We start from the raw sequence: 288358 nt of genomic DNA, 5'->3' as shown, positions 1-288358 counted from the left end.
TTGACCTGGTTCTTGAATACACACACACACACACACACACACACACACACACACACACACACACCTTCAAACTCAAGAAACATAATGTTGAGACTTCCTTGTTTCTTCTAAAGTTGAAGGAAAACATTTTCAGTCACTTCTAATTCCACAAGATAGGCACCCTTCTTTCTAGGAGGAAAAGGAGGAGCTCATGGACTTCCAGACACAAATGAGATCTTAAAGCACAGACACAGTTCACTATGAAGTGCAAAGATAGTCTTACTTTATTAGCCAGTTGGGAGAGCACATAAAGAACAACAGATGGAGCAAAACATTTCTTCCTTCTTCCCTTAAGACTGCCTTTCGGGGAGTGTAAAAGTCAGACTCAGATGGAAACCCAGGAGTTCTTGGAGTCTCTCCAACATTCTTCTCTTTTGTACCCCTTAGTCTTTCCATCCACCAGGGTCCCACTTCTCCAAGTCAAAGCTCTAGAGATCCTCATGCCTGCTTCTATTCTGTGAAGGTGTTTTAAAATGTTTGTTTTAGTCCTGGCCAGTTTGGCTCAGTGGATAGAGTGTCGGCCTGCAGACTGAAGGGTCCTAAGTTTGATTCTCATCAAGGGCATGTACTTCCATTTCAGGCTGTGCAGGAGGCAACCAATCAATGTGTCTCTCTCACATTACATCAATGTTTCTCCATTTCTCCCCCTTCCTCCCACTCTTTCTGAATATCAATGGAAATATTAACAACCAAAAAAAAATGTCTATTCTGTACCTCTTTAATTTTCCCCAGGAATAAGATCAGATTCTTAGGCCTCAAGTATCTACAAGAGAAAAGTTTCTCTTACTAACAAAGAATGTAAACTTGATGCACTGTTATGTTAAAGAACCTCTTCCCACCTGTATGCATCTCACCAACTCCCACTTGTATTACACCCCACCTCTTCCCCAAAGGAGTAAAAAGGCCAAAGGAATCTAAATGTTCCTTTTGTCCCACTAACTTTAGGAAATTCCTTTTCCTGATTGTAGTTGAACAGTGAGTGGGTTCCTTGGTTGATTTGACTGTGTTCTAAAATATGTTCATTTTTCTTATATATAACTAAGTTATCTTTTTATTTCTAAACTTGTATTTGGTTATCTATAGCTGCATAGGACTTTGCCAATATGTGGTGCTTGAAACAGTGTATTAACAATTTTATGGGTTGGCTGGGTGCTTCTTGCTTGAGATTTCTCATGCAGTTATCTGAAGGCTCCACTCAGCTGGCTGATGGCAAACTCACCTGGCTGGATGTTGATGCTGGCTTGGCTGAGAGATGAGCTGAGGCCTTTGTCTAGAACACCTGCCCATGGCTTCCCTAGGTAGCTTTCCTGCCTCACAAAAGGGCAGCTGGGTTCTGAAAGGGAATGAGTCTCCTGAGACCCAGGCAGAGACTGCCAACTTCTTATAATCTAGTGAGAAGAGTCCCAGCATGGCACTTCCACCTCAGACCCATCCCCCAAGATCTCCCAGGTTCCAGGGGAAAGGAATTAGACTGTACTGCCCTCTCAATGTGAGGAGCAGCATGCCCCTACAAAGAGGGGAGGAATACTAGTATGATAACCACATTGGAAACCAACACAGAATTTCATCTCTTCTGTGTTTCCTAATGAAATCACAATCATATATTTGTGCTATCATTATCCAGCAGTCTGCCCAAATAGTGACTGCAGAGGGAGAAGGCCAAGCCAACAATCTCAACCAGGGGCAAAACCAAGCCAAAGCAGCAGCTGGGCTCTGAGGTGCCCATGCATCTATGTCTAGCCCTTGGACTCTGGGGATTTCCATGCCTTCTAATTTTACTCCAGATGAGTGCAGAGTTAAGAAGAATTAAACTGCAGTTGTTACATATCCATTTTAGAATCTCCTACCCACTGACAGATTCGAGAGGGGAACTGAGCTGGCAAGTTTACCTCAAGAATTCAGAAGTGAATGCAATAGAGCCAGACAGAAACGGTCCCTCCTCAATCACAGTTGCAGAAAGATAGATGGGTTTCTTTCCATGACAGATTTCTTTGTCCCCTCCAGAGGATAGCCTCTGAGTGTACGGACAGACCAATTTTTACTAATCCCACTCTGTCACATACGACCTCGTGATCCTGAACTAGTCACTTTCCAATGTTCTCATCTGCCATAATGAAGGAATAGGTATTTCAGAGATGCTAGAGGATCAAGATTAATGAGGTGTATGAAAATGTTGTGAACAGTAAAGCCCTAGGTATAGGTAAAGTATTTTTAAGAGAGTTGCCTAAATCAGGGCAAACTTTCCCTGTAAAGGGCCAGATCATAAATATTTTCAGCTATTAGACCCATGGTCTCTGTCGCAACTATTCAGTTCCACTGTTATAGTGAGTGTGAAACCAGCCTTAGACCAAAAAAATGGTAACTAATGGTTGTGGCCAGATTTGGCCCTCTGCCATGGTTTGCCAACCACAGCTCTAACTTATGATTTCACCTGGGGGAAAATGGGTAGAAAAGTCAGAACAAATAAACTTTTAATAATCTATTTTATTTATACTTACTTGGTTCAGATACTGAAAAAAAGTGATTTACAGATGTAAAGAAGGTAAAAATACTGTTTGATACTAACAGTAGACACCAGATTTCCTCCTAGAAAGAGAAAATATCCTCGCAAGTGCCTGGGAGTAGAAAGTGAGAACATGGGACCTTGGAGTAAGGAGATATAGTGCATCTGAGAAAGGAGGAATAATATTATGTTTGTTCCAGACAGGAATTGAAATGACAGCAGGAGTCTACATGATTCCCATGTAGCGTTACTCTATGAACCTCCAAATCCTTATTTAACTTATGAAATACTTAGAATGAGTGGTGTTTTGTTTTGGTTTAGAAACGAGTGAAGCAACTAGGGCCTCATACCTGACTCATTTGGAGCAGACTCTCAGTATCATACCAGAATCTTGGAGAGTAGAAGCAAAGAAAATAGTATGAGTAAGTCCCCAAAACATCTAGAAATCACAGTGAGGTCTTTGAACTGTCACAAGCCATGGAGATGGGGTGCAAAAGCATTTAGTGAGATGTCCAGAGGGCAGGGGCCCCGGCTGGATCTCTGGCAGAAACATCAAGCATATCATGATGTAAATAACAATGATTATTGCAGTCTTATAAAATGTGCCAAGTACTTTCTGTTAAAATGATAATTAAAGTGTTTCAAAGTCACTAACTACCCCATTTCATTGATTATAAAGATTTTTTTTAAAAAGAATTGTAAGTTACTGGCAATTTTTTACATGGTTTTTAAAGGAGATTTAAATTCAAACTTTTATCCAAATTCAACCTTTTTTGGGTGAAATTGTGTTGTTGTTTTTAACTGATCAGTTATTTTTGTTGAAAGGCTTCTCATACATTATATTCTCCACAATCACATTTTCAAATAGCCTAGTGCCAATTTTGGTTTAAAAAAATAAATTAGGAGTAAGAAGTTAACACTGGGCACTTGAAGAAAGAGGTCATAATAATAAACGACTCCAGATAACCCTTTTATAAAATCATGACACACAAATGTGTGCATTTACTTCTCTGGGAATGAACGTTGCTAAGAATACCATGGTCAGCTATGTGCTCACATGTTCTGGCATGTATTTGGCATGATATATTAAATTTTTGCCTATAGATACTGCTAATGATGGCTGAAAAAAATATTTTAAAATGTCTTTATTTTATTATTAAAAAAAAGGCACTGTTATAGAGAAGAAAGACTTCTTACTAGGAAATTTGAATTCTGCTACTTCTTTATTTCTGTATCCAAAGATCCTATTAGATTTCTAAGAACTTCAATTTAATCATCTGCAACATGATACCTGTTTTTTATCCATCACCTGATTATTGTGAGAAGAGGTAGGTAGAAAAAGCTTTGCAATTTGACATAAACATTTGAGTTCTTTTAAACTCATGTTTGGAATGATATGTAAATAATTATTAGGTATTTATATACCTTTACAGGTTTCACTTAGCAGGATTTGAGCATGAAACTACTTATAGTGTGTCTTATCAATATGTCACTAGTAGCCCGGCTGTCATGGCTCAGTTGTTGAGCATTGATCTATGAACCAGAAGGTCATGATTTGATTCCCAGTCAGGGCACATGCCTAGGTTGGGGGCTCGATCCCCAGTGTGGGGCATGCAGGAGGCAGCTGATCAGTGATTCTCTCTCATCATTGATGTCTCTCTCTCCCCCTTCCTCTCTGAAATCAATAAAAACATATATATATATATATATATATATATATATATATATATATGTATATATATATATACATATATATGTCACTAGTATATAATAAGCATAATCAATAAAAACATATTATATATACATATACATATATATATATATATATGTCACTAGTATATAATAAGCATAAAACTGTCTGCTTCCTTCTATCAGCATGACCACTGTCTGCAAACTGATACTGAATAGAATAAAAATAAATGGCAAGTTATGTGCTCAACACTACTGGTTGCCTCCCTGAGAGTTATACATCTCTTCTCCCTTCCCTGTTAACAAAGCTCAAGTTTTTTTCATATATCTACATATAAATCTACATCTTTAGCCTCCGTTTCAAGGATAAATATTGAGTTTTCAAAGCCAATCACAGTAACTCCCTTCCCTTTGCCAATGGCTGATTAAGGGATGGACATGTGCTCTCTCAGCAATGTCTTATTGACCTGTAAAACTTCCTGCCTGAGAAATTGAATTTACCAGTTGAAAATATGGAAGTGATTGACCATTATGAGAACATTAGGAGAATTTATGATGATTTCTTAAAGAATAGTAATATGTTAGATCTGACCAATGTTTATAAAAAATGTAGTGTTTTGACTTTTACTCATTAAAATAATGCCAATATACTCCCTGTATTTTTAAAACTAAAATTTGGCTAGACTTATTTTTAACTATAGTATTAGCACTTATAGTAACTTGATAATGTTTTTGCTTTTGAGATCATGTTAAGAATGAAAAATTTAGCTAGCCTGAAAGCTAGTCATCATTACTTGAAAGAAATATTTTGGTGGTACTTATGTTATTATTATTTGTTTGAAATATAACAATAGCTTCCTATTAGATTAAAAAATAATTTTAACAAAGAAAAAGGGACAGACATATAGTTCAAATGCAATTATTGAATGCTTGGTAAAAATACTTAATGCCAGGCACTTTTCAAGATATATATATATATATATATATATATATATATATATATATATATATTCAAATTTATATATATATAAATATATATAAAGAGCCAGGGTCATAAGACTGATTAGGACCGAAGGCTAGACAGGAAGTCAGTGCTGGGTTGCTGAGGTAACCCAGTACTGACTGGGGCCGCTGTGGGACCCTGACCCAGCACTGACTGCCTAGGGGGCTGTGGATCAGGCCCCAAGAGAAGCCTGCAGAGAGAGAGGCAGGGTCTGATCCATAGCCTCTGTGACAGCCTTTGATCAGAACTTACCTCTCTTTCTCTCCTGGCCTGGCCAACAGCTGTGCCTCCATTTCTCTCCAGGCCTCCACCAGGGCTGCTGATCAGCCCTGCCTTTCTGATCAGGCCTCACTGATAGGTTCAGAGATGCTTACTGGCATAGAAACGGACCAATCAGAACCAAATCTGGGTGAATGTAAGGAGCCAGTGGCTGCCTAGGAGGCGGAGCTTTTGACGCTGACTGGCATAGAAACTGACAAATCAGAACCAAATCTGGGTCAACTATGAGGAGTCAGTGGCTGCCTAGGAAGCAGAGCTCTTGATGCGGACTGGCATAGAAACTGACCAATCAGAACCAAATTGGCGGGCAGAGGAGGGCAGTTGGGAGCAGATCAGGCCAGCAGGGGAGGGCAGTTAGGGGTGATCAGGCAGGCAGAGATAGTTAGGGGCAATCAGGCCAGCAGGGAAGGGCAGTTGGGGGCAAGATCAGACTGGCAGGGGAGGGCAGTTAGGGGCGATCAGGCAGGCAAAGGCAGTTATGGGCAAGCAGGCCAGCAGGGGAGAGCAGTTAGGGGTGAGATCAGGCTGGCAGGAGAGGGCTGTTGGGGGCGAGAACAGGCCGGCAGGGGAGGGAAGTTGGGGGCAACTAGGCTGGCAGGGGATAGCAGTTGGGGGCGAGATCAGGCCAGCAAGGGAGAGCAGTTAGAGGTGATCAGGCAGGCAGAGGCAGTTGGGGGTGAGATCAGGCAGGCAGGGGAGGGAAGTTAGGGGCAATCAGGCAGGCAGGCAGAGAGGTTAGGGATGATCAGGCAGGCAGGCAGAGGGGTTAGGGGCGATTAGGAAGACAGGCAGGTGAGTGGTTAGGAGCCACTGGTCCCAGACTATGAGAGGGGTATCCGACTGCTGGTTTAGGCCCGATCTCTAAACCGGCAATCGGACATCCCCCGAGGGGTCCCTGATTGGAGTGGGTATAGGCTGGGCTGAGGGAACCCCCCACCTCCATGCATGAATTTCATGCACCAGGCCTCTAGTATGTGTGTGTATGTGTGTGCGTGTGTGTGTGTGTGTGTGTGTGTATTTATACACTAATTCTATCAACCACCTATGAGGTAGGTGTATTACTAAGTTTTGCAGCTAAAGAAATTGAGAGGTAGAGAGACTGAAAATATTTGCCTAAAGAAGTATGTAAGAAGAACTACAATAAAAACAAAGGCAGTATAGCTCGTTGTCCATGCTCATTGCCACTGTGAGATACTAAGGTGAATAACTGTATATGATGCCTGGATTATATAATGGCAGCCATCCTGTGACAGTGAAGAGAGCTGAGCTGATATGCTGGGGATAGCAGAGTAAAAAGAGAAAAATCCTGGATTTTTGGCATTGTGTTGAAACACTGACCTTAGCTTTATCTTCTTATTAGGTAAAATAATATATTTTCATTATTGTTTAACCAATTTTGAATTGGAGTCATCAGTTGCAGCTAAACACATCCCAGGTAAACTAACACAGACATGCTGTTGGGTGTTGTATGTCCAAGCAAAATGACTGGCTTTCTTCTGAAGTAGCAATTTACTATCGATAGAAATATGTCAAGGATTCTAAAAGGGGATTGCAACTTGAGGACAGTAGGTTAAACCAAACAATCTAAGATGCCTTCCAGGTTGCTGATTTCCCTGTCAAGTAGGGTCATTAAAATAGAAAATATTAAGATACGCCTGAACATGTTTCTAGAGAAAATGTAAATATTTGGAAAATAAAAGAAGAAAAAATAAATTCGTAGAAATGTGGTAGATCCCATGGTTCCTTGAAGGAACTGAAACAAAAAGTAACTTGGAGATATAAGATAAGCCAAACTTAATTTGGGGGTGTGCTTCCTCACTTCCATCCTTAAAATATCATGCCAACAAAACTCCTAAGCCTCTATACCAACTACCTACGTACCTCTTTTCCCTTTCCTCAGCTTCTAAAAGAAGATCACAAGGCCTCCTTCCTAATTTCTTTGAAAACTGTTGTTCTTTAGCATTTACCCCCCAACTGAACTGGGACTCCTCAGAGTGGTCACACATAACTTCTTAACATGCAAATCTCATAGCATGTTTTTAGTCCTTAACCCATCCTATTTCTTTGTGGCATTTGGCCTCAACTTTTACCTCTTGTCCCACCTCATCAACTCCTATTATGCATGCCCAGTTCTATTTCAACAGCCTATAGTTTTCTCCTAACCTCCAGACTCCTATTTACAACTCTCTTCCAGACAGCTTCTGTATATGCCACGAAAAGAGGAATCATCTTGGTTCCACTGTCTCTTTCTACCTCCACATCTCTTTATCTCTTGTCAATTCCCAAACCACAAAACATGACTTTCATTTGTCCCTGATCCATTTCTGTTGCTGAACTCTGGTTCTTCATCCCTCATCTAGGTTCCCAAATGGCCCTCCCTCAAATTCCATGCTGACCACCAGAGAGTAAGTCTGAAGCACAGGTCTGGTGATGTTTTTTTACTCTTTTCACTTTGGATGATTCCTCATTGGTTGGATGGTTATTGCCTTCAGAATAACATCGATTTTTCTTAAGGTGTCACTCTAACTGCTCCATCCTACCTGTCAGCCTCAACAGCAACTATTTCCACCATGCACCCTATGGTTTACATGTGCGAAATCATGCACTTTCCCATCTCTGTGCTGTTTCTTTGGGTGAATTGTTCCCATCTACCATTCTTTGGCCTGGCAGATTCATCATATCTCAAGGCACAGCTCAGATTGTGCCTTTTCCATTTGTCTTGCTCACCACCAGGCAGACTTTTAGTTCCCCATCTGTTTTTGTAAATATATCTCCATCCAAGCATGCGGAAAGCAGGAGCTGCCTGGATAATGCAATGAATCACCACTCCAGCTCCATAGAAGTCCCAAGGCCTGAGGACCTAACCACAGCTGAGCTAACATGGCCCTTTCTGGACATCTATTGATTTGAGACCAGAGAGAGCTGCCACTGAATCCCTCTGACATTAAGTTAAAGGGAAAAGTTATTACCCAGAAAGGAATAAAGTCAGCCCAACCTCAAATGGTGGCAAAGAGCAGAATCAATGGAACAACTGTTTAAAGATATTTTTATAAGAAAAAGTTGTGACCCAATAATTTTTATGCCTAAACACATTTTTATGTGTGTGCAAAAATTTCAGAATTCTAAAGGCTACAACAAAAATGCCACCCAAATGTTTGTCTTGAAAAATCTGAGAGGAAACAAAACTAGAATTTATGACCTAAAAAGTTGAGTAATTAAGACTAATGGTAATCCAGAATTATTTTTATCAAAATTAAAATGAATAATTAATTTTGATAGAAAAGATAAATAGCCGAAACCGGTTTGGCTCAGTGGATAGAGCATCGGCCTGCGGACTGAAAGGTCCCAGGTTCGATTCCGGTCAAGGGCATGTACCTGGGTTGTGGGCATATCCCCAGTAGGAGATGTGCAGGAGGCAGCTGATCGATGTTTCTCTCTCATCGATGTTTCTAACTCTCTATCTCTCTCCCTTCCTCTCTGTAAAAAATCAATAAAATATATTTTAAAAAAAAAGAAAGAAAAGATAAACAAAAATCATAACTTAATAACATTGATATGGTTAAAAGCCACAGAAGACACAATAAAACAAAAGACAAAGGCTCCCTAGCAGCACAAATGTAGCTGTCTGGTTCACTTACTATATCTCCAGGAAAGAGTATAGCACCAAGTGTATAGTAGGCAGTTAAATGTCCAACTAATGAATCTAAGCCAAAACAATTTGGGCATCCTTCATTATTCCATCCAGGGCCTTCAACCTGGAATAATACCTGGACTGATTTACAATCAATCAATCATAGCTCCTTGGAACAGTGCTTACTTTACCCTGACATTCTTTTATGTTCAGTTTCATAGTAGCGCTGCCATCACCATTACCACCTTAGGCCAGGACTATCACAGTAAAACCTGAGGTATTCTCCCCATCTCCTTTCTCTGGCTTTGTAATCTGTCTCCAAGCAACTTGTTCAGCCCATTCTTCCCCAAATTATTAAATCCAAACCCTCTACCCTGGCATTGAATTTTTTAGAGTCCAAATCCAGGATTCCTTTCTGGCCTTGTTTCACAACTTTCCAAAAGAAGTATTCTTTTTAGCCAAGATGGTCTACTCATACTTCTTTACTATGCATTCCCTGCTAGGAGCTTTTTAAAAAAATGCTTATTGAATTTATTGGGGTGACATTGGTTAATAAAATTACATAGGTTTCAGGTATACAATTCTATATTGCTATTTCCCCACAGTACAGTGGTGTTTTCTATCATATCTGCCTATCAAAACCTACCCATTCCTCATGACTTGGCTCATCCCACTCTTTCAATGAAATATGGTACCCAACTAATTCAACAGACTTCATCATTGACTTATTCTGGGGATAGCCAGTGATCTCTCCTCTGAACATATATCCTTCGCATATGTGTTGTACATGAGAGTAAATGATCAAGTTAGGGTGGCCTGAGACTAGAACCTCTCTTTACACATAGTAATGATGTAATATTAGGCAATGTTCTTCTCTCTCTGGGTCCCAGTGTCTTTATCTATAAAAGGGTACCTACCTTATAGGGTTGAGATAGTTAAAGTAAATCATGTACTTTAAAAGTCTCTTAGCAGGATCATTTGTGACATAAAGAGTACTCAGCAATATTGGTATCTCTAGAGCCCCTTTGTTACAGTTGGCACTATATTCTTATATACACTATCTATATATATAAAAGGCTAAGTGACCGACCGTCCATTGGACCGATCAACCGGCAGGTACATATGACTCACACTGGCAATCTATATCTATAAAAGGCTGAGTGGCCCTAGCTGGTTTGGCTCAGTGGCGAGAGCGTCGGCCTATGGACTGAAGGCTCCCGGATTCGATTTCGGTCAAGGGCACATGCCTGGGTTGTGGGCTCAATCCCCAGTGTGGGGTGTGCAGGAGGCAGTCGATCAATGAGTTTCTCACATCATTGATGTTTCTATCTCTCTCTCTCCCTCTCCCTTCCTCTCTGAAATCAATAAAAATATATTTTAAAAAATAAAAGGCTAAGTGACTGACTGTTCGTCCGCAAGTCCAACCATCCGACAGGTACATATGACGTGCACTGGCAATTTAAAAATAAACGTTGGCTCGCGCATGTGCGATACATATAAAGCTCTCGGAATGGGTATTATCAAAATCCCCCATGAAATGATTTGTAATGGATCTATTATTAAAGCTACCTTTGGAAATAGTATATCTATAGATAATATTAAAAATATACCTAACTGTGCGATTCTTTGTCCTAAAAATGAGCACATTCATAAATTAAATGAAGAAATTTTGGATATACTCAATGGAGATTTTCACACCTATTTGAGTGATAATTCCATCGATTCAACGGATGATGCCTAAAAGGAAAATTTTCCCATCAAATATCTTAATAGTATTACTCCTTCAGGAATGCCATGTCATAAATTAAAATTGAAAGTAGGTGCAATCATCATGCTACCAAGAAATCTTAATAGTAAGTGGGATCTTTGTAATGTACTAGATGTATTATCAAAAGATTGCGACCTAACATAATCAAAGTATTAACAGGATCTGCGGAAGGAGAGGTTGTTCTGATTCCAAGAATTGATTTGTCCCCATCTGACCCTGGCCTCCCATTTAAATTAATTCGAAGACAGTTTCCTGTGATGCCAGCATTTGTGATGACTCTTAATAAATCACAAGGGTAAACTCTAGACAGAGAAGAAATATTCCTACCTGAACCCATTTTCAGACATGGTCAGTTATATGTTGCTTTCTCTCGAGTTCGAAGAGCGTGTGATGTTAAAGTTAAAGTTGTAAATACTTTATCACAAGGGAAATTAGTCAAGCACTCTTAATGTTATATATAGGGAGATACTAGAGTAAGTTTAATCAATTTATCAGTCATTGTTTTTATCAATGTTTTTATATCATATTTTTCTTGTTTTTATAAATGTGTTTGTTGTTTATTAATCAATTTATATATTATTTTCATATACATTTTACTAACTTTCTCTCATCTCTGACACTTCTATTATAGAGAAAGGGCAAATAGCGATATTAAAATATTTCTAATAATTAATTTCCTTTCAGTGTGCACGAATCCGTGCACCAAGCCACTAGTATGCTTACAAATTCTTATATGTTTCATATTCTTATAGTCTTGTGTAATTCAGCATATTGAAATATTTATTGATTCATTGTTGAATTGATAAGGGTTAGTGTTGGATATAAATACAGACTTTCCACTGAGGATTTTGGAGCAGAGAGTAGGTGCTGTTCTCTGAACGAAAGTTGTTGGGGGAGTATCTGAAAGAGTGGCAAACAGGTAGTGTGATTAGAGTCCTATAGTGGATTACTTTATCTTTGATGACATGTCTTGTACAGGACTTTTGTCATTAAAACTATACTGATATCCCTGTAGCTCACTGGTTAGAGCATCAGCCCAGTCAGGGAAGGCCTATGGTTCAATTCCCAGTCAAGGGCACATACCTAGGTTTTGGGTTTGCTCCCCAACCCCAGGTCAAGGCATGTACGGAAGGCAACCAATCAATGTGTCTCTCTCACTTCAATGTTTCTCTCTCTCTCTCCCCCTCTCTCTCTCTCTCCTCCCTCCCTCCCTCCTACTCTCTTTGAAAAGCAATGGAAAAAATACCCTCTAGTGAGGATTAACAAAAAATAATAATAAAACAATACTGATAAATGGAATATGTTGCTTACAAAAAAATCCTCACTGTGTTGACTTAAGACTAAGTGGGAAACTAAGATGGCGGCATAAACACCGGGAAATAGTCGCCTCACACAACAATTGAAAAATATCCCAAAGGACGGAGCAAACATCGTCCAGAACAACAGGAAGGCTGGCTGAGTGTAATTTCTACAACTAGAAGAAAAGAAAAGCACGCTGAGAGCCAGAGGAGCTGCGGAGGTGAAGTGCAGAGGTACGGCAGCGGCTCGCGCGCGCGGAAAGGGGGTGGCACCTGAGGATGCGGCTGTCTTTTTGAATCACAAGCTCCCGACTGCTCTGAACTCCGGTTCTGGCGAGTCTCTGGGGACCCAGGACTCATACAGGGAGAAGCTGGTCTGTCAGGCGGCAGCAGGCGAACTTGAGGGCGGCTTTCCCTCAGAGGTGCTTGCAGCCGTTACTGGGACACTGAGACGCGCGACTCCGGGCGCGGAGAATCACCATAGCTGCTTTCTCCGCCCTTTGACTCCCTGAGACCCCGCCCCACCCAGGCTGCGGCAGAGGCTTTTGCATGTGAATGTACCTAACTACAGCCCAGCCAGGCAGACCCGGAACTTCCAAGAGAAGGCCCAAGGCCCCGCAGCGGCTTGCATTGCTTCACAGCTGAGCCTCTTCGTGGCTCCTGCTGTGTGGCCTCAGGCAGGGGCTGAATTAGCACCTCCTTAGATCCAGGAGCCACTGTACCCAGTGGTCAGAGGGGGACCATTCTCCCACCTCAGACACAGCTGATTCCCACAGCCAATTGGCCTGGAGATCAATTCCTCCCAGTGATCCTACAACAACCAAGGCACCAAGAGTGCACCAAGAGTGTCCACCCCAGGTAACTGGGGAGGCTGAGCCACTGGGCCCTACAGGACACCTGGCGCGCAGGGCCACTCTATCAACACAGGGAAGCAGCCAAAATGCGGAGACAAAGAAACAGGTCACAAATGGCAGAAACGGAGGAAAGCAAACGACTGGATATAGAGTTCAAGGCCACGTTTATAAGGTTTGTCAAGAATTTTATGGAAACCGCCGATAAATTTAATGAATCCCTCAAGGAGTATAGTGAGACCATGGAGGACATGAAAAAGGACCAACTAGAAATTAAGCATACACTGACTGAAATAAAGAATAATTTACAGAGATCCAACAGCAGACAAGAGGATCCCAAGAATCAAGTCAAAGATTTGAAATACAAAGAAACAAAAAATACCCAACCGAAAAAGAAAAAAGAAAAGAGATTCAAAAAATATGAAGATAGTGTAAGGAACCTCTGGGACAACTTCAAGCATACCAACATCAGAATTATAGGGGTACCAGAAGGAGAGAGAGGGCAAGATATTGAAAACATTTTTGAAGAAATAATGACAGAAAACTTCCCCCATCTGGTGAAAGAAATGGACCTACAAGTCCAGGAAGCGCAGAGAACCCCAAACAAAAGGAATCCAAAGAGGACCACACCAAGACACATCATAATTAAAATGCCAAGAGCAAAAGATAAAGAGAGAATCTTAAAAGCAGCAAGAGAAAGAAACTCAGTTACCTACAAGGGAGTACCCATTCGACTGTCAGCTGATTTCTCAACAGAAACCATGCAGGCCAGAAGAGAGTGGCAAGAAATATTCAAAGAGATGAATAGCAAGAACCTGCAACCAAGATTACTTTATCCAGCAAAGCTATCATTCAGAATGGAAGGTCAGATAAAGAGCTTCACGGATAAGAAAAAGCTAAAGGAGTTCATCACCACCAAACCAGCATTATATGAAATGCTGAAAGGTATTCTTTAAGAAGAGGAAGAAGAAAAAGGAACTCTTACCATTTGCCACAGCATGGATGGAACTGGAGAGCGGATAAATACCACAAGATCTCACTCATTTGTGGAATATAATGAATAACATAAACTGATGAACAAGGACTGATCCAGAGACGGAGAGGCATTGATTGGACTGTCGGGCCTTGGAGGGAAGGTAGGGGAGGGTGGGGGCAAGGGGGAAAGATCAACCAAAGGACTTATATGCAAGCATATAGGCCTAACCAATGGACACGGACAACGGGGGGGTGAGGGGATGAACGGGGGGGGGGGGGGTAGAGGGTACACATATGTAATATCTTAATCAATAAAAAATATTAAAAAAAAAATCCTCACTGTGTAGCCTTGGACAAGTAGCTTGACTTCTCTAAGCCTGCCTCCCCACTTAAAATGGTATTAAACCAGATGACCCCTATGGTCCCTTGGAATGCTATGATGATATAGTTACTTTGCTGTGGAATACCAAGATTATACTGTCTCCTTTATCTGTCATCTATATTGCATTCCTAAGAAATATTCTTTACCTAAGCAACAAATATGAAATGATTTATTTCAAATTGTAGAACAACGGTTCTACCAGTTGTTGATTTAGGTTGTGATTCAATTATTATTAAAACCCCCCAATTTTTTTAAAATATATTTTTATTGATTTTTTACAGAAAGGGAGAGAGATAGAGAGCCAGAAACATCGATGAGAGAGAAACATCAACCAACTGCCTCCTGCACACTCCCCACTGGGGATGTGCCCGCAACCAAGGTACATGCCCTTGACCGGAATCGAACCTGGGACCCCTCAGTCCGCAAGCCGACGCTCTATCCACTGAGCCAAACTGGTTTCGGCAAAACCCCCAAATTTTATACTCACTCTGAAAAAGTATAATGCCTGATATTTTAACAATAAGTGATAAGAATGCTTAGTCTCACTTTACTTTGAAAAAAGGAAGATTATTATAAACATGTTAACATAAGAAACATTCGAACCTGTAAAGAATTTTTGTGAGTTTATTTGAGCCACACTGTTGACAATTGCCAGGAAGCAGAATCTCAACGTATTGAGATTATGCTCCTAAGAATGGCAGTTTCCAACTTAGTTTTATAAATTACCATCAAAGAAGGAGACTTAAGTGAGTTACATGAAATCCATTGGTGATAGATTAGGGAGGTGGGAGAAAGCCAAGAGGGGAAACCTCTGGGATTAGATAAAAAGTAAAATGATAGACACATGCTTCTTTTACATAGGTGGGTACAGGACAGCTAACAGTCAACAATTAACACAGTAACAGTAACAATGAGGGAATTTGTGGGCTCCACCCTGGTGCATTCGTTGTGCCCTGGGGTGTCCAGAAAAAGGGAAGTTACAGGTTACCCTGACATTCAAAATGCATGTTATCATGGATGCAAAAAGACAGTAGGCTCAGTTAAGATCAAAGTTGATCTTTGTCAGGGAAGATACCAGCCTAGTACATGACTACCCACTATAAACTGCTTTTTAATTTAAAAAGTATTAATTTCAGACCATCCTTTGTGGTCACTTTAGGTCTCTGAGTTTGTAAGGCCGCCACACAGGCCTTTCCTGAGCTAGTCAGGTTAGCATGTGGCCCCTTTTCATCCACAGACATGTTAGGCAACTTACTCAAAATGAACGACTAGCTTATTGGCCAAAATAAATGGGTTCTCTGGTTTCTACTTCTTAATTTTACTAACTGCTACACGGGCCCTTTGAGTCCAATTAGAATTGTGTTTTACTCTGGCAATTGTCAAGAATGGCAAAGCTCAAGTTAGATACTATTACTTTTTAGTAAGTAATACAAAAAATCTTTGCTATTGGGTTTCATGCCCCGACTTGACAGGTGATGTTGTATTTAAAACACACATACATATTTCAGCAAATCAACATCCATGCCTGTGAAAGTGAGGGCTTGTCTCCACTTGTGTTCAACATAGATTTGTTGGCATCTGGGGGAGGGAGTAATAAATTGATATGTATTTCCCATCACCCTTATTTCAGTGCTCACTTGAAGAACCTGTGGAAGTCCAGCTTCAGGCCACCACCCGTGGCTGTGGCTACCCATTCAGTAGTTCGTGGGGTGGGAACTGCAGACAGTCTCCGGTAGCAGCCTGAATCCCCAAGCCTCAGTGGGGAACTGCTGAACAAGTAGCTTGGATGTGCCAACCTTCAGAATGTCTGCAACCCCAAGTTCAGCTGCACTGGACTCAGGAGCTGGCATCCCATTTACCCTGAAGCCTTGGCCATTGCCTTGTCAGCAGAAACTTGATCTTCCTTTTACCTCTCATCTGTCTCTCTGCAGAAGGATTCAGGTACTAATTCCCATGGGCACTGGTGTGAGATATGCTCTGCTTTTGCAGGACTGCCCGCCCCAGGATTCCCCCACATCAGACCCACCGTTGGCCCCCTACTGTACAAGGTGGCAGTGTCCACAAAGCCCAAGAGTGCCTGTGCCAAAGAGCCACTGGTCCATGTAAATTGCCCCTGTGAGAGGCTGGTGGCCTGCCCTGGGATGGCAATCCCCCAGAATTGGGCTCTCAGCAAGCTGCTTGGGGCTTCCAGGTGTCAATTGTTCAGCCATGGGAAAGCCTCCTGTGGCAACAGCAAACCTGCCCTCAGCCCATTGACGAGTGTTCCTGGGGGATGAGGTGTGACATCATCTGGGTTTTCAGTGGCAACAAAGCCCCAAACTGCCATTGGAAGCAGAAGCATCACTTAGGTTCTCTGGAGATGTATGAGCTTTCCTTTTATAGATACACTATTGCTTCTAAAGGTCAAGCCTGGCACCACCTACGTGAGTTCTACAGCAAAAAATTGGAGAGGATCTCCCTCCTTCACCCACAGGACACAGGGCTCTCTGGACGCTGTGGAGGTCCATTCCTTAAGTTCAGTCAGGAATAAGGGCCACACCATCTGAACCCTCCTGGGAAGCGTGGAAAGGCTTCGATTTGTTTTTACTCACTTTCATTCTCCCAGCAGGGTTGAGAGAAACCTGAGGCTCTCACTGAGGTAGAGGACCAGACAAATCAATTCGAGGGGGACCATGTGCCCTCAGCCTCAGGGATAGAAATTGTTTGGTTATACGTAGAGGCTCGAAGGACCCCACCCCCATTCATGAGATTCTTACCTATCAGGGTGTAAGTATATCTTAAACCCAGCAGCCGGGATCATTTTTGAATAGATTAAAATCCTATCTGTCCCTGGAGATTTCTGGATCAGAATGCAGGAGGGGGAGTGTTGCCCTCCTTTGATTTCCCTTCGTAGTTAAGAGTCAGATCATCAGCTTGCCTGGGAAATCAAGGATTTGGCTTGCTTCTCTCTCCTCTCCTACCATGTGCTGGGCGCAGGGGCAAGTGATGAAAGAGGAATGGGGCGGACTGCAGCTCCATCAGTCACAGATGTTGGCTCACTACTGCTCGGCCTTCTCTCTCCCTCGCCACCCTCTCCTCCTGCCAAAGTGAGCATGTTGCATCAGGAGGGCATGAAGCTGTGCGTGACCCTTCCTTGGGCTGGACACTGTCACTGGCCAGATAAACTAACAGGCTGGGAAAGCCAGCTGGGGCTGGTTGTACTTTGCCCACGTCTGTTACAGCATATGGTGCATTCACTTGGAGTGACTGACGGAGCTATTTAACTCTGCAGTTTGTTTGTCTGACGCCCCCACCCAAATACCACGCATGTGCTAATGCAAGAAGGCACTGGTGAGCAGTCTCAGCTTGGTTTCAACGCGTGGATTTCATTAGAGGAACACGTTCACGTTGGATTTGAACTCCACAGTTCCCAAGATGGCCGAGGCAAATAGAAGCATTTGGAGATGTGCCCCTGAATAGGCCCGATCATTTTATACAGAGAGAGCTTGAGGCAGAAAGATTAAGGGGCTCCCTTGTCCCCCCTCCCGCCAAGGACTTACACAGCTAGCTGGTATAAGGATTATAGCTAGAACCCGCTGCCCCCAACTTCCAGCCCAGCGCTCTTTTAAGCCCACATGTTCACATGTTCAGTTTCACTTCATCTTCACAATCTGGCCCCTCAGAACTTTTCCTAGAATTGAACTTCTGAGCTTAAAATGGTTCCATGCCCACTTTTGGGCAGGGAGAGACCAGAGGCCTCCAAGTGGTGTGATCAAGTTTGCCAATATTTACACCCTAGGATAATCTGCATAAATTTCATAAATAATGCAAATTCCTACCAAGTGAGTTAACCATGAGCTCCATGGTCTTTTGAGAAACCCATGTTATGCAATCACCCTGGCAAAGTTACCAACGCAAGGGAGTACCGGAGGTAACCACTGATTGCAGCCACTGCCATCGACCATTTTAAGTGTGACTATTTTTAAAATACTGTATGCCTCATTAAGCTGTGCTCTGAAAAGGAGAAATTTGCTTTAACGGCATTGTTTTTGAATTGCTGAGAGAAGAATCTATCAACCACAAGGTGCCCTGCTGCTGAACTCAGCCAAAAAGCTGTTAATAACTCCAGCAGATGTTTCAGCTTTTTAGGCCAATAGACTCCCTCTCTCCCCGCCCTCCCCTTTCCCGAATCCGATGCCAATATGACTGAACAGTTTCTGTGGTTGCCACCGCAGCGGCCGGCTGTGAGGGCCAGTGGTGCAAGTGCTGCTGAGGAATGATTCTCTCAACCACCAGTGGCCACAAAGCCTCAGCCCTTTCAGGTCAGAGCATTATTGCTTTTCCCGTTAGAAATTTAAATCTTCAGAGGAGGGAGGAAGGTAAGGGCACAGAATCAGGGTTTCTCTTTTGTTGTCTGCCTTCGTCAGCAGTCATTCAGTTTCGCTTGCTGTGGTTTCTCCCAACACTAAAAGTCCATTTCTTGGACTAATCAGAGTGTTGGGCTTGCTAGCTAGAGGGTCATTAATATGGTCAGTCCTCCATGTCCTCAATAGGTTCTGTGACTTTAAGTGAAGCTACGTATAACAAAACAATTGCACCGTAGGCTACTTGATATAAAGAAGAGTTAAGTTCCTACAGCATTTCATCAGTATTATAACAAAGCAACATAGAATGAAACGTTATTTGAGGGGCTGCTTTACCCTAGTATCCCCATTGGTGGAGGGAGAGAATGTTGGGTTAGCAGCTTTACAAAAGGGCCTTAGAGATGCAAGTTTTTGTGGTTGTTTGCCTGCTACCATGAGGCTCAGAAGGCCCTGACCTGAGCAGTTGTGCCATATTAGAAGAGTGTATTATAAATACAGGTACATCCCTGTGAGACAGGTAGAATATGAGGGCATACAGGGCCACCGCAAGGATTTGTCAACATCTCTGGACTGGGATAAACCTGACATCTTAGCCAGAAATAAAATCCATGTTCCAAGGTTTTCCAAATGAGATGAAATTAGAAAAAGAAAAAAGAGAAAAAGGGTGATCCTCTCTCCCTCCCCCCACACTCCCATCCCCACCTCCTACTCACTCATTTTGGAGAGAATGCTTTAAGACACCCCAGTGACAGCAGGGTGACCAAGAAAACACAGGTGCACCACGTTTATGGAATATCACATTGGCTAGGAACACATCTGAACTGCACATTTATACATATCATCGCACAGAGACTTGCCATTTCCAAAGGCAGAAAAAATTGAGAGGCAGAATTAAGTTCATAAATATTTTGTTTCCTTATTTTAATGCAACACAAAGGCAGAATATCCAAGACTCTGTGGGCCTCTATTGTCAGCTTCAACATTTGCCAACCGTAGTAATCCAACCCCCAAATCTCTGCTTCATGCCATATTGGCCATAAAAAGTAAGCACCTTTTCACCACCATACTACTTACATCCTCTCAGCACTGTGTGTTGGAAGGAAAACTTGTGATGGAAGTCTTTTTTCTTCCCAACCAGATAAAGCATTAGATTCCATTGTGACTTGGTCCACATCCTCTCCAGTGCACATGCAGAGTACTCATTAATGCTAATGGAATTTGCACATATGTATTGAAGGGAAAATATAGCTGCCTGTGCCTGTATATTCTTTATTTTTCTCATCATACTGAACACAGCACTATACACTTGGGAGCTCAATGCCATCTATATCTTCCCATTTTGAAACATAAGTTACTCAAATTAAAAATTATTCCATTCATTCTCAAATATGATGTTCCCACCAGCAAATGGGGTGGGCATTTCTGCCTAGATTACTATGATTTCGAGAAGCCAATACCAGATGATGACTCTTTAGTAAAATAAACAACCAACGTTATAACAATAAAGCAGGCTAAAAAAAAAGTACCACAAAACTCCCTACTGAATCAGTAGAGAATATACTCTACTATTAAAAATTCCATATTAAATTAACCATAGGAGTGAAAACACAAGATGAAGAAAAGGGAATTGAAAAAACAGTAATCATTGCTGAGGTTCCAGGCCTGCCAGCAGTGCATATTGATAACAGGCAATAATAAACTATGTGGAGATGTCCGAGGCCCATGTAAATCCAGAGCATACACTTCATTTAGGCCTTGAACTTTGCCTGGAATCTCATCCTGCACGTGAAGATTACCAAGCTATTTTGTTCTTATTTCCAGTCCGAGTAAAATAGACAATAAAGAAAAGATGCTTCTGTACTATTTCTATGATGGATGTTCATGACCAAAATAACTTCACCATCTGATGTATTTCACAGTTTTAAGTTAAAACAGACCTAGTATAATATGCTTGTACATCTGGCTCAGGTGCTTCATTTGCCATATGTTTGTGAAATAATCCAAGGAGATGTTACAATTGTACGTTCCCCTGGGGACCTGAATATAATGTGCCTACAAAGAGTTACCTAATTATTCATTCCTGCCAGCAACATCCTCACCTAATAATAAGGGGATGCTTAGAATGAGACAATAGTGCTTTCAATCTTGAGGGATGTCAGTGCCACTTATTGTTTCAAAAACAGAAAGTCTTTTGCATTTTTTTGAATAAGAAAAAGATCCTGTGCCTCTTAAAGCAAATAAAATACTCTGCAGGGGGTATATTTGGTATTCTTATGGGGGCAAATTCTGCAGTGCTATTGGAGACAGGGCTCCCTTGAGACTCATTGGATGAAAGCCCACGGAGCCAGAGCCAAGCCGCAAAGGAAATGAGTGACCCAAAAGTTGATAGTCCCTAAGAATTGGCTGCTCCAGTAATATTTCACATTTATGAAGAACTTTATAATTGCAAATCACTTTCATGTACATAGAATTCTATAACAACTTTGTGAAGCAGATAAAAAAAAGGGCATACCTTTATTTAGCCTTGTCAGTTGTCTTGCTGATTCTTCATAGCACTAATTAGCCAGAAGTGTGAGCATCTTTTAAAAAATTCTTTCAATTCTTTTAGTCTTGACCAATGAGCACCACTTGCCTGCCATAAAGCACAGTCCTTACTTTGCACCATTGACAAGGTTTTTTTCCTCTTTTCCTGCTACTTGCAGACTTTTATCCCATGATTCATTCATATTCTCCCTCTCTCTCCCTCTCTCTCTCTCTCTCTCTCTCTCTCATTCTCTCTTAATTCAAAATGAATAATTTTACTTTCTTTCAAGGGTAAAAAAAGGAGGATAAATTAGTTTAATGGTTAAAATATAGGCAGAACATGAACATACAAATTTAAATAAAGCTCTAGGCCAGGTCAAAGTCAAATGGATAAATAATGCTCTAGGTCCAGCTTTATCAACCATTAAGTCAATTTAAAAGAATGTGGGAAAGATAACGATATCATCCAATAAACCTCTAATAAGAGTATTAATGGTAACAAATGATATGAGGGTTGTACCTCCATAGGACTAGGCAAAAAGACCCTAAGTAGCCAGATTAGGAAAGGTTCTTTTTGCCTGGAATACGAATTTTAGAGCCTAATCTACAGAGGATGAGAGAGAGGAGGATGGGAGATTTGCCTCAGGTTACCTCGCTTGTAAATGAGTGTCAGTGCCCCTCACCTGCCTCCAAGGTGCTGGTTCAAAACAACAGGCAACTGGAAATCATCCCTTAGTTCTGCTTTTCTAGTAAATCTTAACAGTTTTGACTGCTCATTATATGATATTTTCTGTACATTTGTTCCCCATGAGAGGAAGACAGAGTTATTATGAGAAAGTAATTGAATATTAGTCTCTTGTTGGGATGAGAGAAATAAAAAAGAGAATATTCATAGAAAAGTGTGACAAATCACATTGGAAAATAAAACTCCACGGAGTGTTCCCTGTCCCTTCACACTGAGACCAGGTGGAGACGGCTGTACTAGTTTAAAGGGGCCTGTGTGTCCTTGGTGTTGGTATATGATGGGTCTCAAATGGATGTCTGAAAATTCCATGGGAGTTAAAGGATCTAGTGTCAGGAATACTGAAACCCATCTCCTTGAAAGAGCCTATCTCAGAAAGTATTAGCACAGACCTCACCTAATCCCTTTCCCAACATCTACTTCAGTACATTCATTGGAATAATTAGACTCTAGTGGCCAAGAGCATCAAGCACAATCACAACCATGATCTAGAGTTCTTAAAAATGAATACATGTACCCATAGTGGCTGGGAAAACACATTCATATTATAGTACAAATTGTGGTCAGGATACATCCCTGTCTATCTCAAGAGTTATATATATAATCAAATGAACAGTCCTGATTTTAATTTTGGCAGGGCAAGCTTTGAAATTCCCTAGGGAAAATTTTTCACACTCATTGCAATTATATACTTTAAGAAATACATACATTTTCTCCATTCACTGAATGTTTATTGAGTGCCTACCAGTATACTACATGCTACAGATACAAAGTTGAGAAAATGAGGTCTTGCTCTCAAGTCATTTAAACAAGTAGAAAGTCAGAATTGTAAAGAAGCAAAGACTGTGAGATTTACTACATTGAATGATCCACAACGTTAAGTGGCAGATTAAGAGAACACATTTCAGTCTGTCCTGGAAAACTTCGCTGAGGAATAAGAAACATGAATAGGTGTTTTCCAGGCAGACAATGATTTTAAATTTTGTATGCTGTGAGTCATGAGATGCCAATGACCAACTGTGAGCAAGGGCATGACATAATCAATTTGTTTGTATTTGAACTCTGGGGTCAGTATGAAAGGGGATATGGAAATAGGAAATGAAGTCTGGGCAAATGTCGAGGATTGTATTGCAGTAGTTAAGGGAGTTGATGGACCTAATCAACTGGAACTGTATGTAGCCCGATTAGATATGAGAGATATGCAAGGAGAAGAATATATTGGATGTGTTGTTTAGAATGTGAGAAAGGAGTCAAAGGCTCCCAGACTGTTGGCTTGGGAAATTGGACGAAGGGTCTAAACACTCACTCATATAAAGAACATAGGAGGGAGAGCAGTAGCTGGGATGGGCACAAAAGCAGAGATGCTGTGTTCAGTCTGGACGTGTTGAGTTTGCAGTGCTGGTGGGGTATGCAGATGAAAATACTCAGAAAACAGTTGGACATATGGGACTAGAGCTCAGGGTATGCATCTGGATGTAAAGCATTGGTAGGAACAAGATCTCCCCAAAGTAAATCAAGTGGAAAAAGAAGATACTGACATTGGAGGGAAGGGCCAAGAAACGGAAACCAATCAAGGCACCAGAAGATGAGCAACTGAGGCAGAGATAAACCAGGAGAGAGAGAGAAAAATGTCATGGAAGGCAAAGCCAAAACTCCAAGAATAGGTGAACAGTCAGCAGGACAAGTCAGGTAACACAAATGCTGTTCATTTGGGTTATTGCAGTGGTTCTCAACCTTCTGGCCCTTTAAATACAGTTCCTCATGTTGTGACCCAACCATAAAATTATTTTCGTTGCTACTTCATAACTGTAATGTTGCTACTCTTATGAATCATAATGTAAATATCTGATATGCAGGATGGTCTTAGGCGACCGCTGTGAAAGGGTCGTTCGACCGCCAAAGGGGTCGCAACCCACAGGTTGAGAACCGCTGGGTTAGTGGATAAAGCAGGGCAGTCTCAGTGCAGTGAGACGGCTAGAGCCAGGGTGTGTGGACTAAAAAGCGAACAAGTGCTGTGGAGTCACAGAGGGTAAAATCTAGGTTGCACTTTGTAAAAGAAGAGCTCCAATGAAAAAAGCATGAAAATGTTTCAAAAAAAATATTCATTAAATATGTGTTTTTTGTTCGTTTGTTTTTTAAATAAAAGGGATAAACTTATTTTATACTGAGGGGAATAACCAATAGAGCATTAAAGGTAAAAAAAGGACATTATTCATAAAGTAAATTTCCTAAGGAGTGATGGTGGAATAATGTCCATTGTATCAGTGGGTGGAGTTGCCTTTGATAGGAAAATTGTCTTGCTAGAATGAGAACAAGGAAAGAATGGGTGAGGATGCAGGCAGGGGCTCATGAGATCATGGGTGGGAAAATGAAGGAATCCATTCTTGATTCGCTAATCCTTAACTTAGAAACAAGGTCACCCCCAAAAGAGAAGATTGACAGCTTTGAAGAGTGGTAAGGGCTTGGAATAGCAGTGAAGGGAAAGGGAGAAGCTCTTGTAATAGGACTTCTGAGTAGCCGTGAAGGCACAACTGAAATTAGTTTCACTCCAGATTTATAATCTCCATTCTATATGGTTGTGATTTTTCTTTCCCTCCAGCAGAGCAGTGTTCAAGGAATGTTTACTGCTAAGGAGGCCCTATGGAGGATTGCTTGAAGGACATGAAGTCCATCCATCTCTCCAGGTAGTTTAGATTCTATCTCAAGATCAAGGCAAACCATATCACCTCTGCTTTTGTGCCTATTCCCAGTTACTGCTCTCCCTCCTATGTTCTTTGTTCTTTTTTTTTTTTAATATATTTTATTGATTTTTCACAGAGAGGAAGGGAGAGAGATAGAGAGCTAGAAACATCGATGAGAGAGAAACATCCATCAGCTGCCTCCTGCACATCTCCCACTGGGGATATGCCCGCAACCCAGGTACATGCCCTTGACCGGAATCGAACCTGGGACCTTTCAGTCCGCAGGCCGACGCTCTATCCACTGAGCCAAACCGGTTTCGGCGTGTTCTTTGTTCTTGAACCATATTGTTTGGGCTTCTTTTACTTTCACTCGCTTTGATTGAATTGCATGTTTGCATTGGGCCTCATCTTGTGTGGAGGGACCCAGTGGAAACAGCCATGGGCCTGTCAGCATTGTTAGCATCGTGGGGGATGTTAAGAAAGGCACTAGCCTCTGAACCATTCATGTTCCACTTAGGAGCCATTTCCCTTAGACCCAAATGCCAGGAAACAATTGGTTGTTCATGAGTAATGACAATGTGTTTATGTGTTCACCTGGAATAAAGCCAAGGATGGCCAGGCGGCGTGTCATCTTGAAATTAGAATGCTGAGGTTCAAATCCAGCAGCCGTCACCTATTATCTGGTCGACCTTAAGACTCTTAACTTCTCTGCGCCTCAATGTTTTCATCTATAAAATAATGAAAATAACTGTACTTACTTCATAAGGCTGCAGTGATAATTAAGTGAGACACATAATGTAAAACTGTTTAGCACTGTGTCTGACAGATCACGAGTTCTCAATAAATATTAGCCATTATTGTTGTTATGATTATCTTACAGCTGCTCTCTTTGGTTTTGTTTGTGTGTTTTGCCATCATCCTCACTGTAACAAGCATTTGTATGTAATTTGCTTCTGGTTTTCACTTGTTATTGTTTGCCTTTGCTCTTTCCCCAAACTTCACTTCTTCGTTATCTGGTAGTTATCTGGTATTTACCTGGCGTCATTTTGGAATGAGGCAGCGTATATGGAAGGAAGTCTTCTACCAGTCAGTGACTATGAAAACTATCCTGTCTATTTTTGTCCCTATTTTAGAAAAAGTTTCAAAGATGATAAAAAGGACTTGGAACTTTCTTCTCCCACATTTGTATCCAGAAATGCCAAGTTTCCTTGAAGTCTATTTCACCTGATACTTATGTTTCTTAGAACCATTCTTGATCAGCCCCTACTTTGCCCTAACTCAGCCTTTGTTCCAGTATTTCTCACTGTAAATAGACAACATATTACTTCAGTTGCGGAGAGAGCTGGATGATTGTAGCTTGTGGTAGGATGAGGACTGAATTTGGGAGTCAAAGGGCCTGGGTTTGGATGCCGGCTCTGCCACTTACTAGTTCCTTGACATTGGGACTCTGACCTAGGTTCTTTCATCTGCTAAGTAGGGTTAACAATATGGACCTCAGAGTGTGGTTTTGAGACAAAAAGAAGGTGCTCAGCAAAAATTGGTCATATCTGCATCTAGTACAAAAGATGGTATTCAAATAGCCATTGAAACTTGTACTTGAAAAAATTAGGCCAAATATATCAGTCTTTTTAAATATATTTGAAAACAACCTAAATGTATTCTTTTTATTGAACTTATTTATTTGAAGTAACATTTACTAGCTATTTAGGAATATTTAGTCAAAAGAATAGTCTTTCTTTAAGACTATTCAAGAAATTTTCATCTTGATATCAGAATATTGACCTGGCCTGTAATGTCATCAGAGAAACATGAAAATTACCCCGGGTCATAAGCTTTACTTTCAACTAAAGAAACAATCTGTGAGCCCTGAGGTACAAATAAGTCTGCTTTATCTCCTGGCTTTGTTTTTGTTTTATTTTTCTTATTGCGTTCGTTGCTGCCTAGACCAGTAAGTATGTGCAGATGAAAGGCAGCTTTTGTTTTGTTTTAATTCATGGTATGGGAGTGTGGGGTGTTTTATCCCAGGTGTTAATAACAAAAGGATAGCAAATGGGTTTAGGCCAGTTCTTCAAGGAAACAAGAGGACTTGTTTCCCTGCCCCCTCCTCCTCTTTCAGGCCCAAAGTTGAAACCAGAGGACCTGTGTTGGTGGGCCACTCCCACCACCACAGAACATCCCCGAGCAATGCATGTCGGCCAGCACAAAGAGAGCCCAAGTACAATGGTGGGTCTTCAAAGGGGCTCATTTGTTATATTGCTCAGTGCCCCACAGAGTTGCTCCAAGCTCATAACCGCCACTGATTTCAAAGAGAGCTCTGAACTGGCATACGCTCCACAAGGCGCGGCACAGGATGAGAAACAGGCTGAGTAGCTTGAAGCTACGTTCAGACATTTTTTTAATGTTCATAAGTGTCTTTGGCACCATCATGTTCACATAGAAACCCACCTACCTCCCACCGCAAAGTGTGAAATGAAGCAGTCTGCAAGCCTAGGTAGGGGATGGTCTAGAAATTGGGCTAAATCTTAAAACTGCATGAAGACTGAAAATAGGCTTCAGCACTTACTAAACCACTTCTAAGGGCAGGTCACCTCACCATGACACTGCTCTGTGAGATACTGTCTGTGCCACCTTTAAAGGGAATGACAGTAAAATGCGGTCATCTCAGTGGCTTCCAAATGAGCCTGGGGTTAAACGGAGGGGCTCTAGCTCCAAGGCATCTCAAGGTAGATGGTCTGCAGGGAAGAGAGAGCACTGTCTTAGCTGGTGCTTGACTGAGACTCAACTGGCACATTCCTGGGAAATCTCAAGATAGGGACTGCTGTTTCCTACCACACTTCTCTACCTCTGGAGATGCTGTAGGTCCCTCCGTGGTCCAGGAGGTTTGTGGAAAACAGATTAGAATCTATCAAAGACTTTCTCCTTGACCACCTGTAAAAAGATTAGCCATCTTCCCCAAGTCAGTTCCTATGGCTCCCTTGTCACCAAAACAAGAAGAAAGGGATCCCTTAGGGACTCAGAAATCACTTTAAATACCAGAAAGCTTTTGGTTAGATAATTCTCTAGGGTGCCCCCTGGACAACTTTGAGCAACTTGCTTTAGGAAGAATGAAAAAAAAAAGTGCCCTGTTCAAATTCACTGTTGAATAAATATTCGTGAAATCTTGGGCAAGGCATTATATTGGGCATCATCTTTAGTAGGAAACAGAAAGTTATTTATTTGGGAAAAAGGGAATTAAATAATGAGACATTAGATGTGGTTTCCAGAAATACAGAGGTACCCTCTGCAAGTTTGAAACTATACAGTTTATTGTTTAATGTTCTTTGAGAAAATACTGCTAAGAATTTATCTGCTATAAGTTCTCACTATTAATTTATTCCTTCAACCAGTGCTTGCTGAGCACCTGCTGGGTGCAGATGCAGTGGACAAAACAGGCAAAAGTCCCTGCCCTCTGAGAGTTTTTGTCCAAATGGCGAAGACATAAGATAACAAGCAATAAGAAAACTTTTGAATGTCTGAGATGATGGTAAGTGCTATGGAGAAAATGAGCAGGGATGAGGGCCAGGATTGACAGGGTGGGATGGGTGTGCAATTTGAGGTGGAGTGGTGGTGTGCAGTGTCCTTTGAGTAAACAATTTGGGGAGGAGCTTTACCTCTAGACACTTGCTTTTTTATTGTTGCTGTTGTTGTTAGTGTGAATATTACTAGAAAGTTACTCAGAATTACCTAGAAGTCTTTCTGAAACTTAAATGATAAAGCCAGCTTGCCAAAGCTGCCCTGCTCTCGGGTCCAGTTTGGCTGTGTTGTGGCATGATTGTGAGGTAAGTAAGCTCCATGGAAACGGCATTGCATTTGGTATTGTGTTCTGTACACAATGAGAGCTCAATAAATGCTGTTCACCTCTACATAAGATCCATGGTCTTCCATCAGATCTTTTTTTTTCTCAAAAAGAACTTCTCCATAGTTTTGTCTTTCTTCCAGGGGCCTATGAGTAGATATAGACGTATGAGGCATCACAAGTAGTTTCTGGAAATTTATCAAGCTACATCTCCTGATGGTAGCATCCCTAAATTTCCCAATCATCATTGTAAACACCTTTGACTAATCTGGCTCCACCTACTGTGAAGCTTGTAATCCTTAAGCACTCGATGCAAAACACCAACGGGCTGCCTCCCTTCCATCCACTACATCTCCTTATATCTAAGAGACGGCCACCTCTTACCCCTAAAACACAATGTATTTCTATACTTTCTCTCTTCCTTCTTTTTTAAATCTCTCCTTTTCTTCCTTAGCAGTGTTGTGCCAGGCATTTTGCATTCCCATAGGCCCTATCTTAACTACACTGAAAAAAAGAATTCCTCATATAGGCACTGTTAGATGCCCTGAAAAGAACAGTGTAGGATGGGAAGACATGAAAATCAGTAGTAGTATTTATTAGAGAAAATCGCTCAGTAGAATATATGAATGCTGCTGCTGCTAATGGCATGACCTTCTACCCGTCCAAGAGTTTACAAGTCCTTTTACCTATATAGTATCTCATACAATCCTGTACATTTTTACTTCTCAAAGTGTGGTCTATGATTAGCAGCACTGGCATCTCCTGGAAGTGGCTAGGAATGCTCAGGCTCCTCTCTCCTGAGCCAGGCTCTGCATTTTAACAAGACCAGGTGCTTTGTACACACATTGGAATTGGAGAAGCTCCACTCTAAATAGTCCTGTGAGTAAATCAGAAATCCCCTAGCCCCGTGGTCGGCAAACCGCGGCTCACGAGCCACATGCGGCTCTTTGGCCCCTTGAGGGTGGCTCTTCCACAAAATACCATGTGCGGGCGCGCACATACAGTGCGAGTGAAACTTTGTGGCCCATGCACAGAAGTCGGAATTTTGTGGAAGAGCCACACTCAAGGGGCCAAAGAGCCGCATGTGGCTCGCGAGCAGCGGTTTGCCGACCACTGCCCTAGCCTATTTCACATATTAAAAAATCAAACAAAACTGAGGTTCACAGACGTTTACTTAGTTAATAGGTAACAAGACTTAGAGTCAAAAATCAATATTCTTTCCACTACACCGTGCCCCCTCTTTGGATGCTCTTGGAAGAAACTGTTGCATGCTTCTTTTGGGGTCTAACATTACCAAGCCCAGTATTTCAGTGGAGATCTGAACAGTAATTACAGCCTCATATTGTCCCCTGGTGGTAGGCAGGCAAATGCTAATCTTCAGCTTAATTATATATTCCTTATGTAGGATGATCTTGCTGCTGCTTGTCTAAAAAGTCCAAGGTTAATTACATGAAAGAAGTTTCATATTTAGAAATTTCTCTAATTCCTCCAATTCCTTATCAAGGAAGGAGATGTTTCTGGCTAACAGCTTTTGAAGTTTCAATTGCACATGTTCTTTCCTAAGCAGGCTCTTACGTATTTCATCTGGTCCTCTTGAAGGGAAAGCGAAAGGCAGCTAACACATGGCAAGTACCTCTTTGTACACCAAGCTCAGTGCTCTGCACGCGTCATCTCGTGATTCTCAGAGAGACCTAAGGATTGGTTGTTACCCTATCTTACAGATGTGGAAGTTGAAATTCAAAGGTGACACACGTGGCAATGTTGGGAATCAAGTCAGATTCTGTCCCACCCCGCTGGCTTCTTCACAGAAGCAAGTCTTGCCTGCATTAGCATGAAAGGTGACAAAAGGTAAGAGACAGGACTACCATTACCTTCTGTCTTCTGCCACCACTGATGATGCAGCAGGTACTACCCATCATATTTTCCAAAAGAAAAAAGTGGTTATCAAACTTTTCCTGGTTTGAAGGACGAAATGAAGTAACTGGAGTAAAATCAAAACAGAGAGGAGACAGCTGGAGGGCTATAAGCTAAATATGCAGAACCTCCCAAAGGGACCAAAATAAATCTGCCCAGGAGTATTACTGGGCAATAGACTCTGAAACGCTCACATCAACACCATTCAAATTGGCTAAAATCCAGTCACATGATCTAAGCAAGGCTCTCAAAAATGTGTTGAATTACAGAGACGCAGAGGAATCTCACCGTATTCTTTAAAAATGGAGAAGGATGAATAGATTTCTCAAGCTGGTCGAGCTGAGAAAGTCATCTCCTGGGCTCTCTATATGCAAGTTCTCAAAACTGCAGCTTTCTCAGCTCACACACATGGACTGGAATGTGCTCCTAAGTTACTCTTGGGAAATGCAGGGGCAGGCCCTGTGGAAGTCTCTCTTAAAGAATTAAATATAATATTATAACTCCTCAGATTTTAATATATGCTACAACTGTTGTGCTGGCTTGGCGTTTAAGGATGCAAACTTTCCCATCTCTGCTAGGAACATGACACTATAAAAGGGACTACTGTAATTAGGAATGAAACTGTGCAGTCCTCATTAACCAGAAAAGCACTTTCTAAACCCAGGGAGGCTCTACTGTTATTCCAAGAAATGCCAGGAAAACGGTGTCGCAAGAGCCCAATAAAGATTTTGGGTCAACTTGTGCTCACTGGGAGGGCCTGGGGTTGATGTGAAATGACTTCAAAAGGCCAAGAACAACAAATACTTCCAGCAGGCGAGATCTAAGCAGGGAAAAGGCTCCAGAACCCTACTCAGCTCAATGTTGTTTCGAGTTTCATTATTATTTAAGTCTTGATTACCCAAATCCATTCGGCCTTGATGCCTGGTGAGAGAGCCTGCCCTTATTAGCCAAGGACACTATGGCCGCTGGTTGCGGGCTCCTGCTTTCCTGGTCTCATGTGACCAGATGAATGCTTTCTGAATGGAGGCTGGGAGTGATAAGTCCCTGGTGGCTCAAAATAGCTGAGCATGTTTATTAAAAAACAGGCACAAGCTCGTCTCAAAGATGATTGCAGGCTTTACTCTAGTTCTTTAATCTCCACATCCATTTCTGTCCGGCCAGAAGCATCTACACTGGGGCCTCACTGTGGCACCAGTCACAGCAAGAGGGGAGTGCACTGTGAGCCTGTGCTTTGTTCTACCTGTCTGAGGCGGCTTGGTCCCTCAAATCACAGACAAAACATGTTATAAGGGGCTCAATCATGAGGAAGACAAGAACCTTCTGAAGGAATTATGTTTATTTATGTTTCTGCATAGATACTTGTGATGCATCTGTTTCCTGGAAAAGCCCCATCATTAGATAGATTGCAAAGAACAGGATATCTAGCTCTTATTCTCTCTTTTAGCTAAAGTTCTTACCACCCATGTTCCAAAACCCAATTACGTTATGGCTCATTTAGAACAAAAGGACACTGGACCAGATCTGGGCTCCACTCCCTGCCTGGTCACTAACCAGTTCCGTGGCTCTAGGCAAATTAGCTCTCCACTGGGACTCCATTGCTGTGTCTTGTAATCATCACAGCTGTATTTATTAAACACTTTCTGTGAGGTAGGGGTTATGCCAAGTACTTTAACTAGGTTACCTATTGAAACCTCACAAAATTCCCCAGGTAGGTTCTGTTATACCTCCATTTTACAGATGAGGAAACTGAGGTACAGGAAAGGCTAACACAAAGGGCCACCAGCACCATTTGGGTGTGAAAGAGCCAGGATTTGACCAAGTTCTCTGAGCCTGTGCTCTAAACCCCAAGGCTACATGTTTCTCCAATAGCCCCACTCCCCCAGCCCAAGGCTTTCTTGCTCCTGAAATTCCTAGTTGTACTTGGAGATGATTTAACTTAACTCACGGAGAATATCCATGCTGCCATGTGTCGTTCAATTTTTTAATTTTTTCATGTTTTTTATTTTTCAATATTGTTTCCTTGACCAAGTAAGATGTCTGAATGAATCTGTGAAAAGACCACTTCCTCTAGGATTATGATTTCTGCCCTTTTCACATTCCTTCCTTTATAACTGGAGATAATAGTGCCTGGCTTATAGCATTGTTGTGAGGCACCAAGCAAAATGGCTGTAAGGTGAAAAGCACGGTATGAACAGAATTTATTTACTATTATTTTAAAATATCAGCTCTTTCAGGGGAGATTTTTATATAATGTATTCTTTATAGCATATAACACTGTGCCCTCAATGTTGTGGGATGCTAAAGCAAATGTGTTGATCTTTACTTTGATGGCCATTTTCAACTTTCAAAAATAATTATTTTTATATTGAGGTATAAGTAACATTATGTTAGTTTCAAGTGTATCACTTAATGATTCAATATTTATATACACTTCAAAATGTTCCTCACAGTAAATATAGTTACCATGCATACAATACATAGTTACAAATGTGTTTTTCTTGTGATGAGTTTTAAAATCTATTCTCTTAGCAACTTTCAAATATACAATTCAGCATTATTAACTATAGTCATATGCTGTACATCACATCCCCACCGCATTTATTTTCTAACTGCAAGTTTGTATCTTTTGATCCCTTTTACACATTTTACCCCTCCCCCTTAACTCTGGCAACCACCAGTTTGTTCTCTGTATCTATGAGCATGGCTTGTTTGTTTGTTTTAAATTCCACATTTAAGCGAAATTGTAGGGTATTTGTTTTTATCTGACTTATTTCACTTAGAATAATGTCCTCAAGGAGATCCATCCACTTTGTCCCAAGTAGCAAAATTCCTTTATTTTTTTCTTTTGGTAATCCTCACCCAACGCTCTGTCCATTAAGCCAAACCGGCTGGGCCCTTTTATATATAAATAGTATATATAAAAGTATTCTATTATATATAAATACATATATATATATATATATATATATATATATATATATATAGCTGAATAGTATTCTATTACACACACACACACTGATATATACTGCATCTTCTTTATTCATCTGTTGATTGGCACTTAAGTTGTTTTCATATCTTTTTATTGTAAATAATCATGTAATGAACATGGAGGTACATATATATTTTTGAATTATTGTTTTTGGTTGTCTTCGGATAAATACCCAGAAGTGGAATTGCTGGATCATATAGTAGCTGTATTTTTAACATTTTGAGGAACTTCAATATTGTTTTCCACAGTGACTGCACCAATTTATATTCCCACGAGCAATGAATGAAGGTCCCCTTTTCTCTACATCTTTGCAGTACTTGTTATTTCTTGTCTTTTTTGATGACAGCCATCCTAGCAGGTGTGAGGTGGTATCTCATTGTGGTTTGTATTTCCCTGATCAGTGGTACTGAGCATCTTTTATGTGTCTGTTGGCTATCTGTATGTCTTCTTTTGAAAAATGTCTATTCAGGTTCTCTGCTCATTTTTCAGTCAATTTTTATTTTAACTTTTTGCTCTTGAGTTGAATGAGTTCTCTGTATACTTTGGATATTAGCCCTTTATCAGATATATAATTTCAAATATTTTCTCCTGTTTAATAGTTTGCCTTTGAATTTTGTTTATTATTTCCTTTGCTGTACAGAAGCTTTTCCATTTGATGTAGTTCTACTTGTTTATTTTTTATTTTGTTGCCTTTTTTTTTGGAGTCAGAGCCAAAATTCATTGCCAAGACCTATAACAAGGAGCTTACTGCCTCCTTTCTTTTCTAGAAAGTGTATGGTTTCGGGTCTTACATTCAAGTCTTAAACCATTTCAGTTAATTTTTGTGGGCTGTGTAAGATAGTAGTCTAGTTTCATACTTTCACATGTGACTAGCCAGTCTTCCCAGAACCATTTATTGAAGAGTCTGTCTTTACCCCATTATATATTTTTACCTTCTTTGTCATAGATTAATTGACCATATAAAGTATGGGTTTATTTCTGGGCTCTCTGTTCCATTACATTGATCTATGTGTCTGTTTTTATGCCAATATCATACTATTTTGATCACTATAGATTTGTAGTATAGTATTAGGTCAGGGAGTATGATGCCTTCAACTATTTTTTTCAAAGTTGCTTTGTCAATTTAGGGTCATTTGTGATTCCATACAAATTTTAGGATTGTTCTATTTTTATGAAAAATGGCTTTGAATATTGTAAAGATTGCATTGAATCTGTAGATTGCTTTGGGTAGTGTAAGCATTTTAACATTATTAATTCTTCCAATTCATAAGCATGAAATGTCTTTCCATTTATTTATATCTTCATCAATTCTTTTCATTGATGTCTTATAGTTTTCAATATATAGGGCTTTCATCTTTTTGGTTAAATTTATTTTTAGGTATTTTATTCTCATTGATGCAGTTGTAAATGGGATTGTTTTCTTAATTTCTCTTTATGATAGTTCATTGTTGGTGTGTAAAAATGCACCAGGTTTTTGTATATTGATTCTGTATCCTGCAATTTTACTGAATTTGTTTATTTCTAACAGTTCCTGGTGAAGTCTTTAGAGTTTTCTATATATAACATCATTTTATCGGAAAATATGGACAGTTTTACTTCTTTTTTTTCAATTTGGATGCTTTCTGTTTTTCTTTTCTTGCCATATTGCTCTGGTTATACCTTCCAATGCTATGTTGAATAACAGTGGTGAGTATAGGCATCCTTGTCTTGTTCCTGATCTTAGAGAAAACACTTTCACATTTTAACTATTGAGTCTGATGTTAGCTATGAGTTTTAAAAAGAATTCTTAAGTGCATTTTTATTTACCTTTGCACTGCAAATTGATATAGCAGAAAGAACATTTTGATGATGATGATAAATCAAAGAGAACTAACATTTTGGGGAACCTAAATTTGTCTTACGTGTTATTTCCCTGAATGTCTACCCGGTCGCTATGAGAAAGATGTAAGAAAACTGACATACAGAGACATTAGGTCACTTCCATAAGACACATAGACTTTTCACTGAGAACTAGGATTCAAGCAGAGGTTTATCTGTCTCCAAAGACCAGGATTTTCATCATGTTGTACTGAATATAAATTTTCTCTAAGATTTTTGGGCTTAAGAGTCTGTATGCATATTGTATGTGCACCATGTGTTATAGTAAAATATCTAACTTAATTGTCAACATTTTCATAATCAGTATTATGGTGATAGACCATATAACATAAAGCAAAGAATCTTAAAAGTACACATTGGAAAAGACCCTTAAATCAGCAAGTTCAACAACAAATTCATTGATTTTCCAGCTTCTGCTTGGACACTCCTACAGTGTGGAACTCACTGTCTCCAGTGGCAAACAATTTCATCTTTGAACACTTAGAAACTATTATTACTAGATCTCCCTCAGGCATCTCAAACTTAAGATGCTCAAAACTTGAATTCATAAAGTAGTTTCATAATTTTGTTTATAGTTAATTGGAGATCTGGGCTTACCAGAGGAGAGTGAATACTAAGAAAAGAAACATTATCCCATCAATAATTAACTACAGATTATATTTTAAGCATTCACTCACTTTTTCATTACTAAGGCCAAGGAAAAAGGCCAGTAAAAATTGTTACCCTATCTCCTAGGGATTTCCCAAACACTGTGTTAAAGGACAATTATATTAGCAGTCAAGGATCCCAGCAAGAAGCTGATGGTACATTCAAATGGAACTTGAACTTCTGGTCAAGATTGTAACTTAGGTAAATGTAGTATTTGAACCCGTTTACAACTACATAAAAATTACAACTAACTTCAGAATAATGATCATTCAGAACCGCCTGAAATCTAGCTGAATGGAAGTCCTACAACTAGGGATTTAAAGAAGCCTTATGGAGACTGGTAGGAGGGGTGCGGAGACATGGAATGGGCTGGTCCCACACTCATGTATGGTGAATCAAAATTGTGAGGGATATCTCAGCTGCAAAGGTCCCTCCTGAAGAGCAAGGGGGTTCCAGCTCCACAACAGGCCACCCAGCCCAGGATTCCAGAACCAGGAAGATAAATCCTTTATAACTTCTGGCTATAAAAACCAGTGGCGATTGTGCCTGAGTGACACAGAGGCTGTGGGAGTCCCAGGCAGCTCCTCTTAAAGGGCCCGTGCTTGGGCTTACTCAGGCTCACTCCCTCTGAGCTCCAGTGCACTGGGCCAGCAGCTTGAAAGGAACCAGGAGCATACAGGGAGCAACTGAATTGTCTGGCATTAGAGTGAGAGCTGGGGGTGGGTGTCAGCTGTCAGCTTTCTGACAGACAAAAGTGCTGGTAGAGGCTATTGTTTCTTTTCTGAGACACCCCCACCACAGAACCAGCAGGCAGACACCATATCTAAGTTTCCATTAACCTGGTTCACACTGCTCCACCCTGGTGATTCCCTGAGATCTTGCCCCACCCAAGCCATTTCCAGTGGCTTTTCTATAAAAATACCCCCAAATAGCTGCAGCGATCCTGAGAAAGAAGAACAAAGTAGGTGGGATCTCAATACCGGATATCAAGCTGTATTACAAAACCACTGTTCTCAAAACTGCCTGCTACTGGCACAAGAACAGACATATAGATCAATGGAATAGAATAGAGAGCCCAGAAATCAACCCAACCAATATGCTCAACTTCCGTTTTCTCAAAATAGGAACCATTTTCTCAAAATAGGAACCATTCAAGTGGGCACTTACATGGATTGTAGCCTCAATGTTTGGCTGTTTCCTGCGTTCCTCCAACAGCGAAAGGAGGCTCTTCATCAGTTGAAGATTTCCTCCATTGAAGCTGACTTTAGGCAGAGCATTCGGGAGAGAAATAACAAATGAATAGCAACAGGAGGAAAGGAACAATGGAGAAAATGACTAAGAAGGAAATAAAATTTGCAAAAGTAAAATTAAAAACCATCCTATGCGTGGGAGAAGCAAATGAGTGATTCAGAAGTTGTAATCGAGAGAGTAACAAGACAGCTGAGCAAAAAATAAGACATCCTAGAGAAAAATGCTGGGGTCTGGGAGTCGCAGCTGATGAACAGGGCTGTTGGCTGGTCATCTTTTGGTTTATAGTTTGAAGCCGATCTGTTTTGTATATGTAGCAAATATTTATTGCCCGAGTGTTAGTTCTGATGAAATACCCAGCAAATTTTATAAATGAAAGTCATAGAAATACCCACAGAAGTCAAAAAGCAGAAAGTCATACTGTTCAGAGTCATGTATTTGGGGGTATTTTAAAATATAAATTCTTATTTATTTTTGTGTGAGGAAGAACACCAGGGAGTAACATTATTTTGATGGAATACAATTCATATTCCTTCCCATTAATAGGCAGTAAGTTATTGCATCCAAATAAACTTTCATATCTACTTATTTAAGTACTTAGCCTTTCTTAAGATGAGTTTTCAGGGAAAATTTTTCAGTTGGGTTTATACTTACTTTTTATAACCTCTTTTCTTTACTGGTATATGGCTTTTAACCAGTCTTCTGATTCTTAGAATGCTCCTAAAAAAGATGAATTAAGGAAAAGGCAAGGAAATTTTTTAAAAAGTTGATGAGGCTGCTTGGCGATAGTAAACATAAAACCTATCTTTAGGAAGAGGTTGCAATGAATTAAAATCAAGGCAACTGCATTTTTTCAATAGTACTTGCTATTTCTATCCTCCATTTTAGAAGACAAACTAAAATGGTATAAAAAATAGCTAATATTCATCAAACTAAGTATATGATGCTCCAGGGCCAGTTCTAAGTGTTTTGCATGTGTTAACTTATTTAATCTTCACAACAACCCTACAAGTAAGGTACCCTGTCAGAATCCATTATCAAATTGGCTTGCATTTTGTGAGCCTGTTGGTAGCTTGAAATCAGCCATTGTGGGAGTATTTACACCATAGATACCGACATATGATACAAATCAGGGCTTTGAAAAGGAGAGCCAGTTGTTATATATTTTCTAGAATATCACTGCTACTGTCCTCCTTTCACAGGTTGGGGAAACTGGAACACAGAAAAGTTAGGTAAATTTTTCATGATCACATAGCCAGTAGTTGGTAGGGTTAAAACTGTATGCTAGGCAGCACCACTTGAGAGCCCAAGCTTTTAACCATCATACCATACTCTTTATGATATGACTGAAGTACATTGACTTGACTTACAAAGCCTAAGGTTCTCATTTAGACTGTTCTTTTACCCACTGTTTGAGTTATGAGTCTCAAGACATTTTATAATAGAGACGAGAGGCTCAGTGCATGAAAATCCGTGCACTGGGAGAGTGGGGTCCCTCAGCCTGGCCTGAGCCCTCTCATAGTCCAGGAGTCCTCAGGGGATGGCCTACTGTCCTAAGCTGCAGTCCAGCCTTCCTCAGCAGGAGGCGACCAGACGGGTGATCAGGGGACAGCGCTGCCCCCATCATTCTGCCGCTGCCACCACTGGGCCAATCAGGGGACAGCGCCACTGACATCACCCTGCCACAGCTGCCTCAGGCCCCCTCTGCGGAAGGCGACCAGACAGGTGATCAGGGGATGGTGCCAGCTCCCCCCATTGCCCCTCTGCCACCACTGGTCACTGCCCCCACCCTACCATCGCCATTCCCTCCCTCTGCCCACTGGCATGTGTCTTGGCTGGCCTGGCGCTGCCTGCTCGCCAGCCCTGTCCCCCGCCAACTGGTCGTTCTGCCATTCGGTCTATTTGCATATTCCGCTTTTATTATATAGGATGTTTCACATTTTTAAAAAAATATATTTTATTGATTTTTTTACAGAGAGGAAGGGAGAGGGATAGAGAGTTAGAAACATTGATGAGAGAGAAACATTGATCAGCTGCCTCCTGCACACTCCCTACTGGGGATGTGCCTGCAACCAAGGTACATGCCTTTGACTGGAATCGAACCTGAGACCCTTGAGTCCGTAGGCTGATGCTCTATCCACTGAGCCAAACCAGTTAGGGCGGACGTTTCACATTTATCTTGCTATATCATAAAACAGATTAGGTGAAAATGCAAAATAATCCTTGATCATTTCCTTCCTTACTTCCTTTTTTCCAAACTTTGATTATGTCTTTGCTATTGGAATAGAATGTATGTAAATCTCTTAGGACTTTTGGCAGTATTTAAGGAGGACTAGAGTGAATTTCCTCCCTAGTGCTCCCATATTACTTTCCTCATTATTGCAGAAAGCAGAACAGCTGTGCTGACAGTGGGCATCATAATCATCATTAATAAATGTTTCTTGAGCATGTTCTTTGTGCTGAGCCACGAGGACACAGAGAGGTACAAGATATGGGCTTAGAACTTGGCCAACAAGTGGTTCAGGCAACAAGTAGAAAATGTTCAACAGAGAAAAGAGCATAACCATGATGAGTGGGGCAGCTAGGGGAGCTTCTCTGGGGAAGGAAATAGCTCCTGAGCCAAAGAGTCAAAGGGACACAGTGTGGTGATGGTGATGATGGGTGGAGGTGGTAGAGGGCACAGAGGGATAAGAGATGATGGAATAAAATTAAACTGAATTTTTAAAATAGAAATTGTGAGTGAGGAAAAATGAAAAAGAAAAAGGTTCAAAGGGAAAGTGAGCATTATAGGTAGACAGAATGGCTTGAAGGAAGGTGCTGGGGCTATTATCACTTTGTGTATGGAATCACAAGTCATACAGCGTGACTGAAGGAGAGGCATGGGGCTGGAAAGGATAGGCTACTGCTTGAGTGGGGCATTTGACCTTAACTAAGGTGCCTGGGCTTCATTTTTTGAACAATAACGAATCACCCAAGGTTCTTCAGCACATGAAAGATGCGTAAAGCCATGCTGTGAATAAGATTAAAGTTAGCCAGGTATGTAGAATGAACTGGAAGAGAGAGTTACTAGAAACAGAGATAATAGTAAAACAATAATCTATTATGAAAGCTTTTGCAACATGGAAAATCATTATGGAATAATTAGAATTGAAAGCAAGATACAATTAGAATTGCAAGCTGTTATTACAATGGCACAAAACATGCAATGGGAAAGACTAAGAAGAACTACAACTAAATCATTAGTTCCGGGTTAGGCTGGTAGAGTTATGGATAGTTGTGTGTGTTTTTTATTCCCATCTCCCCATTCCCTTTGGCAACCATCAGCTCTATAATTATGGGTCCGTTTCTGTTCTGTCTTGCTTATTCATTTGCTTTGGTGCGTGTTTTTTAGAGTCCACATATGAGTGAAATCATATGGCATTTGTCTTTCTCTGTCTGACTTATTTCACTCAGCATAACACCCTCTAGGTCTATCCATTATGTCACAAATGGCAAGATGTCATTCTTTTTTATTGCTGAGTAATACTCCATTACAATGGAATATATGATTTTTCACTAATTTTATATACAATAACATATTATGCTTTAGGCATAGTAAGACAAAAGGAAAACCATTCAAATGTGGATGGCTTTGGAGCAGCTGGAGTTACAAGATTAAATTTTGGGAAAGTAGTGAAGATTTAACACCCTGTTTTGTAAGCCATGAAAGAGACTGAGAATTCTGATAGAAAATTCAAAGTAAGAAGGGCTGAGCAAGAAGACTTGAGCCTTGAGGATCTGCCCAAGAAGGTGCAGAAGAGGAGGAGGAAGTGAAGGCCATGGAAGGGATTGAGCATCATTTGCCTGAGAAGAAGGAGGAGTGTTAAGGCTTGTTAAGACAAGGAGACCAGTGCAAATTAAAACTTTATAAAGTAGTTGACTTCTGAGAGTTAGATAAAAAAAATGAAGACTGAGAAAAGCCAATGTTTGCAATTTCTTGGACTGATTGAGCTGAAAACAATAACAATAGCTTCATTTTGTTGAGTATTTCCTCTGTATTGGCACCATGATACATGTATTATATCTTTGTCTTTTATAATTCTCATAGCAGTGCCTCGTGTTAGGTGCCATTATTATATTATCCCATTTTATAAATGAGGAAACTGAGACAGATCATTTAAGATGGAAGAAATCAGAAATTATTTGGCACAAATTGCCCCATTTTATCAGTGAAGTTTAAAGGATTCATAAGATAAGGTCACATGGCTTGTCCAAGGCAGAACCCATCTGAAGAAGAGGAGCTCACATTGGAGGGAGGTTATACACTTAAATTTTCCTTTGATGATGGCCAACCCACCTCCAGTGTTACTGAGCCCTGCAGGGTATTTCCTCATATTTACTTTCTATGTTCCCCAATACTATACAAATCGTCTAAATGTACAAATTTTTTGATGGTAATGCCACTCAGTTTTACTTGAATGCTCCAAGAGCTTTCCTATTTCATTATTAGCAGCATTTGTATAAGATATCATATATGGCAATGCTGTTTAAGTCTGCTATGCATCTATCACTATAGGGGGAATTTTTTCCTGGATCGGGGCGGGGTGGATGTTATTCAGGAGAAATTGAAAGTTGTGATCATTTAGTAGAACACTGATTAAAAGTGAAAATATATATATATATATTAGTGACCTGGTGCGTGGATTCATGCACATTGAAAGGAAATTAATTAGAAGGTGGCTGGCGGGGCAGGACTTGGTAGATAGGCTGGACATGCCCTGGAGCCAACCTCCCGTGGTCCCTCCCCGGCCAGCCCCACCTGAGGTGGTGCCGTGGCTCAAAGGGCGTCTTCAGAGTGAGCAGGGTCCCTCTGGCAGGTGGGGTCCCTCGGCCTGGCCTATGGGGATCAGGCCAAAACCAGCTCTCTGACATCCCCTGAGGGGTCCCGGAGTGTGAGAGGGCACTCTGCAAAGTTGCTGTCCTACAGGGTGTGGAACACACATGCAAGTGTGCAGTAAACCAGATTCTGGGCCCACAGTGCCTCAGCAACAATGTAACCCACAGCCAAAGGTGGAATCGCACGGCCCTACAAGGAATTGGGCTCCCTCCTCTCTGGTTTTGGGGTGCGTCACCCAAGAACCACCGCTGTCAAGTCACTGCAGCTTGGCAGCTCCTGCATTGAGTGTCTGCCCCCTGGTGGTCAGTGCACGTCATAGCTACCAGTCGGATGGTTGGACACTTAGCATATTAGCCTTTTATATATATAGATTGTTCAATGCTACAAAAAAAGGTGTTTAGGTTATAAATGGCCTAACTGATCTTTGCTTTTAAGGTTTATGTTAATAGAATATTAGAAGGAGATAGTATCTAAACAGTTTTACCCAGTTTTCAAAAATACCTTGAATACATTAACATAGTACTATATCCTTGTAAATGGCTAGTGACCAACAAATCCATCATTAGTCCACTAAAACCTTGGGCCCTGGAAGTATTACTAACAAAATTTCATAGTCTAAACTCTCACCAAGGTGGGAAATTTTATAGATTTGCTGTCAGCATAATATGGGACCTGATATGCAAAAATATGATCATGAACTAAAATTTTCTTATTACTAATTTGAATTAGGGCAGTATGTCTATTTTACTAGATTTCTAAAAGTCTAAAACTATTGCATATGCAATTTTATATGTATTTATATATTATTAATATATTATTATATCCATTATTAAAAAGATGGTCCAAGTATGGAACCCAATGGCAATTTTTATTTTACTAAAATTTATATAATCTATAAACTCCTGAAAGTGCATCTCCTATTGGCCCAAAGAGTGTTTTTCAACTCATGGTGAATTATGAGTCATGGGGCGGGGGGTACAACATAAAAAGAGAAATAGAATAGAAGGCATTGCTCTTAGTAAGAGTAAGTACTGTTTTAGGAAACTTTGTTTTAGTTACTGTGTTTGTTGTCCCTCAGATCCTCTCCTCCCTCTTCTGCTCAACCCTAAGTGGGAATGACCTTTGTGGGCTGTAATTCCCAGGCTCTTGTGTCAGCTGCAGTCAGCCCCTGGGAGGCACTGGCCAGAGACAACACCACTGAAGGACAGGAGGGAGGGAGAAGACAGGGTATTTCCCCTTCTCTTTCTGCTTCCAGCTGCATCTCTAACAACAGCTGTATCTCCACCGTGGCTCTAACGCTGAGGACCATCATGGTTTCAGATTCATTAGGAGAGCCTGGCCTCTGGGCTCTGCTAATCCCTGCCTCATCCCTTGGTTCCTCCAGTTTAGGGGTAATTGTGACTTCTTACTGTTGTTACTCCCAGTTCCATATTCTCAGCTCTTCTATCACCTATATAACCAATTCCCTAAATTAAATTCCTTCTGTTTTCCTGGTTGGACCCTGACTGATACAGTTCACTGTGTACCTAAGTGTGTGTATATTGGGTCATGATATAGAATACATTTCGTTCTGAGAGTATTTGTTAGAATAGTTTGAAAGCCAAAGTCTATGAAAATAAATTTGATAGCATGTAATGAATGGTGCTGGTCCCATTTCTTGGGCATTGATGGCTATTACTGAGCTAAAGAACATGAGCTTGGAGACTTTTTTATTTTATGTTAAGGGAAACAGAGTAGTGTAGTAGAGTAGAGGGTGTGCTGACTGGGAGTGAGGAGACCAGGATTCTAACCTTGGTGGGTGGCCACAGGCAGTCATTCAACCATGTGTTCAAGCCAATTACATTTAGTTATGTGCATAGAGACAGAGGTTATGAGATTGGTGTGCATTTTTAAAGCAGTGACTTATAAAAGTTATAGTGTTACCATTCCAAGGAAGATATATAGTCCGTGACAGCTCAAACCAGTAATATTAGCATTTGAAGGCTGTTTAAAAGAATAGTCACTAATCTAGATTATTATATTTTGCTTTCACTATTTTTTAAAAACATATATTTATTGATTTCAGAGAGGAAGGGAGAGGGAGAGAGAGATAGAAACATCAATGGTGAGGGAAAATCATTGATCAGCTGCCTCCTGCACAACCCACACTGAGAATTGAGTCCACAACCGGGGCATAGGCCCTGACCAGGAATCAAACTGTGACCTCTTGGTTCATAGGTTGATGCTCAACCACTGAGCCATTGTGGCCCGACTTGTTTTCACTATTTAATTATGTTCTTCACTTGATAAATAGTCATTTATTATGTTAGCATTAGAAATAATAGCTCACCATTCTGGTCTTAAGTTCTTAGGAAAACAGTAAACATTGATATAGGCCATAGGACCTGCAGAATATCAAGTAATGGTGGTTGCAGTCATTAAAGTCAGTAAATAAAATCACACCATAAAACTGAGGTGTCATATAAAGACAAATGCCCCTGATAGGTGGGCATATTTTTAAAGTAGTTCAACAAAATATAGCTAACGTGTGAAATGTCAAGCTCTTTAAGATTCAGACATTACCCCCAACTCTAAGTCCTAAGTATTAAACAAACAAAAAAATGTTATATGTTATGATCTTCTTTTCCCTTGTCAGCAAATCCCTAAATACCCCTCCCTCCATATTTAAAGAAAGTCTGTTACCAAAAGGCACCAAATAGTCTTCATAAAAGTAAAATTCCAACAGAATCACAATGTCTCTGTTAAGATAAACAATTTAATATGCACAATTCCAGGCCTTTCCTTTATGCCCAGCACTCACTGAAGTCAGTGACTGTTCAGCTGAGTTTATCTGAAGGGGAGATAGAAGCTTCCTGCCCAGCACTAAACCTTGCCCCATGCAGAATGCAGACGTTTGCAGTCCTTTCCCAAATTTCTTGTTCTTGTTGTACCTATCCATCACTTTCTCTGATGAAACCTAAACCGAAGCCATATTGTTGTGGAATGTATTGTATCTCTACCTGTGGAGACACTGACTCTCCTTCCTCCACCAAAAGCAGATGATTTCTCTCAATTTCCTTAAAGGGTCATCTAATGTAATTGTAGTGATTGTTTCTGGTTTTACATGTTTCTGGCTTATTGTCTACTACTCTTCTCTTGAATTTGCATAAAACTATAAGCATGTGAAAATGACTGAAATAAGACAATAGCAGATTGCACTTTTTTGTACTCAACCTGAAGTAAGAATCTGGTGGGAGATGACGTGCAAGTAGAACTAGAAATGGTCTCCCACAAATAAAAGACTGAAATGGTAACTGAAGAGATAAGTCCAGTAATAGCGGAAGGTGGTCTAAAGTAGAAGGCTGCCAGAAAACCCGCTAAAACAGCGTGAGAGAGATACAGTGTGTTCTGCTGCTGGGCATTGGATCGTGGGCCTTGGAAATGACATGGTGCCACATGGGGACAGAAGCATATCATCACTCAGAGAAACATAGTACAATGGCCTGCCAAACAAAAGTTAAAATATGTGAGCAATTTCTAACAAAAAAAGTTTAGACACTAAATTCAAGTTCTTATTCCTAAAGTACCACTGCCCCAAAATGTGTCAAAGCCTCAAAGACATGTTAATGACATTTATAAAATTCGTTCTTGTCTAGACAACATACATATAATGGACTACTATTGATAAAATCCTTCAGAAGGAAATTATCCTCAGAAAGGCTATCTCCAGAGACAAATGCAGCCTTCCTTTGGACAGTTAGAATGCACTTAAACTATCTAGACATATATTGAGTTCTGTGGGGTTTTGTTTTGTTTTGTTTAACGGTATACATGTTTGGACATATAAAATGTACAGATTGTTTTATAAAGGTCACAAAAAGATTAATTTCTTATCAGAAAAATACCTTGCATCATTAATGCTCTAACACCTCTATATCAGTAATTCTTACCCTGTTGGAAAAAGATCCCTTGAAAATCTGATGAGATGTATGGACTGTCTGTGCAGCAAGTGCAAATTAACATGATCACAGAATTTCTAACAGTGTTAAGGGATTCTCAAATGCTCCAAAGATCACTTATATTCCACCCTCACCTGCCCATAATGGGTGGAGAACCCATTGTATTGATGACAAGTTATTGGGCAGTTTTTAAATGAGCAACAGAGATCACTCTGAGTCTGGAGTTTTAAATTAAAAATGCTGTTTCACCATTTAGTCACCTCCAAGTTGCTTGATGACATTCCCTTTGCAGTTTAAAGGGGGGAAAATAGACCATGATTTATCAGTATTAATAGTAATATAAAACATACACAATTCCTGGCCAGTGTGGCTCCGTTGGTTGAGTGTAGTCCTGTGCACTGAAAGGTCGCTGGTTCAGGGCACATGCCCAGGTTGCAGGTTTGCTCTCTGGTTGGGGTGTGGGCAGGAGGCAATGGATCAATGTTTTCACTCATGCATTGATGTTTCTCTCTCTGTCTCCCTCTCCCTTCCTCTCTCTCTAAAATCAATAAAAATGTATTTTTTTAAAAAACCACACAACGTAGCCCTAGTCAGTTTGGCTCAGTGGATAGAGCATTGGCCTGAGGACTGAAAGGTTCCGGGTTCGATTCTGGTCAAAGGCACATGCCTGGGTTGCCGGCTCAATCCCCAGTGGAGGTTTGTAGGAGGCAGCCGATCAATGATTCTCTCTCATCATTGATGTTTCTATCTCTCTATTCCTCTCTGAAATCAATTAAAAAATAAAAACCACACAACATAGAAGTTATAAAAGAATGAGATAAAATGATAGAAAAATTATTCATTTTCTAGGCATTTTATTTTTTAAATTTTGTTGGACTTATTGGGGTGACATCTATACTAATAAAAGGGTAATATGCTAATTAGACTGGACATCTTCTGGATGTCCTTCCGGACAAAGCCATGGTGGCGGGGGCTGAGGCAGAGGCAGTTAGGGGCAATCAAGTCAGCAGGGGAGCAGTTAGGGGGTGATCAGGCCAGCGGGGGAGCAGTTAGGGGCATCAGACTGGCAGGCAGAGTGGTTAGGGGTGATCAGGCAGGCAGGCAAGCGAGTGGTTAGGAGCCAGCAGTCCCGGATTGCAAGAGGGATGTCCGATTGCCGGTTTAGGCCCGATCCTGCCATCAGACATCACCGGAGGGGTCCCGGATTGGAGAGGGTGCAGGCTGAGCTAATGGACTCTCCCCACTTCTCCCCCCCCCACCCCCACCCCCAACACCCCCCCGTTCAAGAATTTCATGCACTGGGCCTCTAGTTAGTTAATAAAATGATAAAACTTTTTTTTTAAGTTTTGCCCTCAGTGATTAGAGCATTGGCACGTAGACAGAAAGGCTGAGGGTTTGATTCCTGGTCAAGGACACATACTTCAGTTGCAGGCTCAATTCCCAGCACCAGTCAGGGCACGTGCAGGAGGCAACTAATTGATATAACTCTCTCACATTGATCTCTCTCTGTCTCTCCCCCTCCCTTCTACTATCTCTTAAAAAAATTAAAGGAAAAATATTCTTAGGTGAGGATTAACAAAAAATAATAATATATGTTTTAAGTGTACAATTCTACAATATATCACCTGTATATTGTGTGTCTACCACCCAAAGGCAAGTCTTCTATCATCATTTATCCCCCCTTTACTCTCTTCTACCTCCCCCAATCCCCTTTCCCTCTTGTAATCACCATACTATTGTCAGTGTCTATGAGGGTTTTTTTTTTTTTTTGCCTTAATCCCTTGTCTATTTCACCAAGCTCCCAAACCCCACACCTCTGAGAGCTATCAGTTTGTTTTCTCTATAAGTCTGTTTCTATTTCTTTTTTTATTTTGTTCATTAGATTCCATATCTAAGTTAAATCTTATGGTATTTGTCTTACTCTGACTGGCTGATTTCACTTAGCATAATACTCTCCAGGTTCAGCAATGCTGTTGCAAAGGGTAAGATTTCACCCTTTTTTATGGCTGAATAGTATTCCATTCTATAAACGTAAAACAACTTTTTTTATCTACTCATCTACTGATGAGGACTGGGGTTGCTTCCAAATCTTGGCTATTGTAATTAATGTTGCACTGAACATAGGGGTGCATATGTTCTTTCAAATTAGTATTTCAGGTTTCTTCAGTTTATTCCTATAGGGAAATCACTGGGTGATAAGGCAGTTCCATTTTTAATTTTTTGAGGAAACTACATTGTTTTCCACAGTGGCTGCACCAATATACATTCCCATCAACAGTGTATGAAGGTTCCCTTTTCTCCACTTCCTTGCCAACACTTGTTGTTTGTTGATTTATTGATGATAGCCATTCTGACAGGTGTGAGATGGTATCTCATTGTTATTTTAATTTGCATTATTCTGATTAGTGACATTGAACATCTTTCATATGTCTATTGGCCATCTATATGTTCTCTTCGGAGGAGTATTTATTTAGCCCATTTTTAAATTGGATTGGTTGGGTTTTCTTGGTGTTGAGTTGCAGAAGTTCTTTTTTAAAAAAAAATATTTTTTTTATTGATTTCAGAAAGGAAGGGAGAGGGACAGAGAGATAGAAACATCAATGATAAGAGAGAATCATTGATTAGCTGCCTCCTGCATGCCCCCCACTGGGAATCGAGCCTGCAACCCAGGCATGTGCCCTGATGGAATCAAACCTTGACCCCCTGGTTCATAGGTCAATGCTCAACCACAGAGCCATGCTGGCTGGGTGAGTTATGTAAGTTCTTTATAAAATTTAGAAATTAACTCCTTATCATAGGTATCATTGGCAAATATGTTCTCCCATTCAGTGGGTTGTCTTTTCATTTTGTTGATAGTTTCCTTTGTTCTGCAAAACTTTTTAGTTTGAAATAGCCCTATTTGTTTATTTTTTCTGTATTCCCCTTACCCAGGGAGGTGGGTATATCAGAAAAAAATATATATATTACTACAGGAAATGTTCGGGATTTTTTTTGTCTATGTTTTCCTATAGGGTTTTATGGTTTAGAGTCTTACATTTAAGTCTTTAATCCATATTAAGTTTATTCTTGTGTATGATATAAGAAGAGGGTTTGGTTTCTTTCTTTCTTTCTTTCTTTCTTTCTTTTTTGACATATCTGTCTAATTTACCCAACACCATTTATTGAACAGACTCTTAACCCAGTCTATGTTCTTGCCTCTTTTGTCAAATATTAAATCATCATAGGGGCATGGGTTTATTTCTGGGCCCTCTATTCTGTTCCATTGAAATATATGTCTGTTTTTATGCCAGTACCATGCTGCTTTGATTACAATGGCGTTGTAGTATAGTTTGATAGCAGGTAGTGTGATTCCTCCAACTTGTTGTTGTTGTTTTTTTCTCAAGATTACTGTGGTTATTTGTGGTTCTTTGTGGTTCCATATAAATTTTTGGAATATCCTTGATCTTTCTTGGATCACTCACTCTAGGAGAATCTAGCTGCTAGTTTGTGTATGAGAACGCTCAAACAGCCCCATAGTGAGATCCATGAGTCAATGAACTGAGTTCTTTAAATAACCTTAAAAGATTGTTAACCCTAGTCGTGCCTTCCATTGACTATATCTCTGGTTGACATCTTGAGTACAGTTTCTTTAAATACTATGAGTCAGAACCAACCAGATAAACTTTTTCTAAATTTTTGACCTCTAGAAATTATATTTGTTCTTATTCTGTAAAATACGCCATTAGTATCTTGTCAGGAATAGCATTGAATCTATAGATTGCTATGGGTAGTATGAACATTTTAACGATGTTAATTCTTCTTATCCATGAACATGGTATAAGCCTTCACTTATTTGTATCTTCTTCAGTTTCTTTCTCCAGTGTCTTATGATTTTCTGAGTACAGGTCTTTTACAACCTTGGTTAAATTTATTCCTAAGTACTTTATTACTTTTTCTATGCAGTTGTGAATGGCATAATCTTTGTAGTTTTCTTTCCTGATAGTTTGTTATTGGAATATAAAATATGCAACTGATTTCAGGATATTTTGGATCCTGCTAGTTTACTAAATTCAGTTATCAGTACTTGTAGGTTTTTAATAGAATTTTAGAATTCTTTGCATACAGTATCAAGTCTTTTTCACATATGCATGTCTGCCTGTTAAAAACACGGGTATTGGGTCTAACAGGTGGGATCCTGGACTCAGTTGATCCACATGTCTCACGTGAGAGAACCCTTGAGACCTTTATCTGTGGGCACATACAGACCCCGACAGACACTTTGGCAGCTGCTCAGCTTCCCTTGTCCATGCGGACCAGGATTGGTGGATCCCATCCCTCTCCATGTACATTAGTATTGATTCCAATTCTGGGCAATTCTATCAGTGCTCTCATGGGTAGTCTCAAAAATACATCCTTGAACAATTGTGCAAGAATTTCTATGGGACACACACCAAGGAGGTCACCAGTTCCATTACTGGTCAGGGTAAATCCCTGGGTTGCGGGCTTGATCACCAGCAGGGGCATGCAGGATACAGCCTATTGATGTTGGTATTTCTCTTTCATCGCTGTTTCTATTTCTCTAACCCTCTCCCTTTCTCTCTCTCTCTAAAAATCAATAAAAACTTTTAAAAAGAATTTCTGTGGGGTAACCTCCTAGAGTGAGCACTGCCAGGTGCAGGTGTGCCCCTGTGGAGCTTTGGCAGGTGCTGCTCACTGTTCTCCCAGAGGGTGGCCTTTCCCCCTCCTCCCCAGGGGACCTGCTGGGGCCTCTGCTTCCCCACTTTGTCCCCAGGCTGGTCACCACCAGCCCAGAAGCCTGCCAGTCTGATGGTCACAGTGCTCTCCCCCCAGTGTCCACAGTGGGTGTGTCCCCATCGGGGAGGTGGGGCATCTCTGACAGGTAGGGCCTGTGCCCTGTCCCTTTGGAAGTGCATGTGTTTGCCCTTTGTCCCTTTTGAAAACACCCACTTTTGAGAGTTTGCTGCACCACAGGGATGTCCAATCTTCTCTGGCCTTGGGTTGTGAGGAATGATTTCCAGGTTATGGTTTCTCTTTCCAAATTTCTGCATTTTCCCTGTTGTTTGTGGGGCACAGGAAGAACCAGGCTTTGCCTGCCTGGCTTCTGGCCCTGGGGTCACACTGAGCACAGAGCCTCTAACCTGAGACTATGCGCCCACTTACTAAAAGGGCTTCTTCTTCTTTTTTTCCATCTGATCTGTAATCCATGTGGGATTTCCCTTTCAAATAACAAAAATGCTATTCAGATAAACACAAACAAAAATATGTGAGCAGACACAAAAAGGCACCTATTATAAGATTCCATGCATAGGGAACGTCAGAACAGGTAACAGAGCAGACACAGAAAGCAGACCAGGGGTCTCCAGGGGCAGGAGGAGTGGGGAGTGAGAACTGTTGGTGCAGGGTTTCTTTTGGGGGATGGAACATCCTCCAACTAGACGGTGGTGATGCTTGCCCAGCATCGTGACTGTCCTTCAGGCTCAGGAATGGCACCATTTTAAATACAAACAATAATTTTATTTATTTATGAAATTGAATCACCCCAGGGAGAAACAATGCATAAAAGAAGAAAGAAGAATAGAGAGAGAAAAAAAGACCCCAAAATACCCCAAATAGTAAAAACTAAAAGATAAACAATTGAATAACCCCACGAAGAAAAATAAAACATAAAAAGGAAGCAAAATAGAAGGAAAAGGTCAATGAGAGGGGGTAGCACAAGTGTTGCTGAGGGGAGATGGCGGGGAGCAGTCTCAGCCGGCGGCTCTGGGGCTGGCCCTGCTAGGTTTTCAGGAGGCAGCTCCTCCCCTGAGGCAGGACCCAGGGAGGGCTCCTCATCCAGGGGTGACTGGGCCTCAGTCATGTCTGCAGGTGCCTCCCAGGCCGGCCCCGGCTCTGCTGCCACCAGAGAGGCTGCTGGAGGTGGCAGGACCTCTGGAGGTGCCCACGCCTCCAGCTCTTCATCCGACTCCTCATCCGACTCCTCATCCGACTCCTCATCCGACTCCTCATCCGACTCCTCTGTACAGACTTCAGGAGCCTCCTCTGCCTCCGGTGCCGGTGCTGGGGTTGTGAGAGGAGAAAACATCACCCACATGCCCGCGTTTCTATGTGCCCTTCCTCCCCCCAAGGACATAACAGAAGCCACAGCCTTCCAGAGAAGCCACAGCCCAGGACCCACCACAGGACGTGCATCCCAGCTGCAGTCCAGCGGCTGGGTGTCCTGGGGCCAGGCTTTGCCCCTGGCCAGCCTCTGGGGGTGCTCCCTGTGTGCCTGGCACTGAGCCCTCCCCATAAGCTCAGATGCACCACCTCCCCAACCCACTCCCACCTCCCCCTCCTTCTCACCCTCCTGGGGCTCTGCCCCCTGGGGCTGCAGCTCCTCTGGCCCAGTGTGATTCACATGGGCCTGGTGCTCCAGGTAGGCATCACACATTGGGAACCTCTTGCGGAACCTGGGCGACTGCAGGAATGAGTTGCAAAGTGCGATCCGCCTTTGCTGATTGAGCAGCTTCCAGGACTGAGGTCTGCAGAACCTGATGGCCTTCTGAGGAGGACTCCATCTCCGGGCACTAAAGGGCCCTGGCTCCCCAGACCCACAGCTGGCTGTATGCACTGCGGGCCTGCTCTGGCCTTTAGCATGGCCCAGCTGCCCCTCAGTGGTGAAGGCGGGGCTGGGATCTTCGTCCACCAGCTCCTGTTCCTCTATGACCCGAGTTGAGCTCTGCAATGACAGTGACAGGCAACCGGTCCAGAGGCCTCAAGCCCTGCCGGGGCCCTAGTCGCTGCTGCTTCTGCCCACTGGACCTTCTGCTCCCGGATCAGGCCCAGGCCTGTGTCTGCACAGACCTCCACCCAGGGGAAATGAGTCACCTCCAGGGCTCGGGATAGACCTCGGGCAGAGGGCGCCACCACACTCCACACCCACCCAGCCAGCCTTGACCCGGGGTGTGAACATGACTGGTCCACCAGGCTTCTGACCCCTCCCCAGCCTGTTCCTGCTCAGGGAAGGCCCTTTCTATGTGAACCCCCCTTACACACACACACACACACACACACACACACGGAGGGGACATCGGGCTGCTCAGGTGGGGTCAGAGTGGTGGCCCGGCCCGCACACAACCACCCTGGGCCTCCCTGTGTTACCTCTGGCTCCAACCGTGTCGAGGGCGACAGGGGTCTGCGCAGCATCCTGAACCAGCGGCGACTGCTGAGGAACCTACTCTCTTCGCTGCCTCTCTTGTGGCCTCGGCCTCGGGACACGGGGAGACAACAGGAAAACATGGTGTCCCATCCAGTGTCTCTGTCCGAGTGAGCCGGGAAGGGGCAGTTATAGAATGGGGCTGCGTGGTTACCAGGTTCTGTTGGGCTCCGTCGTCAGGAAGTGAGGTCACGGCTCATGTCTGAGGAGATGCTCAGGGTGGGGGGACCCAGGGGTGACCTCACTTCCTGACGATGGAGCCCAACAGAACCTGGTAACCACGCAGCCCCATTCTATAACTGCCCCTTCCCGGCTCACTCGGACAGAGACACTGGATGGGACACCATGTTTTCCTGTTGTCTCCCCGTGTCCCGAGGCCGAGGCCACAAGAGAGGCAGCGAAGAGAGTAGGTTCCTCAGCAGTCGCCGCTGGTTCAGGATGCTGCGCAGACCCCTGTCGCCCTCGACACGGTTGGAGCCAGAGGTAACACAGGGAGGCCCAGGGTGGTTGTGTGCGGGCCGGGCCACCACTCTGACCCCACCTGAGCAGCCCGATGTCCCCTCCGTGTGTGTGTGTGTGTGTGTGTGTGTGTGTGTGTGTGTGTAAGGGGGGTTCACATAGAAAGGGCCTTCCCTGAGCAGGAACAGGCTGGGGAGGGGTCAGAAGCCTGGTGGACCAGTCATGTTCACACCCCGGGTCAAGGCTGGCTGGGTGGGTGTGGAGTGTGGTGGCGCCCTCTGCCGGAGGTCTATCCCGAGCCCTGGAGGTGACTCATTTCCCCTGGGTGGAGGTCTGTGCAGACACAGGCCTGGGCCTGATCCGGGAGCAGAAGGTCCAGTGGGCAGAAGCAGCAGCGACTAGGGCCCCGGCAGGGCTTGAGGCCTCTGGACCGGTTGCCTGTCACTGTCATTGCAGAGCTCAACTCGGGTCATAGAGGAACAGGAGCTGGTGGACGAAGATCCCAGCCCCGCCTTCACCACTGAGGGGCAGCTGGGCCATGCTAAAGGCCAGAGCAGGCCCGCAGTGCATACGGCCAGCTGTGGGTCTGGGGAGCCAGGGCCCTTTAGTGCCCGGAGATGGAGTCCTCCTCAGAAGGCCATCAGGTTCTGCAGACCTCCGTCCTGGAAGCTGCTCAATCAGCAAAGGCGGATCGCACTTTGCAACTCATTCCTGCAGTCGCCCAGGTTCCGCAAGAGGTTCCCAATGTGTGATGCCTACCTGGAGCACCAGGCCCATGTGACTCACACTGGGCCAGAGGAGCTGCAGCCCCAGGAGGCAGAGCCCCAGGAGGGTGAGAAGGAGGGGGAGGTGGGAGTGGGTTGCGGAGGTGATGCATCTGAGCTTATGGGGAGGGCTCAGTGCCAGGCACACAGGGAGCACCCCCAGAGGCTGGCCAGGGGCAAAGCCTGGCCCCAGGACACCCAGCCGCTGGACTGCAGCTGGGATGCACGTCCTGTGGTGGGTCCTGGGCTGTGGCTTCTCTGGAAGGCTGTGGCTTCTGTTATGTCCTTGGGGGGAGGAAGGGCACATAGAAACGCGGGCATGTGGGTGATGTTTTCTCCTCTCACAACCCCAGCACCGGCACCGGAGGCAGAGGAGACTCCTGAAGTCTGTACAGAGGAGTCTGATGAGGAGTCGGATGAGGAGTCGGATGAGGAGTCGGATGAGGAGCTGGAGGCGTGGGCACCTCCAGAGGTCCTGCCACCTCCAGCAGCCTCTCTGGTGGCAGCAGAGCCGGGGCCGGCCTGGGAGGCACCTGCAGACATGACTGAGGCCCAATCACCCCTGGATGAGGAGCCCTCCCTGGGTCCTGCCTCAGGGGAGGAGCTGCCTCCTGAAAACCTAGCAGGGCCAGCCCCAGAGCCGCCGGCTGAGACTGCTCCCCGCCATCTCCCCTCAGCAACACTTGTGCTACCCCCTCTCATTGACCTTTTCCTTCTATTTTCCTTCCTTTTCATGTTTTATTTTTCTTCGTGGGGTTATTCAATTGTTTATCTTTTAGTTTTTACTATTTGGGGTATTTTGGGGTCTTTTTTTCTCTCTCTATTCTTCTTTCTTCTTTTATGCATTGTTTCTCCCTGGGGTGATTCAATTTCATAAATAAATAAAATTATTGTTTGTATTTAAAATGGTGCCATTCCTGAGCCTGAAGGACAGTCACGATGCTGGGCAAGCATCACCACCGTCTAGTTGGAGGATGTTCCATCCCCCAAAAGAAACCCTGCACCAACAGTTCTCACTCCCCACTCCTCCTGCCCCTGGAGACCCCTGGTCTGCTTTCTGTGTCTGCTCTGTTACCTGTTCTGACGTTCCCTATGCATGGAATCTTATAATAGGTGCCTTTTTGTGTCTGCTCACATATTTTTGTTTGTGTTTATCTGAATAGCATTTTTGTTATTTGAAAGGGAAATCCCACATGGATTACAGATCAGATGGAAAAAAAGAAGAAGAAGCCCTTTTAGTAAGTGGGCGCATAGTCTCAGGTTAGAGGCTCTGTGCTCAGTGTGACCCCAGGGCCAGAAGCCAGGCAGGCAAAGCCTGGTTCTTCCTGTGCCCCACAAACAACAGGGAAAATGCAGAAATTTGGAAAGAGAAACCATAACCTGGAAATCATTCCTCACAACCCAAGGCCAGAGAAGATTGGACATCCCTGTGGTGCAGCAAACTCTCAAAAGTGGGTGTTTTCAAAAGGGACAAAGGGCAAACACATGCACTTCCAAAGGGACAGGGCACAGGCCCTACCTGTCAGAGATGCCCCACCTCCCCGATGGGGACACACCCACTGTGGACACTGGGGGGAGAGCACTGTGACCATCAGACTGGCAGGCTTCTGGGCTGGTGGTGACCAGCCTGGGGACAAAGTGGGGAAGCAGAGGCCCCAGCAGGTCCCCTGGGGAGGAGGGGGAAAGGCCACCCTCTGGGAGAACAGTGAGCAGCACCTGCCAAAGCTCCACAGGGGCACACCCGCACCAGCAGTGCCCCCCTAGGGGTTTACCCCACAGAAATTCTCGCACAATTGGTCAGAGATGGATTTTGAGACTGTCCATCAGAGCACTGATGAAATAGCCTGGAATTTGAGAGACCACTGATATCTGTGGAGAGGGCATGGGATCCACCAGTCCTGGTGCACCTGGAGGGGAAAGCTGAGCAGCTGCTCAAGTGGGTGCAGGGGTCCTGTGTGCCCAGAGATAAAGACCCCAGGGGTCCTCTCATGTGAGACACGTGGACCCACTGTCTGCATCCAGGGTCCTACCGGTTAGACCACACACATCTTATTTCAACCGGCAGACACTCATCTGTGACAGACAAACAGAATGAGAAAGGCAGAACCTGAGAGATACCCACCAAGCCACTCCTGATGGTCACCTGTGGGGTGGGACTTGCAAATCTCTCATCTTCTCTTTGAGGCAATGTCCAATTTTTTTAATAATGCATGTTTGACATAGTTCTAAAAATATTAAAGTCATATGTTCAGTGTTATCCATTGATTGCTCATCTAAGTACATTATTTAGTTTTATTTTTAAAGGATTTCTGACAAAAACAAAAGGTTTTTTATAGTACAACTTGAGGCCCGTTACACAAAATTTGTGCACTGGGGGACGGGGGGAGGAGGGGATCCCTCAGCCTGGACTGCACCTTCTCACAGTCCGGAACCCCTCAGGGGATGTCCACCTGCCAGCAGGCAGACATCCCTCTCGCAGTCCAGGACCCCTCACTCCTTATAGCCTGCGTGCTCACTGCTCCTTATCGCTCAGCTCTTGCCACCGCTGCTGCACTCGCCAGCTATGAGTCCGGCTTCTGGCTGAGCGTTGCTCCCCCTGTGGGAGCACTGACCACCAGGGGGCAGCTCCTGCATTGAGCATCTGCCACCTGGTGGTCAGTGCACATCATAGCGACTGGTTATTCTGGTCATTCTGCCATAACCATAGTGTAGGCTTTTATTATATAGATAATGAATTCTGAAGTGATTCAGAATCAAGTCAAGAACAAAGTCCTTCCAGGGAGGAGAGCACTAATGGGGGTGCTCACATTTCCAGTTCTTCCCCTAAGTGTGCACAGTGTCCGAATGTGCACGTGTGTACCTGTGTTCCCATGCTCATGCATACATGTGTGAGTGCCTGTGTGTGTTCACATGTGCATGTGTGTGTACTTATAGGTGTTGGTCTGGGAGGATTCTGATCATGTGCCCTTCTGGAACCTCATTTCCCTAGGGGTGGACACTGCCAGTCGTTCCTCTTCTTCCTGGCATTTTCTGTGTCCCCACATCAGAATTCCCAAAGACCCTGCTGTGGGCCATGAGCCGTTTCTGATTTTTCACTCCCATCATTTGCTGAAGAGAACACCTGCATCCATAAATCTTTATTTATTTACGGCAGGTCTCTAGAAGTGGAGATTCACGATTTTAAGGTGTTGGGGGAAATTCCCCACTACCTAGGTCAACTTACCACTTTTAAAAATGTTTTTATTGGTTTTGAGAGAGAGAGAGAGAGAGAAAGAGAGAGAAACATTGATGTGAGAGTGAAGCATCAACGGATTGAACTCCTGCATGCCCCCTACCAGAGTTTGAGCCTGTAACCTGGGTATGCGCCCTGACCATGCAACCATCGAACCAGCAACTGTTCAGTGCATGGGACAATGCCCAACCAACTGAGCCACCTTGTCCACTTTGAACATTGTTTGGGAAAGCATGGATGCTGAGACCTAGTGCTGAGAACTTAGGGAGGGAAAAAAGAGGGGGAGGGGCTGGGAGTGGAGAAGAGGGCACCTGAGAGTGACATGCCCAGTGGGAAGGTCCCATCCATCCTGCCTCTGCCCCACCCTAAGTCCCAACCCTCCTCTCCCCTACCTAGCCCCTAGCCCACACCAGCCCCATCCTGATCCGTAACTCAACTGAGCTGAGCAGCTGTCTAGGACACTGGAGGGTGGGGTCTGCACATTCTGGCCTGCTCCCTCTCCCTCCATGAGTGGAGCCCCTTCTTCTCTGCCAGGAAAGCAGATCTAGGGAGGCTCAGCCAGTCACAGAGACCACCGTGAACATGCTCTATCCAGGGGGAGTTCTCAGTTGCCATAGCAGGACCCACTTCAGCTTGTGTGAGCAGAAGAAACCTACAAGGAATCTCACAAAAGGTGCCAGTGGTCAGAGCATCAGGCTTGAGGCTTTGGGGCAGGTCACAGCACCCAAACCACAGAGGTCCTCCAGCGGTGACCTCTGCCCCAGTCCTGTGCCAGCCCAGCCCACACACCCAGCACATCCAGCTTCTGTGAGCTGGGCTCTGCTCAGTGGCAATGAGGGAGAGAGCCGTCATCTCATTCAAAGTCAGGTCAGAGTCTCCTTGGTCTGAGGCTGCCCAGTGAGGCCACAGTCTGCAACATTTCTTCGCTGCCCAGAAATGGGACGACCTTCCCATCCGAAACAGAGAAAGTAGGCTCAAGCTGGGGACTCACCAGGCTGCTCCTGGAAGTAGAGAGAGAAGCCCCTGATTGTAAGGGGAACAGGAGAGAGCAGAGAGGAGGATATTTTTGTGAATGTAAGTCCTCTAACCAATTTTAACATAAGCCACAGTCTAGGAGAAAGAGTTTTCAAAATACAGATCTGAAAAAGAACTGGTACCCAAGTATATATTTACAAAACAAACCTCTTAATCCTCAACAATAAGGAAACAAATAACCCAATTTAAAAATGGGTGTAAGGTCTGAACAGGCACCTCACCACAGAAGATACACAGATGGGGGGGGGATGCAAGATGGCAGGGGAGTAGGTGGAGGGTACACTCACTTCCTCCCAGGACCAAACACAAAGGACAACTAAATTATAGAACAATCTACCCAAATAACCAATTGAGGGCTCGCTGAAAAGTCTTACAACTCAGTATTACAGACGAGGTCATATCCAGAGTGGTAGGAAGCACGGAGACATATAAAGAGTGGCCCACGTGTGGCATTACAGAATCCGTAGGAATATCTCAGGTGCCACAGTTCCCCCTGAAGAGCAAGGGGCCTCAACCACACTGGGATCCCTCGCCTGGAGCGCCAGACCCAGAAAGAGGTTCCCACAGAACATCCACTGTGAAATTCAGTGGGAATTTCATCCGCCAAGTAAGAGATGGAGATTGGGGGTGGGTCTGGTAGAAAATCAGGTGCCCACTTAAAGGGCCAGTGCACAAATCTCATTTGCTGGTGCTCTTCCAGGGCTCTGGCAGAGACATGAAAGCTCAGAGCAGACTAGAGTGATGCAGGGAGAGGGGCTGGAGGGACAGCTGCTAAGGTCCCTCCGCTGAATCCATCTCCTGCACCACCCACAGACACCATCTTTCCTGGGGCAAGAATTCCCCTCCATATGGCATCAGCCTGGGGGAATGCACCAGCCCTATCCTACCAACTCCCTGTGGCCCTGCCAAACCTGTACCCTGTGGAAGACTAGGCTGGCTGTGGCCAGCCTGGGCCTCTAGTGGAGACTTTCTTGGAAGGCTCTAGAGGAGACCTGGGCAGACTCGGTGGGTGGCAGACACAGACAGAGAGAAACTGAGTTTTGTGGCTGTCTCTGGAGTGAGGGCCATTCTTCCCTTGCACATCTGGCACCTTTATTTCTGTGCAGAGCCCTCCCTCCACATGGCCAAATCTTGATCTGTCCTAGTCTGATGAACTCCACTGGCCTCACTCTGACGACTCTGAGACCCCGTCCCAATAAAAAGATTCACAGGTGCAGAAGGTGGCAGCTGGCCATGGTGTACCCTGAGCCTGTTGTTGAGGGCCTCAGACCAAGCACTGCTGCCCAGTGTGACTCTGGGAACACCACTGGTGAATACTACTGGCCCCTGCCTTGTGACTCACTGAGAACCCATCCACACAACTCACACACTGCCAGAGGCTCTTCCGTGACTGAGCCTCACAGGCAGATGGCAGTGAGGCTGATCTCCTGGTGCCTTGAGCCTTTTTCTGACCTGTCCCTGGGCTGGGTACAGATGGAAGCTGGCCCTGATATGCAGTCTGGCCCCTTCCTTGTGCACCCAGGCCTAGCAGAGGCAGCCCAAACTGTGGATCCCTTTGTACCTTCAAACAGGTAGCCCAGGGCCAGTCACAGGCAGAATCTGACATTGACCTGCACCGGAGTCCCAAAAGGCCCCAGAACCAGCACACCTGGTGGTGGGCTTCAGGAGACAACAGAGCATGACTCAATTAGTTTCACAAGTGGCACATCCACAGGGACATCTTGGCAGGCACCAGATCCTGCTGAGGCAAATTCTGCTTTTGTGGTGAGCCCCCACACGGCAAGTCATACGTTGTATTTGGAGTCAGTCCTCGTATCAGCCAGCCCAAGGGTCAATTCCACCATGGTGGGGCCAACAGCAATCAAGACTCAACTGCAACAGAAGGGCTAACATAACCCACACGGGGGAAATTCCCGAAACATCTAGCTCAGGTGATCAAGGAGACTGCACCACGAAGCCCCACAGGAAACTACTACATAAGCCCACCCTACCAAGACTGGGGACATAGCAAATCTACCTAACACACAAAAACAAATACAGAGAGGCAGCCAAAATGAAAAGACAAAGAAAAATGCCCTAAATGAAAGAACAGGATAAAGCCTCAGAAAAAAGAACTAAATGAAGTAGACGCATGCAATCTACCAAATAGAGTTTTAAAAAATGATTGTGAGGATGCTCAAGGAAGACTGGATAAACTCATTGAAAACTTAGACAAGGAGGCAGTAAGCATAAAAAAGGACAGAAGAACCAACAACAAAAATAACCAGTCTGAAATGAAGAATACACTAGAAGAAATCACAGCAGGCTTGATGAAGCAATTTAAAGGACAAGTTAACAAAGAACACTCAAGCAGAACAACACAAAAAAGAATTTAAAACAATGAGGGAAGTCTAAGAGACCTCTGCTATAACATCAGTCATAATATCCTAGGGATACCAGAGGGAGAAGAAAGAGCAAGGGATCAAGAATCTATTTGAAGAAATAATGGGGGAAACTTTCCTATCCTGATAAAGGAAAAAGACACACAAGTCCAGGAAGCACAGAGAGTCCTAATCAAGTTGAAAGCAAAAAGGCCCACACTAAGACACAGTTTAATTAGAATGGCAAAGTTAAAGACAAAAAGAGAAACATAAGAGCAGCAAGAGAAAGACACCTAGTTACCTACACAGGAGGTCCCATAATACGGTCAGCTGATTTCTCAACAGAAACATTTCAGGCCAGAAGGGATCAGAATGAAATATTCAAAGTGATGAAAAGCAAGAACTAACAACCAAGACTACTCTACCCAGCAAGGCTATCGTTTAAAATGGAAAGTGAGCTTGGCTGGCATGGCTCAGTGATTGAGCATCAGCCTATGAACCAGGAGATCATGGGTTCAATTACCATTCAGGACACATGCCCCGGTTGTGGGTTCAGTCCCCAGTAGGGGGTGTGCAGGAGGCAGCCAATCAATGATTCTGTTTCATCATTGATGTTTCTATCTCTCCCTCTCCCTTCCCTTCCTCTCTGAAATCAATAAAAATATATTTAAAAATAAAATAAAGAAAAAATAGTTCATTACCAGCCAACCAGTATTACAAGTAATATAAAAGTGATTTCTTTAAAAGGAAGAAATAAAAAAACACAGAGGAACATAGTTTTAAAGAATAAAATTGCAATACATATGTAACTATTAATAATTACTTTAAATGTAAAGGATTAAACACTCCAATCAAAAGGCCCTATGGTAGCTGAATGGATAAGAAAATAAGACCCATATAAATGCTGTCTAAAAGAGACCCACCTCAGAACAAAATACAAAGACTGAAAGTAAAGGAATGAAAAAAAATTTCATGGAAATGGAAAAAAAGCTGGGATAGCAATACTTGTAACAGGCAAAAAGACTTTAAAACAAAGGCTATAGTAAGAGATGAAAAAGAGTATTTAAAAATTTTTATTTATTGATTTTAGAGAGAGAGGAAGGGGGGAGAGAGAGAGAAACATTGATTTGTTGTTCCACTTATTTATGCATTCATTGGTTGATTTTTCTATGTTCCCTTCCTGGGATCGAACCCACAACCTTCAGATATTGGGATGACGCTCTAACCAACTGAGCTACCCCGTCATGGCCTTTCACTAAATTAAATGTCAGCTGATTCACTTTTTCAAAGTTTAGTGTCCATTACTGCAGATAAAAACCACCTTATTCCTTATGGCCTTACCTGCTCCTGTTTGAAGCTGGACAACATTTCAGTCAGCATCAACAGTTTGCCTGGTGGGACTAGAAGCTGCCTAACTCTGTGTATGGTCACTTTCTTTATGAAGGTGTTATAACTACATATCAGTTTTCAACCCCAAAATCTATACTATATAGAACGTCAACCATGGCAGGCTTACATAACCAGTGAATGTGGCCATACAAACATGAAAAGGTGACTTCTATCCCTTGGTAGCTAAACTAGATAGAGAAAAAGCAAGTTCAGAGAACACATTATGACTCATCAAAGTCCTAAAGGCAAAGCTTCATGTGAGTATAACATCCTGTGCAGCCTCCCAGAGTCCTTTTAGCCTCCAACTATATTTGCTTTCATGTGATTTTCTGCAAAACAACAGAACCCCATCATTTTTCTCCTTAACATCAATTCTTAAATTTTGCTTTACCTCAGATGGGAAGCTCATGCTATATGTTCTACAATCTTCTTTTTGTACTGAGTGAATGGTGCTGCCTTTTCATTTCTCCTGAGCATAAGTCTTATTTTATAAAATTCATACTTGCTGCATTGCAAGCTACAAACAAGAAAATTCTTCAGAGGAAAGACCTGAAGGGAAAAGGTGGTGCTTTCTTAGACCATTGTGAAGGGAGTACGGGATGGAATATCTATATTTAATCTCTGCTCCCAATGACAGGTTTTATTTTTCAGTTACCACAGTTGTGCATACAATACATGGATACCCATCTCTCCAGGTATTGCATCAACATTTTATATGAGCTGAAGAATATATATATATATATATGTAACAAAGAATATATATGTAGCCATTTCCCTCTGACAAAATGCCAGGAAAAAATGGCTAATCTCTTCCTCTGGTATCTTACTAAGATTGTTCTCCTTTTGAAATTAGGCATGGCAAGTGGAGGTAGAGTCTTAAAGGGATAAAGGACCCTTATTCTCAAGGAAATATGGTAAAGTCATCAATTTCTGAAAAATGGCATGTGAGGTTGGCATGTCAGGGAAACAAATTAGTCCCTCCCCAAATTAGTCCTTCCCCAAAATTAAAACCTAATATTATCTAATGTAATAAGTATTGCCACTAGGTTAAAGCCCTTTTATAGACAACGAGGCTATCTGGCTATATTACTGGTTGCAATTTATTGGGCAATTAGAAGTTATACTTTAACTACATTGCTAATTTTGTTTAAGATTCCTGGCTGTATTTTTTTTTTTCCAGTTAGCAGTTACACTGGCATATCCTCAGGCAGAGAAAGCTCTTACAAAAGATTCTTCAGGGCACAGTACATTCTATTTCTCTTAGATGTGTTATCTTTTATTGTCTTGAGATTCACGTTGGGATAGACAGAAAATTATGAAGATAAAATTGACATGCAAATAGCAAGGCCTTAGAAAAGGACAGGGTGGGCGATCGTGGACACCCCTGAAAATGGTCCCTTGCAGACTCTACTTGGGCCAGCAGTGGACCAGCAAGGTAAACAGTTCTTGCCACTTTATGACCACATGCGGCATTCGGTGTTCTTTCCATTGCCTGGCGTCTTCAAGGGATGCAGCGCGTAGTTTTAAGCATCCTAGAGCTGCATTTCAGACCAGATTGCTCAAATAGAGTCAATTTGCAACAGTGAAGTGGCCTTAAAATAGGATTTTACTCGAGGGAGAAAAATCCTCAACCAAGTAGTCACAGTGCACTTTGAATGACTAATTTAAGCCATTACATTACAAAATAAAGAATAAATCATACTTTCATAACACTGTTGTATAGGAGCAGTTTTAATTTTAAGAGCCAAGCACCTACATCAATCTGAATCTAAAATAATAGGCCCGTGATTTAAAACCTAACATTCTTTCACACTTCATAAAACTAAAAATAAAATTGTCTCAGCAAACACTGACCCATTCCTCCCGCCAAAGTACTGTATTGCTGGTAAAACTGGAACAAGAGGTCTCAAAACCGCAAAGTGCCAGCAGTTTACTGTTTGTAGCTGTAATTGGCCTTAAACGTGGGGTGGGAGAGAAGATTCTATGGTCTGTAGAGAAAAAGAGATCTATTCCCCTCCTTAAATCAAAAGCAGATTCCATGCTTCAACTCCCCCCTAACCCGCCCGCCCCGCCCCCAAAGGGGTGGTTTCTCCAAATTTTTGTATCTGTTTTACCGAAGATGACAGGTGAGGGAACGTCCCAGTGCTGTGTCTGCACCACAAAGTGAACAGAAGGGTTGGGGCGGGTTTATTTATTTTTAAGGCGTTCGGCCCCTCAGCTGTTTTTCCCCCATTGGCATTTGGAAGCTTGAAGTCCTTTATAAAAGAGGCAGGTTTGGCAGGAATGTTCTTTGTGCCTGCCTCCCTCTCTGCAGAAGAGAAAGGGGGCAGATTTATAATTACAGCCTGGGGGCGGGGGGATGGGGGGGGGGACGGACGTTGGCGGGAGAGCGAGCGATAAAAAGTTTCAGCCCGCAAGACAATGCCTGGGTTTTTTGTGTGTTTTTTTTCATGGTCAACACTGTACCACAGCCAGCTTTGGTGCCACTCGGAGCCCTTCCCCTGTCCCCTCCCTTTCCCTCTGCAGGCTGGCTCTGGCAGGCGGAGGCACAGTTAAATTCCAGCACCTTCTCCGCAGAACCCCAAACTACTACACGCTATTACTACGGCCGCCTCCCACCGCTCCCCCAGCCCCCCGGGGTGCCCGGCAGCGCCCTTGGACGAGGACTGCGCAGAGGGAGGGCGGCCGCCCAACTCCATCGAGGCTTGGGCTTTCCGCGTCCTGCGCAGTTTCTCTGCTCCAGGCACAAACGCGGCGGAGAGCCGGCGCCTCGCAGACACTCGGATCCACGCATACAGTAGAGCTGTCTCCGTCCACATTCTTGCACACCGCCCCCTCCTCCCCCCGAGCTCCCGGAGTCGCTGAGCGGGGTCGAGTGACAGGAGCTGCCCGCCAACCCGCGCCGGGGCGGGCAGGGAGGAGCGGCGCGCGGGGCCAACTGCGGCGCGTCTTCCGGCGCCCAAGGAGGTGGCGAGGGGCGGAGCCCGAGTTTAGGAAGAGGAGGGGATGGCTGTCATCAATGAAGTCATATTCATAATCTAGTCCTCTCTTCCTCCGTTTCTGTACTCTGGGTGACTCAGAGAGGGAAGCGCTTCAGCCAGCACACTCCTCGCGAGCAAGGTAAATATAACTTACAACTCCCTTCTCCCCTCTCCCCTCCCCGCGGCCTCCCGGCTGCAGCCGCCTCACAAACCCCTCGGGCACCGCGCCGCCCGCGCCGGGGATTATTCATTATTATCCTAATTATTATTTATTGTGCATGCGACGAGATCAAAACAAACAGGCGGGCCAACCGCCACAACAACAACAAAAAAAGCCCGCCTCCTCCCCCCGGGCCTCAGGTGGAATGCTCTAACGACAGAACCCGGGCGACGGTGGAAGAAACGGGAAAGTTTCAACCGAACCTCGCTGTTCTAATAATAACAGTAATAATTACTACTTCAAGGAGGGGGAATCCCAACAAACCACAGCCTTGACCCTGGCTAGGCAGGCAGCGATGCGCTGCCAACTCAAGGTTGCAATGCACACACTTGGCAAGGTGGCAACACCCCTTCCCCGTTCCCTTAAAAGCCTGGGGGGGGGGGGGGGGTAAGCGGGAGGGGGCTGGAAGCCTGGGGAGGAGAATGGAAATGCGGCCGTTCAGTCCTCCCCGGAAGAGTTGGAAGTGCAGCGGGAGAGGAAGGCAAGGAGTCTGGACTGGCGGCGAGGCGCCAACGATCGCGGCTGCCACTCGCTTCCCGGAGACGAGTTTAAAAGGCTGCAGAGAGCCGAGCGAGCGGCCGGAGCAGCCTGGGCCGGCGCGCCGAGGCGGCGGCTGCCACCGCCGCGGGGCCGGTGCGTGCGGGTCGGCGGTGTCACCTCCACTTTGCGCGTTCCCTCGGGCGCCCGGGGGTGGGAATGCTGACCGGTAGTCAGGCCTTTAGGGAGAAGGGCTGCCACGGCGCTGTGCCCGAGGCTCTGCGGGCGTTCCTGCTCCTGATACCTGGCGACGGCGCGGGCGTTGAAGTTCGGGGTGTCTGGCCCGGGCCGCACAGCTGGGAAGGAGGGAGGCGGCACCGAAGGAGGTCAGAGGTGCCCGCGGGGCTCACTTACCCTGCCCTCTCCCTCCCCGGGTTTGTCTTCTTTTGCTTTGAGTCTTCCTGCAGCTTGAGCCGCGGGAATCGCGGGCGTAGGTCGCCCGCAACTGTCCGGGTGCTAGGGGCGCTCTGGGGCCAGGGAGAGAGACTGTGGCTTCGGGCCGGGAGGCCATGATCCGGATAATCCTCTTCTGCCTTACTGTCACAAACAGGACCCGCGCACACCCGGGCGGCGATGGTGGCGTTCGCTGGAGAAGGGGAAGGGCTTCAGCGGGGAGAAGGAGGTAGGGTGGGGGGGTGGGGGGGCGTGAGGACCGGAGGCGGGGAGACCCAGTGGGAGCTTAATCTCAACGATAACATGCACCCATCTTTCTGGGTCTCTGCTTTCGAGTTGCTCTATTCCCATCCCAACCTGGTTAACCCCTTTTGCTTTCCCCCTCCGTCTTCCCTCCTCCCACTTGCGTTGGAAAACACGGCCATGCCTCCTGCAAAGGTGTCGCGATGCACTTCCCCAAATAACCGGTTCGGCGCGCCAGCCCCTCGCCGCCCTCCGGCTGCGGGGCGCACTCCGAGTCCAGTGCTTCGGGTGCCCCGCACCGGGCCTTGCAGTCTGGGCTCAGTTGCACCGCGCGGGCCGGACGCAGTAGTGCGGGCTCCGAGAGACACCCGCGCCCTGATGTGGGCACTCGGGCCGGTTTCCGGTACACGCGGGGAAATCGCCTCCTGCCAGTGCTGCGCGCTCGCCCCCGCCGCCCGGGCTGCATTATTATTTTTATCCGGGTTGCAGTTTGCGGCTGATTTTGGTGAGCGCTGGGCTGGCCGGACTGCTGGGGGGTGGGGGTGGAGGGAAGTTGGACGCGGATCAGGCAGGAAAAAAAGTTTGTCAGGGCAGCTAAGTAGGGTGGGGTGGGGGTGGAGGGGAGTGGCGAGCTCCCGTGGCTCGCGTCTCCGAACCCTCGGGGCCGACGCGAGTGTGTTCGCGCGTGAATGTGAGTGTGTTGTGCGCGCCGGGGCCAGTGCGTCGGGAGCAGCGGCGCGGGCAGATGCCCCTGCTGGCGCCCTCCCCCAGAGCCCGGGGAGGACAGGCCAGGTTGGTGGCGGGGGCAGGTCGGGGTGGCGTGTGCGTGTGGCTGTGAGGGTGAGTGTGCGCGCGCGAGCGGCAGAGAATCAGGAAGTCACAGCAGCGAAGCGCACACAGACATGTTTGATCGCCGTGACATGACGCGCGCGAGCGAGGAAGCGGCGGCCGGGGCTGGGCCGCGGGCTACGGCGCGGGCCTAGGGCTCCGGCGGACACCGGCTCCCCGCCGCCGACCGCGCCGCCACCGCAGGCTCGGCGAGCCCCGCTCCTCTTTTTGTTCCGCGGACCCCAGGTAAGCAGCCTGCGTCGCCGCCACCCGCCGGGTGCGGATCTTTCCAGTACTTTCCCTGCCCGCTCCCTCTGGTCTCCCCGCTCGCTTTTCCTGCAAAGTCAGGCAGGCGGGGGGGAAATGGGCTCCTTGCCCTTCGATCGATTGCGTGGAAACTTTCCAGCGGGAGGCATCCTGAGGGGGAAGGAGAAGGCCTTCCTGGATGTTGTCGCTTGTCAGTTCTTTCTCCTGCGGGTCCCGAGAGTGGAGTCGCTGCTCCCTGTGTGTGGCACATTCAAACTTCGGGCCTAAACGTGCCTCCAACTCTGGCAGGATTTACTCCAGCAATAAAATAAATATTCAGAGTTGTCCACTTGATCTTGCCAGGCGTTTGGCTTTTTAAAAAGAAGGAGACAGGCTCGGGGGTCGAGGGAAGTGGGAGTGTTGTGCAGAAGCCATTCCTTCTTTAGTGCCTGCACCGGTGGTTATGTAATTTTAGTAGCACATGGGTGCAGAACCCATTTGGGCTTCTCCCCTCCTTTGTTTATATAACTTTTGGGAGAGTTTTGCAAGATTGTCGCCTGTTTTCCTCCCTGCCTGACCTGAAGGAGGTTGGTGCTTTTGAAAAATCAAAGCGACCCTGGTTCGTGTCATCGCTGTCATTATGTGCAGGCTGTCTTCCCAAGTATGTGTAATGGTAGAGCATAAGGAAGACATTAAGGATACACGTTTGTCTACTGTATGGAGTGGTTACTTTTCACGTCTGTGCGTTACCAATAGCAGGGTTAAATTTTAAACTTCCATTTCAAAGGACTTACTTATTTACATCTGGTTATGCCATGCTTGTAGGAACAGAATGCTTGTATGAGCAGAAAGATTGTTGCTTGCATGTGGAGAAAATTCCTGCCGGACCAGTACAACTCAGAAACCACTGAGAGTTGTACTAAAATAAAAACCATGCCCAGTGTTGAATGTGTGTGTATTTCCTTTCAGAGGCACATTTAGATGTTTCGGGTAATACTTTCCACCATTTATTTGGGGGACCACTACCCAAGGCTTGTTTGCCCACACTAGACTTGGTAGGCTTCCAGCCCACTGCTATCAAGTGGTAAAGTGTTAAGAGGTGTGTCAGGTTTGGAGGCAAGGTGGTGCATTGTTATGCAAATTGAGACACACTTTTAGGAATTTAATTGCCCTTTTATTCTAGATTTTTTCTTTCCTTTTTTTTTTTTTTTAAAAAGCTTGCTGACAACTCAAACGTTAGCTGCTGGAAAGAAGGGATTTGGAGATACTTATTAGGTGCAAATGATAGTTATTGGCATGGACTAAAGTAAAAACACACCGCTAGACTGAGGTCCAGCTCTCTTGTTGGAAGGTATTAAAGAGAGACTCTGTATTGGTCAAGAATATTGTAGAATAAATTAAGAGTTTGGGGTATCAGGACCCTTGAAGAACTGGCAGAGGCGAGGGAGTGCTTCCTTCAATGCAGCCTTTCTCTTATGTGTTACATCAGTTACATCCCAGCTTCTGGGCTGGCTGCACTGTGGTGTTTCACAGAAAATATTCACTGCAAGAGTGTGTTCAAAGCAGCCTTAGATCTTTTCTTTTGTTCAATTTTAAAGTGGTTTTTGAGCATTTCTCGTCAGGTTTCTTGAAAAGTGCTTTGACCAACACAGGAGGCTTGGAATTTGACACACACACACAAAAAGTACCTCTGCTTGTATTATATTGTTAATACTTGAATTCTGTTTAAAATATTTCTGACAGTATAACTAGAAGGTGAGACTTTGGCAAATAATTATTTAAAACTTCTTTCCTTTAATTAAGTTTAAAGTAAGTCATTTTACTGACCAGTCTGAAAGCATATCCCATTCTTTTCTAGGAGATAATTGGGATGCCTCTTATATTACTGTAATATTTTGACATTTCATTTTTTAAAGGCTTATTATGTATTCAAGCAAGAGCATAAAAGAGAAAACTTTGATACATTATAAAAGTGGTGCGTGCCCTTTTTCCCCTTTAGAAGCCTTCCTTTGTAAACAGGGCATTTATTTGTCAAACTCTCTTAGGTCAGCAGCTTTTTGATACTCCAGAGAAATAATAAATCGCTATTTATGACATCTTGACAGGCTGCCATGAGAACAACTGAATTACCACAAACATAAGGCTAAGGGGTGTTTGCCAGCACTAGCTTGTTGAAGGTGTGTTGGTAGGACCTGACTTAACCACCAGAAGTTTTGATTCTCAGTGTTTCTGGTCAAGATCATTTTCATCAGTTGCTCACCATGAGTGGACTTTGAAAGCTCTCAGTAAGTGAGTCACATTTCTCCAGTACTTCTGGTGAAGAAATGGGAAAATTTCTGAAATGTAAAAGCCATATTTGGAACCTACTTCTGAATTTTTTCTTGTCACTTTTTTTTTTTTATGTAAAAGAATTATCTTCTGCCGAAACCGGTTTGGCTCAGTGGATAGAGCGTCGGCCTGCGGACTGAAAGGTCCCAGGTTCGATTCCGGTCAAGGGCATGTACCTGGGTTGCGGGCACATCCCCAGTGGGAGATGTGCAGGAGGCAGCTGATCGATGTTTCTCTCTCATCGATGTTTCTAACTCTCTATCTCTCTCCCTTCCTCTCTGTAAAAAATCAATAAAATATATTTAAAAAAAAAAAAGAATTATCTTCTAATTTACTCCAATTCCTTAAGTGTGTTCTGTAGATTGTTTTTGACCAATTGCGGATGCTGAATTTCTGTCATCTTTGCAAGAGTTTGTATTATGGAAACTTAATCTCTAGCCAGTTAGTAAAGTCATGGATCATTTCATAAGTAATTGGGAATAGAAAATACAGAAATACGGTGGTCAGTTATTTGGTAAAGTCTTTTAAAAAGGTCTGTGTTTTCTACCAAAGAAATTGTGACTATGTTTATAGGAAACATAGGAGTCTAAAACTTAGTTCTGCAGAGCCATTGTGAAAGGTAACATATTTATTTTCCTAAAATATCTGTTCCAAGTTAAATGGGATCTTGCAGTATGGGTTTGGAAAACTTTACAACTTTATTACTATTTATTATGACTTTATTTTTTCTCTTAATAATGTAGCACTTTTCCTTGTAGATATTATGTATTCAGGATATATTAAAAGAGAACCTTTAAGTAAGACCAGTCTTAAAGATACAGTCAAAGGTACTTGAATAATTATAACTTAGCAAAACATAAAAGAGCTGACAAAATTCAGGAGCTAAATAGTTGGGTCTTTTGAATGTTGCATATAAACAATATTTAATTTTAATCATGAGTTCATTACTCATTAATTCACTCATTTGGGATGATGTTTTAGATATGGAAGACAGGATTTTTAAAATGTTGGCAGAAGTAGTCCCCTTCCAAACTTCTGGCTTTATAGTACATTACTTTATAACTGAAGCCTACCATGAATTATGATGTTTTATTATAGATATAAGACTTTCAGAACATTTAGACAGTTATAATCAGGCTATATGCCTCTGTGATTTAAAATCTTTTAAACAGTATCCTATTGTAGTTTTCGGTATATAAGCATCTCAAGCCTTAGTCTTTAACAATATATCATCTATCTCTACTCAAGCACTAATGTTTTAGAAACTTTTCAGAAACTGAACTAATTTAAATTTGGCCTGGCCTCTTTGTAAATTGATGAATGGAATCCACAGAAGTTGAAATAAATTTAAAAATTAAAAACCATTAAATATAATTATAGCCCACCCCTCTCCTTTTTTAAAATAAATGGTTTTATTTACTGATGAGAGAGGAAGGGAAGGAGAGAGAGAGGGAGAGACAGACAGACAGACAGACAGACATTGATTAGTTGTTTCACTTACTTACGATTCATTGGTTGCTTCTTGTATGTGCCCTGACCGGGGATGGAACCCACATCCTTGGCGTGTCAGGACAATGATCTAACCAACTGAGCTACCTAACTAGGGCTCCTTTTTCGTTTGCTTGTTTTGTTTTTGTTTGTTTGTTTAAGTGGAATTCAGAATTCTCTAACCAAAAAGAGTCAGGATATGTTGGTTTATATAAGTCATCAAACTTGGAAATGGACAGCCCGTGAGGATAGCAGCCCTCTCCCATCTCCCCACTGTGCTTTTGAACCAGGCACTTGAATATTTGCAACTTTTTTGTAGCTTGCGGTTGTGCTGTTTTCCTATATGTCCTAAAATGTTATTAAGCAAAATTCATAATTCTGTAAAAAATAAATGACCTATAGTTGAGAATTGATGTGTTTTAAAGAATGTACCGGAACATGTAAACAAGAATAACAAATAGTAAACTGCAAGGGCCATGTGATACAGGGAGAGATCAGGGTGAGTTCTCTTGGGCCCATGGGATAGATAAGGTCTTCTCGATGGGTAGGGTTGCTGCTGGAGCGGGGCAGAGGTGGGGGTGATGGACTGTGATCACCTGAGATCAGAAGACAGTCTTGATAGCACAGAGGCTGAGCCTAAAGAATCTGTGAAAAGACCAGTGTACCATTTTTGACCTGGTTGCCCAGGACAAGAGGGTCCAAGGTGGGGAGAGTTTTCAAAGGATGAAGTTGGAGATGGTAGGAAGACCTGACTTCCAGGCTCATGTATGAATATTTTACGCAATGCCTATTGGAGGCTTGTCTCTCAGAAGTTTTGAGCAAGGCTATTCATGAACAGGAAATATTTTAGATGAATCTGACAGGATGTCGATTCAAGGCCAGGATGGGAATTGAGGCCTTTAGAAGGATCCTTGGGATAATGTGCATTTTTACCTGATAGCTCAGGAGGTGTCATCATGTGTAATATTTCATTTGATTCATATCAAATGTGAGGCTGTAGCTGCTATTATTATGCTTATTTGCAGATGAGGTCAAATGAACTACATGGTGATTTTCTTAATGGCATACAAATGTCATAAGTGACCATGATTCATTTTAGTTGCAAAGAACTTGAAGGGTTCCTTCTTGAAATTTTGTCCCTACTACAAAAGTTGTGGCGTATCAAAGCTCGTCTGTCCCATAACAGAATGTGGTATTGGAGTTGTGGTGCTACAGTGTGCCATGTCAACCAGAAGAGTTTTAAAGTATGTATTTCAGACTCTTGCATGTGTTTAATGTATAAATATTATCTCAGCAGACAGAGAAGGAAGTGGCTATCACTGATGCTTATCAGCATCCCAAATGAGCTTGCCTTGCCAGGGGCCTAACGGGACGTAGGAAGGACCGTCACATGGACACACACACACACACACACACACACACACACACACGCACGCACACACACACACGGCACAGTACACTGCAGGTGTGCTTTCAGACTAGCTGTCATTGGCTTGTTTGTCAAATGAGTTTTAGACATGACAGTTACCCATGGTGACCTTTATAACCACCCATGGAAGTTGATTCCTAGCTTAGAGGGATGCTCTGCTGAGCTGCTCTTTTGTTGAGGGCTTTTCTAGTACTTCGGGATTTCTCGTGAACAGTCTTTTTAAAGGATTTTTCCTCTGTGGAAGCTTTGGCTGTCCTCACGAGGAGGACATCGAATTGCATCACAGGTAGCCGGTGTCTCCAGGGTGCGGTGTGAAGAGCCAGGTTCCTGTGAGGCTGTGCCTGGGAAGCCTGGGCACTCGGCGGCCACCGCAGTGTGTGCCGTCCTCCGCCCTGCACGGAGCTGCCTCAGCCTTTGCCAGGGCTCGCTCTGAAGGATGGCCCCAAGGCAGCTTATTTAAAGGGCAGGTAGCAGCTCACATCTTAACGTGTTTCCTTGACTCCACGATGACGAGTTCACAGAAGCCCAGCAAACTTCCAACCCAACCACTTCTTTGAAAAGTATTCCACTTTGCATGGGACCCTGACAGGAATGAGCACAGGGATAAACGTTTTCCGTGCCTTGCTAGAGTTTTGGTCCGGCAGTGTGTAATACCAACTTGAAGCCCAGCGTGGTTTTTATCCGCGGCACAAACCACCACATGTGCCCTGTTTAAAGTTGCACGACAGCCCAAGAAGCACAGGGCCTTGGTAATACTTACCGCCTCCATGGGCACGAAGTTTCAATCGCACTGTACGTGCGCGCCCGCACGTGGGATTTTGTGAAAGAGCCACACTCAAGGGGCCAAAGAGCCGCATGTGGCTCGCGAGCCGCGGTTTGCCGACCACGGACCTAGCCCAACAACCTGGGCCTCTAAAAGAGAAGCTTCTGGTAGTTTTTCTTTATCTTCATCGCTGCTCTCCTGACCCAGCTCCGCTCCCCCATTAAGCTTAGCGGTGCAGTGTCCCAGTTCTAGAGCCGTGGCTGCTTCTTGTGAGGAATTATCAGTTCATTTCTAGAGAAAGCTACACAGAAGCAAGTGGCCCTTCAGGTCCGGAGAGACGCTCTGAGTCAGCGAACAGACATGAAAAGAACTCTTTTCTTTTAACTTATCTTCACTATCTCCTGAGCCTTACTGGCCTACGGAGCAGCCAGGAAACTTTGCAAGACCGAGTTATTCTTAGGGAGGTGAACTGGGCCTGGTTTTCAGTCCTAGTGGTCCACCTTTAGCCTGCACCCCAGCCTTTCTGTAGACCCCCGCAGTGATACATGTCTGCCGGAGATCTAAGATTTCCCGTCTTTCTTATGACCTTCAGTGGAGAGAGTTCTGGAGGAAGTGTTGCCTAGTCATGATGGTGGCATTTCCTCCAGCTCTTTCTGCGACTAGAAAACAGTTTCTAGGAAACGTTTGTATGTTTACTTTTATGTCAAGGCCTAGCTGACGTGCCACCCTCTCCGTGCAGCCTTCCCTAACTCCCTTTCCAAGCTGCAAGTCGCCTTTCCTGCCTGGGGCTGTGTGGGACACCTGAGCCATGCCCCTTCTTGTCTTGTAGGAGGTTCCATTTCTTTTCCTCCCTCCCTCCCTGCTATTTGTGGATTTGTGCTCCTTCCCTATCAGGCTTGCAGAGCCTGGGAGTAAGTAAGCCCTCTGGTCGTTTTTGTACATGGCCTTGTGCCCAGTGGAGAGTCAGTACAGTTGGGAATAGAGGAGTCAAATTGGGTCCCCAGGATGTTTGATTAAATATCACCGACCTCTTTAGTTCATGACATTGTCTCCACCTCCTATTCTCTCTAGGGCTTCTCTTTACTTCTCTGCCCCGTCATAAATTAATATGTTATCACAGCCATGCTCAACTGGTGTGGCTCAGTGGTTGAGCGTCCACCTATGAACCAGGAGGTCACAGTTGGATTCCCGGTCAGGGCACATGTCTGGGTTGCAGGCTCGATCCCCAGTAGGGGGCATGCAGGAGGCAGCCGATCAGTGATTCTCTCATCATTGATGTTGCAAAATCTCTCTCCAGTTTTTCCATCTTTGTTTCTCCGTCCTGTGCTTTCCACTCCTATCATTGTTGCATGCTCTCCACACCCAGGGGCGGGGGTGGGGGGGGTGGCCGGGGGTGGCCGGGGGTGGCCTGGCCTGATGGGTGCAGTGGCTCAGCATTGGCTGGGAGAGGAGAGGTAAGAGGTTCTGCTTACAGATGTGACTTTGGTCAAACTAGGTGGTCCCTTCCTGCCTTCATCATTTCAGTGGGGATGTGACAAAAATGCCTCCTCGATTTAAGTCACTAAAGTTATTATGAAGCACGAATGGGTGTGTTTAACTATTACTACAGGAGTGGGGGTCTTTGGTATTTCTGTGGATGGCAGTAAGACAGTAAGGTATGTGCTTTCTCATGGTTGGACTGGTGACCCTTAAGATCCCATGAAGCTGAGCTCTTTTAATATGCAGATGGGTGCGCTGTGGCTTTCAGCTAGGGGAGAGGAAGGAGACTGGGCTGAGGAAGATGCCTGGTGGTTGGAGCTGTGGGAAGCTCCAAACCTTTATTTTTAAAAGCACACACTCGCCAGTTGTAAAGGCAGGAACATCAGGAGGAGAAAAGACATGGTGTACTGCTGGAGAATTCTTGGCCAAGAATGCAGCGGCCTGGCTCTCAGGGAGTGCTGGTCTGAGGCAGCCTACGGGGAGGTTGGAGGACTAGCATTGCCTGTATGGGGAGGTCACTGTACCTTGCCTCGCCTCCATTCCCCCCCCCCCACACACACACACACACATTTCTTCATTACATTAGCCACATAATTGTGGAACTGGTTGTTCTTTTCTGTGACAATGTAAAACGCCCTCCCCCAACACAAAATAAAAATAAGTTTTGGGTGTTATCTCGTGGACAGATCAACCACGACCCTATCAAGGTTATCTGAGCGCTCTCCTCTCCCTCACCGCCCTGTCTGCGGCATTTCATTCGCCCTTTGAAGAAGAAAGGAAGGAAGGGGGGTTGGATTCCTAGGGATACTTGCAGGGTTGAAGAGGGAGAGGCCCAGTTGGCCAATACTGGGCTTTAAACCTTAATCATAGTAACTTAGTAACAACATGCACGGCTGCCAAAGACTGGTACCTGTTGTCGTTCATTACCTCCCCCCCCCCTTGCTTTACACTGTGGGGAGGTTTCATCAGGCACCTGAGCTGTGCTGTCAAGTTGCCACCAGAAATGAAGAGGCCAGGACTGTGCCGCCTCTCTGAGAGGTGCTCCTCTTCAGCACACCTGTCGTGGCCGCCGCAAGACGCCCGTCCTGGGACAGCCCAGATCTGGCCACAGAGCCTCCTCCCGTGCAGGAAGGTTGCGAGATGCTCCCCGTGGTCGGATAGACAGACGGAGGGAGCCTTGAGAGACTCCTATCCCAAGCCCAGAGGAGGCCTAGAGACCCCGAGGGAAAGGCACGTGGCTCAGGGCCCTAGAATTAGCGGCGACTCTGAGAGGAAAGACTCGGGTCTCTGGACTCCCAGTCAAAAGCCAGAGAGTAACTACCACATTCAAGGTGTGTGACAGTCCAGATTCCTGCCAATCATGAGCCCTGTGGCACGGGGGGCGTTCTACTAGACTGTGCTATTTCTCTGAGCTAGTTTCTCATTTGTGAGTCATGCTCCGTAATGGGCACATTCATTACGTGTATGCATCTGAAGGTTCTCTTAGGAAAAAGTTAACTGCATGGTATTAATATTCCACTTATATGTCCATACTTTTCCCTTTTCCTTCTCAAGTGTTTTTCACTTTAAGTTTTTAGTAGTTTCCTTTAACAAAAAAATAAAAATGAGGAGCATAGTTATGGGGCTGTGTATAGGTAATCACAGCATTCTATGGGATTCCCAGATGAAGGCGATCATATTTGTAGAAAGGAGTATTATAGGTAATGTATATTAAAACATGAAAAGTAGGACTACCAGGCAAAGTACTTGTATTGTCATTGTTCAGGTTTGTGATATATTAATGTCGTAGCTCTTGAAGCCTATTTCAAGGCAAATTATAACTGGAAGTAAGCAATTTCCTCTTATTCACAAAAAAATAAAGGGGTGTGTTAGTTTGCTGACATACATAAAAGAACATAACTTGTAGTGCCCCTGAATTGACGTCGGCTTCCTAAATTTAAAATGCCGACTGAACGTGTGTGTGTGTGTGTGTGTGTGTGTACGTGTGTGAAGGGGTGGGCTGCCAAAAAATGTTACTTCCGTCTGCTTTGTTAATCACAAAGAATAAATAATAACATTTGGCTCTCTAGAGAATTCAAGGCTGTAATTCACCCGCGGGGCTTCCCTGTTGTTTTAGAAACTGCTTGAACTACATTTTTGGTCCCATCTTCTATCAGCAAAAGAGTTTGAGTGATCCCTGCTTATATTCACTCCAAAGCAGCCTATCATCGCTTTCCGTTTTAGGCCTAACTCATCAGAATGCCCTAAATTCTTTTTTAAAATTTTTTTACTAAAGTATAGTTGGCATATACAATTGTATTAGTTTCTGGTGTGCAACATGATGATTTGGTATTTATATGCCTTGCAATGTGATCACCACAATAAGTCTATTAACAGTCATTATTATTATGATACTGTAGGCCCAGTGCACGAAATTCATGCACTAGGAGTGTCCCTCAGCCCAGCCTGTGCCCTCTTGCAATCTGGAAGCCCTCGGCGAATGTCTGACTGCTGACATTCCAGCAGTCGGACGGACATCCTTAGGGCGGTCGCGGAGGCAGGAGAGGCTCCTGCCACTGCTGCTGCGCTCGCTCGCCAGCCATGAGCCTGGCTTCTGGTTGAGTGGCGCTCGCCTTGTGGGAGCACACTCACCACCAGGGTGCAGCTCCTGTGTTGAGCATCTGCCCCTGGTGGTCAGTGCCCATCATAGCGACCGGTGGTTCTGCTGTTCAGTCAATTTGCATATTAGCCTTTTTTTATATATTCCCTGTGTTGTACACTATATCCCTGTGGCTTCTTTATCTAATAACTGGAAGTTTGTACTCTTATTCCCCTTCACATTTTTCACTTATTCCCCACCCCTTCCACTCTGGCAACCATCAGTTTGTTCTATCTGTGAGTCTGTTGCTCTTTTGTTTTGTTTATGTGTTTTTGTTTTGTTTTTTTAGATTCTACGTAGAAGTGAAATCATATGGTACAGTAGGTCCTCGGGTTACATTGGAGATCCGTTCCTATAGCACAACGTGACGCGGTTTTCGCCATAAGTCTGAGCCCACCCACATCAGCACCTGCGTCACTCACGTGGAGCACATCCACAGCAGTAATGAAGTGAAACAGTAAAAAAAAATTAAAAGAAAGATAATTCCTGACCTTTACTTGTGGTAAATAAATAATAAAAAAACATAAAGTACATATGTACATACGTTGAAGTTATGGAACTTTTTTTTTTTTAATAAATAAATGGGAGATGGTGACGTAACCACGAAACGACGTACATGGAGTCCCGACGTAACCCAGGACTGCTGTATTTGTCTCCGTCTGACTTCTGCCCTGAGTTCTTGCCTACGCTTTTAAGGTTTCTTTTTTTCAATTACAGATTACATTCAATATTATTTTCTGTTAGTTTCAGGTGCGTAGTATAATGATTGGGCAGTCATACTTTACAAACTGGTCCCTGTGAACACACCTCAGACACTGATTGCTCTATAATTTTTATACATAAAATAATTGACTCTGTTAATCGTTTGCCCTTGAAATTGTCGTTTCAGTTCATTCAGATTTTTTGTGTGCACTTACTACATGCTGGGCAGAGGTGCTGGGGATACAGGAATGAAAAAGAGCCAAACCTGTCTTCATGGCCTTCACAGTCTAGAGATTCTGCCAGAGGTGATAGTAGGTAGCTAAGAATGGAACTAATGTGGGGTGTTTTTTTAAACCTCTACTTTCACTGTGGAGAGGGCCTTGTTATAGGTCTGGGCCCTTGTGGTCTAATTCTATCCCTGCCACTGAGCAGTGGGTAAGTAAATCTCTTATGGTGTCTCATTCTCTATTTTGTGAGGGTAACAGCAGAAAGCTTTTGTGTGTACAGGTGTGTGCCCCCAGATAACATACTGTGTAATAATTACTATCACTAGTGGCATTCAGCTATCTTTCTGGGATCATTGATCTCCATCAGGATTTGGAAAAACACTTATTTACTCGTTTTTGGCTCATGTCCAAGATGCAGTTGTACCCACCCCAAGAGGGAGCTCCTCAGTGGGGATGCCAAGAAGTTTCAGAGCGTGGGCCATGGAATATGACTTTGCTGAAATAGACCCAGAATTGACATACCTCATCTGTGGTGGGTCCCGATCCAGGCGTCATGGATGACTTCTCTTGGAATATTGGACCACAGAGAGGCCTAGGACGAATTCTCGACTGTCCAAGTTGTCTTCCATTGGCTGGCAGGAGGACCATGTCTTAAACTGATCCTTCTGATCACCTCTGGTTTTGTGGCGGTGGTGGGGAAGATAATGCTAAAAAGAGTGGTCACAGGAGAAGAAAACACTAATTTGAAAAAAATATAGGCACCTTTATGTTCCTTGCAGTATTATTTACAATAGCTAAAACATGGAAATAGCTTAAGTGCCCATTGGTAGATGAATGGATTAAGGAGATGGAAATTACTCAGCCGTTAAAAGGAAGGAACTCTTGAGGGCAGTATTATGCTAAGTGAAACAAGTCAGACGGAGAAGACAAATACCGTATGATTTCACTTATATGTGGAATCTTAAAAAAAAAGCAATGAACAAACAAAATCATAGGAAGAACAGATGGGAAAGGTGTTGAGAGGAGTGCGAAATGGGTAAAGGGGGTCAATTGTATGGTGATGGATGGTAACTAGATTTACAGCGGTGTACACCTTGCAGTGTATCCAAACATCTATAATGTTGAACACCTGAACTATATATAATCTGAATACCAATTTAATAATAATAATAATAATAATAATAATAGATGGCTGCTTATTGTGCCAGGCAAAGAACTGTGCTTTTACATGTATTGTTGCATTTCACTCTCAGCTAATAATTATATCACATGGACCCATATTTGTCTGACTCCCATAACCTCTGCTTTTCCTATGATTGGGGATTCTCTTTCATTCTCAATTTATGGAATTGTAATTTTCGCTATCTGGGATTTTAACTACCTAGGATTTTCTATGAAGTTTTGAATGTCCATTTACTTATGAAAATGGATGTTGGTTGGATATGTTTTAAGGGGGTTATATTTTAATGGCTTTGGGAGGTTAATGACTTGCTAGGTGCCCCAGCCAGTAAGTAATGGAGAGCATCTGTTGGCTTCAGTAATAAATTTCAAACTTGTTCAGAATTCTGCTTATGTGCTAAATTTGAGTTTCTCCAGTGAGTACTTTTTGTATCTTAGATGATTTATATCTTTCTGGGGAATCATTTAGAGTATTTTTTTCTTTTAAACAAGTGGTCTTCATAAAGACTAGGGCAGATGGATATATATCACATTCAAACATCTGGAGCAGGCAGAGCAGTTCTGTTTGATGTTTGTTATAAAAATGGCACCGTCAAATACTAACAACTGTTTTATTCTGATCTTAGCATCATGTTGAAAACATTCCTTTTTTTCCCCCTTCTTTTCAACTCAGTATCATTGTACTGACTGGCAGAGACAGGAGAAGTAGATGTCCACACCCACTGACCCTGGTGCGATGCCCCACCCAGGGCCTTCGCCAGGGCCCGGACCCTCTCCTGGACCGATTCTCGGACCTAGTCCGGGACCTGGACCATCTCCAGGTTCCGTCCACAGTATGATGGGGCCAAGTCCTGGACCTCCAAGTGTCTCACACCCTATGCCGACGATGGCATCTGCCGACTTCCCGCAGGAAGGCATGCATCAGATGCACAAGGTAAGAGGTTCTTCTCCTGTTCAGGCTCATCTTCTGCGTCGTGGACGGCTAATGTCCCTGATAACCCCTGCCCCTCTGTTTCTGCTGCTTTTACCAGAGAAGCTAGGTCTTTGTCTTACCCTGAATATTATTAAAAACATACCTTCTGAGGCTTGTTTATTGTTACAGATGTTGCACTAGTCAGGAAGATCAGATCGTGGCTTTTTAAAAAGAGAAGATAGACTATGCAGTTCTGATAATTAAATTCTCTGATGTATGGGTTGCAGCTATTTTGGCTTGATGAATAAGTGTATAAATGAATAAGTCTGACTATATGTGTTCAGTAACTTATATCATCCACAAATGAACATACTGAGAATTATTCTTTCTTTAAAATGTTGGTGTTTATTTTAAAAATTAGATCTCAAAGAGTAAAAGGAACATGAGTCCCTTCCTAAAGATTTTAGGTAGTTTCTAGGGAGGCCCTCGCAGGCACTTGGCTGTCTCTCTCAGTGGCTTCATTCTGGGAGAAGGGCCTGATTTAGCTGAGCTCGGGGCCAGCCGTCTGTTTCTGGACTGTTATAATGATCCTCTGTTTGTGAGACTTGGATTGTTGCTGTGGGGATGGTCATACTGGGACAGTTTTGGCATTAGGCCTTCACAGGACATGCAAAGAAGAGAGAACAGCCTTTGGAGCAAGTAAACAAGAGCCTCTGAGACAATTTGCCTTGAAAGTCAGCAGAAGTCAAGGAAACTCTGTGAGGCCACTGCCTATTACCTGAAGGTCGTGCCTGATGAGACAGTAGAGGTTTTACGTCCCCTGTGGATGACATTACGGGGATAGGGTGGTGGGATGCCTCTTAATGTTAAATAGACAAAACATGGGAGATACTGGTTTAAAATGGAAAGATTTCTGCAAAAAAGAGCAAGTCTTTCTTCTAATTGTGTGGGACTGTAGGTCAATTTTAAGCTAAGGCATTGGAGACCAAAAGAAAAGACCCACTTCTTTACAAATTTTGTAATTTGATGATTTTCAAATCAGAAAAGTAACATAGTGTTATTTTGAAAAATGAAACCATACTGAGATAAAGGAAATGGTTAATCCTGGCTCTACCCCAGTTGACAGCTTTTCACACCTTACTTTTCTCCATGCTCAGTAAAAATCATACACAGGTGTGATTTTTTAAAATAATTTTTCTTTCACCATAATAGAATCATATTCCTACTTAATTACTCTGCAACTTTCTTCTTTGCATTTAAAAATATATTGTGAATATCCCTATAATGTTCCCAAGTTCTCTCTCCTTTTATTTTTAGAAAAAGAAAAACAAACACATTTTTAGCTTGTCAGGTAGCTGATGAAATGAAACTGTTTTTTATATCATATTTTTAGCAGACATATTGAACATATAGACAGACTGAAGTCATTAAATTGTCTTCTGCTCATATTAAATTAATTTGGGAGTTGTATTATAGATCTGATCTGTCACTTGTAAAACCTTAGTCCAGATGGGTTAAATAATTTCAGAATGGGTTAAGGATGTCTCACCTCCAAAATGAAAGATAAAATGTGAAGGACATATTTAGCTAATCTCTGTGATTATTTAAGCATTTAAAAGTTAGCTGGCCCTAGCCGGTTTGGCTCAGTGGATAGAGCATCGGTCCCAGGTTCGATTCCAGTCAAGGGCACATGCCTGGGTTGTAGGCTCGATCCCCAGTGGGGGACTTGCAGGAGGCAGCTGCTCCATGAGTCTCTCTCATCATGGATGTTTCTCTCTCTCTCTCCCTCTTCCTACCTCTCTGCAATCAATAAAAATATATTTTAAAAAATGTTAGCTGTATAAATAAGTGTTGGGTCAGTGTTACATTTTTGCACTGGGTTGTTTTTATTAATAATTATCTCTTCCAGCCCCTTCTGTTCACATGTCCTCATATTCTCTACCCTCATCTAAACTCTGTTTTGTTTGGTTTTGCTCTCATTCTGCAAGGTGTGCATTTTTTTTGGCCAATCTGGTTCTCCTGAACCCCCAGCCCCTCAGATAATTCCCTGGGTGAGGACGGGTTTAGTGCCTAAGTTCACACCTGCTGACCAGATGCCTTCGCTTTCTTACTCTTTTTATGGACAGCTGTCTTCCTTGTCTTTCTCCCCCTTCTCCCTCTGCGCGTCAGCTTTTTGCTTTGCAGCATTACTGGAAATAAATAAACAAGTGGCCTAAATGCATCTGCTGTGTTGCTTTGATTTCCTCCCTATTATTACTATTTAACACACTCAGAGACACTCTTTATACCAAACCCTTCCCATTTTTCTTCTGAACATCCTCTTTATGGTACATTTTTCCTCTTTTCAAGTGCATGCTTTTGACTCTGCAGAAATTAACTTTCCTTTCTCCAAAACTGCAAACATTCATGCTTTCTTGCTTGAAGTTATTTGGTTTCTATAAACTCCTGGAAATATTCCTTTCAGGCTGTTTTTGAAAATTGCTGTTGCAGTTTGCAGAGGAATCGACTTTGCCTTTCCCAAAACACATGCTCCGATGCCCAATTCTGGATTGGATTAACGTCCACTTAATAGCTATTTATTGTGTGTCTGTTATGTACTAGGCCTCAAGTCCTGTTCCCAGACCCTGTGTTCTTAATTTTTCCCCAAACTGTGCCTTTAACCTTTAACCTTGTTCAGTCTTGCCCCTCTCTGTGGCACAGCTTCATCTGTTTCACTGCCCTTCCCTTTCAGTGGTCACCCCATTCTCTGCTCTACCCAGTCTGTTTCTCTTTTCCCAACTGCCATGGAACTTTCTGGTTTCAACTTTTCAACTTTCCGTAGTCCCTTCTGCTCTGATGACAAAAAATTACCCAACAAATCGATCATCACAGACATTAAAATAGTCTTCCTTCAGACTTGAGACTAACTTCATCACAGGGCAGGTTTCAGGACTGACCTAAGAAGGTATGGAAGAACAGCTTTTATTTGTACACCTTGTGAGCAGAATTTTATTTTTACTTTCGGGTTTTGACATTATAGGAAAAATTCAACTGTTTATACTCTTAACTTTTGACTTAACAGGTAGTTTTGATGATCCTATTGATGTAGTCTTTTTAATTTTTGTCCCCACCTCTAAAATATATGTAATATATTATAATAATACAGTGGGGCCTTGACTTACGAGTTTAATTCATTCCGTGATGGAGCTCGTAACTCAAATTACTCGTATGTCAAATCAATTTTCACCATTACAATGATACGTGATGCTGGGCTGATGTTGTGGTGTTCACTGTGACGTTCGCTGCGCCAACTAGCGGTGGGGTGTCTGAAGCTGGCTCGTAACCCGAATTTTAGCTCGCAACTCAAAGCAAAAAATCAGCCGAGAGACAGCTCGTATCTCGAAAAACTCATTAGTCGGGACACTCGTAAGTCAAGGCCCCACTGTATGTGTAATGTAGGTGTAAAAATATATGACTATTGTATGGGTGATAGGTGATTTGTGCCACCGTTTTGAGGACTTTAGAGAGGGGACTTACAACTCCAGATAGAGATGCTCTATATGAAGGCGGTATCTAACAGCGGTGCTTCGCCTGTTTCAGCCCATGGATGGCATGCACGACAAGGGCATTGTAGAAGACATCCACTGCGGGTCCATGAAGGGCACCGGCATGCGACCACCTCACCCCGGGATGGGCCCGCCCCAGAGTCCGATGGATCAACACAGCCAAGGTCTGTAACGCTACATGCCTGATTTTGGCTTCAAACCGTAGTCGTTCGTCTTTCATATTGGTTATTTTTACTGTGACTTCCAAAGAACATGTCAGAGGAGGAGTGAATCCAGCAGGTTTCTTTTCTCTATAGAAATCACGCCCAGTCCCCACCAACACCACTTGGTTATTCATGTGGTCACTTTTACTAACAAAATCCTAGTAATTTCACCAGCTTCCACTAGCTAGCAGAGGGCCCTGTGTACGTCATTCGGAACCTTTGTCATGATCTAGTGAGGTGAATTATATCACCCCGCTTTTATAGATGGGAGAAAAGAGAATTTACTTGGTTTTCCCAGTTCCCACCACCTGTAAGTGACAGGGCCGGGAGGAGGATCCTGGTCTGCCTCCCAACAACATGTGAAGGCACAGTGCGCCACCTGAGTCCCTCAGACTGCACATGCATACATACGTTGCCTGAAAGGTGCCCTTTTTGGCAGTGGAATGACCTGTCATGGCTGGTGGGTAGTTGTATTAGTCTCCTAGGCCTGCCGTAACAAATTACCACAAACTGGGTGGCTTCAAACAATGGAAAATCATTCTTTCACAGGAGACTAGAAGTCTGAAATCAAGGTACCAGCAGGGCCGTGCACTCTGAGGACTGTAGGAAGAATTTGTTGCCTCTTCCTAGCTTCTGTAGATTGTCAGCATCCTTGGAATTCTTTGGCTTGCTGATCTATCCCTCCTATCTCTGTCTTGGTCTCCACATGACATTTTTCCTGTGTGTCTGGGTTGGTTTCCAGATTTCCCTCCTCTCATAAAGATGCCGGTCATCAGATTAGGACCTACTCTAATTCACTATGACCTCATCCTTTTAAAAAATATATGTATTTTTATTGATTTCAGAGAGGAAGGGAGAGGGAGAAAGAGATAGAAGCATCAATGATGAGAGAGAATCCTCAATCAGCAGCCTCCCACAGAGCCCCTTACGGGGTATCAGAGCCCACCACCCAGGCATGTGCCCTAACTGGGAATCGAACTGTTATCTCCTGGCTCATAGATCAATGCTCAACCACTGAGCCATGCTGGCTGGGCAACCTCGTCTTAATTACATCTGCAAGGATCCTATTCCCAAATAAGGTTACATTCACAGGAACTAGGGGTTAGGGTTTCAAACTTATCTTTGTAGAGGGCACAATTCAACCCACAATAATGGCCAAATCAATATATGGACTATTTCTCTTCTTCTTGGTGCCTTTTCCCCTCACTGTTGGAGGCATGTAAAGATACCTCAAAGTCTTTTGAATACAATGTAACTTGTTTTCAGAATCATGGTATGGTCATTAAACATGCAAGGGGCATGGGTTATTCTAGCACTAATTAACCCCAGTATGTTGATATTCTAATTCAAAGTTTATGGTTTATGCATTCTTTTGTATACTCCTATGTAATTTAATATATACTAGTATGAGCTTTTTTCTCCATCCATGATTAGGCCTCCAACCACCTGAGAGAAGGTTTTTGAGTGTAAAGATTTAGAAAAATGTAGTCAGTTTTATCCTATCTAATAAAGAGGGAATATGCTAATTGACCCTCACACCATCGCAAAGATGGCAGCACCCACAGCCAATAAGGAGGGAATATGCTAATTGACTGTCCCACCCTCAAAAAGATGGTGGCGCCCACAGCCAATAAGGAGGGAATATGCTAATTGACTGCCCCGCCCTCAAAGATGGAAAGTCATGGTGGCATAGGAGTGTTTCTTCATTAATATGCAAACAGGGTTGTGAATATCCCAGACTCGATCTGAATTTTGATAACAGGTAGGTATAGTTGCAGATGACTCACAAAATCTTGACCATGTCAGAAAAGCATCCTGAAAAAGTCTTGAGATGTTTTACAGTCCAGGAAGAAAAAAATTGACCCATTTAGTGTTAAGAATGAATTAAAATTCTAAGGAGCTAGGTGTGTTCACAGAGCTAATGTAGCTCTAATTTTTAATACTTGGGAAGTCCAGATGAGCTGTATTCAGTGATTGGCAAAGCCATGTGCTTGCTCTATCTGTTCTGGCTTTGTAGTGCCTCTAACTGTGGGCCATGGGAAAACTCCAAAATGTATGAATTTTAATGGAGTATTTTTACTTTTATGTATCTTCAAATTTCTCTCATTGCTTGGCTCCTTTCATCAACTTAAGAATGATGATTTTTCTTGGATTCTCCAACACTTGGCACCAATGTGTATGTAGCACATAACTGGATACATACTTAGTAAATTTTGTTCAATTAGGTAGAGAAGTGAACTTATGCACTCAGAAATCAACAATTTTAAATAAATCTTCATTTTTATATTATTTCAGTAAATTATAATTACTTTGAAATGCAGGGGCCTGCATTAAGTGCAGTCAAAATAAGCATGTAATATTTTTTCTAAAATAGTGAAAGTGCGTTATAGGCCAGGGAATGAATTATTTAAACATTTATTTTTGACAAAGTAGTATTGGTATAATGCAGTCTTATTTAGTATAATGATTTTAAAAGACTTTAGACTCTATAATAACATGTATCTTTAAAAACCCTAGTGTAGAGAGCCATTTATAAACACACAGGTACAGAGAGATGTGGTATTGATCAGAAACCTGCCAGCTTTAACTACCTAGCAACCTATTAAGTTATTTTAAGTGATTGGTTGAGAAGCAAAACCATTTCTTTCAATAAATGCTGAATTGTGTACTTTATGGTACCAATGATAACATTGTTTATTTTTAGTTCTTGGGTAAAAAAAAAAGTCTTCAAAGGCAAGTATATAATATTTCGTGTTTGCATGTGTGAGTGTGTGTGTGTATAGAGAAAATTCATATAAAATTGGCACTTATAAGTTCAAGATTATTAAAAGGAGAAAGATGATTGTGTCGCTCTGAGGCAAGGTGAAACTAGGGAGATGATGGCCTTTGAGGACGAGGAAAAGAAAACTGCCATATTTTGACTGCTTTTGAATGAGCATATCAAACTAGATTTCAAAAAGAGCAGATTCTGTATCAACATTGTCATCCTCAGACAAATACTCACACTTGGGCAATTTCCTCACTCTGTTTCTTCAACTAAAGATAATTGCCAAAATACTTTGTTTCATTGTTTAGATTCTGTTTTACCTAAAGTTTATTGAATGCTAGTCATTTAGAACAAAAAATTCTCTTTATCTGAATCACTGTCACATCCTATATAATAAAAGCCTAATATGCTAAGTGTCCAGTCATCTGGTCCTTAGTTCAACCAATCAAAGCATAACATGCTAATGATATGCTAAGGTTGCTCAACCGTTCACTATGATGTGCACTGACCACTAGGGGGCAGACAGTTGGCCAGCCGACCAGTCACTATGACATGCATTGACCACCAGGGGGCAGATGCTCCGACTGGTAGATTAGCTTGCTGCTGGTGTCCGGCCAATCGGGACTGAGCAAGACGGGCTGGACATGCCCTGGAGCCCTCCCGCAGTCTCTCCCAGGCTGGCCAACCTCCTGCGTCCCTCCCTGGCCCTGATCATGCATTGGTGGGGTCCCTTGGCCTGGCCTGCACCCTCTCGCAATCCGGGACTCCTCAGGGATGTTGGAGAACCGGTTTTGTCCCTATCCCGCAGGGACCCCACCAGGCCGAGGGACCCCACTGGTGCATGAATTTGTGCACCAGGCCTCTAGTCTTTAATATCATTCTGTGATAGAATGATTCTATTGACATCCCCTATAAATTCTAGGAAGCGATTTTCCCACCTTCAGTTTCTTCTTATTAAATTTGAGGTAAAATTTTGTTTATTGATTAATTATGGAAAGTGATTTTTACTCTACTTTCAGTTTCTTTTTTAACCAGTTTAAAGTAAAATTAATTATTGTGCATAATGTAACTGTCTCACATTCATAACTTTGCTCACAGTTCACAGTTTACACAAGATGTGATAAACAATTTTATATAGTTAAGACTGGATTGTTCATTATGTTTTGGTTCATTATGTTAGGCATCCTCTGATTTATCATAAGTAAGCTGTAATTGATAACCTTAGGAAATAGGAGAGACCAGAGGCAGGAGACATATGACCCATTTTAACACCTTCTACTATGAGTGTCATTAGCTTTGGTAGGAAGTTTTTCTCCCTGTGATAGGTGCAGGGTTGGCCAAAAGGTGCCTGGAAGGTGTTTTATAATGAACAAAAGCTTTGCACCAGCATTACAATTAGAGAGCTAAGCCTCATTAAAAAAGGAAGAATGTTGTTAATGATGAAGATAGGTGTATGTTATTGGAATTAAATTTCTGTTGGCTTTGCAGGCTGCTTTCAGGGGCATTTTCTTGGCTAACTTATATGACCAACTAGAGCCCTGATGGCTGTGTGGTTTTGTGCTCCCCATGGAGGAGGGATTTGGAGAACGAGGGTAGTTCTTCATTTCTCTTCAGGACAGGATTTCTCTGAAAGTTCTACTGGTCACCAATTGATCCAACAAAAACCCTACTCTCGTCTTAGGGGATCAAGCTAAATGTGTTTCCCTTTCCCACTGTCAATCTGAGGTGAAAGTAACTGTGTCCTTTCCTTTCTGTAGCCTGGTGAAGGGCGATGTGAGTCCCCAGCCTGTGGCAGCCACAGTCTCAGGTCGCGATGGTCCCACATAGGTGCACAAAGCTGTTTCAGCTCAAACTCAACAAAGGTTCAAACACACAGCACTTGTCCAATAAACACCTAGGTGCTGACCTTTATTATAATTATGACACGAGTCCATTTATTAAAGAGCAGAGACCTTTCATCTGGTCTTTTATATTGTGTCTGAGGACACCTTTGACTTCATTAATTAGCACTTGGTTTGAAGTCAGGGCAACCTCTCAGATTGCAGTCGGCCCTTTGTGCTCGCCTTCATCTTGGGTCTCCCTCCAGCAACACGCAGTCATAGGTTTTGCTAGGAATTCGGTGGCTGAGCTATACCATTCAACTCCTGAAACAAGTTCCTTGCAATTTTTGTTCATTTTGCCTTTTCTTCCTCAAGAAAAGTATTCTTAAACTTCCCATTTAGATCTTTTACAACCCAAACTGTTTACTCTCATTTTTATGTATTGTGGTCTTTAGAAGATTTTTGAAACTTTTAAGTCTTTAAAAAACAAAGTTAATAATATTTTTATCCAACAGTTAATATTAGACCCTAGAAAGAGCCCAGTGACATGAGCACTGACAGGGGATCCTTAGAGTGTAAACACCCAGCTGCGTACTCCTCCCCGGGGTCACGTGGAGGCAAGTTACTCACTTTATATACCAGAGCTCCTGCATGAGATTAATCTTCAGGCACCCGCTGCAGCAGCTGGCTCAACAGCACAGCCCTTACTGGCTGCCTTCCCTTCCTTAGCTCACCTTTCCATCCCCTGCCAGTGCCCTTGCTCCTTCCAGGGGCATCACCTGCACTCCATCCTTCCGCCAGGCTGTTTCCAGGGAGAACTCAACGAAGACAACATGTACGGTGCTGTGTACACTCCTACAGCAGTGCCGGCCCTCGATGATTGCAGACTATTCCTAATGAGCATACTAAGCCACGTAATGTTTGCCTCCGTAAGAGACGCTTCGTTTCACATGGTGATATAGCAGACACCTACGGGTTTTGTTTCGAGGTTGGAGCTCCTTTTAATGTGTGAGACTTACCCCCAGGTGCCTTCCTGTAGGTGGACAGCAGCCACTAGCAGTTTACCTTCGAGGACACATGGTGGCTATTGGTCACTTGAAATGTGGCTGGTCTGGATCGAGATGGTGAACAAAAGGATGCCGATGTCTCTTTACCAATTGTTACATTTTGAAATGATAATATCTTGGGTACGTTGACTTAAATGAAATGTATTATTAACATTAGTTTTATCTGCTTCTTTTACTTTTTAATGTAACTACTAGAAAAATTTAAATTATATGTATGTGATATATATAAATTTTGTTATATAATAATGTGATGATTACATTATGTACATTTTAAATTTCTATCAGACAGTGCTGTTGTAGAAAATTACCAACATATTCAGGAATGTCTCTCTTCCAGGGTCATCAGGGGCAGCCTGTGATTTCCTTGTGTGTTTTCTTCTAGGTTATATGTCACCACACCCATCTCCCCTGGGAGCTGCAGAGCATATCTCCAGCCCTATGTCGTCAGGAGGCGGCCCTACCCCACCCCAGATGCCACCGAACCAGCCAGGGCCCCTCATCCCTGGCGATCCGCAGGCGATGAACCAGCCCAACAGAGGTCCCTCGCCTTTCAGTCCTGTCCAGCTGCATCAGCTGCGGGCCCAGATTTTAGCTTACAAAATGCTGGCCCGGGGCCAGCACCTCCCCGAAACGCTGCAGCTCGCAGTCCAGGGGAAAAGGACGTTGCCTGGCATGCAGCAGCAGCCGCCGCCGCCCCAGCAGCAGCCGCCGCCCCAGCCGCAGCAGCCGCAGCAGCAGGCCCTTGTCAACTTCAGCAGACCATCTGGTAGGTTAATATGCAACCCCATGAATCATGTGATGGTCCACCTCGGAGGAGAAAGACTGCTGATGGCGCAGAAGCACTGGGCTGGTAGAAGCCCAGGGCCGTCTCAGCCTTTCGCTGTACCTGGCCGGCCGGTTCCCTTGCCTTGCTTTACTTAGTTGGCCCAGATTCCTGGTCTTTTCTGCTGTTTGAGCTTCTCAACCGTTGGGGACTCTGGTGCAAGCTGTAGGCCTGGGCAAAAGGCACTGTCTCCTGTGATTTTGCGTTCTCTTTCAAGAGGTGCAAGGTTTGCGGGAGCCTGTCCACCAGCCCCAGGGAAAGAAGCCTGCACCCAGTGCGTTCCATCTTATGCCCTTTGAATTTGATCTCTTCCTCTCCCTTTTCGCTGTGAAAAGCATTTGGGGAGGTTTCCAAGAAACATACCTGCAGTGAAATAATTGTCAAATAGAAAGTCAGAAACAAAGGGAAATGCAAGTCCAGGTCAAGCATGCAGGGGCCACAGGAGTTCTCATGGTTGTGCATCTGAGCATCCAAGATGACGGGTGTCCAGGCAGGAAAGGAGACAGGGTCAGGCACCTAATTCTCACCATTCGAAGGAAGTTGCTCACCAGTTCACAGAGGACACAGGCCCATTTGTAGCTTGAGAGTAAAAAGTGGATTTCCTACATGGGATTTATTACTATTATTTTTTTAATACTCACCGGAGGATATATTTTTTATTGATTTTAGAGAGGGAAATAGAGAGACATTGATATGAGAAACATTGATCAGTTGCCTCCCATATGTGCCTAGACCAAGAATTGAACCTGAAACCTTGGTATATGCCATGACTGGGAATCGAACCCACAACCTTTTGGTATATGAACAATGCTCCAATCAACTGGGCCACCTGAACCAGGGCTGGAATTGTTGTTTTAAATTATGTTGTTGTAAGCGGTGCTGCATGACGGAGGTATCGATAACATTTGTTCATCATAAATGGAATAACAGAATCCACATGGCCTAGTGTTCTTACGTATCCTGGGATCAAAGTCGAGGCTATGACATGTGTCACGTGTTGAGATGAGATGGTCCTTGTAGGGCCTTCTGGTGGTCTGACTTCGTGCCACTGGTAGAATCCAGAGCTACAGGGAGCTATAGGGTGCCCTTCCATGAATGTTGTTTTCTCTGGGAAGGTTAAAGGATGAAGTTCCAGGTGTCTGGATACTTGAACATAACAAATGCTTCCTGTCCTAATAAACAGGATCCTGTGTGTTTTCTGGATCATTTCCAGAAGAGAGGGCTTCATTTTTTTAACGCAGCTCGATGCCCACATCTTTCCTCACCAGGCCCCTGTCATCTGGGGGAATTCGCTTTATTTATTTTTTAAAATATATTTTATTGATTTTTTACAGAGAGGAAGGGAGAGGGATAGAGAGTTAGAAACATTGATGAGAGAGAAACATCAATCAGCTGCTTTCTACACACCCCCTACTGGGGATGTGCCCACAACCAAGTTACATGCCCTTGCTCAGAATCGAACCTGGGACCCTTCAGTCCACAGGCCAATGCTCTATCCACCAAGCCAAACCGGCCAGGGCAGGAATTCGCTTTATTACTCACTGCTCATGTCTTTTGGATTTCCAGGAGTCAGGCTCCCCTAGAAATGGAAATATTTGGGCAGATAGTGTTTTATGCCAGAGTGGATGGAGGAGGAAAGCAGATACCTCCTCAAATAGAGCAGACCCATTCCTGCCCCGGGAAGGGCGTCTCCTCTAACAGCATTGCTGAACTTTTCCCCAAATCTCAGGTTTCACAGGGAGATGATAACCTTCCCTGACAAAGACGTTTTTTCGATTGGCATCTAGGAAAAGTCAAAATAAGGGGACAAGTTTTTTTTTTTTAAGGTAATATTACCTTTTATTAGTTGTTACTGTTTATCTTCCTCTCCCTCTTTTTAAAAAATATTTTGTTGATTTCAGAGAGGAAGGGAGAGGGAGAGAAATAGAAATATCGATGAGAGAGACATATCCATCGGCTCTCTCCTGCATGCCCCCACTGGGGATCTAGCCTGCAACCTGGGCGTTGAACCCGGGACCTCTTGGTCCATTGGGTCACACCCGCCTGCCCCCCCCCTTCTAAAATAAAGTATAACTGCTTATAAATACCTCTACAAATATTTCAGAAAAAGTAAGTTTAAGTATGTCCACTTATCTGCAGGTAGCTGTGATTTCATTTTCCTTTTGTCCCATTTCCTGGTGCTATTCATGTCTGAAGAGAATCTTTTTGGCTGGGGTGGTCTGCCTCAAACCTGCTCCAAGGTTATAAATCACCAAAATTGACATCATCATAGCTACCACCAGAGAATTACAGTTTGACTGGAGGAATTGCTCACCGAGCAAATAACTCTTCAGTCCTGTTATGGGCTCCCCTCAAATCTAACCCATCATTTTTCTTTTCATTCTGATTCATTTTTCCTTTTAGATACTAAAGCAAAATTAAAAATGGGAACTGAAAAAGATTTGGGTTGGTGGTGGAGGGGTGCAGGCAGGGCTTTATGGTAGAAAGTAAAAGTTTTATTGCTCAGTTTTCTCAGTCCCCTTCCACTTTTTAGTCATCTAAAGTTTCTTGGTATGTCCAATGTAAGTATGCTTTATTACATTTCTTTTTTCTTTTTAATATATTTTTATTGATTTTAGAGAGGAAGGGAGAGGGAGAGAGAGAGAGAAACATCAATGATGAGAGAGAATCATTGATTGGCTGCCTCCTGCACGCCCCCTGCTGGGGATGGAGCCCACAACCAGGGCATGTGACCTGACGGGAATTGAACTGTGACCTCTTGGTTCATAGGTCAACCCTCAACCACTCAGCCATGCCGGACACGGTGGAAACCATTTCAATCCTTCTTTAATGCACAGAATTATTTGCCTAAATACCTTTGTGAGCCAGAAGGCAAATTCGGAAGTCCGAATGCGTAGACGTTCTGTACTTGTGAGACTGAGGTGTTTGATGAGGTTGTTTCCCTGTTTCTTAACCTCAGGCATGGGGTGCCTCCAGTAAAGACCCCCCTCCCCTTAGCTGCACTGGGATGCCCCTCAGGAGAGTCAGAGCATCCCTCTCTACCTTGACTTCTAAGGTGAGGACCGAAGGGAAAGCAGATGCATTTTGTGCCTCTGACAATTAAGCCTAAACTGTTTACATTGTATAGGGAGTCAGAGATAAGCTAAAGAATGTAATTTGTCTTCCACTTGCAGATACCAGGGAGAGGTCTTATCAGTTAGCAGACCACCAGTGTCTGCCCTGGAGATGATTTCCAGCCTGGCAGCTCCACTCTCAGCCGCCTGAGGGACGGGCAGAAAACCTAGGGACAGGTGGTGCCATTCTGGGCATGTCTGCTTGTGGCCAGCTGCCTCTGCAAATAGAAGTTTTTCTAGAATCGGTTGGAGGGAGTGGAAAACAGACCCATGCAGTAAATAAACGTGTGTGTTTAGTTAGGAAGGGAGTTTGCCTGTAAGTGAGTCTGATTGCAGGTTCCCAGGAAGCTCATGGCAAGCTGGCTTCTCAGCGTATTTGTGCTGAGTTGTATTAAACTCTAGGAACATTCTGAAGTTTGCTGTAGAGAAAGGGGCATTTCCAAAGTTGGCAGCTAAGACCATACCCAATTTCCCCAAGTCCTTTCTTTGCCATGCAGTCTGTGCAGAGCTGCGTAGTTAAATTAGACTTCTCTATCTCTGTGTCCTTGGTGGCAGCAAAAATGACAAAAGCTGAGGATGGAGCAGAGCTGCATTGTCTCATTGAATCCTCACTGCCATCCTCTGAGGTTGGCACTGTTATTACCGCCATTCTGCAGATGGGGAAACTGAGGCACAGGGGTTAAGGCAGTTTTTGCTCAGGCTCACGCAGCCAGCTGGCGATAGAGCTGAGGGGACGCTTACCGTTCTTTTGGTCCAGGGCGCTTTACGTGTCCCTGTTAAATTCACAGTAATTTGTAGTACTTTTTCAGTTGGAGATTTGGCTGTGTACACCCATGTTTGGGTCTCTCTGCTTCTCAATTTTAAGGTCCAATCAACCAGATAAGAATGCCTTTATATTTATCGGCCAAAGGCCAGTCCTGCGTGTATCAGCTTTAGTTGGGAGTCAGAAGCTAAAAGTGACTAGATTCGGAACCAGGGATATCACACATGCTCTGGGTGCCTTTTGGGGGGCGGGGGGGGGAGAGGGTTGCGGGGGAAGAGGAATGTGGTTTTTAAAAATAGTGACTTGAATATATACATCAAGGAGTCATCATAGGCTTTTGCATAGGTATTTGCAGACTATGATGCTAAAGAAAAAATGCCCAGAATAATTGAAACTTGTAACAGTATTACACTTTTATGGCTTTTTGTTGATGAATTATTTAAACTTTGGAAAGAGGAAAAATAAATTCGAGAACTGGATTTAAGGTAATTATTATCTTCTCAGTAAGATCCACATGTTCTTTTTATTAAAGGTGGTGGGGGTTTTCATTATTTAGTATGCTACACCAAGCCTTCAGATATATTCAATTCTGCCAGTTTCCTGAGCTTATTAAGGAGATGCGTAGAATTACAGAAGATTAAAGTAAGTGTTAGAAATCTCCAGCTCCTCTCTTCTGGCTGGATCACCTAAAGCACCCCAAGTGAAAAATCTACCCTGTTGTTAAAGACCTCTAGGGAAAAAGGTATCCTGAAATGTCTCTCTGTAACTCATGCCAATGCTTCACAGCCCTGAGGTTTAATGCTTAGAAGTTGGTTTCTTATATATGGATGAAAGAAACTCTAAGTACAGTATAAAATATTATGAAAAGCTATGCACTATGCAAAAGACCTCTCATTCAGAAAACAAAACACACACACACACACACACACACACACACACCAGAAAGTACTTAATTGAAAAGGATCTCTTTATTATGATAGTACACCTAAAATGCCTACAATAAAAATAAATATTTTTCCCTCAAGAATTCTTCATCAACACCAGAACCATGGCTACCAATTACCTCAAGAAGTCTTATCAAGCTCTGTATCTTTTGGAAAGTTTTACATAACTTCAGAAGAAGGGGGAAAAAGGAACAGTAGGAACACCACACACACACACACACACACACACACACACACACACACACTGCAGTTTCCTAAGCAGTTTGTTCTAATTCTTCACATTCCTCCTGTCAGAGTGTTTGCTTATGGCTACCTGTGCATTGTCATGTAAGCCCATTTCTAAAAGGTATGTGCTGGAAATTGAATAAAAGTGTTTAATTTTTCATAATGTATGTCTTTGTATGGTTAATTATTAAGTCATTCTGAAGTGTATAGACTATTATTTTTGTCACCATTGATTGAATCATCTTAATTTTTCTTGGAAAAGATAAAGACAGTTCTTGAAAGAATGCCTGAGAGGTTTTAACTTCTGCTTACTGAGATTTTCTTTTCTCTAATTTACTAAGTCATCTGGTGGCACCTCTAATCATATTTATAATCTTGAAGTAAGTAAAAATCCACTTAGGAGGAGAGATGGAATCTTCCTATGTTAGGCCCATACTTACCATCCCAACCTCTTAAGTGCAATGTGGGCAGTTGCTTTAAATGGACATATTAAGTACAGTTCAGTAAGCTTGACAAATGCATATCCCTTTATTCTGATAACATGCAAAGAATGCTCCCTTTAACCTTCATATTTGCTAGTTTTTATTAGGTGGAACGAGCAGATTGTTTTTCCTCTGCACTGAATGTTTTTAGAAATATCTCTAATATGTAGTAAGAAATTGAAGGTCTGAGGTGCACTGATTTAATCTGAACTATACTTGAGAGGTCATGAAGGGGAAATGCCTGCCCTCTTGAGTTCACACCAGAGGACCGCAGGCTCCTGGCTGCGTGTGTGAGGCCTGGCTAACAGCAGGCCCGTCCAGCGGGGACTGAGTGTGATTTTAGGACCACACCCAGACTGCATCTGACTTAGGTTATGTTACCAACTTACTTTGTAATAACCTAACCGACTTAGGTTATTCCCTTACGTTTCTGAACTCTGAATGCACCTATAGTTCTTTTTAAAAATCCACTTTTGATGTAGACCTACATCCAAGTCTGGCAGCCCATCCTTTAGCCAGCTCAGCTTACTATGTAGGAGTCGCCTGGGGGCCATTCCCACTAATGCTCCTTAGTGATGCCATTTCCCTTCGCCCCCGGGTCTTATTTCTCTGGCCCCGCCTTTCCTCTCCACACCTCATTTTTTATTTTTCTTCCCGCCTTTTTTCTTACCCTCCGATATTTACTGGTCACCATCCCTGGGCCCCAGGGGGACAGCGGGCAGGCCTGGTAGGGCCGCAGGTCAATGACCCGCCCAAGCTGCTCATATCGCTCTTGTCCCACAGGCCCCGGGCCGGATTTGAGCGGCCCGAGCACCCCGCAGAAGCTGCCCGTGCCCGCGCCCAGCGGCCGGCCCTCGCCCGCGCCCCCCGCAGCAGCGCAGCCGCCCACGGCCGCAGTGCCCGGGCCCTCGGTGCCGCAGCCCGCGCCCGGGCAGCCCTCGCCCATCCTGCAGCTGCAGCAGAAGCAGAGCCGGATCAGCCCCATTCAGAAACCGCAAGGCCTGGACCCCGTGGAGATTCTGCAGGAGCGGGAATATAGGTAATGCACCCCATGCCGGGGGTTCTTGCAAGTCTCACCGAGCCTGGGGGTGGATGCAGTCTCCCGGGGCTTTTGTTGCTCCTCTCTATGGTTGAGGGAAAGGCCCAAGGATGATTGCAGAGGCCAAAACTCATGCGGTGGGAATGATTTCAGCAAAGTGGGGTGGGGAGGTGGTTGTGGTGGGGGGCTCTCTGGTGGCTCTGGGTTGGCAGCTCTGTGATTTTCACTCATTTAATCAGGACACCTTTATCCACCCCTGTGACGGGTCAGGCACTGTGTTAGGCGCTGGGGATGTGAACATAAGTGGTTGTCTCACACAGATTATGGGGTGCCTGATCTAGTTTGCCAGCTTATCCTTGATTGGTGACTGCAATTTGGTCAGATGTTGAGGGTTTTGTGTTGGCCTGACCTTCATGATACTAAAGTACACTTTGGTAGGTATACTATATTTTTTGTTTAAATTCATGCATTATTTAGGTGTGTGCCTTTTTAGTATATGTGCCGCTGAAGCAAGCACGTGGTCTATGCCTTGGTCCAACGTTAGGAGTAAGCCCTATGTAAGTGTCTTCATATGGGGTCCTTTAAACTCTTCCTCCAGAAACATAATTTTCACCTGATTTGGCACATTTATCTAAATCAGGAGTTGGCAGACCTTCTCGGTAAAGGTCCAGGTAGTAAATATTTTACGCTTTGCAGGGCCTTATGATCTCTTTGACAACTACTCATCTCTGCCTTTGAGTGAGAAAGCAGCCCATATGATAATGGGCTGACTGTGTTCCAAAAAAAATTTACAAAAAGAGGCTGTGGGCAGGATTGGCCCACAGGCCATTGTTAGCCGACCCCTCATGTACATGGTGAATGTTAACCAAAAGGGAGACCAATAAGTACTGAGTCAAATGAGAGCAAAGCTCAGATCATGGTTCCTGGAGTGAGACAGAAATCATGCTCGTCACTTTCTAGCTGTGTTGCCTTGGTCTAGTTCCATCTCTTTTCTGCCACTTAATTTCCTCATTTGTTAAAAGAGGATCTTCGAGTATTTCTTGTGGGAGGAGATGAAATGACACAAAGACGTTTAATACATATTAGCTATTAGTATTATTTCCCCAAAATGATTTAATTGAACAGAAAATTAGAGTTTAAAAATTACAGAGAATGTTAGTAACAATGTAATAGACTCCCTTTTCAAACATTACCTTAAACTTTATTGAAAAACGCATGACTTATTCATTACTAGATTAAAATACTAAGCTATCAGCTTTGAGAGTTATCCTGAAAGAAACCACAGTAACTTGCCGTTAAATGTGTGCAGTTTTGTTTTTTTGTTGTTTTTTTTTATGAAGAGTGTAACTGTAGTCTCATTACTATAGCTAATCCTCAATTAAGAGCTTTTATGTTGCTGTTCCCAGCATTTCATGTATCCCTGGGGAGCTAGATGCTCATCATCTGTAGCTATTTCAGTGTTCATAGGCTGGTTTTGTTGGGTGAATAATTGCTGTGTATTATAAAGTCAAATATTAGCAAATGTTTCTTGGACAGAAAAACTATATTTATATACAATCTTTTATGTTGCTATAAAAAATCAAAAGCAATTTTTAAAAGACAGTAAATGGGATAGAGAGTATCATTTACTCTAAAATTCTGACTTCCTAAGAGTGAACATTTTTTTCCCTACCCTGAAGGCACAAACCTACCAGTACCTTTGTTAAGTCATGTGAATTACCTTCATAACATCAGAGATACTCTCTGTATCTAGAATTGCATCTGTATTTTTTTTCTTTACTCAACCTGTGTTGTGTTGTGTGTGTGTGTTTTACTGGCTTCTAATTTTTCTTTCATTTTCACCAGGATTTTAATTACAGACCTTTCTTGTACTGAGCTCATTTTTGCACCTTTTTTGGAAGTGATCTTAATAGGTATCCAGCATTAAGAGTACGACTTAGCCTATTCCAATATTAGAAAAGCTTTTGTCCTTCACTCCTATAGTTATAAAAAAAATAATGTATCTGTCAGTATCTCTTAAACTGTATGCCTTGTAGAGTGTGGTGGAATGGCTGTTTTTCATAGTATTATGACTTGACAAATGTCTCCTTGTTTGTAAGGCTGCATGGCTTTTGAAATGATTGATCTGGCAGCCCTGGCTCCAAACAGCGGGAGGGGCCTTTGGACTGAGTTTCCCCATGGCCATCCTGAGGGGCACAGGTTTGCACCTGCCGCATCGCAGGGGCATGTTCTAGCTTCTTTATAGAACAACAGCTGGTTTCTGCCGATACGAAGATAAATTGTTCACCTGCCAAGATTAGTAAAATTTTTCTCTTAAAAAGGGTAGATTAAGACCTTTGGGCCCTTGTAAAGACAGCTTGGAGGCGTTTCCACTTGCCCCTCTTGGAGAGAATGGCCTGCTTAGCCTGTAGCATTGGTAACTGGACGAGCCCAGTGTGCCTGTACCTTCTGATCAAGGATTTGAGCAAGGTCTTAAAAAAATCCATTGTAGCCCTAGGTGGTTTCTCAGTGGTTAGAGCATCGGTTCTCAGACTGAGGGGTCCTGGGTTCAATTCCAGTCAAGGGCACATACCTCGGTTGCAGGATCTCGGTTGTAGGACCTCGGTTGCAGGCTCGATCCCTGACCCTGGTCAGGGCCGTGGGAGGCAACCAATCAATATGTCTCTCTCACATCAATGTTTCTCTCTCTCTCTCTCTCTCTCTCTCTCCCTCCCTTCCACTCTCTCTAAAAATCAATGGGGGGAAAAATCCTCGGGTGAGGATTAACAAACAAAAAATCTCTTTTACAATTTTATAAACTTTAGTTTGAGCAGAGTCATCTGTCAAAAATTCTTTAACAGATGTTCATTCCTTTGACCGTTATGATATCACTTATCTTGTCTATGAAAATTGAAAGGAAATTGTCAGAATCTTAATTTTTTTTTTAACGTTAAGTCCCTTGGCTGCTTTTCCATGTTCATCATGCAAGGATTTTGACAAATTGGCCTTCTTTATTTAGTAATAGCATAAATAAGTGTATGCATATGAATAGTTTGCCTCAGATCTGTACAAAGTCTCCAGTTAAAGCAGTTTGCCCGTTTGAACTGGAGCCCTTCTCTTTGAAAGGAGCTTGATTGCTTTTCTCCGTGGTGAGTGTCAGAGAGATGTCCCAGCGCTTTCCGTCCGGGTGTCTTGTCTTTTGGCACACTTCCTTTGCCTCACCAATACACCTAACTTCAGTTCCTCCACTGAGAGTTAGATGTTTGGGCAAAAGGGCTCCAGGCATTGTCACATTAGCATGTAAACTAATTCCACAAATGTTTGCCTGGAAGATGGATTTCAGATTCGAAGGAAGAGCATTTCTGTGTTCTGTCAGCCCTCTGCTTATCAAGGCAGAATTTTGCTTCTGGAAGCAAATATAGCCAGTGTTTTTTGGGGGTGTTTTTTTTTTCTTTTTGTCCTCCCTGGTATCCATTACAACCCTGAAAATTCCTTCTCAAAAATTACCAAGGGCCACTTTATCAGCAGAGTTACAAAAAGTCGGTCTCCCTCCCTCGCTCTCTTTTTAAAAGTGTCACTCAGCTCCTTGCAGGAACAAAATGTACCAGTGTCATTTTCTGTTCAAATAACTCTCCTGCAGGAATCATAAACTTCTCCTCTGGACCTGAACAAAATATCTGTTGCCTTTAATGGAACTCTTTTTCTTGCCAGAACAGTCACCCTTCCTGATTTACTGTTCAATCTGTATGAAAAACTTGAGTGACCTAATTCTGCTTCAATTTTCTGAGCTCGTGAGGACACTAAATGAGCCTCCTGCAGTCAGGCAGTATTACAGCTGTTGTTGTTTCGACAAGTTGAGAATCCTGAATCTCTTTATCGGGCAACCTGCTGAATCCCATTGATAGGAAGATGAAATTGTCTGGAGAGAAGCATTATTTAAAATGAAGATTTCCATTAACAACCACCACCACCAAAAGACAACATTTTCTGTGTTAAAGAAGCCCCTCCTGTACCTTGGCCCCCACCCCCCATGTGCTGAATTGAATGCATATAATGTCACCCTCCCCTTCCCCTATACTTCGCACGTTTGTACTTTGTACTTCTTGCCTCCCTTTCATAAAAAAGAGATTCTTTTGTGCTGGGGAATCTGAGATTCACTGACAAGTGACTAGGTCCTTTGGAAAGGAGCAGTCATTTCAGGAAGAAGTGTCATTCTACCACGTCCCCCCTCCCCCCCCACCACCCCAGCTCCTCACCCACTGCAGTGCCCCAGTCCCCCAAGGTCGTATCCACCCCCAGTCCCCACCTCCCTTCTTCCCCTCTCCACTCCCCAGCTCCCACCCGCCCAGATCAGTGTGATTTAATCTCTACGCTGTCCGTCCAGCTGTCCTAAGATTATTTATTTAGTTCTTCAGAAGATTAAGGGAAACACAGCTATTCCTTTAATTTAGCACCTGACCCACTTTGTCAAAGAGAGTAAACCAGACAACAAGGAATGGTTTGGGTTCTGGGCTTTTCAAATGAAAAAGGTCTGAAATGACTCTAGATTCTAGAGTCTAGGACCAAGGAAGGAGAATACCCCATCGTTGGCCCTCATCTCACCCCTTTATATTTAATTTTCCTTTTACTATGGCCTTATTACAAAAGGGAAATTGTTTCAGTTTAGTTACTTCCTTTAAATTATATATTTGAAAAAATCCACAAAAGGTTTTTCTCTTAATATCTTAATTGTTAAGATGCATCATCTGTTGCAGTATTTGGAGATTGGGGGCTATGTGGCTATTTAGGAAATTGATCTGGATACAATTAAGTAGGAATCTGTTTTATTATTTTCAATTAAATCAATGAAAAACAATGCATTTCCTTTATTATCATTAAAATTTTGAAAAAGAGGACATTTTACTTCTCTACCAAGGCAAATAACAAAGTTGTTTTTTTAAACAATCATTTTGATATTTGGACCATATGAGATCCTAAGATATTTTGCACACCTAAGTCACAGATTTTACTTCTTCATATTCATATATATATATACACACATACACACACACACACACACACACACACACATCATCGTAAAGGTTGATGAAACCATAATACTAATTTTTAACAGAATCTTAAATGATGAACGTTTATAGTTGAGATCCAGGGAAGTTCTCAGCTAGAAAGTCTATTTTAATAACCCTGTGGTGGTTCAGTGTCAGGCAAAGGAGGTTCCGTCTAGAGACCTCCTTTATTAGCTCTGAAGTCAACGTGTTTCTTTACATCGCCAGGCTTCTGTTTTCCCATCAGTAACAGCACCATTATACCTTGAGGGGTGTGTGTGTGTGTGTGTGTGTGTGTGTGTGTGTGTGTGTGAGAGAGAGAGAGAGAGAGAGAGAGAGAGAGAGAGAGAGAATGAATTAAATTGTGCATCAAATGTACTTAACGCAGTGCAGTTCATGTTAACTTAGTTTAGCTTACTGCCTTTTTTATTACTATTCTTTCTTTTGAAGTCTCTTCCAAGACAGTTTTGCCCCAAATTTTGGGGAAGATAGTTCTCAAAATAGATTTAAATGGCATATAATTATTTGGAAAAAAAAGAATCCAGGTGAACTCTAGAACCAGGCGTTTCTGTGAGTAACAGTCCTGGTATCCCAAATGAATGAAGAAAGGGGGATGGCTCCTATTTTCCCTCGTGAGGAAATTACCTGCAGTTATATTTTTGATAGTGTCTACAGTGAGAATCCCCGCAGTCCTTTTCTAGACACTCCCAGCTTTTAAGTACTGTTTACTTTGCTGGTTGCCGCCGCCCCAAACCTGATTTTAAAAACGCCTAGGTTGCCTTTTCTTGGCCCAGCAAGCATTGCTCAGGGAGGAAGTGGCTGTGGTCGGCAGGGCTCTCTCTGAATGTGTTGGGTTGGCCGATTTCTGTGGCCTCAGCACCCACAAGTGCTCTTGTTCACTCCGCTTTAAAGGCCGTTGTCATCAGCATCTTGGCAAGGCGGGCAGATGGCCCCGATGCCGTAGGACAGAACCAGAAGTTGGAAAGGAGGCTTTCTGCCCGCCTGCCAGTGGCTGCCTGGGCTTTTTGGAGCAAGTCGGAGTTTCCTGCCTCTCATTTTCTCTCTCTGTTCAGAGCGAGCAGTGGCACTTGATGTTCCTCCTACATGTATCATGAGCCTTTTTTCCTGGGTGTTAGAGAAAGGTTATGTCCAAGACCAGAGCGTTAAGCAACATATCGCACCTGTCTGCATTAATGCAAGGGTGGCTTTTCTCTGTTTAACAGCAGAAAATCTGGCTGGGTGTCAGAAATCAGCCATGAGTATCTGGGATAGGTTTTGCCATGAACTTGAACCTAGTGTTACTGTTTGTCATTTAAGACTGAACTGTAATGTATATTTCCATCTCTCCCGCCCCTGTTTTACTATCTCCCCTAGGCTCCAGGCTCGCATAGCTCACAGGATACAAGAACTGGAAAACCTGCCTGGCTCGTTGCCACCGGATTTACGAACCAAAGCAACCGTGGAACTGAAAGCACTTCGGTTACTCAATTTCCAACGTCAGGTATTACCTTTTCCCCAGCGAATCTGAGGCGGAGGAAATGAATGTAATTGTTGGAGATCGGCGTGTTTCCTTAAGTCTCTTCAATATTGTTATAAAGATAGAAACTTAGTAACATCGTGTATCTCTCAGACCAGCAGCAGAGAGCTAAAAGCACTGAAGACGAACTGCTTATTATTCTGTTTTTCTTGCCTGTGTATCAGATACATTTTTTCCCACCTGCAGGATGGTTTACAAAGTCAGAGTTATGGCGGTTTGTTACCGTGGACGAAACCTTGAGAACAAATGAGATAGCTCGTGTTTGCCTTTATGACTCCCAAGAAAAACAATCACGTGGTAGATGAGAGCTTCTTTGTAAGCACAAATGTATAATCCTAGCACGGGAACATATTTAACAAAGACATTAGCCACTCTGCTAAATTAATAGTCCAGCATTTATAGAAATACATAAACCTGTGTCTTATAACTTGATTATTCACCACAACACAAGTTTGGTGCATTTGATCCTGACAGACCTATGCACTGAGTAACCAATGAGTTATTATCTATTGTTCCTGCTATGGTTCATAGTAGTCACTGATTAATAAGCACTGGCATAATGATCTGCTTTAGAATTGCTAAATCAGTAGGACACCAGTGGGATGACGTAGAGCTGATTTTCACTTGGTGAGTTTTGTCTTAAGGACCCTGTCTGCAGGTCTCCTGGTCTGCAGGCTGCCTCATTTAGCCAAACGGAAAAAGGGGCACTTTGCCATCAGTCAGATGGGTTTGCTTGGTTAAGGTCCTAGGGCAGTGATGGCGAACTTATGACACGCGTGTTAGAGGTGACACGCAAACTCATTTTTTTGGTTGATTTTTCTTTGTTAAATGGCATTTAAATATATAAAATAAATATCAAAAATATAAGTCTTTGTTTTACTATGGTTGCAAATATCAAAAAATTTCTATATATGACATGGCACCAGAGTTAAGTTAGGGTTTTTCAAAATGCTGACACGCCGAGCTCAAAAGGTTCACCATCACTGTCCTAGGGCATGCAAAATGAGTTACTAATGAATGAAAGTGAATTGCATGACTTGGTCTATTGGAGGATGTGATTAAAATCACAAGGCCACCTCACTTGCTATTGTCATATGACCTTGGGAGTACATTTGCCTTATCTATAATAATAAAAGGGTAATATGCTAATAGACTGGACATCTTCCAGACGTCATTCCGGACATCCTTCCTGACAAAGCTGGGGCTGGAAGGAAGCCAGCCCAGGTCCCTGGTGCCTACAGGTGGCCCCGAGGGAAGCCAGTCAGGGTCCCGGATGCCAGAGGGAAGCCAGTGCTGGCAGCTGGGGGAAGGAAGGCCTACTCTTGCATGGAAATTCATGCATTGGGCCTCTAGTTGGTTATAATATCATCAAGGGGCATCAGTGTGGCTGGGTGCTGCTTGGTCATAGGTTTGTGAGAGTGGATTAGAACTTAAAAATAAACTTAGAAATTAAAAAAAAAAGCAAAGAAAGAAAACATCTCTGAGTTCCATTTTCTTCCTTCTTATAGGTGACTTCATAAAATGCATTGATTAAGTGTTTGATAAGATTTTGTTTAAAAAATATTACCGAAGTATATTTTTAGGAATAACATTATATTCAAATTAGCTTCACTACGCTAGACTCTTATTAGTCTCTGATTTTTGCTTGATATTATTGAAAAATTCTATTATCTAAGAAGTTTCCCAATGAAATGAGCTGTAATTCATGCTGATTTCAGATTCAATTGAATTATTATTTTGATGTAAATTTTCAATCTCCACCCTCTATCACCACATAACATACAAAATGGATGTTATTATACTTGTGATCACCTAAAAAAAGCTCGTGATATAGTTTAAACTTTGAATATCTTTCAAAGAATATCATTGTTAGAATTGGGGAGAAGCCCAAACTTGTATCTCTTGTCTTTTACATGAGACTATGAATTAACACTGTTTGAGTATCTCCTGCCATTGTCCATGAACAGGAAGTAATCCTTCTGTTCATTTTGCAGAGCATCATTAAAGTTAATCTTTTTAAAAACGAGGAGCCCGTTAGTATGGCATTTAAGACAAAGTAAAAAAAAAAAATTAAATCTTATTAACTAATTAGTATCATTGGAATAATTAAATAGGATGAATAACTTTATTTAAAATATCTACTTTATTTTTTTAATGTAATGCTATAATTGCTTTTTTTCTTGAATTGTTTTTTTTTTTTTTTTTTTTTGCTTTAATCACATATTTTATTCCAACTTCTTCTTTTTCTTTTGGTTGTGATAGAATTGTTTGTAAAGAAAAGCTATACCATCTTAAAAAGCCATGCCACATAAATCTGGCATGATTTAGTCCCTTTATTTACTAAAAAGGCCGACTGTGAGTGAGAAACCTGTAGAATCCCCCTTCTGCCCCACTCAGGGGAAACGAGAGAAGGAGAGGGTCAGGGGTCTGGCCACTGCTCGGGGAGCCTCTCTAACTGCTTTCCTCCCGCAGCTGAGGCAGGAGGTGGTGGCCTGCATGCGGCGGGACACGACCCTGGAGACGGCCCTCAACTCCAAAGCGTACAAGCGGAGCAAGCGCCAGACCCTGAGGGAAGCCCGCATGACGGAGAAGCTGGAGAAGCAGCAGAAGATCGAGCAGGAGAGGAAGCGCCGGCAGAAGCACCAGGTACCACGGCCTGGCTTTGCCTGTCCTCGTGTTTACAGACACGTCCAACTCCTTAACTGGCTGGAGCAGAAGGGCTGGAAATGTGGGCGGAGGGCGGAGGGGGCATCACAGAGCAGAAGAGGCCCTTGGAGCTCACATAGCCTCCATTGTGTAGTCGGGGACACGTAGGCCAGGTGACCTGGGCTTTCTTTGTCCCAATCAGTGTCACCTTCCTATTCCCCTGGAAAGCTGCAGTCTGGGTGGGATTCCCACAGCAAAATCCTGGGGAACTTGGAAAGAAGAAAGCAAAGAGTTATTTTTAATAACAGACAAATATGGTGTCCAGGGCTCTGTGACGGGCCCCGTTGGAGGTTTTATAGGGGCAGATATTTAGGAACATTCCTTTCTAGGGGTTTGGAAATATTTTGATGTAGGATTTGATTTCCTAGGCCTATCTATAATTTATTTGTCTTTTTGTGCTCAGTTTAGTGCCTATCCTAGTTTCGTTTTTAAAAAATGTCAGAGTTAGTGTACATAAGGGTACACTCCCCTTCCCCATTATTTAAAAAATATGTACCAATTACTTATGGAGTTTTAGCTTCCTATAAAATCTTGAGTCACAATTCTACGATAGTTAAGTTTTTTTATTGCTTTTTTTAGGGAGAGAGAGAAACATTGTTTTGTTCCACTTATTTTTGCATTCGTTGGTTGCTTCTTGCATGTACCCTGATCGGGGATCAAACCTGCAACCTTTGGAGTATCAGGCCTAGCTGCTCGGCTGGGACTCTAAGAGATTCAGAGCAGAGGAAACATTACTTTTATAACATAATTCTCACTGGATATGCCCATGTCCCTCAGGTTTATTTGAGAACGATTGGCTTTTAATTTTATCATTTTCATTTTTCAGGTTCCTCTCCTTTTTCTTTTTATCCTCTCCATTTTTTATCTTTCCATTTTCATGCGGTCACACCCTCAAAGCTTCAGAGACCGCTCTTCCACAGGCTGGCACGAAAATAAACTTTGAGAGGTCATCTCTCCCACCAGCCCGGTAGCCGGCGCTCAGCTATGGAGACACACACCAGGGCACCTATCCCAGAATAGTCCCAGGTTTCTGGTCTTTGTTGTGAAATGCACGTGAAATGCACACTGAGCGTTTTTCCTGGACTGGGCTGAAACCTCCAGGGCCTTGGGAAATGGATTTTCAGTATTCTTTTCTACTCCCCTTGGGATCCTTCAGGAATACCTGAACAGCATTTTGCAACATGCGAAAGATTTCAAGGAGTACCATCGTTCTGTGGCCGGGAAGATCCAGAAGCTTTCCAAAGCGGTGGCAACGTGGCACGCCAACACCGAGAGGGAGCAGAAGAAAGAGACGGAGCGGATCGAGAAGGAGAGGATGCGCAGGCTGATGGTGAGGAGCCCGGGAAACGCCCCGCTCGCATCCTGCATTGGGAGTGTTAAATATGCCCCAGTAGAAGGGGAAAGGAGAAGCTGCTTACCAAATGTATGACCATGTCCCCTTAACTTCATGCGGATGGAGCTCAAACAGCCTCTTTCCTGGACAGTGCACGTCACACATCTTGGGTTACAGCTGGTCCGTATAGCTTTCCCATGTCCTAGGATGGCATTGCTGCTCAGATTTAGCTTCTCACATAAAGGAAGGTACTGTATCTCTTGGGAGTTTTGATAACCAGATCTGGAAGGCTGGAAATGGCAGTTCTTTTTCAAAATACTGCCTCTTTGAGACTAATGGCACACGTTGTTTTGAATGAATAGCTCATTACGTTGTGTCTTGGAACCTGATGTCTTTTTTTTTTATGGCAGAAATTTTTCTCTAACAATGCAAAAAGTGATTGTTACGTTAATTTTGAAATGTTGCTTTTTGTTTATAGCAGCAGGAGGGTATTGTCAGAGGTTAGTCAGGGGTTATTATTTTTGCCCTGTTATTTTTCAGTGAATGTATATCACAGAAGAGATTGATTGATTTCATTGGTCGGCATTTTTTTTTTTTTTTTGGTAATTGGACCTCATAGAACACTGTGGGTTTTACACAAGTGTGTGTGATCTGGAGTGCTAGGAGACCTGCAGGTTCTGTCTGGGACATAGCTCCCGAGTCCTGCACGAAGAGAAAGTCATGAGCCTCACCCCGTAATGATGTCCTGGGGGAATTCCAGTGACAGTGTCTTTCTTCCTCGCTGAGATTAAGGTTTGCATTTTGTTTTCATTGATTTTTGGGGTCCCAGAGAGTAAACACCATATTTTAAAATAGGTCCTACTAAATCTTACCATCTTCTCCCGCCTTCCTCTCCTTTTGGGGGGAAGAAGAAGACTGCCCAAGAAATGTCTAATTAGCTCGGGAGACTGTTTCAGAGGAGTCTGAGCAGTTGGCAGTCAGATTTGTCTGATTCAACCGAAGGGAAGCTGTATTAGCACCCTCAGTAACAGATTGGTTTGACACTAATGATTAGGCATTTGCAAATCATTAATTTTTGCAATTAAATGATGGAATATACAGATAACAGAGAAACTGAAGTTTTCTATCACTCTTTCTTCAAGTGAGATCAACCATAACGAAAAGCAATTAGAGTTCTAATAGCATTTGAGGTTCGTGCTCATCCACGGGGCCGACAGCAGCTAGACTGAGGGGTGAGTCTGCTGTCACACGGGCACAGGCTGGAGCGACAGCCCTGAGGAAGGCGCTGGGCCCTTCTGTAACGCAGCCGCCTCCTGAGGCGTTTGCGGCCTGTTCTCTCTATCCTGTATCACAGAGGCGTCCTTTTATTGGGACATAAACAAAAGATTTCTCCTGAAATGGCACAGAGTATATCAGAGCTTTTACCCCATTTAACCTCATAATGTGGCTGAATGGGAGGTGGAGGTGGGAATTACTGCATCTGTGTTATTGTTGGGTAGTATCAGACGTCAGGTAGTAGCTGACTTGTCCCCAGTCACATAGGCCCAAAGGACAGTGCCAGTTATGACAAAAATCCCCCAAATTTGACCTCTCCTATCAACCACAATGTGTGTAATGCTTTTACGTATAAGAAGTTATTTGTTCAGTGCCCATTTGATTATTTTGCCTTTAGAAATACTTATTCTCTCCACTTTTGATCTTATTTGAAAATTTCCTACATACAAAGTTAAGAATAAACTTCAGATGGTGAACTGTCTGATTTTTAACATTTTTGTGCTGTTAAAGAAACATAGAAGAACAAAGAGCCGACGCAGCGTGCTCCATCACACCACATAAATACTGCGGCCATGTGTCCTGACTTTGCCGCGAACCCCGGTGTCCTTGGATGTAGGCATCGCTCTCCCCTGTGTGTGCCCGGTTCCCTGTGTGTGGGGACCCTTGCAGCCTGGAGCATTCGCTCTGCTGCACTCACCACTGGAGTTCAGACTGTCAGGGGGAGGGGAAAAAGCATCTGCAATCTGTCATTAGGCTCTGATCTGGCTTCTTTCCTTAACAGGCTGAAGATGAAGAGGGCTACAGAAAACTGATTGATCAAAAGAAGGACAGGCGTTTAGCGTACCTTTTACAGCAGACCGATGAGTATGTGGCCAACCTCACCAACCTGGTTTGGGAGCACAAGCAAGCCCAGGCGGCCAAGGAGAAGAAGAAGAGGAGGAGGAGGAAGAAGGTGAGCACCCAGTGGAGGGACCAGTTTCAGGCGTGTATTGCTCTTTAATATATACACTTACCACACTAAGAAGAGGTTTAGATTACTGGGTGGCAGAAATTGCCCCTGTAAATGGGTATGGTGTGAAAGAGTTGATCAGGCATACTAGACATTGGAGATGAGGGTGTAATGGGTGAGCGGTATTAAACTGTAACAATGTGGTTCATATGCCCATTGTTTCACACAGTATTTAAAAACTAAATACACATGGTCAGTAAGAAGAGAGAAGACACAGGCACAATGAACACAGGCACATTTTCTTAAATGTGATGTCGTGTGGCAGTGTGCTCAGCTAAGAAACTAAAGTGAAAAGTTAGGAGAAATTGCAGTGTACAGATTGAAAGAAACCTTAAAAAGACATAAGAGATAGCTTTGGGATACTTTGGGAACAAATTTCAGCCTGTTTATTTGGACAGCCAGCAATGCCAGAATTGTTCATTTAGATCAGCAGCCCTGTGTCCCGCTCAGGGAAGTGTGCAGGTCAGGGTTTCAGGTGATGTTGGAAAACAAGACTCTTAGGTAAAATATGTCCTAATGGTCATGAGAAGTGAAAGGTAAGATGTAGAATTTCTGCTCTACAGATACTACATCCAACTCAAGGGCAGCATGCTAGTGTAGGCCTGTGAATATAGCTCTTCTCTGAGGCTTAAATAGCCTGCAAACAGCTCTTGGTTGATGTTTTGTTTCCATGGTAAATTCTAATTGGCCCGGATACAAACAGGATGTCTTCCTCAGAATTGGGAAGATTGAGGAGGGGTAGCATTTAATTATTTATTCTCTGCACTGAATAATTGAGCAAAATATTTTTCCAAAAATAATTAATTTCATGGCTCCTGAATTCTCATACCTGTTTCATAATGAAGGAGGGGCATGCATGATTGAGAAGGTGCCTGCTTGCTCCTGATCCCTGTAGTAGAAGATAGGTTCCCTTCTGGTGAGGATGCACGAGGGGTGTCTCAGGGCTTGGGTTTAGATGTTTCCGTGGTGAGGAATACCTCATTTTCTTGTCAAGGTAGCATTATAGACTTTGCAAAATTGCAGCTCCAAATATTTAACTTAAAAAGACACTTTCAGAGTTAGTGAAGAGCACACAGGCAAACAGATACAGTTCTGTAACACTAGGGCCCCAGTGCACAAATTCGTGCACCTTGAAAGGAACTGTGGGCTGTGGTGGGCACAGGGGTGGGTCTCGGCCCATCCTCCATGCCCCTGCCCGGCCCCTCCTTCTGTGGTCCCCGGTTCCCTGTCTGCCGGCAGCCCCGCTCCCTCTGCTGCCGCTCCCATGAACTGACAAGCACCAGCCCCGCTCGCACCCACTGACGGGCGCAGAGCGATTAGGGCTGGCGCCAGCAGCAGGTGCGAGTGGGCCAGCGCTGTCAGCAGGTGCAAGCGGCGGCTGCTGCCCCAATTGCCCCTCAGGAGCAGGGGGAGGTGAAGAAGCCTTCAGGGGTGATCGGGGCTGGCAGCAGGTGCAAGCGGGGCCAGTGCCAGCAGTGGGTGTGAACGATGGCTCCAGCGCCGGAAGCAGGTGCGAGAAGCGGCTGTCAGCCCAATCGCCCCTCAGGAGCAGGGCGAGGTGGAGAAGCCCTGAGGGGCGATCGGGACCAGCCGCCACTGGCACCCACTGATGGTGCTGCGTGATCGGGGCGGCAGCAGGTGCAAGCAGGGCTGGTGCCGATAGCAGGTGCGAGTCCCGGGTGCGACTGCTGGAGCAAAGAATTTTCAGTAACCACCAGAGGCTCACCTGCCTTGGTCTGGTGCCCCTGCTCACCTGATCCACCATCCCACCATGGCCAACGCCCTCCATGTTCCACATTCTGCTGCCTGCTGCCGATGCCCGCCATGTTCCGCACACACTTGCCCCCTGCTGGTCAGTGCACGTCATAGCAACCAGTTGTTCGGTTGTTCCACCGTTTGATCTATTTGCATATTAGCCTTTATTAGCCTTTTATTGTATAGGATTCCATAAGTGGACCCCATGAAATGGCAGCTGTAGTTTTTCTGAATTTAGTCATGGATTTTGCAGAGATTGCCACAGAAAGGTCACTGTTAGCGTTTTTAATATTAATGTTTGTATTCTACATTTCTTTGTGATTAAAAGCTAATGGCCCAATTCTGGCTTAAAATTAATAGATTCCTGCCATAGTGGTAGATCATTATATCATCGTAGAAAGATACATAGTTGAGTGATAATGATTATGGCTTTATTTTTGTGTTAATCTGTACAGAGCATGAACCTGTCATATTTTTCATTTCACAACTCTGATGATCTCTAGGTTGGCTCTCTACCTCCAAACTCTTGCCTTCCAGTTTGCTAGTAGCACTCATTCTATTTCCTGCATTTGCTCAATGACTGTTACCTGAACACTTACTATGGTGGAGATGCAGTGTGTTGGAAGCTGGGAGAAGGAGAATGTAATGGTGAAGATAGCACTCTTGCCCTCTCAATTTAATCAGAGAGAGAGAAAGAGACAGACAGACAGACATTAATCAAATATGCATCTAAATATATAATTATAATCTGAGGTGAATGAGGTGAAGGAATAATGCCCGTCAACAATTTCCTGATTTCCTGGCAAATGAATAATAATAGCCAAGCACTGCAGCCTGCCTTGTGCTATCTCGGGCACCTCCCATTGATGATCTCACATGGTTGAAGATGCAGACTTACCCCTGATGAACAGCCCTTACCTCTTCCCTGCTGTGCTATCAGGATGCCTTGCATTTGGGCCCTCTCTGCTCTCAGCAGGACTAAGGATCACCTTCCTGGGCCATCTTGCTGGCAGAAATGGGATAAAGCTGTGTCTTTCACGGGGCTTTGAGACTGAGTTCAGAGTGAGTTACCCAATTCCAGATGCACCTACCTCTCCTAGTGCAGAGAAAGCGCGTGCTTTCAGAAGCTGATAGTTGGACACTTGGTATGATCTGTGGTTCTTTCCTCCACTAGAGTGAAGGATTGAGAGTTAACTTGCTGCAGTTTCTCTGGCTGGAAGGAAACTGCATTTGGAAGCTTAAAAATTCTGTGCTGTCCCTTTCGGCATTTTCCCATAGGACTGACATGCTGAACCTTACTGCATTTTTTTAATTAGGAAAGGCATCAATAAATCTTTGCTTTGAGAAAACCCTTTCTGACCCAGTGAACTAATAGCATCGAGCTGGTAGCAGCATTTGTAAGAACTTCAAGAGCTGTGCTATTAAAGTTGAGTATGATTGACCTTGTAATGTAATTGGAAAAGGGTTACTTTTTGCTTTGTGTTAAACTCAGTGTATAATTTTTTAAAATGGCCCCCGTGTAACAGAAAAAACCTTTGTTTTTCCCCATTAGGAGTATATTGTGTTTACTTGTTGTTAGTGAATAATAGAGTGGGGTTCCTTTAACATGTCATGACCTTGTTTAATTTCCTCTTCTCACTGTTAGAGCCATTTCTATGAAGTACGTATTTATAAATTATTCTGAAACTTCTCCTTCTCAACCTGGTCTTCCATTAATACCCTTGAAATGGAAGAAAAAGAAGTAAACTATATATATCTGCTTAAGAGTTAGAGGAGGAATAATTGTTAAAGCATTGAAATACCTCTGCAGGGGGGCATGATGAAGGCACTGTTACGTGCACTTAGCGGGACCTTGAGGCTTCTGACCTTTGCCATGCCTGTTCTCTAGCATCTGCTGAGTGACTGACAACAGGATAAAAGGGGGGAGGGGCTAGATGAAGCCACAGGGGTTTATACAAACATAGGATTGAACAGGCTAATTTAGAAAATTGGACCGCTCTCCAAATCATGTTAGCACACAATCTTTTAAATCCAAAACTGCATAAGAAAACATATCAGACCAATTTGTTCTTACTCCTTACTGGGTATTTCATTAAAAGATCTGTTATCTAGTACTTCAGTCTCTCGATCTATCAGAAGGTGATTGATTGGTTAGGATTGAATGGGAAAGTTTCTCTAAAGAATTTTCTGTGTTTCCTGGCACATTGTAAGTACTCAGTAAATCTTAGCTATTTTATCAAGCCATTTTGTGGTGTAAATGTAGGATCATGGTTACTGAAATGTAAGTTGTAGGTTTTTTGTTTCTGTTTATTTTATTTTATTTTTTTATTTATTGCTTAAAGTATTACAAAGGGTATTACATATGTGTCCATTTTATCCCCCCGCCCTAGACAGTCCCCTAGCCTCCCCTATCCCCCAGTGTCTTATGTCCATTGGTTATGCTTATATGCATGCATACAAGTCCTTTAGTTGATCTCTTACTAGTTGTAGGGTTTTGAAAAGAAAATCTTTTCCCCCTTTACTGTATATTCTCTGTGATGTTGAGTAAATAGCCACCATTTTTTTTTCTGGTCGAGGATCAATCAAATATTGCCTTTTAGGGTAATGACAGGTTCTTACACTAGTGAGGCCTACAGTGAGAAAGGGGATTTATTAATTTGGGTGGATCCTGCTTATCCCTCCCCAGCTCCTGCAAAGAGAATTTGTAATTATGTGGCCTCTGATTTAGAGTAGTTTTTGGTGACAATAAGGCATTTCTTGCAAGGTTTTAGGATGTATTTTTCCTTAAGCTGTGGTTAGGAGCCCATGCCACCTGTGAGCTGAACCTCCTGCTTAAAAGTCTAGGCATTCTTTAGAGTTCAGCTTCCCGAGCTGTGGACTTCAGGCTAGAAATAAATATTTAATTCTGTCTTTCAAATCTTTCAATGGGCCCTGCAGGCGTGGCTCAGTGGTTGAGTGTCAACCTGTGAACCAGGAGGTTGCAATTCGATTCCCGGTCAGGGCACATGCCCGGGTTGTGGGCTTGATTCCGGGTGAGCGTGCAGGAGGCAGCCGATCAATGATTCTCTCTCATCATTGATGTTTCTATCTCTCTCCCATTCCCTTCCTCTCTGAAGTCAATAAAAATATTTTTAAAAAATCTTTCAATGGGGTGTATACTAGCAGAACTATGTCCTTGTTACTTATTTGTGACATTTCTTGAAGCCCACAACACTAACAGGAACACCTCAGAGAATCCATGGGGGACAGAACTCCGGGCCAGATCTTTCTCATTGTGGGTGGTGTTTCCCTTTCTTTCTGAAACTTCTTTTTTCTCTCTCTTTCATCAACCACAATCATAAGTAAAATCAGGACCGGTATGTTTTGGAGGGGGAACCTTTCCAGCTATATATTTTATATTATCAATTTCAGAGAGGAAGGGAGAAGGAGAGCGAGAGATAGAAACATCAGTGGCGAGAGAGAATCATTGATCACCTGTCTCCTGCATGGCCCCCACTGGGGGTCGAGCCTGAAACCCTGGCAGGTGCTCTGACCGGTAATTGAACCGGGACCTCTTGGTTCATAGGTAGATGCTCAACCACTGAGCCATACCGGCCAGGCTCCAGCATAATATATTGATCAATATAGTGATAAGAGATGCATTCTTTTCTTTTTTAGATATCCCAAAACCAGAAAAGCCTCTCGGTGTAATGTTTGGTAGGAAGAGCATCAAATCCAAAATAGTAATGTTGTTGCGACATTTGTTTTAAATTCAGGTTACTCTGCAGTTCTTCTCAATTCTTTTATGTCTTACATTTTCCCCCCAAAGATGACATAGTTTATTGCAGCTTTTCTTTACAAGGACATTTTCGTAGGTATTTGAGAGGATCTTAGGTAATTCTGGGCACTTGAGTGCAGTGACTGCGTAAAGATAGGTGGACACAATGCCATGGTGATTAGATTTGATTAGTTCAGTGTCGGAGTGGGTGAAAGCAGAAGTTTGGATCCAAGTCCTGCTTAACTGGATCAACCAGTTATTTCAGTCAAAATGTTAGAATTGGTTTTCTCTGCAAGGTACAACCAAAGCAATGTGCAGTTGCCTGCTAATTTGATATTCTTGGGTATTTTATTATTGCCTGATCTCCTATCTGAATGCTCAGTGGTCCACTTAAGTGACAATAAAAATAACCCTGTGAATTTCTGAAAGCTTAGGTTTCCATTGAAACAGAACGAGTCTTTAAGAGGCCAGCACATTTGAATGTTGTTTCAGCATAATATAACAACACCTTCTGGGGCTAAAAGAAATTCACTTTATGATATAGATTGTAAATTACTTGGTGTAAAACTGTTTGTTTACAAAACGAGGCTGTTTGTGGCCTGTGTTGTGGTAATCAAAATAAAGTGCCCCACTGCAGTCTATTTTCTTAAGTTCAACTTAAACAGGATTTTCATGTTTAAAGGAGGGATTTCTTTCCCTCCTTGGCCCCGTCACTGATTGTTTTATATAGCTTCTGCAAGGAAGATGGGTAGCCTTGCACACAGCTTTGTTCCTGAACATTTCTAGATGGAAGGAATGAATTGACATTGGCCTTTGGAATTAGGAACCCGAATTGTCTTTTAGTTAAGAGTAATTTGTTTTATATCCCCTCCCAGGACTAGGTTAATTACATTCCTTTCTACCTCTTTGAGCATAATTAGTTCCAAATTTTTTGCAGGTAGGAAGAAGGTAGTGCAAAGTTCCTTTATTCCTAATTAATGGATGAACTCCAATGTTTTGTTTTTAATCAGTGGAAGTACACTCAGGTCAGTGATACTGATAGAATGTGTTTGCAGTCACGTGATCCAGATTACGCTATGTGAAAATCCCTCAGGCACTAGCAGCCATTTCACCAGGTGCTTAGTCTGTTTGGAGTTCATCTTGAACCCAAAAAAGGGAAGTGGTTTTTTGTTTTGTTTTGTTTTTCTTGAGGGGTGGAGGGAACAAAACACCAGTTTGATATGAGAACGTGGATTTATGAAAGCACGCCAACCAGAAACCTTCAAACTGAAAGAATACAAAGCATGATGGGAGAACTTGGCATCTCTTGCCATGGAGTAGACTGCCACCTGCTTCCACGCATATAACAACATAGCGGAATTGGTGTGAATACTGTACAGGGCATGCGAGAGACGTCTCACAGAGCGCCAGGGCAATGAGGAACTGTGTATGTGTTCTTAACCTTTTCACTTGCAAATATTTTGGGACCTAATTACAATAATAATAATAGTTCACTGACCATATGCATTGTTCTTGTTGCTTGCGTTCATTCATTCATTCACCAAATATTTACTTAGTGCCCTTTAAATGCAGGTACCCTGGTAGGTGTGGGCATACGTAAGTGAACAGAACAGACAGAAATCCGTATGAAAACAGCCCTCTGACTACTGTTGTTTCTTTTACATTGTAGAGGTTAATGCTCACAGTGTATATTATATGTGCCATTGAATTATATGTATTGAAATAGTGATCCAGTCCTGCAGCAGCCCTATGTGGTAACAGGGACTGTTACTCCCCATAATTTTTTTTAAAAGGGGGGGATGGGCACCAAGACACGCACGATTTGCTCAAGGTCATACAGTGAAGGTCTCTGCACTTAGTGACACAGTTGGGATTCAAATGCAGGTCGTCTAATTCCAGAACCAAGTTTCTTACATGTAATATCACATTGTGCTTCTCAAATTTGATACCTAGTGGAATTATTTTTTAAGTCAGTTTAGAGGATTTTAAGTCATGGAAGGGCCTGATTATGAAGCAGTTTTGAGATAACACGCTTAGTGGTCTCCAGCATATTCATAGAAAAGTATCCTTCAGAGTAGCTTTGATTTTATTATTGATGGTCCTTCAAGCTTTTTAAGGTGCTATTCATTGAAACGGTGATCCAGTTCCACTAGCTAGCTATTGGAAATTGGCTTATTCACTGTCTCATTTGATTTCCTTTGTTGGCCAAATTGGTAGCTCATTTCTGATTTGTATGGAAAGAATGGTGGGATTAATTGACTTTCTCCCACTAATGAAAACAGTTGCCTGAAGATTGTGCCCGAGAACTCCGGAAGTGAAAGCTCCAGGGGCTGGTGGTAGAGATGCTTTCTTTTCTGAGTCTTTTCTGCTGTTGTTCGCTCTGTACTTGCAGCCTAGACACAGGGCCTGGCGCTTGTCGATACTGATCATTTCTTTTGAGCTTGTAAACATTTTCACTTTGGGATGGCTTGAATAGATACTTAAATTCTTGGGAAATCATAATCAGAGGGAGCGTTTTGTTTTCTGTCTTTGGTGCCTTGTGCTTTAGCATACACACCTACACCCAAGAAAGTTATAAGAGAACTTCAGAATTTTCAAACATTTATGGAAACTGCATTTCTTCAGTATGGCCAAAAGGCTGAATTTTAGACATTAAACATTTTCTATGAAAGCTGTTTTGTCAAGAGACAATTGAGTTATTTACATGGAAAGCAAATATGTATTATATAATCAGTGCCTTAAGTAAACAAAGTGGAGTTAATATTGATTCTGTATCATTATATATTTTTTTAATTAACTAAAGGGTCCGGGGGAGGAAAGCTTATTTTCTTAAATGTCTTGATAAAGCAAATAACTGAAGTTTTTTTTTTTCTTCTCATTATACTGCCCTGAAGTAGTAGTATAGCTTTCCAGCAATAACTTTAAAATAAGTCTTCTGTAAAGGTGATGTGAAAGATTTCACTTGTTAAAGAAGTCGTTACAAATGGCAGACAGTTTAGACTAGTTTGTGTATATTACAGATAAGACTCTCTTGGGTATGTACAAAATGTGGCATAATCCTAGCTTTCCATGTAGGCTGCCTCTGCGGCTCTCAGAGGTTAATGGACTAAGAGATTGGAATATGTAAGAAATGGCAGATGACAGAATTTTTCATGAGATCACGGTATCTGCTTCGAATTTCCCCAAATGCCCGCTGTGTAAATACTTTCTATTATGAAAGCCCATTAGGTAGAATGAAAAACATTTGGAGAGCTCACAGAATATTATATCATTTTGTATTTTTATGACTCAAGAGTAGTTCGGAGTTTATTCTCAGGGGACATTTTCAGAAAACCCGCTAAAGGAAGAGGAAAGTTTTGCTGACTGCATCAGGATGTGTCTTCCCAGCGCCAGACCTGCGAACACTGCGGTCTCTGCCCTCTCCCCCTTTCTCACTCTCGCTCTCACTCTCGCTCTCTCAGGACTGCCAATGCCTTAAGCCCTTTGGATCCTAGAAGACACAACCCACAAATCTCTAGTGTGCTGGCCTTGAATCGCGCCTGGCTTTCAAGAACGCTCTGCAAGTTGCTAATAAAATACACACTTTGTCTTAGACGGTGAAGACAAGTAAAAATACAAGGGGATCAATGGGAAAATACACACACACACACATACACACCACAAAGGGGACATCTAAAACACTTTCGGAATAAAGATAAATAAAAAATAAAAGGCATGAATATTAAGTTCCGTTCGGTGAGGGTGGGTAGTAATGCAGCGCTGTTACGGACCCCAGAGTGACCGCGAAGCCCTTCCTGTCCCCAGCCTCTTGGCTGCCCCATGACATGTGACACATTGTCGTTCCACAGAAGGCCGAAGAGAATGCAGAGGGAGGAGAGTCTGCCCTGGGACCAGACGGAGAGGTAAGGGATTTTGCGTCCATGTCTACTGTGTTCTGCTCAGTGAGTCCCTGCCACGCCTTACCATACATGTCATTGTCTGTGTATACTAATTTCATTGTCACGCAGCCATTCATCTTTAAGTGAAGAAGAGTAGTCCATGAGCATAGTCTAAAAGGGTTACACGGAAAAGTAATCTACTTCCTTCTCAGACTACCCATCAACTGATGTTACGTTTCCTATGTACCATTTGAGAATTTTCTGTGCACATATAAGCATATGTTTTGGAATACATAGAATGTGTAAAGTCTTAAGTGATTCTATAATTACATTTGCCCAGTAAACGATACAGGAGCATAAACTGTGACCCAGCTTCCTTAGTGTATTACTAATTTGAAATTATAATATTCCATAAGCCAACCAATTAACATATTTGGTTAATTTATTCTTTAAAAAGTGTTATTTTTATTTATTTCAGAGAGGGATAGAGAGATAGAAACATCAATGATGAAGGAGAATCATTGATTGGCTGCCTCCTGCAGGCCCCACACTGGGGATCGAGCCTGCAACCCGGGCATGTGCCCTGACCGGGAATCGAACCGTGACCTCCTGGTTCATAGGTCCATGCTCAACCACTGAGCCACGCCTGTTGGGCTTGTTAACTTATTTTTTTGACATCTTCTGTAGGCTTACAATGTAGCTTCTATTTGTCAATTCATCAGCATATTCCTAATTTTTTTTCTAGTATTTCCAATAGTCTCCTGAATCATGAGAATACAGTTATTCATTTATTGGATTTTTTTTCCCCCTCTGAAAACTCCCAAGTTCCCTGCCAGTGATTCACACGAGGAGGCATACTCCCGGAGCCGGATGCGGAGGGAGCGTGCTTCAAGCCTCCGCCTCCTCCTCTCGCAGCTTCGGATAAACCTGCTCGGAGGTTTGGGTGGGTGGAGGGTTGCCTCTTCCTGTTCTAGAATCACTGCACGTGAGATGTATTGTGAATGTGAACAGCCTGGGTGCAGAAGAAAGGTTGGAACCACCAGTCTATGCAGAAACCCTTTGAACAGTAAATGTTGCTTAACCGCTGTAATCCATCCCTAGGAAAGAAGGGTCGGGATAAATGTCTGACGTGTGAGAAATTCTCCGGGGGCTGTTAAGGGGGAAGAATACTATATATGAGAGCACTTGGAAACACTCTAATTTGTAAAAGCCCAGCCTGACCTAAGCTAGCCTCACATCAGTCTGTGACTAACAAGCACCGGGGAGAGATGTAACATGTTACTGTGAGCGCACTTTATCTCTTATCACCTCTTGGGAAAATCACCTACTGATCTAGGGCCTGTGACAGACACCTTTTTTTTTTCTTCTTTAAATCTCAGCACATGCGTGCTCTGTGTGCTGCAGTGGGCGAAGTGGACCTCTCGCTCGGGTTGTTTTGAAATAAGTTTCCTATTCCACTGATGTGCCACTCATTCAGTGCTTCTGCCACAGTCGTCACTCCAGCTGCGGGGACCCCCAGTGTTCTCTGAGCATGACATCTGAAGCACTCGGAAGTTGTGTTATGAGTTCAAGATCACGGAGTGCGGTTCTTCCATGGGAGATGATAGTAAATGGTAGATGTCCTTCTCTGTCGTGTGAGCATGCAGGCGACCTTTTACGTTAATGAGGAAGAAGTGTCATCTTGGCATATGAAGTAATGGTGTTCACCACCATGCGGCCTTAGCACACGTACAGGAAGAAAACAATGATAGTCTAGGGTGAGCCTTTTCTCTTTTCAAAGGTTATTTTTGTGGATAATTGCTGATCTATTGTGTCTTATTCTGACAGCACCTTGAGGGAAAAGAGGGGAGGTTCGTTTCCCATTAGATTTAGACAGTAACCTAGAGTACACTATTTTTCCTGTCATTTTTATTTAACTCCAAATAAGAATAATGTAGAAGAAAATGTTTGGAATTAATGAATAGTCTAAACATTGGATTTTGTAACTTTTACGGAGATAGATAACGAAAGACTCGCAGGCCAAGCGTTTCCAAACAGACATCTTGCCTGGGGCCTGTCCCGGAAGCACAGTCCCCTCCACCTCCTAGCAGTCACTCGGGGAGGATTCCTCCGCCCTTAGGCCTCGTGAAACAGTGTATTCTCTGAAGCAGGTTCAACACAGCCTCTGCAATAACATTGATTCGCTTAATTTTTGGAGCAAGCCATTTTTCATGGAGAGTCTGATAATGAACTTGCGCTCAGTCTGTTCTGCAGATTTCAGATGCGCAGAGCTTTTGACTTTATCACACGCCCAGCTACCAATGGTTGGTCTGGTTACCTGGTGGTTTGGTTTTGGGCCAAGGACACTGGTTCTGCTAAGCCATACCAGCCAGTAATGACATGATACAAGCTACATGCTTTTTTCTTTTCCCATTCTCTCTGAAACCATAAGTTTGCCCTAGTCGTTTTCTGAGAGGGTGTGTTATTATTTGGGGGCTGAGGTTCTTCGTTGCAAATGACAAAAATCAGCTCTGCCTGATGGGAGTAGCAAGGGAATGTATTAACACGATGTTGAGTAATTCGTCAGACCTCGAGGAAGCCTGGAGAGCCGGACTTGAAGGTACACCTGGTATTATACACACAATGGTCAGTGAGGACGTGGCTGACGCGGGAGCAGGCAGGAGCTTGGCTCAGCCAGGACCACCTTCCTGGTTCTGCCGCCGCCGCCGCTGGGGTCTGCCCTCCTGCCAGTGTGCCTGTTGGGCCTTGAACTTCTAGCTCCCAATTCAGAGCCCCCAAGTGAGTGCATCCATTTGGGGGAGCTGATGCCTTGTACTGGTGACATTTCCAATCACAAAAAGGGTTTCAGATGCCGGCAGCCAGCAGGCCGAGAGATGCCGCCCCGCACAGAACTGGGAGAACTGTGTTGTTATTTTCTCTCCTTTCCAGCCGATAGATGAGAGCAGTCAGATGAGTGACCTTCCCGTCAAAGTAACTCACACAGAAACCGGCAAGGTCCTGTTTGGACCGGAAGCACCCAAAGCAAGTCAGCTGGACGCCTGGTTGGAAATGAATCCTGGGTGAGCGTTACAGCAGAGTTGTTGGTGTTCTTTGGCTTTGTCAATGTTTGTGCTCCTTGTAAAACCTTGGACCTAAAGCAGTGATGGCGAACCTTTTGAGCTCGGCGTGTCAGCATTTTGAAAAACCCTAACTTAACTCTGGTGCCGTGTCACATATAGAAATTTTTTGATATTTGCAACCATAGTAAAACAAAGACATATTTTTGATATTTATTTTATATATTAAATGCCATTTAACAAAGAAAAATCAACCAAAAAAATGAGTTCACGTGTCACCTCTGACACGCGTGTCAGAGGTTCGCCATCACTGCCCTAAAGCAACACGACCTTTGCTGAAATGGTTGAAGTTGGTACCTGCGCTTGTCACTCGCACACTGAACATGCTAGTTGAGTCATGCGTGCATACATTGTCTTATAATTCACAGAACTAAGCCCTGTCTCCTTCCCACCCCTTTCCCTGTAGTTACGAAGTCGCCCCCAGGTCCGACAGCGAAGAGAGTGATTCTGATTATGAGGAGGAGGTACGTATGTGCGTCTGAGTTCACTGGTTTGAAAGTCTATGAGGGAAGCACCTGTGTCCTTCTGTACTCTGCTTTCAGAGTTGGCCTTTGGGTAATGACTGGGGCTGAGGGCTTGCCAAAGCTTTGGTGGGGCACGCCCCACCGTGCCGTGACCTCTTGGGGGCTCCTGACCAATGGGGAGACTTGGTGAATTCTAAATTCATTCGGAACCAGGAGAGAGAAGCCGTCATTAAATCAGAAGGGGCAGACCATCTTTTGGGGAGAACTGAAGATGGATCACTTTGGGAAAGTCACTCCCGTGCCTCCAAGTGGCTCACTCAGGGTTCGCTGCCTAAAAATTTCTGAGATTCTGGAACTTAGGCTAAAAGGGCAACTCAGGCTTGGTTTAATGACTGTATTGATCCTCTTGATTTCCCTTTAAATGTGATTCTTGTTTGAAATCCTTGGATATACTTGTTACCAAAAAGAGAAGCACATTTTTCAGTCTCTTGGAAGGAATACTCAATATATCTAGAACCTGAAATAGTAATCTTGTATGCTTTTCATAGAATTATAAAATAATAAAGGAATTTTCAGATCGATTATGAAATGCTTAATAATTACAAATAGATTTTTAAAATATTTCCATCTCCTTCATCTCTGTTGTTAGTGTGTGGTCACTGAATGTGATTTTTGCCCGTGTCGAGGAATCCTGGTTCAGAGTGGCCACGGCACAGATGCCACAGACGGGGCAAAGCCGCCTTCCCGAATAGCTCACTGGGGTTTTAAGACAGTCGTTATTTCCTTCTATTGTGTGGACCTAGGTTTTCTAAATTAATCTACTGTGGACACTTTGCAAAGAGGAAAAATAAAAGTTATATTTTTACAGAAGCACGCTATTAAAAAGCAAGTATTTTTAGAGCCATGCTATTTTTTTTTTTCTTGTAGACTATTCTTTCTCTGGTATATTTGAAGCGTATAAAATCAGTTTTAAAAATGTTTCTTGTTGACTTGGATACATGGGCCCATAAATAATCTGCTGGGAGAGCCTTCTCATTCAGAGAGCCAGGGAGGGACAGAGACGAGATAAAGTGGACTCTTTAGCCCACGCATGCCAGCCAAGACTGACAGATGCAGGCAGCCCGATAGCCAGGAATAGAGTGAACTCGCCATCTGGGGTCTGCCACCCACTCATGGCAAGTCCTGTCCCCTCGCAGCACTTCGCTTCTCGCCTGGAAAATGAGGAGCAGTGCTGATTCCTCAATTTACCCCCTGCTCTCAATGATCCGTCATCATAGGTCTGATTTTCAGAACTAATGTTGTGTCACTTTGTATTTTTTCACTCAAGAATTATGGAAAAGCATTGTTCTCTTTAAATCCACTTTTAAAGGAAATTCTATTGGATTATCTGGAAAGAGTTAGTCTTCCACACCAGTGGTTAGTGGTGGGCACAGTGAATATTTAGTGAAGCTTTCAGACAGCACAGCGGAACGTAGTGCGCAATGACAGGGTGGAGAGATGATGAGTCCTGTGGCGAGTTACCGACAGTTTTCATCAAAACATTCAGAAATGCAAGGTATGAAGTACCACAAAGCCACGTGACTACAGGCCCCAGCCCGGACTGCCAATGCCCAGGGCCATCAACAGCCACTGCCTATCTGAGAAGACATTCTTATGAGTAGGACAAGCGAACATGTCGAGAGCCCGGCCGCGGAGAGACGGATGTAGAGTGCGGCTACATTGGTGAGAGGCATGTGGTTACAGGACTCTTCGATAACCAAGCGGTGATGTCCCTCTCTCTGGCATGACTGTTACAGTTTTGTCCTTAGAAGCAAAGGTGCTAGGGGCTCCTCTGAGGGTCGCCTTCATTCTCCCATTGAGTGATTTAAACAGCAGTGGAATGGTGTGTATTGCCCGGTATAGGGAGGTGTTAGATCTACTTCCTCCTTCATTTTATTTACTTCATTTGTGAAGTTGAACACTCTTTAGTCTCTTTTTGGAAAATGCCAACCATAGAGATTCACTTGACAGAATGGAACCTTTGCTTCTTCCCAGGATGAGGAAGAAGAGTCCAGTCGGCAGGAAAACGAAGAGAAAATAATTCTGGATCCAAACAGTGAAGAAGTTTCCGAGAAGGACGCGAAGCAGATCATTGAGTGAGTATCTCTCAAGAGTTTCCTTCCTTGCAGAGAATTTCATGACCTAAATTAGGCTTTTGGAGTTTTCTTTTGGAAAATTTGGAGGCAAGAGACTGACGTCGTGCCCACACTCCACTTGAATCACTGTCAGAAGTCACCACTGGGTTCCAGCCACTGGGCCCCAGGGCTCCGGGCTGCTCCTCTCCCCCTCTGACCCCTTCTCCCTCCTGAATCCCCGCCCCCAGCTCCGGCTCACGCCGGGCTCCGCACCTGTCACCTGCACGCTGCCCCCGACTGACCTGATCACACTGGCCCCTCCACTGGCTGCGTCACCGCCCTTCCTTCCTCCCTCAGTGGCCTCAGCACTCACCCCGAACCCAAGTGAGAGACAGCATTCCCTCTGTCCTTGTTGCCAGCCAGCCAGCCACCAGGTCCCGCCAGGAAACACCCCTCTCCTTCTTCCCCCTCTGCGTGCCCAGCTCCGTGCCGCACCCTGGCCGTCCCCCACGTCCGTGGTCTACACAGCTCTTTGTGTGTGTGGCTCTAATATTAAAAGGAAATTGTAATGAAACAGTCGACAAAATAGAACATTATAAAGTGGTGACATTTAAAAGGAAAAAAAATGAACATTTTAATCTTTCCTCCTTTTATTGCAGGGCTGTAGGCCCCACTTTATTTATTTATTTTTCTCTTTTTTTTCAGTTTATTTTTTTCTTTATTGATTAAGGCATTACATATGTGTCATTATCCCCCCATTGTCTCCCTGCTCCCGCTCCCCCACTCATGCCCTCACCCCGCTGGTGTCCGTGTCCATGGTTAGGCTTATATGCATGCATACAAGTCCTTTGGTTGATCTCTCCCCCTACCCCCGCCCTCTACTACCTTCCCTCTGAGGTTTGATGGTCTGATCAGTGCTCTGAGGTACCTGTTTTATCAGTCTGCCCCCCTCATTGCCTGTAGAATAAAATATGAGCTCCCTAACCTGGCATAGAACATGGAAGATGACCTTCCTCTTTCCTGTTTCTTATGTTGACTTCGGCCTTCTCTCACCTGCCCTCCAAGCCGAGGACTGTGTTCTGGGCATAGGATTTATCCTTACTTCCCAAGAGCCTAATGCAGCGGTTCTCAACCTGTGGGTCGCGACCCCTTTGGGGGTCAAACAACCCTTTCACAGGGGTCGCCTAAATACATCCTGCATATCAGATATTTACATTATGATTCATAACAGTAGCAACATTACAGTTATGAAGTAGCAACGAAAATAATTGTATGGTTGGGGGTCACCACAACATGAGGAACTGTACTAAAGGGTGGCGGCATTAGGAAGGCTGAGAACCGCTGGCCTAAGGCCTTCTCTCACCTCCAAGCTGCGGACTGTGCCCTGGGCGTAGGATTTATCCTTACGTCCCAAGAGCCTACGACAGCTTTACAGGCAAAGTGTTCATCTGCAGGTGTGGCTCACGTTCCTATTGGTCATTGGAGGTCACGCCGGCCTGCATTCGGATCCTGACTCCACTGATCTTATGTGACAGGCAAATTCACTCCCCTCTCGGAGCCTGAAGCTCTCCACATGCATAAAACGGGGATGAAACTAATGAGTCTGCCTCGCTCTGGTTTGTGAGAATCACAGATAATGTATTTTAATTGCCAGGCGATTAAATAGTAGGTGATAAATAAACCACACTCACTGCAGCTATTTTAGGCTTTCCATTCATCTTTCTGAATGGATCGAAATAAAAACACAACGCACCCAGACGTGTGTGCGTGATCCTCCACTTTCTCCGCCCCAGGACAGCCAAGCAAGACGTGGATGACGAGTACAGCATGCAGTGCAGTGCCAGGGGCTCCCAGTCCTACTACACTGTGGCCCACGCCATCTCCGAGCGGGTGGAGAAGCAGTCTGCCCTCCTCATCAACGGGACCCTGAAGCACTACCAGGTAACCGCTGGGTCTGTGTCTCCTTGGCGGGCCACCAGCTTCTACCTCGTTTGCACTGGAGTGTGTCTCATGCACGTGTCGATTGCTTAAGAGGGTGGATGAGGAGAAGGCATTCTAGGTCCCCCTGCTTACGGGACTGACATTCTCTCCATTCTGCCTGTCACCCTGCTCTGAGAGCACTTCCATGTTACCATCTCTTCCCCGGGCATCTCTGCTTTCTCTTCTGGGGTTTTGGGATGAATTGTGTTTTAAGAAATCCTGGCTGGCCACCTGGAACCGTTTCATCATGGATGGCGACAGGATGGAAAGCCCAGCCACATTTGACGAGTGTCGGGAGCATGTACCTAACTGGGGAGCAAACGAAGTGTTTCTTCGGAACTTGCACTGGTGGCCGTAGTCCAGCCACCCAGCAGGCGCTGTCTACTCCATTCACACTTTTATCTTTTTAAGTCTCGATACAGTGGTGAGCATCCGTGCTTTGGTGGAAACTAGGCTGTAAATATAACACATTTCATGTCACCTGTGTGGAATGAGGCCAGCTGCTGTCTTCTCTCTCCTCCCACTTTATAGTGTTTCCCAAAGTGTGTTCCTTGGGACATTCGTCCCATGAGATGTACCTCAGGAAGGAAAAGAAAAATAGGTCCCGTGGTCAAATAAATATGGGAGCTACCACCAGCTGTAACGAGGATTACCATATAATTTACTCTTTCAAACTTGGGTACTAATGAGAGTGACAATAGGGGTCCTTATTATTGATAATAGGCATAACCCAGGACCGTCCTGAGCCATCCAGCCACCTGGGCACCCTGACAGGACCCCTCCTGATAATCCATGCTCTATGTCAGCACATCCATGACTCTACAAATATCAATGTATAATCCATAACGGCACATCAGTATTATGCAATAAAATAACTAACTTCCTAGTTCTCCGATTTCTTTGACTCCTCAGCCTTATTTTCATATAGCACCTATTGGAAACCATGTGCTTTAGGCCAACAGTTCTCAAACCTTTTGGACTCGGGTCCTCTGTACACTTAAAATGCGGCCCCGCATCTGCTGCCGTGTCCGGGGTAAAGCTACAGCGGCTGCCACAGTGCTGCCTTGGTCCCTGCTCCAGGGCCCGCAGTTCTCACCCGCTGTTGCTTTTGTATCGCAACATAAAAGGTGAACAATGCCCTGAAGTTACTGTGAAATCGCTGGGCCTGTGGCTCTCCTGGGAAGGTTGGGGGCACCAGGAGCCCCGGGAACATACTTTGACAAGCACTGCTCTGTCTGTAGTGAGGTCACATTTTCCCCAAAGACCGCGCTACTTTCATGAGGTTCCAAGTGCATATCACCGTACTTGGTCTGCCCAACGTAGATACTAATTCATAGTATGTTCTGATAAACTGGTACATGTCTGTGTCTGGGAGATGTGTTCTTTGGATTAGTCATGAGTAACTCAATGGCCCATGGATTTCTGCTGCCATCCGGTACCTTTCTCAGCACTCGTCCATCACTGTCCTTTCACACCCACTCCCCCGCTTCCGTATGCCAATGGTGTGCCCTTCTCCTGCACTGGGCGGCTGGAGGTCCCGGATGCCTTGCCCTGCCCCCTGGGTTCTTGTCTCTTGGAGTCACTTCTGCCTGATGATCCTTTCCCTTTCTCTCAGACCAGTTCATGTTGTAGCTCCGAGCCTTCCAGAACCACTTTCTCCCCAAGTGAGCTTTCTCTCTTCTTGCTCCTGGACACGTTTTTGCATCATGAATGGTTATGTAACCCTCACATCATGGAGGCCTTCCTGCTGCCTCCTGGAAAGCTGTGGTTCAGTCCCCAGCCCCTCCAGTTTCACAGTCCAACGAAGTACAGTTCATTCCCCACAATTTTAGTGAATTTCTAGTCCCTTCTGCTGCCAGTTTCTGCTTCTGTTTTATCTGGGATTAACACAGATGCAAAATTCAGCCCCTTTGCCAATTTCCATTTAAAAAAAGAATCCACCACCTCCCAGTGTCCAAATGTTCCTGGCCTTCCGTTGGCTTTCCTAAGAGTCTGGAGGCCTTGGCGTCATGTTGCAGCCACGCAGGTCCTCCGAACCACCAGCCGTGCTTCCCAGTCCTTCCTCACGTCCCCTATCTTTTGCCCACTTGCCCAAAGGCTCTTTCCATTTCCCTTCTATTTCTTGGCGTTGCTGTCCTTCGAAACCCCTTGGGATGGCCTGGAGTCTTGCGTGGCACAGAGACTCCAGGTGGCCTCTGGAAGTGGTCAGGCCAGTGCAGTGCCCTCCCTGGGAAACAGCCCGGCCCATACAGTCGTATATGTGTGGCGTTGGCACTCCAGCCGTTTCTTGGTGCGTGTGTATAGGCGAGTGGCTTATTGTCTCCTCTTTGAAGCTTCTGAAGGGAGGCATACATCTGACACCCCTCGGGGTCCATCTGCCATAGCTCCTTGCATGGCTCCTTGCACAGAATAATCATTTAATATATTTTAAAATAAATTACTTCTTTCTCACATAAAACATTAAAATTAACATTTTCCTAAGCATGACTGCATGAGCAAGCTAAATTGCCTTTAGCTAATATAAATACAGATATCGATATATATAGATACTGATATCTATCTATTTATCTATCTATCATTGATCCTATCTTTTAAATCCAGCCCGGCCAGTGTGGCTCAGTGGTTGAGTATCAACCTATGAGCCAGGAGGTCACAGTTCTATTCCTGGTCAGGGTACATGCCCTGCCTGGGTTGCAGGCTCAATCCCCAGTGTGGGGCCTGCAGGAGGCAGCCAATCCATGATCTTTCGGATCATTGATGTTTCTCTCTCCCTCTCCCTCTCCCTTACTCTCTGAAATCAATAAAAATTGTATTTAAAAAAATAAACAAGTCCAGCATTGGTAGTATGAGAGGGGAAGGGAATTGGTATTGGGAGAGGCAGGTTTAACAATTTTGTATTTTCACCGACCTTCCTTGTATTTGACGGACTGCAAAGCTGCATCTCGGTGCAGAGCTTTTGTGCTTTACAAATATGTGGAACCTGTTGGTAGGCAGTCAGCGTCCGTAGGCTGCCCTTGGGGAGTGCCCACATAGCGAAGTTTCCATCTGCTGCCCGGAGATGTGACCCCCACCCCCCGCCGGAAACGCCCTCCTGCAGCCCAGCAGCCGCCCCTGGCTCCCCGGTCACCTGGCTTCCTCACCAAGGGCAGCCCACCCTGGACGGAGGGCTCCTTAGCCAAGAAGGCTCTTTCTAACGATCTGTGACCTTTGAGCCAAACCTGCCCTCTGGTTTGTCTGTCTTTAATCCTCGCATTGGCTTTTTGTTCCTGGAGTGGTTGGAGTGGATTTTGCTTTGGGTTTTCTTCATTTATAATAATTCTAGAATGTCCTACACTGTGAAATGCTAAGTAGGGATGAGCAGCAAAGCTGCTTAAAACCCTTCCCGTCTGCTCCAGCCCATCGTTTCTAAATCTGATTAGCACTCGGCACCTGCCAAGCAGCGGGGACGATTACGGGCTCGTGTTTTAAATTCCTTTTGTGCTGGTGCTTCCCTCACTTTCCTGCTGTGGGAGATCCAGCATATAGCACCGTGGAGTTAAGAAGTCACAGCCTCACTTGAGTTGTATTAGTATTAATTACCTGTGCAGATCTTGGGTAATTGAAGCAATTACTCTTCATTTCAGCTCCAGGGCCTGGAATGGATGGTCTCCCTGTATAATAACAATTTGAACGGAATCTTAGCTGACGAAATGGGGCTGGGAAAGACCATACAGACCATTGCACTCATCACTTACCTGATGGAGCACAAAAGACTCAATGGCCCCTATCTCATCATCGTGCCCCTTTCGTGAGTACCGGCCTTCGTTCTGCATTATCTGTCTGTGTGCTGCAGCCATTGAAAGCAGAAGTATAGCCTGTGCTGGGGGCCCAGGAGCATGTCGTCTGGACTTAGGTTTTTTATTTCCCACCCCCGACCCCACTCCCAGCCTCCTCGCTGTACAGTGCGCCTTATTCCTTCAGCGGCTCACCAAGGGGGGAGAGGTTTCCTTTTTTTTTTTTTTAATTTAAAAACTTCTTTGGTTTTTTTTTTTCTGGTTCCATTTCCAAAAGGTTACATATATTCAAAAGACTGTGTATTCTGTTCTTTCTTTATTGTATCCTTCAAAGCAGAATCTAAATCAAATTTGTAACTGGGAATGTTACCTTATCCTGCCCGCAGTATGTGTAGTTCATTTTCAGTGACTTTGCCTCTTGGCCAGGACAGGTCTTTGCTGTGCACCATTTCACTCCCAGGCCTCGCGCCCCAGTGGCTCTTTGCAGGTCTTAGTGGACACTCCTGAGAGGAGGACCTGATCACACTCCCCACCCGCCACCCCCCCACCCCTGCTCCCAGGGGAGTGTCTCTGGCTGTGGGTGTCTGGCTGCATTTTTCATCCCTGAGATCTTAGGTCTCCGAGCGAATACAAACCTGGACCTTGAGGAAAAAAATAAAGATTCTGCTTTTAGTATTTTCTCCCATATTTGTTTAAAGGAGGACTATTTGCAGACCTCCTTAATCTAGATGATCTGAATCCATAGTATTTAGACATTCTTTGCATTTTACCTACATTTTGAATATGTGTTTTGCTTTTTATCTATATTTCACACGTTCTGACTTGTATATTATGGTCACGCTTTCAGGGATTAAAAACAGAGGCGGGGGCCATTCACTGTTTCTTCCCCGCTTCCTCTTGACAGATGTATTTAATATGTTCACATGCTTTTGTCGTTTCTTTTTTCCTGACTCAACTTTTCTCTGAACGTGTGTGGCTGTTTCTAAAGACTCACCGAATCGCTTCGGCAGTTGCTATTTTTCAATACCATATTAAAATTTAGGGTGTTTTTTTTCTTTTTCTTTTTTTTGCCCTCTATAATTATGCATTCTTTATTTTTGTTCCTTATGAGATTTATTTTTATGTGCCCACAACATACCTGTCATGCTTTGTGGCAGCTCATTTCTAACTTATCTCTTATTTTCACACCTTTAAAAAAATATGTCGTCAATATATTCAAGGTGAAGCCTGAAAATAAATAAGAACATCTATTTAACCACCGACTTTTATACAAATGTCTATTTTTCTTTCTTCTATTTATTTTTTGTTCTACAGGACTCTGTCTAACTGGACATATGAATTTGACAAATGGGCTCCTTCTGTGGTGAAAATTTCTTACAAGGTTTGGAATGCCGTGTTTATATATAAATGTGCAAAAGCAAAAAATAGACCCCATTTTCTTTACTCCATATGCACATCTGTGCACTGTATTTGGTTGTAAAGTTTTGTCATGTACATCATGTACTAAACAGTGAGAGTTAATCATCCCAAGAAGATGACTGTAATAAACCATAATTACTTTCAGATAGTGAAATGCAGAAGAAAATTGTTAATTATCATATTGCGAGGTTTCTGATGAGAGTAATACAAATGACAAATACCGCCCATTCCCCGTGCTGCCGACGGGCTCACTGTGCCTGCAGAAAGTTCAGCAATTACCTGGGTGCTCGGGCCGCCTGCTGCAGGCTCCCGTAGAAAAGGGGCCTTTCATTAGAGCAGCGGGTTCTCCACTACCTGGCGGTCACCGCAATTTCCTTTTCTCTCTTTCCCCGCCGATTTCAGTGGGAAAGCCTCTCTCTAAGAGACTGAAAAGTGTCCAGACCTGGGCGATTTCGCCGAGCACTTTCTTGGTGGATAATGTGTCTGTATATAATAATGCATATATGTGCAATCGTTAGTCACAGGCCCGGGCTCCATTAAGCTCTGAATAGTGAGAAACAGCACACATGTGCTTCCACTGGGTAATAGATACGTGTTTTTCTCCCTTTCTATTCAGGGCACCCCTGCCATGCGGCGCTCCCTTGTCCCCCAGCTACGGAGTGGCAAATTCAACGTCCTCTTGACAACTTACGAGTACATTATAAAAGACAAGCACATTCTTGCAAAGGTATGTTTAAAAGAATTTTTCTATCGCTAAATGATGGACCATTGCACTGGAGTGTAAAGTATTTCCCAGATTATACTCACTAGGATAATTTGATTGTTAAATGGCATTTCTCTCTTTCTTTTTTCAAAGTCAGATATATTTTGGTTATGGGTTTTAATTGTATGCATACTATTTGTGTGTGTGTGTGTGTGTGTGCACGCGTGCACGCTCACGCGCACCATCTGTCCTGGGGCTCTTATCCGCTCATAGATAGTCAGTTTACATCTCTTTAAAAGTTCGCCTGGGTTCCTTCTGCAACTCCTCTCTCTCCAGCAGCTCGTGTGGAAGGAATCGTTGTTTCTGCTGCCCTGGGTTATTGTCAGTAGCGTAGCTTCAGTCCTCTTGGGCCTTTGTCTCTCCGAAGACGAGTAGCACCTCTCCACGTGGTCTTGTCCCTGTGAACATTTCTCCGAGCTGTGGCTTTCCTGCTGTCCCTGTTTTAGGTTTTTTTCCTAAAAAAATATGAGCTATTATTGTTTGAATTACTCTGGGCTGTTTCTGTGACCATTTGGAGCTGGGAGAGTGGGTTTCTACCTGCAACCTACGTGCCTCCTAATTGGTATGTCCTAAGTTGTCCTTTAGCCATAAAATACCATTTTTTCCCATTAATATCATCTTGCCTCCTAATATGTTCATGCAGAATGATGGAAGAAGTTTCTCTCATGGAGCAAATATGAAGACTTAATTTTTTTTTTATTTTTTTTTTTTAGTAATTTCTTTTGCCCTGTGGTGTTTTGAATGCACTATCATCTGAAACCAAGTTATAGCCCAAATTGGACAGAATCCCCATTTCTGGGGTGTGTTTTGTCTCTGCACTAACCCTTTGCCCTGGGAACTGAGCGTTCCCTTGATGGCATCACAGGAAGTAGCATACAGGAAGTGTGTTCCCGGGGGTGGTCTAATCATTGCGAGGGCACTGGCAGCAGTGCGTGTTCCGACTCCTCGTCTTCGGAGACGCATTTGGTGGTGTCAGAAATGATGTGTTTTCAGTATTACGATGGGAATGTGTTTATACATTTGCGATCCTTGAAAACAAATTCAGACCGTGTTTTTTGCATAGGCATTTCAGAATTCATTGGAGGCGCCCGTTAACGAGTTGTGTCGCTTTTGTTTGTTACTGGAGAAATGGAGCTACAGAACGGGGCAGCAATTTTTTTCCGAGTGGAAGACCTAATTAGGAGTAGCCCAATAGCAAAACCTACGGCCTCTGCTTCCTTGTTTACTATTTCATAAGCCAAATTGGGCAGGAAAGCAGATGTAGAATATTTACTTAAATACATGTTATCTGCTGGCCTCTTTTCACGCTTTGGTAAGTTTGGGACGACCGCAGTACTACTTTGAGTATTCTTAAACACTTTTCTTAGAGGTGGTAGAGGCAGAAAAATACACAAAATCTCTGGCTGTTTCCTTTTACCTGAACATCCCAGCCTGACTGATGCTTCTATATGCTTTCCCCTGATTTCCCTGGTGCTTCTGCCGAGGAAGGCGAGGCCTGTGGGGAATGCGGTGCTGTCTCCCTCCTCTCTCCAGGAGCGTAGCGGCAGGATCCAGGGTCATCTGAGCACCAGATGCTTTCCTTGGCCATCGCCCCTGCCCTGTAGGGAGTGGATAGGCTTTGTGGAACATTCCTTATTGTTCTCACTTTAAGAAATGGAGATGAGTGACCTTGAAGAGGGCTCAAGTGTAAAATACGAGAGAGGAAAGGGGCTTTCGTAGACGTAGGGAGGAGGATTGCATCAGACGGTCATCCTTTACTTCTGAAGGGATAGTCGTGTGGGGGGAGTGTGTTATGTTTAATTTTGAAGGCTTGGCGTACAGAGAGGGATGACATTTAGCATTGTCCTCTCCGCCAGTGAGAATATCATAAAGCAGGGACTAGACCTGGTGGATAGGTGCTTGGCAGGTAAGGAATACTAGTATGTGTGAGAGTCCAGGTTGCCAGATCTTCCTTTTTTCTTTTTTTTTTTTTTTAAAGGAAAAGCTAGATGTCTAGATTTTAATGCGAAATATACCAACTTTTAAATGTTAGCAGCTAATTGAAATTAAAATAAAGAACACTGATCCAAGCCCTAAAGGTAGTATAGTCAGCCCACATAATAGGAAAGAAGGCAGAAGCCAGAGGCTGTCAGCTACAGGTAATGCTGGAAGGATCCGTCATTAACTGCTGCCTCAGGTGGAGAGCTGTATTCTGTACCTGCTGGGTGCGGAGGGGGCATGACCGTTAGGCCTGGGACAGCGTCAGGGTACAGCATTAGCAGGGGTACAGGATGGGGAGACTCAGGGGCTACCCCTGGCTTAACCATTGCATTTTAGGCCAGGCTTCCTTCCCAATTAAAGGGTAGCTTGGAATTCCATGGCCTCGAAGGAACCTAGTTGCTTTAGCTTCCCGTTGTTACATGACGTATTATCCGACCTGTCAGGTATGGGATAGAGACTGTTGAGGTTCTTTTATCCTAAGGAGAACCCCAGCATATGTTTCACCAGATATGGGTTCTTTGGTTTTCCACTTCACCTCTTTTTTGTTGTTATTAATCTTCACCCGAAGATATTTTTTCCATTGATTTTTTTTTTTTTTTTTGAAGAGAGAGTGGAAGGGAGTGGGAGAGACAGAGAGAGAAACATCGATGTGAGACACATCGATTGGTTACCTACCGCATGTGCCGGGCCGGAGACTGATCCTGTAACCAAGGTACGTGCCCTTCACTGGAATCGAACCCAGGACCCTGCAGTCCCTGAGCTGATGCTCTATCCACTGAGCCAAACCAGCTAGGGCTCCATTTCACCTCTTGCCTCCTGGAAATCGTCATCTTTTCCCTTGCTCACCACATGTCGGCCCGTCTGACGTTACAGATCCGGTGGAAGTACATGATCGTGGACGAGGGCCACCGGATGAAGAACCACCACTGCAAGCTGACTCAGGTCCTGAACACACACTACGTGGCCCCCAGGAGGATCCTGCTGACCGGGACCCCCCTGCAGAACAAGCTCCCAGAGCTCTGGGCGCTCCTCAACTTCCTCCTCCCCACCATTTTCAAGAGCTGCAGCACCTTCGAACAGTGGTTCAATGCTCCGTTTGCCATGACTGGAGAAAGGGTACTGGTCTAGCTTGTTGTTTTTTTTCACTACCTGACAATGGAATGAAAGGATCTAGAGCTGAGAACAGTAGAGCGACAGGAAACCCACAGGGTGGTTTACAGTGTCGCCCACATTCCGAAGCTAACCCGAGGGGCACGTGTTCTCATTCCCGGGTGTGTCCCCTCTGAAGAAAGCAGATCTAGTGAAGTGCGGGTGTCCTGACTCCAGCCAGGCCGCCAGAGGACACTCCTGACGGTGGGATGCTGACCTGCTGTGGGCCAGGGGGGCCCGTGGAGGGATAGTTACTGCCTCAGTTTAACCAGGCCAATTCACCAGCTGAACATAAACCTGAAGCCATGTACGTCCTTGTTATAAACGTGCGCTTCCCTTTAAACTGTTTCCTCATCAAGAGTGTGTGTGTAAAACTGAAGTTGGACACTAATTTTCTGTACACGTTTTTCCAGAGTTTAGTGTGAGCCTCAGTTTTGTGTCTACGTAAATAATCCTCACGTCTGGAGCAGCCATTTCTAAATTTCTTACCTCCATTTCTTCCACTATCTGTCTTTTCTTGGAGCTCCTTGATGAAAGGAGGGCCCGAGCCATTGTAAGAAAAGAAATGGGCACATGACCTTTTGGTTAGTGATTTCTCAACTACAGGAATGGGCACATGTCCTTTGGTTTGTGATTCTTAACTATAGGAATGCAAAGCCAGAAAGAATGCTCTAGGGCAGTGATGGCGAACCTATGACACGCGAACTCATTTTTTTGGTTGATTTTTCTTTGTTGAATGGCATTTAATATATAAAATAAATATCAAAAATATAAATCTTTGTTTTACTATGGTTGCAAATATCAAAAAATTTCTATATGTGACACGGCACCAGAGTTAAGTTAGGGTTTTTCAAAATGCTGACACGCCGAGCTCAAAAGGTTCGCCATCACTGCTCTAGGGAAACTTAGGTTGGAACTCTTTAGCCCTTTAGTTGTGTGGTACATTTTCTTTTTGTCAATAAGTGATTGACTCGCCCATTTGTATAAAGTAGAGTCAATCAACTCTGCCCCCTAGAGGTGATAGAGGAGGGTGAAAGAGAAAGCAGAGGGTTTTATAAGTGTGACTGTAACTCCAACAAGATCAGGGCAGAAGAAAGGAAGAGCAAGGTAGCATGGCTCAGAAACCAGCCAACATAAGCTGGATCTACTCTTGTTTTCATCTTCGTCTACAAGCCTATTCCCTTGGCATGTTCCTGCCTCTGAGACACAGTTAAGAGCCTAACCTAATGCCTCCACTTTAAGTAAGAACACATTAACTGTTGTTGTCACTCTACTCGTGTTCTTTCATTTTTCTTTAATAACCTTTTTTAAAAATTGATTTGAGAGAGAGAGAAGGGGGGAAGAGAGAAACAGTTGTTCTACTTATTAAGCACTCATTGGTTGATCCTTGTATGTGCCCTGACTGGAAATCAAGTCCACAACCTTGGTATATTGGGACAACGTTCTAACCAACTGAGGTACCCAGTCAGGGCTACTCGTGTTTTATGTCAGTCTTCCTCACCCCGCCCCCAGTGTGGGTTGTTTTTCAATCTTCACCCAAGGATATGTTTTCATTGATTTTTAGAGAGAGAGTAAGGGGGAGAGAAAGAGAGAAACATCAGTGTGAGAGAGAAACATTGATAGGTTGCCTCCCCTATGCACCCCAACCTGGGATTGAACCCATAACCTGGTATGAGCCCACACAGGATGATGCTCCAACTGGCCAGGGCTTCAGTCAGTCTTTATTGCCAGTTATGCCCCATAAAATTCTGAGCCCTTTTCCACAAACCCATCCGTAAGACAAACACCCATTTAGAGGCTATTTTATTTCCAACTGGTAGGCAGGTGGGAAGAGGATTCTGAGGTTTATGTGACCAGATATAAACCTGGCCTTAACACATAGAAACATTCAAACATATATTGAAATGAATAATAAATGTAACATAAAGTGTTATTACATGAAACATCCTTTAAAGAAAATCGAAGTCATCTACAGTTCTCTTCTTGTAGGTGGATTTGAATGAAGAAGAAACTATATTGATCATCCGGCGTCTACATAAGGTTTTGCGACCGTTTTTACTGAGGAGACTGAAGAAGGAAGTGGAATCTCAGCTTCCAGAAAAGGTATGTTGCAAAATGCACAAGTTATGGTTTCTTCCCCTGCCGATATGGTTGACGTACCTGCACCTGGAATCTGTGTTTCTAAAACAGCAAGTTTGTCTTTTGGAAATCTCTTGAAGTGCTAATTTATTCCATAGAAGCTAGGGGGTTTAGTGTAGAGAAAGAAGGCAAATTTCGGCATTTTCAGCCCAGTGTCCAAAAACTTTGGGCAGATTTTATAAAATTACCAAATTCATTGAGCTTTACCAAAGTCATTACACTTTAACGTACAGCCACTTAGCATACATTAATTACCTTAACATTGCATTTTACTTTAGATTTTTTTTTAAAGTTAACTAACCTCATTTGAGTTTATTCTTACAGATGCCATAAAAGTGTTCTGTTTGTAAACCAAATAAGGATTTGAGTTTGGAATTTTAATCATTATCAGAGGGCCTAGTAAACATTGGCCAAGTTTCCCGGAAATTTATTTAATACTAGAGGCCCGGTGCACGAGTTTGTGCACGGGGGGGGGGGTGTCCCTAAGCCCGGCCTGCACCCTCTCACAATCCAAGACCCCCCTGGGGATGTCCAACTGCTGGTTTAGGCCTAATCACTGCGGGGATCGGGCCTAAACTGGTAGTCAGACACCCCCCAAGGGATGTAGCAGTGCGCCAAGCAGTAGGCAGCCAGGGAGGAGCCAGAACAGTGATGGCGAACCTTTTGAGCTCGGTGTGTCAGCATTTTGAAAAACCCTAACTAAACTCTGGTGCAGTGTCACATATAGAAATTTTTTGATATTTGCAACCATAGTAAAACAAAGACTTATATTTTTGATATTTATTTTATATATTTAAATGCCATTTAACAAAAAAATCAACCAAAAAAATGAGTTCGCGTGTCACCTCTGACACGTGTGTCATAGGTTCACCACCATTGAGCCAGAACCAGGGCCAGGTGCTCGCACTCATCCCGGCCTGCTTTGCCTGCTGCCGTCATTCGCCATGGAGTCAGGAGAGGCTCCTGCCGCCGCAGCTGCACTTGCCAGCCATGAGCCCGGCTTCTTGCTGAGCGGCGCTCCCCCTGTGGGAGTGCACTGACCACCAGGGGGCAGCTCCTGCTTTGAGCACCTGCGCCCTGGTGGTCAACGTGCATCATAGCAACTGGTCTTTCTGGTCATTCCAGTCATTCTGTCTTGAGGGTCGCTTAAGCTTTTATATATATGGATTTGATGCTTGTGATGTCACCATTCTAACAGGTGAAAAACAGAATTTCTACAAATTACAGAACCTTCATCTAATTATTCTTGGGCACAGTTTCTGTCCCACACCACAAACATGAAGTTCCTGAGAACATTTTGAGCAAGTATTTTTCAGATTACTTTGTGGACACTGAGTTTTCAGTGCTTTAGAATGTCCTTTGACTTGGCTCTGCACTTTTAGGTTGGATTTAGGTATTAGTTTAATATGTTTCTGATCATAGTTTGGAACCACACACATTTGAGTTCTAAATTTTATTCTCTTAAAGAAAGATTATTTGGCATTGTATACTATTATTTCTAGCATGAGATATTTTGATCTGAGCTTTCTCTTTAGGTGAGCCAAGTTTGAAATGTGTTATTTTGCATCATTGTGTTTTTCTGTGTAATGACTCTATTTTTTGGACAGATTGTTTCATCCTGTTCATTTTTAAGTGGGAGCTGGAAAATAGCATATGAAGTTGATCGGTTTGCTGAGAGAGAATTTTGTTCTCTATTCTTTAACAATTGAGAAAAATTAGAATTAAAGGTGGTTTTTATACCAGGCTTACTCCAGGAGTAGCCCAAATATTTAAGTGTTTTATTGTGCTAGTAAATGCATTATGGGCACTAAATGCTATATCGATATTTACTTAACTTCTGTGGTCTCAGCATCTTTGGGTAACCCCTTTTCTGTTTAATATGGAGCTTAGCTACTGAATATATAAACTGGGGAATGGATACAGTGGCCATGTGGCTGCCTGGAGCTACCTCCCAGCACACTGTTACTGAGATCCTGCAAGTCATAGTGGTGGAATGTTAAGGATTTTAATTTGCCCCATGCTTCCTTTTGTTTCTTTAGAAGAGCTGTAAAATAAAAGGTGACTAACTAAAGTCCTTTATTTATTCCATAAAACTTCTTAATCTTTTTGACTTATTTACTTACAAGACTGGCTAAATAGACATAGATTTTTTTTAAATGCATTACAAGTTAAAACTATGCCCCGTCTTAAGAAAATCCTGTATAATAAAAGCCTATGTGGTCATGACGCCCTCACGCCGTAATGAGTGATCACCAGGAGGCTACGTGCGCAGCCGGCGCACACAGGTGGGTGGGGGCTCCGTGCGCGGCGAGGCACACATACGTGGGCGGGGGCTTGATGCTGCGTGCACAGTGCGAAGGTGGGTTCCGCGGCTCTGCCCTACCTCTTTGGGGCAATCCATTGAGGAGCCCTGGATGGGTGGATGGGGCCTTCCTCTTTGGGGCGATCGATTGCGGAGCTCCCGCACTGTAAGAGGGCACAGGCCAGGCTGGGGAACCACCCTCCACCCCTGAGTGCATGAATTTCGTGCACTGGGCCTCTAGTCTATTATATAAAAATCCAAACTTTTGCAGCCTAAGGATTGTGGGGTGGTCATTTATTTCACAAAGGAATCCTTTACTATTTATTTTACTGTTCTTTCCACAAGAGTGCTTCTTGAGTCTGAATATACTTTTTAAAAAATTAATATTAGATTTTCGAAAGTATGTCTCCTATATAAAGTACACATGTGCTCTTTAATAGCCGGAGCAGACCTCTGAGGTATGTTAAATACCTTGTATGTGATAGATTGTCTATGGATAAGCTCCCTTTTCCTGGAGGTAACTTGGCAGTGTGGAAAGCATGGGTTCTGCCATCAGAGTGGACAAGGGTCCCCACCACATTCTCCAACTCTTACTGTGTGAACTTGGGCAAGTCAAGTTAACCCAGTGGGTCTCAAGGTTCTCATCAGTGAACTATAAAATAAATGGTACCTGCTTCATAGAACTGTTGAGAGGACTAAGATGGATGTACTACTACTACTACCGTGCCTGGCACGTGGGCAGCACTCAGCTAGGGACAGCTGCTCATGTTGCTGCTTCTGTTATTAGTGGAGACCTCTAGGCCGCACTGTTCTCTCATTCATGCACTTCCTGTGGCCCTCCCACGTCGCTGTCCCCACAGTCCTTTCAAGGCAAGGTGGGGGGACTAATCACTGTGTGTAGCTATGTGGCCTTAGTGATGTCTTGCGGCCAGTGGTTATTCTCTGCTTTTTCTGTCTCGTGAGGACTTTTTTATCAGGGAAAAATTGGTCATTTAAGTATTATCCTTGGGGATAAGTTTTCTTCTACTTCTCCTGCCTATAGCCACAAACAACATGTGTGTCTTTCTCAGCCTGTGTAAAGAATCAGGAAGGAATTATGGCTATGGCAGGATAAGGCTAACTATAAATACTTCCACAGCAATAATTCTCAAATGTTTTCGTGAAAAGGAATCAATTAAGGAAGTGTTTTTTAATTTACGTATAATAAAATTTACTCTTTTGGACACATAGTTCTAGAAGTTTTAAAAACTGCATAGTTATATTTCCCACACCTACCTTCACAATACAGAGCAATTCTATTTCCCAGTCTCCCCCCCGCCACGAATTCCTTAGTGCTGCCACATTTTAGCCAGAGCCTCTCTCCACCCTTAGTCTCATGCAACCACTAATGTGTTCGTCCCACAGCTCTGCCTTTTCCAGAATGTCGTCTGAGTGGACTCAGACAGTGTGTGTCATCAGACCTTCTGCATCTGCTTTCTTTCACTCAGCATCGTGTGTTTGAGATGCATCCAAGTTGTTGCAAGTACCCATAGTTGGGTCATTTTTATTGTTGAGTAGTATTCTATTACGTGGATACACCATACTTGATGAGGGATAAATCTGCTATAAACATTGTGTAAAGGTATTTGTGTGAACATAGCTTTTCATTTCACTTGAGCAGATAATTAGGAGTGGGGTTGCTCGGCCATATGGTTAATGTACATGTAACTTTATAAATTTCCACACACCGCTCCAAACTGTCTGAACCATTTTGTAGTCCCACCAGCAATGTGTGAACATTCCATTTCCTTCCCTTTCTCATCAGTACTCATTGGGAAGTGGCAGTTTTTTTAATGTTTTTAGCCATTTCAATAGGTGTATAACTTTAATTTGCCTTTCTCTACCATCCAATGATGGTAGGCATCTTTTCATGGGCTTAATCAGCCCCTGTATGTCTTCTTTGATGAAATGGTGCTCAAATCTTTTGCTTGTTTTTTTATTTTTATTGGATTGCTTCTTTTATTATTGTTGAGTTTTGTGATAGAAGAACTTAAAAATACAAAATGTCATCCTTTTACGGTAATTCTGTTTAGTGCAGCTAGAGTAGAGTGACCTTGGGAATACATTTCCTCAGATGAAACTAAAGCAGGCATCGGAGGGCCACAGTAAGATAAATGCAGTTCTCCTTCATACAAAATTTAGTTTTAATGAATATTTAATAAAAATTAGTTTAAATCAATGGCTATTGAATAATTTTATGAGTCTAATGAAATACCTCATGAGCAAGGGAATAGACCGTCCAATAACGGTAGGCATCTTTTCACTGGTTTAAGCAGCCCTTCCCCCCAAACCACCACCTACTGCTAGTGTAAAACCCATCCCTCACACTCGGGGAAGAATGGGGATTCCTAGGCTGAGTGTTTAGGGGAGGTCTTCGGGGTGGATCAATAGAATATTCATCAACTTTATGCTGATATGCCAAAATGAGATTTATTCTCTTAATTTGACTGTCCTAGGGTGTGGTTGGCAAATGGCATTTAATTGGATTTCTATTATCTGTCTCCCTAAGTACGGTGATTTAAGCTATTTACCCTCTGATTGGGGAGAAGTGCAAATCATTTACTCTTTTATTTTTAATTTATCTTTATTGTTGAAAATATTACAGATGTCCCCTCTGATTCCCCATTGACCCCTGCCCCAGGCCTCACCACACTCTTGTCTGTGTCTATGGGTTATGCATATAAAGTCTCGGGTTAATCTCTTCCTACCCACCCACCCATCCCCACCTTAAGTGTCCTTGGTTTAGGGAAGATAGGGTTTACCAGGTGGACACAAACTGCTGGTTAACTGTCTCAGTTTCCCTATTCCACTTGCCTGGAATTTTCCCAGCTTCTTACTATTCTATAACAACTATAGGGAAAATATAGTTGCAAAGCTTATGACGATGATTGTGACCATATTTATCAAAGCAGTTTCTGGTATCCTCTAAGGACACGAAGGAAGAAGGTCAGAAGGTCAGAGTCCTCAGATGGGCTCCCCTCTCTGTTGACGTGACCCCTGTGGGATGTCCGAGTCCCCGTCTGCATGGTATCATCATGCCTCCTGTCCCCAAACCCCTCACCTGCAGCACCTGGCAGTAGCTCACTGGTGGGGAGGGGGTTGAGGGTTCTGTACCTGTGAGCCCTAATGCCCTTAAACACAAGCCTCGGCGTCTCTTCCAGCAGTGAGGCCCCGGTGAAGGTGAATGTCAGGGCAGAACTCACAAGCCGGAACCTCTGCTTGGTCACCTTTAACATAGAGTTTAATAGAGTGGACTGTTCCCAGTCCTAACTGCACCATTAATTAGCTGTATCATTTTGACTCAGTCTGTTCAACCTTTCGATGCTCTGGTTCCGTATCTATAAAATGTGGACACTGGCCCAGCTGGCATGGCTCAGTGGTTGAGTGTCCACCTATGAACCAGTTCGATTCCCAGTTAGGGCATATGCCCAGATTGCAGGCTGGATCCCCAGTGTGGGGCGTGCAGGAGGCAGCCAGTCAGTGATTCTCTCTCATCACTGATGTTCTATCTCCCTCTCCCTTCCTCTCTGAAATCAATAAAAATATATTTTTAAAAAATAAGATAAAATGTGGACACTGAATATAAGTCTCTTAAAGCTCTTTTGTGGTGAAATGAAAGAAGGCAGATAAATGCATGTGTGCATGGGGCCTGGTCTCTAAGAGCTCAATAATATTAACCCTGATGTCATTTTTATCTTTATACTCCTCTGAAGTTGTTTAACATTTTTCTTCACCATGATCAAATGTCATTGAGAGTTAATAGCTCCTGAAGAAGTGGAAGTACTTTAAAAATATGACACAATCAGGCTTGTAACACACAAAACCTATATTGCCTGCATCCTTATTTATTAAACTTGGAGATGTTTTTGTCCCAGCCTGGCCAAGGTCATTAAAAACTAAAACAAGTTGATGGTAGGTTACTTGCCTTTCTTAACTTTTCTGCTAAGAGCCAGCCTTTCTCTAGTTTGATTTGGTGCATCAAAATGATTGGCAAAAGGCTATTAATAGTGGTTCCATCGAGCCTGACAGGTTTCTTCTAAAGCAACAATTGAATGAATATTCAACTTCTCTTCATCTGTGACCTCTTCGCTCTGGCCCTCAGAGCTGGGAATAACTTGATCGTTTTTAATCAGTTTATTAAACATTAGGCAGCTTGCTGATTTACCTTTAATCACATTCTGCAGATTTCTAGGCATTAATCTGTTGTTTATTATGAAAACCGCACGTTTGTATTCTGGGGATTTTTTTAATAAGGTGAAACAATAATAGGAGAGCGTCCGGCGGATTTTATGCAGTGGGAGCGTGCTAGAAGGGCTGCAGGTGTGTGCGGAGCTCCCTTTCGCTGCTGCAGATGGGCTTTTTGCAGCATTTCAGGTGGAAGCACAGGGGGTCTTGCCTTCTTTAGGTGGTCGTTGAACCCAGCTATGGATTAGGCCTTCTCCACCTGCTGTCCTCACTGGGGAGTGTCCTCTCATCTCTCCAAAGCAGGTATATGAAAGGACTGTTACAAGTCTCATTTTAGGACTAGTATTGGGAGTAGCCACATATCACCATTTGAAAAAATGTTTCACAAAGAAAATCATAGGATATTGGCCATTCACTGTTTTTCCTAAACCTGTCCTGTTCCTGTAAAAAGGGGAGATAGTTGGGAGGCAGAAGAAATACTGAAAATATACTCTATATTCAGTATCTTTGAATTTGAACATTTTACAAGCCATTCTCTCAAATATGGAGCAAGTCATTAAAATTCCTAAAAGCATAGCCCTAGCCACAATTACATATGACCTCTGGAAGGTCCCTCCACCATACCATGCCTTTAGCAATGATGTCCATGGTCTGTTCCAACCCCTCCACCCCTTTCCAGGAATCCAAATGGGGAAGCAGATACCTTCAGGCTCCTGGAATGCCACCAGCAGCTGTGTCTCAGCTATCTCTCTCTCTCTTTTTTTTTTTTAAATTGGAAATATTGTGTTATTGATTTCAGAGAGGAAGGGAGAGGGAGAGAGAGAGAAACATCAATGATGGGAGAGAATCATTGATCAGCTGCCTCCTGCACAGCCCACATTGGAGATGGAGCCTGCAACCCAAGTATATTCCCTGACCGGGAATCGAACTGTGACCTCCTGGCTCATAGGTTTGATGCTCAACCACTGAACCATGCTGGCCAGGCTCAACAGTCTCTTTAGAGCAGCACCTTCTCTCTCCTGCTCTCAACCACTTGCTGCTCTTTTCCCCCAGGTTGAATATGTGATCAAGTGTGACATGTCAGCTCTGCAGAAGATCCTGTATCGCCACATGCAAGCCAAAGGGATCCTCCTCACAGATGGTTCTGAGAAAGATAAGAAGGTGCGTGGCGGAAGGGACGCGACGGAGGGTGCGCACGCCTCCCTGTGACCGGAACGTCAGATACCCGCGGGAGGCAGATTTGTTCACGCATGTTACTGGGTCTCTTTTGTAGCTGTTGTAGCTGCCAGAGGACATCTCTTACCCTCTTCAGGGTAAACTACACTGGGGCAGGAAGAAAGGCGTGGGTCCTGTCTCTGAAGTAGCTAGCTGTGCTCACGTCAGTTCGGCAGAAGACATATTCCGCCTCAAAGTGGGTGGCATTTTAGAAGTTTCCTTTCTTGGTCCTCTGTCTTCGCAGAATCCCAGGGAATAGACAGCCATGTCACAAACCCATTGACTTGACGTAACTCCTTCCTGGAGGATGTTACTCACAAGAAAGGTGCGATATCGAACCCAGAAACCGCCCTATTTTAGCAGGAGCTTTGGACCACATGAGGTGTGGGTTACGGAGACCGACAGCCCTTTGCCTCTTGTAGAAAAGATCACTTTTTAACAATTAGAATCATCCGATCCTTTAATAACTGGTTCTATTTTGACTCTCTCCACGTGTTCTTAGGGGAAAGGGGGTGCTAAGACACTCATGAACACTATCATGCAGCTGCGAAAAATCTGCAATCACCCGTATATGTTTCAGCACATTGAGGTAAGTCGGCGTTCTCTGTTTTTTAAGTTTTTTAAAAAAATATATTTTTATTGATTTCAGAGAGGAAGGGAGGGGGAGAGAGAGACAGAAACATCAATGATGAGAGAGAATCATTGATTGGCTGCCTCCTGCATGCCCCACACTGGAGCTCGAACCCACAACCCAGGCATGTGCCCTGACCAGAATTGAACCGTGACTGCCTGGTTCGTAGGTCGACGGCGACGCTCAGTCACTGAGCCAGGCCGGCCAGGCTGTGTTCTCCGTTTTGATCCTGACCCTGCTTGTGCTCTTCCTACTAATACTGCTTAAAAAATTTTTAATAGAAAAATACAACACGGTTAAAACGTGTATGGACGTTGAAATGACAGTTCTGCCTGTCAGATAGCTTAACGGGAAGAATTAACAAATGTGAATTTTCTGGTCATGGATGCTTTTTGGCACCAAGCACTTGAGCATCTGGAATTTTATAGCCATGAGTCTAAAGTGGTGAGAAAATGTTGTAAGCTATGGCTCATTATGTGGGTTCGGGTAAGTACTGTGAATTGCCTTGTTACGTGAGGCGCTCTGAAATGGAGGATAATGATCGATACATCCAGTTTCCTCAGGAGGATGCTGTGAAAAACATTAAAATAATGTATTTATACCTGTGGAAGAGAAAGATGTTCTTGAAATATTTTCTCTGTGAAAGACGCTGACCTTGGTTGGTTACTTAGATTTGTATTCTTCCTCTCTGGCCTCCATCAAGACAATGTAAATTCAGGTTGTAAACCGCTGCCCTGGTCTTTATGAAGCTATTTCTAGGGGTGAGGACATTTTCTGCCCTATTCACTCCATGTGAATAAGTTTCCTAAATTGACAGAGTTTCACCCAGTGGGAACAATGGACTTGAGCAGGCAGGAAGGAGCCACATTGTAGTCCCCAGCCTTCAGTGCTGCTGCTGATGCCGGCGGCCCGGGGGCAGTACCTCGCCAGCATCGTGCCTGCTTCCCACCGCAAGTGGGCAGGGGCCTGGGGCAAGTCCCTGCAGGCTCGGGGTCCGCACCAGATTATTAAAACATACACACACGGGAGGATCTGAGGAAAAGAGTGAACAGTCACAGTATAAGAATGAGGTTGAGTATGCATGACTTCGGCAATTCGTTTTTTCTCCCTCATTTTTGGTAGCTGTGCTTGTCAGAGTATTTATTGCACGCCTTCTCCCTGTACCGGAGCCCTGTCCCAACTCTGGTGGGGAATTAGAAAGACTCCTGATACTGCTGTTTGCCTTCGAGTTCAAAGGGCAGAGTTATCTATACACTAAAAAGCCCTAGATCTAGGGAAAATGACAGCAACAATACTAAAAATAAAAAAAAAAATCCACCACCTGTCAGTGTGGCTCTGTGACTGAGTGTCGAACCATGAACCAGGAGATGGCAATTCAATTCCTGGTCAGGGCACATGCACAGGTTGCAGGCTAGATCCCCAGAAGGGGGCATGCAGGAGGCAGCCGATCAATGATTCTCTCTCTTCATTGATTCTCTCTTTCTCCCTCTCCCTTCCTCTCTCTCTGAAATCAATAAAAACATATTTTTTAAAAAATCCACCAACAAGCCCTAACCGGTTTGGCTCAGTGGATAGAGCGTCGGCCTGCAGACTGAAGGGTCCCAGGTTCGATTCCGGTCAAGGGCATGTACCTTGGTTGCGGGCACATCCCCAGTAGGAGGTGTGCAGGAGGCAGCTGATCAATGTTTCTCTCTCATCGATGTTTCTAACTCTCTATCCCTCTCCCTTCCTCTCTGTAAAAAATCAATAATAATATATTTTTTTAAAAATCCAACAAGCACAACTATTTAAACTATTAGACATATAGTGGAAGGAGAATTCAGTGTGCAATGAGTCCATACCCCAGGCCACTTCGTAACGCAGATTGCGCCTACGGGGGTGAAACTCTGCATTTAGGAACTTTATTCACATGAACCGACCTGGTGTAAGTCACTCAGCCTCTCCAAGCTCTAGTGTACTTGACTTGTCACAATGGTCATGGATTCTAGGGCTGACAAGAGTACGAACTTAAAAACAAGTCATATAGGAAGCATCTTGTAAACTGGTAACATGTTAAACAGATGTGAGGTATCAATGACTCATTCGGGGGGGTAAGGGGGGGCGGTAGGCTGGGCTGGGAAGAACCAAGAACATGTCTATGATGGGGTCCAATCAGGTTAACCTGTCACCCACCATCTCACTTCTCCTAAATACAATTTAAGATGTTTACTTTGCTACATAGAGGGTTTGAAGACTCAGGTTGTGAGAATTAAGTGTCAGCCTTACCTCATTTTGGTTATCATACAAAACTAACCTTTGTAACATGCTAGGCCTGTCAGGAAGGGAGATGACACGGTCTCTCCTCCAGCTTCCTCCAGCTTTCGTCTGCGCACCTAGGGAGGGTGGAGGGAGAGGGCCATGGCAACAGGAGTGAAGGTTAAGTAGCATGCCTTCTATTCCACGTGTATTTGCATTTCGAATGGCAGTCAGTAGGAAAACAAACTTTGATTTGCAGGTATTTTTAATATTTATTTTACTGACTTTAGAGAGAGGGTAGAGGATAGGGATAGAGAGATAGAAACATCAATGAGAAAGAAGCATGGATCGGCTGCCTTATGCACACACCTCCCTGGAGATCGAGCCCGCAACCCTGGACGTGTGCCCTGACTGGGAACTGAACCGGTGAACTCTTGGTTCATGGGTCGAGGCTCAACCTCTGAGTCACACCGACCAGGCTGATTTGCAGTTTTTCAACATAAAAAACGTTCAGGAGCATATTCCTAGAAACGGGAGCCGCAGTTCCTGGCTAATGTTTACTGGTTACAGGTCAGAGACGGTGTGTGCCTTCTGCCCTGGTCTTTGCTTTGTTTGCCTCACAGCCTTTGTTCATACTGTCACAGCAGAAGCCCAGCCTCGCAACGGGGCTCCCTGCTCCCCTGGGGCTTCAAACCAGAGAAATGAAAACAGGTTGTGAGAGGGTTTTTTTTGTTGTTGTTTGCTTGTTTTTTTTTTAAATATATCTTATTGATTTTTTACAGAGAGGAAGGGAGAGGAATAGAGTTAGAAACATCGATGAGAGAGAAACATCGACCAGCTGCCTCCTGCACACTCCCCACTGGGATGTGCCTGCAACCCAGGTACATGCCCTTGACCGGAATCGAACCTGGGACCCTTCAGTCTGCAGGCCGATGCTCTAGCCACTGAGCCAAACCGGTCAGGGCGAGGTGTTTTTTTTTTTAATGATGCTAATTCCTAATCGTATCACCATCTACTGACACATATCTCTTTGGTTCTTACAGCCCTGCTTAGAGAGAGGGTTAGAACCTAAACATCTAGTAAGGAATGGCTCTGGCTGCCTTGGAGAGAGAAGGGGTGCTTCTTGACATCAGATTGGGGCTTTTGGCTGTTGTCCAGCAGGTCTGCGTCCTGGGGGCTGGGCCTTCCATAAATGATGAGCATATTTGAGGGGAGAGCCCAGAGGGAAAGATCTGGTCGCTCTGGAAGGAAGGGAAGCAGAAAAAGGAGACAGCTGGTGGCTAATGGGAAGGTGGGACATCCTCTCCTTCCCCCAGATGGTCTCCCTTTCCTTCAGTGGGAGTGGAGATCACATGGAGGGCTGCCAGGTACTTCTCCCACAGCCGGGGAAGCGGGGGCTGTGTGATGAAGTCCAGTGTTTTAAAGTGAGAGCTGGACCCCTGAGGGAGCGCTGTACATGGAGGGCCTTATCTGTAATAGAGGAAAGCACAGTGCAGGGGATGTTAGGACCTCACTAGACTAAGATTTAACACGGAGTGTATGATCACCATTGCTTTTACTGCTAAGTATTTTCACAGTGTATTTATGTGCACATTTTAGACCTGATTTGCTTATATTAAGCTCTTCCTCTAGTCTCGACTCTGTGCTCCTTGGGGGTCGATATTTCAGTTGTTTCTGGATCCCCAGAACCATCCCAGCTCAGCCCGGGGCCAGGAGATGTTTAATCGCTGTTGGATGAATGAACTAACCCTGTCATCTCAGCAGGAGAGACTTGCAGAAACTCACAGGAGAGACATTCCTGGCAGAACAAAAGTCTGATTTCAAAGACATTGAGTTTCAGGTTCATCTTATCTTACTTATTATATTGTTTAATTGTACTCTAGAAACAGATAGGATGACCTCACTAAAAGAGTAATCATTAAGTTAATAATTACATACCTGATGGGTTTCCTTTATTCATTTTCTTTTTCTCTCTCTTTTAAAGGAATCCTTTGCTGAACACCTGGGCTACTCAAATGGGGTCATCAATGGGTAAATCTTTAACTTTTTTTTCTTCTAAAAAATAGTTTGTTGGTCCTACCTCAACTTTTCTCTCTCTGGTGTTATCCGTCATACAAATACACACAGCCAGCCTCCTTAGCCTTCTCCCCTCAGGAGAGCCTACAGAAGTTGAGAACCAAAATGTATCAGCATCTCTTGTACTTTAGTGGCATAAATTACCACATGCCTTGAGTAAGTGGCTATTCAAAGGACATAGATCTCATTTAATAGTATCCTAGTTCTAAAAACGTTGTCGAAGCTTCAAAGGGTTGTTATTTATAACCAATAGTGTAGCTTCGGCTTCAAGAGGATTTATCATATTAAATTTCAAGTGGATATTTAGTATTAACTCATAGGAGTAGAAATGTCTCATCTACTATAAATATGTATGACTTTACAGTAATTTGTTAGAAATAAGGTCTGTATAGGAAACATTTTTCATAAGCAGTGGACATTGAAGAGAAGCATGCCTTGCAGCAACAAGAAGGAACATGCTTAACAGGGAGTCTCTGTTTTGCTTGCTTGGCACCAGGGAAAAGGTATCATTAGGACACATGACTTATTCTCGGGTCCCAAGGGGAGACCATGTCACCAGGAATTGGAACCCATCCAGAAGCAGTGCCACCAGGCTCTGCTGCCTCCCCACTGCCCCCCTTTCTCTGGGTTCTGTGGTCGCTGCTGGTGCCATCAGGTTGGCCAGGGTTGCAAATTAAGATCATGGTCACGGGGAGTGTTTGGAGGTCAGTTCTCAGAGCAGGGGAGGGACACTAGGACGACCTACAGTTGAAAATGTGTCTCTTAGACACAACACATAGGTATTGTGTCGTAAAATCAGCTACTGAATGGTAGATTTCACTGTCCTAGACTGCAAGTGCCCTGGAGAGTTTTCCAACAATACCAGTCCTACAATAAAGTTTTAATAACAACACATCCTTGTTGATAAAAGGGAAAAGTGGGTGATTGTGGAGGAAAACGGCTCTACTTGAGCTTATTGACACTCTTCTCCATCTGATGGCAGTACATATTACCATTTAAAATATATATATATTGATTTCAGAGAGGAAGAGCGAGGCAGAGATAGCAACATCAATGATGAGAGAGTGAATCATTGATAGGCTGCCTCCTGCACGCCCCCTACTGGTGATAGAGCCCCCATCCTGGGCATGTGCCCTGATAGGGACTCAACCATGACCTCCTAGTTCATAGGTTGATGCTCAACTGCAAAGCCACACTGATGAGGCACATTACCATATGTATTTTTTACTTGAGTTTTCTGCCTAAGCCAGGACTCTTGCCTCCTTCCCAATGCATTCCAGCACAGTGTACATGGTGATCTTATAAAAAGATATATCACCAAAATACATGATAAAGGAAGAGGATTTGAATTTGGGTGGTGGACACACATTGCAATATACAGATCATATATCATAGAAATGTATACTTGAAACCTATGTAATCCTATTCACCAATGCCATCCCAATACATTTAAGTTTAAAAAGTAAAAAATATGGGGGGGGGGCAATGGGGGAAAAAGAACATATATGTAATACCTTAATAAGGAAAGAAAAAATAACAATAATATATATATATATATATATATATATATATATATATATATTCCAGCACAGTGTACATGGTGATCTTATTAAAAAAAGATATATCACCAAAATACATGATAAAGGAAGAGGATTTGAATATATATATATATATCTCAGATCTTGTCACTCCCCTGTGTAAAGCCCATCAATGGCTTTCCATTGCCCTTAAAACTGACAGGTGCAGTGTGGTGAATGGAGCGCTGCAGGTTCTGCCCGTCCACCCTCTGCCTCTCTGCTCTCCTCTCCCAGTGTTCTCTGCTCACTTAGGTTTAAGTCCCACACACCCTTTTTTTTTCTTTTTCAGTTCCTCCATCTCACCAGGCTCTTTTTTACTCCTCGGGGCTTTGTACATATTCTCCCCACTTCCTGGTATCTTGTCCTCTCCTCTCCCAAACTTTCATCCTCCATGGGCTGCCTTTCGCTCATTTTTTTAGGTTTTAGCTGAACGGTTACTTTTTCAGGGAGGTCACAACCCCTGACATTGGAAACCTGTTAGCTGGCATTTTTTTCCCCGGAGGGCCAGATCTCAAATATTTTCACCTTTGCAGGCCAAAAGGTCTCTGCCACACCTACTCAGCTTTGCCCATGTAGCATGAAAGGAGCCACAGACAAAACAGTGAGCATGGCTGTGTCCCAATAAAATGTTACTTTACAAAAACAGCCATCACACCAGGGCTGAAGTTTGACCAACTCTCTCCCATCTAAAGAAGGTAGTCATGTGTTGCTGTAAGTTCTCTCATAGTAACTTGGTACCTTTTTAGTACCTACACAGTCTGTGATGACCCATTTTGAAGGCAGGGATTCTGTTTTGCTTGTCACTACACACATGCCTAGCATTGTGCTTGCACAGAGTAGATGCTCAATACGTATTTGAATGACTCTTAAGTGCCCTAAATTAACAATTTTATATGCTTAATAAGTAAGGATTTAGAAAATAAAACATATACATGTATGTGTGTGTAGCATATGTAATGCACTCTTTATGAGTTTTGTATATATTTTTATTTTTCCATTATATACTCACTGCTTTGGAGTGGATATTCACTCATTCATTCCACAGTTACTTACTGTTTATGATGCACAGGGAATAATATGAAAAGCAGAGTTATACTGGATCCTGCAAGAAGACAGCAGTAATACTGTCTTCTTGTTTTGCATTTTTGGGTTCAGGGCTGAGCTGTATCGGGCCTCAGGAAAGTTTGAGCTACTTGATCGTATTCTGCCGAAATTGAGAGCGACTAACCACCGCGTGCTGCTTTTCTGCCAGATGACGTCTCTCATGACCATCATGGAGGATTACTTTGCTTTTCGGAACTTCCTTTACCTGCGCCTTGATGGTGAGTACATGAGGAGCTAGGCTGGGAAGCCCTGCTCCTGAGAGTACAGGGATGACGGGCACTTAGATCCAATCTCCTCGGAAAAGGAGGGGTGAGATTGTTGAAGAATTAACTAACGGGGTGAGTGCCGCTTTTCTAGATACCAATTTTCATACCCTCAAGCTCAAAATAAGCTGAAATCCCTTGCACAGCTGTTGATCCCCCCACACAAGCCAATACAAGTGAGCTAGAGTCATTTACTGGTATAAGTTCCACCATTAAACTAAACTGAAATAAAATTTAAAAGCCCTCGTTGCTCTTAGGATTATCTGTTTCCTTTGCACCATATGGAATATTTTTATAAGCTGTTAGCTTTTTGTGTTAGGGCATGTTTTAAGGGGATAAAGGCTATGTCTCCTTTGTTCCGTAATACTGAAATAGTTCAGTTAAGATTATATTTCATTATCATTAAAGCTTCTCTCTTTTTCTAAGCAGAATATATCTATATGTTACATTCAGAGATAGGTTTCCATAGTTTCCTGGATTTTGCAAACTATCCCATATAATAAAGAGCTAATATGGCAATTAGACCGGATGGGCAGAACGACCTTCTGGAACCAGCAGTGGGCAGGGGAGTGTGGGGCCCACGAATTTCATGCATCGGGCCACTAGTGTAAAATATTTCCCTGATACTAGGAGAGAACTTTAAAGACTGTGTCCTAAAAAATTAGTAAGAAAATATGAATGAAAGTATGAATTTAGGGATATATGATTTCTATATCAGCCCCAGTACTTTAGAGATGAAACACTATACTTTTCATACTATAGCAGGGGCTAAGACTTTCAAAGAGTAGTAAGGGGGAATAACTAATTTACAGCCAGGATAGTGTAAATCCCCGGAGAATACATTATTACTAATACCAATTTTCATCTAGTGCAATGAACAAGTTATTGTTAAATGTTAACTTAGTTTATGTTTCATTGAAAGGTTTTGTTTTATTTTTATCCTCCCTTTGCCATGAATTAGACATAGCTGGATATATACCAAACCTCAGACTTGCCATACTTGAGTTTTAATTTAATTTAATTTATTTTAAATATATTTTTACTTATTACAGAGAGGAAGGGCAGGGGAGAGAGAGATAGAAACATCAGTGATGAGAGAGAATCATTGAGCGGCTGCCTCCTGAACGTCCCATACTGAGGATCGAGCCCGCAACCGAGGCATGTGCCCTGACCAGGAATCGAACCATAACCTCATAATCGAACCTGGTTCATAGGTCAGTGCTTAACCACTGAGCCATGCTAGCCGAGCCATACTTCAGGCGTTTTTTTTTTGTTGTTGTTGTTTTTAATATATTTTATTGATTTTTTTACAGAGAGGAAGGGAGAGAGATAGTTAGAAACATCCATGAGAGAGAAACATCCATCAGCTGCCTCCTGCACACCCCCTACTGGGGATGTGCTCGCAACCAAGGTACATGCCCTTGACCAGAATCGAACCTGGTACTCTTCAGTCCACAGGCTAATGCTCTAGTCACTGAGCCAAACTGGTCAGGGCCATACTTGAGTTTTAAATGAATTCTCTTTATGATCTCCCTCTTAGGGTATTTTTAAAAAATGCATTATACCTCTGATAGACTTGATTTTTTAAAATCTTTTTACCTCTCTCCTCCATTGTCACTAACAACAGATGAATGGTTAAGTAAATGTTAATTTTAAATTCAGGACACAGTTACATCCTCCACAGTCTGTCTCTTTTGGCAGCACTCCTGCACTGTCTTGTCCTCTGCCCGGATCCCTTCCTCCTGCTCTGGGAGAGGTCAGCTCTCCTTCACCACTCTCATCTGAAAGCAAACCTTCCTCCATTGTGCTCAGGGGAGGGGCAGCCCAGCCCTCTGTCCCCCCTCGCTGCCCCCCACAGGTGTCCTAGATGACTTGTTTACCAGTCTGTGGCTTTTTGTTTTGAATCTCAGCTCCCTGAGGATAGCAACCCTGGAATGTTGAAGTCTGTGAAATTGACCAGAAATGATTTCCTTGAAACAAATCCCTCTCCTGTTTTCTCCCCAGTCTCAGAGAGTATCTTTATAGTCTGTTGGTTGCTGTCCTTATTGTTACTACTGACAACAGTCCTAAGAGCTAGTGTATGGAATGCCTCCTCCATGTGGGATGGCAGGCCACGCACCTCTCGTGCACTGTTAATGTAATTTCCTCAGCCAGCCAGCTACAGTTGTCCCGTTTACGGAGGTCTTACCATGATCCCCATTTAACGGATGAGAAAGCAGAGGTTTTAGAGAGATGAGTTAATGGTGAAACCAGGTTCTGACTTAGGTCTCCCTGCCTCCAAATTAGCTGCTTTAACAGATCCAGTGAGATATAGCCATTTCTGAAAATGTAGGCTGCTGCCCTCTCAACAGCATTTGAAGGATGATTTTGAACTGAATCAAAAAAGTTTGATTGATTGATTGATTGATTGAAAATAACCAGTCACCAGAGATACAAGATGAATGAGCCACTCACGGTTCCTGCTGCCAGACCCCTTACCATTAGGTTGGAGGAGACAAGTCAGCAAGTCCCATCAAGCATTAGTGATGGATTGAGAAGGCCAGACAGATTTCCACCCACAGGAAACAGCAGCCATGTGTTTTGGGGGTGGAGAGCATGGTGGGCAGACAGTCAATATACATGGGAATAAATTAGGGCCCGTGCTTCCCCTGCACCACTTCCACCTACCACCCTCTTCACCCAGTTGTTCCAAAGACTTCAGATTTTCAGCCAAATTTGATGTCTGTGATTTTTGACCTCAGGAAAGAAAAGAAAAAAACCACTTGATGACAGCTAAGCAGATTTTTCTGCAAAGATTGTGGTTGCATGAATAGATTTTAGCTACTATTCCATTATAGTCTGTTTTCACTGGAAATGATTTTTGAGTGAAAGCAAGTGGTGAAGTTACATCCTAGAAGGCCGAATTTTCCCAAAGCACTTGACACTCAGTTAAAATTAGTAATCATGAAAGCCTGGCAGTATGTTCCTCCTGGCAAATTCTGCAGTTCTCAACACAATTGCCCTTGCTATTAATTGTATTCTTGGTAATGTGCTACATCAAAGTCCAGAAGAACCTGGGCCGGATGCACATTAAATCCTGTGCCACCTACAAGGAGCATTTATTTGCCTGTGGATAAATCCTGACAAGGTAGTTTGAATCTCCCTGAGCAATATCCCAAAGATTGCTGATGATCAGCAAAGATCTTGACTTGGGGAACCTTTGACTAATGGATATGGTAATGCAGCAAGTTCTGAACATTGTAATAAAAAATGCCATAGCTTTGCATGAAAAGTGATTTAATCATATTTTCCCTTGGCTTTATAACTTGTCAAGTTCCCAGCTATTTTATATAGTTTAAATATATATCAGATATGTGGTTGGTCTGTTTGCTTGAGGTATTTGTCATGGGGCCTGAAAACTCCTTTTATCAAATAATTTTGATAGTCCTTTTGTTTTTCAGTGCTTTGTTTTTGCATTTAGGGTTATTTCATCCCAAATAAGCATATCCACTAATTAATCTTTTTTTTTAATCCTCACCAGAGGATATGTTTTTATTGATTTTAGAAAGAAAGAGGAAGGGAGAGAGAGAAGAAAACATGGATGTGAGAGAGAAACATCGATTGGTTGCCTCCTGTACACAGTCTCTGACCAGGGATCGAACCCCCAGCTTTTTGGTGTACAGAGCCATGTTCCAACCAACTTAGGCAGGGCTCTACCAATTAATCCTAATGCATGTGACCATTAACTGGTTATTTTTTAGTGGATCAAAACTGAACTTCTCCCCTGAGTACATAGATGCACAGTTTTTGTACTCTGCTATCAGAAAACAGTTCTCTCTGGGAACTCCTTTCCGAATTTTAGAAGCATCTTTTCAGTTTCTGTGGCTGATTATTTACGTAAAGCAGAGGATAAGTATGTGAACCATTACTTCATGTGAGTAATTTTTCAAAGATGATTGTCGCTGGAAAGATGATGGTGGCGAAAAGGTTTCATGGTAGAACAGATCTTCCATGAGCACCGTGAACAAGTAGTTCCCCGTGAACAAGTAGTTCTGAAAATAAAAGAAAAACGAGCCCCATGTGTTTGAAACCTCGTTCAACAAAGCACATTTCGTGATTCTCCCCCAAATTCTAAGTTCTTAACAGTTCTTTGTTGCAGAGTTTGACCAGGTCACTAAACTTGAAATCTAATTTAGAAAGTAAAATGAGCTCTAAAGAATGTGGCTTCAGTAAGTGAGAGTCCCCCCCTCCTCCCCCCAAAGCCACATCTGCTGTATGCAAGGAATCGGCTCTTTCTCCCTCCTCAGGAGGGTACTTATTACTTTTATTAATATGAAAAACAGATCCCCCCCCATGTTTGGGAACTTGACCCTCATAGTAACCTGATTCCATTAACCGTAGTCACTGAGCTGTTTTAATCCTCTGAAATAAATTGCTAGTATAGTTTCATCCTTAAGAAAAGAACACCATGCAGAAATAATGTTTGTATAGCAGGCAGTTAGGGACTATCATGTAACGTGCATATGTATTTCCCAACAGCCTCCGGCCTTTTTTTCAAAACTCCGCAGCTCCATTTCTCTGCTGAAATATGTTCAGGTAGAATATGTAGATTTCTTTCCCTTCCACAGTGCAGTTCAGGTAAATACATCACAAACCCAAGGCATGTGATTGAGTGGCTGTTTCGGGACACCAGTATGGTGCCTTGGCATCCGAAAAGCGAGCGCCTTAGCCTGCGGTTGGGATGCTCCGCTTACTCACTATTTTGGAATCTCCTCAGACACCACGGGGTGAGCCATCGCCAGGTGTGTCACGCGCCACTCTGTTGGGCTGAGTTTGGTGTCCTTTGAACTGTCAACATGAGAAACAGACTGAGAGATTCCTTCTTCCGCCCCACCCCCCTTTTAATTATTGTGGCTTCAAGCCTTGCTACAAGGATAAAAATATTCCCTCCACATTTTATGTGTTTACCAGCCAGATCGTGCTCAGTAGCAGTCCACATGGTGACAGTGTAGTAGCAATTGATTTTCCTTTTGTTTCCATTCTCTTGGCGTAAACAAGACCTAATGCCTATCCGCAAAGTTGCTTTAAGCCATCATCATAATCGTTTTTTGCTCTGTGTGTGTGTTTTAAAATATATTTGGTGGTGTTAAGCACAGAAACATATCCAGAAAATGTTTTCGTTGAGTTTTAGGTTAGCATAAGAATATTGTACAACCTGTTAAGTTGCAGAGGTGCCCAGTCCAAAATGTTTAAATTCTTTTCAGCATTTTGGAACTATGGGTGATAGACAAAGTGCTTCTTCTTAATGTGAGAGAAGTCTCTTTCAATCGCTCTATTATTTTTCTTTTCTTTCTTTCTTGCAAAATTTTCAAAGTTCCTTTCAAACATACAGAAACCTTGGGGGGTTACCTCACCGATGCCGAGAGGAGTCTGAGTCTGTTTCTCAAGGAAGCAGGCCTTTTTGTCTTGCTCTGTGCCATGTTCAGACAGGAGTTAATTGGCAAATTTATTTTTCTTATCCCCTCAGGCACCACCAAGTCTGAAGATCGTGCTGCTTTGCTGAAGAAATTCAACGAACCTGGGTCCCAGTATTTCATTTTCTTGCTGAGCACAAGAGCGGGAGGCCTGGGCTTAAACCTCCAGGCAGCGGACACCGTGGTCATCTTTGACAGCGACTGGAATCCTCATCAGGTCTGCGTGTCCCTGACTTAGCTGCCCAGCCTCCCCCCCGGAGAGGAGCTAAAAGACCAGCCATTTCATCACTCACATTGGTGGGGCAGAGCAAAGTTCTACACAGTGGGCCATGTTTGCAGAGGGAAAACAGCCCCGCACGTTATTACGGCTGTTTTCTTATCTCCCTTGGAGCGTATGGAGATGTCTTATTCATACCTTTGATAGAGCTCACATTTGGGGTAGAAATACTTAGTTTCTGCTTCGTTTTTAACCTCATTTCCTGGGATGGCCACTGAGCGAACTACTTGGTTGGTGAAGGATAAATCAAAAGTGTTTCAAAGTAAAAACAACACAGGAGCAACTCACATGGCTTGGCCCTTACTCCGTGCCAGCCTCGTCATACGCATTGCTCCATTCAGCCTTCACACAGCCATGTGAGATTGTGACTGTTGCTATTCACTTCCTCGCAGTCAAGAAAAATGAGTTTCAGGAAGTGTAGGTCAAGTATTGCCTATATGACAGACAAGTTTATAGTCTGTGTTTTGCTTAAAATCATCATCAAAAAATATTCTGTGGAGCATCAACTATGAAGTTCTTCTAGCCGGTAGGTTTAGAGTTACCCTTTGGTGATTAATAAATCATCGGATGGGTCCCTTGTGGCCCTGGGTTAGTAAATTATGCTGGGAGTTGTGCACCTGCCTATAAGATAATTGGGTGGATGCTGTTCGTCAGGCTTGATTCATTTTGGAACCAATGTTAACTCAAAATAGTAGAAAGGGACACTGTGGCTCTCACATATGAGTATAAATTCTACATCAGCTTCACCCGGGCTCCTCTCTACACCTTGGTTACCTCAATGGTAAATATGCAGAAAAATACTGCTTTACTGGGTCACTGTGACAATTGGGCGGAAAAGGCTTGTGGCGGAAGTTTTGGGCAGGAAGGTGGGGTTCATGGGTGCATTAGAATTAAGAGGGAGATTTTACAAAAACATAAATGCCTGCTTCCCCAATTTTGAAGGTGCTTCCCACCCATACAGACTCCATGGACTTTTCTATACATTCAGATGCTCCCAGGAGAGTCTGGCATAGGTTTTCTCACACAGCTGACAAGCACTGATTTACAGAGTAAGCCAGTGGTTCCAAACCTCGGGGTGGCCACCAACCCTGACCATTGCCTACGCCCACCTGTCACTCTCTTTAGGTGACTACAGTGGAATTGCTATTAAATCTTTCTGACCTTGAGGAAGGTTCTAAATCTTCAGCAAGTATTTTGATGTAGTTTTACATCCCACACTGCCATTCCAGAGCATCGGTAGAATTCGTATTTGTGTGAGAGCTCTGCAGTTCTCCTGTGGACCATGGTGAATTCAGCGTCTGTTTCACAAACACTTTCTGAGTGGCTGCTGTGGCCCAGGTGCTGAGCTAGCTGGGTGTCTAGGGGAAGGAATTTGTGATTTCTCTCTTCCCGGGTGCTCAGTGTGGATGGATGCTTAGATTCCCCTCCTTGCTGCCGCCTGAATCTCCACTGAGAAACAGTAACTTGTCTGTAACAGGTGAATGGAGAGTTCACTAGATTTTATCTTCTGAGGGAAACATTACTATGGCATCTCAGCTGGCACAGTGCTAATTCTAAGGCCCAAAGGAAATCACTTTCTGGAAATGCTAATTTACCATGAGAAAGGATGCTGGGACATATATGCCTCTCTCTCTCTCTCTCTCTCTCTCTCTCTCTCTCTCTCCCTCTCCCTCTCCCTCTCCCTCTCCCTCTCCCTCTCCCTCTCCGTCCGTCCCTCCCTCCCTCTTTTTTTTCCACACACACACACACACACACACACACAAACTTTTATGACCAGCACCTAAAGGTGGAACTCCAGAATCAAAGTAAATTACATGAACACCAAACAGTTGACTTTTAAATGTATATGAATTAAAACAGAGGGCCCCAAATTTTGGGAGGTCTAATCTACCAGAAGTTTATCACATTGGGCCACATATTTCTGGAAGTATTTCTATCTGCCATGGGTGGATTCATTTCTACCTGGTTTTGTCAGGTTGGCTGATCAGATTTTTCTTATCTATCATTTATGGTCACTAGTTTGGGCAAACCGTTATTTTTTTACTTTATTTTTGGAAATCAGCGATGTTAGAGTGATATAGATGAGTGCTAACTTCTTTTATTTAAAGGGTAAGAACTAATTAAACAACAACTCTACCAGAAACTGAGGCACTTACATAGCATAACTTATTTCATGCAGTCCTCAGACTATTTTACACGTACGGAAACCCGTCAGTATTAACTAGCCCAGGACCACAACCAGGTTCACACCCATGTCTGCCTGGGTTTGGGTTTGCATCCTGGCTTTTGGCTCTTTCTACCCTGTACCCTGCATACATGTTGCATAGTTACAATGAAAGTTATAGAGCTTTTCTTTTTTTACCTTGTTGGCTTCTACATGCATTGAAAGAAATTGCTGGGACTATTCTTTACGGTGGTGAATCAAAATCAAGGCATACTGATGAAAAAGGGCCTTTATTTGATTGAGGTGGACAGATTAAAGATAAAAGCCTTAAAGTTGCTAATTGGAGGCCCTAGAAGCAAAGCTAGAACAGGGATGTGGAATTAGCAATAAAAGCCCCCAGGGTTACCAAGACTTTTCATCTCCAAACTGTTGATTGGAAACATGGGTTGGTACTTTTATTTTTAATCCATGGGACTGAAGCTGTGTTACTACAAAATGGTCAACCACAACGTCACCTTGGAGGCCTTCTTCTTGGGCTGTTTTTGGCTTCAGATATAATCACACCCAAATCACTGTGATGAAATATCAGACCACCAAGACCTCAGAAATATCCAATCATCCATTCAATAATTACAACACTTATTTCCTTGTCACAGTGCCCTCCCCACCCCTGGCGTTCTGGCTCAGGGACTCACAGGCTTACGTGGCATAAACTTCTTCAGCCTAGAAATACGAATTTTTGCCACTTTCCAAACTGATAGATGGCCTTAAAACGACAAAGAAACACCACTCTACCAGAAACGGTGAGGCACTTAGCACTGCCACCATCACAAGAAAAACAAAGCTAATTGCAATAAGCACCCGATAACATAAGACCTTTTTACGCTGTCTGAAGACGCCCCACACCCTCTGCTTCCTCACCTGCCACTTTCTCCTGCCAGCTGCATCCACTGTTTTGTGGTTTACCCACTTCTTCTGGGACAGGGGTCCAAACTGACCCACGGGCTGAGTCTGGCCCGCCACCTGTATTTGTACGACCTGCAAACGAAGGATGATTTTCACATTTGGAAATATAAAGTAAAATTGGAAAAAAGCAACCAGCCTTTGGGTGAGATCAGTTGCCCAGTGTTTGCTCTGGGCCCAGGCAGCCTGGACTGGTTCCCCCTGGGCTCCTGGTGGAAGTGGTTTCTGACCCTGTTCTGCGAGACGGTCAAGAGGTTGATGACATAAAACCTGCCACCTTGGCTCCTGCTTAGCGGCTCTGGTGACGACGTGTTAGAGAGACGATTGAACTAAAGGCTTGAAAATGAAGCTGAGGGATTTTTTTCCCTCCTCTGGATTTTAATTATCTACCTCACTTTCTCCTCTTTGGAAAATAATGGAATTTGGATGAGTCCCAGCTGCGTTCATGGTTCAGCTGTCCAATATTTATAGTAACTTAAGTATTCTGAGGAAAAACTTTTGCCTAATTAGTCATTTGACTGTACAGGTCCCAGCAGCAAAGACAGGGCTCCTGGGCAGACCCTGGCCTGCTGTCTCCTTGTGCCGCAGGGGTGACAGGAAGCTCGTCTGGTCGAGAGGATGGGCTTACAGCTGTGGAGCATCAGCTCTATGCACAGTCAGTGCCAGGGACGCAGGACACCGGGATCAGACCTTTGCCCTAAAGCTGTATACGCGTCTGATGGGGACACCATGAAACAACTCATTCGCATTTCCCCAGAGGCCATCCCCTGGACCAGAATGAATGAAACTGATAAACCAAGTTTTTATTGTGTAGCCTTAAAACTAGGCAACTCTGCTTCATAGTTTTATGAAGGATTTTATTTAAAGATTTTATTTAAAGATTTCATTAAAACCTTTTTCTTTTCTTTTTAAAAAATATTTTTATTGATTTTATATTTAAATATTTATCAATATTTATATTGATTTTAGAGAGGAAGGGAGAGGAGGAGGAGGAGGAGGAGGAGGAGGAGGAGGAGGAGGAGGAGGAAAAAGAGAGAGAGAGAGAGAGAGAGAGAGAGAGAGAGAGAGAGAGAGAGAAAGAGAGAGAATCATTGATCGGCTGCCACACTGGAAATCTAGCCGCAACCCGGCATGTGCCCTGACCACCGGGAATTGAACCGTGACCTCCTGGTTCATAGGTTGATGTTGAACCAATGAGCCATGCTGGCTGGGCAAAACCTTTTTCTTATTAGAAGACTAATAGATGTTTAAAGCAGAAAAAAACACAGGAAAATAAAACGAAGAACATTTAATAACACCTATAATTTTATTACCCAGAGATATAAACATTAATTGGCTTGTTGGTGTTTGCCCTTCCTGCCTTTTCTTGGTATAATACGCACATATAAGGTCATCGTACACACGCTCACATTTAACTTGTTTTCATATATATGTTATGTTGTTAAATCTACTACAATATAGTTTTGTTTTTTTTAAATATATTTTATTGATTTTTTACAGAGAGGAAGGGAGAGAGATAGAGAGTTAGAAACATCGATCAGCTGCCTCCTGCACATCTCCTACTGGGAATGTGTCCGCAGCCCAGGTACATGCTCTTGACCGGAATCGAACCTGGGACCTTTCAGTCCACAGGCCGACGCTCTATCCACTGAGCCAAACCGGTTTCAGCTACAATATAGTTTTTATGATACTATGTTGGTACATGCACATAGTCAAAAACTATAATTTATTTAATCTGTTATCATTGAATGTTTCCTTAATTCTGATTTTTTAAAAAAAAACATTATTAGTAATAGATAATGCTGAGAAGTCCATCCTTATTTGTACAACTTTGTTCCCCATCCATGATTATTTTCTTAGGACAGGTTTCCAGAAGTGAACTTTCTGGGTCAGAGGCCATACCCAATTTTAGCACTTTTGATACATAGTGCCAACTATCTATCCCCAAAAAGTTTATCAAAAAGTAGTACCAGTTTACTAGTCTACTAGGAATCCTTTTCACTCCCCAAACTAAATTTTGAGTCTTTGACAGAATTAGATCCCAGGAATTTGCTACATGAGCAATCACTGTATATATAATGTATGTATGTATGTATGTTTATGTATGTATAACTCAGTGATTTTTAAAAATATATATTTTTATTGATATCAGAGAGGAAGGGAGAGGGAGAGAGAGATAGAAACATAAATGATGAAAGACAGTCACAGTCGTTCATCAGCTGCCTTCTGCACGCCCCCTACTGGGGATCGAGTCAGGCATGTGCCCTGATCGGGATTCGAACCGTGACCTCCATCCAGTTCATAGGTCGACGCTCAATCACTCAGCCACACCAGCTGGACTCAGTGATGTTTTAACACCTTACAGGTGATTCCTGCAACTTAAAGTTAGTTGTAGGTAACATCAGATTTACTGTTGTTTTGGTTTATTTTTTAGTTAGGGATTAATTTTGATGGTGAACCTGGGGACAGATAAAAACAGCCTGAGACCTGGATTTCAAAGCCTGAGGAGTATTTCAGTTGGCTTGGCTAATTTCAACCCAGGTTCCCTCAACTAGGAATAAGGGCCTTGAATCGTTCCAAAGAAGATAGCTTGTATATTTTAAAAATGAAAGCAAAATCTTCCATTAGTGAAGGTGGAGTCAAGTGAGCCTCTCATAGTTCCCTCCAGGTAGGCGAGTGGTTTTCTCGGCTCATCCAGGCACCTGGCCCTCACGGCGCCCTGTTCTCCCCCGCAGGACCTGCAAGCCCAGGACCGAGCCCACCGCATCGGCCAGCAGAACGAGGTGCGGGTGCTGAGACTCTGCACCGTGAACAGCGTGGAGGAAAAGATCCTGGCTGCCGCCAAGTACAAGCTCAACGTGGATCAGAAGGTGATCCAGGCGGGCATGTTCGACCAGAAGTCTTCAAGCCACGAGCGCAGGGCGTTCCTGCAGGCCATCTTGGAGCATGAGGAGGAGAATGAGGTATTAGAGCCACCTTCATGAAATCAAACAATGGCTTTGGTGTCCGACGATTAGGAGTAGCCTATGTGTTCTTGAAAGAACTTCCTGGGCCGGCGTTAATGAAAGGGAATAAATTAGCTGCTGTCTTCCATCCCCAGCACAGAAAGCCTATGCGAGTTTTCCAAGTGTTTTAAAAGCAGTTGCCACAGGCACCTCACGGCTTGGCCACCCCGCGATGCTTCCCCGGTTTCTCCCGGGAGGTGCAGCCAGCATGCCTAATAGGCTGCTTGCTGCAGGGCAGGTGAGGAGACTGCAGAGGCCACTGTCAGGGACAAACCCCGCTGATGAGACAAGAGGGCACGGGGAGGGGCCCTCCTTGCCTTTCCCTGCGCCATCCTGCAGAGCCCTCGGTCTCTGGTCTCTTGTCTCTTGACGGGAGATCACAGCACTCCCCTCGTTTGTAGGACAAGTCCTCCCAGCCTTTGGGAAGGTAGGACCTGACCTGGTTTAGGGAGAATGCAGGTCGCCTGGAGCTTGGCAGGGAGATGTTGATCTCTCCCAGCCCTGAGGGGGGCGCAGGGTGGAGCCTGGAGTGGCCATCCATGCCTCTCGCTTCTCTGTGAGCAGCCTGCAGGGGCTCCACACACCTGCCTGGCGATCAGCGTGCCGGACACGTTACCATTTTCTGGGTGGCCAGTGTTGGATGTGAAGGCGTTCGGGGGACACAAAGAGACGGCGGACAAAGGCTCTGGTCCTGAGTGTCTGAGGCAGCGTGGGCTGCCATCTCTGCCGCTGACAGGCCATGCATTACTAGGCACAAGGAGCCCAGGAAGAGTTACTGCCCACTTCCCTTTGGGTTTGTTCTCCGGGAGGGTCCGGCCACTGCGGGCAGGCTTCTTGCCAGTTTACAAGGGGAATTTTTCATCTGGGCGCAGGGACGTGCAAGCCCCCCATCTACAGGCAGTGGAAGGCCAGCGTGGTTCTGGGAAAGGGGTGAGCAGAGCAGGACATCCCTTCTCCAGAAGTTACATGCACCGACTCTTTGTACTGAGTCCCAGCCCACCCCCAGTTCATCTGTGTCTTTGTCAGATGAAGTGGAATATTTGGACACATTGACTGTAATCAATCTAAAGATAAACTAGAATAGATGATTTTTCAAAACATCCTTTTTTTACTCGATTGAATTGCATTCATTTCTAACGCAGTGCATAAAATGTTATCTTGGGAGCCCACAGTCATCTCATTTAAGCTGTTGGCACACTCGCACTCTTTCTAGATGAAAATGCCTCTTTTTAAGAAATTGGATGTTCAAAATTCTGGGTTGTCCTCTTTCTTCCCTCTGCTGCTACTCCCCATTCGGTTTTTAATAAGCTCACTCAGCATGTGATAAAAATAATTTTGTATGGTTACCTTCCATAGGATATGCCCAACTTTTAAAATCATTGTTTTAAAAGTGTAGCAGTCATAGCATAGCATTTCTAAAAGCTCGGGAACTTCCAGTTTCTGAGGAATTTGCAGAGATCATGTTCCTTTGTTTAACATAATATAACATGAAAATGTTAGCTCTTAAATAATTGCCTTTTCTAATTCATTTCTATTGTTTTAATTAAGTATAGTTTTATAGGGGTTTTGTTATTCAGTTGTCCTGTCCTATTCACAAATCTCACCGTTAGCATAATAATGCCCACTGAGATACACTGACTAAACATACCTTAAAAGGCTAGATGTTTGCATATATGTGGTTTTTATGGTCTTGCTTTGTGCCTAGTCTCAAAAGTTTCACATACTCATGTTTTTGTAAGGCTTTGAAAATGAGCATTTATATTTGGGATAAGGTTAATAGGGTTAAAAGAATTAATGTTAGGCACTTTTTCTGGTGGCTTTCCTTATTTAAATCTCTGTGATGTAAATGTCACACCCATTTTCAAATGAGGTCATTGAGGCGGGGAGACCTTAAGTAATTTGTTTTAAAAGTAAGGGAATCAAGATTCACGCCCAAGAGAACCGGTATTTCTTATCATCCTCCCTAAATCGGTTTTGCTCTGGGAAGAGGGTTTGAGTAACTTGGAAAATACTGATGGCAAGTACTGCACCCAGTGACCCTTCTCTTTCCTTTCTGGCCTGAGAAACGGGACCCCTGTGGCCTGGAGGACAGATTCCCCTCACCCGTTTGTACCTCACTGCAGTCATCGCCCTCTCTCCCTAAGCCTGTGAAATCATTCTGTTTCTCAACCCCAGGAAGAAGATGAAGTACCCGACGATGAGACTCTGAACCAAATGATCGCTCGACGAGAAGAAGAATTTGATCTTTTTATGGTAATACTATAGAAAACCCTGGAAACAGCTGCCGCATCCCTCTGCCCCCTTTTCTACGGACACCAGGTGTCTGGGGCCTGCGTGCCCTGGCAGAGTTGCATTTCTGAAGCCTGTGCCTCTCCTTCAGTTCACAGGCTGCTCGCTGGCTGGGATTAGCCTGCCGGCCATATTTTGTTTGGCCCACGCAGTGTTTTTTATAATTTTGAACTTGTTGCCAACATAAAAAAAGAATCCTGATTTCTGGCTTCTCTTTAAAAAAAAAAAAAATAGAGTGGGCAATACTAGGCCCACATCTCCATAGAGACCGACAGTTGACTGGAAGCTGAGCACAGACCCTCACCCCCAGGTCATTTCTAATGGGGGGGAGGGGGGCAGCATCCTCCCAGAAACCTGTCCTCCTCCCAGGGCAGGGTTTACAGCTCTCCCCTAGCTGTCTCCTTACAGGATCAAAACAAACATGCTCCCTGTGGATGGGGGTGGGAGGACAGCAACTAAAACAAGGTTGTGCCTCTTATTGTTGAGAGCAAAGGGGAACCCGCCCCCAGGTGCGCATCAAGGTGTAGCCTTCATGTAAAGACCAAAATTGGTTGGATTTTACTGGTACAAAGTAGATGTAGGGAACCTTGACATTTGAGGATTTAACAGCCGTGGCTTCAGCCTTGATGTTTCATCTAATTTTGCTGACACCTGAATTTGATTTATGAGTGTGGCCTGCTACAAGATCAGTATGTGTGGGAGAAGTCCCTTGGCCATGAGAAGGGAGGCTCTCCAGAGAAATCTTTTATTACCTTCTAAGGCTTTTGCTTTAGCGAGTTTATTTACCTCTGTTTATCCTCAGTGCTCAAGATATCATGTAGTTACTCGATATTTGAATGAGTGGCGGCATTTGCAACATGGCGGGCCTTGTGAAGAAGTCAGTATGGATCAGGAAATACAAAGTTGTGAGGCTCCCTCCAGCACCTTCAAAATTTATAACAGTTAGCCTGATTGTGGAGTGAGTGGATCCATCTAAACTCTAATTCTGGCTTTTGAATGGAGCAGAGCCCCCAAATCAGAAGTCCCTTGGGTCTCAGACAGGTAATTTGCATAAGCAAAGCAAGTGGACTGGGGCCGGAGCTGCCTAGTCTGAGGGCACAGAGCTGCAAACCCCATGAAGCTAGAAATTACGTTTTTAAGAGGCGCTGGAAATCTGGGCTTTTATATGTAATCTCTGGATTTCAAAATGTTTGCAGCTAAATCCATTTTTTTATTATTATATAACACTGCAGGCCAAACAAAACACGACTGTGGGCCAAATATGACCCACAGGGTTTCCAATCTCCACCTTGTTAGCCCTAGACAGTCTGAGCAGGGGCTCCAGCTGTGTGGAGGCTCAGGTTATTTTTGAGACCTGGTGTTTTCTGTCTAGGGAACAATGATTATGTCCACACATAATGATTCAAGATGAAAGACATTCCATTCTTTCTTGGGAAACTTTTAGGTAGCCATGGGAATAACTCCTAACCTGAGATGTGCACATTTCCCCCCTTCTAAATCAACCACCCTACCCAGGTTGTGCCATTTTGGAGAGAACTGACACAAAAAAAGAGACGTTAACAGCATGGTCAACATGCTCATAAAACCTAAATGTCTTAACTAGTATTGTTGGTCACCACCCTTATAGATTGTATCTATTTAGGTAAAGTAGCGATACACACAGGAAATAGACATCTTTTCTCCCCTGGAGGGGCTTATTGAAATGTAGATTACTGGGAACCCTGAGGTGGGAAGCCCTTTACTTCCCTGGCTGATCACTGATGGGTAGTGATTCAGCCCTGCTCTAGCCTCACATGCTCCGGAGACCCTGAAAGGGTAAGCTGCCTGCCATTGTACGAATCAGATTAGGCCCCAAAATAAGAGGCAAAGAGTACTTCTTTTTTCTTAGTTTTGGGCTGGGTATTTGTAGAAATTGACAGCTTGGGGGGGACGGGGGGACTGGAATATCTAGCCAAGGCACAGATTTCTTTTCGTTTGGGACTATTTTATCGCACAAAAACAGGCTTGGAACTGGTGAAGGTAGTTAAGGAACACTTTTTGTAGGTATTTTGATTTTGTGAATGTTCTGCCTGTTTCTTAAAAGGTTGATTTCTCATATTTGGATTATATTTTTGAGTTCGTTTGTTTTTTGTTGTTGAATTTATTGGGATTACATTGGTTAATAACATTATATAAGTTTCAGGTGTACTTTATGATACAATATCTGTATATTCCATTGAGTGTTTTTCAGTCTTATAATCAGCTGGCTGCTTTTCTAACTCACTATTCATTAACACCTCCACCAGGGGGCAGGAAATCATATTTGAATCCTTGCCAGCTACTCTGATTAAAAAGTGTAGTGAGAAACAATGGAATGTGAGCTGGATTTGGATTTCAGTATTTAAACTCTTTATTCGTTATTATAAAAGAGTTAGTTCTCTGTAAAATGAACCCAAACTTTTTAAAACCATAGGCACTGTAGTTAAATAACACATTAAGCAGATAGTCTCTTTAAAATAAAAGAACATTTCTCTTGAACATTTTTCATCTATTAAAAATGCGAAGTGAGAAAAAGTTATCTCTCATACTGATTACCTGTGAATTTTACCTAAAAAGATACTTTGACAGGTCAAGGTACATATCTGAAACATTTTCCTAATATATAAATACTAAGCTTTTAGTTGCTATGTTCCCTACAAAGGCAAGAAGTACTTTTAAAAATATTTGTTAGCATAAGGTTTATTATCAGGCTTTAAGACAAACATATGCATGTAATAATAAATAAGACTTACTTGAATATCAACTTCAGATTGTGTACTGGAATTCTGCAAGTAGAAATCTCTGGGAAAGAGATGCAGTCAATAGAACTTCAAGCTGATTAAAAATTGTATCAACCCTTCCTAAAAGGAAAAAAAAAAATGCAAGTGTAATTCGTTTTCTTTTATATCAGCAAAGATTTATTTTATCAATTGTGTGGCACGTCATTTTACAGGTCTTGGTATAGGTAACGGTAGTAGCCTAACCAAAAATTGAAGCGACAATATTTTGTCATCTCATTGCATAGCACATTACCAAAAAAATGTTTTTCTTCTCAGCTGTCTAATAACTATTAAAAAGATTACCTCAAGAGGCCCCTTGATCGAGAGATTGCAATGTTAACAAGGCATCCTCTATGTGCTAATAGCAGAGGCTTGGTGGATCCCATTGCTGCTAGTAGAGCATTAGAAGGCAGGGTTGGGGTTGCAAACAGCCTCTCCAGCTAACTATAGCCCATGACAACGGGATGACCACAGTGACCTCCCAGTGGGCCTCTGCCATACTCCCAGCCCACCCATTTGGGAATATAATGATTTCCAAATATGTTTAAGCGTTGTTTAAGGGTTGAACTTTAATTTTTAAATAGATTCTAGAGTTCAGATTTCAATTTGAATAGAAATTTCACTTATATTCTGTTACCAGTTTTAGCTCTTATGGAAAAATTGTATTGAACCAAAGGAAAAAAGAGGGAAAAGGTAAATTCATTTAATGGTTAATGGTCTATTCAGTTGTAGAAATGACACATCAGCTAGTGTATATACATATAACTAATGTATGTTGCAATTCACTGGAGGTTTTGTTTGCTTTTCTTTAGCTATCGAATTGTTAATTATAAGTTAAAACCATATCTGTGGCACTTTATAAGTGCACGGGGCATGGGAAAATAGGCATTTTTGAAGGTTATAAAAGAATACAAAAGAAAGCCATTTCTTTAATAATTTGGCCAGTGGAGATGAGATTACATCTGAGGTCTCTCTCTCTCGTGGTGTAATATTTTCATAAGAGCTAAATTTTCTAAAAGCTGAAGAATTGAGGGGCATTCCTCTCACAGGGCCCATGGCCTACTGAACGTTTAATACATTCATGGCCGACCGACTGATCAAACCATTTATGTGCCCCCATGTCCGAGTCCAGCCGAGGGTGGTGGCCGCTCTGTTAGTGACACTTGAGTTGCTGATTTTATTTCCTGATTGTTGAATGAAAAGCATGAGCCCTATCGAATAAAAAAAGGATTTTTTTTTTTTTAACATGCTTAAAGGATACTTTTATGGCCAGGGCAGCAATGAATTGTATCACCAGGGCTCCTATTTGTTAAATACATCCCCAGTTTGAATCTTACTTAAGGGGAAGCTTTGCACACATATAGACTAAGAAAAGGAACTTTTAAAGATTGTTTGTTACATGCATACATAAATCTCAGCAATGGGTACAAAGGAAGGGGAGAGACTAGCGCATCCACAAGAGAGAGTGCCCTTGGGACACGCCGCGAGGGACCCCGCGGCCTTAGGAGGCCAGGTGAGAGGTCGGTGCGGTACCGAGCCCCGCCCGCACTGATGAAACTCATGCTCCTGTCCTCAGCGCATGGACATGGACCGGCGGAGGGAGGACGCCCGGAACCCAAAGCGCAAGCCGCGCCTCATGGAGGAAGATGAGCTGCCCTCCTGGATTATCAAAGACGACGCCGAGGTGGAGAGGCTGACGTGTGAGGAAGAGGAGGAGAAGATATTCGGCAGGGGGTCTCGCCAGCGCCGGGACGTGGACTACAGCGACGCCCTCACCGAGAAGCAGTGGCTGCGGGTAGGTGCGGCTCTCCTCGCTGTCCTCCGCGGGCGGCTGGCGGCGCTTCCGGTTGGCTCGGAGCCGTCAGGGGCCTCACGCTGGCATTCTTGGGGGGCCCGAGCCGCCAGGAAAAGGGGAGATGGCTGCTGACCATGGATAAAGTCATTCTGCTGTCGCCGTGGAATCGGTCTTAGTTCCTTGAAATACAGTGAGGAGTTTTTTGTGTGTGTTTTTTGCTAGAGCAGAGCTGGCCATTGGATTATTAGAGCCCTGAGACCCACTAAAGTTTCACGACCAATTGCCTGGTCATGCCTCACTCTCTCCGAGGCAGAATCAAAATGTGGGAAAGGGGCCTCCGGGATCTTTTTCATCGGTCCCCCTCCTCTCATGGTCTTGAATCGGAGCTTTACTTCTCCAAGGCCTGCAGGGACGGTTCAGGGGCAGGCCTCTTCCAGCCGCGTCCTTACCTCGTTAGAGCCAGAAGGTGCCTTTTTTTCTCTTGGTGTTACGACAAAGCAGTTGAGGCCCAGAGAGGTTAAGTGATGGTGCGGGATCGCGTCTGCGCACTCACTCCAGGTTTGACCTGCGCTGCCCATCGCAAACACAGACTGGGGCCCGGGACTTGGCCACTTAGCTTAGAAGGGTTGTGCTTTAGTTTAGGGTGATTTCTTATTCCGACTGAGGAATGAAGTCTCAGAAGGTTCGTTGGGGAGCACGGAAATATAAGAAAGCGCGTTCGAGCCAGGTGTGTGTGTGCCAAGCCGGGCCCTCCGTGCCCTTGGTGGGAGCAGACTGAGTACCTAGACAGACACAGTCTGGGCACGCGTTCCAGGCAGGGCCAGTAAGTGCTCGCTGGAAATAGTGACGCAGTTGGGTAAAAACCAAGCAAAGTAGAGGTGGTTGTTGTGAGTTGTTCATTTTATCAAAAGGGAATGCAGTTTCCAAGGTTTGTAGAACAGAGATTTTAGGACCCGGGTCGTAAGTAGGTAGGTGGGTTGAAAAAGGCCACGGGAAGGATTTTGAGATTGGATGTCAACAGCAGGCAGGTCTTGGCACCACTTGAGATGCGATTTACTTGGGATGTTGTATGATGAGAGAGACGTGATCTAAATTTCGAAAAGATTGAAGTCTGTGGTATTCAGAAAAGAGAGATTAAGAAAGCATTGTTCGTGTTTATGATTGAACAATGGCTATGAAATGTAACTTTCGTGTGATTATTTTATGGTCGTATCCAAACATTCAGGTGGGCTCAGAATACGGCTTTATGGGTTTCTTTTGTTTCACTATTGTGAGGTTACCAGCTGTATAACTAAGATTTGTTCTATAATGTGAAGAGATTTGTGTTTAATAATCATTTCTGAGTTCACGAAAATCGATTCCCTTTCTTTTTTATTTAAGCAATGAATTAAGTACCTGGAGTATTATTACAGGAGATATTAATCTAGGCCGACATTTTAAAGTCAGTCTTTATATATGTATTACAGAGAAAATAACCTTGTTTATTGGGTACGAATGTAGCTGAACTTTTTATTTTTTAAGTAATCACTGGGAAATAAATGCTCTTAAGAAAAATAACTATGAATCTCAGATAATGTATAGGTTTAGAATATCTCATCTTTTTCATTCAGTTTCTATCACAAATGATTAGCACAGTGTTTAGCCCCTAGTAGAGACTCAATGAATGTTTGTGAAATGAAATTAAAACCTTGTAAGAGGAAAGTGGAAAGTTACTAATTTACCAGTGATGTTAGGTTGTCTTTCTCTTTCCGGTGCATCTAGTGGACTTCCTCTTATCAGTAACGTATACATCTAAAAATGGAAAACTAGTTTGTTTTACAAAACTACACTGTGAAATTGATGTTCATAATTTTCAACCTAAGGTGCATTGTGAGATACCAAGTCACCCAAGAAGGTCAAAACTGTTCTTAGTACAGCTCTATTGTAATGATTTCTTTTGGAATCCAGGCTTTCTCGAACCGGATGTCCATTTTTGGTATGAGCTGGTAACTTACTGTTAACCAGGAACCGATGCAGAATGTCCTGTGGCCCTCCGCATTCGAAACAGATGCTCACTGTCGTTTGTTTTCTTCTTCACCAGTAGCAATCTTGCATAGTACCAGCCTGTTAAGCTTCTCTGATCATAAAGTGATATTCAAGGGGTTCTCATGGGCCTGCATGTGAAGAGATATTCTCGATTGGCTTAAGATTGAGCACGTTGAGCGAAACCCAGCCAGCACAGCCTTGAAAGGGAATTTGGCAAGGACCATCATGTAAAAAATGCTGTAGCAGGGCTACAATAATTCCTCTTTTTCCTGGCAGTGTTACACAAAGCCTGCTTGGCAGAGGCATCAAACATACATAGACTCCCAGAGTTGGAAGGCAGCTGAATGGAGCAGCTACCCATCCTGTGCTTAAATCACATCGTCTGCGGAGCCCAAGCCAAGAGGCTGGCCGTCCCTACAGGAAACACCCCCCTTCTTGTCTGCAGAGCCCCTCCAGACCTTCCCTTTGAATGGAATCCTCTTTCCCTGTAGCTGCTCCTCACTGTCCTGGATTCTAGTCCCTGGAGTGAACAGAACGTTATTTTTTCTCTTTTTAGCATCACGTCCTGCTGGACAAAATATTTGAAGACGCATGTCCAGTCTGGAATGAACTTTCTACCCTCCTCTTTCTTCTGAACTTAGCTCATCCTTCAAGGCCCAGCTCGCTTGCCAGCACTTCTGTGATGCTTCCACAAGTATCACACTTGCCACTGTGTTCTCATAAGTCTTGGCTTGTCCTTCTGTCACAGCTCAAACCCAGTTTCCTCGTTTTCTTGTTAGTTGCCGACGTGCCTGGTTTCCTGACTAGTGGATGAGCTGCATGTTGTTAGAACTTAGGTCTCCGTGTGCAAAGAGTAAGTGCCCATTGATTGCCCAGTTGAAATCGCACTGATTGATTGATGTATAAGAGTGTTGCCTAGGGTAATGTTCACGGCTGCAACAGATGAACCTAAACATGCCCTATGTGTGGGCCTATTCAAAAAAATAAGTGGAATTTTTATTTCTCACATGGAAGTAAGTCCACAGTAGGCATTCCTGGTTGGTGGGGACAGCTGTCCTCCATGTGGCCAATCAAGGATCCTGCTGACAGAGCCTCTGCCAGCTTAGACATCCCGTCCCAGTGAGCTGGAGGCGGGGAAGACAACGTGGAGTGGCGGGTGTGGGGTTCTAACTGGCTGGGTCTGAAGCCTCCATGTCACGTCTGCGCACATCCCATTGGCTAGAACTCAGTCCTACGGCCACCCTAGCTGTAAGGGAGACTGCGAACTGGCCTGGCTGTGTTACAGGATGAAGTGGAGTGTCCTCTTCCCCACTGTGATGCTGGGGGTTGAAACATTCAAGCCTGTAAAGAATTATTGAGTTTATTTGAGCCAAACTGTCGATAGTTTCAGGGAAGCAGAATCTTGACATCCTGTATAACAAAAGAGGTAATATGCAAACTGGCCGTCATGCACTCGCACAAGATGGTTGACACCCCCCCCCCTCCGTGTGGTCACAAGATGGCTGGCAGGGGAGGGCAGTTTGGGGCGACCAGGCCAGCAGGGGAGGACAGTTGGGGGCGATCGGGTGGGCAGGGGAGCTGTTAGGTGTCGATCAGGCTGGCAGGGGAGTGGTTAGGGGGTGATCAGGCTGGCAGGCAGGCAAGCAGTTGGGAGCCAGCAGTCCCAGATTGTGAGAGGGTTGTCCAACTGCTGGTTTAGGCCCAATCCCAAAGGGGTCCCAGATTGGAGAGGTTGGAGGCTGGGCTGAGGGACACACACACACACACACACACACACACACACACCCAGTGCACAAATTTCGTGCACTGGGCCTCTAGTATTGAGATAATGCTCATGAGAATGGCAGTTTTTTAGTTTGTTTTATAAATTACAATCACAGGAGGAGATGTAAGTGAGTTACATGAAATCCGTTGGTGATAGATTAGGGAGGTGGAGGAAAGCAAGGGGAGGGGGAGGGCCTCTGGGATTGGATAAAAAGTAAAATGATAGACACTTGCTTCCTATACATAGGTGGTACAGGATAGTTAACAGTCAACAATTAACACAATAACAATTACAATGAAGAAATTTGTGGTCTCCACCCTGGTGCATTGATTGTGCCCTGAGGGAAGCAAGTGGCACAACCAGAAAAGGGAAGGTTACAAGTTACCCTGACATTCCAAATGCCTGTTGTCATAGATGCAAAAAGACAGTAGGCTCAGTTAAGATCAAAGTTGATCTTTGTCAGGGAAGATACTAGCCTAAGACGTAACTACCCGCTATAAACTGCTTCTTTAATTTAAAAAGTTTTAATTTTAGGCCATCCTTTGTGGTCACTTTAGGCCTGTACATTTGCAAGGCTGCCACGCAGGCCTCCTCTGAGCTAGTCAGGTTAGCATGTGGCCCCTTTTCGTCCACAGGGTGGAGTCCTTACAATATCTCAAGAAAAATTCCAAAGTTCCATTTCTCTTAGTCCAGTCACAGAAGAAGTGTAGCTGGGGTTTCAGTAAAACTAGAAGCAAGGCCAGTGTCCAGAGTTTCCTTTCCATATTGGAGCCGGTCCGTTCAGCATCAGGCTAGCTGCAGTCCGTGAGTCCATTGTGTCTGGGGTGCACATGGCCCTGTGGGCCCTGTGGGAGTCCCAAGAGCAGCAAGAGCACAAAAGTAAGAACTCCTTTGTTCAGAGGATTAAATATCCCAATGTCACACCCTTGCAGTGGCCACGCCCATTCTGGCCAATGACCTTGGTTCTCAATTGTGACTGACAGCAAACAAACACCTTCCCTATGTCACCCCAACTTTACCAGGCATGCGTCTGTCTCCCCCTTTTTGGGCCCCTGGGAGTGTAAAGTTGTAGCTTCCGGGTGAAGCTACCTAAATGACAGGCCTATAATGTCTGGCTTGCCTTTGCTCCTTTCCTATTATCAGTATCTAGTTAATGACAACAGAATCAGCTGTGAGCCCAGCAAAGTAAGATTTTGGTGACTAGGTAGCCTCAGAACACTTAGGTTAAAGTTAAGTGGTATGACATGGCCACTTCCTTTTAAAATTTTATTATGGTTTCATCACAAACAGGTTTTATTTTATAACCATAGTATGCTAAAAATTCCCACAGTGTCCTTTAGACAATCTGTTTAGTTGGAAGATTTTAACTTTTTTTTTTCTGTATTTGTAATGTTGATTTAAATGAAAAGGATCACAATTTCTAACACAGCTCAGTTAAAAAGAACAGAGAGAGAGAGAAAGAGAGAGAGAGAGGGAGAGAAAGGCTTGTAGGTTGTTTTAAACTTCCTGTTTCCATTGAGGAAACTTGAATTTCTTTTTAGCCAGTCTCAAGTGAACTTTATCTTTTGGGGGTAGTCAGTTCAACATTCATGTATGCTATGGGCTGTCTCTCTCTTCCCCTGGGGGCTCCTGTCCCAGCATCCTTCCCAAGATGGCATCACCTGGGTAAAGGTGGAAGCTGGCCCCTGGACCCACCTTGAGTTGCCTGTTTAGCATAACAGAGGCACAGCTATCCCTCAGGAAATTCCAAGGGTTTAAGAAACTCCTTTGCCAGGAACCCAGGACAAAGGCCAGACAGATTCTTTTATACAACAGGTAGCAACATCCTCAGGCCTGACCTCCTGCCTCTCTTCACTCCTTTCTCTGCAGGGAGGCTCACTACCCTGCCTCCTGTCCTGCAGCTTCTCCCCACAGGGTGGCTTCTCCTGCAGTTCTGAGGATCCCTGTCCACCAGGCGTGGCTCTTGATCGGGAAGAGCCTTTGGAATTGAGGAAGCTCCTCTCAGTCAGCAAAGCCTGATGCAGAGGCTGCTCACACATCTGGTTCTGGAAGTCACTGGTGTCGTCTATTTGTCTTTATGTCTTCACGTACCAACTTTATCCTACCCCTCCCCCCCCAAAGGGGCACCCCTGTGCGGGGAATAGGCTCTTTAGAAATTGTGAAAGAGAATATTAATGTGGTTTTTAAAATATTATATGCAGTACCATTTTATAGCTTTCCCATGGTGTACCCAGGTGATGACTGCTAAATCAAGTATGGTATATGTATGTTGTATTTGTGCACACACGATAATTTCTTGGAAAAAATACCCTTGTTTCTGTACGTGTGAGCGCGGATGCTTCGACCTAAATTGGCAGGTGCCTGATGAGCCCTGTGGGCTAGTTTTTTTTTCAGTTTAACTTTAACCATGTGCACAATGACTGTGATGTTTCTAGTATTGTAATCATTATCGAAACGGGGGCTCCGTAAAATTGGGGTGCCTGCGAAGCCAAAAAGTGGGCTGAGGGCGTAACCTGGAATGCCTAGCTTTTCTATTCTTCCTGTTCTTTGGTCCTTCTGCCAACTTCAGAATCCTTCCCTTCCTTAAAACATTTAGTGACATCCCGGAGTTTCTGTAATTGCTGAGTGAGTGATTTGTGCCCTCCAGCACTTGGAGATAATTGGAATGCAATCTGAATTATGTGCTCTGTATAATATTTAATTGCCAGCCTGCTGGAGGGAGCGAGCTTCCTGCGAGGGGATGCTTTTGTTTCACAGTGGATCTGATGTCTGGAAACGGCCATGTGGGAAGCCCTTCTTTGTTGCTGGTGCCTGTGTGGTCCTTATGCGTGAGCGAGCGTGAGGATGCTTCTTTCTGTGTAAGCACCTGGTGAGGAAGGAGGGCACCTCTGGGTTGTTGCAATGTCCTGTCCAGGCCCCAAGCCATGTCATGTAAATGATGGTGGTTAAGACTCCCTTCCCCGATCTTTAAAGCTGGCTATACATAAGGCTAGTTTTAGAAGCCAGAGGGTTTTGATAGGGACCTCGGGGAAAGGCAGTGCAGAACACCACCCTCTTTTCCCTCCACCAGTCTGTTGCCAGGACAAGCGTCCCGTGATTTAGGTGCCTGAATGGGGTCCTCATAGTCCTGTTGACTGACCACTAAAAGGATTTTTGAGGTTCCCCTTTCCCAAAGCTCAAAGTGGAGAAAACACAGTCAGAGACGCTTAAACCACTTAATAGCAGGGGGATAATAAGTGGCACTTCCCAGTGGGATTTAGTGTGCGCCTCTAAAAGCTACGGAACACCAGCATGCAAGTACAGAAGATGCCTGCGTTGGCATTGCATCACAACCAGCCCCTGCTCAGCTCCAACGGAAAAGGCTGAGGAGTGAGTGCATGGGAGTTGGTCACAAAGAACTAGAAATAGTATGAAGGTAGTTACAACATTGGGATTGTAAACAATATTTGAGACATAACAAAATATGTTCTTAATATTTAGAGAAAGGGTTTTTCTCTCTCTAGGAATGTTTGAAACAGGACACTGTCCCACCTCTGTCTGGGCTGGGTTAAATCTGATTCTGCCTGAAATCAGACACCAGCGTTGCTAAGAGCATCAGTGATTGTGTGAGATGGAATAAAATAGAATCAATATATAAAATAAACATAATAAAATAAAACATTTATTTGTCCGAAAATATTTTATTTTATACTGGCAAGATGGTTTTGAATTCTTTATCTAAAGCATAATGTGCATAATACGAAGTAGCTTGATGCTTCTTTTGTTTTGTTACTTTAAATGATCTTTCCTTGCTTTTTATATAAGATTTTTTTTTAATTTTTAATTTTTTGGTTTTGTTTAAGTGGCATTTTTAGTTTTAAAATTGGGTCATCCGTCAGATTTACTGGGGCACCATTTCTTGCAAGCTGCATTTCCGTTTTTATACACAAGGGAGAGCTAAGGTCCTAGTAAATAGATTTGGGTTTTGCAAAATTCCAGGTTCCTCAGTACTTCCGAAGGCCTTACTGAAATAATTGACGGCAGTAAGAATTGTGAATTGTTTGGGGAAATATTTGACAGCAGCAAATGAATTTTTATAACTTTCTCCGATTTTCATTTTATTCTTAAATCTATTGACTAGATTGCTTTCACAGTGATTGTATCATAATACACACCCTCTTGTCAAAATTTAGGTGGGTAAATTCAATAGAAGAAATAATCCTCAGAGAGCCAACTGAAATATGTATTAAAGGTTGAGAAGTGAGAAAGACTTGTTTCAATTTATTTTTTTAGAACTGTGATGCCTGGAATTTCTGGTCTCAAGTACTATTCTTTGAAATCTAACTCAGTCATTAAAAATAATGAAGTTGGAACTGGCTTACAGATACCAAACCAGCCCAAATAAGTGCACATTATCTTTACAAGGAGCAAACTACTGCAGAGAAATAGATGGTTTTAAGAACATGTTGGCTTTTTTGAATCAAGATTTTGGTTTTGTCCCATACTTTTTTTTTTTTAAATCAATAAAGCTACACGAAGAAATCAGTCTTTAAATATGTGTTTATTTTTAAAAATTTGCCCTAACCAGTTTGGCTCAGTGGATAGAGCGTCGGCCTGTGGACTCAGGGGTCCCAGGTTCGATTCTGGTCAAGGGCATGTACCTCTGTTGCGGGCACATACCCAGTGGGGAGTGTGCAGGAGGCAGCTGATTGATGTTTCTCTCTCATGAATGTTTCTAACTCTTTATCCCTCTCCCTTCCTCTCTGTAGAAAATCAGTAAAACATATTTTAAAAAAATTTATTGTTGAAAGTATTACAGATGTCCCCTCTTTTCCCCATTGACCCCTTCTACCTCCCCACCCCCGTCCCAGGCTTTCACCACACTATTGTCTGTGTCCATGGTTATGCATATATGCATATAAGCTCTTTACTAAAGTTGTATTTATTTTTGACAAGTAAAATGTATGTATATTTAAGGTGTACAATGTGATATGTTTTGACATAGGTATTCATTGTGAAATGCTCTCACTCATGGGGTGCAGGTGGGAGAGAGTATAGTTAAGGACGTTGGAGACAGACAAGGATGACTTTGCTGTCCCTGTGCCCCTCCCTGTCTGGGTGGGTGTTGGCACTGCGCCTGTGATGGCTGTCTAGCTGGGGAGTTTAGGAGACTGGCTAATAACATGAGCCTTGGAATCTGATCAACTTGGAATGTGACCCCAAGTGCCTAGCTTGCTCATAGACTGTTCTTCACAGAGTTTTCTGAAGTTTAAATGTGTGTAACATGGAACCTGGCATGTAAGAAGGATTCCTCCAAAAATTAGCTATTAAGGAAAAAATAACTATTAAGGGTTAGCTATGACATATTAAATTACTTCAGAGAAAAACCTAATAGGACAGGAAAAGAAGAACAACATTTCTGCTTTGTGTCTTGAATGCAAGGTTTGGAGTGACAGGACAGAGGTAAAAGGTGGATAAAGAGGCCCCTGCCCTGGCTCATGAGTGGAACGGAGGAGGATGAAATGTTCACTCGCTGCATATGTTGTGGGACGTGCCCACAGGCTTTGTCACCTCAAGCTCACCGAGCTGCGCTGCTCACTTAGCTCTCGACTCTCCCCACTCTGGTTTCCATGCCTGCAGACATGACCCCTGGGGCCAGCAGTCAGGCACCTGGACTGCAGGTCCTGGCCCAGCCGCCAGCTAAGTGTGTGATCTCGGACAGGTCTCTGATCCATTGAGATGCATCATCTTTGATTGGCAGGGTCCCTTCCACCTATCTAAAGACCCTCCCAAATCCCATGAAGCGGCTTTTGCCTTTACTTTTCAGCATGGTTTTAATAATGGTCATCCCCTGCTTTCTTACCAGTGGGTCCATTCATGGAGACTGTTTAAAAGCAATGCCCATGTATCGAACATCAGTGGGTTGAGCCCCACACAGTGCTTGGACTGGGGGAGACCGTGTTAATTGTCAAGTTTTTATTCCTTTCCATCGTGGCTGGCCCACCTTATTAGTGCAATTAAGAGCCACATTTGAGAGATGCTATTAGAGGTAATAATGCACACTTAGCCAACCTGAAGAGCTTGTCAAGAGCAGGTCTCCAAGTGTACACAGATGGGAATTAATAGAGATTAAAATAGATGGTGAGAAGCTCTAACTTGGAGGGCTTTTAAACTGTTCAGGAAATCCGCAGTTTAAACATAATGTTTCCTACTTCATGCTAGAGTTTCAGTGTCATGCCCCTGGGGGCGTTAGTTACGATTTCCCCTCCTTTACACCCAGACTCTGGAGGGTGGAAAGGCAGCTGCCTCTCTTGTGCAGTTGGGCCTCCAGACCCGGAAGGTAGTGGCATTCGTCTCCTGGCTGCTGGGAGACCCAGGCCTCTGTAACGGCCACACCTGTGTTCTGGGCGTTTTCCTACCCACCCTCCTTGGCCCCCCAAGTGAGGGGAAATACAGCAGCATAACCTTTGACAAAAGAAAGATTCAAGATTTAGGTGCCAAAACAACCAGCTGGAACATGGGGCATTTGCAGGTTCTTAGTGTTTTGGCAGAGAGCTGTTCCTCTTTGTTCACAACGGTCAGGTGGCAACCCAGAGTGGTCAGACTGTGCTTTCCAAAGCAAATACCAAGTCCTCTCACCCTCTACCCACTACCGCCACTCCCCACGTAAACCCTCCTCTGGCCTCTATGCAAGTGAAATTCAATCCAAAGACTTGAACATGGCCTGTGCGGCCGTGGCCATCTGGCCTCTGCCTGGCCCTGGAATCTCATCTTCAGCCCTTGCTCCCTGGGTGGCTGCCACACTTGACTGTCTCTGATCCCTTGCACTTCCAGGAAGGCTCCTTTCCAGGTCATCCCATGACTGTCTGCTTGTCCTAATGGTTTCTCTCAGAGAGATCCCTGCTGACCACCCTCGATGAACAAGCCAGGCCCTGCCAGTAACTGTCCCATAATTTTTGCCAGTCCTCTTCATTGTCTCCTTCCACTAATATGACGCTCCAAGAAAGCCAGGGCTCTCACAGGTCTAGTCTACGGCCATGTGTCAACGCCTGGAGTAGCACCTCATGCATAGTAAGCACTCAGTAAATATCTGAATAATTGGTTGCAGAATTAGTAGAATCCTATGGTGTTTTTTGACCAATATGGTCAAGGTGGATATTGTTGACATTCTTTCCCATTGGAAGATTCCAGTGACCTGTGTCTTCATGTAAGAATTTCTTAAAAGAATCCTAGAGACATGCTGTTTTGACATAAGTGCTCTTGAGCTTTGCAGTTGAAGGCTTTGTTTTAATTTCAGAGGATTGTTTGAAAATGCATAAAAAGTACAACCGTTGCTCAACTGGGAAATTCTCCTAGGTTTTTAAACAGCTGTCTTGCAGCTCAAACCCTCCTCTCTTTCAGCAAAAAACAAAAACAAACAAACAAAAACCAACAGATTAACACATGTACTCTAACTTGAAATTAAAAGATTAAAAAAGTAGTAAGTTAATTGGGTTATCATTTCTAGTATTGTACAAGAAAGTCCTCAGGGCATGTTGATTTTAAATATAATGTCATGTTTTCCAGATGGCTTCCTTTCTTATTTTCTAAAGGATGTCCAGTTGTCAGAATCATGAAAAATTGCAAATGGCACCATGAAACTTTGCTCTAGGGAAAGCTCGATTCTTGTGCCATTGCTATTGAAATGTAATGTTTACGTTCACTGTGCTTGTACTCCCCTTGTAGAAAGCATATCCTAATGCTTGGTGCTGGTTTTTGTTTTTTTTTAAAATATCTTCCCCTTGGACCTTGTAGAATATTTTCTAAAGACTATTTAAAATGATATCCTCAAAACTTCACCTTCATCAAGGTGTCAGTGGTTCTGTGCTCCTCCATGTTGTGGAACGAACGGGGCTCAGGCATCAGGATGTCAGGGCTCTGGTTCCAGACCTGTTGTTGTTCTGCTATGTGATGCCTGGGATAAGTCACATCACCTCCCCGAGCCAGTTTCCTTGTTCATACACTGGAATCGTGAAGTGAGGGCCGCAGCTAAAGGAGAGAGTGTGGCCCCTTCTCTCCTGCCCTATCCTTCTTTGATTTTGTCTTCGGTGGCTCTAGAAAGAACTGTGTGGTCTTGCTGTAGTCTGGCTGCAACTCTGAAACTGAGGGACATGGGTGAGAGATTTTTCTCCTGGCTTCCTCTTGGAAATGCAGGGCTGACAAGGGGCTTTTTAGCATGTTGGAGGACTCGGTACATGACCCAGTGTGCAGAATTTTCAGGACTAACTGGTTGTAGCATTTGGAGAGTTGAGATGCGTCCTGTGTGCCCACAGGACATGATGGATAGCACTCCAGTGGGGTGGAGCGCCCCCCGCCCCCTGCCACAGGGGACTCCTTTCCCTGCACAGGTAACTGGGGGCTTCAGCAATCTGCACAGACCAAGACCAAGAATTTTCTCGTACTTTGTCATCAAGAAGAAACTACCCACCCCCTCCCTTTTTTATCCCTTGTACACGACCTGGCAGAGTAGCTGCTAAATGCATCCATCTTGTTCATTGAAACATGTTAAGTCTCCCTCAAATTATCAACACTGACTCTGTTTGCATTCACTTTAACTTAAAAAATCAATACACTGATTGCATGAGATATTACTGGAAGGTGTGGGGGAGGATGTTGTGAAGTCCAACAGACCACACTGTTGAGGGGTGATATTTACCACAGTCTCATCTTTACCCAAATATGGTGATTGTTTTATTAGTTGTATCTTTCTGCATTTTTATTATCAGTACCAGAAACCCCGGAAGCATCAGGATTTTTTTTTTTTTTTTAGCAAAGTTTAAAGTGTATGTGGAGGTATTGTCCCTGTCATAAAAGCACAACAAGAAATACAGAACCAGAATGAGGGGGAGAAAATAGAATCACCTGTAATCTCAGTGACCTTCATGCATCCAGGTTGGAGAAGGAGCCAAGTAAAATCACCACCGACAGGGCTATTTCGGTGCCATTACATCCAGAATTATTTTTAACTTGCGATGAGGCTCAGCTCTTTTGTAGCAGTTTCACTAAATCCCAACTCAAGAGGCCCATCAAGCCCCAGCCTGTTAGTATTTTCATGCCCTTCATTCGATCTTAGGAACACCCTGTTTTACTGGGCGTCCAAGGACTGTTTTTAGGGGTCATTAAGGGACATGCGGGGGCATGCCTTCCCACCCCGGATTAGCTAACGATTGATTTTCGCTTCTTTTGGTAAACGGGCCTTTTGTGTCTCCACTTCCTGTTTCACAGGTTGTTTCCCCGGTTTTAAAGGTGCCTTTCCTCCGCTCTTGTGTTATGTAGTTGGTGCTTTTTTACTGCCATAATTTGGTTCACATCACACTGTTCCCTTCCCCAGGACTGAATTCGTGTTGGTTTGTTTTTAATTGAGATAGAATTGACTTATAACATTGTTAGTTTTAGGAGCCAGGACTGAATTCCTAATCCAGATTTATTCCCATAGAATGTTCAAGACTTTTGAGACACATCAGACCCTTTCTCTCTGTTCCTTATGCCCCTTCCTCCCCGCCACACCGTGCAGGGCTGGGTGCTGTGAACACGGATCATGTTCTAATCCCCTCAGAGACTGGGAATATGTATTTCTTCCACTTTGCAGATGAGGAACTAGTCCTCCTACGGACGGAGCATGGTTTTGGATTTAGTGTTAGCTCATGGCAGGTATGTTTGGAAATACTTGTTTAATGAATTTTATATTTTGAAAATGCACATGGATGCCAGTCTGTGGGACAGTGGGGGAGTTGGTGAAAGACAAATGGCATCCTAGTTTACAGCCCTCTTTTCTAAAAAATATTTTTTTATTGATTTCAGAGAGGAAGGGAGAGGAAGAAAGAGACAGAAACGTCGATGATGAGAGGGAATTATTGATTGGCTGCCTCCTACACGTTGGATTGAGCCCGCAGGCCGATGCTCTATCCACTGAGCCAAAAGGGCCAGGGCTAGTTTACAGCCCCTTTGCCCACTAAGCGGACCTCCTCCTGACTTGTGAATTCCAGCGGCTTCTTGAAAAGCTGCAGGAGCTCAGACCTCAGGTCAGAGCAGCAATAGGTATATCCCTTGATGGACTGGGAGGACTTACTGCTGCAGGTCTTCCAAACAGCCTCGCAGATGCGATAGGAGAGCCGTCCATAGGAGAGCCGTCGTGGAATTCCTTTGCTGAACAGCAGGACTCTGGGGGGTGCAGGCCAGTGTCTCCCCCTTCTTGTTTGCCTTGCATCCCGGAGGGCCCTGGAGGCCAGGGCCCATCCCTGTCCTGCTTACCTTGTTCAATGAATTGCAGACAAGACACTGTTTTGCCTTGGAGCAAAGTAGGGGGTGTTGATTTTCGTTGCTCCTCCATGCTAGATGGTCCTTTTTGCCGGCTGGTTGAATATCTTATTCAAGCCACTCAGCTCTCAAAGCTAGAGCAAGTGAGCAGATTGTCCAGGCATACATACCGAGAAGGTGCTGTGAGTTCGGTCCCAACCACTGTACTAAAGTGAGTACTGCAATAAAGCAAGCCACCATCTTTTGCTGGTGGAGGGTCTTACGTAAAAAAAAAAAAAAAAAAAAAAAAAAAAAAAAAAAAAAAAAAAAAAAAAAAAACAGCATACCACCTGTGGAGCTCAATAAAGCGAGGAGCAATAAGATGAGGTGTGCCTGTATGGTGACCAGTTAGAATAAAGGCAATTTAAGAAGGTGGGCTGCACGGGGCAAATGGAAAACAGGAGTCTTCATTTTGCCTCTCACGTATCTGACTTGCATTATTTCACTGCATAATTGTGTAGCCCTCCCTTGAACAGAAATCCAGGCCTTAGAATGTGCTTCCTTGGTAAGTCCTGCCATTTGGAGGAAGCAGCGGAGTTAACAATAAGGCTTTGCTTTATTTCAACAAGATTTTTGGGTCCCACTGGTGAGTAAGGCATCCATCTAATGCCTTTGAGGCTATTTTGATTAGAATGCCTTTTTTTTAATTCCAAAAGAGATTTCAGAGTGATAGGAGATTCAGGCATATTTTAAGACAAAACAAAACTGATAGAAAGCAGAATTAAGTAAACACTGAATAAAAGTACGTGTAATATTGTGGGGAAAAGGGATTCAGTATGATATTGTGAAAGGTGGCATTTTTAACCATTACTTTCTTTCTTTTTTTGTTTTTAATTCTCACCCGAGGATGTTTCTCATTGATTTTAGAGAGATTGGGGGGAGGGGGAGAGAAACATCGATCAGTTTCTCCTATACATTCCCCAGCCGGGGATCACACCTGCAACCTAGGTATGTGCCCTGACCAGGAATTGAACCCAAACCTTTTTGGTGTATGGGACAACGCTCCAACCAACTAAGCCATTTCTTAAAAGATGAACATTATTTGAATAGGAAAGGGGGATCGGACGAGCAGAATTCCTGGCCCAGGGAACCACATAGAGGCATGGAAATACATGACTCCTGTGTGTTGATAGAGACAGGAGTGGAGAAAAAAAACTGGTGGGGCCACACCCGGGAGGCTGTGCGTGACCAAAGAAAATGGGTTTTGTTCTGACCAGGAAGCATGTAGAGCCAGGATGTTCTTTAAAATGGGACAAGAATGTGTCCCTCTTTTTAAGTAGAGAGGATACAAGCCCCTATAATAATAAAAGTGTAATATGCTAATTAAACCATAGGACCTTCTGGACGAAGTCGGGGCTCAAAGTCAGGGCTGCGAGGGAAGCCAGGGTCCCAGGTGCTGGGCTGGAGGGAAGCCAGTGCCAGCAGCCGGGGGAAGGAAGGTCTACTCTTGGATGAATTTTGTGCATCAGGCCTCTAGTTTGTATTATAAAAAAGGATGCATTAAAGGGCCCTAGAAGAGGGTGAGGACAAACTCTAAGGGGGGGCATTATATTTGACAGTCTGAAAGAGGAGACCTTTCTGAGACAAGGAGAAAAAAGGGAAAAGATTGTTTATGATGTTTATAAATAAACATTGTTTACGACCTTTATGTATTTTAGAGGTAAACCACATGGTGACTGGCAACAGGACTGCTGGAATATAATAAGGGAAAGGATGATGTTAAAGATTTCTAGCCTGGATAATTGGGATGCTGGGGGTGAGGTGGGAAATGGTGCTGTCCTTAGGTAAGACCCAGCAGAGAAATATTTGTTTGGTTGGAAGAAAGGTGAGGACTTTGATTTGGGACAGTTGGTAGGATGTTGGGAATCCCGATTGGTAATCCAAAGAAAAGTCGGAGTAGGGAGAGAACTTTTGAAGCTGTATGCATGGAGATCAGACTGAAGCCAGGGGCAACTGGATTTTATATCCAGAATGGAGCTTGGACTCCTGGTAGGTACCTGCTCTCAATAGCTGGGGGCTCTCAGCACAAGAAAGCCCACAAGGCCCCCATCTTTAGGAGTGGAGGTGCTAGCAGCCTTCACGAAGTGTCTCCTATCCCTGAGGGCAGTGATTTTCAATCGGTGTGCCGCAAGAATTTTTAAAACCTGCAACACCTGACTCTTTGGTCAGGGTCACTGACCTCTATTCCCTTAGATTGTCAGTAAAACAACGACAACAGCCCTAGCTGACCTGGCTCAGTATATAGAGTGTCGGCCTGTGGACTGAAGGGTACTGGGTTCAATTCTGGTCAAGGGCATGTACCTGGGTTGCAGGCTTGATCCCCGGCCCTGGTTGGGTGCATGCAGGAGGCAACCAATGGATGTGTCTTTTCCCCTCCCTTCCACTCTCTCTTATAATCAATGGGGAAATATCCTCAGGTGAGGATTAACCTAAAAAAAAAAGACAACAGCCAATACAACAATAGCTATCCAGTGTGAATGAATTCGAAATTATACCTATTTTTTGGCAGCTAGGCAAAAAATACAGTTTTGGGTGTGCCACAGAATTGTAGCACTTAGTTTGTGTGCCATGAGATGGAAGGGATTGGAAATCGCTGCCGTACGGAAGTGGTTCTGGAACTCTCCCGCAGGAAGTCCTCCCGGGGTCATTACCAGGCCCCTCACCTGTGGCTGGTCAGGACATCACCCTTAGGAGTGAGGTCTGCTGTGGACTCAGAAGAGGCAATTGGCCACATGTGTTTGACTGCATATTTACAACCTATAAGATTGAAAAAAGGGCCAAAGAAAAACTTGGGGAATGTAGAAAAGATAAGGAAACGCAACATGGTCGCGTTACAGGAAGGAGACATTAAGGAAGGAGCAGTGGAGGAGGCAGGACATAAAACAGGTTTTAGAGAAGGTGACCAGATACGAGAAATCAGACGCTCTGGGCACGTTTAGAAGAATAGTCCTGTCCTGGGTACTGAGGAATTTTCCGTGTGGTCAGGAGGTAGACCCACCAGCCGACGTGACTAGAGGTTCCCAGCAAAGGGAAGGGCAGAGTTGGGACAGTCACTCGAAGGGGAGGTAGGGAAGACAGAGTTTGGTGCTAGAGTTTCAGATTTTGTGATTGAAGATTAACCTACAACAAGTGCACTTGAATTTATTGCCTATGTATTATTATAAACCTATAACATTGTAGGTCTACACCTAAGAACAGTTTGCCCAGGGAGCCCTGTCAAAAGTTGAATTTGTATTCAACTGTATTTATACTATCCCCAGTGTTGTGCTAGGTGCTGGGAGGGAACTGAGTAAACTAAGCCACAGTGTCAGTAAGGAAAAAAAAGAAAAGAAAAAAACTAAATGAGCTGTTACAGCTGAGAAGGATTCTGCGTGGGGCAGCGGGCATCGATCAGCGATGCGTGGGACCGCATGCGCAGGCACGAGGGAGTGGGAAAGACGCTCCAGGTGAGCCGTGTGAGAGAAATCCCAAAGCGGGTATAAGTATGGCCGCTGTGGTTGAGCGACAGACCCGCGCCCCTGCTCCTCCAGGATGTTCGCATGTCGGGAAGGGCGGCGAGTCAGGTAGGGTAAGATCAGATGGCGGAGATGTCTGGAGTCCCGGCAGGGGGCCTGGGGATTGATAGACTTGAGGATAACTTAGGAAACTGCGGACAGAAGTGCTTAAGATCTGGCCTTTGGGATGTAGCTCATAACTAGAGAGAAAAAATTCAGAATGGAGCGGTTTAGTCTTATTGTAAGGGAGAAAGGACTGCATGACAAAAGAAGAACAAGCGAGGGAGGAAACGGGCCTGCCTTTGTGCCCCCTGCCCCATTCCAAAAAGCACAGCAGAAGCTTTCTCAACTAAGCTACTGAGAACCAGCTGACGGTTGCTCAACGAAAATACCGGTGAAGGTGAGAAAATGGTATTACATAGAGGTGAAAACTTTTAAGAAAACCACAGTGCTTCTCTGTTTGCCACATTTGTTTGTTTTTTGTTAATCCTCACCTGATATTTTTCCCATGGATTTTTAGAGAGGGTGGAAGGGAGAGGGAGAGACACATTGATTGGTTGCCTCCTGCACGTACCCTGACCAGAGTCAGGGAACCTGCAACTAAGGTATGTGCCCTTGACCAGAATCGAACCTGGGACCCTTTAGTCCATGGGCTGATGCTATATCCACTGAGCAAACGGGCTAAGGCACCACATTTTTTTTTAATTCTTTATTATTTAAAGCAGTGGTTCTCAACCTTCCTAATGCTGCGACCCTTTAATACAGTTCCTCATGTTGTGGTGACCCCCAACCATAAAATTATTTTTGTTGCTACTTCATAAATGTAATTTTGTTACTGTTATGAATCGTAATGTAAATATCTGATATGCAGATGTATTTTCAGGGATCGTGACCCATAGGTTGAGAACCGCTGATTTAAAGTATTACATGTGTCTCCTTCCTCCCCCTACCCCCCCCCCCACATTGACCTCTCCCTGGCCGCTCCCACTCCCCTACTGTCTGTGTCCATTGGTTATGCTTATATGCATACATACAAGTCCTTTGGTTGATCTCTTACCGCCCCTCCCTCCCCTGCCTTCCCTCTGAGGTTGGATGGTCTGTTGGATGCTTCTATGTCTCTGGACCTATTTTTGTTCATCAGTTTATGTTGTTCATTTTATTCCACAAATGAGTGAGATCATGTGATATTTATCTTTCTCTGAATGGCTTATTTTGCTTAGCATAATGCTCTCCAGTTCCATCCATGCTGGTGCAAATGGTAGGAGTTCCTTCCTTTTTTACACCAGCATAGTATTCCATTGTGTAGATGTGTCACAGGTTTTTAATCCACTCATCTGTTGATGGGCACTTAGGCTGTTCCAAATCTTAGCTATTATAAATTGTGCTGATATGAACATAGGGGTGCATATATCCTTTTTGATTGATGTTTCTGTTTTCTTGGGATACAGTCCTAGAAGTGGGATTACTGGGTCAAATGGGAGTTCCATTTTTAATTTTTTGAGGAAACGCCATACTCTTCTCCACAGTGGCTGCAGCAGCCTGCATTCCCACCAGCACTACACAAAGGTTCCTTTTCCTCCACATCCTCGTAGGGCACCACATTCTTGACATAAGGCTGATGTTGCCTCTTGGAATATGCTGACTAGAATACGCGGGTCTTGTATAAGTGACACCATGATGTATCCTTTAGGATTTCTAGTTTTAGTGTTTTTTAAAGTGAAAATCTTTTTTTTTTTTGTCAACTTTACTGAGGTATCTATAAATATAAAAAGCAAACATGCAAATTGTCCCCGTGGGAGTTCTACCAGGAGACCAGGAGTTAGATCACTCACTATGATGTTCACTGACCACCAGGGGGCGGCGCAGAACGAAGGAAGGCCCCAATTGGCCCTGATCGCCGACCAGGCCTGGGGACCCTACCCATGCACAGATTTCGTGCACCTGGCCTCTAGGAAGTGATAAAATTGTAAGACACCTGAAGAGTACATTGTGGAGGTTGGATATTGGGTATACACTGTGAAAGGATTCCCCCCATCTAGTTAACACATCCACCGCCGAGTGAGAAAGAATCCTGATACTAACAAGCACACCGAGTGCAGGCTCTTCCCAGATTGTGAGAGATTATAACATTGCCTTTGGCAAATTGAGTGTTGTGTTTTTAAGCAACTCACTTTTTATGGAGTCTTTCATCGTCCTTGCTGCCTGTAGAAGTAGGAACCCTATTTCTTTACACAGTTGCGTTTCATCTGTGTAATACTTATTGAACAGTGTAGTTCCAATAACAAGTGTAACCAGCACTGAAACGTTGGGGAACACAACTGACTGTTGGTATGTGAGTCATGCGGGGAGAGTAGAGGGTCCATGCTGTGGGCAGAGTCTTCCGTGGGGACCAATTGAAGGAGCCTTTGAACTTCTTCCTTCAGATTTAGTGACTGTCAGCTGTGCACCCTCAAAACTGCCCTCTACACGACCTGTTTCAGCTGAGAACGATTCTGAGGGGGTGCATGTTAGGGGATGTTTCCTGTATAGAAATACCACTGCCACTGAGAGCCAGCTCCTGTGTTTGTCTCTCCTGTGCAAATCGCTGGCCGTGTTTCTGTTGACCCGCCTCCTGGCGTGCCCTCCTCTGCCACCCCACTCTGCCCGTGTTGATCTCAGCCAGGGATTCCCAGCAAAACTGCTAGTCCTGGCTTAGAATATGGAGAAGCTACGGGAGCCATGCAAGGCCAGTATAGTGCTAAGTGTGTTTCTTAGCAAAACCTGGTCATACCTGCCTCTCTTCTAGTTTCTTTGTGCTTTAAAATTAGAGCCTTCGATTTAAAGTTTATTGTGTAGCAGATTGTGTTTGCAATATATGCATCGCTCTTAGCTCACCAGGGCTCAAAGTTTTGTTTTGGATTTTCAGCTTTATTGGCTTGGTATTATTCCCAGCAGGATAATCACACTAGACAAGGAGTTATATATACTTAGAAGCATCATGCAGATATAAATTGAGCAAATCCAGATTGGAAGTTATTGTGCATTTCCGAGTTGGCTTCGCAACTTCACCTGGAGCCTGACACTCTCTACTGACCCTAATAATATATGTGTTTACCTGTATGTGTATGTGTGTGTGCATCTGCGTGTATTTCTGTATAGCTGAACCCAATACAGGTGTGTCTGTGTACGTGGAATGAAGCCCCCCCTCTTTCTCCTTCTCACAGGATACTCTGCATATCTCAGGTTGTCCTCTGTTTATTCCTGGTTTTTAGTCATAACATCTCTGGTCTAGGTGCTGCCTCATGACCTTCGTTCAGTTTCAACTCCCACACCCACTGGACTATTCTTTCACAACTTTTGCAGTTCGGATTCCTAAGAGAAGTGAACTAACCCCGCCAGTCACGCTCACTTCTGTTTATGCAGAGACCCTCATGCCAGGCCCTGCACAAGCCTGGGGCTAGGCCATCCTGGGAACAGGGACCATTCCCAGTCCCGCCAGGTGTGCCCAGCACAGGGAGGAGTTGCCTGATAGAGAGACTTGGCCGCCCAGGCAGCAGGTGCTGTGGGCAGGGCAGTGTCCCTTGGATTACAGGGTAGCGCGAAAGATAAGGGCTGCCATCACTTACGCAGAGGGATGTTTTATATACATACAGGCAGGCCTCCCTTTGCACCATTCCAATATGTGCAGGTTTCCATTACTGTGGTAACGGCTAAAACACATGAGTACCCCAATCACAGATTTCAGTGACGCTATGTATTAGTTTCTAGGGCTGCCATAACAAAATACCACAGACTTGGGATTAAACATCACATCTGTTTTCTCATATTTCTGGGAGATGGAAGTCCGAGATGAAGGTGTGGGGTGGTTGACCTGAGGCCTCTCTCCTTGGCTTGTAGATGGCCGCTTTCTCCCTTCACTCTGCGTCTGTGTCCTCATCTCCCCTTCTAAGGACACCGGTCATCCTGGAGTAGGGCCTACCCTGATTTCCTCGTTTCAGCTTAATTCTGTGAAAGTCCTATCTCCAGATGGTCCTCTTCTAAGGTACTGGGGGTTAGAACCTCAACATAGGGGGAGACAGTTCAACCCTGACATCCTCACTGAGAGACCATTGCATAAGATATAAACTTGGCTGCTGGCTCTTCAGTCCACAAATCACTGTGTCAGCCACAGACACGCATGATGATCGGTGGTCAGTCACAGCACTCCTGTCAGAGTGTGTTGGTGACTCGGTCCATGCACAAACCATGAAGCATGTAGTGGTGACGTCCCCTTGTCTCCCAGTGATAAGCCCACAGCCTTCTACAGAACTAGGTGATCAAGGGAGGGAATGGTCACTAAAGGTGAAGGTGCATCGAAGAAACGAAGAGTAACAGCAAAGGAAGCAAAGTTGGATGTGATTAGAAAATTTGAAAAGGGCAACGTCAGAGTGAAAATAGGACAAGTCCTGCACTTAACATCAGTACAAACCATGTTTTAAAAGTCTGTTGAATATAAGAAGCAAGCTCAAGTCGCTTCCATGTATTTTAGTTTAAATTGCACTAGAAACGTAAAGCCACTTTAGGTCGAATTGGAGCACTTACTTTGGATTGAAGACCATAATAAAAAAATAATAATAATCCCAATCAATTTGCCATTTAATGGTCAGGCCACAGCGCTCAGTTGCCACATTGAAAGACGCTGGTGATCACAAGGAACCTGGACAAGAACCTTGGCTGCCGGTCAAGGCCGGTTTCCTCAGCTCAGGAGTGGATGGGACTTGGTGCCTGGGGGGCAGGCTGGTGGTGCGCCCGGGCAGAGGCCGCTGCTGAGAAATGAGCGCCCCGGTGCCAAGGGTTAGCCAAGGCAGGTGGCCGTGATGACCATCGTGTTTACTGCTGAGACATCTGACAACCCTAGAAAGAGCTTAGTGAGGAAAGCTGTAGGATGGCAACGCGGCCACCAGGAGAGACGGCAGTAATGCGGCCAGAGGAACTCAGTGCGGACAGACTTACTGACACAAATGGGAAATGGTTGTGAAGAAAAAGGTCATCCAGAGACAGCGACACCAGCAAAAGAGCTTAAAATTAAAGGAACTCTGAGATATTTCACTGCATTGAAATGGCAAAGGATACAGTGTTGGAAGCTGGTGCCTGGCAATTTGTCAAGACGATGTTAGAGACGATGTTCGCTACATATAACATTATTTAGTAAGAAAAAGCCAAGTGATTTCCACTCTTGATAAGCTTTTACCAAAAAAACACACCAAACATTTTAATGCTCAATGTTTCTGATGTTTTAAGATACTAAATGAATACTCATTTTACCATGTTTTTCATTTTCCTGTACACGTATAACAGTAAGAGTTTTTAGTGTTTTGATATAAATTTGTAAAGTTCATGGAACAATCATAATTTTCCCCTGGATTATTAAAATGGTTTCAATTTATAGGGTCATTTTTATGGTCCCACACGTCCATGCAAAGCAAAGACTTCACACGTGTGTGTCTCTTTGCTGGATTTCCTTCTGAGATGTGCCATTTATCTTCCTACTTGCATTGTTCCCCTAACCCTGGCAGGCATAACTTAGCCCTTTCCTGATGGTTCAGTCGTCATATGTGCTTCAAAGTAGATTAACACACTTGTTCAGGGGGTGGCTTACTCAGACAAACTTTTGGGGTTCAGACTCCAGCTGGCTCTGCAACTTACGTGTATGATTTGGGGTAAGCGGCTTGTCTCCCTGTGTGCATCAGTGTTCGTGTCTGTAAAGTGGGGAGAATAACAGTCCCTACCTCGTAGGATTGTTAGGGTTTGAATGAGCAGATGTTTGGAAAGCTCTGTGTGCCTGGGAACGTAGTGAGTAACGTGGGTGAGTTGCCGCTGGTGGTGCGGGTGGGAGGGGTACAAGTATTCACGATGCCCTGTATCTTAAGATTTACTGACATTGAGGCTTTTTCTTTCCTCGTTAGGTGGACTCAGACTTAGGATATTCCTTATTTCTGGGGTTGTTTGACTTATGTATTCTCCTCCTTGTCATTTGGCTACTAATGGCCTGTTTTTCATCTGCCTCGGGCAGAACAATCGCCCTGCTCTCAACCACCCGCTCATTTAAATTTGATGCTTTCAACTACAGGGGGTGTATAGATCAGGGAACTTGTCTAGTAGTGTGTCAGCCGGGACACGGGCCCAGTTCCTCATGGACGGCCTATCACAGGGAAGCTCAGAAGAGAACCACTTTTTTTTTTCTTTCCCCTCAGGGACCTCCAGTTCACCATTTGGTATTATCTACAAATGAGGTTATACTCATGGTCATTCTGTTGTCTATTTCGATAACATTAGATTATTCTTTGCAAGTATTGAGATTGCACCACAGTCTGTTCCCTTCTTTTGGCTTTGGTGTTTGTGTGTGTGTATACATATATATTATATATATTTTATATATATATATTAAAAAATATATTTTTATTGATTTCAGAGAGGGAGAGAAAGAGAAACGTCAATGTTGAGAGAGAATCATTAATTGGCTGCCTCCTGCAAGCCCCACACTGGGGACCAAGCCTACAACCCGGCATATGCCCTGACCGGGACTCGAACTGTGACCTCCTGGGTCATAGGTTAACCCTCAACCACTGAGCCATGCCGGCATGTCTTCATGTCCTGAGAATCCTGAAGTCCCGAGGTGGCCCAGGCCTCTCTGAGACGCCCTGCTCAAGAAGCAAGCGGGTAGAGTTCTGTCCGTGTTGAGCTGACAGGAGCTGGATAAATGGTCTCAGGATAGGAAGACAGGACTATATTTCTTTGAAGTCCCCATTGTTTCCTAAGCCTCTTTGAGGCCTTCAGGTTCTTTAATAAGACCATCCAAGGGAGCAGGAGGATAGTGGTGGCCCCATGTGAGAACAAAGGTGTCACTAGATTGTGATGTGATTGGGTCTGCAGGTCAGATGTTTGGGGTGGCCACTATCTGCCAATCCGGAAGGCATTCTCTGAATACAGCAGTGGCTGAACGCTGCCCCAAAGATACCCTCGGGGTTCTTAGTGATCTTGTGGCCGAAATGATTTCTATCCTCCCTACGCCTTTTTCCTCCTCCCAGCCCCTCGGCTTTTACCTGGCATGTGCCGATTTGCCTCTTCTCATTTGGATGAGCCGTGGCCCCTTCCCCGTTTCCCCCTTGGGTGTCCATATGTAGCTTCCTTATGTCATCGGGGGAAGAGAGAGGCTTGGTCCGTTTTTGTGAAAGTTGAACAAGAAACTGAGAAGCTCACTGTACCCAGGCATCCTGTTAAACTGAGACTCCATCCGCTTCCCCTGCATGGGCAGCATTGGACAGTTCAGTTCAGTCCCCACTCAGGGAGAGCTGGGAGTGCAGTTGGCATCTGAGTTGCCTGGCAAGTGAGCGAGGGAATGAAAGTCTATTGAATTGAAATGTCATCAGTTTTAATTGTACTGCTGAGAAAAAGAAAAAAATAATAGACTAAAAAAATCTTTAGCCTTCAGCTTGACTTGTCTCTTTTCTTAAATATTTTTTATTCACATTGTAAACAAAATTATAAAAATAAAGTTTATGAGCCCTGGCCGGTATGGTTCAGTTGTTTGGAATGTTGTCCCATGCACCAAAAGGGGGCGGGTTCGACTCCCAGGTCAGGGAACATACTCAGGTTGTAGGTTTGATCCCTAGTTGGGGCACACACAGGAGGCAACCTATTGATGTTTCTCTCACGTCGATGTGTGTCTCTCCCTTCCTGTCTCTAAGATCAGTTTAAAAACATCAATTAAAAATGTTTATGGATAGTTATGTTCTATATACAAGTATTTTCTTACATTGTGGCTATCTCCTTATTAACATTTGAATAAATAGGGATTTTTTAAAAGGTTTCTAGTCATTGGCCAGGGCAAGAATGAACATGCTACCTGTTGAAATACTGTAAGGTTTGAATTTGGGAGGAAAGCTAGCAAAATGTCACTAGTATTGTGTGCCATGTGTCGAGGTGGTAGGAACAAGCATGAACCCGCAGTTGTTGGTTTTTCCCCCCTAATAATATTTAGAGAATTTGATTTCTTTCCAGGGACTTTTTTTTATTGTTGTGGTAAAATGCACATAACATAAAACTTGTGTGTACATTTAAGCACATTGTTATACAAACATCACCACTGCCCACTCCAGAACTTTTTCATCATTCCAAACTGAAATTCTGTCCTCAATAATCAATAACTGCACCCTCCCCTCCATTTAACCCTTGGTAACCACTCTTCTCCTTTCTCATATAAGTGCAATCAGACAACATTTGCCTGTATGTGTCTGGTTTATTTCACCTTAGGGAATTTGATTTCATGCCTCCTTTTCAAATAGGTTGCTTTGGGAGATGGTAATAATAAAAACTTAATTGTCCAAAGCTGTGAGTTTGAAATTCTGTATCCGAAGGGCTGCAGTCTTTATGAAACCAAGTGCTTAAAGTGATGCCATTTTGAGCAAGAATTCCATGTTCAATTTTTTTTGCCGTTTTTAAATATTCCTATTATAAGAAAGTTTCTCATACATGAAATGTTAAATTTTCTTTAAAATTCCACTTTGTTTTTGTTAATCCTCACCTGAGGATATTTTTTCCCATTGATTTTGTAGAGATGGAAGGGAGGGAAGGAGAGAGAGAAAGAGAAAGAAACATGGACGTGAGAGAGGTTGCCTCCACACGCACTCCGAGCTGGCTGGGGGATAGAACCTGCAACCCAGGTATGTGCCCTTGACTGGAATCGAACCCGAGTCCCTTCGGTGTGTGGGCTGACGCTCTAACTACTGAGGGCACCGACCAGGGCAAAATCCCACTTTCTGTTGTTGCTGCAGTTGTGGTGGTTTGGAGGCTCATTACCTGTACTTACTGGCATCTGGGGTCTCATGGGGGCTTGAGGAAGTCTGAGCTCCCCAAATAATGGGATCAAGTTTAGTGACGTGTGTGTGGTCCCCAGGAAGTGCTGGTACTGACATGACCCAATTCTTTCATGCTTAGCCCTGCACGCTAACCCCACCTCCACCCCCAGTAGCATCCAGCTCTTCTGGAATCCTAGAGTTTCTCAGTGGAGAGGACCCCCCCCCCCCCCCGCCATCCTCGTGGACAGAGAAAGAGAACGTGTCGGTGGGCAGAAACGTGATGTTCACCATCAGACTGAAGCATTACCGCGCTCCCTTCCCCTTTTCCTAGCCGAGACATTTCCCAGGCAGGCATTGTCTAGCCGCCTGCCGAGTTGCCCCTTCCCGTTTTCCCCGAGATGGTCTGTTCCGCCGAGAGGGCCGTGCCACGCTGCGTGGGCTGGGGAGCCGCCAGGGGGAAGGCAGCCGCGGGGAAACAATGCGCCGCGCCGGCTCCTGGCTTTTGTTTGCTCGTCCCCGGTACCTACTCGTGGTCCGGCATCGGGCTGCGGCGAAGTCGGGTGTCCTAGCGCCGCGGTACCCCGCGGGCCGAGAGGAGCGGGGATCATGCCGGCCCTCCGCACCGTCCGCCTCTCCCTGAAAGACGTGCTGTGTGTCCGTGGCCCCGACCCGGCCCGACCCACCCACGTGCGGCCGCCCCCGGCTCTGCCATGTGCTCTCGGGCTGCAGAGCGGCTCCTCCAGCGCAGCTGCTCCGGCGCCGCCTCTCCTGCGTTGTATCAGCCTGCACGCCGCTTCCTTCCGAGCTAGCTGAAGAAGGAGCCCGTCCGCATCGTGTTCTTGCCCGGCCTGTGTCAGGAAAATGTATTCTTAAAAAAAAAAAAATTATTATTTTTCTTAAAGAAAGAAAGAGAAAGAAGGGAGGGGAAAAAAGGTTGCCATCCAGTGGAGGAAGGAGTAATTCCCAGCTCCATTCAGGAAAAACGCAGGCTGAAATATGCTTCACTGTTTTAAGTTGGCTGGGCTTTTTTTTTTTTTTTTTTTTAATCACCAGAAGGGTTTTTTTAGTGACATCCGGAGCCAGGAGGGTGCAGTGCGCCTTTAAGGAAAGAAGCGCCTCACCAAACTTCGCTGTAGTTGTAGCTCGCCGTGTGCGTAGGGCAGGAAAGTGTTAATTTCTTATTTGTACACTTTTTTTCCCCCCGACTTCCTTCCTATTCACTTCATTAAATCTAGAGGCAGTTCGGCATGGGAGCCGTCTGTATGTTGAATTAGGGCTCGCACTCTTGCGCAACACGTCACCAGTCGGAAACTGGGGGTTTGCTTCTGTGATTTATTTCATTATTGTGCTGGTAAAAGGTTTGGAAGGGAAATCTTTTGGGGGTAGTACTTTAGCATTGTGTAGCAAGTTTTCTTTTTGTGCCCCCCCCCCCCCCCTTAGCACTGAGTTGAGTCAGTGTAGCCAGTGGAATAAGTAATTTTTTAAAATTAAAGAGCAGTTTTAAATGTCCAAGGATAATTTTACTTACATGCAGGAGTAATCTTACTCCACTCCTTTAAGTGCTAAAAGCACCGGGAAATATTTAGAGAATTGATTTCCATTAGAACAAGACCCTTGGAAATCCCTCTGCAACAAGCACTGCATATGGATGTGTTTGGGGTCTTGGGGGAGGAGGGAAGGATGTTTGTAGCTGTCTGCATTCCTGCATAAAAGCCTTACTTTAAGGGGAATAATGGTCAGTACTTTGTGTGTTTCCATGTGATTCCAAAACCTAAATTTAATAAGAATCTGCATGTATTAGCAATTGTAATAAAAATTACTTTACTAGTTCTTTTTGTAGTTTAAATTGTTTTTGCTTTTTAGCTACTTAGATTTAGAGATTTAACAGTCCAACTATCACTAGCTTATGCTTTGTTCCCCCCCCCTTTTTTTTTTGCAAAGTTAAGGGGGGGGATGAGAGTAGAAATACTCTTTCACAACTTCCCCCTCTTCATTTATCCCACTGAAAAGAAAAACAATGAAAAATTTTACAGCATGAAACTGAAAGTGAAGTGTCACAGTTGTTCAGGGTTTTCTTTAAAGAACAGAATAACATATTTTATTAAAATATTTATACTTGAGAACATGTACATTGCTTTTACTGACATGCATTTAATGAAAAAGAAATTCCTTTATTAAAAAAAAATCATCTTAGACTGCTCCAAAACCATGCAGCTTGTTTTATGAAAAACGCTAAAATGAGGTTTCAAATACCAAAAAGAAGCATACCTTGTTTTAATTTTTGAAAGTAGATTTGAATATTAATTTGTTTCCTTATCAGCTTAATTGTTAAAATGCAAGTAAGAATCAGAAACCGCCCGAGCTAAAAAATCTTTAATTCTGCTGCCTGAAATAATAAGAGGAGAAAAAAATATGATAAGTAGTTGTCAATATTAAAACAGGCTGAAGGAGGAAGGCTTCGGGCCTTGTAGTAGGGAGAATGAAACAGCAGATTTGAGTATCCACAATCCTTTCAGTATTAAATTTTCAGTAAAATAAAATTACTTGTATATGAAAACATAGCCTTTCCCAGCTCTCTTTTTTTTCCTGATCAGCTGATGAAGAGACTAGCAGCTCGCTGCTTTGCTGGCTTGTTAATTTTATCCCCACTAACTGTGATTTCCGATAGCCGGCCTGCTGATAGTGGTAAGGTAAATATCCTTTTTCGTTGCCGTCTTGAAGATTCAGTAGAACTACATCCCAGGCATGTGTAGGTGTGTAACACATCAAAAGCCAGTGTTCTCTGTGTTTCTGTGTGCAACTGGGTGCTTGAGAGCAATACCATGAACTGTTGACAGCCTTGCATGCTGTATTTATTATCAGCATGTTCAGCCACCAAGATTTGCGGGACAATGTCCTTTTCTTAATCTTTGCTTAGCTGCAGTGTGTTTAGCTGTATAGTGGGTGTCCTGCTTTTAGGCAAATGAATGTTAATGAAATGATGTGGGGCTTTTTTTCTTTTTCCTCATAATTCATCAGATCTCGCCTTCTTCATTGTGGTTATCTGAACATTGTAGGATCGTGGTAGAAATTGTCTTTTGATTATTAAGGCCTAGGCTCAGACTGTCTGTGTGCATGTTGCTTCTGTGGGTTTGCACATTGGGAGATGCATAGAAAACATATTGTAAATGCCACAGGCATTTTTTAACATGCCAGGTTGCTGTGTGTTCTGCACCAGGTTTTCTTCACAAAAACCTTTCTTCTTCAGGAGGCATTGTACACAAGTGAAAGAAATTATGTCTGAGCTGTAATCACTCTTTATATTGATTGTTATACTCACATGATCATAAATATTAGCCATGTTTGGTGCTGTGGAGAAATGAAGGTAATTGCCTTATGATTAGAGCTCTTTGCGCTTCTCGAAAGGATTGATTAGCATTTGCATACTGGAGGCAATATTGAGAGGCAGGAGGAACAAATAACAACATCAGTTATTTTGTGTGAGAAGGCCATCTTAAAATATAATTTTAAGGTTTTAAAAAATATTTTTCTTTCTGTGGTTAAATACTCTCTTATCTGTTGTGGTTTGGCTTTTGTTTTTTCTTTTGCATCTCCCCTTCTCTCCCCTGCCCCCCCCCCCCTCTGTTTTTCTTAAGTTTTGAGATTTACCAGGGGAAAAAAAGTTTAAACTTCTGGGTCTGTCACATGGATCTTTTAGCCATTTATGAACAGGTTTCTTTTATGCCTGGTTGTTTTTATAGCTATTTTATTATCTCTCTGCATTAGTGCTGCTGGCTCTGGTTTAAAGCAAGCGTTGGCAGGTAATTGGAAAAAAAGTGTTTGTTGTTTGTGAGTGTGTGTGTTCTTCATCGGATGATTTAAGTGCCTTTACAAAGGAATGTGGCTTTGTACTTCTCCGCTTCCTTGTTCACGAATGGCTACGTGAGAACAAAAATCTGGATGCAATTTTGATTTATGTTGTGAATCATGCATACATTGATGTAAAAATCTTAAAAAAGAAATGGTCAATGCTTATATGATTGTAAGGATGTATTCTTAAGGAATATTTTTTTCTTCACTCATCCCCATTTTTTTTTTTAATTCTATCTTTTCCTCCCTTACAGTAATGAGACAGTTAAGGTCTTTTTCTTCTGTTGAGACACAATTTCAATTAGATTCAGTTATCTTAAACACCTCAATGTACAGATCTCCTCGTATTTGTCATAGTCTTCTTTACTATTAGTGTTTCAGGCCTTCAACATATTTTGCTCATGAAACAGACTTGGGTTAAAGATGCATTTTATTTGATATGGTGGTCTTCCCTTTTTCTTCCTACTCCACTGATTGCTGTTAACTTTTATTTTTTGGTTAGTTTGTTTCATTTTATTCTAATTAATTCAAATTCTGTGTATGTGTATATATATATATATATATTGGTTATCCTCTTGTCTTGAATTTTTCTCCTTCGTTCCCTTGTAACAGGCCATTGAAGACGGCAATTTGGAAGAAATGGAAGAGGAAGTACGGCTTAAGAAACGAAAAAGACGAAGAAATGTGGATAAAGATCCCGCAAAAGAAGATGTGGAAAAAGCTAAGAAGAGACGAGGTCGCCCTCCCGCAGAGAAATTGTCACCAAACCCCCCCAAACTGACAAAGCAGATGAATGCCATCATCGATACTGTGATCAACTACAAAGACAGGTGAGTGCCTCTCCCCTTCCCCTTGGTCATCTTCACCGAGACCCCACCCCCGCGAGGCCACGTCAGAGCAGGCATTACCGAGGTGTGCACTGGGGCTGGCGCGTGCTTTCTACTTAGTGTTTTGTGGCTTTCACTCAAAGGTGTGTTCAAAATGGCCCCTACGGCTGCCTCGTATGATGTTTGATGGCTGTTTGGAAGCAGGAGTTTAGATTACAAAACCAAGGAAATCTGAACCGGGGAAGGATTCTTAGGGCTCTCTGAAATACCATCAGGGATGTGGAAGGATTGAAACAATAGAGTGAAATTATACTTCTGGTTTGAGTTGTTAGAGAAAGAACAGTCCTTAGCATATTTAAGGTAAATATTTCATGTTAAGACTCCGTTTACAACCAAACAGGTGCGTCATTGAAGTTACCGGTCCTTCTTTCCTCCCAACACCCTTGACCGTCTTGTCCAAGCACTTGCTTGAGCCATCTTCTCCCCCCCCCCCCCCCCCAGTACTATATAGACAGCGTGGAAAAAACTGCCTCTTTTGCATGGAACTTTTGAATGTGAATTTTGAGAAATCTGTCCTGGACACTAGCCCCAGACCATTTTAAACAATGAACAATTATTTGAAAACCAAAGGAAAGGTGTTTTAAGGAGTCAGCCCGCTACAGTAGATAATCTAGTTAGACTACATTCTGGTTAGTTGATTTGGTTTCCACTTGCTAAGCATGTGAATGGGACAATTACATGTCACTTTGATGGAAAAAATTGATAGGAAACAAAACAAACATTTCTCTAAATTGCATATGGTATTAATCATTTTTAGTTACATATATATATATATATATTTTTACATTAACTAGTGTTGCTCTGTATTCCTGAAAGTTTTAAAACGAATAACTAAGTTGTAATTTTAGTTTTTCATTGTGATTTTAGTGAATGTGTTATACTAGGGAGAGAATGTCATTATAAAGATTAGTCACAAAAGCAAGAAACTTTCAACCATGGGTTTTTATTGTTAAGTTTTTATTATATGATTTATTAGGAGTTTTCAGAAATGGTGACGAGTGAGTGAGTGGGAGGGGGTGTGTGTGAAGGGTGAGAATAACTCGCCCCTCTTTACCGACCAGGTCTTGTTGGTCCCCCGCTTCTGATTTTTACTACCCTCCCCCTTTTCTCACAGAATTCTGAGGTGGCCTCAAGGGGGACAGCCCCATTATATTGGGTCTGGGTGAGCTACTACTTGACACAGGGGGATGACAGCAATTCAGGGAGGAAAATTTGGCCAGAAGTCCATTCTTTTACTACAGTGAACAGCAAACTTCCTTGTAAACCAAGAGTCAGTAACTCTGTCAAGTTTCTATTTACCCCCAAACCCGATGGGTAGGTTTGCCGGAGGCAGGAACAGTTTCCATCCAGGAAGCCAGCTTGGACTATGGCATCTCATTTTATCAGCACCTGGCTTAAAGAAAAAAAAAAAATAGGGAGTATCCCTTTGCATATTCTTCTAACTCTTCTTGCCCTTTGTCTCAGGAGAGCAAAATGCCTGTGTCTCTGACGAGGTGCGCCTGGGTCTCTGACCGGCATCGGGGTCATTACCTGCTGTGCGTGAGGTTAGGGCTGCTGTAGCGCTGAGAACAGCCAAGAAAGTCCTGAGAGGCTCGGTGCCCGGCCTGGTGTTCCAGGGATGGCTGTCTCCTGCTTCACGGCAGGGAAGAGGGCACCAGCCAGTGGACCACAGATGGTTTTCTTTCATATTTCACGTAGTTCTTAAAAAAATTAAACAGCAAACATTAAATTAGCGAGCTTTTTAAAAATAAAACTTGAGAGGTGGTGGTGGTTGTTTCACCCCCCCTTTTTGAAAAACCTAAATATCTAGCAGCAATCTACCCGACGTTCCCGTCGGCGGCTGCCGCCTCTGCGGGCGGTCGCTCTGGTTTGTCACAGCCCCGCCGCATCACACGCTTTCACTCCAGCAGGAGTGTCCCTTACCATGTAGCATCGTGCTTTTCACACCTGGCCCCTCCGCTCCTTTATATCGCCTGCTGGCTCCACAGCCTTTGGAGTTTGTGACTTAAGGATATCCATGGCCGTGGGCTGACCACTTTCCTCGAAACTGCCCAGAACACAGAGAGGTATAAGGTTAGGCCACCCACCTAAAAGTCAGCGAGGCATAGTGCAGTAGTTAGACCACAGGCTCCTGTCTTGTTTCATATCTAAACAGATGAAGTGAGGGCCAGCTGGATTTAAAACCTAAATGTAAAAGGTAAAGCCGAAACCGGTTTGGCTCAGTGGATAGAGCATCGGCCTGCGGACTGAAAGGTCCCAGGTTCGATTCCGGTCAAGGGCATGTACCGGGGTTGCGGGCATATCCCCAGTAGGAGATGTGTAGGAGGCAGCTGATCGATGTTTCTCTCTCATCGATGTTTCTAACTCTCTATCTCTCTCCCTTCCTCTCTGTAAAAAATCAATAAAATATATTTTTAAAAAAATGTAAAAGGTAAAAAAGATAAATTAAGAAAACGGTTTGCAAATCTGACTACATCAAAATTTAGAACTTCTAGAGATTTTTAATAAACAGTCTACAAGATATGTTATATGATATTTTCACCATATACAAAAGGATAACATTTACAACAAATTAAGAACACTTTGTGGCTCAGTAAGAAAGATAAAAAACATTCTGATTTAACTGCCTGTGTTTGAATTCTAACTCTAGCATTTCGTGAGGGGGGGGGGGGGGTGAGCAATTAACCTCCCTGAGCCTCACTTTTCTTATCCACAAAATGGAATAATTACTCACCTGCCTCTCGAGGCGTTACGAGGATTTGATGAGTGAATACAACCCAAGGTTTTTGGACAGTTTAATAAGTAATAATTAGCCTTTCAGACTATGTATAAGGAATCACAGGGGTGGGTGAATGGGCCTCGGCGCACGATAAAGTCAGTGTCCTTGCTGACAGGCTTCCCATCTTTTTATTTCCCAAAAACACACTTTCTGCGGGACTGGTTCTTGAGCAAGTCTTTAGTTGTATGGTAGTTGAAGGAAGGATATTTAAATCTTCAGCATGCAGGCATTGAGTACTTTTCCCCACACACACATCCTCTGATTTTATTTATTTTACCTTCCCTTTGAAAAGGAACCCCTCTAAGATCCATTCTGTTAGCTCCCACATTTTAGGTACATTCTGGTGAATATGCACGAAATTTCCCACCACTGCATGTCTCATGTACATTTCATGTTAGTAACCCTTTAGAAAAAGCACTTAGTCTATTTATATTTTTTTATTTCTCTTACCAAACTTGGTGCTCAAGTAGGAGGCACTCAAATTAGGAGGGCTGTAATTAGATATGTTGTCATATTTTTGGTTGGATTTAGAAAACGCTGCTGGGAAACGTACCTCTCCATGTGCTCAGATTTTTGCACCCTTAAAGTCAGCTACTAATATAGTAACTGAACCTGCCTGGGAAGGAAATGCCACCTGTGCTAACCTGCCTCCTGTCACCCCAGTCCACGTTAGAGCTCTATCAGGTGCAGAATAGCAGGGTAGTAAGTCAGACCTGCCATCTATATGTAATTGATATGTAAGAACTAATTCTCTCTCTCATGAGACAGTCCCCCCCACCCCACCCCCAACCTTCTTCCATGATTCTGGGGCAGATGTGTACATCATCCTAGTCCTTTATTTAAAAGAAGATACATCTATTGACTGCCTTTGTTTTGAGCTCCAGGTCTCATTTTAAAATGTCACCCCAAAGAGCCAATGTTGTGTGGTTCATCTTTGTAAAGGCTTCCTACAGTGATTGCTGTCAGAGGCAGCTCTGGCCTGCTGCTCCCCGTTGCCATTCTATTTCCCCAAACAGAAAACTCTCTGTCGAGTAGTATCAGAAGGCTTTGCTCTGACTTGTTAAGCATGCTTTGTTTTCTGTTTATGTAGGAGACTTCTGAAACCATATTCTCAGTTTATGTGATATTTATCCTAAGACTATTTCTTTGAAAATGAATTCAACCTGATTTGCATCTGTACCCTATAAACATTGTCCCCGGGATGAGATGTCGAATACAATGCTGAAGAGTAGGGGCGGGTAGAGCTATTCCAAGTCTAGAGAGGTGGCTTATGGTGTTAACCTGAATAAAGAGAGATTCCTAGAGCGATTCTTAATGTTGGGAGGGGTTTTATCTCTACCTGGTCCAACTTCCCACAACCCATCTGTGTCCCTGAACGTCTGGCTGACTGTCGTCCAGCCTCAGCGTGGACATGCCCAGCGTTAGCTCCAGTGTTAGGAGACAGGCCACCTCTGAACACAACAGCCATTTCCTTCAGTAAGATGGATTCAGTCCCCTGACTTCCAGCTGTTTGTTCTACTTAGGCCTTCAGAGAGTCTTAAGAAATGTCCTTTAAAACATCTGTAAACACATTCACCCCAGGACATCCTTCTTCAGGCTGACACACCTCACCCTGCTATCCGGGGGTACCCTAGACTTGCACCACCCTGGTCCCTGCCTTCGGCACATTCCGCTTTCTTAGTGTCGCATTTGAAACGCGGCACCCGGAACTTCACATGTATTCTGCGGGCTCATTGCAGGCTGGTTGGTTTTCTTATTCTGAACACCAGGATTCTGTTAACATAACTCAAGAGTGTGTTAACTTCTTCCAGCAACTTTGACACAGAGTTAACTCACGGTGAGCATGTGACTTGTTGGAAAAACTCCTCCTCCCCCGAACATCCAGGCAGCTCTTTTCTCACTGGAATGCTGTATTTCTTTTTTTTCTTTTCTTTTCTTTTATTTTTCTTTCTTTCTTTTTTTTTTAACCTACATCTGCTGATACTATTCTTATCCCCGTGCAGTTCCAATTAATTGATTTTTTTGTTTACTCATTCTAGTCTACTGATAGAACTCTGAATTTTTGTGCCTTTAAAAAAAATCAAGTTTACTTCCTTGTCTTCCTAAGTTTTATTGGTCATCTGAAGATTTGCTAGGGCAGTGGTCGGCAATCTGCGGCCCCTTGAGTGTGGCTCTTCCACAAAATACCACGTGCGGGAGCGCACTTACAGTGCGGTTGAAACTTCGCGGCCACACTCAAGGGGCCAAAGAGCCGCATGTGGCTCACGAGCCACAGTTTGCTGACCATTGCTTTAGACTATTGCTGAAAAATTGCTAACAGGCAAAGGACAGGTCTCTATATCATGCCCCTGAAAATCACTGCAGGTTGACACGAATTTATTAACCAGCAATCCTTAGAGTTGATTAGCCACCTGAGAACTCACATGACCATGCTATCATGTCACCCACACTTATCTCTTTTTTTCTCAAGGTTATCTAGAAGGGCTAAAACCAAGACATACACAAGTATGGCCTCTCCAATCTATCCATTAAGAATCCCCGCTGAAAGAAGGAAATGAGGTTAGCTTGCCATGGCTTTTTTTAAGAGACCCCCTACTGCTCCTTAATGGTATTATTTATCTTCTCTAAATAGCCCGGTGGCATCTGAATAATTTCTCCTAAGTTTTTAGCAAGGGTACACTTCAAGCAGAGCAGTCTCCAGTTCCTTTTCTCCTTTTGAAATGGGGACATTTGCTTATCTCGATTCTTCTGATTCCATTTCTGTTTTCTGGTCTCTTAACGATTATTAGCAGGAGAAACCTACACACACTGTCTCAGGATGTAATTAGTTTGCAACTGGACACTTGAACACATCTGAAGCATCTTGATATGCTTTCTATCCACTCTCCTTATCAGTAGCTTTTGTTCAGCCTTTATTATGCCTTGCTTTCAAATCCGAGCATTGTTCTCCTTCTCAAAGAACCTGGAATCGGCAGATGAGGTCATAGTCACCTCCTCCCTCCATCAATTGTTTGAAGACTTGTAGCAGGAGTATTTGGTGAGGCCTGGGCCTGTGGTTGCGAAGGGTTTGGACTTGAGGTCCACCAGCTCTGAGAAAGCGCACACGGAAGCAGTGGGAGAGGCGGGCACTATCTGCCCGGCCTATCTGATTGGACACAGCCCGGGTACATGGTAGAGTGGCAGGGGTGACAACCACAGGGCTTCTCTCTCCCTAGGGCTCCTCAGGCTCTGCTCTCTTTCCTGAACATGGATTGTCTTCTTGCCCCTTGTTTTAGTAAGCCCTGATTCGATCTAAGAAGGTGGCAAGCCTTAGCTTGTTGTGAGTCCTGCCTGGCTCTTTTCACGTTGTAGAAAATCATCCATTCATTTATTGCATTCCCCACCTCATTTCCAGCCCTGCCCTGCTCAACAGGGCCAGAGGTGCTTGCTGGCCTCCATGGCTCACCATGTGCTGGGTTGGCCCTCCCAGCCCATGTTACTGAACAGGCAGTGGACCGGGGAATTCAGGGAAAGGGGGGGTGGTCATGTGAGTCCATTATATGAGGCTACAATGACATCTCATGTTTCTGGTCACTTTTAGGGGGAAAGTGATACAAATGTACTCATTTAATTCCTATATATGCTGAAAAGGCATTGGTTAGCATCTCTCTCATTTTGAGTAAAGCTGACTGCTATTTTGAAGGCTCACAGGTAGTCCACTCATTCTCCAGAAGGGATGGACTCTTATTAAAAAGCATTGCATTGTTCCAAGATTTCTCTCCAAAGTGCTTTACCTGGAGTGCATTTAGGTGCTTGCTGTGTGAAAGGCTTTCCCGCGTTGACCTTCATCCCGAGGCTTCATAAGATAGACTGTTCGTACCAGTTCATGTTGTCTTTTAAAATACACTTGAAGGAAATACATTCTTAAAGCCAAATCCATACCATTAGGTAATATTCTTTTTTGTCACTTTGGGGTTTTTGTTTGTACTTTTTTTGCCCCAAGCCAGTCAGATTGCTGACCTGCTGGGTAGGTCTGTCCCCAGGTACTCCCACATAAAATTACTCTGCCGGGATTTCCTTTGTTCGGAGCCTCACATACCCGGTGAGCTGTCATTTCTGATACTCTCAAACCACAGAACCATGCCCATCTCTCCTCAAACGATCTGCATTGTGGTCTGTAGAATGTCTCAGACAGTATTTGTCATTTGCAGGTTTCTCTGCCTTCACCGTTACACTTTCGGAGGCGGCACAGTCTATTATGGCTTCTGTATCCCCTTGGTTAACACCGTCATCAATTCAATATCCCCAGAGTGCAATGATAAAAGCATTTCCCCTTCCATAACTTACTCCTAACATGCACTCAGATACCAAGTTTCCTACACACACACACACGCATCTCCCCAGCACACCCCTCCTCTGCCTCCTGGGACACTGTCTTCCTCAGACCCCTCCCATCACTGGCCTGGCCTGGTCTGGTCTGGGACAGCATGTCCTGCCTGTGTTCCCCGTCTCCATTCTGCCTTCCTCCTGGATACTTATCTGAGCACGTCACACTGTCACTTAAGAACTTTCAACAGCTTCCCATTGAACATTTCAGTAGCCTGCCTGATGGTCAAACCTCTACCCTGGGAAAGACGGTCTGCCACCCCTTCTATTTCAGACTTTCCAGCTACTTCTCCGTAGTCTGCACTGCCCCTGCGTTTCTCTGTCTGGGCTTTGCCGGCTCGGCAAGGCCTCCGCTCCCCTAGGGCCGTGCTGGCAGCGGCTCTAAGGAGGGATCTCTAAGTGGCCATGCGTGGCCAAAGGGCGCCCAGGGTAAGATCTCGCTGGGGCGGGGGGTTGTCTCAAGACTTGTCACACCTGTCAGCCACTTCTCTGCCCCCACACAAAGGGATACCAGCACAGTAGTTTCCAAATCCTCAACAGAAGAGGCTCCCTAGAACCCCCAGAAAGGAATGAAGACCCCAGGTGCTGCTTTCTGGTCCTTCCCAGTTGAGGGTCATTGGCTCCGTGAGCTGTTGGAATGGAATGGAGTTCTGGGAAGTAGAACCCACTCCCTAGATGAGGTTCAGAATCCGGGGTTGGCAGCTGTTTGGGGCTCCCTCTCTGTGCTGTCTCTGTGCTGGTGCCGTAACCAACTGCGGCCTCTGTTCAGTGATTGGGACAGCTTTCCGAGGTAAGTATTATCCCCGTTTTGTCAATGAGGAGCTAGACTGGGCTAAGCTAAAGCTGCTTTCCTCAGGTCTCCCTCCATTTCTGGAATAGTGGATGGAGTGTGCATCCTAAAGGCCACACAGAACATGTGTGGAGGGAAATGGGACCAGAGTAGTAAGCATTTCCGTGTTTGAGAGAAGCTGGGAAAGTCCCAAAGAAGTTAGAAAATCCTCTTTCCCCCCAATTCTGGAGAAATATATATTTTTTCAGAATGATGTTCCATATATAACCCCGTGTGGTCTTCCCGACCCTCCCATGAGGTGGGCAAGGCAGGTAGGTGAGGCGACTGAGCCATGGAGAGCGAAATGAATGACCCAACCTAGGAGGCAGGAGCCAGGCCGGACGGGGACCCAGGTCTTCTGACGCTAGTGTTCTTTCTACTCTACCGCAGGTGTAACGTGGAGAAGGTGCCCAGTAATTCTCAGTTGGAAATAGAAGGAAACAGGTCAGGATCTGTCTTGTATTCCCGTGTCTCTAAATACAGGTATCCCTTGCTACGCCAAACCCACCGATTCCTAAGGAGTCGGAAACGAGCCTCTCCAGCGCCTCCCCATGGCCCCTCCTCGGAGTGCGGGGTGGCGGCGGCAGATACCCCGGAACCCCCGCTGTGGCTTCTGGGGCTGTGTGCAGTGTTTCCATTTGGGGTGTCCATTCTCTGAATGCACTTCTTACCAAGGCGCCCCCAGCACCTCAGCCATGGTTTCTGTTGCTTCCCCCGCCCTCTGCGCGCAGCTTCTGTCTCACCCTGCGGGCCTCTGCGCTCTGCTGTGCTGCTTCAGAAGCTCGGTGGAGAGCAGCGTGGCGCTTGGATCTCCTGTGGTGGGTGCGCTGTGTCTGGCATTCGGGAGTGAAATCCTGCTGGGTCGGGTTCAGGGTGTGACTTCTGACTTACCTGTGGTCCTGAGCGTCCTGAGCCAGCCTGTAACCTGTGTGTGCCTTTGCTTCTGTCGGATGGAAAGCAGAAATGCTTTTCTCCTAGAGATCTTGTGAGAACGTCGTGATGCCAGCTTAGAGGGAGAGAGGGGTTTGCTTGATTTACCAGGGTTGGGAGTTGTTACGAAGATATTGAAAGTAACATTTCTTTTCCCCTTGCAGTCAGCCTGTACCCTTAAAAAAATATCAATATGATACTTAACCTCTCTATTCCACATTTGTCTAATAATGTCCTTTATGGCATCGCCCTCTCCCACTAGGTTAGGATCCCATTTAGGGCAAGGAGGAAAAAGAGCGGAAACATCTGTGTTTCAGGATTCACCGATCACCAGCTGTGGCTTTGTCCTGTACAGAAGGAGGTTAAACATGGGGGTGACTTGTACCTACCCACAACCTGTGTGGAGGTGAAACTATTGGGCAAGATTGCCCTTTTTTTTTCTCCCTGTTGGTGTTCAGTAAATATTTATCAATCTTGGAAGCCAGACACACCATCCATAGTGTGTACTGAGAGACATCAAGGATTGTGCTCTGTTTTTGCCTCTGTAACAGAGAACTCGGTTTGGAGTTGAATTTTGGGATTGAAACAATAAATACTTGACTTTATTATGTGGGCAGTTTAGATAATGAACCAACATGGGTAAACACCTCTACCCTACAACAGAGAAAGGAGGCTTTCAGGTCTGAATGGTACTATACACCCAGCCCAGGGAACAAGGACAGACAGCTCTTTTTCCCTCTTCCATCAGCTTGGGCATGTGACCATGGGAAGTGGATTAATAACCACTTTAAAGGGTATTGCAAGCCTCCAGTGTCATGCCTGGGCTTTCTGAGGAGACGCCGTGACTGCAGGTAGTTGGGACGTAGATAAATGCATCTTTACAGGAGATGTGTAAGCTGAACTTTCCAGAGCCATAGCAAGGGGCTGTTGTTTGCTTCCTCAGGGCTCTGGGTCTCTTTCGTCCTTGACTCTCACATATGTTTCCTTTCCCCATTACCCTGTGTTTACCAATTCACAGGTTGTATTCTGATGAACACATTTTAAAAATTACTTTTTAATTCCTTTCTTCGTGTGGTCAAAGGTACTGAGCATTTTCTGTCTCAATCCCTGTGCAAGTATTAAGGATGGGAGAGAAATGAAAGCGCTCTATAAAGTAATAATGGATGCAGATTATGAGTAATGTATATGTATATGTAAATGCATATGTATATGTATATGTGTGGGGTGGGAGGGGAGGAATGGGGCAGGGATAGGGGAAGCTTCGAGTGGGAATTCCCCCAGGAGACCATGGCAGGGAGGAGGAGGCAACGGTACTCAGGCCCATGTGTGCAGGCAGCTGTGGAAGATGGAAAAGCCAGGACCCTTTTAGGGCCACACAGACCTCAGTAGGACTGGGCCATCAGGCACAAGGGAAGAGGGACATAGCATGGGACGTGGTAGTAGGTAAGTTGACGAGAATAAATCCTTAGAGGTGTGATTGACAGGATTTAGGGGCAGACTAGATGTGAGAGGAGGAAGATAACTTGGATCTCTGTCCTAAGTGGTAAGTGAATGTGGTTTCATTTACAGAAAAGCAGGTGAAATGAAAATGTGGCACGTGCATGCCTGCGTGTGTGTGTGTGTGTGTGTGTGTGTGTGTGTGTGTGTGTGTGTGTAGCTACCCAGCCCCACATACTCCATCCCAGGAAATCTGAATTCTCTCCATAGCTATTAACAGCCCTTGACGTTGTGATTATGTTGTTAGTATTGACTGTCCCTTCAGGACCAGCCAAGAAGCTCTTTTAGACAAAATTTATTTTGAGCAGTGTTGACAGTCCATATTTCTTTAAATGAGGTAGAGGGGCTGTGACTTTGGAGCTCAGGCCCAGGCACTTTGCACTTAGCACCCTAATTAGATTATAGAGAAATGGCCATGAAACAGTAATGTGACCAAGTGGATACACCTTTCGTGTAGCTTCTTGGAGAATTCCCAGTGCAGTTAGAGGCTCTGAATGTGAAGTAAGCTGTTGAGCTTTGTTTAATCCAGTGTTTCCCAAACTCATTTGACCAATGGAACCCCCACCCCCTACACACATACCCTTTCAAGGAACACTGTTAGCAATTCATTAAGCTTATGTTCCACGATGACACTTTGGGAAATGTTGACTATATGCTCCGTAGCTGCATTTAGTCCAGAGAGAATCTGCTCAGGGAAACCTGGATTCTAGCACTTTATTTTGCCTTAGTTATAAATAATGATACTTTCAGGTGTTTACTGGAATAGACTTCTTTGACCCCTGGTGACTTGACATTTATTTATGTTGCTCAGCCAATTATACCCACATCCAGCAGGTGGGCAGGCCACAAATAAACTTGGTTTGTTTGCTTTCCGAGGGGCAAGAGGCCTCCCCAAGGCTTCCAGCATTAGCCTGGCCCAGAAGCGCAGGGTCTGCCTCTCCAGGCTGCAAGGCCATCCCAGTAAATGTGGTGTCATTTACATGAATGGCCTCTCCCCGAGGGAGGGGAAGGAGTCCCAGCTGGAAATAACAGAACTCATTTTCTTACTGTCGTATAAACTGTCTTCACCACAACAACTCCATAAGTGTTTTCATCAAAAATGGATTGCACTGGAAGATGACAGTTATTGGGGCATCTACGGGGGTGGACAAAAGTAGGTCTACAGCTGTTTGTACGGAAAACAATACAATAAATAGTCATACGAGAATAAATTCTGTTTCGTGTGCTTACAACTGTAAACCTACTTTTGCCCGCCCTGTGTGTGCTTGTATATTCATGGGGGCGAAGGGGGAGTCTTCCTCATTCCTTTAGAATCTCACCTCATGGGTTTTCCTGAAGAATTTACTAAAAGGGCCATTACAGGAAAAAGCAATGCTCCACAGCCTGATGTGACCCACCCACCCCTTTAACAAAGGGACGCTTGGGGTTTACCGCTCACGTGTAGAAGCATTTGATTTTGTTTGCCTGCAAAAGCTTGATGCTTTCGGGTTGGGTCACAATTCAGCCAAAATCTTGGAAGCATCTTTTTACCTTTATGAAGTAGAGGCCCAGGGTAAGATCAGAGGACCGGACAGGCGGTGGAAGGCAAGGTGGGTCCTCACCTTTTGGAAGGAGGGCGTCCTCTGAGTGGCATCCAGATCTACAGGTTGAGGTGACAAAAGTTGGCAGAGTAGCTGACCAAGGACACAGCAGGCCTTCAGCTGTCACTTTAGACAGATGGACAGTTAGAAAGCTTTCCTGCTGTTAGGAAATGTTAAGTGAGAAAAAGTGAAGCATCTAGATGTCCTGAGTTGCTATTTCTGAAAAGTCAAGTGATAGATGATCTAACTTCTCAAGTGTCTCATCAGAATGGTTAACTGGACAAGCAAACAGGTGATACTCTATGAACCCAGTGTCCTGCTGAGCACTTCTGATTTGCAGTTATAAGTTCAATGAGAGGATTCTGAATAGAAACTATGTAGTAGATTCTGACCGTTGCGATATATTAAAAATTTCATAGAATTATCCTGTTTTATTTGGCTTTGTATGGTAGAGTGAAAAGGTGCTAATTGGTGAAATGGGATATTCATGCTGATATAAATAAGGATGGGGCACATGTCCCTTAGACAGCATTTCTCTGGGAAAAATCAGATCAGACTTTTGACTTACAGCATATTTTCAAAGAAGGTCACCCAATAAAAAGTGTTTGAGACCTACCTTATTTATGGATGATTCCAAATTACAGTAGGTTGTAAGCCTTTATATTTTTTCAATAAGACTACATTATTTATGTTTATTTATGCTCTGGCATATAGTTAATGCCTTTTTAAAAACCTCGTTGAAGTCCTGCATTTAAAATGTAATATCCTATGTGGGTGTGTGTTTTTTGTGTGTTTTTTTTTTTTTTTTTTTGGTGAATGTTCTCATAACAAGTATATATTATTTTTTAAGGCACATAATTTTAAAATAATTATGGACTATACATATACAATTATATGTACACATACATGTATATAATTACGTGTGTATGCACATATATATACACAAAATACGTGTGTGCATATACACATGTAAAATATCTATCCATAAAATTATATGCAGCTACATTTTTAGCTGAGAGTGGATTACCAAAAGTGAAACCGTGCTTCCAAGTGTGATTGTATTTAAGGCTCTGGATACAGCCTCATGCTTTTCTTCTTGAGCTGGCCGCGCCCTGTGGCCTCCTTACATCAGGCTTTACCCTGCACCAACCTGATGCAACCTGATTTTTGTTGACAACTCAGGCACATCATATACCTACAGTCCTTAACATAATGCTTGGTCATTTTTACACCCACCAAGTCCACTACCAGAAGCAAGCCTGCCCCATCCATTCTGTTTTGCCGCCTATCTCGTATATGCTTCACGAGTCCTGGAGGTCAGATTTCCAAGCTTGTCAGGAATCATCATCCATCAGCACCCAATAAGATTCAGAGGAGAGATCACAGCAATGAGTACAGAGTGCGGGTGCAGGTGATACCTAGTTTGGGGCTGGCTAGGATGTCTGGGGTCTTTCTGGTTAAGTGGGGTGCTGCTCTGATTGGAGTGCATGTGTAAGTGACGTGTATGAAATAAATCTCCCAGGAATCTGACCCTGAAAAGCGGCAGCTTGCTTTCACCTACTAGCCTCCAATGTTGACCCAGTTTTATAGTTGTTCCCACATGATTTCCTGGGTTGGATTCCTTTAGGACTGTAATAACTTTTCTGTAAAAGTCTTCCAACTCCAAGTGGTCTTCTAAACCATGACATTTTCTTAGGCAAGGTAGCCACAGTTTTACATTCATTAAATAAAACCTATCTCAACTTTAGTTAAAATCTCTTTTTCACATTGGAAGTGCTTGTCAATAGATTAGTTTGGACAGATAAAAGAAAAACCATAAAGCAGCAAAACAAAAAGAAAGATTCACCCAGTATCATATATCCTTGGTTTGGGCTTGTTGGAAAGCCATAATATTTTAAAGGAGTTGGTTTCCCACCTGGCATTTCAGTCTTCTGCACTCTTCCAACTGTACCTAAACTATAGTCAGAAGTAAAGCCGATGCAGGTGTAATGTTTATAAGGTGTGCAGTCATCATTTTAGAATCACAGTAGTCTAGATATGAAACTATTGCCGTTGGGTTTGTGGAGGTAATGGGAGAACCTCATTGGTTCCCAGATGAGGCATAGCAGAGTAGATCTCAAGAGTGTGTGTGTGTGTGTGTGTGTGTGTGTGTGTATAAGCGTGTAAGCTATACATGCAGGGTTTCAAACCACCATTGACACAGTGGCATGTAGGGCTTTAGCATCTCACAGCATGGCATCATGGCCCTGTGTCCCTATGCCCACTGGCTCTATGGAGAGAAGCTGTGCTTGCCCACCAGCACCAGGAAATTCTGATAAGTGTAGTGGGTTCCTTTAAATTTTTATTTCAGGTTACGCTGTGCCCCCTCCCCCCACCTTATGTCTTATCAAGGTCACGTTTATTTTGTGATAGATCACTGTATAAAGTAGATCTGAAGTTACAGGCCATCAGTGGAATCCTTTTTTGGAGGAGGGGAGTGGGTATCACTTTGGTGATGGGAAGCAATTTATACTTAGGCCTCAAATCGTGTACAGTGACATAATGGAAAAAGCCTTGGGGGTAGGGGAAGCATTTCAACAGAAACAGAACACCTTCTGCAAACCACTATACAATTAGTCCATTGTTCTGTACTTTAAAAAAAATACATAACTTTCCAGCACTGGGGGGGAAAAAAGCACTTGAAAAGGCATATTGAAAAAGCCTTTGCTCAGCTTAAGTTGATAAAGAAATGCCAAGAATTCAAAACTATCAGGCAGCTGCACTTCCACTTTTTTCTTATTTTTCCCCCCATTTACTTGAGGGAAAAATACGTTAACTGCAGCGATTCCTTAACGAGTGGTCACAGCGACTCGGTGCGTCCTGTAGGTTATGTGCCCCAGGACCGCCTGGCATTTCCTCCTGTGCTGCCTGTCAGATCCACGGGAGGGGCAGGGCCTGACTGCAAGGAAAATGCTCCCACCCTGTGTGGAGGAGGAGGAGGGACACACATGGAGGAATTAAGTTCTGAGCAGTGAGGCACCGAGAGTTAGTTAATACTGGGGAGAATTTTTCATTTTTATGGAGACGGGCTTCTCAATCCTGGATGGATAATGAGGTATTGAGGGGTGGGCGGGGGGAGGATAGAGACCCTTCCAGCACGGAGTGAGAGATGGGTGAGCTCTGGAGACTTGGAATTAGTCATAAAGTGGGGTTGGGGGGTGGCCATGGTACTTGGGGGTACACAGGAGAGAGGCTATATCCTGACCAGGGGAGTTAGGTCAACAGTGCGAGCCAGCTGAGGAGGAGCTGAGAAAGCCAGACGGAGCCGCAGGATCGACAGCCCGGTCCCCCTCTTGCCTGTGTCCTCTGCTCTCAGGAAGGGGGAAAGGAAGTGGGCTAGGAATGTCTTGAAACAGAATAAATTTGTTTCATTTTACACTGTTGGCCCCAAGTCTCAGAACATTCAGTACTTACTCTCTCTTACGAGCACATGTAACTCTGGACTTGTCTCCTTATAGGGTCCAGGGTTTCTATAACCTGACTGAGGACAGAGAATCAGACCAAGCTCACTGAGCCCTTTTGGCCCTGTTAGAGCTTTCTCGCACCTCGGTGCCAGACACTCGGTGGCACAGCTGAAGTGAAGAGTGTGCCCATCACAGGTGTACAAAGCAGAGATGTGCTCATAGTGTGTCAACAGAAAGATGACACCATCTGTTGGTAATGTAGAAAATGACACGGACGATGTCATTGAGGGTCAGGTGTTAAATCCAAGATTGCAAAGAGGTCTGACTTTTTTACTGTTGCTAGGTTACAGAGAATGCTAATAATAAAGAAGTCGCTGATAGAAATAGAAAAACTTATAGTATCTATAAATCGCCTTTCAAATAATTCCTTTTCAAATAGGTAAAATGTTTCTATATATAAAATCTCAGAATGGTCGAAAAAGAATAGACCAGAAATTGTGGCTGTATGTGGAAGGCGGTAGTAAATAAAATGGGTTTTGTCTCATACTATGTGGTGTAGCTTGTGGAGGTGCAAATGCATTTCTCAACCCTGGAAGGTGGGGAGGGGGTGCGTAGGAGTGGCTGTGAGTCTGTGTGTGAGAGAATACCTTGATTCTTACCACAAGAATCTAAAAATCCAATTCCCTATTCCACTACAGTCTTCTTAAACCTCTTTGTTTGCGCCTGATTTTAGTATTCATGAAGCCCATATATGCATTAAAAAATAAAACAGTGACCTAGTAAAACAGAAACTCGCCCATCCCTTTGACAGAAGATTTCGGTTAATTTATGGAGGCCCCTTTGCACTTCAGCATTTTCCCCCACTGGTTGCTAGGCAACCGTTTGAGTTACTGCGCATGCCTTTTTTATGATAACTTGTCATGATTATTTTTTAATTATACAACTGGGACTATGGATTAAAACTGCACATTGTCACTCATTCTTTGCTGCTGCTTTTAGCATTCTGGCACATTGCTAAAATCGCCTCTGAAATTGACATGGCAGTGATTTACAGTTATTTTTTGATATTTCTGGCTTCACAAAGGAAAGAGAGATGGCATCGCAAGAAAAGCAAGGCTATTGTGAAAAATGGCTATACCATATCCAGCTGTTACTGATCTAGAGGGGCCACGTCAGATATTAGGCTTATGAATCTAAATTACGTATATTTTGTTCTTTTAACCATGTCTGTTTCTAATATTAAATGACGTAGAAAGCTTATATATCACTTTATAGCCTTTTTCTCAGAATTACAAAATGCTAAGCATTTGTTGCTAATCTGCTTTCAAATAAAGCTACCATGCATTTGGGGGAGGGCACAGCACTCGTTCCAGCAGCATCGGCACCCGCACTTGCTAGTATGGCTGTTCTTTTCTGCCCAAATTGCTCCATACACACAAAGGCGCAGTTAGGCGAGATGAAGGGGTTCCTCTGGCAAATAACAATAAGGTGTGTAAAGGACTCTAGAAGGAACAGGACTGAAAAGATAGACGTCCCCAGGTACATACGAAAGCATTTCATTTGCCGTTCCAGGGTCTATTCTAACCTATTTTCTAAATAGAAAGTGAATTTGAAGACAAAGGAATATGGAAATAAAGTCTGTTGTGTGGGTTTTTTTTTTTTTTACCAACTCAATTATTATTCACTTTAAAAAACGAACGTTGGTTGAAAGGGGCATTTTAAATTTTCCTATCAAAATGAAAAGGATTGCTCTGGAAGAAATCCACAGCGACTTCTCGTGTCAGGTGTGTGGCAGGAGTGGGGACCTAATGGCACTTCAGTGTGACTTTGAAGTTCGCAGAAGAGGCACTGGTCTCGGGGCGAGTTGGGGTTTTCCTCGGCATGAGGAGGCCCACGCCTGTGTGCGTGGGATGCCAGCGTGCTTGCCTGACGCTGTCTGAAATGAAATGAAACGGAACCTTTCCTCAGGAGTGCATGCTCTGTTACGTGTCTGTTTGTTTCCCCCACCCTACAGTTCAGGGCGACAGCTCAGTGAAGTCTTCATTCAGTTACCTTCGAGGAAAGAATTACCAGAATACTATGAATTAATTAGGAAGCCGGTGGATTTCAAAAAAATCAAGGTAGATATTTTTTATTTTTATTTTTACAAACTTTTTTTTTAATGAAGTAAATTCATTGAAACAATGATAGAACGTGGGCGGTGGCATCTTGTCTGATTGCCACCGACACCCATCAGGGCCTGTCACCAGAAAGGCTGGGATGTCCTTGTGCCTTTACACGTCTGTTATTTAAACATCCTGCCGAGAGCTCTGTTTTATTATATTGCATTTTGTTTAAGAAGTTGCAGACTCTGCAGACCCATTGCTCTTTCTGTTTCCCACCCCTGTGCTCCCCCCGCCCCCTCGTAAGAAGGCACTTGCGTGGGAGGCCGGGCTCTCTGGACGGCACCCCTGGATTGTGCGGTCCGCACCCCAGGCAGGGCTAAATGCTGAGAAGACGAAGGGAAAACTCGGTTTCGTGAAGCAAGTAATAACTGTTGTCTTTTTCTCTCCCTCCTCTTTTCCTCTATTTCATCCCAAATTCCCATCAGGAAAGGATTCGTAATCATAAATACCGGAGCCTGGGCGACCTGGAGAAAGATGTCATGCTCCTCTGCCACAATGCTCAGACCTTCAACCTGGAGGGGTCCCAGGTCTGTCTGTAACGCCTAACACACTGTAACCGTACACTTCCTGTGTTCCTTTAAGTAAAACCATACATAGCTACACGAGCTCCTGCTCACACTTCCCTCGAAGGCTTCACTTCTCATTAGAGGAGGAATTCCAGTCAGTCACTCCGTGTAATGCTTGCAGCCGGAGGTCCAGCCTGGGCCTCTATAGATTGTGTATTTGATTCCTTTTTTCTGATTGTAACCTTGCACCGGGAGTTGAAACTTATGGACTAAAACCAAAAAAAATGTGTGTGTGTATGTGTGCATGCGTGCGCACACACATACACACATTGCCTTAATTGCTTACCAGAATTTCCTTTTCTTCAAGCCAATTGCAATTCTCTCTATTTCCCCATATCCACAGTGAGGAAGCGTAACCATATAGAAGTGACAGTGAATTCATGAAAGATAACTAGGGGAGGACACTTTTACAATTCCACTTCACTCCCGCTCACCTTTTGTGGGAGCCCCTGTTTTCCTAGGTGTTTTTCTGGCCTAATGCTCCTCATACCCATGAAGAAAGACCAAGAAGAGAGGCCGTGTGTCTGCCGGCCAGTGCGCTGTCAGCCACCACTGACTTCCTTAGGCCACTTTCCCCATCTGGCTTCTTGACCTTCATGTCAATTCCAATCACTAACATGGAGAACACGGGAATCCTCAGACTGTGCCTTGAACAGACTGTACGTGTCTCGGTTAGTGGCAGTAAACAGGAGTTCTGTTTTGACCAAAACAGGTCTTGAAAGCAAACCTTGTGTGTTCAAGACACTCCAAAGAAAGCTGAGATGAAAACCAGGACACAGGGTAAATACACGAGTCCACAAGGAAGTCTTGTTGTGAGTGACCATTTACATGTACAGTCTCTGGATAGGTTTCGGGGTCCTTTATAATATGTGGCAACATTGTGCCAAGTCCCCTGTCCCTTTCCAGCCCCACAGCGGCCCTTGACTGGCTTCCCTCCCAGCTCACACTGGGTATGAGTTTTTATCTTTCTCTGACCACCCTCTTATCCTGTCCATCTACTGCCCACCGAGCTCTGTGGTTCCCTGTGCACTATTGAATTCTCGAATAAATTTAACCTCCATATGCTGTTTTCTGAAGTTGTGCCCTACCCTCACTCTTTAGCCTCGTTTCCTATGAAGCGAGGAACTAACTAAATAATTTATGGTCTAGCCAGACTAGTCCCTTAAACACCTGCTTCCCCGGATGTGCATGCAGTTGTAGGAAGTACTGCAGGGAGCCTGTTACGCCCCCTGCCCCCCCCTCCCCCCCCCATCACAAGGTGTGACATGCTGTGTAACATAGTCCAGTATCTGACCCGAAAGTTCAACCCCAGGTGCGTCTTTTTTTTTCTTGCCTCGCCTTTCCCGCTTGCTCTTTCTCACCCCGAATGGAGTCCTCCTCACCTTGAAGATCTAGCCCATCTGTGATGTCTCTGGCTAGCTCTGCCATGGCCCCATCCCAGTGTTGACCCCCAGGCCTGTGTCCTACTGGACTGTATTACTGGGGCTCACCACGAGTGGCCAGGTGTGCGGCGCATCTTTACAAGTAAAGGAATACGGCCCTCGAGAGCAGTGGTCATTTTTTCCTTTTTTATTTTGGGCTTAACTTAATCATCTTAACCATTTTTAAATGTGTAGGTCAGTAGTGTTCAGTATATTCTCATTGACATGCAACAGATCTTCCTCACTCTTATCTTGTAAAACGGAAACTCTGTCCCCATAAAACAATGACTCCCCACCTGCCCCTCCCCCTGGAAACCGCTGTTCTATTTCTATGACTTTGACTATTTTAGATACCTCATAGGTGGAATCATTTAGTATCTGTCCATTTGTAATTGGCTTAGTACTTAGTGTAATGTCCTAAGGTTCATCTGTGTTGTAGCATGTGGCAGGATTGTCTTCCTTTTTAAAGCTGAATAGTACCCCATTATGTGTAGGTACCTCATTTTATCTATTCTTAGTGGACACTTGGTTTATTTGTACCCCTTGGCTCGCTCTTGTGAATAACGGTGCTGCAGTGAACATGGGTGTACGCATATCTCTCCATGTCCTTGCTTTCAATTCTTACGGCTATATGCCGTTAAGTGGGATTGCTAGATATATGGTACTTCTATTTTAAAATATTTTTTTCTGGAAAAAAGGGAACATTTCAGAACTTCATATCTAAGCAACGACAGGGCTATGCTCAGGTATGCGGGTACACTAACAATAAAGTATTGATTGGAATAGTATTGGCTCGTACTGATAAGCTCAGTAATAAGGAATAGCTCCCATTTTGTTAGGGGAACTGCATTTTAAAGAAGGTTGCTTTGCCACACTATTTAATAGGCCAATTCAAATAAGGAAAGTTTTTTAAACTACTTTTATTGTCAAAGATGAGAGGATTTGTTACAGAAGTCCACCCTTCTCTCCCAGGTGCGCGCCTGTACACACACACAGAAATACACAGACCCATACACACTAAAATTATTTCAACTGCATGTGGACTTTTTTTCTATAAGATTGTGGGTTTTCCCTATTTGATTATCCTGTCGGCATAAAAGCTGGCATTGATGTTTCTAGTAAAATCCATGTAAAGCGAAGCTGGTGTGCTTCACGAGGAAGAAGTGCCCGCCGCAACTATGAATCTTCGGCCCTCGGCTTGTCATTGCTAACAGATGCCACTCTGACTTTAGATCTACGAAGACTCCATCGTCTTACAGTCCGTGTTTAAGAGCGCTCGGCAGAAAATTGCCAAAGAGGAGGAGAGCGAGGACGAAAGCAATGAAGAGGAGGAGGAAGAAGATGAAGAGGAGTCTGAGTCGGAAGGTAAGCTCGGGCATCAGGTTCTTCTGCTTCTGTGCCCTTGGCCACCTGCATCAGTGTTTGCCCAGACGCTAAAAAATCAGATGTTAGAGCCAGACCGATCTGCATTCCAGCTTTGTCCTGCCATGTCCTTGCCAGCGACTTAACCCAGCTCAAGCTCAGTTTTCTCTGGAAAATGAGGTAATGCGTGCCCCCAAGCTCAGCACATGGCAGATGCTCACTGGAGGTTGCCTGAGCAAGCCAGTGTAATAGACATTTTCTGTCAACATTGTGGTCAGTACCTCCTACCTGTTCCGTAGCACAGGGTTTTGGTAGCTGGGCTCCACCCCAGAGTCCCAGATCAGTCGCCTGCACTGGGGCCTAAGGGTCAGTGTTCCAAGCGAGTTCCCAGGGGCACTGGTGCTGCTTGGCCCAGGACCACACAGAACCACCGCTTGAGAAAATAATTGTTGGAATGTGGTCCATTTTATCCAGCATGGATCAGGTACTGATCGTGTGTTTATTTCAAATATTGACTTTTTGTTCATCATGGACTCTTGGCCTTAATTTTGTGTTTTGACAGCGTTGCGTTAGATTATTTGTCTTGATGACTCAGTTTTGTTGCCCTCTTAAATTCTGCACCCAAGGAAGTACTATATTCGCTCTCGGCCATACAGAGTCCCACCCTGGTGATAACCCTCATCTTCCAAAGTTAAATCTGCCTTCAAAAGTCTAAAGTTTCTTCTTACCTGAGTATGTTCCCACCCCATACCTCCTCTCAAAGTAATAAATCCCAGTAGTTTATGATCTGCTATGTCAAACAGTACAGATACGCTTTAAAATTTTTTATTAGATTTGTTCCTAATTACATACTTAGTACAGACAATTTGGAAAGTATTTTTTAAGAAAGGAAAATTTGTATAATTTTATTACCCAGTATACATTTAACGTTTTGTGAAGTTTCCTTCCAGTTTTTTCTACATATAAGTATTTTGTTCATAAAGTAGAGCACACTGTTTTATAGCGTCGCTTTTCTATTTATTGAGGGCATTTTCCCACAGCAATCTGTGTGGTGTTTTTGTGGGGTTTTTTTTACAGCAATTTATATTACCATTCGTTAATGAATGTACCAAAATATATTACTCTCTAAATAATGCTGTCCTAAACATTCTTACCCATAAATCATTGCAGACATCTAATGCTTACATGTTACTACTCAGCTGGGGTTCACTTCCTTGACGGCAGTGCCCCAGTCTGTTTCCCCATACCCCAGTATCATTCTCCCGAGTGCTACTGCCTTTTATTTATTTAACCATTTTCCATTTTATATGGTTCTCACCCAGTGCTTATATCCCTGCATTTGATGAATAAGCCTACATTATCTTAGCTAGGTATTTCCTTCTGTAGAGCCAGATTTCTCTTCTGTTTTCAAAGAGCTGCCCGCCCAGCCCATCTATCAGTTTAACTTCTTCAGTCTCTCTCGTGGCTTGGTGTGTTAACGAGCTATTGCTGCTATTACAAGTTGCCACGAACTTTGTGGCTCAATAAAACAACTGATGATCTAGATCTGTAAGTTCGGTGTCGGCAGCCTGCATGCCTTCCTGGGGGCCCTCGGTGAGACTCCATCTGCCGGTGCTTCTCTTAAATTCTCGGTTCTCTGTTGAGGGGTAATGACTTAGGACATCGTATTAGTTTCAGGTATACAATGTAATGGATCGATATTCTTATGTATTGTGAAATGATCACCATAAATCCAGTTAACTTCCATCATGATACATAGTTCGAAAATTGATTTTTCTTGTGATGAGAACTTTTAAGATTTACTCTTAGCAACTTTCAAATATGCAGTACAGTATTATTAGCTGTACTCCTCCTGCTGTACCTTCACCCCATAACTTATTTTATAGCTGGTAATTTGTACCTCCTGACCCTTATGACCTATTTCGCCACTTTGCAACCTCCAAATCTGTTGTTCTCTGTATCTCTGAGCTTGTTATATATTCCACATAAAGTGAGATCACATGGTATTTGCCTTCCTCTCACTTACTTCACTTAGCATAATACCCTCAAGGTCCATCCATGTTGTCCCAAATGACAAGATTCATTCTTTTTATAGCTGAGTAAGTATTCTGTTTTATATGTGTGTGTATATATATGTATATACACACATATTTTTAATTTCTATATCTTGGCTATTATAATGTTGCAGTGAACATGGGGGTGCATATATCTTTGAGTTAGTGTTTTGTTGCTTTCTTCTGATAAGTACCCAAAAGTGGAATTGCTGGATCATGTGCACCCCTATTTTTAATTTTGAGAGGATTCTCCATGCTGTTTTCCACAGGGGCTGCACCAGTTTACACTCCCACCAGTAGTGCGCAAGGTTTCCTGTCTCCACGTCCTCACCAGCACTTCTTATTTCTTGAAATTTTGATGGTAGCCATTCTAACAGGTGTGAGGTAATACCTCACAGTGGTTTTGATTTGTATTTCCCTGATCATTAGTGATGGTGATGTCAGATTGTTGGTTTTTTTGTTACTGATTTGTATGAGTTCTTTATATCGCCTTATCAGATACATGAGTGACAAATATAGTGTCACATATACTAGGTTAACGTTTCATTTTGTTGAGGCTTTCTTTGCTGTGCAAGAAGTTTTTTTAGCTTGGTGGAATCCCACTTGTTTATTTTTGCATTCACAACCTTTCCTTTTAATGTCAAATCTTAAGGTCATGTCAAAGAACTTACTGCCTGTGTTTTCTTCTAGGAGTTTTATGATTAATCTAGTTTCATTCCTATGCATACGGCTGTCCAATTTCCCCAACACCATTTATTTAAAGAACTGTCCTTTCCCCATTGTATAGTCTTTCCTCCTTTGTCATAAATTAATTGACTATATATGGGAGGTTTATTTCTGGACTCTATTCTGTTCCATTAATTTCTGTATCACTGTTTTGATTACTGTAACTTTGTCCTGTAGTTTGGAATTAGGGAACGTCGTGCCTCCAACTTTGTCCTTCCTTCTTAAGATGCTTTTTGGCTAGTCATGGTCTTTTGTGTTTCCATAAATATTTTAGGATTATTTGTTTTATTTCCGTAAAAAATGCCACTGGAGTTTCAGTAGGGATTGCACTGAATCTGTAGATTGCTTTGGGTAGTACGGACATTTTAACGTTGTTAATCCTTTCCATTTAAAGGGCATGAACGATGCCGCCCTTTATGAGTGCCTTCTTCGCTGTGGTGTTATTTTCCGTGAATAGGTCCTTCTCCTCCTCGGTTAAAGTTACTCCTCCATGTTTTATTCTTCTTGAGACCCACCAAACATGATATTGTAGCAAAACTGGCTTGAATGAGAGACCCACATTCTCAGTGACTGCATCCTCAGGTCCTCGAAGCGGTGTTCTGTGGAAACTTGCCCCAGAACAAGGCCGTGGAACAGGTTTTCTTTGTACTTGGGGATACACACGCGTGTTTATGTTACAGCAAGTTGAACACCTTTAGGTGTTTTTGTCTCTATCCTCCTGTGAGAGTGGAAATGAGTGCTGCCTCTCTGCAGGTTCATTTAGCAGATGATTGTTAGCGGCTTACCATACAAACATGTGCACCAGACCGCCCCGAATTCTGCCAGGATATGCCAGCAAAGGCTTTATGGCACTTGGTTTCTAGAGGCAAAAATCTGGGAACTTCAGCACCCATCCCTAGGGGACTGGTTAAAAAATCAGAGGGTACACATAAGGTGGAAATTTTTCAGGTTGATGCATAGAAATGTCCCACATCTGTGAGAAAGCATGGTGTGGATATGGGCATACAACAACCCCTTTGGGATAGGGATATAAAGGGCGTGTGTGTACACACACACGGATGGATATATGTGTAGATATGGATGTGTAATTCTTTTTCTGGAGATAATCACTAGAACGAGAACAGTAGGTAGAGAGACTAGAGATGGGGAAAGGAAGCTTTCATATTCATCTGTTTGAGTGGGTTTTTTTTACTTTTCATTTTGAACCTTTCTATACTATTAAAAAGAAAATTCAAATAGTTGAATTTTTAATGTCCGAGGTCTATTAAATAAATGTCTACGCCACCCCTCCACAAAGTAGGCAGGGTCCTCAGGAGACGGGGAGAGGACCCGCTGGCCTCGGTCCCTCCTGTGGCTGTGTAAGGTACTGCGTGTGTACTCCACCCTCCCCCTGAGGCGTGCTTGCAGTGGAAGGGGGGTGCTAACGACGAGTGATCTGGACACTCCTGCACTTTGGTTTGTCATCTCCCTGTGCCTCCTCATTGCTGTCTGTCTTGTTTTCACTGTAGCAAAGTCTGTTAAGGTGAAAATCAAGCTCAATAAAAAAGAGGAGAAAGGTCGGGACAAGGGAAAAGGCAAGAAAAGGCCCAATCGAGGGAAAGCCAAACCTGTGGTGAGCGACTTCGACAGCGACGAAGAGCAGGATGAGAACGTGAGTGGAGCCGGGACCGCAGCCCCCTCTCCGCTTGGGTATCCCTGTCACGCTTCCTTGTCCTTTCCAGCTTCCTCTCTTTATTACCTAGAAATGAAAACGTCAGGATTCGGTGAGATTTCATTTCTGATGGATGTGCACTGAGCTGCCTGCTTATGTAACAAGGAATTTGGGTCTTTGTTTATTGCTTTTTTAATGGTCTTCAAAAATGAAAAACACTAAATCAAGTCTCCGCCCCCCCCCCCCCCCTTTCTTATCTTCCCACTGCTTACTTACAGATAGAGTTTTCTCCAGGGCCAGTTAATGTTTTATCTCCTCACCCCCAGCCTCGTGCTTAGACAGTAGCAATGTATAGATGGAATAAGGATTAGATGGAAGAACAAGAAGGAAGTCAGAGTGCTGGGTTTGAGTTGATTTTTAAAACACTACAAAAAACAACAGATGAATTTTTAAGTACCTAGAAGTGTTATTGTTAATAATTTAAAAATTCAGGCAGCATTTGTGGAGCCTGAAAATAAGTACCTTCCTCTGTGGTACGGTATTTAACCAGTGAATCACCACACGTCCAGAACGGAAACCATCCCCACAGGCCACATTTCGAATTTAATTAAAAAAATCAATTTGCAATGAATATTAAAAAATAAATATGTTACTCACAGTTTGGGTGTTCTTGACTATTCTCACCTGAAAATTCTCTCAAAAAAACGATTTTAAAGTTGGTCAGGGCTTAGGGAAAACATTTTTTTATTAGAGGCGTTCGTGGCGTGTGGGGAAGGTCCCCCACTTGCGTTGTACAGACGCTTACAGCGTACAGAGGGGTAACGCTTCCGTTAGCACCGTGAGATAGCTGTCCCTCTCCCCACACGACATAAATCAGGGCTTGGGTTGTGTGTTTTGCTCCAGGTGATGTAAGTAGACAGCAGAGGCTGAAGTCAGTGCAAATAGCCGACTCCATCCAACGCAGTCCCTCGCCTCCATGGGCGGCCAGGGGGCAGGAACGTCTCCCGGCTCGCCTTCTGAAGCGGCCTCCATCTCACGCACTGGGCAGAGGACCTCGGGTTCCCTCCCCTGACTGCTTTCTTTCTGGAACATTCATTCTCCGTTACATTTAAAGTACTGTGCTTCCTTCAGTAGATACACCAGGGAGTGGACAGCAAATGCGTGGTACTCTTTCCTCCCGCGAGTTTTCTGAAACATAGCGCTAAACATAACCTTTCAGGCCAAAGCGAGAGAGTGAGAGTCTGGCACAGAGGGTGGGGGTCAGTTTTCCAGCTTCGAGGCTGCCGAGGCCTCTTGGTGCCTTCCCATCCTCGTAGAAAAGAGGGGCGGGGCGTTAACTTTCCCACATGTCATTTGCTTTCTCCCTTGCCTTCGGATGGGTTATGTCGTCTTGTCCTTGTATGTAACTTCATTCCATTTTACCTTCTTTTGACTTTAGGAACAGTCAGAAGCAAGCGGGACTGATGACGAGTGATGGATACGGACCTTGTTCCAACTGAATTCCTTCCTCCCCTCTCTCACTTCTACCCAGTGAGTTCATTTGTGGTATGGGCACTGGGCTGTTTCTATATCATCATCATCACCTATACACTAGCTTTAGGATAGTGCCAGACAAACATATGCTATCATGGTGTAAAAAAAACACGCACACAAATATTTGTAACATATTGTGACCAAACGGGCCTCAAAGATTCAAAGATTAAAACAAACAAAATAAAGCTTTTGATGGAAAATATGTGGGTGGACAGTATATTTCTATGGGTGGGTGTAATTTGGTAATGGTTTGATTGGGCCTGGTTTTATCACCTGCTCTGATGAGAAGATTTTTGTCTTTTTGTAGCATGGATAACCAGGATAAGCCATTCAAAGTCACTGGTTATTTTATTTTTCATCAGGCAATTTTCAAGATTTTTATTTGTTTGGTATTGTGGTTTGTTTTTTTTTTACACTGTGGTACATATAAGCAACTTTAATAGGTGATTAATGTACAGTAGTTAGACTTCACCTGCATAGATGTTTTTCCATTTTATGCTATATGACCTGAAAATAAAACTGCTTTTTGAATTGTATAAGATTTACGTCTATTGTAAACATTGCTTTTTTTTTTTTTTTTGCTCTTGATTTAAAAACAGGTTTTGTTGAAAATGCTATTGAATATTGCAATCTATATAGTGCATTGGATGGCTTTTTTTTGTCACCCTAATCTCCTATGTTACCAATGTGTATCGTCTCCTTTCTCCCTAAAGTGTACTTAATCTTTGCTTTCTTTGCACAATGTCTTTGGTTGCAAGTCATAAGCCTGAGGCAAATAAAATTCCAGTAATTTCCAAGAATGTGGTGGTGGTGCTTTCCTAATAAAGAGACAGTTAAGCTCAACAAATGTTGCTTCTTGGTTTTGAGTTCCAGAGCATTGAAACCCTGGTGCCTGAGTGACGGGCTCCTGCAACAGAACATTTGGGGGAGGAGGGACAGAGAGAGCCCTTCTGCTGCAATGAACCAGGTGTGTCACGGGAGAGGAGAATAGGACTTGGGTGCCTGTAAGCTTGCCCAGTGGCAGAGGTGCTGCCATGGACTAAGCACCCCCTCCCCAATCTTTCTCAGGGGTTTAAATTGTTTACCAGCCAGAAAACCTTCCTTAATTTTACTCCAAGTCAATAGCAATTAAAAAAAAATTTTCTAGGAACACGTCTTTTGGTCATCCATAATAATAAAAGTATAATATGCTAAATAGACTGAATGAAGCCAGGGAAGCCGGCAGCCAGGAGAAGGAAGGCCTACTCTTGCACGAATTCCGTGCATCAGGGCCTCTAGTAATAAAATAAACGTATGTGGGCAGCAAGAAAGGTACAAAGAAATCTTCCTACCCAGAGAAAAGCACTTGAGATTTCCAGTGTCTGGTGCGCATGGGAGGAGTTTGGAGGTCATCTCTCCCATTCACACAAGAAAAAAGCTGAACAAACTGAAAATCAACAGCTCTTCTTAGATCAAAGCACTGAGGTCACAGGGCAAACCAGCTGCCCCCAAAACTGAAGACAGAGGCAGATGCAGAGAATCACAGCCTACACCAGTGATGGCGAACCTTTTGAGCTGGGCGTGTCAGCATTTGGAAAAACCCTAACTTAACTCTGGTGCCGTGTCACGTACAGAAATTTTTTGATATTTGCAACCATAGTAAAACACAGACTTTTATTTTTGATATTTATTTTATATATTTAAATGGCATTTAACAAAGAAAAATCAACCAAAAAAATGAGTCCGCGAGTCACCTGACACGCGTGTCATAGGTTCGCCATCACTGACCTACACTAAGCAGAAGACCAGGAAAACCTAATCCAATCATGAACAGCTGGAGACGCGGAGTGGACAAATTTGAGAGAAAACCTCCAGGGGGCGCCAGCCTTAGGAGGGAAAAAAAATCTCATAGTTTCAGCAGGAGGGGGGAAGTAGCTACTTAAAAATGTGCCCAGTATCTTTTGTCCTCAACAGAAATTTTTCCCAGAGCCTAACTGGCCTGGAACAAGGGAAATACACACCCAACTCCAGCATCCTCTAACCTTACCACCTCTCATAGAGGGAAAACAACAGCTGAGTACTTGCAAAGGTCACAGGCTCACGAAAGACCGAGACCTAGTCATGGGCTATAGAGCAGCGGTTCTCAACCTGTGGGTCGCGGCCCCTTTGGCGGTCGAACGACCCTTTCACAGGGGTCGCCTAAGACCATCCTGCATATCAGATATTTACGTTACAATTCATAACAGTAGCAACATGACAGTTATGAAGTAGCAACGAAAATAATTTTATGGTTGGGTCACAACATGAGGAACTGTATTTAAAGGGCCAGAAGGTTGAGAACCGCTGCTATAGAGCATCTCTCCCCCCACCCAGCTTCCCCCCTCCCCTCAAAACCCCATCAGCAGGGCTTCTGTACAGCAGCAAGGTAATACAGCTGAAAAACATGCATCCCGGGTCACATGTGTTAATTCTCTGGGAAAACAGACCAAGGACACCAGGAAACTTGAGCTTTAGTAAACAGAACACAGCCAAACATAAAACCTCGCACTAACGTATCTCAGCCCTTTTTACCTAGTACAGTATGTCCCACTGGCAACAAAAACTTACAAGGCAAACTAAAAGACAGTGCGCTTTGAAGAGACAGCGCAAGCACAGCTATGCAGACATCAGAATTAGGAGAGAATTCGAAACAACTGATTAATATGCTAGGGACTCTGGTTAAAAAATAAAAAGGACACATGCAAGAACAGGTGGGTAATAAATGCAGAGAGATGGAAACTCAAGAGTCAAAGGAAATTACAGGAATCAAAAACGCCCCAACAGAAACTTCCCAGACTGAAATCTAAAGAGAGGAAAAAGGCTGCCAGACACTGTGGGACAACAGCAAAAAGCGTACCTTGCGAGAGAATAATACTGGAAGGAGAAGAAAAGGCACAGAAGAAATATTGGAACACCAAGCCAGGTAAATACAAAAAATATTCATATAAGCATAGTATATCCAAACACACAGAAAAAAAGTACTGAAAAAGTCCAGAGGAAAAAAAATATCAGAGTAAGGATAAGAACCTCCGACGTCTCAGAAACCAGCAAGCAAGGATAGTGGACAATTTAAAGTGTTAAGGGAAAAAAAGAAAAAAAAACACCTATTGAGTTCTACACTCTGAAATATGTTCTCAGACAAAAATTGAGGGATTAGATCCGCAAGAAATGTTAGAAGTTCTTTAGAGAAAAAGGGAAATTATATATATGTTCTAAAACATGGATCTACATGAAGAAAGGAAGAATATTAAATGAAGGGGAAAATAAAAACTTTTATTATTCTTAATTGATTCCATGATTATAGCTTATGGATAGTTTAAATGAATGACAACTAGTATAAAGGATGGGAGGGGAAGGGGGAATCCTGTGTTCTAAGGTGCCTGTACTACCTGTGGTGGTGGTACAGTGTTACATGACTCCTTTAATTGTAAACCTACATTGCTAACTCGAGGATAGCCACTAAAAAAGATACAGTTTTAAAAAGTAAATGAGCCCTAGCTGGTTTGGTCCAGTGGATAGAGTCGTCCTGTGGACTGAAGGGTCCCTGGTTTGATTCCAGTCAAAAGCACATGCCTGGGCTGTGGGCTCAATTCCCATGAGGCAGCTGATCAATGGTTCTCGTCATTGATGTTTCTTCCTCTCAATAAAAATATATAGCCCTAACCGGTTGGCTCAGTGTAGAGCGTCGGCCTGCGGACTGAAGGGTCCCGGGTTCGATTCCGGTCAAGGTCATGTACCTTGGTTGCGGGCACATCCCCAGTAGGGGGTGTGCAGGAGGCAGCTGGTCGGTGTCTCTCTCATCGATGTTTCTAACTCTATTCCTCTCCCTATCTGTAAAAAATCAGTAAAATATATATAATACATATTTTTTTCTCTAAAAAGTATAATTGAAATTCTAAGAGGAGAGGAAAAATGGAATCATACAAAATACTTAAAGCCTGAGGAGGCAGGAAAAAAAGAAAAGAATGAAAGACAGAAAAAAGAACAAGGACACACAAAAAAATAGAAAACAGTAACAATTATGATAGCTACCAATCCAACTATATCAATAATCACTTTAAGCATCAATAGTTTAAATACACCAATGAAAAGACATATCAGAGTGGACCAAAAAACAAAACCGAACTCCATGTGGTCTACAAGAAAGGTACGTAGTTGCACGTGGAAAGGGCTTTGTGAGCAAGCAAAGCGCCCTTACCTGCCCCTGCCACTCAGCTGTGTGAAATGGTGAGGCCGCTCTGGATGTTCCAAGAAGGCAAAGTTGGAACCGCAGGGCCCTGCGGCCTGCTGCTTTGCCAGCCCCTTTGAGCTGGCGGGAATGTCAAAACACAGTTCTTCTCCGCCTCTGGGCTTCTAAGGAATGTTCTCAGCCTGGTAGCTCCTGGGGAAGCTGGCCCATCAAGGTGACACTAGCTTAAAATGGCCTCTGCATTAAGGTTATGAGTTAGTTGTTGGCCAAGGTTTAACAGAAACACCATGGTTTTTCCGTGTTTGAATAGGTTGGTATGTTGAATACTTGGAGTGAAATCTCCCACAGAGGGACAGCTGATGGAATAACTCACATGTAAATAATTCCAGGGGATTCATATTCACGCCAGCATTTTTCAAGGCTGGTTGATGTGGAGAAACGATAGAACTCCATTTCTGAGCTTTCGGTAACACAAGCTCAGGCCCTGTATAGAAAGACTCCCTTCAGAAAAGGACCGGTCTAAAACACAGGAGGCACGACAGTTCCTCCGGCCTCTAACAGCGTTGGGAAGGGATGGTGCAGTGTTTGCAGTCACAATGTAGTTAAGGTGTCTGGCTCCGAGCTTCCCATTGTTTGAATCAGGCCACGTGACCTTACAGAATTTCTTCGAAGCCCCTACGATCATTTCTTGAGAACCCACCCACATCTTAAATAAACAACCTAAATAGGGAGAGTTTTCCAAGAGTTGAATAGCAGTTTCCATTTCTTTCAAAGTCTAGTCCCAGTTTTCAGCTCGGAACTCTCCCCAATGACCTTCCTTTATGAAATGCACCGAGGGCACCCCGTGCCAGGTCTACGCTCGGCGCTGGGGAAAATACAAGGAGAGGAAGCTCCGGTACCTGCTCACGTCTCCCTGACAACCAGCAACCCTCACTGCCCTCTCTGCCACCCCCCACCGCCCCTGTGGCCAACGACCTCACCCACGTTAACACTCCTGCAGTGGCATCTCGTCACCCACGGAGTGCCAGACTCTGCCTGCTTTATAAGGCTGAGCAAGTACCAACCACAGCATCTCTTCTTGGTTCCCGGGATGGGTGGGAATCACACTTAGATTCGGTTCTACATTGCCTAGTCCCGAACCAGAAAGCAAGCAGTGCAGAGCATGTACACCAGGTCAGGAGGCCAGTGTGAATCAGCACGCCAGAGAAAGATACCAGCACGCGAACACATCACTCTTGGACTCCTTCCGTGGCTCCCAGAGGTCTGTCCAAAGTTCTGTGGTCACCTCAGCCCACACACAGTGCAGAGCCCCCGAGCAGGGCAGCTCCAGTCCCCGTGGTCCCAAAAGATGTGATGATAACTATATATACACCATGCAAGTAAAAGCAAATACTAGCCTGCCATATTTTATCAATTCTAAAACTTACGTATCTTTACATCTTGGAAAACACATTCATGTATTTTAATTTATGAAGCCATAATTTTGATTGGCAACAGTTTTCCTGTCTTAATGATGAATAACAATAATGCATTCACAATTGATAGTCTCTTAGAGCCAAGAAAATATTATGCATTTTTCCCTTAACACAGTGTGTATGTAAGCAAAGTTATGTGCGCACTCTGCATCTTATCTTTTCACTTAATTTATCTCCAAGAGCATTCATATGAGTGCATAAGGGGCTGCCTCATTCTTTCTAACCACTGCATATATTCCATGATGTTGTTATCATAACTTATCTAAACAGTTCCACACGGATGGGATATTCTGGTTGTTTCCAGTCCGTGTTTATTTATCCTTGCCAAAAATGACGCATGCTAGGAGAAGGGCGAGAGCCAAATGCTCTCACCCTTGAAAGTTTTGTGGACGATGTGAAATTAGATTTAAGACCGAAGGAAGGGGGAAACATCAGACAGATCAAACTACACTTTGAATTTTGACCCGGGTAGGCCATGAGAAAGCCACTCACGATCTTCCATTGAGAGAGTGTGCTTAGAATGTGCAGATTTTAAACAATTCACAAGAAATGTTCTTTTACTTGCCCAAAGCCTATTCAGTGATCATGGAAGATGAATGCCCATCTCGCTGCTGAAAGGGCATTGGAAGTAGTCATCGCTCACTCTCTCCCTCAGGCTGTCCTATCGCCAGGGAAATCCACTGTAAGAGGAGCTCTTCAAGGACTATTTGGTGGTGATGATGATTCAGATAAGACTGAGAAACTTGCAGTGGGTTCCTGGAGAGGAGTAAAGACGTGAAAGCTGAAGAATGCAGACCAGAGGAAAAGAAAGCAACAAGATGAGGAGAGTGAAATCCAGTGGCCGCAGGCTTAAGAAACTGGATCCCTTCTGTTCTCCTGCTCTCAGTCTTGGGAATACCAGGATTTTTAAACAGGACTGCACCACCAGTATTTCAGCCCAGAGTGGAGGCTGGCGATTCCTTAGCTCCTTGCCCACACCAGTCTTCTTTGAATGGTGATAATAATTGCAATATTGTTTATGATTTGCACTGTTCTAAACTCTTTATAGATAGATAGATAGATAGAAAGGTAAGAATACAGAACGCGGCTCATTTAAATGTCTGCAACAACCTCATGAGGAAGGCACTATTATTTCGCAGGTAATTTTCTCTGTTGTGAGACAACTGAGGCTTAAAGTGATGAACTGACCAGGGTCACTGAGCTCGTTAAGTAGTGGAACTGGGATCCAATCTCCAGCTCTGGAGTCCTTGTCCTTAACTCATACTCCAACTAGAAGTCCAACCTGCCTCTCAGTGTCTCTGTTCTATACTAGACTGTGCGTTCCTTTGGGACAAAGGTGATGTTATTCATCTTTGGTGAGCACGCCTCCCCCCCAGTGAAGTAATATGCACTGAATAAATGTATTAAACAGAAATGAAGGAGACCAGTCTTGCCACCCCCAGATGTGCCCTTCAAGATAGGATTTTAATCTGGTTGTTAAGAAACAAACGACTCAGAAAGAACCTGTGACCCCCTCCTTTCCTGCCTGAAGAGATTGAGAGGAAAAACCTGCATATTCACTCCACAATTTTCACCTTCGCTTCATTCGAATAAAGTATGATAGACAGGAAGGACCCACTGCAAAAACCTCAAAGACCTGCTGGCTTCTCCCTCTGTCCGTTGTTTATGGGTTGCCTCGCAGGAATTTGTTGGGGGCTGCCTGTGAGCGGCCTATTTCCCTTTGAAATCCCAGACCTCCCCACTACCTTCTCTGTCCAGACTCGCACATCATTTCAACTGCCCAATGGCTTTTTGGGCCACATTCTATGGACCCCTGAATGTACACTCAAGTACATTAACATCTATTAATCTTTCTCAGTTACATTTGGTTACTAGCCCAGCTAGAGGAGCTTAGAAGGGGGGAGGAAAATTACATCCTGTTCAGCCCGCACAGAACACACACACTGTCAATGCCAGTGCAGCATCGTCCCCCCTGGATTACTCTCTGCTTTCTGAAAGTTTGGCCTCCCTCCGCACTCCAGAAGGGTTCATCACACTTCTCATCAGCTTAGCTCACGTCCAGGTTTCCTGCTGGCCTTAGGGCTAAAGTATGCATCCTTACAGGGCTGTTCGGTGAGGCTCACCTCTGCTTAACTGCTTTGGCCTCACTAACCCACACGCCCAGCCTCGCACACCTCACAGACTCCGCTCTGGACTAGCACTGAGCAATGGAAACAGGACACCTGTCTGCTTTTAAGTTTTCTAGTAGCCACATTTTCAAATGTGACAAGAAATAGGTGAAGTTACTTTTAATGATTTATTTTATTTAACCCAATATATTCCAAAATGTTATTTTAACATGTAATCAACATAAAAATTGAGATTCTTTGATTTTTTTCTTTGTTTTTCTTAATCCTAATCTGAGGATATTTTTCCATTGATTTTTAGAGAGAGTAGAAGGGAGAGGGAGAGAGCGAGAGAAACATCGAGAATACATGAATTTAGTTGCCTCCTGCACATGCCCTGACCAAGGCTGGGGAACTTGCAACTGAGTTACGTGCCCTTGACCAGAATCAAGCCTGGGACCCTTCAGTCTGTGGCTCTATCCACTGAGCCAAACCGGCTAGGTCTGTTTTTTTCTTTCTTACACAAAGTCTTGGGGAAACACTAACTTCCATACATGTGGAGCACAGTTCAAAGTGGACTAGCCACGTCTCAAGTGCTCACTGGCCACATATGGCCGCCGGAGTGGACACTGCGGCTCTAAACCCATGGTTTCCACACTTTAGCTGCATTACATCACCTGGGGGGCACCGAGAGGCAGGTGAATCCTTCTGTCTGCCACACTCATTCAGTCCCAGAGTTGTTATATTTTTTTAAAATCCTCACCCAAGGATATGTTTTTATTGCTTTTGTAGAAGAGGAATGGAAAGAGAGAAACATCGATGAGGGAACATCGACTGGTTGCCTTCCGTACATGCCCTGTGCTCTAACAGGGGAACGAACTGGCAACGTAGGTGTGTGCTCTGACCAGGAATTGAATCTGCAACCTTTTTGGTGCAGCACTCCAACCAACTGGACCCCCCAGCCTGGGCATCACCCCCAGAGTTTGGGTTCATTATGTCTTGGATGGGCCCCAGAATTTGCATTTCTGAAAAATTCGACAGTGACACTGACACTGGTCTCCGGACCACACTTTGAAAACCATTCTTCTAGATCAGAGATTATAAACTGGTAACGATAGGTTGGATCCCGCTGGCAGAACCACGTAGCGTTTTAAAATAATTTATGGTATTACCAACATTTAAAAATAGGTGGATTTCCCATAAAACTATGGACTCCAAGCTTCTGTTAAAAAAATGTATAAATATGATTATCTAGGGCTATATTTCTGCCTGGCAATAAGCAGCAGGAGCCAAACTCAAGTGCCCGCTCTTGGAAGGTCATGAAGGCCCACTTCACTCTTACAATCCCAAGGCCCCGGCTGTAATTGAGTTGGCATCCCCAAACCTAGACTTTTCAGATTCCCCAGAACCTAAACACACCGCCCTCTCTCTTGCCTCCGTGGCCTGATGCATGGGGTTCTCTCTGTCGGGAACGTTGTGCCCAGCACCACCACACCAACCTGGCTTACTCCCATTTACCCTCAGGCCCCAGCTGCGATGCCACTCTCTCTAGAAAGCCTGCTCTCCTCTCTCTATGACTGAGTACAGGTGCCTCCTCTGTGTGCTTTCCTAGAAGCCTGTGCGTCCCCCATCAACACTACCATACATGGCTGTAAATTCCCACTCGCTTGCCTGTCTTTCCCATCATTCTGTGAATTTCCTGAGGGAAGGGACCACCTTCTTTCTTATTCAACACTATATCCTAGTGTCTAGCCCAGGAACAGACTGGCACCTAGCTGATGTTCAATAAATATTCATTGAATGAGTGAATGAATGAAGACATAAAACAGCTAGGAGAGATCTTTAATATTATCCAACTCTGACTTTCCCCTAGAGGCTGAAATGGGATCTTAGCTGTATTCTGAATTCCAGAGGAAAACAAGAACAAAAAGGCAAATGGTACATTTTAATTAAATTTCTTTCAAAACTACAAAAAGAATTATTTAAAAGAATCCACTAGCTTGAGCTTCATTTCACCGGGCTCCATTTACTGAGAGCCAGAAATGATGAAATAAGCACAATACTCCTGCATTATCAAGTTACAGACTCCTGTTCTATTTACCGCGTATCCGGCACATCATCTGTACTCTACATTGTTTTCCTGGCTTACGACGAACAGAAAATTCTTTCCTCCAATTAAGAGAGTCAGTATTTTTTTAGAGGTTCTTGGAACTTGACACTAAAAGTTTACAAGAGAGGAGACAGAGAGAGATTCTATATTCATGCCGGCCAATGCACTGGGCACTTAGGAAATGACAAAAATATAAAAGGTAGAAATTATGTTCTGAAGGACCTCATCATCGGTAGAAAGGATAAGTCCTGGACACAAGTAAATGTAACATGAGATTAGAAGAGGCCAGTGTCATGTGACAAGTAAAGAATGGCATTTGAGCCCTAGCTGGTTTGGCTCAGCGGATGGAGTGTTGGCCTGCAGACTGAAGGGTCCTGGGTTCGATTCTGGTCAAGGGCACATGCCCGCGTTGTAGGCTCGATCCCCAGTGTGGGGCGTGTAGGAGGCAACCAATCAGTGATTCTCATCATTGATGCTTCTGTCTCTCCCTCTCCCTTCCTCTCTGAAATCAGTAAAAAATATTTTTTTAAAGAAAAGAATGGCGTGTGAGAATTCGGGGGGTCGGGGGTGGGGGTCAGGGAAGAAGTTCTTCCAGCCCCAAGTGACGTCTGGGACCTGGTGTGACAACGGCAGCATCTGACCCCATCTCTCAAAAAGATTCAGAAGATCTATGTCCTTCAACAAATCATATTTCTTCTCATGTACATTCTGAAATATATTTTCAATCTTTTTAAAAATGCGTAATATATGAAAACGTAGCTTAGTTTAATCGAAAAAGGTTTGAAGTCCCTGGGAAGCAGAATTTTAGGCCTGGCTTTGCCCAAAGCTAGTATCTGACCTTCAGAAGTTTCTTAATATTTCTGGAGCTGAGTGTTCTCATCTGTAAGCTGAGCTGATAACAAATGATCTCTAAAGTCCTTTCTGACACCAGCACTCGAGGAGTGTCTATATTCTCAATTTTTATGCTGATTAGACTTTTGTGTTTAAATGCAATTAGTTTTGCCATGTGCTTCACAATAAATTCAGGCTTTGCAATACTTCATTATGCGCAGAGGCAGCCATGCCATTGCTTAGGAGACAAATGAAGTGTCAGCTTCATGTGAAGAAAATGATTAGAGATTATGTGTCTGGAGGGGAAGAGAAACTCTTACATTCAGAAGTGAAATAATAACTTCAGAAGGTCTTAAGAAGACTATGGAAATGGTCTTTGGCGTCAGATAATTAAAAAAGGAAGACTGCAGGACTCGGTTCACAGATGCAGTGGAAAGAGGGGATGCGTCCCATTAAATAAACAGCATTTCTTTAGTCCTGATCAGGGAAGAGGGGAGAGGAAGGAAGAACAGGCTGATATATTTCTTAAATCCTTAGAAATGGCATTCAATCAATTTTAAGAAATGCCTTTGCTAAGGAGTGTGACCATAATTTGCATACTTCCTTGTTTACTTGACACCTGTTTGTCACTAGTGAAGATACTTGCTTTGAAGCAATGCTCAGACAAATGAAATTAAATAGCCCAGGAGGAAGAAGGTGGTGAAATCCACTGGAAAGCCCCTATGGAACTGGGCCAGTCATCTTTCACTCAGCCTGGCTCGACACCAAATGGTGTTCAGTGACACTGATGGACAAAGATGGAGTCACTCCCGGACACATCAAAGTTCCTATCCAAGAAGCAAGACTGTGAACATAAGAAATTTCAAACTGATTGGTTATTCTTAAGTTAGTTGCTTCGCTGAAATTTGAGAACACAGGAAAGATTCCCAAACAGTGAGATGCCTCCAGTAGCACTGATATTTCTCTGTCTTCCCACTGGAGCTACAGTAAAAATAGTCTTCTCTCTGATCCATGGAAGGAAAACAAGTCAAAGGCAAGAGGATACACACAGCTTAGGGGACAGCCCAGGTCTTGGCTCCCTGCTCATCCAAGTTCAGGCACTGGTTTAGCTGCCTCACCATGGGTTTGGCAGTTAACGCGGCCGTAGCCAAGAGGGTAGAGCCCTGGCAGCAAACATGGAGGGGATTTGGAGACACAGAACCAGGACACTGACAGGCTTGAGTTCTTTGTAGCTGATCTCGGGCGAGTTTGCCCACAAAGAAAGAGAAGGTGGAAAACAGGAGGAGACAGAGGATCAGAGGAGTCACCCAAGGTCATAGAACTAGTGAGCGGTGGAAACAGATTGAAGCCCAGCGTCCTGCTTCCTGCTTCGCTCACTGGATAAAGATGGGCAAGGACCTTATTTTACTTGGAAGGAAGAGCGGAACAGCGAGATCTGGAGCCACGTGGATCTGGGCTGAATCCCAGTGAAGTGTGTGAGGAAATGAATGAATGCCGGCAGAGGGCCGGGCATGCACATGCCCCCCAGTGAGTGAGTGTTTTATCTTTCTCATCCCCAACCCGTCTGTCCAATGGCAAGCCTTACTGATAAGTGGTTTCCATGTTCACTACAAGGTTCAGGAATAATCTTTCTTAACAAAATGCAAGCATGTGGAAAAGACAACCTCTGTTGTGATGTATTATTTTTAAAGCGTTTCATCCACTTTTTACTAAATAATGATAATACTTGCTAACTTTGTTGTGGCTGTAGTATATACTAAACACAGGTCCACTAGAAATAATCCTCAAAATGAGTATACAAGCAGAGGCTGTTATGATTTCTCTTTCACATGTGAGGACAGCGGGCCTGGAGGGTTAAACACCTTGTCCAAGGTCACTCAATAAGTGGCAGAGCCAGGATTCACGCGGACAGTGTGGTGCCAGAGCCCTGCCCTGTTTTTAATCCCTCTGCTAGGTTGCCTTCTAACTATTCTCTACTAAGTGTCTATAAGGTAGATCTAAGACAGTATTAATCAGAGTAGAATCAACAGAAACACAAACACATCTAAGCTCATTTATTATCAACTTTAGAGACAAAAATCTATCCCAGGGAAAGAGTATTTTGGAGTGATTACAAATCCTTAACAATACAATCAATTAATTGGCCTATAGCTATCGATATCTCTTCTTTCCCCCAGATGTTTGTGTTTCCACAATTGAGCCTCAAGAGAAACCACAATTCAGTGAATCACATATTATCCTGTGTATTTTCAATCAGAAAAAGTTATTTAGCTCCTAATATGAACAGATTATTGTGTAAGACATGTCAACACAAGTAGGGAATGAAAAAAATAGAACATATGGCTGTGCTAACCTGTGGAAATTCTTATACCGAGAAACCTGTAGAAATTATTATAGCCAACATGATAAATGAAGTAAAATATCACTAACTCACTATTATTTTTGGTTCAGTTCAGAACAGCAGACATTTACCAGTGAAGAAATTGAAGGAGGAGGATTTTTGTTTAAGAAAACAACCTTCAAGCAGCTGCAAGCACTCTAGAGGCATCATTTCATCTTAATGATAGATATTCTGGTTATTAATAGTCAATATTAATGTTGCAGTTGCTGCCCAGCTGGCATGGCTCAGCGGTTGACTATCGACCTATGAACCAGGAGGTCACAGTTTGATTCCCGGTCAGGTCATATGCCTGGGTTGTGGGCTAGATCCTCGATGTGGGACTTGCAGGAGGCAGCCAATCAATGATTCTCTCTCATCATTGATGTTTCTCTCTCTCTCTCTCTCTCCCCCTCTCCCTTCCTCTCTGAAATCAATAAAAATGTATTTTAAAAAATATTGCAGTTGCTGTAATTGGGGTGCCTTGCCAGCCCATTCCTCCTTATTTGGAGCCTCCCTTTTACCCAAAACCCCCAGTGGAGGGGAGATCCTGAGCGGTCATCCCTCCAGTTGAATCTTCACATAGGCTTAGTAGCCAATCGGATTTTCCTTTTTGTGGGAATTTGAAGTCAAGACACAGAGACCACATTTAGGTGTTGTTGGAGGTGAATCAATGGCAGAACTAAAAAAAAATGATAAAGCAGAGAATTTAAAGTTGGAGGAAATAGCAGACGCCCACAGAGGTTCAGGGACAAGATCAAGCTGACTCTGGAAAGGCCCAAGAATTCTTAACTTCATAGTTTCAGTTCCTACATGACCGGGTTGAGGAAATAAAGACCTCAGACTCATATTTTTTAAAATAACACTTGGTTAATTATATGCATTGCCTCGCCCAAAGAAAGCAGGAAACAGATCTCTTGTGGTCAGCAGGGACAAGGCCCTGGTCTCAGGCAGAGGAGAGGCCATGTGTAACTGCCTGCATGGGCAAGGCAGGCCTTGAGAACATGTGTTAGCACATTTTTAAAACACTATTAGAAAAGACTGTAATGTTTGCCATTAAAATACTATAGGCCAGTCATTTTGTCAGCATTTTAGTTTCTTTCTCCACAGACATGGAGGGCAGGCTTTGTATGGATGGGTTGATTTCTTTATCGGCCTGGCTGTCCTTGGTTACTAGCCCTGTGTGTTCAATAAGGTCATCTCTTACTGGCTTTCACTGCTTTCACTGCAGTCTTGGGTTGGGCTCTCCCAGAAGTAGACCAAGACAAAGATTTCAGTGCAAGCAGTTTGGGAGGTGACCCCCCAGAAGCGGCAGGGGAGTGGGAACTTGAACCAAAGAAGGGAAGCAAGCCAAGGCCATGTGTGTTGAGATGGTTGAAGCTGTGGGTCACTGGGGTGCAATCCCACTGGGGACTCTAGGAGACCACGTAGAAATGCCTGAATTGTCCCACCGGAACGATGAGCAGCTGAGGTACTTCTCCACTGAACTCCTCCCCGCCATTGCTTGAGGCTCCTCTGCAGAGATGGTTAATGTCCCGAAATTCTATCCCAGAGGTCCGAAAACTCATTAGTCAACAGAGCCAAATATCAACAGTACAACGATTGAAATTTCTTTTGAGAACCAAATTTTTTAAACTTAAACTATATAGGTAGGTACATTGTTATCAACTTAATTAGGGTACTCCTAAGGCTTAGGAAGAGCCACACTCAAGGGGCCAAAGAGCCGCATGTGGCTCGCGAGCCGCAGTTTGCTGACCACGGCATCCTGTCCCTGCAGCCAGAGATAGCGCTTCGGTGGACTTGCAGGAAAGACTCATGACATGTGAGGATGGTGAGTGCTGGGGAAGGTGAGAGGGGTAAGCTGAGTCCCTCTTTTTTGCAACCAAGCGGTCTCTCAATAGAACAAGTTCCACTAGAACAGCCTTTGGTAGCAGAATTTACAGTTTAAGGAAACAAATCTTCACTTCCATTCATTCTAACTGATCTCCCCTCTCTCAAGCCCCCATTGTCTGAATTCAAGTCATTTTATTGAATTACTAAAGTTGATTCTACATTATAAAAATTTCAATAAAGTTACAGGAAGGGAACTGAAATTAGACCTAAATCTAATGGGCCTGACAGTTTCCTTCACTCACAAAGTCTCCTCTTATTAATTACTTAGAGGCAAGTGGCAGTACTGTGTCATGAATTAGAGAGCTGCTCAGCCATCCATCTTCCACACTAAGAATTAACGACATCGCAAAGCCAGACAGAAATGACTAGACACATGATACAAAATCTTTTAATGTTCACTATAAAAAAATAGCAAGCGGGGTCAAAGTCAATGAGAAAAAGTTTGTTTTCCTGTATTGAAAAATGGAACTGACGCAAAAGGCCAAGGCTCAAACAGATAATTTATGGTCCTACCTCAGCATTTCTCCTGGTCTTAGAATGCGAGTCCTCACTTAACACTGCTGTGTATTATTTTAGAAGGATGTTAACCCAACCATTGTACCCAGGGATAGATTTTATAAGCTATAAAATGATGACAAAATTCTAGACCATCCAGGGGGAAGGCTGGGAATTACCAGGGTGTGGCCCAATGTTTGGAACTGAAGGACCAATGATGCGTTTGTTGACCGACTGGATGAATAAGTAACATTTAGCTTTCCGATCTAGGGGATTTCAGTTGTAGCAAAAATAAACAATGCTACTAATACCGCTTCTATAACATCTTTTAAAACCAATTATGGTTATGTGAAACGATTTTAATTCACTTATTTCTAATCCTCACAAATCTGATCATTGAAAAGGACCTCACAGTACAGTGGGGTAGAGTGGGTAAAGCGCTAGGTAGAAATTTAGGGGCTGGAACAAACTCTGTCTCTAGTCAAAGGGGAAATCTTACATGTATCACTCCCTCTCTCTATGGTACTAACTGAACTCTATTGATCCTTCCAGTGTTATGCTGAGCTGTATGTCATCAGTTCAAGCCTTTACGTCATTCTGGATTGGAAGTCAGACCCATATATTATAGTGATGCTCAAGATATAGAAGGCCCGAGTGCCGAAAAGTTTATCATTGGCTACTCAGCTACTGAGAGGAAGGGTGCCTCTGGCTCTTGCTTCGATCTGGGACAGACAGCCCACTCTATTCTGTGCTCTGGGGGATTGAGAAACGAGCCCGTATCCTGGCTGGGGTAAAGGACACTGCACATGGCGGAGCATCTGAGCGCTGCGCGCGTTCAGGCAGAGGTGCAACTCCCGTCCACGCTATGTGAACGGCTGCCCCTCCACTTGCAGCAGTGGTCCCGAGAGGTCACGGGCGTAGGTGATAGGCAACCAGGACAGACAAATGGCCTTTAGATGCATTATCAGAAAGTTCCAGAAACACTTTGGGTAAAAAATCTGGGGTGGGAGGTCTGGAATTCTAGAGGTCAAATGGGATAAAGCCTCAGACTCATGCCATTTGGGCATTTCAGGGGAGGAAATGTGACCTTCCAGGGCTGCAGAAGTTGGGGACATCCAGCTTATACCTGTCCGCTCTTCTCACCCATTGCCCTTGCTGCACAGGCCGGCACCCCACTCCGGCTCCTTCCCCCAGACCAGCTCCGCAGGACACCGAGCTCTCTGAGTGGGATCCTAGAAGAATTCTCACCCAGCTCCTCTTTCTCATTCTGAGAATCCATGAGCCACAGGCTGCTTGGTTTCTAAGTTGTTGTAAAAGTGGGAGCTATGTGTGCCCAACTGAAAAGAAATACAATTCAGGGGTATGGTCTCATTTTGCAGCTTGGTATTCCAATTGAATATGCTTGGTCTTTGCGGAAATCCCTATTTTTTTAAAAAAAAAATATGTTTTTTATTAATTTCAGAGAGAGGAAGGGAGAGGGAGAGAGAGATAGATACATCAATGATGAGAGAGAAACATCGATTGGCTGCCTCCTGCACACACCCCCACGGGGGATCAAGCCTGCAATCTGGGCATGTGCCCTGACTGGGAACCGAACCGGCAACCTCCTGGTGCATAGACAACGCTCAAACAACTGAGCCACACCAACTGGGCTGAAAACCCTTATTTTTAACATTCCAGAGTGAAAGCAATGTCAGATTTCCCAAAGGAGTTTTTTGGAATGAAGTGATGAGCTGATAAATACATTGAAGGGCTACCTTTCCAGCTCCAAGCATCATATGGGAGGGATTGCAGCAAAGGAGGCCAGGACCACCTGCTAGTTTCGGCAACGGTGGCCCACACTGATTGCATGCCCGCTCTATGCCAGCCCTGTCATGTCACTAGGAATGATCCTTGAGAGCTGTCTCCCTTACCTCTCATTTATGCTCCATCAGTAAGTCCTAATATTACTATCAATTACCTCTTGAGTCACTTTACTTGAATTTGCTTCACCTCCTTATCCACCGATACCTTGGTTTACTACAGGTATACCTGACGTATTGTGGGTTCAGTTCCAGATCACAATAAAGCAAGCATCACAAGGAAAGGGGGGGTGTGGGCAATTGGATGGGGGAGTTCATATCTTTTTGCTGGTGGAGGGTCTTGCCTTCAATTAGTGGAAAACACGATTGTGAAGCGCAATCAAGTGCGATAAGACGAGGTATGCCTGTACACATTAGCCGCTTAGCAGCTCTCTCCCATCTACACTTGCCCCTCTAACCCATCCTCCAGAGAGAAGCCAGAGAGATCATTTTGAAATACAAGCCTGATCCTGGCTCCTCCTAAAAGCACTTCAGTGGCTAACCACAGTTCTTAAGACCAACAGCAGAATTCTTACCACAGATAACAGGATTCTGCGTGATCTGGCCCCACCGTTTCTCCAGTCTCTTCTCATTACCCTCCCTCCCGTTTTCCACATTTCTGTCAGCCCACGGGGCTTCAGTGTCACACGGCATTTGCATACACCGCTCCCTCTGTTTGGAATGGTTTCCCCCTCTCCTGCAGAACCTCCTGCTCACCTTGAGACCTCCCCTCAAAACACAGCCTCAGAAAGCTGCCCTCCCCGACGGGATGGGGCCGTCCTGCCGACTCACAAGGCATGCCCACCTTCTTGTAGCATTTCACGTGGTGACACTTTAAAATTTTTTATTCCTATCAAAATAATACATGAATATAGTTGGACAAACTGAACACAAGCAGAAAGCCCTCCTGGAAAATTCAGCTTCGTGCTTTCTCATACCCATGTGTGTTCAAGGTCAAGAGATCATTTCCAGTGTCCCAGAAGCCCCCCTTTCCAGTCCCTGCACCTGCCCCCAAGGGAAAGGACCACTATTTTGAATTCTAACACGAGTAAATTTTTGTTTTTAAAAATCCCTACCATTTCCATAAAGCGTGAGGCCCTAATTCCCTCCCCACAATGGTCTTGGCATGCATCCTCTTCCCCCCCCCCCCGCCCCAACCGCTTTTTTTGGATACATGTACATACACATAAATGATGTGTATGTGGAAATGTGTAGTTTTGTTTTATTGTCGTATCGTCATTTTACATTTCTTTGTGTGGCGATTTCATTTCCTGTCTCTGCCACTAAACTGTACCCTCTATAAGGAATCGCCAGCGGTAGCACCTGCTCCTCATTTTCTCCGCAGCCCCTCGTGAAGATGGGGAGTAAATGAATGATTATCCAGGTGCTGGGGCCACGGGACTGAACAAGACCAACAGGTTCACTGCCCCACTCGCTTCTCTTTCATAGAGTGTAAATGATCAGAAATTTGTCTAACGCCTTAGAAGTGATGTTCTAAAGCCACCGGCTCCATCCTTCCTCCTAAGGTGGCCCACACCTCGGAAAGCTCAATCCAGGGCCAAGAAATGGGCCTCTGCTTGACTTCCCCAGGCTTTCTTCCACCCGCCGCTGGCTCAGCCCCACTCCAGCCCTCTGCGTGGATGCCCCTGCTGGGGTCTTCCTTCCTCTTTTATCCTAAAGCCAGTAAGACAAATGCCACAGAAAGGGCTTCCTGCTTGGGAATCAGGAGACATAGGTTCAGGTCTGAACCCTTTGACTTTCTGGCCGACCCTGGGCAAATCATCCACCAGTCTGGGCCTACCTTTCCGTACCTGTCAAAGGCAGGGGTTGGACTGATAACAATTCTAGGGCTCCTTTTCGCTCTAATCGTCTATAATAGTTAAGATGGACGGTATCTATGCCCAAGAGCAGACAGCTCATCTCTGCACAGATGATCCCACGACCCAGGGGTTTAATTCCCACAAGGGAGGCTGAAAATTTCTGAAACGCTGTTGGGTTTCTTTCTTTTTTTAAAAAGTCTTTATTGTGGGTTTCTTCACTGTGCTTGTCAGCCTCACCCCAGCCATCCACTGCAAGTAGTAATAGCAGAAGGTAGGCAGACAATTCTTCAGGCGGCTTGACGTGGATGATCAATAATATCCTTGTGAAAATGCCAGCAAGTTTGGGCATTTTCTTTTAAAAACCGCTTTCTTTACAAAACGGTCTTTTGAAACACCACGACTTGATTTTCAGGGACGGGCTGATTACAAAGCCCGAGGTTTCTTGCCAAGGCAGCGTGTTTTTGACGCCCACTTGATGATTAAAGACCAAGGAAAAAGCAAAACAATAAGAGCCTCACATCCTTCTCTGATTGTATCAGGCTGGATGGAGATCCTGGGAACCAAGCCCGCTGTCTGCAGACAGCCTGGCCACGCAGCTTATATTGGGGTCAACAGACCATAGGGATCCCAGGTTTCATACTCAGGTTTATACTCAGGCTGCGTGGCACCAGGCACCGTGAAGGTCTCCCTCCCCGCCTTCTCTGAGCCATCCCGTGTGTCTGGAGCTGCTCCTGTTCAGGATGAGGAATGACTCCCTGGGACTCTCCTCGCTTCCTGAGGCCTCCAGGGACCCTCCAGGCTTTGGGAACTGAGAACATGGGTCTTTGTGAGTCCTGTGGGCCACATAGAAACCCATCTCTAGTCACTGACTAATTTAATTTTAACAGAAACATTTGAATGAGATATTGTTGGCCCCATGTTACAGATAAGGAAACTAGAGTCACCCAATCTCATAAGACAAGGGCAGAATGGAATTGGGTTTTAACTCGTGTCTTAGGACACCGAACCTCACAATGGTAGTGACACCAAGGAGAGCCCCTGATTATGAGAAAAGTCCAGGGCACATGGTAAAGCCTGTCATTTAGGCTGGTTAGGAGAGTAACTGCCACTTCATTCTTGGCTCTGGGCCCCTTATCCATCACTGAGCAAGAGTGGGGCTGAGTAGGTACCTCTTGGGGGCGCCAAATCACCAGGCTCTTGTGGGCTTTGCCCAAGGCAAAAGAAACACCTGGCAAAAGCAGCTCCTGGGATCCCTTTTCGTAACAAAGGAATTGATGAAGTTGGAAAGACCTGGCTTTGAGTGAAGGTGAGCATGAGGCAGCAGCACACCTGGAAGTAGTTTAGAGGCATGGCAGTATTTTATTCCAGAATCTAGTGCTGGAACAGACTCTGAGCGTGGGGTACACCCATAAAATCAGTGTGAAAGTGCATCAACCATGAACCAGTCTCATGGGGAGAAGCCCTAGAAGAACACCATCGGTTTCCCTCATCCCCAATGTGGTCTGTCGCCCACGGACACGCTCAGGCATCCTTCGTCCTCAAATACTCACTCAGATTATTACCCCAACACTGCGACCACCTTGAGCGACCTTTCTCTTTGCCACCAAACCTCTGGGAAAGAATAATCACAGCCTCCAGTTTCCCCTCCCCCTCCTCTTCCTCCTGAAGTATGGCTCACTCTATTAGAACAGGATTTAATCTTATTATTCTTTTTATTCTCAGCAACTGTCACATATTGGATGACCTGGAGGGCCCCTCCTTTTAGGAGACTCCCTGAGTTCTCTAGATGTGTCCCTTCTGCCCCACACAGGAAGAGATGCCCTGCTCTGCAATCTCCTCTAACATTGATGACTCTGGTTGCCAAGGGAAGGCCAAAAGCTCTAGGTACAGGGTATGTTTAGAAAGCAGATTCTGTTTCATATGAAGCCAGCAAACTCTCCACCCCAGGCTCCTACATGAATAAATTTGATTGAACCTGACGTCAGCAGTTGATCCAAGATCAAGGTATGTGCAAGCTAGGCAATGGCGTATGAAGTAGCCTGGACCTAAACGCTCTGCCCATACAGGAACCAGGCAGCCAGGTTAAACATTTTCTCTTTCATGAATTTAAATGGAAAAATATGGAAGAACCAGATGAGAACAGAAGCCGCAAGGTCATGAGAGACAGTGGGGATCAGGAACAAGCTGGTGTTTTAAAGAAGCCAACGCTTTAAGGAATGAGAAAGATTAATAAGTGGAAGCTCTAATGGAGATAGAGGAAGATAAAAAAGCATAATGGAAGCAAGAGAAGAATGGAGAGATCACAGTAAGAAAATAAGAGGTAGCCGAGTTACATTTTTATTAGAATGCTACTGTGAAGATCCATTGCTCCTACATCACTGAGACCTTAGGGCAGCGGTTCTCAACTTGTGGGTCGCGACCCCTTTGGCGGTCGAACGACCCTTTCACAGGGGTCGCCTAAGACCATCCTGCATATCAGATATTTACATTACGATTTGTAACAGTAGCAACATGACAGTTATGAAGGAGCAACGAAAATAATTTTATGGTTGGGTCACAACATGAGGAACTGTATTTAAAGGGCCAGAAGGTTGAGAACCACCGCCTTAGGGTAAACTGATGTGGGTCTAGAATAGATTGTTGCCAGTCACAGCTTTAGGGGACTGCCAGAGAATGGTCTCTCCTCTTGGTTACCAGAGAGATTTGAGTTCCCTTTTTGGCCAATCCCTTCAGTGGAAAACCCTTTCAACTGGAACTTTCTGGGGAGACTCTGTTACTTGCAAGCACACAAACCAAACCCATGTAGGCTGTGTAGATGTAGATGAAGATTTAGTTTTCCTACAGCCCTCTGAAGGGAAAATTAATATCCCAGGGAGTCAGTATGTTGTAACTCGTCCTTCCCACCTCTCCACAGGACACTGGGCCAACTGAATTCCCTGTTTTACAGAAACCTGGGAAAGTAACTTTCCGGCGCTCAAAAGACCCTATGACAGCAGGTATCGTGACTCCGCAGCCCAGTGTTCTCCTCACTGAAGCCTGCAAACCTTATTGACCTCAGTGGTATTTGCCATTCCCCTGCTCAGTCCTCCTCTATCCCACCATTTATCTGGGAAAGGTCACAGTTTCAGAGATAGCTCAAGGAGTCCCAATACTACAGGTATTAGGGACGTGCCAGCAAGAAGAACCGGAAAGTCTATGAGGGACTGAGGTTATAACCAGTGTTATTTTGAGCCTCTAGGATATACTGAAGATGATGATACCTGCAGGTACTAAAACAATCTGCCCAAGAAAAATTCAGCGTTTAGTGACACGTCCCGCCATTTATGAACATTAACCCCAACAAAGCAGAGTTGCGGGACCCTGCTGCCTACTAGACCATCTCCGCCCATCTCGTTTAGACGGCCAGACTTGAACACCACACGTGCTCTGCATTCTCACACCCTCTGCAGTTCATGTAGGAGGTGCTCGGCTTCGTGAATCAAATCCAGAGCAAGAGTCAATCAATTGGTTATTAAGTGATTGCTTCTTCCAGAAAATTCTATTTTCTCTCCCAAGACTTAGCGAGGCAAAGGCAGTATGACCTTCATAAGAGAGAGGCTTGACATTCCGAACAAAGGAAAAACTTGCTGATTAAATGAAGTTCAAAAATCTAATTATGAGTAGAAAAGGCCTTTAGCTAAATGATTTAGATCCAGGGCTACCGCACAGCCACTTTCTTTGTCATGTACAGATTCATTGTCAGCGTCTGCTGGGCTTGTCTGGAGGGTGAGATGACCTCCAGACAACTTAGAAAGAGCAAAATCCCTCAATATCAGAACAAATCCAAAGTAGGTTTTCTTTTCACAGGAGTTCCTTCCCTTCCCATATCCCTGAAACAATGCTTCATATCTGGAGACATCACGGGGTAGCTTCTGGGAGAGGGAGTTAGGATTTCTATTAGCCTCTAGCCCAGGGGTGGGCAACCCCTGGCACGCGTGTCAAACATGGCACACCAATAACTTTTGGTGGCACGCGAAACCCTCTCTTATAATCTTCCATTTACAATTTTTTTCTTAATATCGAGTTTTTTTATATTTCAAATAGATTCAGTTTAGGTGCATCTTAGATAAATAAATAATTTTACATAACAAGTTATCTTAAAGACCCTAGACATGGCTGACTTTGAAATGCAGTTGATTGAATTTCAGAGTAGCTCAATTTGGAAGGAGAAATTTATTGACCTTAGAGTTGACTTGGAAAACATTGAAAAAAAGCGATTAGAGACAGGAATACCAGAGAGAAGTGTCAAAAACGAACTATTGAGGACTTGGAATGCCATTCCAGAAAATTTTTTCTGTTTCAAAAACTTTGCAACAGCATTACTCTCCATGTTTTCATTCACGTACGCTTGTGAATCTTTGTTCTCAGTGATGAATTTTGTTAAGTCTCGTAATATGAGTAGCCTGACGGATGAAAGTAGTACCTCGTGCATATCTCTGAAGGTCATGAAATATAAACCTGATGTAAAATCTGTCATCAGTGATGCAGCAGCAAAAGTCCCACTGATAATATCAAACAGAGTCATAACGTTTTCTGTCGGACTATCAGTGTACATGTATACATTAAGAAATAAATGTATTTTTCATCATCATATACTGTGTTTTTGTCGCTCGAATGAATCTTATTATTTCTTCAAGGCTCTTCACATACGTCCACCTTAAGAGATATCAAATAGGTGTAACATGTTCTCAAAAAATTAGGGTTGGCACGCAGAAGAATTTTGAGTCAGAGATTTTGCTGGTTTTGGTATGCACTCACAAAAAGGTTGCCCACCCCTGCTCTAGCATCTAAAATCTACTCTGAATAAGCATACAGCTCAAGTAAATACAGCATGCTGGCCATGGAAATAGAGTTTCAAGTTTTCTAATTTCATCTTCCAACCAGGCTGCCAATTCTGAAACCCTCTTACATAGATGTTTGCGGGCAGGGGCGGGGGGGCGGGGGGTGCTTTGGAGGCAGTAAAAAAATAATAATAAACCTATATTCTATCATTTAAAATAGAACCAGAAGAAACGTTGGAGACCACTTATTTAAGCCCTATTTTTCTGGTGAGGATTTTAACCCAGAATGTATTTAGTTTACTAACCTGGAGAGGTCTGCCAGTTTTGTTTACCTGTGCTGGCACCTTGGAGATAGTACGGTGCAGTGGTTACATGGACGATCTCTGTGTGAGACTGCCAGGGTTCGAACCTCCTCTCTCCTGCTTACTACTTAGGTAACTCTTGTAAGAGGATGGAAGAAGAAATGAGTTCATGTGTGACAAGTGCTTAAGCAGCATCAGGTGTATAAGGAGTGCTTATAGGATGCTAGCCTACCTGACAGGTCCCTCACAAAGCTCCTTCTAGGACTGTGAGATGACACCTGCCAGGGACTGAGCACAGTACCTGGCACGTGGTGGTCAATAAAGGTGTCCTCGCAGTTTTACAAGAAAGGTGAGAGAATGGCTTTCTTGAGTCCAGACCTTTTACTGACCAGGGAAGAAATTGATTTTTATTTCAAAGTAAGGACATTTGGGTATTTGGAAGTGTTTTTGTATTTTATATAATATTGGACATAGATGACCAGCAGAAAAGCCTAGAACTATTGCTTCTTTTCTAGAGTGCGTTTAAGAAAATTCCACAGCAATATCAGTCAACTGTTCTTCCACTTAACAGGGGAGTCCAGACCAGAACTATCACCTTGGCCACGTTGGTTAAAAATTAGAGCTATTATAACTACATCCGCACTAGGAAAGATTGAAAGATTCCCATCAAAGTCCATGTTTTGGCTTTTAGCACTGAATTGTCATCATGTTTAGTAAACTCCACATAATTCTCAAACCAGAATGAGGAGTCACACCATCAACAAGTCTGCCATCACGAAACACTTAGTTAATAGTGTCCCCTGTGTGCCGTTTAGGAAGGTACCTGGATGACCTAGGGCAGGAGTGGGCAACCTTTTTGTGAGTGCATACCAAAACCAGCAAAATCTCTGACTCAAAATTCTTCTGCATGCCAACCCTAATTTTTTGAGAACATGTTACACCTACTTGATATCTCTTAAGGTGTACGTATGTGAAAAACCTTGAAGAAATATTAAGATTCATTCGAGCGACAAAAACACAGTATATGATGATGAAAAGTACATTTATATTTTAATGTATACATGTACACTGATAGTCCGACAGAAAACGTTATGACTCCGTTTGGTATTATCAGTGGGACTTTTGCTGCTGCATCACTGATGACAGAGATTTTACATCAGGTCTATATTTCTTGACCTTCAGAGATATGCACGAGCTACTACTTTCATCCGTCAGGCTACTCGTATTACGAGACTTAACAAAATTCATCACTGAGAACAAAGATTCACAAGCGTATGTGGATGAAACCAAAACACTGGTCGGATCTAGGAAGGCAGGGAGAGTTAAGGCAGAGGCATAGAAATTGCTCTTCCCCTCTCTCGTCAATCCATGTCTATGATCTTTAAGATAACTTGTTCTGTAAAATTATTTATTTATCTAAGATGCACCTACACTGAATTTATCTGAAAAATAAAAAACTCAGTATTAAGAAAAAAATTGTAAATGGAAGATTATGATTATAAGAGAGGGTTTCGTGTGCCAGCAAAAGTTACTGGTGTGCCATGTTTGGCACACGTGCCAGGGGTTGCCCACCCCTGACCTAGGATCTAGCTGACAGTGTCAGGCTGGGAAACTGCTCTGGCGTTAAGCTCACCCCCAGAGGCTCTATACCCTTGCGCACAGCAGTGCCTGGAGATGCCCCCGAGTCTTTGTGAGCCCTCACCAGGGCTGAGAAGGGGAAGGGAGTGAGTGGGAGAGGGTAACCCTCTGCACGAGGGTAAGGAGGCAGGGACAGTGCCTCCCACGGGCTGAGGCAGCAGCTACCCTATAGTGATACCTGCTGTAAGTACCTGCAACACCACCAGGACATTTTTATCTCCTGAAAAAATTACTAGGGTGTTCTAGGTCAATAGCCAACCTTAAGTGCAGTAAGGATTCTACCAGCTTTATCTAAGTTGTAAAAATATGACAGTGATGATTAAATCAGAAGTGGCTGCCCTTTGTCGAGTAGCATCTAATGCCACTGGGATCTCTGAATTATGAAATTTGTGGAGGATACGAGGGCCCGTTACTCTAATTTGAAGAGTCGTTGAGCTCAGTGAAACGGCCCTGTCCGCGCACCTTCCCAAGGTTGTGTGTGATTTGCTGAACTTTCTCAAAAACATAAAGTACATGAAACCAAAAAACAACTGTGGCAACATCAACACAAGCTTCTGCTTCCCTGTGCCATGGGCCTGGCCATCTCCCCCATTAAGGAGAGCTGGGCCTCCAGGCGGCCTTGAGAATAGAACACAGGCTGCTTGTGTGGAAGAGCTCACCATTAAAAAATCAACAGCGGTTTGACTGCCAGCAGCAAGGCCGTGACTCCCCGCCTCGCCCCGCTTCTCAGGGCTCCAGCTCCAGCCAGCCGGCCTGGGTCATCGCTCCATTAGCGTGGAGTTTGAAAAGCTCCACCACAGACGGACTTGAGATTGGGGGTCCTGCCACTTACAGTTTCTGAAACGCACTGATTGCCTTTTTGAGCGGAGGACACAAATGTGTTGCAAAGAGTGGAAAGTGTCTTGAAGGCAGCAGGCATGTCTCTCAGGAGTCCTCGCCCAAGGGAGCCTCCCACAGCCAAGTGCATTCCCCCCAGGGCTGAGTTACTCCCATGGCTCTTAATTAAGCCCCTCCTTCAGCGGCCCCGCCTTCCCTGCCTCTGCCTTTCTTCTCTCAGGTCCCAGATGCCCTGTAGAGACCAAGTGCTGAGCTGGGGCTGGGCTCTGCACGACTCCGGCTGCTGGGAACTGGATGGGGAGGCAGATTGTCCCAAGCAGCTGGGAAATCCTCAATTCTCTTGAGCTCAGTGTGTTCTGACAGCAGGTTCGGCCTAGTGAACTCTCATTTAATCTCCGTGTGTCGCTCAATAGGAGTCCTATGGCCACTGCCACAGGGTGTCTGAGAGAAGAAAGGGGGAAGGTCAGGAGAGCGAAGAAACACCCGGATGTTAGAACTCACAGCGTCACCTCAGCTCCTCTGGGTTATGGCGGGATTTGCTCGAGACCACCCAGAGGGACCTTGGGAACTGGGCATTTCAGCTGAGGGCTGAAGAGAACACGGTTCTTAAAGAATGACACTGGCGTTAATAAGACACGGGGTCTGCTGAGCCCTCCGCCTCACTAACATCACCACCCCTCACTGAGCATTTCTTTCCACAGCAGCATGTGAGGCAGAGATCTAGGGCCTCTGGGCCCCTCTAAGGAGCCCAGAGGTGCCTGCCCACAGTGGGCTTACATTCTAATAAAGAACCCAGCAATGGCCAACATGGTGTCACTGGACAGATGGGGCGTCCAGCTGTGACCAAGCTGAGATGATGGGACTGCTCTGTGGTTATATACAGGGTGGGCCAAAGGTAGGCTTAGAGTTGTATGTGAAATACAGTTTATTCTTGTATTATTGTTTAATTACTGCATTATTTTCCATACAATCAACTATAAACCTACTTTTGCCTCACCCTATAGCCAATGTATGGAAGCAACCTAACGTTTATCCATTGACGAGAGGATAAAAGAGCTGTAGTACATACGTTCGGTAGGCAGTAGCTGCTAGGGCAGGAGGAAGGGAAGGGGAAGAAACAGGGAATGTATCTCACCCACTGAACAAAGAAGTCAGTCGTTTTGGGATGTACCAGGATAAAATCGCCATATGTTCTCATGAATTCTGGGAAAAACTACCAAATGTACAAAGGGGACCTTGAAATCTAGTCTGTTGCCCAAAATATCTGTCAAGGGAACTTTGAATACTATGGGGGGGGGGGGGTGGACAGTATAAACTTAAACCCCCACCAGATGGGGTGCTCAGACTAGCTGAGTTTCCCACTTTTTCTTTATGCCATGTACAGTGGGGCCTTGACTTACAAGTTTAATTCGTTCTGAGACCGAGCTCGTTAAGGAGCTCATTAACTCAAATTACTCTATCAACTCAATGCAAAAAATCCGCTGAGAGACAGCTGGTATCTCAAAAAACTCGTTAGTCGGGACACTCGTAAGTCAAGGCCCCAGTGTATTCTTAATACATTTGCTTGCTTTGCTTCCTTAATACATTCATTGCTTTGCCTCAACACTGCTTTCTGTCACTCATCTAAATTCTTAAGAGCAGGGGTCCTCAAACTACGGCCCGCGGGCCACATGCAAATACAAATATTGTATTTGTTCCCATTTTGATTTTTACTTCAAAATAAGATATGTGCAGTGTGCACAGGAATTTGTTCATAGGTTGTTTTTTTAAACTATAGTCCGGCCCTCCAACGGTCTGAGGGACAGTGAACCGGCCCCTGTTTAAAAAGTTTGAGGACTCCTGCTTAAGAGCATGACGAGAGCCAAGGAAGGGAGAGCCCCCTCTGACTCAGGCGGCTCTTTGGTAACACATATACTACAGGGTGTTCCCCCAAAATGTATACGCACTTTGAATAGTTATTAATTCCAATAGGTTAAATCTGAAAAGAAATAAACATCAATTGAGCTATCAAAAAATTTATGTGTATACATTTTGGGGGGATACCCTATACATAATGAAATGTTACTTGGCCATTAAAAAAGCATCCATTTGCAAGAGCATGGATGGATCTAGAGGGCATTATGCTAAGTGAAATAAATCAGACCAAAAAGAAGATAAAAATCATATGTTTTCCACTTATATGTGGAATCTGCAAAACAAAATAAATTAACATACAAAACAGAAACAAACTAATAGATACAGAGAACAAACTCCTGGTTTTTAAGTGGGAGGAGGGGGCTGGGTAAAAAAAGGGGAAAGATTAAGAAGTACAAATTGACTGTTGTAAAAGTAGTCACGAGGATGTACAGTACAGTATAGGGAATATAGTCAATGATATTGTAATAACTATGTATGGTGCCAGATAGGTACCAGATTTATCAGGGTGATCACTTCATAAGTTATACAAATGTCTAATCACTATGTTGTACACCTGAAACTAATATTGAATATCAATTGGAATTGAAAAGTAAAAAAAAATATTAAAAATAAACTGCAACGGACCTAAATAGATACTTTTTGAAAGAAGACATAAGGAAGGCCAAGAGACATATGAAAACATGCTCAAAGTCACTAATCATCTGAGAGATGCAAATCAAAATGACAATGCGGTACCATTTCACACCTGTCAGAATGGCTATCATCAACAAATCAACAAACAAGTACTGGGGAGAATGCAGAGACAAAGGAACCCTGGTGCACTGCTGGTGGGAATGCAGACTGCTGCAGCCACTGTGGAGAACAGTATGAAGTTTCCTCAAAAAACTAAAAATGGAACTCCCATTTGACCCAGTGATCCCATTTCTAGGACTATATCCCAAGAAACTAGAAACACCAATCAGAAAGGATATATGCACCCCTATGTTCATAGCAGCACAATTCACCATAGCTAAGATTTGGAAACAGCCTAAGTGCCCATCAGCAGATGAGTGGATTAAAAAACTGGTACATCTACACAATGGAATACTACGCTGCGGTAAAAAAGAAGAAATTCTTACCATTTGCAACAGCATGGATGGACCTGCAGAGCATTATGCTAAGCGAAATAAGCCAGTCAGAGAAAGATAAATATCACATGATCTCATTCATTTGTGGAATATAATGAACAACATAAACTGATGAACAAAAACAGATCCAGAGACAGAGAAGCATTGATCAGACCGTCAAACCTCAGAGGGAAGGTAGGGGAGGGTGGGGGTAAAGGGGAGAGATCAACCAAAGGACTTGTATGCATGCATATAAGCATACGCGATGGACACAGACAACAGGGGGGTGAGGGCATGAGTGAGGGGCTGGAGGGACAATGGGGTGATAAGGACACATATGTAATACCTTGATCAATAAAGAAAAATAAATAAACTGCTATTTCTCTATTATGTAAAATACTCAGTGTGCCTGAATATTTCTTTTTTTTTAATCCTCACCCGAGGGTATGTCCATTAAAGAGAGAGAGAAACATTGATGTGTGAGAGAAACTTCAATGGGTTGCCTCTTGTATGCACCTGACGGGATCAAACCGGCAACCTAGGTATGTGCCCTGACTGGGAATCAAACCTTTCGGCTGATAGGATGACACTCCAACCACTGAGACACACCACCAGGGCCTGAATATTTCTTACCAATTCCCATCTGATGGCTTCCCATATCCTCTATTTTGGGGGACAAGAATCCACACGTAGTCAACACCAGCAGTAAGACTTTAGGGCAGGAGGGTGTCAGTGTGAGCTCTTTGAGGGCAGAGTCAGTATCTTATTTACCTTTGGGCTGCAGAGGTTAAGGTCAGCGATTAGAACATTGGTGACTAATAACTATTTGCTGAACGACATTGGGTCATCCCTACCTTTCACTTGTGTTGCACCTTCCTCCTTTTACAAAACAGCTTCATGTGTTTATTCCTATGGAAGCCTGTGTGGGACAGCAAATGTTTTCCAATTCTTTGCAGGTACAGATGTGTTCAATAACATGCCCAAGGCGACAGGGCAAGTGCGTGTCGAGTTGACACTTGAGCCAGCTGCCAAGGTGGGGGAGGCGGGCACTGCAAAAAATGGAGGAGAAAAAGGAGACGTACCAGGTCTTACATTTGTGTCCGTTAACTTATTAATCAGGTGTTAAATTTGTGTTTACTTGAAGCATCTTAAGAAATTCTAAGGTTTTTTTTTTTTTTTCTTCTAGTTGTAAAGGGGAAAATACATGATGATAAAGACCACTGTAGGTTACGGATGAATAAATGCCCTCCTCCGGGTTAAAACTCACTCTAAGACTTTTATTATGCTGGTGAATAACAGTAAAGTGATCAGACATCACCCTCAGGCACAAAACATCAGAACAAATATATCAATTTTCTTAATGGAAAATAGAAACAATTGCTGCGTCATCAGAGATTATTTGCCACTGCGCAGTTTCTTTTGCTAGGAAAGTGAACATTCCCCCCTGATCAGGACGTACAGCTCACAGCACGGGATTAGCACACCTGACAGTGCCTGGCGCAATTCACATGACCCTTAATTATTTCTGGAAACTATGAAATTCACAGCCAAGTCCATCAGTGGCCACAATGCATAATTCTGCACCTCCACTGTCAGGCTAATGGTGCCATTTTGCTCTTACAGAGTAAATTACTATCATGCCTGAATTGCAAATAGTGCCAAGTCATATTTTTGTCACTATAAACAATTCTCTAAAAGCTAATTCCTTGTCTCTAGATCAGCCGTGGGCAAACTACGGCCCGCGGGCCGGATCCGGCCCATTTGAAATGAATAAAACTAAAAAAAAAAAAAAAGACCGTACCCTTATGTAATGATGTTTACTTTGAATTTATATTAGTTCACACAAACACTCCATCCATGCTTTTGTTCCGGCCCTCCGGTCCAGTTTAAGAATCCATTGTGGCCCTCGAGTCAAAAAGTTTGCCCACCCCTGCTCTAGATCATACATTCTCAACCAAATTGAAATCACTGTCAACGCGGTAAATTGGTGCTTGGGGTACAAGGGGTGACATAAATCTTACCCTTTTTTAGTAGATAAAGCACAGGTATAGCTACAAACACATATACAATATATCTTCAGTATTAACACTTCGTGGGAGGGAAGACAACGAGGGAAAAATATGTATCTCAAAAGGCTCCCTTTGGAGGAGGGCATCATGGGAAATAGCTGAGAAACACTGTTCTGTTAGATGCTCTAACCTGCCTACAAACCAGAATATTCTTGGGAGTTTAAAAATACTGATGCGTGAGCCACTCCCAAAGTTTCTATAATTGGTCTGGAATGGGGCCTGGGCTTGGTACAGGCAAAAGCTCCCCAGACGAGTCTAAAGGGCAGCCAAGATTCAGAACCACTGCTCTGGATTGCAGGCGACATTCGTCCTGCCACCTTCCACCCCACGCTATGGCGGCCATGACTAAACCACCCCGGCATTCTCCACACAGCTCAGATGTGACTTTGGAATTTTGTCCAAACATTACTGCAGCCAGTAGGAGTTGGTGTGTGCAATGAAACCTATTTGCCATCCCTGGGCTAGAACAGAATCCAAAACCTAACGTACCTAATGTTTTGGCACGCAGCAGTGTCTTACTGTCATTATGTCTCATTGTCATTATGATCATTACCCTGTGATCAAGAAGAAGGAGGTAAACAATAAAACTAGTGGGGAGTGGAGGGAAGGAAGTTTGTTGAATATCTAACTAGAGTTGTGCGAACGTATGTTTGGTTGTATCTATGCGGGCTGGCTGACATTCCATTTTCTTTATAAGATACAGGGTCACAATGTCTCTCTTGGAGGTAAACAAACATGTCCGCCAGGCTGAGGAATACTCCCAACAGGTCTTATTTGATAGCAGGCCTCTGTGGGAGGTGGTTCAGTTTAACGCTGGCATCCGTGGGGAACATGCAGAGCGTCCAGGCAGCAGGGAGTGCATGGTCATCACCAAGAGCAGGTTTTAGTGAAGTTAGGGCTTCAAGTGGAAAATCAAATGAAACAATTTCAAGAATAAGCGTTTCTGATTAGCCCCTCAAATTTAAAAAAGGTTGTCTATTGAGGTAAATAGATTAATCAACAAATGCATTCTGTAAGAAAATTTGGACACAAGAAAAACGACAGTTTTCCTTGAATTTGATGGTTGATATATTTTGATCACTTAAGGGAATTTGAACTAATCTTACACACACGTATATGCATGTGTGTGCATGTGTATGCGAAATAGTTTTTGGAAACAAAATAGCCAATGTTTGAAAAGGTGTTTGCCTCATCGGTCTCCAGGGAATTATAATGTAAATAAAGCCACCGCATGGGCAAATGGTGAAAACACAAATGGCAGAGAGGATGCAGGACAATAGCATCTCCCATCTCCTGCTGGTGGGAATTCAAAATTGGTTCAATGATGTGGGGAGCTGATATAGGGTTAAGCCTCAGACTGACCTGTTGGCAAAGTCACAAACAGGTCTTCCGAGTCTTAAACAACCCAATCCGAGAGGTGACTGCTGATTTACACGAGCTATCATTTAAAAAATAAAAAAGGGGGAATTTGCCGGAAGCCGGTCCATCCTTGCTGCTTGACACAGTCGCTGCAGGGAAGAAACATCTGCACAACATATGTTTCAAGGGACCTGGGGTATATGGCATACTGTTCTTAATATGTTTGCTCCCCTTCTTAGCACTATGTGTTTTAACCAAGGTCACCTCTCTGAGAAAGGTTGTTTCCCCAGGTGGGAATTTTTTCCTGGAGTTAGGGATTAACAGGACTAAGGAAGGGAATAAAACCCCTTAACTAAGTTCCAGGCAGGTAGTTAATCACTTTAACTATGAACAATCACGCTTAAACTACATAATCTTTACTTAGGATAATCTCCTTCAGTTACTTCCTTGTAGCTTAACAGAACAACAGAGTAGTGACCTTGGAATGGAGATAACAAACGCCCTAACCTTTGGAATAGAATGGATAGGATTAAAATAAACTGGTATAAATACAGATGTAATAGGAGAATAGAGAGAACCTGGCTATGCTGATCAACTGAATGCTGCCTCCAAGTCCTTCATTCTTCGCCGACTCTGTCCACACCTTTGGGAACCCCTGGAACTGCTGGGGCTGGACCCCAACACAAGGACTTCAAAAACATAGTGTAGCATTTTCTAGTAAAGGTGAAGATATCCTGCCCTGTGCCCCAGCAATTCCACTCCCAGGGATTTCCACTAAGGAAATTTGCTCACAGGTTATTAGGAGGCATTAACAAGGTTGCTCAGGACAGCACTTGTAACAGCCCCAGTGGAGAGAATGCACATGTTTATCAGGGATCGCATGGATAAGCAAGCATGGTATGTTCACCAATGTACGGCCATCCAGCAATAAAACTGATAAACTATTTGTATGCCTAATAACACAGATGGCTCTCACCAACATAATGGTGAGCAAAGACAAAAAGATGCCTTTCACATAAATTTCAAAAACAGACAAAATTAAACAGCAGGATAGGGATGCCTAGAGTGGTTATAGGAGTATAAAGCAAAGCAAGGAAGTGATGATCAAGAATATCAGCAGAGTGCTTAGGGAAGGGCAAGGTGACTACCACCATTAGGAGGGAAGCCCGTGGGAACCATGAGGGCTTCCAGGTATAAGGCAATATTCAATCCACTGCCTGACTCAGTGATGATCACATATATGGACGCTCACTGTGCTTTATTTGTATTACATTTTTATATACTTTTCTAGATGCATGTTATATTTCACAATAAAAGATGATTGCTTTAAAACTTGTTTTCCATTTGACTTGCGTATCAATGTATGTAACTTGTGCAACTAAAAAAAGGTGTTTTTTTTAAATGTTTTTTTTTTTAATTGATTTCAGAGAAGAAGGGAGAGAGAGAGATAGACACATCAATGATGAGAGAGAATCATTGATTGGCTGCCTGCTGCATGCCCCCTACTGGGGATCAAGCTCACAACCCAGGCATGTGCCCTGATGGAGAATTGAACCATGACCTCCAGTTCCATAGGTCCATGCTCAACCCCCAAGCCAGCTCATCCCCTGAGCCACCTTGGCCCGCTGGGCTAAAGAAAGGTTTTGAAGGGGAAGTGGAGCAGACCCAGAATAGCATGGGCCACAGGACAGCTCCAGGTACAATAGCCTGATGGCCCCTTTGGAAAGGGTGTGCTTATCAGGTACCTAGATCAATTTCCTATATCCTGGGTTTCCACTGAAAATCCCACTTCCTGGGGGAAAAAAAAAGAACACATATGTAATACCCTTTGTAATACTTTAAGCAATAAAAAAAAAAAAAAAAGAAAGAAAGAAAGAAAATCCCACTTCCTGGAAGAGAGAACAGAATAGGTTTGGTCATGTGCCCAATGGTCATGTGACCTGTCTCACCAAGGCCACTGGAAGTCAGGAAGACACAGGAAAGAGACTGTGCAGATGAACACCTCCTGTGGCCACCGTAACCTGGGCACCGTCAAAGCCAACAATTAGAAAACACCTGGGTCCTAAGTGTGCAGGTAAGACTCGCAGACAAAGACAAGAGACATTCGTTTCTTTGACAGCAATCAAATGGCTCCTGAAGAATTTGTCCCACAAGAGGAAAGCAGTTAATTGGCTTCATTCTATTGACCCTGGACCCAGGAATTGGCGAGCACAACTGATGTGACCATGGTGAGCGGTTCATCAGATAAGATTCTTCCCACTGACAGTGCCCTAACGCAGCCCAGCCCATCTCTCTGAGAAATCTGTGTAAAAAAAATGGCCACCGGCCACCCCTCCTCTCCAGAAAACCCCACCATAGCCATCCTTTACGGTTTCCTCTCTAGTGAGCTCCACGTCGTCAGAGTAACCAGAAAGAGGCAATGCCCAGAATCAGTGCTCCTCTTTGCTGGGGACTTGAGGAACTCTCTGTCATCGACAGGCCTTCGACTCGTTCACAGAGTGGTGGGGGAGGCTTGTGAATTGGGGGACGGTTGGCGAGGGGAGGGAGGCAGACAATATTACCCCACCAGCAGGAATCCTGACCACCTGCGACTCATTCTGTATCAAGCAACCAAGATGCATTTAAAACAAGAACAACAACACACACCTATGTGTTAACATATCCTTTCCACAGCCCTGCGTAAACACGTGAAAGGCTCCTGACCAAATGGTGAGAAGTTACATAAGTGAACTGTCCACTGATGAAGCATGCCGGAAGCCGGTCCATCCTTGCTGCTTGACACAGTCGCTGCAGGGAAGAAACATCTGCACAGCATATGTTTCAAGGGACCTGGCGTATATGGCATACTGTTCTTAATATGTTTGCTCCCCTTCTTGGCGCTATGTGTTTTAACCAAGGTCACCTCTCTGAGAAAGGTTGTTTCCCCAGGTGGGGATTTTCCCCTGAAGTTAGGGAGGGAATAAAATCCCTTAACTAAGTGCCAGGCGGGTAGTTAACCACTTTAACTACGAACAATCATGCTTAAGCTACATAATCTTTACTCCCTGGAATGGAGATAAGAAACGCCCTAACCTTTGGAATAGAAATTGATAGGATTAAAATCAACTGGTATAAATACAGATGTAACAAGACAATAAAACACAGAACCTGGCTGGAGATCCTGGATAGAACCAGGCGGGAGAACCTTGCTATGCTGATCAACTGAACGCTGTCTCTGTGTCATTCCTTCTTCGCCGACTATGTCCACACTTTTGGGAACCCCTGGAGCTGTTGGGGTTGGACTCCAACAGAAGCAGAATGAGAGGCCACAGAGACCAGTGTGGAGACTGCATCGTAGTACAGTTTAAACGGAGCATGAACATCTTTATTCATGAGCCTGGATTCCTGAGAGTGGTGCCTATATGTATTCCTATTAAGCACTCGCGTTAATTACAAAACACTCAAATACCTATTTGGCCTGCAGTTAGTACCTGGTCTTCTGCAACCTAGAGTACTTTATAATCATTAGCTCATTAGCATTAATCAAAAAGCATCTTAGCGCATCATGCTGCGGAGTTACCACTGAGTCCATTCTGAAACCCAACGATCTGCCTTGCTTGGAGCAAGCCTCCCTTATGGATGGCTTCTGTGCACACAGCTGACATCGGCCCTCCCCCACCTGACCTCATCATTTCTGGTCCGTACGTCTGGCTGGCTTTGGTCCTCCTGCCAGGTAAGAACCACTGTGCCATTGCTTCCTTTCTGGGAATGGCGTTTTGTCCCTGCTTGGCTTGATTTTGTGTTTAAGGACCAATGCCTAGCGGCCCCCCGCCCCCCAGTGAGTGTCTAAAGCTTTTTGGAGCCCCCCATCGGGTGACCTCCGCCTGCCGGGGCCATTTTTCTTGAGAGCTTCTCTTGGGGCCCTGACAGGACTGTCCATTCCGAGCAGGAGAGCTTGGCAGACAAGCCCCTGGATTGTTGTGGGAGACCTCAGGTCGCCCTGGGGCGGAGCGGGCCTTTCAGGAACCCGGGAGGCTGGGACTTGAATTCCGATGAGAGGGGAACACTCGGAGAAAGCAGGCCTTGATGTATGCCCCAGTGGACAAAAGCTGCTAGTGTCAGCTAGATTTGCAAGATCAACATTCATGAGTTCGACTGCTTAGAAAGGGGGATTATCTGCAAACTGGGGCCTGAATAGAAGCCATAAATAAGTGATTTCACACTAGCAAGCAGGAAGAATATTTCCCCTCCTAAATTATTCCCAACAGCATGTTCGGCCCCTCCCAGGTTCCCACCAGAGCCCTCGCCCTCGGGGATGGTGCACTCAAAGGCTGGACCTCTGGGAGCCCGAGGCTGGCGAGGGGTTCCTGTACAGCAGTGGTTCTCAACCTGTGGGTCCCGACCCCTTTGGGGGTCGAACGACCCTTTCACAGGGGTCGCCTAAGACCATCGGAAAACACATATATAATTACATATTGTTTTTGTGATTAATCACTATGCTTTAATTATGTTCCATTTGTAACAATGAAAATACATCCTGCATATCCGATATTTACATTACGATTCATAACAGTAGCAACATTACAGTTATGAAGTAGCAACGAAAATCATTGTATGGTTGGGGGTCACCACAACATGAGGAACTGTATGAAAGGGCCGCGGCATTAGGAAGGTTGAGAACCGCTGCTAAAGGGATCCGGTGCAGAGCTGAGCAGCGTGCTCGGCTTCCTAAGATCTACTCCGGGTTTTCCTTGGTGCTGCCCCCGCGGCCTATTCCGGGCCCTGCTGGCGTCAGGCAGGGTTTTCCCTCTCGCCCAGGCTGCTCGGCTGGGGTTCCCCGCAGAACGCACCGCGGATGCACATTTGAAACGCCCTCCAATGTGCACCCACGTCAAAGGCGTTGGGAGGGTGTTTCATCAGCTGCCTGAGGAGGGGCACGCTCCCAGCCGCTCTCATTTGTAGCCGGTTCACTCTGAAATGTAAATGTGCCCCCTGATGCAAAAAGGAAGGGTGGGGGGTGTTGTTCTTCCCCCCTCTCTTGGGCGGATTTCTGTTCGCCTCCCGCTCGTCCATCCTTTGTGTGGCCTGGCTGTTAACCCTTTGAGGAACCCGTGCTGGAGCTGTCCTTTCTCCCTCGCGGTTGTCACGCCCTTTGTAGTCTGACTGGCTTCTTCCAGCCGCCAGCACCCCTCCCAGTTCCTGGAGGCAGTGTTGCAGCAGGACAGATGGACAGCCACAGATGAGGGTCACGGGAGCCTGGAGGTGTGGGGAGTGGGGCAAAGGCACAAGCTGGGTAGGCTCCCTGAGGACTGAACACCCCAAATCCTTGTGGTCCTTGGGGGGGGGGGGAGCCTCTGGAAGCTCCCCTTAAACCGCTGAGCCAGGAGGCAGCCTCCCGCAGGGGCTGTGGGGGCCGCAGGGGAATAGAAGTAAATGGTGTAAGAGCCTCCTCTTACTAGAATGGTGCTCTGGCATTTAAAGCTGATGAATTACCCGCAGGCGCTGTGAGGGCGGGTCTGGAAATGACTCCAACCCTTTTGCCTTGGGAACCCACTGTTTAAGGAAAGAGTCATCCTTTTCATAGGTGTGTGTGTGTGTGTGTGTGTGTGTGTGTAAAAGAGAGGAGAGAGAGAGAGAGAGAGAGAGAGAGAGAGAGAGAGGGAGAGAGAGAGAGAGAGAGAGAAGCTGAGAGGGGAGGAGAAGGGAAGGACTTAAGCTTTGCTCCCAAAGGACTCATTTTGAGGGCAGAACCAGCAGCAACAGGGAAACGGTAGGCAAGGTGTCTGTACTGGATTGAGGGGAGGCCTGTAAGGGTCAGGCAAGGCCCAGACCATGGGGGACAATAAGGCACAGCAAAGAGTGTGAAGCCAGGGGCCTGCTGGGCTGGGGGCACAGTGGACCTGAAAACGGTCTCACTGTGAGCCTGGCTCACTGTGGACACAGGACTCGCGGATCCGCATGGCTCTCTGAAGACACCGGTGTTTGCTGAATGAATGGGAGACTCCATAGACGCCTGCTAAGTCTCCACAGCGCAAGGAAATTGTTCCTTCTTGACAGCAATTCAGCCTGGACAGCAGGGAGACCCCAAGATTCACAGGCATCCCTGTCCTGGGGGAAGGGCCCCCCGATGCTCTCTGGGAAATTCCCAACCGCCGGGTCCCTGAGGAGATGACTGCTGAGCTTATGGCAGCACCACTCAGACACGGCGAGTGCCCAGCGCCCTGCTGGACAAAGCTTTCTCCCTCAAACCGTAGGCTCCTGTAAGTGTGGCCATTCCCACGCACAGGGTTACTCCTGCAGCATTATCGTCATCGCAAACTATTGGAAACTACCGAGATGTCCAAACAGGGATTGGCTGCATAAATCATGGCTGGACACACATAATGAACGGAGAACTATGCAGCTGTCACAAAAGAATACGGCAGATTACATACAATGATATCAAGTGTTTTCCAGGGTATATTGTTAAGAAAGCAAAGTGTAGCCCTGGACTTGAAGATCTAAATCCATAAAACTTCTAAAAGAAAACATACGGGGCATGTTCCTTGACACTAGTCTTGGTGATGATTTCTTAAATGTGACACCAAAGGCAAAGGCAACAAAAGCAAAAACAAACAAGTAGGACGACATCCAACTAAAAAGCTTCTTTCTGTACAGCAAATAAAACCATCAACAAAATGAAAAGGCTACTGATGGAATGGGAGAAAATACTTGCAAGTCATATCTGATAAGGGATTAATATGCAAATTATATAAGGAACTCATACAACTCAACAGGAAAAAATTCAGTTAAAGAGGTGCTCAACATCACTAATCATCAGGAAAGGCAAATGAAAACCACAATGCTATATTCTCACACCTGTTAGAATGACTATCAAAAAATTATAAGAAATAAGTGTTGGCGAGGATGTGGTGGAAATCTATACTGGTACCGCCACTTGGGAAAACAGTATGGAAGTTCTTTAAAAAATAAAACTGGAACTAACATGATCCAGCAACTCCACTTTGGGGTATTTATCTGAAGGGAACAAAATCACTATCTTGACAAGATATCTGTAATCCCATATTTATTAGAGCGTTATTTACAATAGCCAACACCTAGAAGTAACCCAAGTGCTCAGTGATGAATGAATAAAGAAATTGTGGTGCATACATACAGTGGAATATTATTCAGCCATAAAAAGGATATCCTGCCATTTGTGATAAACGGATGGGCCTTGAGGGCACTAGACTAAGTGAAAAAAGTTATGCAGAAAAAAATACTGTATGATCTCACTTATATTTGGAATATATATATTTAAAAAAAAAAACAAAACTAAACTCATAGATACTTAAAACAGATTGGCAACCCAGAGGGGGAGGGTAGGAAGTGGGCAAAATGGGTGAAGGTGGTCAAAAGATACAAACTTTAAGTTATAAAATAAGTAAAATAAATAAATTGCATATATAAAAAATACATGCAATGATGTACAGCATAATGAGTATAGCTAACTACTGTATATTTGAAAATTGCTAAGAGAGTAGATCTTAAAAGTTCTCATTACAAGAAGAAAAATTGTAACTGTGTGGTGATGTTTGTTAACTAATCTTACTGTGGCAATCATTTCTCAATAAACACATACATCAAATCATTATATTATAAACCTAAAATAGATATAATGTTGTATGTTAGTTATATCTCAATAAAACAAAAATATTTTATAATAGAAGGGAAAGTCCTCTTCTATTCCCAACTAGTATGTGATCGTGGATAAGTGACCTTACCTTTCCAATTCTCTTCCTCGTCTATAAATGTGGTAAATAAAAATAATATCCTCACAAAGGACTTCTGATCACAATGGCAAAGTAGGTAAACTGTGAAGTCACCTCCTCCCATGATCACATCAGAATGACAAATTATTAAACAACCACCATTGAGAACCACCTGAAGACCAGGTGAACAAAATTCCTATAACTAAAGATATTAAAAACTCACAGAATGAGAAATTAAGAAAACAAGCCAATTACATCAAAAAGAATAAATACCTAGGAATAAATTTAACCCAGGAGGTAAAGACGTACACTCAGAAAATGATAAGACATTAAAGAAAGAATTTGAAGAAGACGCAAATAAATAGAAGACTATATTATGCTCATGGACAGGAAGAACAAACATCGTTAAAATGCCATACAATCTACGGATTCAATGTGATCCCTATCAAAATACCAATGGGATTTTTCACAGAACTAGAACCGATAATCCTAAAATTATATGGAACCACAAAAGACTTCGAATAACCAAAGCAATCTTGAGGAAAAAGAACAAAGTTGGAGGAATCACACTCCCTGATCTATCAAAGTATACTGCAAGGCTATAGTATTTAAAACAGTATGGTACTGGCATAAAAAAGACACATAAATAAATGGAACAGTATAGAAAGCCAAGAAATAAACTCATCTATGACAAAGGAGGCAAGAATATTCAATGGGGTAATGACAATCTCTTCAATAATAGTGTTGGGAAAACTGGATAGATACATGCAAAAAATTAAATAGGACTACTTTCTTATACCATATGAAAATAAACTCAAAATGGATTAGAGACCTGAAACCATAAAACTAGAGACAACATAGGCAATGAATTCTTTGACATCCGTCTTACAATATTCGTTTTTTTTGAAGAAGCACATAGGGCAGAGTCTAGGAAAAGTACCAAACGCAGATCTTTTAGTTATCCTTTTGCCACAGAGGAAGGAAAGTGCGATTTCCCTGGCATTGGTGTGTGACAATACTCAGTGAGTACAGCCAACTAGGGGAGCTCACCCACGCCTTGGTGTCCAGAGTCTTTACTGGGGGCACCCAGGCACAGCCGACTGCCCACCCAGCTGATCTCAGTGGCCAGCCCCTCACGAATTCCACTTGACACTGTAGGACCCAAAGTCCCCATCCTAAGTCACATTGTTGGTGTGGCTCAAAGGCCTAATTCTAAATCAAATTGTTACTATTCGGCTGACCCAAGACCCTCAAGCAAACAGAAACACCCTCCTCAGGTATACACCCCAAGGGCTGAGATCACCTTCCATAAACTGGGGGCAAAAACCAGACCTCTCTGTGGGCAAGGCTAAATTCTTTACTACACAAAAGGGAAGAATTTAGATAAACTGATGATCAGAACAACAGTAAATCACCCAATAATGGATGATTGATAAGCCTATGACTATATTGTTTCAGAAAAAGTAGAAATGTGTTCATTTTCCTGATAATTTTTATTAAAATATCTGCTTTTGAGAAATGGAGTTGGGTACTCAGAGTAAGCATGGGTGGGAAGTGAGATTATTTGACATGAATAATCCAGATTATTCACATTTTCTAAACGTTTCTTCAATTCTCTTAATCGTGTCCATAAGATTTCATCAGGGTGAATACTCCACTGACTGATTATTGTCTGTAATTGAATGTGATTTTCTTGATTTTGCAGATAAATCAAGCACTAACCAGAAATGAATCCCGTGGCTGCTAGTGTTACTGTGTAATAAACCACTCCACACTCAATGGCTTAACCCAACAGCTGTCTTCTTTGCTCCTGACGCTGTAGGTCAGCCATTGGGGCTGGAGGGCTGGGCTCAGGTGGGAGTTCTTGGGGTCACGGTGCAGCTGCGGCCGCCCGGTGGTACACAGGGTGGATGGTCTAAGGTGGCCTGTCTCACATCCCTGGGGTTGGCAGGCTGCCCTTCAGGTTAGGGTGCCCGCGTTCTCCATTAGGCCTCCCCAGCAGACCCGCTCAGACGTGTTTACATGGAGAGAACAGCCAGCAGGATGAGAGCAGAGGCTACAGGCCTCCCGAGGTCCAGACAAGGCTGTCCCACACCTGCCTTCCCGCTGCGCCTACTCGCCAAAGCAACCCCCCAGCCCAGATTCAAGAGGAGGAAAGACACTCGCCCTCTCTTGATGGGAGCAGCCGCAAAGAATTTGGGGCCATTTAAGAAATGTCACAAATCCTAATCACAATTTCTCCCCCCTCTTAGATCTAATCCAGCGGTCTAAATAGATGGCTAGGTCTCCGCTTCCCTAGAGACAGAAGAGTTTTATGCTGCAAAAATAGAAAACGACACTGACTTAACCTTTCTAGGATGCCATTTAAAAGCATTTTCCAAAAGCATTTGAATGATGGTCACTGTGTAATGATACTTTCTGAGTTAATAATTGGTAGAGGCTTTTTTTTTTTTTTGGTACTTAATTAGGCAGAGTCCTTTCGTACTGGAAACACTCACACCTTTTAGGGAGTCCATACCATGACTCCCTGGCCTGCCCACAGTGAACATGACCGCTCTCGGCCTGGCTCCTGGGCAGCCCTGAATGCCGACCACTGTGGGGGGCAGCTTCCCTGGAGAACAGGCTGGGAAAGTAGTGCCTGCCGGTGGGAGAGGCTTCCCGAAACAACTTGAGCTGCTCTCTAAAGGAAACTGTTTAATCGATATTGCAGCTGGGCTGTCAGACGAGTTTAGTTCCAAGGACGGAGCATTGATTTTGAGGATGAAACACACACAGGCCCGGAGGCAGGCGGGTGTTAAGTTGGGTGGTGAGCTGCGCTGGGGGCTTTTACCAAAGCTCTGTGCGCTGCGATTTCCCTGGCGCCCTGGGACTTGCCTTTCCAGGGAAGTAAAAATGAGTCACTCAGGGAGCAGAACTAAAATTTCAAATAGTAAAAGTTGTCCTCAGTGATCTTCATCAAAGCAGACCTGAGTCTTATAACAAAATGCTTTATCCCCTCGGTGGTGTTACAATTTCATCTCTCCCGGTGACACAGCCCGCTTCTGGCTCCCCTGGGGAATGAGTGTGTGACACTACTCGGTGAGTACAGCCAACCAGGGGGGCTCACCCACGCCGTGGTATCCAGAGTCTTTGGTGCTCAGTGGTCAGCGGGAAGGCTGTGTTTTCTGATTTCTGCCTATTCAGACGCCTTTCTCCTGCTGCCCCGCCCGAAACCAGGGCTCGGGCTTGAAGCCATCTGCCCTGGCACTGAGGAATGATGAGGAGCTGAGGAATCACCCCGCAGTGAAATATCGTCAAGGCATTGACCTTGGCGCTCTGCCAGTTAGAAACCATGGCAACCACTGCTGGCCCCTGGAAAATTATTTCTCCTTCCAGCATCCCTGTCAATCAGCACGGGCTTCTTCCAGCTTCCAAAGCTGCCATCCTCAGGACATGGCACCCAACTTCTTCTGTCCTCACCTGGGGACGACTGGGTGTTGAGAGACCCAGGGAGTTGTCAGCCTTTCCTGCTCCTACCCAGAGTCCTGCGCCAGGGACAGCAGCTAGTATTTATACGGCGCTTAATACCTGCCGGGAACTTTTAGAAGCATTTTGCATATATCGTATTAGCTCATTTAATGCTTGCAACAATCCCGTAAGAGAGGTACGTACTATTATCTTCATTTTACATGCGAGGAAACGGACGCACCGAGATCATGAGACGTGCATGGGATCATGCAGGCGGGCTTTGGAGCCCAGGCGGCAAGCTCTGCAATCCAGATAAAAACCCTGCAATGTCCCGCCCCTCATTAAAGACAGTAACAGCTTTCTGCTCGAGGGGAGACTGCAGCTCTTAGCCCGAGAGCTTTCCCCTTGACTCAGCCACTCCTTGCCGTCTCATTGTCTTGGCTTATTAAGATGCTTGTATCCATCTGGGTCTAACCAGAGAAACAGAAAACGCTTCAAATATTTATAAAAGCGGGGATTTACTACAGGCACTGCCTGCTCAGGTGATGGAGAGGTGGGGAGTCGAACAGGGGAGGGCAAGGTAACAGCACCAGCACCGCAGGCTGGGGAGCCCGAGGAAAGGGGTCCTGCTCCAGGAGCCAGTCCCTGCAGCCACCTAACACATGGAGCACAGCTGCTGCCACAGTCTCTGAAATCTCTCTTCTCCCCTGTTCACTGTCCACGCCACTGCCAGCTTGACCTTCGTCAACTCGGGTGAAACCCTGTCATGTCCGAATGTGTCAGTTTATGAACCTTTGGTGCTCCTCCTGCCCCCTGCCCCAGAGCACCCTCATATTCTAGCATCTCGGAGCTACACGACTCCTTCCAAGGACAGAATGGTTGTCTTTGCTCAGGCTGCCCACTCAGCCCTGCATGCTGTGCCAGGCAGGGTCCCAGCTAGAAGAGACTGCCCGCCCAGACTGATGCGTCAGGGCACTGCTGTCCGCGGGGACGGATGCACAGGATTGGGGCGCAAGGGAGGAGAGCCTCGAGGGCCGATGCATCAGTCAGGGCCAGGCACAGTGGGAACATGCCTCTCCTACCCTGTGTTTAGGCAAAGGAGCCGGTTCCTGTAGGGGCCAGCTCCTACAGGGCTACCCACTGACTGGTCACGGCTTAAAGCCACAGGACAGAAAGGCTGTGGCCATGGTTTACCCAGGTCAGCGGGTTCCGTCACCCCAGCAGAGGGCAGAGGTGAGAAGGATGGGACCGACCGGGGAGGGGCAAAGAAAAAACACCCAGCGCACACGCCCCCTCCCGACATTTCTGTGGCAAATGTCTGCGTCCGTTCTGGAAGACAGAGCCCACATGTGACTGCTCCGTTCCAGTGCCTACACCTCAAAGAAAAGCTCGGTTCTCTCCTTTTCTCTGGGCTGATTAGGATTGCTAATGAGGCCAGATTATGAGTTTCCTCCTGATGTGAGGCAGGTGGCTTTGTGTTTATAGAGTTGAAATATCTAAGCTAGAAAGGGCCTTAGGGGTCACCTAATTCAGTTCCTCCATTCTATAAATTGAAAACCAAATCCCGAAAGTCAGAGGTTAAGTGACTAGCCCCTTGTCATAATTATGTCTATGGACTGCTTTTAACCCCCCATCATCGCACACGCCATCACACTGAGAGAAAAACCCTCCACGCCCCTCCTCCCACAGGGAGCAGGGCACTCTGCTCGCTGCTCGGGAGGGAGATGTAAGAACCCACACACACAGGCAGGTGTGCTGAAGCAACATCGTGGCCGCGTCCATTTCCTTTTGACACTTACCTCTTGGTTCTTCGGCTTATCTGCTAATAAAGGGGCTCGCAGACCCAGCATTGCTTTCCTTTAATGCTGTGAGAGCACGGTCATGAATAACAACCAAGAAGCACGTGCTGCCACAGCTGTTTTTTCTGAGAAGCACTGGGCTGTGCACTCTGCCATCCGCAAGCCTCTTCCGTTTCTAGATTTCCAGGAGCACCTGTCTGTGGATGGACACTAAGATCCACGAATAATAGCCTATTGTTATTTGAGCTGTGCAGTGACCTGACTAGCGACTCTGTATATCACTTATTTTACCCATATTCATTTTCTCAAGATGGTTTGTTTTTTTTTTTAATCCTCACCTGAGGATATTTTTTCCCATTGATTTTTTTTAGAGAGAGTGGAGGGGAAAGAGGGCAGAGAGGAGAGGAAGAGGGAAAGGAAGAGGGGAAGAGGGGGAGGGAAGAAAGAGAGAAAGAGAGAGAGAGACAGAGAGAGAGAGAGAGAGAGAGAGAGAGAGAGAGAGAGAGAGAGAGAAAAGAGAGACATATCAATTGGTTACCTCCTATACATGCCCCGACCGACTGGGGTCAGGGATCAAACCTGTAACCGAGGTACCGGCCCTTGACCAGGAATCAAACCCGTGACCCTTTGGTCCACAGGCCAATGCTCTGCCACTGAACAAAACCAGCCCGGGCTCAAGATGATTTGTTAAGATATGTTTTTATTGATTTCCGAGAAGTGAAGAAAGAGGGAGAGAGAGATAGAAGCATTGATGAGAGAGAAACATAGATGAGCTGCCTCCTGTACGCCCCTTCTGGGGATTGAGCTTGCAACCCAGGCATGTGCCTTGACTGGGAATCAAACCCTGACCTCCTGGTGTACTTACTGGATGACGCTCAACCACAAAGGCTGGGCTCTCAAGATGGTTTTTATGAGAAAAGGGAGAGGAGAGAGGAGAGAGGATTTTACGGTGGAGCAGGAGGGGTGTAGAGAACTGGATATTTTACTGTCCTGGTTTTGTCAGCTCTGTAATTTAGGGTATTTATTTAAGCCATTTGGGGGTATTTAAGCCATTTCCCTAAATATAAAATGGGACAGGCTGGACTAGGTAAATTTGAAACCTTCTCTCAGTATCTACATTTTATATTCTTGAGAATAGAGGAGTAGCAACAATAAGCAGATGATCTATATACACAGAATGGGGCAAGAGTAGACTTACAGTTGTTCATATGAAAAAATAATGCAATAATAAATAATAACACAAGAATAAATTCTGCGTTTTGCATACTCATCGCTATAAACTTACCTCTGCCCCACCCTGTACAGAAAGGAAACAAACTGGAGACTCCTTCCCATTTCAATGGCATGAACCTACAGCTATCCCGCAGTCCTTCTCTACCGCTTCCAGACAAGCTACATACATCCATTGACTCCGTTCTGATATTCTGTCACAGGGTTATTCTATCTTTACACCAGCGTGGTGACCTGGCCAACAATGGAGGCTTACCAGGTGACAGATGAAAGCCAGGGGTGACCTGAGAAAGACTTAAGCCTGGGCTCTGTAGACTCCCACGCCTGCAAAACACTGCACAAAACGAAGCACCACATTTTGGGCTGCCTTGCCTTACACGTCATCTTGCGCACCATGCAGTTCGTGTTTTTCTTTATTAAGGAATTACATATGTATCCTTATCCCTCCATTACTTCCCATCCCCGCCCAGCTCGTGCCCTCCCCCCCTCCCCCCCGCCGCCCCTAGTGTCTGTGTCCATTGGTTATGTTCTTATGCATGCATACAAGTCCTTTGGTTGATCTCTCCCCCTTTCCCCCACACTCCCCTGCCTTCCCTCTGAGGTTTGACGGTCTGATTGATGGATGCTTCTCTGTCTCTGGATCTGTTTTTATTTATCAGTTTATGTTGTTCATTATAATCCACAAATGAGTGAGATCATGTGATATTTATCTTTCTCCGACTGGCTTATTTCGCTTAGCATAATGCTCTGCAGCTCCATCCATGCTGTTGCAAATGGTAGGAGTTCCTTCCTTTTTACAGCAGCGTAGTATTCCATTGTGTAGATGGACCACAATTTTCTAATCCACTCATCTGCTTCTGGGCACTTAGGCTGTTTCCAAATCTTAGCTATGGTGAATTGTGCTGCTATGAACATAGGGGTGCATATCTCCTTTCTGATTGGTGTTTCTGGTTTCCTGGGATATATTCCTAGAATTGTGATTAATGCGTCAAATGGGAGTTCCATTTTTAGTTTTTTGAGGAAACGCCATACTGTTCTCCACAGTGGCTGCACCAGTCTGCATTCCCACCAGCAGTGCACGAGGGTTCCTTTTTCTCTGGATCCTCACCAGCACTTGTCGTTTGTTGATTTGTTCATGATAGCCATTCTGACAGGTGTGAGATGGTACCTCATTGTCGTTTTGATTTGCATCTCTCAGATGATTAGTGACTTTGAGCATGTTTTCATATGTCTCTTGGCCTTCTGTATGTCCTCTTTCGAAAAGTGTCTATTTAGTTCCGTTGCCCATTTTTTGATTGGGTTATCTTCCTTTTGTTAAGTTGTATGAATTCCCTGTAAATGTTGGAGATTAAACCTTTATCAGTGATAACATTGGCAAATATGTTCTCCCATGCAGTGGGTTTTCTTGTTGTTTTGTTGATGGTTTCTTTTGCTGTGCAGAAGCTTTTTATTTTGATGTAGTCCCATTTGTTTATTTTCTCTTTAGTTTCCATTGCCCTAGGACAGTGATGGCGAACCTATGACACATGTGTCAGAGGTGACACACAAACTCATTTTTTTGGTTGATTTTTCTTTGTTAAATGGCATTTAAATATATAAAATAAATATCAAAAAATATAAGTCTTTGTTTTACTATGGTTGCAAATATCAAAAAATTTCTATATGTGACACGGCACCAGAGTTAAGTTAGGGTTTTTCAAAATGCTGACATGCTGAGCTCAAAAGGTTCGCCATCACTGCCCTAGGAGCTGTATCGGTGAAGAAATTGCTTCGGCATATGTCTGAGATTTTGCTGTCTGTGGATTCCTCTAAGATTTTTATGGTTTCCCGCCTTATGTTTAAGTCCTTTATCCATTTTGAGCTTGTTTTTGTGTGTGGTGTAAGTTGGTGGTCTAGTTTCGTTTTTTTTGCATGTATCTGTCCAATTTTCCCAGCACCATTTATTGGAGAGACTGTCTTGGCTCCATTGCATGCTCTTGCCTCCTTTGCCAAATATTAATTGAGCATAATGGCTTGGGTCGATTTCTGGGTTCTCTGTTCTGTTCCATTGGTCTATATATCTGTTCTTGTGCCAGTATCAGGCAGTTTTGAGAACAGTGGCTTTGTAATATAGCTTGATATCTGGTATTGTGATCCCTCCAACTTTGTTCTTCTTCCTCAGGATTGCTGTGGCTATTCAGGGTTTTTCTTTAATTCCAGATGAATTTTTGAAGAGTCTGTTCTAGGTCTGTGAAATATGCCATTGGTATTTTAATGGGAAGTGCACTGAATCTTTTTAAAAAAATATATTTTACTGACTTTTTACAGAGAGGAGGGAGAGGGATAGAGAGTTAGAAACATCGATGAGAGAGAACCATCGATCAGCTGCCTCCTGCACACCCCCTACTGGGGATATGCCCGCGACCAAGGTACATGCCCTTGACCAGAATGGAACCTGGGACCCTTGAGTCCGCAGGCCGACGCTCTAGTCACTGAGCCAAACCGGTCAGGGCTGAATCTCTTGATTGCTTTGGGTAGTATGGACATTTTAATGATGTTGATTCTACCAATCCATGAACACAGTATGCTCTTCCAACTGTTTATGTCTTCTTCTATCTCTTTTATCAATGTCCTGTAGTTTTCCGAGTACAGGTCTTTTACCTCCTTAGTTAAGTTTATTCCTAGGTATCTTAATTTTTTTGGTGCAATGGTAAATGGGATTTTTTAAAATCTCTCTTTCTGTAAATTCACTAATTCACCATGTAGTTTTTAGCAATTGAAATTAGTTGGTCTTTTCTGTGAAACACCTTCATTTCCATATCTGTTACCTTGGCAGCCTGAAGTACTTCTGCCAAGTGGAACTAGTTATCTTTCCCCGTAACTATTTGTATCCACTCATCTCCATGGAGACTTCTGGTCTTTGGGTAATCATGGACTCTGTGAAGCCACTGAGATTTGGAAATTGTGTGTTACTACAGCATTCATTAGATACTAAGATACTAAACTGACTGTTAGAGCTAGAAGCGGGCATGGAAATAGAAGACCCACTTCTTCTCTTTGGAATAGAAACTGGGTCTCAGAATGCCATCAGTACTCAGGTTCCACCACTCTGCCTCTCCAGGGTCTCTGTTCCCAGCCTGCTGTGCTGTGTTAGGTACCCAGTGTAACGTCCTAACTATTCCCCAATCTTCCCCCACCTCTACATCATTCTTTACCCCACCATTGGAATTCTCTTTGTAAAACATTACCTGTAATGGGAAACACATAGACCCTTACACTCATCTAACAGGAGCCCAAGAACCAGATCAGCAAATAATTTGCACAGGATGGTGGCCCGCCTGCCAGCACATGCCTCACCCCTGTCCCTGCGTGTGCCCGCTGACAGTCCAGCCCTCTCAGTGGTGAAGTGACTTTTCCTGGCCGCCTGCCAGAAGTCACAGCTTCCTTGGATTCAGAAACAGGGAGTACAAGTTCCAATGAAGTCAATCAAGACAAACTTATACTCGAACTCAATATATTTTAAAATATTTTCAATTTCCTGTCTTTTCTTTGAGTTTTTGTCTACCTGAACCAACTATATTTGCATGTGGTATTTATACTTTTTGTAAAAAGGTGTTTTTAAATAGTAAATTTTAGTTTTTAATCCAATGATCAAGGGTTTTTATGCATTTGAGTAGGTCCAATCAGTATGCAGATGGGGCAGGCAACAAATAGGTTGTTGTTGTTTTTTAAATATCGTATGTATGCGTGTGCACACACATATGTATGTGTATGTACACATATGTATACTTATTAAATATATAAACATATATATTGTTAGTTATTGTTCAAAATAAATGTGAAGTTTTATGTCATTCCCTCTCACGTAGTGGGGGCCTAGCTTGCTGGGTGCAAAGAGTATCTTACTCCTTTATATGTAACCTGATGTCCTGCCGCAGGGCTCCTCCTACACAGGACAGGACTTAGTTAGTATTTGTTTAACAGATGGCTACAGTCATTTGCCGTGGCTCCTCTCATACTGCGCGTGTGTGGCCTGTTCTGTGCCCCTGACTGGCATTCCTGGGTCGTGTCAGTGCTGTGGCTCTGCCTTTTTGTCCCCTAGAGCTTCTGATGCTTTTGCTCGAAGATGGCCAAAGGCCAGCTAGCCAGTCCACTATTTTCCCTTCTCCGCTGTCCGCAGCCAAGGCCACTTGTCATGTTGCTTAGTGCTCTAACTCAGTGCCTCCTTGGACTATGCATGCACCCCCTTTGGCTTGGCAGTAACTGGCTGTATTTCATCAATTACATGTAGCAGGGCTTCCCACAGCCCTTTACCCCCTCTGAGTCACCCAGCTTGGAAAGAGAGGGATGAATCAGAGACGACAGCATAGTTGAAGGCAGTAACTTACTGGCACAGAACGAAGACCATGCAATACGTTAGGGAGGGCCCGCCTGCCTGGTGACTTTGCCCCTTGGGGACAGGCGGTTTCTTGTTTCTGTTGAACTAGAGGTGTTCTATTCAGTCCCTGATGACATGAAATCAATGCCTCCTAAGATCGGGGGCAGGCTCTGGGGCTTGCCACCTCAGAGGAAAACACCGATTAAGGATTAATGTGATCTGAGAACACCCAAGTCCAAACAATGTCATTGACCCAGTGCCGATACGTGGCTGGGTTAACCCAGCAGTATTCTGGGATCCACTGAGAGCTGGGGCTCTTTGATTCCTAACCTTTGCACGGGGGTGGAAAAAGACGTGCTGGAAAGCCTTGATGCATGCTGTGGTGGTGATAGCAAGTTCAAGATCAAATGGCCACTTCATCTTCAAAGACTCCCAAGGCCTTGCAGCACTGAAGGGGACTAGGGTAGGGAGTGCTACTTTAATAGTCATTTGATCAAGGGCTCAACTAACATTTTCTAAGTGCCTTGTACTAAGTGGATAGTGGGCCTGTCTTCTTTGTGTAGACCACCCTCCCTCCCCCCGCCCCCCGCCCCGAAAACTGTCCTTTTTGAGAAACTCCTACCCAGTTTATGAAGACTTGTCTTTGGACTCTGAAGTGATCATCTTTGTAGAGACCATGGGTTCAAAGATTTGTCATCTACACCAAAGATGCCTGCTCACAGGCAGGTGTCTTCCTTTCTTCCTCCAGGTGCTCGTGAGATGATGCAAGACCCACTGAAAGTCCACGTTTTCTTCTCACTTCTGAGCAGCCTCAGGTGAACCACAGACGTCTTGGACATGGCCTTGTAGAGGTGTTCAGGACGCCCTTTTATTCTGAAGAGGTATGTCAGGGCCTTCACCGGAAGACAATTTTAATTGACATAACGATCTTCAGATAAGTTGCCTGTCTTCTTCACAGAACTCTCCTGGTGATTTTGTAATTCTTGATATTATGCCGGGAAGAAAACGTTAGGTAGATGCTTATAACATCTCTCTTTGGTCACCTACTAAGCTCCTTGCTCAGCTCAGGACTGACTGTGTCCATCAAAAACAAGAAATCGCAAACACTGGGATCGGGTAATCCTGACTCATGCACCCGGAGACTCTATGCAGAACTTAAAAACCGATTTGGAGGGTGCTATTTCTCCCTCTTTTTCTAATTTCATTACTTTGGGAAAGTAACTTCACTTCTTTGGCTTTTATTCCATTTTCTCATCTGAAAAATAAATGGGCTGGGCCAAAAGGTCCCTAAGCATCCTTCCAGTTCTAAACATTCTTAGCATTTTTTTTTTCATGCATTATGCATCAGCTGTCACAGTCTGCAATATTTGCAGTGTTCTTCAGGCAAATAAACATTGGGATTGTTTTCAGGACTCGCCTGTTTAAAAAGCACATTTATACATGTCATTTTATTTGGTCTCCCCCCCCCCCCCAAAATCACATAAAGTAGGTTAGGTAGGGATGACTGCCTTTCCCACTGACAGATGGGGAAACTGAGGCTCAGAGAGGCTAGGTGATTCGACTATGACCAGCCTCCATAGTAAGGACTGAAATGAAGCCACATAACTGCAAACCCTAGCTCTTTCTTCTCTGTCTGCCCACCTCCTTGACTGTTCTGCACACTGACTCAAACTTGACCGAGAAGGGTCTGGGAAATTGAAAGGGTTGCTAAAATATCACATATCACCAAATCACTGTACGGTCTGTAAATCAAGCCCATATTTCATATTCCAGGCCTGCCCTTTTTGCTTTTGTTAGACGAGGAGAGGAAATTGGTGAGAAAGCTGAAGCTTGCATCTTATTCCCTCCCCCTTAAGCAAGTCCTTGCAGCCTCCAGGGATCGCCCTTTAAAAACAAAATCATCTAGGAGCAGAAGCAGTTTGTCATCATAAGACCTTTGGATGAATTGCTCGGGGAATGAACCCTGACAGCTCCACAGACACACTCCCGGAGCGGGCTGCTGCCCTGTTCTCCTCCATCTACCTTGCATTCTTCCAGAACAAAGCCTCAACAGTGGGAGGAAAGGGCGGCCCGAGCCAATATAAACAACAGCGACCTAAACCCAGGCCTCAGAGGTGACTCCAGTTTCTCCTGCTTTGCCACTGAGAGAAGGATATTTAGGGGAGAGAATGGAAAAGCAGTTACACACCCAGACTCAGATTAGAGCTGGGCCCCAGGTGGGTGGGTGGTCAGGCTCTTGTAATGGATGTAAGGTTATTTTTCACGGGCTCCCATGCGGAGTGGAAAGAAGGCTAAGATGTCGCCAGTCTTGAAGCGGGCTGAGCGCAAAGCAAGACCCTGAAGTCAGCAACAAAAGTGTGCTGGTCTATGAGAAAGATCTGGGTGCTGGGCAGTAAATTTACTCCTCTGGTCTTCCTTTTTCTCCCTCAGTTGTAAAAGGAGGGTTTTTGAGTAGCATCCAACCAGCTCTAGTATGGCACCAACTGTATGCCCTCCACTGTGCCAGGCACTGATGATACAGAAATGGACAAGAGGAAATGAAGGCATTTGTTAATGTGTGAAACTGTTGGCATGCACTTTGATTCCATATGTGTTTTAAACCCCACCATCATTGTGTTCTGTACAGTGTATATTAGTGTGAAATTATCCACAGACTCTTCTGTTTTCATTGATTTTCATCCCAGCCTGCATTTCTGTCATTTCTTTTGAGCTGCTCTTTCCTCTCCCTGAAGAAACCTCCTTCCCCTCCCCCCTCCCCGCCCCCTTTCTCCCTTTTGTAAGTACAGCTCTGCAAGGGATGAAATTCTCATTTTTGCTTGACTGGAAAGTGTTATTTGACTTTCATTTTGGCAGGCTATTTTTCCTGGTTATAAATTCCAGAGTGGCAGGGTTTCTCTCTCTCCAAACATTAAAGATGTCATTCTTTTGTCTTTTAGCTTCTATTGCTTCTTTTGGGGAGTCTTCTAATTTTCTCTCCTATGAAAGTAATGTGTCTTTCGATCTGACAGCTTTTCAGATTTCCCTTTGTCCTTAAAGTTCGGTGGTCACATTATGATGCGCCTGGGTGTTGTTTTCCTTGTATTGGACCCACTTGTGTTTAGTTTACAGAACTTCTGGAATCTGTGACTTGATATCGCTCAGAAGTTTCAGGAAACTATCAGGCATTGTCTCTTCAGATATTGCTCTTTCCCACTCTCTCACCTTCCTCTAGGGTGCCAACTGCAAGAATGTTAGACCTTTCTCTGTGTGTTATGCTCTTTTCTATATGCTATGTCCCTTTTTCGGTCCGTGATTTCGCTTTGATATTTTCTGCTGATTTGACTTTCAGTTAACTAACCTTTAGTTGATCAATACTCTGTTAAATCCACTTATTGATATCTTCAAATCAGTTATAGAATTATCATTTAATTATTTAAAAAATAGATTCCAGCTCTGGCTTGTATGGCTCAGTCTGTTGAGCGCTGTCCCGTGCACCAAGAGGTGGCAGGTTCGATTACTGGTCAGGGCACATGTCCGCACTGCAGGTTCGATCCCCAGTCGGGGAGAGTGTGGAAGTCAACCAATCGATGTTTAACTCTAGTATCTATGTCTATGTGTCTCTCTCTCCCTCCCTCTTCCTCTCTCTAAAACAAATTATAAATTAAAAAATAGATTCCAAGTCTTGGCAAAATTCCCCATCTTCTTACCCTTTCCTAAACACAGTCAAGCCAATGTATGATAGGTAATTCCATTATCTGATTTACCCATGAATCTACTGCTCTTTTCTATTTCCATCACTTTGTCCCTTTTTTTTGGGTCTCTGTAACCAGTTTTGGTACCTTGCTAGGCACACTGTGTGTGAACAATGATGCAATCTCCCAGAGAGAAGTTCCCTATCCTCTGCCGGCAGCTAGATGAGGGGCAGTTCACCTCAGTCCAATTAGGGACCAAGTGGGCCTCCGTCTACTTGTGATTTTTCCCTGAAAACCAGGGTTCTCAGATGAGATCCTGGGGTGTTAATATTACCTCTCCTGGACTTTATTTTTATCTCCCTGGGACTAAGAGACTGTTACAAATTCTACCTTGATTTTTAGATTGTATTCACTTGGATCTTAAGCCTTTTGTCCAATCACTGAATACCCTGATAGAAAAAACCTCCAAGTACTGGGCTTACTTCTCTGCTTATCCTTCCTTCCTTCCTAGCTCTGGACTACACAAGTCCTAGATGCACTGGCAGGCTCAAACTTAAATTTCTTTTCTCCATAGTTCTAGAGATTGCCAAAAGCTCAGCCAGCTTCTCTCTAGCTCTCAGATGTCATCACCCTTTGTGTAGCTTCTCAGGCACTCGAAGTAGGCCCCCAAGCTGGTATATGCCTGAGGAGAAATGCCCAGGGTAGAATGTTGGGGTCACATTAATGAACTCCCCTTCTTTCTGGGACCCTGACCCCTTGAGTTCTGATTTTCTCAGTTGCTCTCTGATATCTTGAAGCAGATGAATTTTTTTTAATACAACCTTTCTTGACTCATTGGTCTACAATAAGCTACTTTATGGTAGAAAGCAAACAAAAAGTAAAACGGTACATAGATACTTCCAACATAAATAATCAGGAGTGAGTGTGTGTGTGTGTGTGTGTGTGTGAGAGAGAGAGAGAGAGAGAGTGTGTGTGTTTGAGAATGAAATAAGTATTTCAGTACATTTTTTTTCTGGGAAAAGAAACTTTAAGCTGGATTTTAAAGAAACGGAGACAATTAACGGTCATAGAAATCATAAGTAAAGGTAGTATATATGCATATAAATAAATATTTTCATTCATTTATTTTTTTCCAAGATGTATTTATCACCATGGTGCTATATGCCATCCTGTGGGAGAGGTGCTCCTGATGAAACAATAAATGTCTTAGAGCTTAGAGGCTATGGGAATGCAGAGATAAGCAGGAAATGACAATATACAAGAGTGGGGCAAAAGTAAGTTTACAGATGTGAGTTTATTCTTGTATTATTATTAATTATCGTATTATTTTCCAGATGAAAAACCATTAACCTACTTTTCCCCCTATATTAAGATTAAGTACATAAAACAAGGATCTGTTTGGTTGGAGCAATGGATCTAGGTAGAGAACAATACAAAAAATGAGAATTAGCCGAAACCGGTTTGGCTCAGTGGATGG

At 44.0% G+C, this 288358-nt stretch overlaps 1 protein-coding gene across 4 annotated transcripts; it reads left to right on the top strand.

Moving 5' to 3' along the window:
* The first annotated feature begins 67516 nt into the window (after positions 1–67516).
* Positions 67517–232289, top strand: SMARCA2 (SWI/SNF related BAF chromatin remodeling complex subunit ATPase 2). 4 transcript variants are annotated; one of them, XM_081104098.1, is made up of 34 exons: positions 67517–67915; positions 80822–81082; positions 84641–84770; positions 90846–91229; positions 97597–97852; positions 104251–104377; positions 106886–107059; positions 108276–108449; positions 110509–110679; positions 120097–120150; positions 123055–123185; positions 123649–123706; positions 125741–125841; positions 127614–127761; positions 131424–131587; positions 132888–132954; positions 133609–133719; positions 136609–136851; positions 138874–138987; positions 146603–146710; positions 147267–147353; positions 151615–151661; positions 154439–154605; positions 160157–160320; positions 166243–166470; positions 168688–168765; positions 173176–173394; positions 204270–204487; positions 212908–212961; positions 221982–222087; positions 222558–222659; positions 225352–225484; positions 229770–229912; positions 231351–232286. In XM_081104098.1, exons 2-34 carry the CDS (start codon positions 80858–80860, stop codon positions 231384–231386), a joined length of 4722 nt encoding a protein of 1573 aa, XP_080960224.1. In that variant the 5' UTR covers positions 67517–67915; positions 80822–80857; the 3' UTR covers positions 231387–232286. The 4 variants fall into 4 exon arrangements, 3 of the variants coding, with proteins under 3 accessions (XP_080960224.1, XP_080960225.1, XP_080960226.1); XR_013996703.1 differs by lacking the exons at positions 67517–67915; positions 80822–81082; positions 84641–84770; ... (23 more) ...; positions 173176–173394; positions 212908–212961 and adding exons at positions 202450–202498; positions 203574–203608 and having other exon boundaries at positions 231351–231442; positions 232045–232240; XM_081104099.1 differs by lacking the exons at positions 67517–67915; positions 80822–81082; positions 84641–84770; ... (23 more) ...; positions 173176–173394; positions 212908–212961 and adding exons at positions 200255–200671; positions 203574–203608 and having other exon boundaries at positions 231351–232289.
* Positions 232290–288358: the final 56069 nt, after the last annotated feature.

Source organism: Myotis nattereri (genome assembly GCF_964212035.1).
Source record: "Myotis nattereri genome assembly, chromosome: 12".
Classification (NCBI taxonomy): Eukaryota; Metazoa; Chordata; class Mammalia; order Chiroptera; family Vespertilionidae; genus Myotis; species Myotis nattereri.
The sequence above is the reverse complement of the archived record's forward strand: the minus strand, read 5'-3'. Positions and strand labels throughout refer to the sequence as shown.

Bases quoted from the DNA above. Each gene is read 5' to 3' on its own strand.
- SMARCA2 (XM_081104098.1), top strand. From the start codon at position 80,858: ATGTCCACACCCACTGACCCTGGTGCGATGCCCCACCCAGGGCCTTCG. The intron at 146,711-147,266 runs GTGCGTGGCGGA...ACGTGTTCTTAG, and splicing joins GTTCTGAGAAAGATAAGAAG to GGGAAAGGGGGTGCTAAGAC. The intron at 154,606-160,156 runs GTGAGTACATGA...TTATCCCCTCAG, and splicing joins CCTTTACCTGCGCCTTGATG to GCACCACCAAGTCTGAAGAT.